This window comes from Anolis sagrei, chromosome 2 (assembly GCF_037176765.1).
Source record: "Anolis sagrei isolate rAnoSag1 chromosome 2, rAnoSag1.mat, whole genome shotgun sequence".
NCBI lineage: Eukaryota > Metazoa > Chordata > Lepidosauria > Squamata > Dactyloidae > Anolis > Anolis sagrei.
The window spans coordinates 37,516,459-37,720,327 of NC_090022.1; the positions used below are offsets into that span (position 1 = coordinate 37,516,459).

Consider the following 203,869-nt stretch of genomic DNA (forward strand, 5'->3'; position numbering starts at 1 on the left):
TGTTGTAATTTTTGAGTTTTTTAATACTGGTAGCTAGATTTTGTTCATTTTCATGGTTTCCTCCTTTCTGTTGAAATTGTCCACATGCTTGTGGATTTCAATGGCTTCTCTGTGTAGTCTGACATAGTGGTTGTGAGAGTGGTCCAGCATTTCTGTGTTCTCAAATAAATGCTGTGTCCAGACGGGTTCATCAGGTGCTCTACTATGGCTGATTTCTCTGGTTGAAGTAGTCTGCAGTGCCTTTCATGTTCCTTGATTCGTGTTTGGGCGCTGCGTTTGGTGGTCCCTATGTAGACTTGTCCACAGCTGCATGGTACACGGTAGATTCCCGCAGAAGAGAGGATCTTTGTTCAGATGCCAGCAGGACTTATGCTTGATTTTGGGAAGGTGAAGAGTTGCGGAGCAAGACAGTTCAAGAGGTGAAGGACAAATTATCATCATCATAAACATACCTAATCTGCTCTTTGTCCCATAAAATGCATTGCTGGAAAGTACCCTTTCAGTTGACAGGTCTAGCCCTGGTAACCTCTAAAGAACTACAGTAGACCCTTGCTGGGGTTTGGTTCTAAGAACCCCTGTGGATACCGAAATCCATGAATGCTAAGTTACACTATATACAATGGCATTGAAAAATTGTGTCCTTTATTTAAAATTATAAACTCAGGTTTGCTTTTGGAATTTTAAGGATATTTTCAAGGCATGGGTGATGGAATCCCTAAATGCCGATTGTAACATACACTGATAGGAGCATAAAGCAGCAAACAGAGCATCTTCTCCAGGAATTGGCATTTTGTTCTTCTCCTTTGCTTGCTGTTTTGATGATTTTGTGTAGCTTTTATGAGATCTGACTGAAAAGCATTATATAACCAGCTTAAAATAAAATAAAATATGATCATTGTCATTAGAAATGTGCTCTGGTGCAGGAACATCACTCACCTGTAGCAGATAAATTGCATGATATCACTCTAGAGCATCTGCCTCAGTCATGAATGGCTGTCTGTAGTTTGCAAACTTCTCATAAATTCATCTAATGAACCATACTGATTGGCAAAAGCAGATTCTAAAGTATATTTTTAACAATTGCTCAGCAATGCTCCAGAGGTGTTCAAAAGGCTCTTCATTCCCCAGATCTTCACTTCCTTAATCAGTTAAATTAAGCAGATTCTGCTGCATTTAACAATCATTGGGGAAAACTGTGAAGCCATTCATGCAAGACTTATGACTTCGGAGAGAGAGAGATTGGGGAAATGGGAGGAAGGAGGGGAAGAATGACAAAAGCAAAGGGCGTAAAGGCAGACACTTAGAACTTTCCATAATTTTCTTATCCCTCTATCCGAAACACCTACAGGTGAAGCAGTGTATGCCTAAAAGATTGTTCACAACACCTTTGCAGAAAATTCTTCATTGGTATTCAGGCCTTCATTGTAATCTACATCACATTCATGTTTTCTCAATTTGTCAAAGATATTTTGTGTGTTCTGTGGCACATGTAAGCTTTTGCCTCCTGAGGTGAAGAATGCGGATCTGTAACCCACATCTCATCTCCTCCATTGTAAATTACAGCTTTAAATCCAAGGAGAGACCTATTTTATTTATGTATTAGGCTATTCTAAAACAAAGACAGCTACACCAACCCAACAGTAATAATCCAGGGACACTGGTATGCATAGTGATCAGAATGGAGCAGGGACTCTTCAGTTCACTCTAGTGTCAAAAATTACTCTCCGCATTTCACTCCCAGGTTCAGTTTCAATACACATAATGCAAGTCAAATATGGCTGTGTGGAAAAGCTGCTTAAAATTTCCTGCACAAAATATAGAAACCTATAAAAAAAGTAAAAGACAAGAGGATGTTCACCCATCCAACCCATTCCACATACAGATGCCAAATGGAGTGCCCTTTACCTGCATATACTTGTGTATAAGTTGACCTCATGTATAAATTAATGATGGGGTTTGGGGGCAATTTTTTAGATTTTTATATGACCCGTGGATAAGTCAAAGGCCAGTCTGCTGAGAAGAGAAAATGCTAGACTCATCCCAGGGGAAGCTAGTTGCCCCTGGCTGCCATCATCTTCCCATACAAGGCTGGGTTGCCTTCTCATATACTCCTTCAGTTGTTTTTGCTCTCTGTTATTGTTGTTATCCATTGCACTGGGAGGCCTTCTCTCATTTGGGCTCAAAATCCTCACTTTTCATTTATTCTGAAAAATCCTACCTCTTTCCTGAAACTTATAACCATTTCTGAGATCCAAGACCAGCTAAGAAAATTCTAATCAAATAATATGAGAATGGGGATAATATGAGAATTTCACACATATTCCTTTGCTATATAACAACATAGCAATTGCAGAATCTTAAGAGTTGGAAAGCATTCCATGGACCACTTCAAACAATACCCTACCATGTAAGGATGCAAAACTAAAGCACACCTGAAAGAAACCCATCTAAGCTCTGCTTAAAGGCCTCTGAAGAAGGAGAGTCCACCCTTTTCCAAGATAGTCTATTCCGCTGTTGAATGGTTCTTCCAGTGAAAAAGCTCTTCCTAATGTTTAGGTGGGATCTCTTTTCATGCCATTTGAATCCATTGCCTCATGTTCTGCAGCAGATGAAACAAAGCTTACTCCCTATTTCGCATGATATTTCACATGATATCCCTTCAGATGTTTAGAGATAGCTATCAAGAACACTTCTCAGCTTTCTCTTCCCCAAGTTAAACATGTCCAACTCCCTAAGTCTTTAAAGTGTTCATAACATTGTTTCAATGATAAACTACATCCAAGAGTATTGAAGGAACCAGCGGAAGACATTTCAGAACCACTGACAATCATCTTTGAGAGTTCTTGGGGAATGGGGCAAACCCCAGCAGATTGAAGGAGGACAAATATGGTCCCTATCTTCAAAAGGGGGGGAAAGGACCACCTAAACAATTACTGCCCAGGAGGCTCACATCAATACCATGCAAGATTCTTGAAAAGATCATTAAGGAAGTGGTCTGTAAACACTTAGAAATGAATGCGGTCATCACTAATAGTCAACATGTATTTATCAAAAACAAGTCATGCTAGACTAATGTGATCTCTCTCTCTCTCTTCGATAGCGTTACAAGCTGGGTAGATGCGGGGAATGCCATGGATGTAGCATACCTGGATTTCAGTAAGGCCTTCGACAAGGTCCCCCATGACCTTCTGGCAAACAAACTAGTCCAATGTGGACTAGGCAAAACTACGGTGAGGTGGATCTGTAATTGGTTAAATGGACGAACCCAGAGGGTGCTCACCAATGCTTCCTCTTCATCCTGGAAAGAAGTGGTGAGTGGAGTGCCTCAGGGATCCATCCTGGGACCTGTTCTATTCAACATCTTTATTAATGGCTTAAATGAAGGCTAAGAAGGCATGATCATCAAGTTTGCAGATGATACCAAATTGGGAGGGATAGCCAATACTACAGAAGACAGAATCAGAATTCAAAATTACCTTAACAAATTAGAGAGAGAGACCAAAACTAACCAAATGAAGTTCAACAGAGACAAATGCAAGATACTCCACATGGACAGAAAAAAATGAAATGCAAAGGTACAGAATGCGGGATGCCTGGTCAATAGCAGTATGTGTGAAAAAGATCTTGGAGTCCTCATGTACAACAAGTTAAACATGAGCCAACAATGTCATGCAGAAACTTAAAAAGCCAATGTGATTTTGGCCTGCATCAATAGGAGTGTAATGTCTAGATCCAGGAAGATTTTGCTACCCCTCTATTGTGCCTTGGTCAGACCACACCTGGAATACTGTGTCCAATTGTGGGCACTGCAATTTAAGGGAGACATTGACAGGCTGGAATGCATGCAGAGGAAGGTGACTAAAATGATCAAGAGTCAGGAGAATAAGCCCTATGAGGAATGACTTAAAAAGCTCGGCATTTTTAGCCTGCAGAAGGGAATTCTGGAAGGAGACTTGATAGCCATGCATAAATATATGAAGGGAAGTTATAGGGAGGAGGGAGCAAGCTTGTTTTCTACTGCTCTGGATACTAGGACATGAAACAATGGCTTCAAACTACAGAAAAGTAGATTCCACCTGAACATTAGATCTGTTCAGCAGTGGAACTCTCTGTCCCAGACTGTGGTGGAGACTCCTTCTTTGGCGGCTTTTAAACAGAGGCTAGATGGTCATCTGTTGGGGATGATTTGAATGTGATTTTCTTCTTCTTGGCAAGGGGTTGGATTGGATGGCCCACAAGGTCTCTTTAAACTCTATGATTCTATAATTCTATGATTCTAGGAGTGCATTATGGAAATGGAAAAGAACACGTGCATTGCAATTCACTATATCTGAATGAATATATACTCCACACATACACGGAGCAGACAACCAAGAATGGTGCTCCTGTCAATCATAAATGATTAACTGCTGTCTTTTTGTTTAAAAATTCCATTTACAAGGTTATTCTGCAAGTTAATGTGCTTGTTTTCTTTCTAGTTTCCAGTGGAAAGCACCTTTAGGCAGCATTTGCATAATGAAGCTGATGTTGTTGAATTTTGACAGTATATCTGTCATTTTTGCATTTAATGTCAAGAGATCAAATAAGCATTTGCTCTTGATCCGGTGGACCATCAATATTCAGCGGGCTAGAAGTTTCTTTCGCATGCATTTTGTTCAAAGATTATATAAGAACTGCCATTCTTTTTTCCTGGCTGCAAATAATAATTAATAATCAGCAATATGATTACATCTCCCATCTTCTGACTGTTTGGGATACTTTAGTTACATATCCTCCAACTGCAGCTACGTAGAAATGGACAGCTGCTTATTTTATGCAGAGTCTATAACACAAACTGAGTAAGAACAGACTGAAACTACCCGCTGTGCTGATTTTAATGTAACATTACTTTCTTCCTATTTGCAGAAATGAACCTGACAATTTTGTTTCTGTACATTAAATATAGACAATCTGCCGTGCCTTACTTTAGAACACACAACTCAAAAGCACTGTTATTGAAAACTAACTAAAATTCCTGAAAAAGTTTTTAGGTTTTGAATTTCCTATCAACTCTACATCAAGATCAGTGACATCAAAACCATGAGATCCAAGAGAAAAAAATATATGATACAAAATGCCAAAGGCCTAATGCAGCTATAATGTCTTTAGATTAATGAATATATCTCAACAAGGTTTGAAAATACAACAGTATTTTGAAAGGAACACAGTATAACTCCTACGATATATCTTGGGGGGGGGGGGGAATCCTGAACCTATCATAGAAACAGGAAATCGTGGATAACAGCAAAACCTTTGGAAATTTACGATATCTGCCAGATGTTACTATAGAGTCTTTCATGTATGTAAAACTATGGGTACAGTATATGGGTACTGTACTACCAAATTTCCTTTATAGCTGAATGTACGGACAATCTCCCATTCCTCCACTCATGGCAGTGGCTTCAATTTGAACAATGAATGCCAGTGGTATCTCCAAATCATGTAGGATAACTCCCAGCATGATGTCTATGTGCTATTTATAACTGTTATAAGGCTTGAATATGCATAACTAACTGAAATACACAGTGATAATAAGACATTTCAAAGTGCTGGTTTTGACCTATAAAACCCTATATGGCTTCGGCCCAGTGTATCTGTCCGAATGGATCTCCCTCTACGTCCCAGCCCGGAGTCTAAGATCTTCTGGGGAGGCCCTGCTCTCAACCCCGTCTCTATCACAAGTGAGGTTGGCGGGGACGAGGAGCAGGGCCTTCTTGGTGGTGGCCCCCCACATGTGGAATTCACTCCCTGGGGAAATCAGATCAGCGACATCACTCCTTTCCTTCAGGAAAAAACTGAAAATTTGGATTTGTGACCAGGAATTCAGACAATCAGGCAGATAAAGAAAGGACTTTGACAATGACCAGGAAATGACTAATGGAATGGAATTTGGAACTCTGAAAGACTTACGCTGAGCATGTGAATAGTTTTATATGATGCGTTGTATATTGATGTCTTGATTGTTTTAATTGTGATAATTGTTTTAACTATGGTGGTTTGTACATTATGTGGAATTTGTATAGGCATCGAATCGTGCCTTTTTTGTAAGCTGCCCTAAGTCCCCCCTCGGGGGTTGAAAAGGGCGGGGTAAAAGTACCCAAAATAAATAAATAAATAAATAAATAAATAAATAAATAAATAAATAAATTTTGTATCACTGCCACCACAGTAGGAAAGACAACTGCCACACACAAGTTCTTCATATGAAAACAAGCAATGCACACCTCAAAAAAAGATGAAAATCTACTGGTTCTACACATTTTGAAAATGAGATATATAAAATTACTTAGCCCCCCAAAATTGGGGAGGGGGAATCACTAGGTGTCTTAAAATTAATTTTTTATTTACTTTGGAAACTGTCAACAAGTGTATCTATTTTCTTCCATCAAATGTTAGCTAGTGTACTATGCATTAAAAAAACTAATTATAATGAAATATTGATCGACTCGCTGATCTGCAGACCAGCTTTTTTTTGGGGGGGGGGGGGGGACAGGACACCCATGGCCTCACTTGTATAAAATTCAATCAGACTGCACCTGGCTTTAATCTAAGTTCTCTATCTTAACTGTTTGTAAATGAAAAGTCTTAAATTAGCCCATTAGAACAACATCTGCTTGTAAGTAATGTCCTGCTTAGTAGGAACTTTTTTTCTTTCAGGTTTTGTTCAACATCCTATCTTTTTCTTCTTATTTTGTCTTCTCAGACTAAATTCCTGGCAGACTACAAGGTAGTCAGTAAAGTTAAACATAAAACTGTTGAACAGTCATTTCAGAGGAGATGGAAAGAATGTATTAATCAACCCCACCAAAAAAAAAAAAAATCTGCAGAAGTGAAACTGGGATATGCAGAAGGTTGACTGAACATTTCTAAAGGGCCGTTGCTGGATTCCTTCTTTATCTTAATTTTAAAGCCAAAATTACCCGTTAGCTGCTACACTTGCAAACCTTGACTGTGATAGTTGGTGGTAGTCATGTGCCCAGTAACCATTTCATCTGTTTAATTCATGTGATCGTACCATTTGTTTTGTTTGGAAGACACAAAACTGTATATCCAGTATGAAAATTACAGCAAAACAAAAGGAAAGTGGGAATGGTAACCGGTTGGTCACCTGCTTTTAGGTCCACATGGCCCATGAAGAATGTGTTCGTATATCTTAAGCCCAGTCTTTAACCTCAGTTATCTTCTGCAGATGGAGGTGAAAACATCTCAGCATTAGTGATATCTTAAGCTCAATCTTTAACCTCAGTACTCCTATGCAGATGGAAGTGGAAACATCTTAGAATTAGTGGTATCTTAAGTCCAATTTTTAGCCTCAGTACTCTTCCGCAGATGAAGGTGAAAACATCACAGAAATAGTGGTATCTTAAGTAGTTCTGATGCTTTTAATCCAGATAATAATGAAGGATATAAAGACAAACCATACAGTTGCCAAAAATGATGGGAAGGGTAAGGGAATGTGCCTCCATTGCTGTCAATTAAGGAAAAAGTGAATTAGTAGAAGTGGACACTGGGCTGTGTGTGTGGTATGTGGAGCATCTTTGACATTTGGAAAGTAGAAATCATGCCATCCCTGCCTTGCCTTCTTCCTACTGCTGCTCCTGGAGAAGTTAGGGAGTGGGACCAGCGGGGAAAAGAGGGGATGTTTTAAAGGAGATTTTATTGACAGGGTTTTTTTTTCTTTAAAAATCCCTAAAGATCAGGGGATGACCCAAATATTCTAAAACTTGGTGGGCTAAGAGTGGTAGATGTGCCCTCCATGTGTGGCAAGTTTTACCCCTCTATCTCTAAAACTTAGGGGAAGGGGAGCCTGGGAAGGCTGCCCATGTTATCCAATAGTCCAAAAATATTTGTGCTTTCAGACCTCGAGCAAAAAAAGTTCATTTGGAAAGGAGCCCATTTTCAGGAGAGACACTCAAAAACTAAAGCAATGCCTTACAAATGAAACAAACAGAAATGGATAGTAACTGTATACAAATGCACAAGACTAGTTTGAGGTTGTAATGGGGATAGACCTAAGGAGCACTCAATGTCCATGGGTGCATCTACGCTGTAGAATGAATGCATTTGGACAGCACTTTGACTGCCATGGCTCAATGGCTATGGAATCATGGGAGCTGTAGCTTTACAAGGTATTTAGCTTTCTCTGCCCAAGAGTGCTGGTGCCTTACGAAACTACACATCCCAGGATTCCACAGCATGGAGCCATGGCAGTTAAATGGTCTCAAACTGCATTAATTCTACAGTGTAAATGCACTCTAACATGCCTGTCTGTCACTTGAATTGTGAACCTGGAAGAAAGCCAAGCTTGTTTTGAAACAAAGGAAGCGAATGGTACTGAATTTATTGTTTAAGTTACGCTTACTTGCACAGTAGATTCCAGCCCTATATTTTCTTTGAAATGGCAATATTTTGCACTGAAAACAAGTATTGGCTAGAAAACCAAAATATGTCTATGTAAAATTATTGTAAGTTTCGTGTTAACATAATTTTTAGCTAAGCATCATATTTTAAAATGTCTGCAAGATTATTTTTCTGCTACCTTTAAAAACAGTTTGCTGTATTTTAACTCAAGATAAAAAGTATGTGCTTGAGCTATGTTTCAACATGACTGTAATATGAGTCTTGGATACTCTAGGCATGTCTCCCTTTGTAACAAAAAAAATTTGATCAACAAGATTGTGAACAGCCTTTGCCGTAGCAACGTATATCTTTAAACAAATGGAAATCTATCTCACATTATTGTATCCTGCTGCTGTGGGTATCAAATCGGAAGCACTGAAATAGCTTTGAAGGGGCTTTGGAATACCTGATGTGCTACGAAATGTCAAAGAGTGTTTAGCAGCATCAGTTTTGCTTTGAAGTACACAGCTGAGCTGACGCCACATGCTGAGCAAGGATTTGCGGAGAGTTTAAAAACAACACCCCTCTCCCTACAGGAGCACCTATTTGTAAATAAAACCTTCCTTTGTTGGATCGTATGGATGGGAGATCCTGCTGGTAGTATGGAAAATGAGAGTCTTGTATACCATTTCAATCCCTACTTTAGGTTAGAGTGTGAATTCATTGACTAAGACTTTCAAAATTCAAATTTCCCAGTCCTAACTATATATCTCATAGAATCATAGAGTTGGAAGAGACCACATGAGTCATCTAGTCCAATCCCCTGCCATGCAGAAAAAGCATAATCTAAGCACCCCCAACAGATGGTCATCTAGCCTCTGTTTAAAAGTCTCCAAGGAACGAGCTTCCATCACACTCTGAGGCAGAGAGTTCCAATGCTGAACAGTTCCTATGTTCGGAAAGTTATTCCTAATATCTAGGTGGAATATCATTTCCTGCAATTTCAACCCATTGCCCCGAGTCCTAGTCTTCAGGGCAGCAGAAAACAAGCCTGCTTCATCATCCTTATGACACCCTTTCACATATGTATACATAGCTATCATGTCTCCTCTCAATCTTCTCTTCTATAGGATAAACATCACCATCTCTTTAAGTCACTCCTCATAGGGCATCGTCTACAGACCTTTGATCATTTTAGTCATCCTCCTCTGTAAACATTCCACCTTGGCAATATCCCTCTTGAATTGTGGTGCCCAAAACTGGACACAGTATTCCAGGTGAGGCCTGATCCAAGTGGAATAGAGGAGTGCCATAACCTCCCTTGATCTAGACATCATATTGAAGTCCTGCATCTCTTCATAGGTGTGAATAAATATCCTTAACATATAATGCTACCCTTACCCCTCTTCTATTTGGTCTATTTCTCTGAAATAAATTATACCCCTCCATTACTACATTCCAATTATAGGACTTATCCCACCAGGTTTCAGTGATGCCTATTACACTGAAACTGTTCCAGTTCATCTTGTTTATTTCCCATGCTCTATACATTAATGTTAGAGACATTTAAGTCCATGGGATATCCCCTCTAGCTGGTTATTTAAGATTATTGTCCTCTCACTGCTTGGTACTGGTTCTGTTTGTCCACCCTCTCTTTAGCTTTTGGACTGTTTTGTCTGGGACTTGATAAAATAATGTCCTCAATAACATTGTCACCCTCCCCCATAAAACTCAGTTTAAAGTCTGATCAGGTTTGCAAACCCAATCTCTTCTGTGGGGTGTAATCCATCCCATGCCAGAAGCCCATCTTCCTGGAAAAGCAGATTATGGTCTAGGAAGTCAAATCCTTCTTGACAACACCATTTGCGGAGCCAGTTTGTTCACCTCTACTATTTTTCTCACCGTTCCTGGGCCACATCATGAAACTGGGAGAGGAGATGAAAAGGCAACCTGAATGTTATGATCCTTCAGTTATCTCCCCAGAGCATCAAAATCCCTTCTGATCTTTTGTAGACTATGCCTTGCAGCATCAGGAGGTAGTCTTCTACTACTAGCACACGTCTCCTCTGGGGGAAAAGACAGGATCCCTTTCCCATGTTGAATCCAGTAAGATGCCCAAGAGATTTCCTGAGAACTGACCTTGTTAGTCTTGTTCCTGTTCCACTTAATTTTCGACTGAATTCTGTAGGTCTAAACTGGCATTCATCAAGGACAGTCCACTCACCTGTGTCCAAGAACACATCATCCTCCCCAAAGTGTTCTCATTCTGCATCATTTATGATTGGATTAAGAGCTTATGCTTGATTCTGGCTTCAGCACCAAAATGAGGAGTAGTTGTGGTGTTTTGGCTTGCACATTGTACTCTGAAGACAGGGATGGAATCCCCACTTTGTCATCGATACCTACTGGGTAGTGTTCTATCAGCTTTGGAGGAAGGCAAAGACCAACCTGCTCTGAAGGAATCTTGACAAGAAAAACACATTCATTAGGGTCACGATAAGTCAGCAATGGTTCAAAAAGGGTAACATTCCCAAGTTCTGTGGAAATTACAACAACAAGAAGGGAGAATTTAGTACAGGGTTTCCATTTACAACCCCAGTGGTTTGAAAGAATCAAGAATGTTATGGGAAAAAGTGACTGCCTTGAAACATCTATGAAATGTGTGTGCTGATCCTGATATTCCTGGTATTATCTCACCTTCAGAGGCATGCCTTCAGAGAATGAGACCGATCATCCTGCTTTCAGCTAAATCCGTGACAACTTCTTCACTTGCTGAGGTGTAAGAGCCCAATGTAGTCATCTCAAATGCAAGAGTTGTTTCACAGACCTCTACTTTTTACTACACTGGGGCTTAGATTAATGTATTTTACATTGATTTTGCCACTACAGTAGATTACTTTGAGGGGCACTTAATTTAAAAGGTAAGCAAACAACAGGCACATTCCATAGCTTACATGAGGAGTTTAGAAAACCCTCTTGCTATTGAAGCACAATAAGTGATGGAGTAAGGATGGAAGAGGGGGAAAAAGAGATTTTCCTAAGCTTGGATTTGTTTGTGGATATGCCTGGTTATATGTGCAATTCTTAATGTAGTTCCATGTGTGCCAAATGACACGTTGCATAGTTCGAAAGGTTGTAAGAGTTATTTGTTGGCCTACAACTCCCTGTTACCATGCAGGCCATAGAAAATGCTATGTCCTCTGGACATGTAGTTTACTACTATGATGGGATACATCTACACTGTAGGATTGGTGCAGTCTGACACCACCTGAACTGCCATGGCTCAATGCTATGCAATCCTGGAAGCTATAGTTTGGTGTGGTATCAACACTGTTTGGCAGAGAAGGCTAAAGACTTCTGAAAACTACAACACTCAAGATTCCATTGCATTGAGTTAAAGTGGAGTCAAAGAGTTATAATTCTGTAGTGCGAATGGGCTCTGGTTGTATAAGAACTCTCCCAGTGCTAAAGACACAACCTCTTTGTAGCTCCCAACAACTTGGAGGAGAAGAATCGGTGATCATAAAGAAACAACTGTGCATTTTTCGGCCTCTTAGTTCATTAGATGCTTACTTCCTCTGCCTTTGGACAAAAGTTCTATGATTTTTTGTGGAATTTCCTGCTTTATCATCCTCATCTGATTCCTTAGCACTCCATCATTAGGCACATTCATGCAAATTCCTTGGGCATATTGCAACTGTAACATCAGTTCCTTGTTTCATTTTTTAAAAGACACTTGATGGTGGCAAAGCTGTGCATAATGCACACCTTGTCTTCATCCCCCCAAATCTCCTTCCTTCAGGTATGCCTGTGGGATCCTAGTCTTTCCCACACACTGAAATAAAATTCAACCAGCCTTCCAGTCAGTTTCTCTGTGTGGAACAGGAGAAGGCAACCATTTGTCTTGCCTCTGGCAGCAACATTACTTAAAATACCCTTTCTCTCTGGGGAAGATAGAAGCAATGAAGTGAGAAGTTGAAAGAATGTACCTCAAAGAACTGGGATTTCTTGAAAATAGCTTATCTTCTTTCAGACATAGTTTGATCAGTCAGCTCTTCCTAAATGGTTCTAGATTCAGGGATGTTCCTGGTAAGAAGATATAGAAAATGGTGCTTTCTTAGTTCTTCTAATCCAGTATCATAGTCCTTCACTGCCTCAGAGTGTGGTGGGAAAGTTTTCTTTGGAAGATTTTAAACAAAAGCTGGATGGCCATTTGTCAGGGTACTTTGTGCTTTTCCTGCATGGCAGGTGATTGGACTGGATAGCCCTTGGGGGTCTCTTCCAACTCTTTGATCCCATGATTTGAATTCAGTATCATTGTATCAACACTTCATTGCCTTTTGCCTCAAGCTAAACTGGAAAATGTGGTATAAACACAAAGAACTGGGATGCCATAATGCTTGAGCATTGTAACTGCTCAAGCAGTACTATAAATTTTGAAGGGGCACAAATACAGTGCAAACGGAGGAAACGTGCAAAGAGGAAGGCACATCAAGCAAATTCCTGTTGTGACTGCCTTCAATCTGGAAATCTCTGGCCCCTTCCATACAGCTGAATAAAATCCCCACATTCACTGATTTGAACAGGGACATATGGCAGTGTGAACTCAGATATTCCTGTCCAAAAAGATATTGTGGGTTATTCTGCCTTGATATTCTGGATTATATGGCTGTATGGAAGATCCCCAAGTCCTCATTGTGAAAGATTATGTGAACCCAGAACAGGTTTTCACAGTCATTAATGGCTTCATCACCAAGACTGTATCTCTGGAAGACAATCATACTCTGCCACAAATGATCACCCGACTTCATTGACTGAACCAAAGAAGGAAAGGAAACTGTGTTTATTTACCTCCCCACCCCCAAGTCTGGTTCCAAAATAACTTCTTAGCCTATTTTATAACTAGATGCAGAGAATAACACTATCATATCTCCATTGGCTTGAAACAAAGCTGTCATAGATGGATAATTCGCAGCCCTTTCATGACACCTCAGATCAGTTATCTCAGGGGCAGCACACAATAGGTCTACATAATGGCAAGGCAGTGCTTGTCTCAAATGTTTTTACTAAGCATACAAACAGGGCGGAAAGGAAACAGGCCTTCTCCCCCTCAGCTTCCATTTTGCTATTATGGCTAATAGCGGTTGATAGATCTCTAACCCCTTTTAGAAAGCCATTTGAGCTCATGCCCATTATTGCGCACCTTGACAGCAATTTACTGCAAGAGGATGACAGTTATGGAAGTTAACTATGTGTTGTGTGAAAGGGAATTTCCTTTTGTCTGTTCAGAAACTACTGACAACTAGTTTAATTGGTTACCTATCATTCTAGGATTACGAGAAAGAGCCAATATCTCCATGCCCTTCATAAACTTCTCTCGTGCCTCTTATCTGTATTTTTTTCTAAACTAAGCACACACACACATATTATTCATTTCTCAAAAGTATATCGGGAGTGAACTATGCCTCATAATCACAATTTTAGTTGTTCAGTCCCGTACTTTTCTCCTGGACTTATTTATTTGGTCTATGTTATTTATTGTTACTTTACTGTGGTGGATGGAACTGTCAAGTTTTGGATATATTCCGAATGCAGTCAGACGATGCATTTCAAGAAATGCATCATGAGATTGACAACTACATTTCCATATCCTTGTTAAATAATTTCCAGGACTACGTTTTCTGTTTTGGTTGCCACAGCATATGGAGTCAGTGTTTTCAGTGAGTCTACATTTTATCCCAATAATATTCCCTAGTATTAAAAAGCAAAATCAGCTTTAAAAAAAACCAAACTAATGATTGTATTGGATTTATTACACTATGTAACAAAATTTGAAAAATAAAATCTGTTCCTGGTTTGCAAGTATTATTTCCTTTTCAATTGTGTGGTACTTACTTTGGAGGTAGTTGTTATACTCCAGAAACTTCATTTTTGTGGCTGTCACAAACTATGTTGAATTGAGACTCAATGAGATATTAACTGAAAAACTATAGCAAAGTGTGATGCAGGATGTCCCAAAAAACATTTTTGCACTTTAATATCATTTTCTTTCTTTTTTATAATAGAACCAATTAGGAAACAACGTTTCTAACCCAGGAACAAAAATCATGTTACATAGTGTTATTCAATATGACTTAATATGGCATTGACTACTGAATATACCATTATCACAATGACTAAGGAATATGATACTGTGATACTGACTGTATCATTAGATAAAATGCATTTTCCCCTCAATGTATTGCTGAATTTCAGCAGCAAACTGTGATGTAATGTTGATACATACACACACACACACTGACTTTCCTTGCTATAGAATTTTATCTATCATTTTGTTGGCAAAGGAGAATGACTCTCCAAATATATTTACCATTAGCTATATTTCCTTCTTTCTCCTATCCTGTGGGTAATATAAAATCCCATCCAAGGTCTAATGTTCTGCAAATTCCACCTAGTTAGCAGTATCTGACCACTTTATTGGTGAGATCCTGATTCATATTGTATGGACATAAACTTCTGCCCTCAACCTTTATCCAGAAGGTGTGTCCTTTTTTAAAACCACTCAATTGCTGTTAGTATTATGTAGAATTGAAAGTAAAGGTATAAAGACTAAATTTAGCCTGTAAGTGTTTCAACAGTGATATTAATTCTTCCTGTTGGAGAGCTTTTCCCTCATGCCTGTAATAAAACTATATAATGGTGCATAAAGCAGAAAGATCTCTGAAGGTTATCACAGTCTGTTATTTTAAGCAATTATATCTTATGTGACTTTCTGACCAAAGTTAAGCAAGAACATATGACTAACAAGAGCAGTCACTTCCAGAACATTAGAAGATTCATTCCTTATACCAAGGTAGTGGAGTCCCCGGTGGCACAGTGGGTTAAACCGCTAAGCTGCAGAACTTGCTGACCGAAAGGTCAGTGGTTTGAATCCAGGGAGTAGGGTGAGCTCCCACTGTTAGCCCCAGCTTCTGCCAAACTAGCAGTTTGAAAACATACAAATCTGTGTAGATCAATATTTACCTCCCTGGTGGGAAGGCAACAGTGCTCCATGCAGTCATGCTGGCCACATGACCTAGGAGGTGTCTATGGGCAATGCTGACTCTTCAGCTTAGAAATGGAGATGAGCACCACTGCCACCCCCCCCCCACCCCACCCCAGAGTCAGACACAATTAGACTTTACCTTTACCTTTTCCCAAGATACTCTTGTAGAGATATGGCCACCCTTTTGGAAAGCTAACTTACATTCTGTGAAATTTGTTTCTTACCACTTGGCAGTATCTCTAAATGTATTGGGCGTCTTCACAAACATTGTCATTTGACAAGGCTTTTTAAACAAACCACATTTTACTCCATTTCTGTAGTTCAGAAAACTCTAGAATTCAGCAAGGCAAGTGACTTCGACTCATTTCCAACTTATGGTGACCCCAAAGTGGGCTTGAGATGGGAGTTTGGAAATGCTAATCTACTTGTACTTGTTGTTATGTGCTTTCAAGTCATTTCCGACTTGTGGCAAGATTTGTTCAGAGGACATTCTTTGCCTTCCTCTGAGGGTGAGAAAGAGTGACTTGTCCAACATCACCCAGTGGATTTCCACAACTGAGTGGAGATTCAACCCCTGGTTTCCAGAGTCATGAAGACCAGTCATGGAGACCATGGAGACCAATGTTCTCATACTGGCTACCAACCATAACAGAAGTCTTTCACCAAATACAGTACTCTATACCCATTAAAAACACTATGGTGGATTGAGGCTAGCATAGAGTCCCTCGAAAAATGAAAACATGAGTTAAACCTATATACTAGTCTCAGCATCCTGTTGGTGACATATAAGCATGTAAATTAGTGTTATACAGCCATGGGTGCAAGATAGTATTCTCTAGCCCTTTACAAAATCTCTCCCTGGCAGCTGCCATGTCCCAGAGTATGTGTCCTGCCTATAGGATGGGAAAACAACTTAGAGGAAGAGGAAGTGAATTATCTTGGATCCAAAGGGAATGGAAAGCAGGATGAACTCAATCTGGGAAGGCACTCTTTATTCTTTTTCTTTGAAGCCAAGGGCAGACAAATGTTCCTCCTTTGAATTGCCTCTCCTGCTTCTCCTCCCTTTGACCAGGGACACACAACTGCACAAGCATATTGTCACAATGTGCTGTTGAAGGCTTTCATGACTGGAATAACTGGACTGCTGTGAGTTTTCCATGCTGTATGGTCATGTTCCATATTGCCACACTCTACCTGGTTGGTGCAGGATCTCAGTCAGGGATTAAACAAGTGAATCATTGGAATTCTTTTGCATATATATTTCTCACCTGTCGTGATGTTACCAGAAATGTAAAATCACAGCACTATTGTGCATAAACATACAAACAAACTCCAACATTTATGGCCAAAATATGAGCATAAGAAAGACCAAAGATCTAGCTCCTTCAGCAGATGGTAGCGGGGTACAAATAAAATGTTATTCCCATGGCCTCCAGCCTATGAGAAAGCAGTGGTCCATTTAATCATGACAGTTAAAGTGAATTACACTGAATTAATTCAACAGCATAGGCGTACTCTACTCTGCTAGTCCTGGAGGAGGAGCATAGACTTCCTAAATAGAAACTATTATCATTTGTCTAACTCCTTACCTAAATGAAGTCCAAATGCAGGATACAAACAGATTATGTACTGATGGCCTTCTAATTATTTATGTGCATATCATCGTTATCACCATCAATATTATCATCATCTTTATTTATACCCTGCACTCCCCCCCCCCCCAAACCTAGATTTAAGTCAGCTATATTCATAAGGTTTGTGACTCCTTCATGAATATTTTTGGACTGCAATCCAAGATTCCACCCATCACCAAATTGGCCATACTTTTAATGGCCAATAGTATTTTTTCTTGCACATCTTTTGATGATGTGCATCTCTTTTTGTCAGCTTTTAATACAGAATAGAAGCAGAATAGTCATTTAAAACTTGGCACATTCTGGGAAAGACCAGCTCTCCTTAACGATTTTTGTCTTGGGGAAGATTTCAAAACATGCAGTTCTGGCTGGGAGGACTCATTTACTAATTAATGAATATAATAATTATCAAAATTAAGCATCTAAAAATGTAGGATTTTCTCCAATTTTAACGGTGAGAAAACATTTTGTGGAGGATTTGAAACTGTATAAATATTTCAAGATGTTCCTCACAAAATAAATCCAACAATAACTATTATTGTAGACAGCTTCACATTGCAGCAAGGAAATCCTGTACACAATTAAATAAATTAGTGCAACACTATCTCAATGTTTTTGGCATTTCTGGATGTACACGAATTGGTCATATATCAACACTGTAAAATTTACATAAAGCATAGCCACCGCTGGGTCAATGACAGTTCATCTGCAGAGAGACGTGTGTGCATCGCTGCATCTGAATGTGTTCCAATGTATCCAATGATGCAACTGAGAACAGACGGGCTATAAATTCACCTCCCTTTATAGTTCCTTTTATGTAAGCTGATGACAAAAGAAAGGCATATAGCACTTAGGGAAAGATGAAAACCAGAATGAAATACAACTACAATAATAGGAAACAATTGCATGTCATAAATCATATGAGTTAGAAAATGTGGCCTGTCAAAGGACTGGACATTTAATTATTATAATTATTATAAGTAGCAAGTAACTGAAAGTGAACATCTTCTTTCTATCTAGAACTTTGCTTATGAGTGATAATTACACTACTTCATAGGAGGTTATCAGGGAAACAAAGATCCACACAAATGCAGCTTTCTTCTACTAATTTTTCTAGGTGCCATGTTGGCAATTTGATCCTGTCCCATATATGTGACATATATGCAGCTTTGTTCTCCTTTTGAAAAGAAAGGGATGTAACTCGTTTTCTTGGGTTTTCTCCTCACAGCAACTGGGTTTTATATAACCTGATTTTAATCTATTTTTGTTCTTATTTTATTCCTATTCTTCCCCCTTATGATATTCAGCCCCTAAAAAGACAACTAGAGTCACACACCCCTGTCTGCCATCATCTCCTATACTTTACTTTTCCTATTGAAATACTTTCCCCCTTTTCTGCCTATCACCCTCTCACCATTCTTCTGTAGACATAAAAAAAAACATGACAGCAAGCAGCTGGAGGGAAAAGGGACTAAAATAATTTCAAAAAGAAACCCTGATGGTTACTAAGATATGAGTGAGGAAATGGAATAGAGAGGGACACATGGGTACATTGCTGTTCTTGGCAAACTTTCTCCCTCAAATATACATGTAAAAACAGATGGGTTTATAAAGAGACAGACAGTCACACACACATACACACACATGTAGTTGGACCTAGGGAAGCAATCTTGTCCACCTTTTTCTCAGGCTCTGAGCTGAACTTGGTGGTTTATCAAATGTGATTTCTCCAGCCTCCTCCCAGTAGACTTAAAACAAGGAAAAGTTTAATGGGAACCACCACTCCTCTAAATGTTCCTCCAGCAACAGCAAGAATATCCCTCTGGGCAGCAAAATCAGTCAATTCCAACTGTAAGCCCCCCCCCCCCCATGATGGTCTGCCTCCAGGAGCAAACCAAGAATGGGCAGCTTGGAAATCCCTGAACAGACTCAGAAGTAGAGCAGGCAGATCAAAAGACACCCTGGCAAAGTGGCACGATCTAGAAGAATCCTCCACCTTGTGTGACTGTGGAGCACAACAAACAACTTAGCATGTGTATGCTTGCCCAATGTGCCCTGCCTCATGCACAGAGGAAGAACTGTTTAAAGATACAAACAATGCAGTCGCTGTTGCTGTGGCAGCAGCTAAATAGAAATTAATGAAATTAATGAAATCTTACCTTAAAAAAGGGATTCTTAATAATGTGAAGAAGGAATCTTGGAGATGATTCTCTGGTGGAAGGGAAATCGACAGATGGCATAAAGGACAGGAGGCTGGGGACCTAATCTTGTGTCAATATTTGGATAAGCCGAGGGAGCTATATGTGGAAGCCTACAAGGGTGGGTGCCAAGAACGATTGATAATTATTAATCCAGGGAAGAAGCGGACATCTGAAGATATGGTATAACAGCGCCACCTCCTGTCTGGTTGAAGTAAATAGCAGACAAAATGTAATGCACCGTTTTAAATGGGTCAATTGAAAGAACTAATATATTGTGAAGGTATTGGGAAGATAATTAAGGAGGATTAATAAGGGAATGCTTGCTTTTAATGAGTTAAAGATGCGAGATGAAGATGTGTGGAATCATATAATATGATCTGAAGAAATATATGAAGTTATGATTCATTTTAATGGTTCAATGTAAATCAATGTAAATCAACGTCTGGGAGCGAGGTCAGATGATGTAAGGGAAAAGTTGTGGAAAACATAATATTGTGCCAATAAGTGTTCTTGCCAACATATGTTCTTGGCCACGATTCAGGGACAAACTGATTAGATTGTTAAATGTCAAATGTTTGTACGCATGTGCGAAATGGATAATTTTGCCTATAAATGATGGGTGTTTTGGGATTGTGGCTTTGTACCTCACCAGCCAGCTTGGAGCTGAGGTGCCCTTACCCTGGGTAAGCATTAAAATTCTGTGAACTTGCAAAGCTGTCTCTGTCTCTTCCTTCTTCCTCTTCCTCCTGGAATCTTTTAAGGAGCCCCCTCCCGCTTCATTTGGCGCCCAACGTGGGGCTGGAGAAAAGGAAGAAGGAAAGGTAAGCTTTTGGAAGCTGATGCTTTCTCTCACTCAGGAGCTGGACAAGGTGTGGATCAGGGGAGACGAAAAGGGTACCCATAAGAAAAATCGCCTCCACTGGCCTGTTCCTTCGCTGGCTCCTTGACTGGGAGGGCATTGGGAGTAAACAGCTGCAGTTCCAGAAAAAGGGAAAAGCTAGCTTTTTAAGGTATAGGCATTTGTGGATATGCCTGAGGAAACAGGTTTGGGGGAACATTTTTTTTCAAAGGAGGTACTGCAGACCTCAGGAAGAAAACCCCCCTGAGTGTTGCGTTCGCTGCAGAAGGCGCACTCTTAAGGTTGGGAAAAAGTGCACTTTGTAAAGGGAAATTGTTATGTTGATCCTATGTGTTGTGTATTGTGGAATCTGGCTGAGTCTATATGCATTGTCCCTTCTAGCTGCTTTGCAACCGTATGTCTGTTCTGTTTCTGTTGTTGCTTTGTCTCTTTGTAAAATGTCAGTATGTTCATAAAGAAAAGAAACTAATGGTTATAGGCTTCCGGGAAAAAGCCCAAAAAGGAAAAAGAAAAAAATGGGGAAAAAAATGGAAAAAGAGAAAAGAAAAATATGTGAAATATGTGTCTGTCTTTTGGGAAAAAGGGAAAATGTCTGTATACATTCTCTGGAAAACTTGAATGTGTGTGTGGTTAGAAAAAGAAAAAGGAAAAAGAATGTGTGTAGCTGTTTGTGTTGTGAGAGAAATAATCTTCACAGGTTTCAAATAAAAGGAAAAAGAGGATAATTCAGGAAAAACCTGGAACCATACATGATGGGGAAAGACCGAGTATGTGGGTAAGAGAAAGCCATCCAAGAAGAAAGTTAAGGTATGTTGAGAGAATGTTGAGAAAGCAAGGAAAAAGTAAGTCAGAAGAGCGAAATGGTTAATCACAGGAGAAGAACCAGAGTGTGTGATTACCATGTGGGAAAAGAATTGAAAAGAGAGAATGAGAATGTGAAAGAAAGTTATAAAGTAGTGATGAAATGTTAGTACAGAAGTAAAGAGGGATTAAAAATAATGAAAGAAAATTGTTGAGATGTGTGAGAAAGAAGTGTGAGAAGTGAATGATTAGATTCCCTTTTGAGAAGAGAATTGCAGTAAAGAATAAATGAGTGTATGTATGGAATCAGTTTTGGGATGAATAAGATTGTTGTGTGAGGTTGGTGTGAGGTTGATTGTTTGCGAATGCCTGGTGAGATTGAAAAGGGAAAATTATGTGTTGAGAGTATTTAAGATGGCCACTTAAATGCCCTCACGGGGAGAGAAGAAATTGGGAAAATCTTTTGGGAAAAAAATTGATATTAGTTGTGAAACTGTCGGAGAGAGAAAGTAGTGACAATTTGAGATGCATTTAAATTTAGAAGATTTTGTGGGGAGAGCTGTGAAAAGTGAATGTTATGGGGTTGCTTTGTTAAAATACTGAGATGCTTTTTAAGGTTCAAAATGTTTAGAAATTGAATTGGTAAAGGAAGATAAACTGTTGCAATATGAGGTGGAAGTGAGGAGGATTAAGCATCAAGGAAAGAAGTACAGATTTTTAAAAATGTTAATTAATTACCTGTTACAGTATCCCCCTGTTTTACCAGAAGATTTAAAGTGGATGAGAGATCCTGGGGAGTGTGACATCTGAGACAGGAGTGAAAGGGGTCTGCTACTTGATGAATCCCCACGTGTACGAGGAGGAAGTAAAATTGTGGATGAGCTAAGCCTGCTTGAGAGAAGACTACACAGCAGAGGACCCTGACTTACGGCAAATAAATTTAAGAGTTGGATGATTGAATAAAGAACTATTTAAACCATACATAAATAAAATAAAAAGACATACACTTCAAAGACTTAAAACATAAGAATAAAGTTGCCCTGAATCAGAGAGAGACTTAATTTTTGAAACTACAATCAAGCAAGAAGAAAGAAGCAAGAAGAAAGAAGAAAGAAGAGTAAATGGACTTTTTTGGTGACGGGGGTGTATTTGTGGGATTTCTGATTATTGTGGGGTTGATCTGGTTGGCTTACCGTTATAAGCATGTTTTATGGGGGAAAGCTTATTCATTTTGGAATGTGGAATACTTATTACCTGATGGTGTTGAGTGTAATTGCCCCAGAGTTAGTGAAGGGAGGATGGGAGCAGAACATATTCCACCAGATGATTCAGAACATAGCGAATGAGACAGAAGTTACTGACTGTTGGATTTGTAGTCATGGGCCTACTTCCCAGCGTGAGGGATGGCCACTTATGGTAGGAACATTATTAAGTCAAAAAGGATGGAGCGCTTTAAGGCCTCAAAATTATGAGATGACTGAAACTTTACTTGATCCAGGACAAGCTATAGTAACACATGAAGAGACTTCACCAGAGGCCCCAGCATGCATTATTTGGGAGAAAGATGAGAGATGGACCCAAGATAGAGACAACCCTCTCCACACACACCAAATAGAACTTGGTCATTATCCCAATTGTAATCTCCTTCTCCATGTATTCAAAACGGAGGCGTCTGAAGATATTAGCCTCTTAGCCCGTTTGGAACACTCAAGAAGGGTAAAAAGATCTGATGGAGTTGTTTCACCAGAATTGGGCACTCACATTAAACAGGCCCAGGCAAAAGTAGCCAGCAGGGGTCGTGATCCACCAAAGGCTCCTAGCAAAGGGCTGCCTCAGGGCCAGGGGGAACCACCTGTTGAAGGGCCACAGCAGAGTAGAGGAGAATCAAATCCTGCAAAAGTGGTAAAAGGGGTGGAAGCCCACCAGGAAGTGCCTAAATCGTTGGTAGCCAAGGGTGGCTTGTCTCAGGGATTGTATTGGATCTGTGGTCAATGGGCAGGAAAGATTTTGCCGCCATTTTGGGAAGGTACGTGCACGATTGGCACTCTGATGTTAGCGGATGTGACAATATACCCAGAACAACAATCCCAGGTGACTTGGAGAAGGGAGCGTGAAGAACAGCGTTTGAAAAGAGCTTATGATGAAACACTTGGATATGATCCAGACCAAACTTATTTAAATGAGGGAGAAAGACTGGGAGCCATCTTGTTCCCTGCTGTGGGCGTAGCTCTAAATATAAAACAGATTCGGAGACTCTCAGCTCAAGTGGAGAGGTTGGCGAACAAGACTGTGGCTGGAATGAGAGCTCTGCAGACAGAAGTTGATTCTTTGGCAGGGGTCCTAATGCAGCACAAACTTGCTTTGGACTACCTATTGTCTGTACAAGGAGGGCTATGTTCTTTTTTAAATACCACGTGTTGCCACTATATAAACAAATCGGGAGAGGTTGAATCTGATATAAATAAGATACAGAAAGTAGTATCTACCATCAGAATTGGATACGCCCCAAAGGGAGAGAGTGTTTTTGGCTGGTTAACTGATTGGTTGCCGAATTTCCAATGGTTAAAAGACCTCATCGTCGTAGGATTTGTTATCTTGATAATTGGTATTCTAATCATAATCCTACTGCCTTGTGTGATTGCTTGCTTAAGAAATATGATTGAAAGAATTGTTATTACGGCAAATGCCCGACATGGAAGTCAATTGAAACAACTTATGACTCTGGAGATAGAAGAGATGCAACAGCTATCCAGGGAAAATAAGGTGGTATAATCACACTAAGGGTGTGACTCCGAAAAAAATGAGTTTTCTTCGTCACAAGATTTTGTGGGGTATGTGGCAGCAGCTAAATAGAAATTAATGAAATTAATGAAATCTTACCTTAAAAAAGGGATTCTTAATAATGTGAAGAAGGAATCTTGGAGATGATTCTCTGGTGGAAGGGAAATCGACAGATGGCATAAAGGACAGGAGGCTGGGGACCTAATCTTGTGTCAATATTTGGATAAGCCGAGGGAGCTATATGTGGAAGCCTACAAGGGTGGGTGCCAAGAACGATTGATAATTATTAATCCAGGGAAGAAGCGGACATCTGAAGATATGGTATAACAGCGCCACCTCCTGTCTGGTTGAAGTAAATAGCAGACAAAATGTAATGCACCGTTTTAAATGGGTCAATTGAAAGAACTAATATATTGTGAAGGTATTGGGAAGATAATTAAGGAGGATTAATAAGGGAATGCTTGCTTTTAATGAGTTAAAGATGCGAGATGAAGATGTGTGGAATCATATAATATGATCTGAAGAAATATATGAAGTTATGATTCATTTTAATGGTTCAATGTAAATCAATGTAAATCAACGTCTGGGAGCGAGGTCAGATGATGTAAGGGAAAAGTTGTGGAAAACATAATATTGTGCCAATAAGTGTTCTTGCCAACATATGTTCTTGGCCACGATTCAGGGACAAACTGATTAGATTGTTAAATGTCAAATGTTTGTACGCATGTGCGAAATGGATAATTTTGCCTATAAATGATGGGTGTTTTGGGATTGTGGCTTTGTACCTCACCAGCCAGCTTGGAGCTGAGGTGCCCTTACCCTGGGTAAGCATTAAAATTCTGTGAACTTGCAAAGCTGTCTCTGTCTCTTCCTTCTTCCTCTTCCTCCTGGAATCTTTTAAGGAGCCCCCTCCCGCTTCATTGCCTGTTTTTTTTTTTTTTGTCTAAATCTATTTAGCAGCTTGTGATCCCTTTATTTTATCAGTTTTAAACTTATCTATTTATGGAATGCTTTTGATACAAAACAAATAAATCCAGTAAAGTAGGACATGAAAAACATTTTAAAAAAATCTTCAACTGGCACCCTCCTTCCTATACTTCTATAGGCAAGTGGAAACCTTTTTGTTTCAGTGGACCCTTTCAAAGGTAAAAGGCCTTTCAGAAGGTGCAGCATTGTTTAGATATGATCTAGAAGAATCCTCCACCTTGTGTGACTGTGGAGCAGAACAAACAACAAAAATCACAAGCTGGCATCCTGTTCAATAGTTACACTTTTGTAAGCTAGAGTTATGACTTCAACATTTTTGAAAGTAATATTTAGAATTGTTGCACCATTGCAATGACTGTGGACATTTTCCCACCAGCATAATATAACAGAGGAAATTGTTTGGAATTGCTCCTGCAGAATTCTGGGAAGTGTAGTTCACGGCAGAGCCTTTGGAATTCGCAGCTAGAGAGGTCCTTTACTTCCCTAGACTACATTTCCCAGAATTCTGCAGGAGCAGATCAGATGATAGCCTCTGTTCTACAATGTGGGTGGGAAAAGGTCCTAGGTTTGCTCCCCAAAGAGGCACCATGGAAACCAGGTCACTGCACCAAGTGAAGGAGTTCTGAGTCTCTGATGTTAAAAGAAGATATGTCTAGCCTCCTCCTAACAGTCAGCTATGTTACAACACACAGTTGCAACTGAATTTTGCAGGCTCATTGCATCCAATGGCAGCCAAAGGCTGGATGCAACATCATTCTTCAGCATGCCACTCACTTGCACTGCTGAATGCCTTCATTTGGAGAAGCTATCTGGCTTCTTAGGTGGCTTTTGGGAGATTGAATTGAGAGACATATCATAACTATGTCATTGTAGCTATTTTTCCCATGTAGAATATTAGCCAAAGTCTATACTTAGATGTAATATTCCTGCTTCTTGGCAGAGGGTTGGCCTGGAAGGCCCATGAGGAATCTTCCAACTCTATGATTCTAAGTACAGTAGGTGCCTCATAACTGCAGAACAAATATACAACATTTCACTTCTCTATAATTTCACCCATTCACTTAGGGAATACTTGAAATGTTACATCCTCTTTTCAGTACTTTCATCATATGTTCCATTTAAAATAATAAGGTTTGCTATTATATGTGGTTTCATGTAACCCCATAAAGTCCAATAACATATTCCCAGCAGATATGGGTTCATATTGATCTAGTAAAAGAACAACATATAATAGAAAATATAAGCAGGGGTCATGAAAACATGACAGCTAGGAGAGAACCAAAGATGTTATTTACTCACCTTGGCCTCCATGTAGGTTGACCAGTATCACTGACATTTGAGGCTACAAGTTCTACTATGGATAAGGACCTAATGGTATATATGGGGATGTGCATATGCCATTTCTATGCTTGAGAAGTACAGGTCACCTCATCCCATAGTTATTCACTACTTCATCATGCCAGAGGGATCAATGCAGAAATCTATCTCAAGCTTACAAACTCCCCAAATTTATGGAGAAGGATAACAATCTTGCTTAAGGGTCTATCTATTCTTGGGTACAACGCCATCACTTAAACATTTCCTTGACTAGGATGAAATTTCCTAATACATATTTCCACTTTCTTTCCATATCTGGAAGCAAAGAACAACAGAAATGTTGATTCAGCTGTTTTACAAATAGATGGCAGCATTGGGTGTGATAAAGTCTTTCTACTTTTAGACCAAGTATCCTCACTCCAGTCTTTAACATTGTACGAATGGGAAGAAACATAGCTATAGAGACTATAACAAAACATGAAGGTGAACAAGGTCTACTAATTTAATAAACATCCCTACTTCTTTTGATACTTAGCAAATTCCAGGTAAAAATATATTGAAGTGGATTTTTCAAACACTAATTTGATTGTCCTTCTTATTGTTTTCTTCATTTGAAATATTCGTTATTCTTAAATTTATTTTCCCCCAAGTTTTTTGAATCAGACTTTTAGTATTCATGATGCCATAAACAAAGTTGACTTTGGATGTTCTTTCATTGCTCATTTTGCAGGTGTTCACCTTGAATGCAAAAATTCCTCATCACTTTTGTCTTTAAAATGGATGCAGTTTTTTGCAGGAAAGTTTCAAACTGAAGAGAGCCGTCCTCATTAGAAAGGAGTGCTACACTAGGTCTTGCCAGCTAATTTGAAAAGTTGACAGTCCAACTGAGGCTTTTCTCATAAAATAAGGGTCTCTGTGCAACAGTTGTGCCACGTAGCTGGAAATCCCATTGTTCCAATGTTGGCACATGATTAGATTTTGCTACCGTGTCACCTGAAAACAAAGGAAAACAGTTAAGTGAGAATCAAAAGTATAAATGGTTGAATAATGACAAAATGAGGAATGAACTGGATTCTTCAGAGATTTTATACATGTTTATTCTGTTAAAAATCTAAAATTTAGAACCATACTTACCAAGCTCTTAAGCATGGGGAGAACTCTACATTCATAGAGGATACAGCAATAGGGAAGAGGACTATTGCTTTTAAGAAAGTCAATATTAAGAATTTGATAGCTCTTATGGAAAACAACAATCAAAACATTCTGCAGCAACTGTATAGACTGTAAATACTTATTTATTTATTTATTTAACTTGTATACCGCTACTCCAAATTTGCACTTATGGCCAAGACTTTCCTCCTAATGTTCAATTGAAATGTCCCGTAACCTAAAACCATTAGACCTGGTCCTGCCTCTGGGAAAGCAAAGAACAAGACCCAGGTGTGCATATGAGGATTAGAACAATTTATTGTGACATAACCCCCAACTGGGAAAAGAGAGACTGTATGTCACTTGCACGTTGCTGACATTGCAGTCTGAAACAGCTGGATGACTTTTCCTAGTAGCTCCACAGAGATTTCAAAAAAATACGATGGATATGAAGGGATCTTCTGGACCAGAGGAAGGACAAAATTACCCACCATATATTCTATGACTTGGTTCGGTCATAAATCAAAATGGAGTCAAAAAATCAGAAGATTACAGGTTGATAGTTCCTATGATGAAAAAAGATTAAAATCCTGTCATACAAAAATATATCACTGAATACTAATAAATCAAAATTGAGACTGTAGTAAAGACATGAGAAAACTAAGAGTTCACAGTTCCTATGAAAGAACTTGATAAAATCTTGAAGTATAAAGATATATCATTAAATGTTAAAATCAAGATATCTACACCATAGTATTTCCAATTTCTAGATAAGATTGTGAAATCTTACAGGAAGAAAATCAACTAAATTGAATGGTAGTACTGCTGGAAATAAATAGACCTGAAAGTAAATCAAGACTGAACCTTGCCCAGAAGCCAAAATTATTACTTTTAGACACATGACATGACAGAATGCATTGGAAAAGATTAAAATGTTCAGTAATGTAGAAGGAAGTACGAAAAGAGATAGATTGCTTCAATTATGTAAGCAGTGACCCTAGGTTTGTAAGACATAACTAGGGCTCTTGGTGACCAAGTTATTTTTGCCATTGTTGTTATGGTTGTTGTTTGTCTTGAGGTCACTTCTGATTTATGGGAACTCTAGATTAAATTGATAGGAGTGAATCTGGCAAAAAAATTTCAGAGAAGCTTTGCCACTGCTTTCCTCTGAGGCTGAAGAGCACAATTAGTTCTACGATCAACCCGTGAATCCTAGTCTAGCACTCAATCCACTACAACACAGTGAAATTGCAAAATTGTTCTTAAAATAATTTTAAAAACAGCAGAAGAGAAGGCAGGGTTACACGGGTATGTGGAAGTACAATCATGGCACCACAAATGGCTGAACCAGCACAACTGAGTCGCCTTCGGACTGATATGGGCGGGATAGAAATAATGTAAATAAATAAATAAATAAACTGCACAAAAGAAGAGAGGTGGGATCTTGAAGGTGCTCAATCTGGTATGTATCTGCTATCAATGCTAATGTGACTGCAACGGAATAGCGGCTTTGTACAATAAAGTCCCAAATTCATAAACTCTACCATGGGTTCCTTTAACAAAAACTGTGCCACTACTGTTTTTAAAGGTAGGAGGGATCAAACTATTCTTCAAGGAAGTATTCACTTTGTCAAAAGCCTCAACCCCAATAACCATCAGGGAGTTAACCAACAGTCTGAGTTCAAACTGATTCGTTCAAACAAAAGGCATACAACAGCAGAGTAACACAACAGAGAAGCTGCATGTCCATTCCATAAGTACAGAATTTGGGAACACAAGATAGCAAGAGTCCAAGGTCAAAGCTTCTAGAACTTATGTTGCAGCTAGCAACAAGGTACCACACTTGAGATTCTTAAATGCTATGTTAGTGGTTCTCAACCTGTGGATCCACAGGTGTTTTGGCCTACAACTCCCAGAAATCCCAGCTAGTTTTCAAGATGTTAGGATTTCTGGTACTTGAAGTCCCAAACATCTGGGGAGAACCACTGCTATAAGTACTCAGGTCTTTCATATTGCTGGCTAGTTTCTCTGCTAATCTTGAGGACCTGTGAAGTTGAGCCTTCACTCTTCACAGGTCAATGAAAGCTGGACACTTAGTCCTTCCTCAGAGAAGCTTGTTTACCCTTTGTCTGCAGTCTGGAAAGGTGTAGCTACTTCCATGGGTTCTACTTCTGAGCTTGGCTGAGGGAGCTGCTGTGCCCTGCTGGGCTCCATCCCCAATGCTGGCCCTTCAACCATCATCTTCTCATCCTCTCTATGCATGACACACTTCCTCTGAAGTCCAATAGCTTCAACCTGCTTTATTTTAATAACGTTGAAAGTCAAGGAGCCAGAGCTCTTAATGTTCTCAAATATCCAAGTACCCTGATTACACATTGTTCATAGCGAAGTGAGCAGTCTGGCTTCCATGGGCTCTGGAGGAGTTGGGTTAGATGGCCCCGACAGCCACTTTCACCTTTAGAATTCTCTGATATTGTGATGCATTATGGGAGTTTCAGTTCAACAATATCTAGTGGTTCTCCATCTCTGATATCACAATGCAAAAAACTAAGTGAAGCAAGGTAAGTTAATAAGTTTCAAAGGAGACTTTTTTTTTCTTTTATCTTGATCGCTTTCACAGGAACAAGAATAGCAAAATAGCAGCAACTGGATTGAAGATATCACTTTGCAAGTAAATATAGGCAACTTATCAAAAGCTGAAGGACAGATAGGAATCTTCAGAATGATAGAAAAAAAATGAGCCTAAGTTCAGGCAAAGCAGATAACATGGAAGAAAGTTGGAGAGCTTTTCTTCCCCCACCCGCCTAAGTAAGTAGTTGAAAAACCTGGCCTTTATGTTTCTGCGAAAAATATATGCACACTTTAAAATAGCTCTGTTAATTAGTTGTGCTCAGCAAAGATAAACAATAAAGTGTGTTCCATTAATTTTTATTTAGCATTATAATGAGTCCAAAAAGTGTTTATTTGTGTGCCTATATTCATCTTGCTCAACATTATTGCAGCTATTAACAATGTGCAAAAGGAACATTATACAAGTATTATTTATTTGTTCCTTTCTCTCTTCCTTTTTTTCCTCATTTACTTAAATGACTTTCCCCAATCCATTTCAGCACAGGCAAAACAGTTTATATTTTTTTGAAAAAGGCAATGAAATCACTATCGCTCTCGTGGCTAAAAGGGATGGAAAGGACAATGTCACCAATAGTTCCGAACTAGTTTGTGAAAACTTAGTTACATTTGAGGAACCTTTTGTGACAACCCTTAAGAGTGATGACTGTTACATCTATAACTGTGATTCCAAAGCCTTTTGACTGCCAGTGCATGATCTGGAGTGAATATGGTTTTTGTTATTAGTATAGACAATCCCTTGGTCAATAGATAAATCTGATTTTCAACCTCACCATTTTTAACCTAGTCACTAAAAATTTTCACATAAGCAAACATTACTAATGCTATAAGAACACATCAAAATGTGTTGTTGAAAGCAGGGAATTTTGCTCTTAGTTTACTGCTCTGTTATCACTGGAATCCATACTGCCTTCATAAAGCTAGGTATTCTCAACAATTTGCTGCGATGAATCCTTTTTAATCTCCTGCGTATATCTCTTTCTCATACCAGCACAATGCTTTATTGAACACAGCCCATGGTGACAAGCTATTAACAGTCATCTAATCCATACTGCTGTGAGATTTAAAGGAGGTGCAGTGGTTGAAGCTGAATTCCACAGAGGCATTAGCCACAATCTAGCATACAGTTATTCACACTTAAATCCTATTGATTTCAGCTGACAAGGATATTTGAATGCTAGATTGCAATCATCACTTACCAAGCAACAGTAGCAGTAAAAGTCTAGCTTACAGATATATGTAAGAACATAAGGGTTTGCAGATTTTGGATCCAAGGTCCACCTATGTAACTTGCATCTTTGCTATGAGTTAGCTTGGGCTTTGAGATTATTAAGAGAGGCCTTCTCTCATCAGTCTACCATTCCATATATTTGACGCATGACCACTTTATTTACATAAAGACATAATGTTATTGGAAGTTTTATTTTCAGACTCCTTTTCAAATGATCCTAAACAGGGGATGCAACTTTACATCTACTTCTTGTCCCGAGCTCTCCCCGAGTCTAACAAATCTAGTTCTTTTTTTATCCTACCTTTCCACTCCAGTTTTTTCCTCCTCCACCACCTTGTAGCTTCTCTTTTTACCTTCTTTGCTTCTAAATCCTCCAATAATTTTAACAACAAATTCCGGTGAAGCAGTACATATCAGATGAATTGCACAATTGTTTCCATCACATTATACACAGAAGTTATTGACTAGATACTGTTTTTCTGTCTGGGAAGAATCAGTCTTTATAATTCCTAAGGAATGGTCTCTGTCTCTGAAAGTCTGTGATGTAAATATGTTTACTGTTATGGAAGTTTTATTTATACACAGAAGTAAAATAAGTTTTATATCACTCCAAGCACCTAGTCTTGAAATGGCAACAGCAGCAGCTTTGCCCAAATCTAGAATTATTCCCCAGTTGAATGATGATGATAATAATAAAACCCATCCTACTGTTTCATGACAACTCAGGGAATTGTATTTTTACTTCTGGAAGTGCCAGATGAAATGGTTGAACTTTCAGGAAGTTGGACAGGTAAAATTTATATTTCCCAACTCACCATGAGGTTTACCTGTGAAGAAAAGAAGCCAGATACAGCTGAACACAAAGAGAGGACAAGTAGGTAAATTTTCAATACAAAAGGTGGCTTATGGGCATTACCTGGATATTCTCCACTTTTTGTTTTTCTCTGCCTACAAAAAGTATACTCTCAAAATAACAAGAAAAATTGGGAAAGCCCCATCACAGGCATCTTATCAAATTAAAGATACTTGCAGCACCTTTGGGTGCAATGCTAACCCATTAAGATCAAAGTGAGCTTTGCTACAGACTTCTGTGGACCGTGGATTGCACACTTGGGGATCTCTCCTTTGAAGATGGGAGTTAATAGCTTGTTACTTTAATGAAGCAAAGCCAGTTTAGGGCACTCCTGGGTGCTCATTCAGCACAGTAGTTAATCTCAAACTGGAAATGTGTGCAAAGGCCTAAAATCAGAACTGGAAGCCACATTCACCCATGTAATAAAAAGACACTGTTTTGGCTCAATTGGAATCTAAGGGGCTGATTGCTCTGCTGTTTTGCCAATTTTTCACAATCAGCACTGTGCACAGACTTGTGCTTTTTTCACAAGCAGTGCCTGTGTGTTTGTTTACGGTCCCTTGCTCCTTCTTCACTCCCTTTTCTCCATGGCTAATGCGTTGCCCATTGCAACTACTTGTAGTACTTCTCTTCTATTGACAAAGGATTTGGCCCTTGAAAACACAGGGTTCCATGGAAATCACATAAGCATTTCTCATAGTCACCCATTCAATGTGTCATATGTATCTTGCATCATTGTATTTACATGGGTTGCTCTGTAACAGCTTGGTTCTGAAAATATAAATATTTAAAATGTGTAGATGAACGAATGAACTAATTCTTAGCTCATGCTACTACTCTCATCATCATCTACTTTGTGTCTTCTGCTATCACTAACACAACACTTCAGTTACTATATGGTACCATACAGCATAAAAACAACTCTTTGGTAACTTTCTTTTCCTTATCTCGTATAAAGAAATGGATGCCAATGGGCCCTATAGAGCAGAAGAGGACACACTCAAGGCTACAGGCTTTCTTCATATTGTTTCATTTTTCTTTAAAATCTGTGGTTGATCAGCTGGAGTCAAGTGCAAAACATTAGCCTAGGACCCTTCCACACAGCTGAATAAAATCCCACATTATCTGCTTGGAACTGGAATATTTGGCAGTGTGGACTCAGATAACCCAGTTCAAGCAGATATTGTGAAATTTTCTGTCCTGATATTCTGGGATTTTATTCAGCTGTGTGGAAGGGACCCCAGAATCAAGAAACAGAGTTGAGCCTAGTGCGTTTCTGATTTCATTACCTAGGCTTGAATTTGCAGTCCTTTCACACAAAAAATCTATTTCTGGTTTCCACCCTCAAGCTTTTGTTCTTGTAATATTCTGGGGAGCTATTCAGACATGGGAGTCTGAAATCCTTGGTGATGTACTTCAGTTAAACTGAGAATTCTCCAATAATTTATCCATCCCTATTACAGCAAACAGACTGTCACCACAGGGCAGTGTGGAGATAGTGGCAAAGTCTTAGGCCCCTTCCACACAGCTCAATACACATGATCTGCTTTGAACTGGAATATATTGCAGTGTGAACTCAGATAACCCAGTTCAAAGATGATATTGTGGGATTTTCCGCCTTGGTATTTTGGGTTATATGGCTGTGTGGAAGGGCCCTTAGACATTGGGTGGTCAACTGATCCCACAAGAAACAATTTTCTAAAAATAAACACCTCCTTATCATCTTGACAGGAATGCTATAGCTGCTAATGTTGTAGTTTTTACACATAGCATTAGCCTGCCAATAAACAACTGATTTCCTAATGTCAATAAGATCAAAGAAAAAGTGCAATAAATAGACTAAGTGCAAGATTTGGAATAACATTTAAAACATGTAAAGGAAGCTAAAATGTCAGGGGGGAGAAGAATATCTTTGCCACTAGGCAGATTTTGATGTTGACAGTAATAAATAATCAGGGTGCCACAACCAAGAAGCCCTCTTTCTTGCTTACGTTCATCAAACATCATTTAGGATATTTGGGGAAAGGCATCCTAAAAAGGCCTAAGGACCCAGGGATGTACATATTACAGGAAGTGTTTCTTTATAAACTCACACTAGTCAACGCCCCCTTTCTAGTTGTGAGAACCAGGACAACACAGGAACAATATAAGATGGTGGAAGGGCTATGATCAAATTTTGTATATTGAAGCTAAAAGTGGAGACTGAATCAGGACTACTAGGCTGGCAGGCTAAGGTTTTTCTTCCCATGCTACTTTTCCATGGTCTGAGTTTCTCCCTTAATTAATGACCTTGTGGGAAGAAATACACAAATTTCTAAAAATGAACTTGCAACATTTTCCCCTTGAAAAAAAGCTGACATTTGAGGTTCTTGAGATTTTTTATTTATTTTTTTGTCGTGTCAGGAGCAAACGCTCCTTTTGTGAGAGAATTGGCCGTCTGCAAGGACGTTGCCCAGGGGAAGCCTGGATAATTTTTTTTGATGTTTTATCATCCTTGTGGGAGGTTTCTCTCATGTCCCCGCATGAGGAGCTGGAGCTAATAGAGGGAGGTCATCCGCCTCTCCCCGGATTCGAACCTGCGACCTGTCGGTCTTCAGTCCTGCCAGCACAGTGCTTTAACCCACTGCGCCACCGGGGGCTCCTTGAGATGTTTTGGAGGGTTTAGATCAGCCTGATTGCTCACTGGAGGGAAAGATATCACAGGCAAAGATGAGGCACTTTGGCCACATCATGAGAAAACAGGAAAGCTTGAAGAAGATAATGATATTGGGGAAAATTGAAGGAAAAAGGAAGAGGGGCCAACCAAGGGCAAGATGGGTGGATGGTATCCTTGAAGTGACTGTCTTGACCTTGAAGGAGCTGAAGGTGGCCATGGCTGACAGGGAGCTCTGGTGTGGGCTGGTCCATGAGATCACGAAGCGATGGAACAAACAAACAAGAAAGATCAGGAAATTATATCAGGAAAGCAGTTAATCCCCCCTCTTTCACACACAGATGAAAGCCAACATATTCCTGATTTAATCAGGATTTCTCCCAATGATCCCATCATCTTGTCAAAGTGACTTGTGTTCTTTAGAGCAAAAGATAAACTTGCCTTGGTAGTTTTGACTTTGTTTCCACTGCTGCACGACCAACCTGAGTAATCTGGAAGCACTTTACAGTCTTCTCCATCCAGACAAGGGTTCATATGACACCACCACTTCTGGATGACAATGGCAGCTGGAAGACAAAGACAAAGCAGAATTTTTAAACAGCAAAATAGAACAAGTGCTTATCAGATGACTTATATGTTAATACAGCCTTCTACAACATGGTGCCTTCAGCTGTTTAGTGACTAGCACAGTTACACATATTTGTTTAGTGAGAGGATACAGAAGGCTGGGCTACTGCAATGCCTTCATACCAAGTGTAAAAATTAATTCATATTATTTTAATTTATATTCCACTATTCCTCTGATAGAGCATCTCTTTATATAAATCACACAGTTAAAAATTATGAACAGCTAACATTACAAATTACATATTTCCAAAACAGGAAATTCTAAATATCTGCAAAACTCCAATTACAGCAATATAAACAAATAGAAGCATTAGAAAAATTAGATACTTCCCGTTTTTCTGAAAGCTTGTACAAATAAGCATTTTTTTTAAAAAAAAAACCAAAAACAAATCTGCCATCTGAAAGTAAACAGAAAGACCTCTTGGAGAACTGCATCCTCAGGAAGCAGGAGAATGGTTTTCTAAAGCAAATCTTTTTTTACCACATGCTAGAAATATAAGGACCAACAAACAATTTGAAGGTCACAGCACCAATTATTTTTGAAAATTTGATTATAAGACTCTTCTAAAAACAGTAGTCATGCCTGCTGGAAATAGTTGATACAACTCATGCCAAATGGCAGTAAACATGAATCCTGAAATCATAAGTACACTTATTGTTTTGTAAGTGTAAACATTGTGTTAGTAGTAATTTGAGCCTTTTTCATTCATTGTCCTTTGTAGTTCTGTTCTTGTAACCTTAGCAACCTGCACGTAGAGCAGAAAGAGTGAGGAGAACTGCAAAGAGTGCACAGTAGTTGTTGCCTTCGCTTATTGTTATTTGCTATCAAGTTATTTATTTATTTATTACATTTCTATACCATTTCTCACCCAAGGGGGGACTCCAAGCAGTGTACAGCATGATAAAATGGCAAAAAGTCAATGCCAAACATACATATAAAAGCAGTATACAACATATAAATATGAATTAAAACCATTAAAACTATTCAGACACATCATAACAAGAACACAGAACCTATTAGACATTGCACCAGGCCCACAGTTATCATTTAGCTGCTTCGGTTTTACTATTATTCACCAAATGCCTGCTTGCATAGCCAGGTTTTAAGTTTTTTTTCTGATCACCAGGAGGAAGAAGGCCAATCTAATATCACTGGGAAGGGAGTTCCACCGCTAAGGAGCCACTGAGAAGGCCCTGTCTCTCATCCACACCAATCACCCCTGCAAAGGCGATGGGACTGAAAGCATGACCTCCCTGGCCAATCTTAGTGCTCGAACTGGTTCATAAAGGGAGATATGTTCAGACAGGGAAGCTGGACTGCAACCGTTTAGGGATTTATAGGCTAAAGTCAGTACTTTGAATGGTGCTTGGTAGCAGACTGGCAACCAGTGGAGCTTATGCAACAGAGAGGTTGTATGTTCCCTGTACACTACTCCAGTAAGCAACCTGGCTGTCATCCATTGGATTACTTGATGCTTCTGAACAGTCTTCAAAGGTAACCCCACATAAAATGTGTTGCAGTAGTCTATTTGAGATGTAACGAGAGAGTGGACCACTGTGGCCAAATCTGGCTTCTCAAGGTACAGGCGCAGCTGGTGCATAAGATTTAATTGTGCAAAAGCTCCCAAGACCTGGGGTTCCAAGACTGCAAACCTGTGTCTTCAGGGGGCGTGTAATCCCGTTCAACACAGGCTGTAATCCTATACCCTGTTCAGCCATATGACTGACCACGAGTACCTCTGTCTTGTCTGGATTCAATTTCAATTTGTTCACAGGGCTTGAACAGCCTCCTTAGTAGCAGGTGGAAAGGAGTAGTAGAGTTGGATGTTATCTGCGTACTCCAAACCTCTGGATGATCTCTCCCAGTAGTTTCATGTAGATGTTAAACTACATGGAGGGCAGTACTGAACCCTCTGGGACCCCCCAAGACAATGGATGCAGTATCAAAAGCTGCTGAGAGGTCCAAGAGAATCAAAAGGGACACACTCCCCCTGTCAAGTTCCCTAAATAGACCATCCACTAAGGCTGTTTCAGTTCCATCGCCCAGTCTAAGATTGCTTTGTTGCCTCCACTGCCATGGAATACACCCTTATATAGGAACATACCTGTTCGATCTGATTTGCTGTGTGTTGAACACCACATGTGCTCTAGTCTCCGTTTCACACATGTCATTGTGCCAGCTCCTTGTAGAACCCAGAAGCTGATTTGGCTTTGCAATGTGAAATGGGATGTTCTGGAGCCAATCGTGTCTATTGCCCTAGTCAACTCCTTATTCCAGAAAGTGACCAGAGCATTGACAAGATCACCTATCGAGGTGATGGGAAATTCTCCAAGAGCCATCAGGAATCCTTCTGGATCTATAAGGCTCCTGGAGAGGACCATTCCAATTGGTGCAGAGGTTAGAGGGTGCAGTAAGTGTAAACTTGACCAGATGATGGTTGGTCCATATCAATGGAACGATGGTCAGCTCTTCCACATCTCCACCTACCTTCCATACCTGACAGAAAACCAAGTCCAGTGTATAGACTTCATGGGTAGAGCCAGATGCCACTTGGGACACCCCTTGGCTGCCTTGGTGTCCATGAAGTCATGAGCCACTCCCAACAGGGTGGTCTCTGCATGGACGTTGAAGTATCCCAGCTCTTTGAGCTGCTGGAACTCCAACGGCAGGCCCGAGATCACCCTGGCTAGCTCAGACAGGGAGACTGTAGTGCAGTGGGGTGGCCAGTACACTAAGAGAATCCCTATTCTGTCCTGGTATCCTACCCTCAGATTGATGCATTCAAATGAGGTTTACTGTGCGATGGAGTATCTGGTCAAGGAGATGGTCAAGGAGATGCTATAGATGACTGTGCACAGTCATCTATAGCTGGTGTTCACATGGGGCTAAATTGACTGGGGACCCACCACCAGTCTACCTGTGCAGCAGTGTTTTGCCACATGAAATGGAGGAGATGTGGGATTATTCAGAAACAAGGGGTGGGATGAAGATGATGACAGTACTTTATCATGTTGGAGATCTGACACAGAAGTCTTCCTAGGTGCCAAATCCTCCAGTTACCCTGGAGTACCCAAAGATTCCTACAGAAGTGTTCTCTCTTTCTCATGCGCGCACACACACACACACACACACACATGTTCTCATTTTTGTGGGGGTTCTGTACTCCTAACCTGCAAACATTTAACTGTTTTGATGGATTTAACTATGGATTTTTTTTTACTGCTAGTTGTATTTAATTCTATTTTAATTTTTGCATATTTATATACTTTAAATTGTATACTAAAGCTTTTATGCCAAGCCACTTTGAGTCTTTTTTGGGGAGAAAAACCTGGGTATAAATACAACAACAATAAGAGTCTACCATGCCGTAAGCCAATTCAAGTCTCATTTTGGGTGAAATATGTGATATTCAATAAACAAATGTGGCCTCTTTCTTAACTGTAAGACCTCCAAACCCGAACCCCACTCCATCTTTCCTTTTTATTGACCTTCCATTTGTCTGGAAAGAGGAGAGGAAATGAGACCATTCTGCCGCAGCAAGCAGACTGAAATGCCCTAGCTTGTGGTTTGACAACAGTTTCAACACCATTATGAGGAAAGAGAGGACATCAGCCCAGGTGCATTAACTGCAAAGATCCATCTTTAACATATTAGCCTGTCGAAAACAATACACTTACAAACCATCATGACAGCCATTGTTGGTTTGCTGGTAGATAGATGTTTCAGAATTAATAGTGTATGTGTTTCACTGGATAATTCTGCCCTTTTTGGTAAAATGCTTCAATTATTATTTTACTGAGATAAAACACACTTTGCATATACATGCTGCGCAGTGCTGCATAAAGTAAGGGTGCTTAACAGTGCATTCCTATGCATCTCTATTCAGAAAAATTGTGTTTGACTGGAGCCTAAATTCCTTAGACTTCAATAAGATTTAAGGTGCTTCTGCACATGATTGCGAACACAGGAAGTTACCCTCAATCAGTCTTCCCTTTCATTTCTTTATTACGATTTATCATATCGTATTTATTGCTGGAGGGAGGAGGAGGAAGGGAGTCATAAACTGTACTTACACATTCCTTATTTGATTCAGTGGATGCAGTTCATCAATTTATATGAAATTACTACAAAATACATTGGTTCACAATCCAAACTGAATGAGAAGTTGAAATATGAAAATGAATGTTAATTCTGCTAATTCAAACAACATTTTTCTATGCATGTATGCCATATTTGTTGATAATTTCAATTCTTTACAAAAGGGTACAAAATCACAATTTTGACACCTAAAGGACAAAGCAATAAAGCAGTAATTCATAGGGCACTTTTTGGTCCCAAACTCTAAATTAAATTAACTAGCAGCAGGTTGACAATAGTACATTCAGAAGGCTGGATGTTGATTCAATTATTTTATTCCTGCTATGCATTTTCAATGCAGGTAGCAGCTAGAGGTGCCTTTGGGTGGGAGTCTGTAATTTCATTGCCTGAAGCTTCATTTAATAAAAAAATGCAAATTATCTCTCAGATCTGCTTCTTAAAAGTACACTCGTATGTTTCCAGTAAACATTTATTTTGGTTTAACTTGTTAATGATTCCTTGTTAATTCAAAATTTAAGTGTAGTGACTCAAACTAGAATTTAAAAGACAAACATCTAAAAGATACAAAGGAAAAGGACAAAAATGTGCTAGGATTTGTGGAAGCCAGTAGGGAGGCTTGGAGGATCCAGTTCCTTCCATCTTCTCAACTCTCTTCTTCAAAGCCAATTTTTCATTAGGCCTTAAGAAGCAACAACTCAGGGGACAAGTTTTGGTCAACCACAGAAAGAAACCATAGTCTATTACTTATGAGTAATCTCCACCTCCACAAGGCTTCCCTTGGTTGTAGGCATGCATGTGTGTTGGAGAACATTGTCCCATCATCAGTGTTTCAGGAAAATTGTTTCAGTAAAATTCCACAATTGTGTATTCCTGTATAACAGCAGTTTGGACTATCTGCTCCATGAGGTCACAGCTATATGATTCCAGACCAGTCAGTGTCTATGAGTCCAAACTAGCAACTACGCTGTTCCCCCAGTCAATGTTTTTGCTTGGAGCTCAAGGTTCAATTTCCTTTTTTGGTCTGCTTGGTGTTAATTTTGAACTCCTAATGAACCAACTAAAAATCGTTATGCTGGATTTCAAATTTGGCGTATCATTATTTTTTTTCTAGAAATTTACCAAGTTTACAATTGGTGTCAAAAGCCATTGGGGGCGGGGGGGGGGGGAGATACAATAAAGACAAAAATAGATACAACACACTTAAAACACAGGGCCCTTTCCACAACCCTAGGCCCTGGTAATATGTACTGGCTACTCACAATCAGCTTACGCCCATAAATAGATTGCAAATGCTCTGTCTTGATAGTCATTGTGCTGCTCTTTGCTCAGAAAAGTCCACTGTGGCTCAACAGTTGATTTTCTAGATTCTCTAGATCAGAGGTCCTCAACCTAAGTCTAAAATGACTTGAAAGCACATAACAACAACAAAAATCCTATCTCAACAGCCAAAAGCAGGCCCACACTTCCCATTAAAATACTAGTAAGTTTATGTTTGTTAAAGCATACTGAGGGGCTCCATGATTTCTTCCTCCTCCTCTCTCCCCCCTCCAACATTTCCTTCTCCTTTCCTGCTCCTCCACTTCCCTTCCTCTTTTGCCCCCAAAAGCTATCCCCCCATCTTGCTCGCAGCCCAGATCCTTTTCCCCTCACCTTGCTTGCTTCTGACAGCTGGCGCTGTCGGTAGCCCAGCCTTTACGTTGGTATGAACTGCAGCAGGGAGTTCCGCAGTTCCTGGACCGAACTTTGGGGCCAGCAGATGGAATGTGCCTCAGCCGCCAGCTCCAAGACCAGGAATGCCTGCTAACCTCAGCTAACTTTCCCTCTCCCTTACTTTGTATCATTCCCCTAATAAAACACTTGTAACTTGAAACTTTCTGTCTTTCCGCATGCTACTTTTGTATCCCTTCCTGGCTCAGCACTCCATAAACGTGTCCATAAACTCCTCTCTGGGCTCCGGAGGGCCGTGAGCTCGCGGGGGGCGCCTCCAGGTGCCCCCCGGACCCCGAAACTGCGTTCGACCAAAACGCGGATAAGGGAACCGCCATTGCGGACCCCGCTATCCACTAAACATTTAACATGGCGGATTGCCGCCGTTCCAATTTTGCCTTGTTCTATGATTAATTCTAAGTCTATCTGCTATCCCAGTTCCTCTGTTTTGGGCTGCTCCCCCCCGGGAAGAAATTAGTTTTGTTTTTTTTTTAGAACTTCTGCATTGCAGGGAAACAGCTGAGTGCCTAACCAGGACTCCCCGCTTCTCCGCGGCAGCCCTCGCTCCACGTGGATCCAAGCCGCATGGGACCTGTGGTAGCCGACTGTAGCGGCCCCGGGGAGGGGGCCAGATGGGTCCCAGGTCTTGGCTGAGAGATGCGGTGCTCCAAAGGACCTTGGCCCACCTTCCGTCACTTGCAGATTCTTTTGCGGACCTTTCCTGCCCTTTCTGATTGACTTGGTGCCCTGGCATCACGGGCTTCTTCCATGAACTCAAAACCAAGCCGTTTGGGGAGAAGGAGCTCCCCGCCTGTGTGTGCATGCTCTTGTTGCAAGGATCAAACCTCAAGAACTCTGCTGGTTGCCCTCATCAAATTGCTGTGTTTTCTAATAAACTATGTAGGGATGGGACGGGGATCTTTTATATGAAATCTATGAGTTATAAGAATCTATAAAGAATATGTGCATGAAATATATAATATGAAATGAAATGAAATGAGATGTACCCTCAACCCCCCCTTTCCTTGCCTTTCCCCTCTTGAACTTTACCCTATAAAAGAGTATGTGACCTGGGATTACAGATAAGGAAATCCAATTTCCTTGGAAGGAACTCCATTCATATTTACATTGCATGGACAAATACTGGCAGATCTATGGCTTTGTTTTCAGAGCCAGACGAACAAAAGCCAGAAATCTGTCAGCCAAAAAGCCCGGAAAAACAGACTGATTAAATCAATCATGGTGTTTTGTGTACGCTCCCCTGTGACAAAGGACTCCCTTCGCCACAGGGTTGAGATCCAGACACCACCCATAGCCACCCTTTTTTTCTATACACATCTTTTATCGGAACCCAGGAAATCCCTTGTCTCCCCTTCCGCCTCCCTGCCGTGCGAAGAACAAAGGGTGTTCAATCAGCTGGCGGACACCTCCAGGCAAATCCGCCCCTCTGCGCTGTCAAGATACGTCCCGCCTCCTGGCCGCTGATTGGACAATCTCCGGAGGCGCTCCGAGGGCTCTGATTGGCCCCGGGAGGCAACAGCGGCCGGCGATTGGAGGGGAGGCGGGACCAACGGCCAAGCCTCCTCCCAGCTGTTCCGGAGCCGGCCAATCAGGGCAGAGGAAACTGACAGAAGGCGGGCGGGAGATTCAAACCGGGTTTTCTTTGTTTTGACTGTATAAATATGCCTGAAAATCACTGTAATGCATGCTTACTGTGGATTCATCCCTTTAATGCATCCTTTTCAGCTGAATCGCTAAATAAACGCCTCGGTCGCAGACTTCCTCTTCAGCCTCTGGCGAGATTGATTTTCAACGTTTTTGCGTCTTTTTGAATTGGCATCCGCTGGCCGCTCGCCAAGGTCAGGACCCCATTAGCGGTCCTTCTAGGGACTTCCCTCACAGGGAGTGCCCCAAAAGAGCTCGATATCACTTCCAAAACCCTATTTCCCTCCCACTCCTCAGAGGGTGCTTTGTTTGTGCTTTTCCTGCCTGGCAGAAGATGATTGCTCCTATTAATATTACTATTAATACAAAGGCTGGGTGGACATCTGTTGGGAGCGCTTTGATTGTGCTTGGCAGGAAACGAACACTCTCTAGCCATCTGCAACTGCCCACCCCATCTGTCAAACTTTAAAACACAATGCAAAAGGTTTGCTCATAATATATAATATATAAGCATTTCTTGGGGCTCCATGAGAAACTTTTGCTTCAATTATCTATTTTCCACCTTCTTCAACCTTTAGCTTTGTTCTCATCTTCCCTTCTGGGCTCTTTCTGTTGCTCAGCATTCCCCTCAGCTCTTTAAAGCTCAGACTTCAACTGTCTTCTCTCCGCTATTGCTTCTTCTGCTTTCTGAAAGGTTTCTCTCCTTCACACTCTGAAGTGTCCAATCAGCATACTCTCCAACACTTCACTGATGAAAACTGGAACATGTGCTCATGGCACACAGAGCTTCTTCCTCCTGTCTTCCCAGCCCCTTTCCCGACCATCTCCAGAGAGGGAGAATGACTGAGGGAGAGAGGCTCCCACTCTCTCAGCTGCCACTGCCACCACTGCCCCAGATCTTCTCCCTTCAAGATAAACCTGGCAGGACAGTTGGCTTCTCTCCTATTCTCTCAGCTGCCATTCCCAATTCCCTTTCATTTTTTTTAAAACATTAATTCTAAGATGCACCCCCTGAACCACAGGTTTTGGGGAAATGTGCAGCTTAGAATTCAATAAACGCAGTACTTAAATTTAATTGGTCTTATAATTATTCTCTGGCACTTAAAATACAGTAGTAGGCAAAACAGGTCATTAGATGCATATGTTTCCCTCCGAAACACAATCCATTTTATGACTGTTCCACTATATCAGTGCCTATTTCACAACAGTTAACATAACCATATACAGGCAGTACCTGAGTTACAAACATCTGACTCATAGTTACAAACAGTGGATGGGATAATCAGAAGTGAGATAAATCAACCCCTCAGAAAGGAAATTCACTCCTGAAAGAGTTCCCATGGGGAAAATGTGTCTCCACTGAAGCTTTATACCCAAGCCTTGTTTCCACAACAAGCCAAATCTTTCAAAATACAATTATCACAGGGACAGAAAGTGAGGTAAAATCTTCTGAACAGGGGCACAGACAGCAAAACAAACACCGCATGGGTGTTAACCCTTCCCTATGCTATCTAAAGCTTGCATATATATCAATATCTATATCTGGGATAGGCTCCCGTGGGAGTGCAGTGGATTAAACAGCTGAGCTGCTGAACTTGCTGACCGAAAGGTTGGCGATTCATATTCAGGGAGTGGGGTGAGCTTCCACTGTTAGGCCCAGCTTCTGCCAACCTAGGAGTTCAAAAACATGCCAGTGTGAATAGATCAATAGGGAAAGTAACAGCACTCCATGCAGTCATGCTGGGCACATGACCTTGGAGATGCCTACAGACAATGCCAGCACTTCGACTCAGAAATGGAGATGAGACTTAATGTCAAGGGGAAACCTTTACCTTTTATATGGAGTTATATTTTTAAATGTACTTGTTCAGACTGACATACAAATTCAACTTAAGAACAAACCTAATAACCTATCTTGATCATAACTTGGGGACCGCCTGTGCGCACATACTAATAAATTTGGTCACATATTAAGGCTATTTCTTCCATTTATGCTTTTCAATAAGGAACTTCAACCCATCTCATGCATGAAAAGAACTTAACCTGAGTATAGACAAACTCCCTTGTTTTACTTCTATCATTTTCTGTGATCTCATGAAGATTTCATACTTTGTTTCAACTAGGAGCAGATCTCTCATGTAGCAGGCCAGATTAGATAGCAGATTAAACTGAATGTATGAGTATATCAGGAGGATCTTTCCTCTCGCCACTATAAATATTCTATGGGGAAACATCTGTTGCTGTTCTTGCTGAGAGAATCCCGGTGGAATTTAGGAGTGTTGTGCAATGAAGCTCTCCTAATTATGAATGAACAACCAAAGGAATGAATGATTAGAAGACTGCTTTATCTTTGCAGAAAACTTCAACAAGAAGGTGAAAATTTACTAGGGTATTTGGATCAAATTACAAGAAAACTGGGATTAAACTAATTGGGCCTATTTGGATCCTTTAAAGAGTAACTTTCCAAGCCACAACTTCCAGGACAAAGGCTTTGAGGAGTTGCCTGGAAAAAAGGTTTTCCAAACTCTGTGCCAAACAGAACAAAATGACAGCAAAACTCTCTTATCAGTCCAGATTATGACCTTCTTTATGGTCATGGGTTATGAAAATACTTTGGTCAATTCTGCTCAAAGTAGGGCTGAGGAATGTATGATCCTCCAAATAGTGTTGAATACCAATGACCATCAGCCCCAGCCAGAGATAATTATGGGAATAACAATTTCTCAATATCCCAGAGTATTGAAGGTTTAAAAAAGGTAAAGGTTGTCCTTGACATTAAGTCTAGTCGTGCCCAACTCTGTGGGGTGGTGCTCATCTCCATTTCTAAGCCAAAGAGCCGGTGTTGTCCATAGACACCTCCTAGGCCATGTGGCCAGCATGACAGCATGGCGTGCCATTATCTTCCCACTAAATGGGTACCTATTGATCTACTCACATTTGCATGTTTTCCAACTGCTAGGTTGCCAGAAGGTGGGGCTAACAACGGGAGCTCACCCCGATCCCGATTTGAACCTTTGCTTCACCAAGTTCAGCAGCTCAGCAGTTTAACCTGCTGCACCACAAGGAGGCCCTTCATTGAAGGTTACTCGCTCCTTATGTAGAGCCACAGTTTACATTCTGTATTTTTGCATTTTATTTTTTCTGCCTAAGTGGAATATCTTGCATTTGTCACTGTTGAACTTAATTTTGTTAGTTTTGGCCCATCTCTCTAATCTGTTAAGATCATTTTGAATCCTGCTCCTGTCCTCTGGAGTATTGGCTATCCCTCCCAATTTGGTGTCATCTGCAAACTTGATGATCATGCCTTCTAGCCCTTCATCTAAGTCATTAATGAAGATGTTGAACAGGACGGAACCCTGCGGCACTCCACTCGTCACTTCTTTCCAGGATGAAGAGGAAGCATTGGTGAGCACCCTCTGGGTTCATCCACTTAACCAAGTACAGATCCACCTAGCCGTAGTTTTGCCTAGCCCAGTAGGCTATTACAAATTGTGGGAGTTGAAGTCCAAAACACCTGAAAAGCCAAAGTTTGCCCATGCCTGATCAAAATTGTAGAATTAATGCAATTTGACATCACCAATTGCCATGACTCAATGCTTATGGAATCATGGGATTGGGGTGAGGCACTAGCATTATTTGGTATCCACAATAAAAAATACTGTAAAATGAAAACTGCCATGAGCCATAGCACTGAGCCATTAAATCTAGATGCACCATAAAACAGTCGTGGCTATACACTGTTCCAACTGCAGTACATTCACACCTCTTTCATTTGGTGTTCTTTCACTTGGTTTGAACAATGATGCAGATCATTCTTAACATCACACCACCCAGCATGCCATCTGATGGATGTTAAGATCCAACAACACCCCCAACCCATATGGTATAATGACACATTTGGAAATGCAGGTGGTCCTCATGACAGTTAGCACCCAGGAAAGGTCACAAACAGAGCTGCTTTTTCCTAACAGTAAGGAGAAACTGGGTTGCTGTGAGTTTGGAGAAATATTGTTATATCAGACTCAATAAACCATCAAATCAGTTTCCATCTGCATCTCATTCCTTTTTCTAATAATAATAATCATCATCATCATCTTTATTTATACCCCACCACCATCTCCCCAGTGGGGACTCGGGGCGGCTAACATGAGGCCAAGCCCTTCTAAAAATTCAATACAGCACAGTAAAATGCAAAATACAAGACAAAATACATTAAAAAATAATAATAAATTGCAATAACAAAATACAATAGTAAAACAGATTCACACAATATAAAATTAAATAGGATGAACAGGCCAAATGGACAAGATAAATTGATAAAACTCTGGGTGAGGTAGGAGTAAAATATGCAAATGGGGGGCAAGAAAATGAAACAGTGGGGACTGTCTTTCAGTTTAGAATAGGGGGAAAGTGCATCATCGAGAAACATTATAGATGGGGCAACATAATTGGTGTGGATGGTCATTGAAAAAGCCAGGTTTTCAGATTTTTCTTGAAGTCTGCTAAGGAGAGGGCTTGCCTAATCTCAACAGGTAATGAGTTCCAAAGATGGGAAGCCACAGCAAAGAAGGATCTCTTCCTCGTTCCCACTAACCTTGTCTGTGAGAGTGGGAGAGGCGAGAGGAGATCCTCCCTGGAGGATCGAAGAGATTGTGCAGGTTGGTGGCAGGAGATATGGCCATGAAGGTAGGCGGGTCCCAAACCATTCAGGGCTTTATAGGTGATGACCTGAACCTTGAATTGGGACCAGAATATGAATGGCAGCCAATGGAACTCCTTGAACAAGGGGTTTGACCATTCCCTGTAATTTGCCCAAGTTATGAATCTGGCTGCCACACCTTGGACCAATTGGAGTTTCCGGGCTGTCTTCAAGGGAAGCCCCACATAGAGTGCATTGCAATAATCAAATCTAGAGGTAACTAAGGCATAGACCACCATGGTCAAGTCAGTCTTCACGAGGTATGGTTGCAGCTGGTGCACGAGTTTTAATTGTGTGAAGGCCCTTCCAGCCACTGCTGACTCCTGAGTATCAAGTGTCAGCGCTAAGTCCAGGAAGACCCCCAAGCTTTTTCTAAGAAAAGGAATAGTCTGAACTGCATCTTCAAGAGACAGATACTCTATAATGCTCTGCTCTTCCAAATCTGTTGTGAAGACTGAAAAGAAGATTGGAAGCAAAAGGGAAATCAGAGATGGTGCTAGGTGCTTGTCACCATCCCTGCAAATGAAAAAGTACTGGCTTTCCGATACAGGTCGCCCTTGGCTCCCTTACACCTCTGCTCAACCCTAAAGCTGGAATGATTCAGTCCACAAAAGAAAAAGCAAACGAAACAGGAAACATGGCTGCAGCCTGTAGAGGAGACAGACACCATAGATTGCAGCATCTTTAATCATTCCCATAAGCAGATCAATAACAGACAACTATTTCAAGCAATCCACAATTTTCATCTGTTTTCTTCTCCCCCTCCCCTTCCTCATCCTTTTCTTTTAATGAGGTGCTTTTACTTTTATCATCACCTCCATTTGTAACTGAACAGCACAGAGGAGCTGCAAAATGCTGCACCAACATTAATTAAGCCTTGCAACTTGGATGGCTATTATTAGACCCCTTTCACAAATGAGATAGAGTTTTAAGAAAGACACGATTTAAAACATTATGATTCTTTCATTTGTGGCATTCAAGGTATTTGGCCGGCTGGATTTCAAATTTTAATTACTGTTTGTGTGGTTATTCCTGTTGATTGCTTTTACCACCTGACAGTCTACTTGGAACAAGTTCCCTAGCCCCCTTTCATCAAAATACTGTAAAGCTCTTTTCTTGTGACAAAGTTTGTCTAACACATATGTTTGTTTGGCCTGTTCAAAACTAGGAATTTCTTGAATGGTCACAAATTAGATTTTGAATCATTGCCAGGCTGGGATTGTTTTTCCTTCTGCTGGACAAAGTACAACCGCAACAAATGAACTGCACTTTGACTTTGTTTTTAAGTGAGTAAAACTATCCTGAACCAAACTAAAACTACATTTGGTTCTCACTATAGTAAGATATACAATCATCACTCCACATTTGTGGTTTTGACTTTGATTATTAATGGATTTGTTAGAAAATGTTCTCTGATGTAACTATGGTGAATTTTCTCCAGTCACCTCTCAAGAAATCTCTAGGTTATACAGTTGAAGTTGACTATAAATTATGCTAAAAGGCCAAAAAGATTCCTAGAGAGACATTCTTGCAGATTAAAAAAAAGCATTTTTGTTCATGTATGATGAAGGCTTTCATGGCCGGAATCACTGGGTTGTTGTAGGTTTTTCCAGGCTATATGGCCATGTTCTAGAGGCATTCTCTCCTGACATTTCACCTGCATCTATGGCAAGCATCCTCAGAGGTAGTGAGGTCTGTTGGAACTAGGAAATTGGGTTATTATATCTGTGGAATGATCAGGGTGGGACAACGAACTCTTGTCTGTTGGAGCTAGGTGTGAATGTTTCAACTGACCACCTTGATTAGCATTTGATGGCCTGACAGTTTTTTGGCGTGGCTTGCTAGTGCCTGGGGGAATCTTTTGTTAAGAGTTGATTAGCTATCCCTGATTGTTTCCTCTCTAATACTGGTAGCCAGATTTTGTTCATTTTCATTGTTTCCTCCCTTCTGTTGAAATTGTCCACATGCTCATGGATTTCAATGGCTTCAATGTGTAGTCTGACATGTGGTTGTTAGAGTGGTCCAGCATTTCTGTGTTCTCTTTGTTCATGGTTTCTCACTTTCACAGGAGTGCCCCTAACCCCAGTAAATGTGGAAGGTTGACTGCAAAAGGAATGCCCACAAGCAAGGCATGAGCACAATATGATGGTGTGTTGAAAAGAGGCAGGCTCAAGGATGGAGCTTGAAAAGGTAAGACACCAAACATAGCCAGAGGGGAGATGTGACCTAGGAGCAGAATGACAGGGAGGATATGGTGAGAATGTGACTGTTAGTAACAGGGGAAAGGACTTCACTGAAAGGACATAGGACCTTCAACATAGTCACTTTCCTTTACAATGCATTTTTTCCCCAGCACCATACCAACTTTTTAATGCCATCAGCAAAAAATGTTTTTGGTTGAGCACACAGCTACTAATGCACTGATGTGAATCAGTGCACGTGTTGGTTCTCCTGGATATCTCAGCAGCTTTCGATACCATCAACCATGGTATCCTTCTGGGGAAGCTCTCCAGAATGGGTCTTGGGGGCATTGCTCTGCAGTGACTCTGCTCCCAGTTGGTGAAGCTGGGGGATACCTGCTTGGACCCATGGCCTTTGACCTGGGGGGTCCCGCAAGGTTCCATTCTACCCCCCATACTTTTTAATATCTACATGAAACCACTGGGTGAGGTCATCCAGAGTTTTGGAGTTGGGTGCCATCATTTCCAACAAACTCCAAGGAAACCTCCCGGACCCTGAACCAGTGTCTGACAGCTGCGATAGACTGGATGCGGGCTAACAGGTTGAAGCTTAATCCAGACAAGACAGAGGTCCTCCTGGTCAGCCGTGGGGCCAATCTGGGTATTGGGTGGTAACCTGTGCTCAACAGGGTTACACTCCCCTTGAGGGCGCAGGTCCATAGCTTGGGGGTCCTCCTGGACTCAACACTGTCACTTGATGCTCAGGTGTCGACGGTGGCCGGGAGGGCCTTTGCACAACTTAAACTCATGAGCCAGCTGCGACCATACCTCGTGAAGTCTGACTTGACCAGCATGGTCCACGCCTTGGTTACATCCAGTTTGGACTATTGCAATGTGCTCTACATGGGGCTGCCCTTGAAGACGGCCCGGAAGCTCCAACTGATACAATGGGCGGCAGCCAGGCTCCTTATTGGAGCAAACTATAGGGAGCATACAACGCCCCTTTTAAAACAGCTTAACTGGCTGCCGATAAGCTGCCAAGCCAAATTCACAGTGCAGATTATGACCTATATAGCCCTGAACAGTTCGGGCCCCGCCTGTCTTCATGATCGCATCTCCTTCTATGAACCGGTGCCAACTTTAAGATCTTCCGGGGAGTCCCTCCTTTCACTCCCACCACCGTCACAAGCACGGTTGGTGGGGACAAGAGAAACAGCCTTCTTGGTGGTGGCCCCCCACCTCTGGAATGCCCTTCCTGGAGAAATAAGACAGGCCCCATCCTTCCCCTCCTTTCATAAGAGTCTGGAGACCTGGTGGTTTAAACAAACCTTTGAGAACAACTACTTCTAGCTCTGCCCCAGATACTGTTGAAATTGGCCATATCTTTTTCTACCAAATTACCCAGGTCACTTTCTTCTATTAGGCCCTGGAAATGTACAGCCATAGACTCTACCTAATTTCCCGGGCCCTCTAAAATCACACTACCCTTGGCCCAGCCTTTTAATTTGCCTTGAACAGGGAGGATTATTTTAAATATATGTGCTATTGTGGTTTTTAATGCTTATATTGTCTTGTTAATTTTATGTTTATGCTCTTTTCTTTGTATGTATTGATTATGTTACTTGGAAACTGCTCTGAGTCCCCTTGGGGAGATAGAGAGGTATATAAATAAATTTTTGTTGTTGTTGTTGAATCAGTCCCAGGGTTCTTTCTTCATTCCTTATGGTTGTGGCTGTAGCTGGATATTCACAGTGCTATGTGGATATCCAGCTAGTATGGCCATTTTTTGAAGATTTAAATCCACTCTTAGATGATTCTGTAAGAGAGAACTTCATCCCCTTGCTGAGCACACATGCAGAGATGAATGTGTGCCCCTGACATACCTTTTGCCCACAAAAAAATTGTGACAGAATGCTGCTCCTCTTTGGTGCAATTTATAAGTTTCACAGCTATCTTCTCCACAGCCTGTTCACTCTTATATTGAACTGCAAGGGCAGCTGACTTGCCAGACAGACTCAAAGAACGAAAGGGAGTTTGGAGCTCCTGGTACAGCCGTACCAGCACACTTACTATAATTTACAACATTTCACAGGACAGGACATAAGTTGTTATTAGAAGGTGATCATGATGTCAAGTTATTAGTGAGGTACAACACATAAGCTAGGAGAAGTTGTAGTGTTTTGTGTTTGCCTAAATCTATCAAAAACATCTCCTCTTTTCTTCTCTTACCTCACTGCTGAGGAAACGGAATGAAAACTACTTTTGTAGTTTGAATTCAGTTTTCAATCACCTGAAGTAAAAGGGGAAAGATTATACAATCTGAAGAGAAACCCAAGTGTGGCCTACCATGTTCTGTATGCCTTTCTATCAAATGGCTCATTTAACCTGAGGATTTTATAATCTGGCAATTCTAAATAAGGGTAATTGAAAACTGAAATAAACTGTGAACAAGAGAGGAAACTGGGACATTTAAAAAGCATTTGTAAAATTGGGGCAACAAAGGATTGATCAGTCCCTGACAAATTAGGGCATTTGAAGGGTACACTTTAACCAGGAAACTCAACAGTGAAGAACCATGAGAGCTGCAATCTAGTATCTAGAGGGCCATAATTACCCATCCCCTGCAGTACAAATAGTCAGATCCATTAAGAGTTTGAATTGGTATTAGGGAAATTCCTATGATCATTTGCTTATAGCTAAATGAAAAAAAATCCTGTAGTTTCATATAGGGGTAGTACATAGGTCCAAAATAGGTTTACAACAGTGGGAATAAATTTGGGGCTCTGGTCAATATTTTAGTTTGCAAAATAAAATTTTATTAAAAGAAAACCCTATTGCCACCTACGAACAAAATAGGTTCAAGTTACACAGTCAAAATCAGGGATGGGAGAAGCTCTTTGAAAAGGAAATGAATAATGAAACTCTTTCATGATACTGAAAATAATTAGTTACACAAGTGGGGCCAGGAGGAGACAGGCTTAATTAAAAACCTCCTTCAGGCTTTTGCAGCATGGAGGCCTCCACAGGGTTGGGTATATCATGAAAAATAAAATTTGCAAACTGTAAGTGGACATGCATGGTTCTCTGCCCTGAAGTACCTGAATAAATTACCTCCGTGCTTACAGTATAAATAAAGTATGCCAAGCTTCTGCTCTGAAGGGGGAAATGCAGGGGTGTCTGCTTCTCTGTCTCCAGTCCTTGCATTCATAATATTTCTCTTATTAAACCAAAAACACAGGCACCACACTGTTTAAACCACGGTTTGTTTTGACAAAATGAATGTAATGTCCGCTTCAGTTCTGCAATCAGAATATTGTCACAAAACCAAACAGCATTACCTTTGCTATGCGGCTGCATATTTTAATAAATATCTTTAATTTACTGTCCATCATAAAGTGCTTTAGTGTTGCATGAAGCATAGTATATAATTTACAGCCTTGCCTAGGATTCAGCAGAATATATACACAGTGTATATTGAGAGTAATTAAATTTGAGTTGCACACACAAATAATACGATATGAAAAATTTAAGTCACCAAGGAAATCTAATCACTAAATTAAAAATAAGGAATGGTGTGGCATAGGAAATATTTGGAGTAAATATTTTCATATCTCCAGCTGTGACAATTGATGAAGAGGTCCAATGTATATGTATATTGGTTTGGGAAAGGGAAAGGTAAGGCACAGGAAAGAAACAACATGATGGCACGGCCTCCTCCTATAAAAATTCTGCCTTACCAAATGAAATTTTCCATCAATCCCCACATTTCTTGCATTTCAAAGAGAGAGAGACTAAAAATTAATCACACATAGAACTCTATTAATTGTGTTCTCATTCCCTTAATAATATACTTTATTTATTCCCTCTCTATCTCCCCAAGGGGACTCAGGGCGGATTACAGAACACACATATGGCAAATATTCCATGCCATTATACAATTAACAAGGAAAGACAATACATAAACAGAGGCAAAGGCTCTTCCCATCTTTTTCCATTTCCAGCATCTGAAGGCTGTCATTGACTCCGGCCACCCGGGGGAGGGGGAGGGCTGTCGCGCCATCTTCCATGCCAAGGAGCTTTGTCATCCATAGACGTCTTCCTGATAGAATCACGGGCATGTCCTTATGGGCACCTTTTATTACTTTCCTGCTTAAAGTGATACCTATTTATCTACTCACGTTTGTTTTCAATCTGCTAGGTGAGCAGAAGTAGGGGCTGATGGCAGGTGCTCACCCAGAAGCTGGGCTTGAACTGCCAACCTTTTGATTGGCAGGATTTTCTGCAACTTAGCAGCTTAACCAAGCCAAGCATAGATGCACCCTTACCATTCTAGGTGAATCTACGCTATAATTAATGCAGCTTGACACCACTTTAATTGCCATGGAATCCTAGGAGTTGTGGTTTTCCTTCTCTGTTCATGAGGGCTAGTGCCTTACCAAAGTATAAATCCCAGGGTTATAACAGCATTGATCCTTGCCAGCTAAGGTCATGTCAAACTGCATTAATTCTACAGTGGAGATGCACCTCTTTTCTTTGCATACTTATTTCGAAATGATCAGCTGGGGTTTTAACATATTGTAGTACTAGGAAACTGGGAAGTGGAGGGGAATTTTATTGAAAAGAACAGAATTCTTATTTGGGGGACAGTGCCCTGATTTTGCCCTCCTACAACCCACAACCATGGTGATGCTGCCATGCTATATTAGGCATAACCAGCAACCACACCTACATATCAGTGATGAAATTTGCTCTTTGGGAAGGTTCAATGTGCTATTAGACATTGGGTGAGTAACTGGCTCACCCAAACATTTATTTTGCTATCTTTTTGCTGGTAGGACAGGGGGTGGGGGGCACAAACAGAAAAATCTTAAGAAGCAGTGGTATAGATCTCTTTGACAAGAAATTTCTATTTGCCCTAGCAATTATTATTATTAGTAGTAATAGCAGTAGTAGTAGTATTCTTTACATCCTACATTATTTATATCCCGCTTTATCTCTCTAAAAAGAGACTCAAGCATAGACAAGAATAAAGCATGGTAGGTATAGAAGGCCAAAGGCACACAAGAGAATTACCATTTCTCACCCTTGGGAAAAAGTATGGTTTAAAATGCATACCAAAAGTAATATTCTCAGAGAAAAATTTGACCCCAAGGAACTGATTTTTCATGAGCAAATGTATTGTTTCCATGCATCAGTACAAACAAATCACTATAGAGATCTCAAAGAGCTGCATTGCCTCATTCAACCTTTGGAAATATATGGCATGGGTCACAATTTACATCTTTTCAGACCCTCTTGTATCCTACTCCACAGCTGTTTGAATATGATTTACAGCCTGAGACCTTAATATCATAGTGTACTAGATGTGAAGCTGACTGATATCAATGAAAGCTCATGCTAAAATAAAAATCAGTCTTAAAAGTTGTTGCTAGTTTCCTCCCCTCTCTTCTTTTTGGGGAAACTCAGTGTGTTAATCCTTCCTTGACACTTGTCCTTTGCTTTGCTATACTTTTGGTCTTCACCACACTGCCCTTGGTGTCTTATCTGACTTGCTTTGATCCCTTGTGTTAACTTTCCCTCACTAATGTTATTCACACACCATTTAAACCGGCTGCAATTCCTTAACCCAGATCCTTTGTGAATCCATAATGTAAATTCATGACACCCACATATAAAGAAACCTTTGTGTGTGTGTGTACGATTGTGGCTGGGGTGTGGGTGATGCTACTCCAATTCAGGAGAGAGTTGCAGATTGTAAAATTTCATTTATTTATCAGTTAATTCATAGATTAAAACATCAGGATGAAAACCTGAGGCTCATTGTTATTTCACTTTTAAAGGTCATGATTGTGTGTGGAAAGCAATGAAAATAGAAGATAAGTATCTTCCGTGTGGATTAGCAAACATGATTTCTAAGTCAATATTAATTAGCAGCAATCTATTAAAATATTGTACTACGTTCCTTCTATTTAAATGTAAATCTCACCATATTTTGTCTTCCCATTCTTTCCATTGCTGTTGACAGACCCACTAATTAAGATTTAGAGGTGCCACTTCCTAACATAAAACCACTGGAAATATTCTACTGCGTAGTCACTGAGAGAAGTGGGGAAGAAAAGTGAAATATTGACCCATTTCCTATAAAGGGTCATGTATACAACAGAAGCTCTAGTAAGTTATTATACCAGAATTACGAAGCACCATTGTAATTATTACCAGAAAATCATATCCAGACTTGTGTACAGTCAATAGTACAAACAATAATAATGTTTTGTGTCAAGGCAGTTCAAATTCTCTCTATTTCTGATCTGCCTTCAGTAACTGACTGGCTGCTTTGGCTGATTTGTCTATTTATTTATCTGCACATTTAACATCATGTTTGTCTTGTTAACATTTGCACATGTCTGAGGCTTAATGAAAAGCAGTATTGTGACACCAGCACTTTAGATACAGAAATGGCATGGCGACCCTGGATTGAGCTACATTTTGGGCCCCTTAATGCACAAGAACCCATTTGAGTCAGCTCTGTTTGGTACTTGGATAGGAAACTGTTAGTAGATGACAAGGCTGTAGGCTATAATGCAGAGGAAGGAATTGATAAAACCACCTCTGAGTATTCTTTGCCTAAGAAAACCCTATGAAATTCATGGGCTCGCCAATAGGCAACTTGACGACACACAAAGATATAGCACATTGCTGTCTCCAGGTGTACAGAGTCAGAAATGCCCTTTTTGTGAGCAATGCTAAAGCAAAATGCTAGTAGAATAAACCTTGGACTTTGACACTTCCTTGGGCACAACCACAAGTATGTAACCAGAAGCTTTTGTTTCCATTTTCAAAGCCAACTAAATGACTTTTTCCTTGTTAGTAGATCACTCGCAGAAACCTCAACATGTTGTTGTTGCTGCTGTTGTTGTTTTACAAATTCAAGTCACAGAGGCTTTCCTGTTGTCTTCCTCTGAGGCTGTGTGAGGACTTGCTCCAAGACATCCCATGGATTTCCATGGTTACATGGGGATTCGAACCCTGTTCTCTTAGAGTCCTAGTCCAATACTCAAACCACTATACTGAGATGATTCTCTTTAATTTTTACTAAATGGACATTACAGAAATTTGACTCACTGCTAGTATGTTTCCAGCCCATGTTCAAGGTGTAAATAATGACAATCAGAGCTCTACAGGTCTCCGAGCCCCATAAGGTGCCTCTCCCTATGAAGAGATGACAGTTATTAAAATCTGCTTTGGAGTCCTGAGGCCACACATGCATAAAGAGGGGATATGAGAGATTTCTCAGCTGTAATGACCTATCAGTGGAATGGACCTTACAGTGGCCCCATGAATTTCCAGGAACTGAAAGCTATATTTCAGAGAAAGGAACTGGTAAAACCACTTCTGAGTGTTCATTGCCTTAAAAAAACTCTGTGAAATTCATGGGGTTGCCTTATGTCAGCAGGATACCTGAAGTCACACACAGGATGATTTGACAAGGAGAGACCTGACCACTTTTTTAAAAAGTAGAAAATGTGTTATAGTGCTGTAAAAAAAGGAGGGGAAGTATGCCTTCTGAACATTGTAAAAAAGTCCAAGATGAGGGCAAAGATCGGCCTACTCTTTATACACCAAAAACATAACTGAAGCAGTGCCCCACATTTGATTGAGCATGTACACTATAGCATTGTTGTCATGTGCTTTTAAGTCAACTCTGACTCATGGTGACTCTATCATGGGAGTTTGGGGCAAGTTTTAGTCAAAAGGAAGTTTTCTATTGTTATCCCCTGAGACAGAGAAGATGTCCCACTCTTGCCTATGGTTACCCAGTTGAACCTTAGTCTACTGGAGTCTTAGTTTAACACAACACACAACACCATTCAGGTACACCACTATAGTATAGATACAATAAATATGACGTTGTCCTTCATGGCATAGGAAAAGTCAATGACACCAAGTAGAGCAGACAAGATGTCCTAGCCTAATCTTCCCTTTTTTTTCTAGGTTGAGGACAGTTTTAAAGTAGACTTTCTGACACACAAAAAGAAAAGGAATACAAAAGTATTAAGGAATCTTCTTGGCACAGACATCGAGTGGACTAGTACATGAATTAAAGAGATTAATTACACCATGATTTAGGCACACACTCGTTATTATTAACAAAGAGAAATGTGCCCAAAATTAACAAGGGGGAGGATTGTTCTTTTTCAGACAGCAGGACTTCAAGTCATCAAGGAGAGAAGGAGATTTCTATAATTATTAAGCCAGCATGACAAATGAAGCTGAAGCTGCTTACCTTCCACGCAGGAGGGCTGAGCTCGCGTTGTGCCAGCAACTTGCCCAGGGAAGCAAGAACACTTGACAGTTTGTGACCGCTCTTCAATCTTGTTCTTGTTGCAACACCGGTGCACTGCAACCACTTCACATGTCCCTTGCTTCACTTGGTGGTGGCCTGTTAATGATGAAGGCACACACTGTTGGCTCAACTATGGTTACAAAAACAGAAGGACATGGCTTCCTCCATTACACTCCCCCTGCCCCAGTTACAGGTAATCTTATCAGAGTTAGCATCATGCTGACACACGTGTATCTTTTCTGTGTAACCATGAAGATCATTCCTGGAAGTTTATGTGATGGGAACTAGATGTGGGGAATTCTTCTCATAGTCCTTAACACAAACCTCACATCACCTGAACCTGACCACAGTAGCGAGAGGTTTTTGGACACTGTTTTGCAAAAAAGCAAATCTCCCTTGCTCTGCTCAGGCGAAGAGCTTTTTGAGCCATAGATAAATTTTGTAAGGTTCCCCCCTTACATGTATGCATATTTTCCCATGCAAAAGAAGTTATCAGATATTTAGTTCTGCCAGGTGACTACTGTTAGTCTGTGTATGTTGAGATATTTTTAACATTCAATTAATGTGGAACTGGATTTTGTTGGTTTTGATCAGAGGTTGTTGGTGGCTTCTATGCCAGTAGGGTGGAGAAGAGATAGATATTTTATTGAAATTTTAAAGAAACTAAGATAAAGGTCAAGGTTTTCCCCTGACATGAACTCTGGGGGTTTCTGCTCATCTCCATTTCTAAGCCAAAGAGCCGGCATTGTCCGTAGGGTTATGTGGCTGGCATGACTGGATGGCACGCCGTTATCTTCCTGTTGGAGCAGTACCTATTGATCTACTCACATTTGCATGTTTTCAAACTGCTAGGTTGGCAGAAGCTGGGCTGAAAGTGGGCGCTCACTTTGCTCCCCGGATTCAAACCTGTGACCTTTCAGTCAACAAGTTGAGCAGCTCAGCAGTTTAACCCACTGCGCCACTGGGGGGCCCTTAAAGAAACTAAACAAAGGCTAAATACTAGCCTTGAAGTTGGTTCAGCACCTTGGATAGCTCATTCAAAGTTTGAATGTTTGGAAGGAGCAGATTCACCCACAAAATAAGGCCACCAACTGCTAGTGATTTGGATTCTTTTATTCTTTTCTGTTCTGTTGACAACAATGGTGGAAGCAAACTCTACTGAAAGAAATGAGACTTTCTTCTTGTAAGACATATACAGAAGTACACTAGAAATGACTGTATGTAATATATATTTCAGTTTATAATTGACTGCTGAATATCATGCTGCATGAACAATGACTAGAGTAATAAACTGGCACTTTCCCATTTACAGTGTATTACTTTCCATATAAAATGCTCTGCTGTTCAAAGAAAATATAGCCATTAAAAAGAACATATGCTATAGATATTCATAATGTTCATCACTCAGACTAGAATCAACTTCCACTGGGTTTAGGAATGCACTGCCCCACTGCTACTCCTTCATCACTTTCTCATATAAGTTCTAAACTTCTCTCACTCCTAAAATGTTGTCGGATACTTGCTCATCATCTCATTCTCAGCTTTCTCCCCCTCCCCCCCTTCTCCTCTTTAGATTGCAAGGTCTTCAAGGCATTGGTTACAGCTTATCAGTGTTTGCAAAGCCTTAGGTAAATTAACCGCCCAATGTGATAGCAATTTCTTTTAATAATTGAGTTAGTTGAGCAGAAGTGTGATTTGGAGAATAATAAAACAGAGTCATCAAAGCAGCACAAATGTTTCTTACACAGAAAGAAAAATCATGGACCCAAATGTGGGATTGGTATTACATGTTTAAGGAATGCATAAAAGAAACAAGCTGTTATAGAATAATAGAATTGAAAGAGACTACTAAGGCCATCCAGTCCAATCCCATTTTGCCATGCAGGAATTCACAACTACAGCATTCCCAACAGATAGCCATCCAGCCTCTGTTTAAAAACCTCTAGAGAAAACTCCACCACCCTTCAAGGCAGCATATTCCTCTGTCCTCCAGTTCTTACCATCATAAAGTCCTAATGTTCAGGAGAAGCCTCTTTTCTTGTAGTTTAAATCCATTATTTCTCATCCTAGTCTCTGGAGCAGTAGGAAAAAAAGCTTGACCCCTCATTAGTGAAACATCCTTTAAAATATTTAAATATGACTATCATTGCTGGTTCATTGGCTGTTGGTTTGATGGTTGCTCTTATATGCTGTTATAATGTTGTTTTATTCTGTTTTATGCTGTTGTCTATGTATTTTAATGTGTTAATTTTAACTGTTTGATCGGGCTCAATCCCATGTAAGCCACCTGAGTCCCTTCAGGGAGATGGAGGCAGGGTACAAATATAAAGTTTATCATCATCATCATCATCATCACCACCACCACCATGTCCCCCCTTAACTTTCCCTTCTTCAAGCTAAACATGCCCAGCTCCCCAAGCTACTCCTCATAGGGCTTGAATTGTGTGTCCCAGATGTGGGACACAGTATTCCTCATGAAGTCTGATCAAAGGAGAATAGAATGATATTATTGCTTTCCTCAATCGAGACACATTGCTCCTATTGATGCAATCTACAATTTCACTGGCTTTCTAAAGTTGCTGCATCACCTTGTTGACACGTGTTGATCTTCTTCTTCTCTCCCTTCATGGGTCATGTCCTTCAACTGGGAGGAGAAATAAAATGACAGTCTATACATCAAGATATTTCAGTTCTTACCCAGAGCCTCGTAATTCCTTGCGATATCTTGAAGGCTCTGTCTTCCAGTGTCATTGGTTCCCAAGTGGACCAAAAGAAAATAATAATGGTTTATACTAGGCCTGGGTAACAACGGAAAAATTTGTTTCTAAAATCAATTTGTATTTGGGGGGTTTTTTTGTTTCGATATTTAAAATAATTACAAAATTTTCCTTTTAAAAAGTTCGATATTTACGAAATTTCGTAAATGTGAAAAAAATTACAAAACATTAACGAATCGATTTCCGAAACAATAACGAATCGATTCGTTAATGGCGGACGCGACCGCGAAATACGCTAAAAAACCTCCAAAACCTTCTGAAGCTTCCCTCTCCCTCTGTTGTTGACTGTTGGTGTGATATTATAATTTTTTTTCACTAATTAAACAAAAAACTTGCCCCAGACATGCGGAAATAATAACGAAATGACCTCAGAACAATAACGAAACAAATACAATAACGAAATACGAAGCATTTACAAAACGTGTTTAAAAATTCGTTTTTTAAAAAAATTGCTCCAGAATGGTTCATTATTGTTTTGTAATTGAAAAAATTAACGAATTATTAACGAATTATGAATTAACGAAACGAAACCGCCCAGCCCTAGTTTATACACTTGATGAGTCTTGTCAGCCTCTCTGTTACATCATGGATTTTTGACCCAAGGAAACAACACGCCTCACAAGGAGATATCACTGCTTCTGTCCTTCTCAGTAGGGAGTCCCCTACCACCACCACACATCTTCTCTGAAGATTAGCAGGAGCTATTCAAAGTGATACATCTTGAAAGGCCAAGCGCACATTCTCTGGGGACTGACATTGTTGTATTTCCTGTCATCACTTATTAGGAAAAGAGCTTCAAATAGAAGTTCTATCCCCATCATTCTATTTCTACATGTTACTGTCCTCCTGTGTTTAGAAACTATCCTCCTCCTCATTAGTGACATCTATTTTGTGTTCCTCGTCCAGGACAGTTTATTGTGCTCTATCCAAGGAAACCTCTTCCTTCCTAATACATTGAAGATTAGATACACAGATCTCAAGTTGCTACACCTTCTCTTCCATGGTCATGAACTTGTATTTGCTATGGGTATAGCTACCTATATCCTTTAGTAAGAACACAAACATATCACAGCACTTGCAGGTGACTGTAGCAGCTCCCACATCCTCCATATTCAGTAATCTTAAGTACATACTGAAACAGAAATTTGAGACTTCTCCTTAAAGGTCCCCCACTAAACACCCACACAAACTGATGTTTGTCTTCTCTATTAAACAAGCTCCTGATTGCTAAGCTCTAGGAACGGGGCTTCAGTCATATAAAGAGCTGGGTTGACACTGTTTTGTAGCCTCCAACTAAGTTTCTGACTCACTTCTTCTCAGCAGATACTTCACTCCCCTCACACTATGTGCTCAGACACAGAATCTGGGGCAACAAACAATAGAATATTACAATAGAATATCAGAATACTAACAAACAAGCACACACATGCATACAGAGGATTCAAGACACCTTACATTTTTAAGGTGATGGAAATCGAGAGGGTGCCATCTTACTATCAGAACAGTTGAATTAAGACAAGAGCAGGGGCGGCTCATCCATTACACGAAGTAAGCGGTCGCAGAACACTTTTTTTGCCAGGGGCGCAGAGGCGCCTCTGTAAGTGCCCCTCGACTGCCACTTGAGGAGCACCCCCTCAGCTCACAACACCCCTAGCAGTCCGGGGGGAGCCTCAGCTTTCTTGCCTCGCTGCCAGGCGATCCTCTTCCCAAAGGGGCCGGGCGCTTGAGCCTCGCCTAGCCCCTCTCGTTCCTGCTCCACCCAGCCACCAGGTGCGCAAGCAGAGCCAGCGCTCAATCATTCTCCGCGTTCGATCCCTTCCCCATGACCGGCTCCCTTTCCTGATCCCCTGGTGCTCCACCCGCCTCCTCTCCTCTCCCCAATCTGTGGGTGGGCCAAGGGGCGGAGCCGCCGCACCTGGCCTGCTTCGGGTCCGGAGGCGTGTCTGAAGACCTCAGCGTGCTCAACAAAAGTTGCCTCTTCTCCTGACTTTCTCTTCATCCATTGGGACCAAGAGAGAGAGAGAGAGAGAGAGCTCCTCCGGCTGGAGGTATCTCCCACCTCCGCTCTCTCCTTTGTTTTTGCGCCTACCTTCAGGAAAGGTGGGCATCTCCACCTCTCTCTCTCTCTCTCTCTCGGTCCCAATGGCTGAGGAGAAAGTCAGGAGAAGAGGTGACTTTTGGTGCACACGCCGGGGTCTTCAGGCACGCCTCTAGACCCAAAGCGGGCCAGGCAAGGGAGCAAATGCGGCAAGTGTAGTTACTGGGATGTATAGTTCACCTACAATCAAAGAGCATTCTGAACTCCACCAATGATGGAACTGAACCAAATATGGCACACAGAACTCCCACGACAAACAGAATATATATACACACACACACATATATATATATATATATATATATATATATATATATATATATATGATTGGTTGGGGGGGCGCCAAAATACTGTTTGCTTACCATTGAAAATTACCTAGGGCCGCCTGGACAAGAGTATAAGAGTCACACCAAGCTAGGAATCCTGAAAGCCATAATCCTGAATTTAGAATTATCCCAACCTATCCCTTCAGTGTTAGTAAGATTAAACAAAGGGAGAATCTCATGGATACTGAGGTTTATTACACCAAGTTTCGTGACTTAACATATCATCCAAATGCAAGCATTATCTTTTCTTCACTCATTGATTAAACTATTGAGTTCATTATCATAAGATGCAGCATTGACCTCCAAACCGGATACCTTCAAAGGGAGTGTGGAGATTATTATTAGGTTCATCGTCATTATTTCTTTATATACCACCATCAAATTTACATGGTGCTTTACAGTAGAACAACTAATAACATTGGGTCCTGTCAAAAGCATACAATCTAAAATATATGTAAGTGCACATACACAGGGAGAGGAGGAGCTGTGCATGTTTAGCCTGCAGAAGGCTGAGATAGCCATGTATAAATATGTGAGGGGAAGCCGTAGGGAAGAGGGAAGAGGCTTGTTTCTGCTGCCCTGGAGACTAGGATGCAGAACAATGGCTTCACACTACAGGAAAGGAGATTCCACCTGAACTTTAGGAAGAACTTCCTAATTGTGAGAGCTGTTCAGCAGTGAAACTCTCTACCTTGGAGTGCAATGGAGACTCCTTCTTTGGAGACTTTTAAACAGAGGCTGGGTGGCCATCTGTTGGAGGTGCTTTGAATGAGATTTTCCTGTTTTTTGGCAGGGGGTTGGACTGGATGGCTCATCAGGTCTCTTCCAACTCTATGATTCTATGAATAACAAAACAGAAAACTATACCATACAACTGCACAAAAATCACCCATATAAGGCAGGGGGACAACACAAAGCAAATAGACCAATGCATGTAATCAAAATATACAAAACAATGCCAATCTAAAATTCCAAAGACTCTGGAAAACAAAAACAAAAAGTTTGCACCTGCTGGAATTATGGAAACTAAAACTATAAGTGGCACACTACTGACTATGGATAGGTAGTCACCCAGTACCAGAAGTAACACACCCATATATCACTTTCACAGGGACACACGTACTGCATTCATTTCATGCTTGTAAGTTGCCTATGGGCAATAGTTTTACTGGTATGTGAAAAGAATACTGGACTAGATAGCCCTTTTTTCTCATTCAGCATGCATCTTCCTAGGTTCTTATATCTCAAAAGGAACATAGATTATTCTCATCCCATACTACTTTACACATGCATGTTAACATTAATACTATTCATGTGGTTGAAAAAGCAACTTGCTCAAGGCAATCTGGAGTTGCTCTATAAGATTTCAGATCCAAGCTGGAATTTAACATAGATCCAAGGCCAATACTCTATCTACTAGAATGCATGAACTGTACGATATCCATATCTGGGGTAACATGTGTGTTCCATTAATTGGCATTCAGACCTAGAGTGGTAGACTGGAAAAATGCAAGAGAAAATGTAGTTTTTCATTTTCACACTGAATAATGCATAGGAAATATGAGATTTTATGCCACCCTCCGTGCCCCACCGCACTTTTAAACAAAATAAGCTACAGCTGTGAGATGCATAATGCATTTTACAGGAAGTTGGGAAAATGTTGATCGCAGCATAAAAGTGTCTCTCACAGCCAGTGTGTTATGTTTATTGGCAGGTTATGTATTTTTGTGGAAGTGCCTAATATCTATGTAATAGCAATAAAATGAAGCCTCCAATGGGCAACAGATGCATTGTAAACTGAGAAATAAATAAGCCCAAGAACACCACTCTGCCCCTTCCATATTCTATTAGATGAGTGCTTAACATCTCCAGGTACATATTCTCAAGCATTAATAAAGAGCAGAATTTACAAAAGAAATACCTTCAGTAAAAATACTACAGAAGATATTGTTTGAGATAGTGAAGAAACTACACTTTGTTAAATCTTGTGATTTGTTAAATCTCCTTGTTATGTTTTATCTTTTATTTTGTGGTGCATCTTATATTGATTACATTATCATTGTATTTTTATAATTTATGTTTTGATTGCATTGTTGCTGTTTTGTAAGCTGCCCCGAGTTCCTCTAGGGTGGTGGGGTGGGATATAAATAAAGATATTATTATTATTATTATTATTATTATTATTATTATTATTATTATTCTGACACAAAAATACAGTATGTCACAGCAAACAAGATCTATATGCTGGATTTCGCATCACAAAATCACAAGTTGAACACTTTCCAAGCGTCTTGGACTGTGTGATGCATTTTTGAATGCTGCATGCAGATCCAAGTAAGGTGGCCTTTTATAGTTGACAGATTGTGCTTTTGTCAATGTTTATTGTTTCCAAATGCCGGCTGAGATCTTTTGGCACAGCACCCAGTGGGCCGATGACCACTGGGACCACCTGTACTGGTTTATGCCAGAGCCTTTGCAGTTCGATTTAGAGGTCCTGATAACAGCTGAATTTTTCCTGTTGTTTTTCCTCAATGAGAATGTCACTCGGTATGGCAGCATCAATAATCCAAACTTTTTTCTTTTCTGTGATGTCTGGTATATTGTGTTCCAAATCTTTGCCAGTCTGGATTTGAAAGTCCCACAGTATTTTTGCATGTTCATTTTCTATGACCTTTGCAGGTTTATGATCCCACCAGTTCTTTACTACTGGCAGGTGACACTTCTGACATAAGTTCCAATGAATCATTTGGGCCACAGAGTTGTGCCTCTGTTTGTAGTCTGTTTGTGCAATTTTCTTGCAGCAGCTGAGGATATGATCAATGGTTTTATCAACTTCCTTGCACAGCCTGCATTTTGGGTCATCAGCTGATTTTTCAATCTTGGCCTTAATTGCATTTGTTCTGATGGCTTGCTCCTGGGCTGCAAGAATCAGGCCTTCTGTCTCTTTCTTTAGGGTTCCATTCGTGAGCCACAACCAGGTCTTCTCCTTATCAAACTTTCCTTCAATTTTGTCAAGGAACCGCCCATGCAATGCTTTGTGGTGCCAGCTGTCAGCTCTGGTTTGTAGTGCAGTTTTCTTGTACTGATTTATTATTATTATTATTATTATTATTATTATTATTATTATTATTATTTGATTCGCTCCTGATATTATAAATAAAAAATATTGTTATTGTTATTATTGCACTTTGTTATGTTTGCTAATAAGGCATTTTATTAAATGGATTATTAGATGTCACAAGCAGCACTGATAGCAATAGATGTTCTCTTGATAGCTAGCTGAAGCGGATGAGCTTTTTTGAGTTTTTGGACTGTAATACCTTGCTTGCCAGAAGAGCAGAGACAGTTTGCAACTGGTTTCACACTGTCTTAAGAGAATGCAAAAGTGACCAGCAGCTAATAAAGTGGCTTAAGGTTCAAAGTACAGGCAGTCCCAAATTTGCATACATCCTATTTACAAATGGCTCACAGTTAAGAACAGGGCTGAGACAACAGGAAGTGAGAGAAATCTACCCCTCGGAAGGGAAATTAACTCCTGAAAGAGTTATCATGGGGGAAAGCTGAAGCTGAACCTTTATACCAATGCTTGTTTTCACAACAAGCCAAATTTTTCAAACTCCAATTATCACAAGGACAGAAAGTGTGGTGTAATCTTCTGAACAGGGGCACAGGCAGCAAAATAAACAACATGGGTGTGTTAACCCTTCCCTGTGCTATTCAAAGTTTGCATGCATGTGTGTGTGTGCACACGAGTGCGCAAACACATGCATCAGGATTTATACTTTAAAAATGTACCTGTTCTGACTTCCATACAAATTCAGCTTAAGAACAAACCTGCAGAACCTATCTTGTTTGTAACTTGCAGACTACCTGTACTGTGGTTTCAATATGAATGGAATGCCTGTGTCCTTCCACATGGTGCTGGATTTCAACATTTGTATTCTTAACCCCTGGCTATACTGATGGGATCCGAAGTTCAACAGCACCTGGAGACAACAGGATTTCCACACTTGTGGTACAACCTCTTGCTATTTTTAGGATTCTGCTTGCCAGTAGGCTATAATCTTTATTTTTCTGTATCCTAGTCTTCTATGTATGGACAGACAAAAGATTTATAAGACTAAAAACAAGGAATCATAAAATACAAGCAATTGCAATAAAATAAAGCATTTCGGACAGGAGCAGATGGCAACTATAGCCTACAAGATGCATTTAGTGAATGGAAACTTGGCAAGTTCAACATGTCTACTCCCATTGTGACTAATAGTAAAATTTAGGTCCAATCAACTGTATTCCAACTAAGATGTTATTTATGGAGGTCATACCCTACCTTGGCTGTCAACATGTAAGGACTTTAAGGTTCTGCTTATATGTCTGTAAATAATATATAACAATACCACCATCATTTCTCCCAGTATGCTTTCTTACGCAAAGGAAATACAACAGGTACAGTGTCCCCTAGGATGTTGTAATTGAGATAGCAAATAGCCCATAACAAAATTATTTATTTAGTACTAAATATCAATGATGACTGAAAATCATTAGCAATAACCATTTAACTTCTAGGTAATGAAAATAATATTGCACCTCATTAATACAATTTACATTATCAGGCCAATAATATATATAATTTTGCAAGATCCAATCCAGGCTACTTGAAAAGTTATGAGAATTCAGTGCAATGGACTCTGTTATAAGAGCTTATTGGTACATCATCATCTAGATGTATTGCTGACAGTGATATGTTCACAAAGCAGAGCAGTTAGCATTATATAATAGCAGAAGTTTTCTTTGACAAGGCAGTATAATTCTGAGGTCCTCCCTCAAATAAGTTTCTATCATTAACTTTGGGATTTAGTCTTTTCATTCAAAAGGATGCCGGCTAGTCCACAATGTCTGATAATTCCTGCTTGGCCCCTCTTTATCAGAGGGGGCAGTTTCAAAAAACAGCAACTCACTGGAAGAAAAAAGATCAGTGTGATATTCAAACCAGTATTTATGGTTTGTTACTCCCCTAAAAGAATCTAAAGCCAGCATATGACTTATGATTACTGACGTTTTAGGGAGACAAATCAAGGTATTGAACTCAACTACCCACATTTTGAAAACATCCCCCCCTGCAAAAGAGCAGAGCTTGATTTTGCTATTTTTATATATATAAGGGATGCCATTTACTACTCCATGGTATATAATGGAACTTGAGCCTCCACAGATTTTAGTATCTACAGGGTGTCCTGGAACCAAACCCTAGCAGATACCAAAAACCAATACACTTTTCTGTGTGTGAACTGGTTTAGACTATGATTAAGATGGCATCTCTTAGTACATTGTTTGTTCCAATAATCTCATTTTTTTTTTTTGAAAAATCTGCAGTGGTAAGAAAACATTCCCGCAGATGTGCCTCTTCATTCCCCAGTGAGGCTTTGAATGACGGCATCACTCTTGGTTGGTTTTAGAGGTCATTGGGAAGCTTAGGGCTGGTGATGAGATATGGACCATTTGAATGATTCATTGCTTGGACAATAGTTTTCCCCATCCTGCCTCCTGCCAGCATCATGCCTACCTAGGCATGCATTTTGCTATGAACAGAGATATGTACTTTGATCATTGAGCACTGAGTAAATTTACAGCAGGTATTGTATGAAATCGAAACAACTCACATTGAAAGCTAAAGTGCAGATAAATAACAGCAATATAAAGATTGTGTTTCACCACAGAGCAGAATGCTGGAAGATGACAGCTATGATCTCACATAAGTCAAACACATTTCAAAACAACTGTCTATAGAGAATAATGGGGATTTAAGGGTGGGAGATTGAGAAACAAAGAAATGGAGCACTATTCTAAAGGGAAAACAAGATGTCAATGGATAGGTAGTTAATACAACATGGCAGGGATAGGCAACTGCAGCATATCAAGGGCCCACATTACTTCCCCTGGGACCCTTAAAGTGGCAAAGGCTACCAAAAATGGGAGGAGGGGATGGCAGAACCAAAAATATGGAATTGTTTGGATGCCCAGTTTGACAAACAGGTGTTTTCCCATTTTAAACCTACTGAAAAGGTGACATTAGGTGTGTCTTCAAATTGCGTGATAATTCATGGTGACCTTGTGAATTTCATAGAGTTTTCATAGGAAAGGGATACTCGGCATTGAGCCATGGCAGTTAAAATATTTTCAAACCAAATTATTTCTACAATATCAATGAACCTAAAGACCACCCAAATGTGTAGACCTCTGGTTCACAATTGTCCAGTTTCAACTACTCAGGGGCACAGGCACCTACCATTTACATTACAAGGCATTGTAAACAAGGTCTGCTTCCCTCACCCTAGATAGAAACCACACCAGAGAGAAATCCCTCTTCTTTCATTGCTCTGAATTGCCTCCCAAAATATATACATAGTTACAAAAAATACCGGTAAATCTGCATCATTAAATCTAGTTTGGGCAATTAGTTAGACTAGAGTTCCAATCTGGTCCTGCTGACTGGTGGTGATAGAACTGGGAATCCAACATCTGGAGAGTTCCTCCTTTAAATTAACATTTCATTTGATCCTAAGTACTGAGCACTGGCTCTTGATATCCTCTCTCTCCATGGTTAGATGTGAAGACTACAGCATAATATATGTCTTGAGAGTTGTCTTGGGAGATGGAGAGTCTCAGTGGCATCATTAGAGGGGTGCAGTGGGTGCAAACTGAACTGCGTGACATCATCAGAGGGTGACAACTTGCCCAAATAACTCACCCAGCAAGAACCGATTGACCGGTTCCTTCTCTTCTTTGCCCATCTTCATCTGAAGAATTCTGTTTAAATAGTACTTGGATTGACCCACTCTCACTCCAAATAGAGGTCTCAGGACACATTTGTGTTTGCTACAATTTATCACTGGCAACCAAAGTTTCAGAAATGGAGATTGACAGCAAATGGAAATAGAAAATGGTGATTGTCCTACCCATAGAGGATTTGTGTTGTCCTTCTTTTTGAATCTGAACAATTGACAGGGAAGAAGTCATGCCATTTTTATCACATTTTGCCAGCCCCTGGAGTGGTGGTTAGTGTTGGGCTTTTAAAGAAGGACGGCTCAAGAGGGATTTCTGCTGACATAGCTGTGGTCTTTTCAAAATCCCTACTCCAGATTCTTTTTCTTTTTCTTCATAGCCCTCTGCACCATCCACTGATAGGGTTGTGTGGGATGCCATAATTCACCACACTGGGATGATATCAACCCTAATGATGCCACTGGTTGACATGTGCCAGAAATGCTGGATTTTATCTCTCACCTGCTAATGCAAAGGTACTACAAAATGCTGAAACACAAAAACTATCCATTTAGATACAGGGTATGTTATGATCTTAGCAGCCGCCTCTATTCAAGTGCTTCAAGTCATATCCATCTCATAAAAGAAAGGAGGTGGATGTTTCCCCTTTTCTTGCCAGTCGACACCCATTCGTTTCCTGAGTAACAATAATGCTATCTTCTCATCTCCTGAGTGACAGCGCTTACTGCAGAAGGCGAGACGAACCTGTGAATCTCATAATCAATGTGCACAACATAGTGAGGAAGTATAACTGCAAAGCAGGTAAGAGGAATTTGTTTAAAAAAGAAATGATGAGAAGGAGTGAATTCCCAAAGATATCGGGGGAAGCTATTATGGAAGGAAGTGCAAAGACACAAATGAGGCAAAGTTCCATTAAAACCCCACACTTTGAAGCATGGAATCCTATGCATTCCACTTATTAAAAATAACAGGGATGTTGCATACTCATGATTAAGCGCTGTTTCATGGCAGCATTTCAAATGTGTGCTGCACAACTGTAAAAGCATCTAGCCCATTGGCCTTTCTTAGTTATTATGGTGTAATTTGCCATACCACTCCATGTCTGTTACCAGGAGCCACAGCAAAAGATGAGGAAATAAAGAACATTTTGCCAGCTTTGAAGAATCCATAGGAAATGCATGAAAACGGACTGTGTAACACACACACACACACACACACATCTATACCCCCCCCCCTTCTTCACATCAGGCAGAAATATTTTTTAAAGCTGCTTCAACTCTGCAAATGAACCACTTATCCCACTCCACACTTCATTAGGTGTCTCCCACCCTGGCTGCAGAAAAATTCAGCTCTTGCTTTTTCTGTCACTCTAGTTTAAAAGAAGGAGGAACATGACAGCAGTATAAAGCAAAACCTTTGTATGGTTTTTTTGGCCCCAAAATTTGACAGATGTATTGTTTCAAACAAAGCTCAAACAATCAGGGCCAGCTATCACCTCCCAACAAAGGATTCCTCCAGACAGGAAGCAGACAGGCTTTGAAGCTGCAAGGCCATTCAATGCTAATCAAGGTGGCCAATTGCAACATTCACATTTGCTTCAAATAGACAAGAGTTCTTTCTCTCACTCTGAACAATCTAGAGATATAAACCTCACTTGCCTAGCTTCCAATAGGATGCCTCTGAGGATGCCTGCCATAGATGTGGGTGAAATGTCAGGAGAGAATACTTCTGGAACATGGCAATACAGCCCAGAAAGCTCACAACAACCTAGTGATTCCGGCCATGAAACCCTTCAACAACACAAAGCTTGGTTTTCTTCTCAGGCAAATATCTAGCCCAAGGAAAGAGGTCATGTACAGGATTCCATCTCTGATCATTTTTTCCACTGGCTATGCTAGCAAAGGGAGTTGTATCTGGAGAAGTCTATTTTATCCACCTGTGAACAAGTTTACTAGTACATACAGGTCAGATGGATATTCCAAGAGAAATGAAGAGCTGGGAACACATCAGTGACCCTTTCATCCCAACTCAATTATAGACCTATCATTTCACTTAGATTTTAAAGTTAGTTTGCAGTACACCGGCAGCTTCCTTCTTTCTTTTGTACATCAAAATCTCACTACCACCTACCACTTTTGGGGGGGGGGGGGAGGGAGAGCCAAAATATGTTTACCTTATATATTGAAAAAATCCTTTGCTTGTCATGTTATATTATATTTGTAAGGTGAAAGATCCACATAGTTAAAGCAATGGTATTCCACATAGTCACCTACAGATGTGAGAGCTGGACCTTAGGGAAGGCTGAGCAAAGGAAGATGCTTTTGAACTGTGGTGTTGGAGGAGAGTTCTGAGAGTGCCTTGGACTGTGAGAAGATCCAACCAATCCATACTTCAGGAAATAAAGCCTGACTGCTGATTGGAGGGAAGGATATTAGAGACAAAGTTGAAGTACTTTGGTCACATCATGAGGAGACAGGAAAGCTTAGAGAAAACAATTATGCTGGCAAAAATGGAAGGAAAAAGGAAGAGGAGCCAACCAAGGGCAAGATGGACGGATGGCATCCTTGAGGTGACTGGCTTGACTCTGAAGGAGCTGGGGGAGGTGATGGCCAACTGGGAGCTCTGGCGTGGGCTAGTCCATGAGGTCACAAAGAGTCGGAAATGACTGAATGAATGAACAACAACAACAACAACAACAACAACAAGGTGATAGAAAAATTGAAATTGAAAAAAATTGAAGGACCATATTCTCCCATTTGTGCCTGCTCATGTTTTGAGTTCTGCTGGGGAGGGCCTTCTTTCTGTCCCCCTTCCTTGCAGGGACTTCTGGTGGGAAGACAGGAAAGAGTCTTTTTGGTGGCTGCTCCCAGGCTTAGGAATTCCCTTCTAAAGGATTTGACTGTGGCCCTCTCTGCTATCTTTCTACAGGAAGGTTCTGCAGACCTTTGAAGATTGACTCCTCAGCAAACCAAACCTTGCAGTATTGTGCTGTACTGTGTTTTGTTTATTTATCTTTTTCAAAGTTATGGTTTATTTTATTTTATAGATAGTCTAATTATATTTTTAATTTTTGTATTTGGCATATTTTTAGCTATATTTACTATTTATACCCCACCTTCCTCTACCCCAAAGGTGACTCAAGGCAGTTTACATATAGGCAATTATTCAATGCCTTAAAACGCATACAATTTCAGTAACATTAAAATTAAAATTAAATTAATACATATTAAGCATTTAAAACATTTATGTGGGGTTTTTTTTAAAAGGCATTTTGAGTCTGAAACCTGAGAAAAGATGAGCTATAAATAAATTAATGACGGTGACATAATACCATTTATTTTAAAGAGAGAGAAATAAAAGTTTTGCCGACATCATACTATCAAGGAGTTTAAGAAAAAAGAGCAGAGAAAGAGAGATAAGATTCCATTCCTAGTATGGCAAAGAAGGTTTTTAAAAGTGCTTACATTATAAATGAAAAACAAATACTAGTCCACTTTTCCACACTTCATCCTAAAAGTGACATGTTGCGCAAACAATGTACATCTTACAAGCAATTTATTGGCACGGAATCCTAAGGAAGCAATATAAACCAGAAGTGTATTTGAAATCAAGGTGTTCGACCTCAGGTCCAAGTAATGAGAGACCCAAGAAGTTAACTAAATGAAAATCATGACCTTTCATATGTACCAGCAAAGGAAAATGCTGACAATGCAGGAGCAGGCTATATAGTACGCTAAATTCTCCAGTGGGCCTCGGAGGTCACATCTGTATGGAGATTAAAGTCCCCTGGAAATAAGTAGTGTAGGTGACCTTAGATCAGATATGAGTCAAAGCCTTCACCATGAAAAAGAGCACAGCGTTGAGTCAGAGTGGTCGATAAATCAAAGCAACTTTGACAGAAATGGGTGCTCCCAAGTAAGCAAGGTGGAAAGTCGCTGTGTCCAAAAAAGAAAGTGAGTGGGATGTAACCCACAGCAAAGTAATGCTCTGCCAACTTACTTCTGCTAGAGCTCAATACATAACTAGGTGTTTTCTCTGTCGAGATGCCAAGAATTCATTTAGCTCAAAGATATGTGTCTTGTATGAGAGACATTTACTCCTACAATGTTTCATGTTTTTATTTAAAAGGTTTTGATTTGATTCATCTGAGGCATTACTAAACACTGGTAAAAAAAATAGCTTCTTGAATAAAAATGACTGTCATGGTGAAGTCAGCACATGGAAGGAAAAAGAATATCATCTCCTTCTCCAAGGAATGAGGCCTGCTGCCTTACCCGACTGCTTGTCTACCTCCTGGTTCCTGCTCCATACAACTATGAAGAACAAGGGCCCAGGTACCCAGAGGACCACCTGTCCCCTATGCAAAGGAACAATATCCAGGTGTCTGTTGTAATTTGATCACTGCCAAAGGCGGCAGCACCAAAGAAGGGTGACACAATTTGGCCATCTTCCCTTGAGACTTGACCATTGAACTCCTCTCTCCAACTTGTATGTTTCATGAAGGCACAGATGCTCATAAAGTACCTAACAGAAGCTTTATTTAGAGAATATGCTTCTTCTAAAACCATTCACATCATAAGAGCAGGCAGTTAACTTCTCTCTCTTCAGTACTTGTAATATAGGATGTAACAACTATATATGGGAACACTAGATGGTGGTAGTGGGTAATCAATTCCCTGGCTTCTAAGGACCTCATCACAAAGGCCAGGTGAAGTGTCCTGCTTTGCCTGGCATCACATCAAAAGGAGAGGGGCAGTGGGGTGAATCTGTTGCCCCATGCACAACTCCCTCTCGGCAATGCTTTCCTCACCACACAGGGAACCATAGCCCTCATGGAGAAGTCCTGTGCTAGCTCCATAGGACCAAGCACAACACGGGAAGCCTCCCATGTTGTTGGGTTAGCCTCCAGCGATACTTTCACCTGGTTGGGGATGGGGCCGCCACTGGAAGTCACATGATGCCATGTGATGCTGAGTGTGGGACTCCGTCCAGAAACCAGGGTGAAAGCATCAAAGGATAATAAATTCCTCTATCTGATGAGGTCCTAAGACTTGCTAGAAAGAATTCATTACTCACTGAGTTATCTCTCTTTTTTCCAAAATAAATCCCACAATTCAAAGGTCTGTGTCCTTTCTATCACGTCCTTCCCTCTGTTACAACAATCTAGTTGTCACCATGTTCTCCCTGTCCTTCTGCTCCTAGCACACATTTTTCCCCAGCTGTGTTTGGCATCTTGCCTTTTCAAGTTCCATTCCCTGGCACCACCCGCTCTTCAACACATCTTACTGACCATTAAATTTTCCATTGCCCTTGGGCTCTTCCACTCTCCACCAGCTTCCCGCCCATTTTTTTTCTTCCACTTTTATCTTCTCCTGGACAGTTCCCTCTGTCAGATCAACTCTGTTAAAGTGACACACTTCTGGAGTGGAGCAAGGGTGATGGTCAGTACATTCATTTTATAACTTTTGTTTTAAAAAATAACCTACTTGCCAGCAAAAGAACTTGTGTTTACAAGGAGAGTACAAGTGGGAAGGCAGCCTAGAGAACAGCCATTACAATAGGCAGAGGGAGATATTGTGTGGAGGAACAGTGCTATTAGGTAAAAGGGAGCACCACAGGGTGTTGGATATCCCCAAGATGACCCTTACTTCAAATAATATGGATAACCTTAGTGTCCTGGATGAGTATGCTGACCTGATCCATATTATGGAGACCTGGCTGGATGAAGCTGGGGAAATCAACATCTCGATGCTTTGACCACTTGGTTCCCTGTACAGCAGTAAGAAAGACCTAGAGGGCAGAAATGTAGAGTGGCAGTGGGCTATCCGGATACCATCTACCTTACCAGGCAACCTGTCCCTCCATCCACAGATTCAAGTGTGTGCGTGTTTTTGGAGGTAGATGGGTGGTGAAAAATGGCAATTCTGTTGGGCAGTCCCAAACCCCTGCTCAATAGTCTCCTTTCCTGTGTTGGTGTTAGAATGAATATTGGAATATCCTACATTTTTTTCAAATTTTGTATGTTTATTTAGTTTGGTATTCAATACCTCTCAATTTCTAAAACTCTGGGCTGAATACAGCGGCGTAAAATGTAATAAAATAAACTATAATCTCCATACCTTTTACTTTCTTTGCACCGATTATAAGAAGTCCTTTCACAGCATCCCTCTCTAAGCCCATGTCTCTTTGCCACATATCTATCCTTTAAAACCATGAAAATTTCCTGACTAAATCCTCTTGTATTACACCTAGTGACTCATAATCTCAAAGAAGAGTCTCTTTATTCCCAGAGCTCCTTTCTTCCTATCATTCTTCATTCTCCACATATTTTATTAAATTTCTATTGTATCTGCTCTTCTTTCTCCCAGTCCCTCCCACTCAACTGGACTCTGGGGTCGGCATAATAGCTTTAGTTATGGACGGATTTCTATAAAAAGGGTTTTTAATGGGAAAAAGCTATACTTTTATCCACATTATTATATTTTAATGTGATTGTTTGCTTAATTGGGGGGAGACTTTTGTATTACCCATTGTTTTAAATGTTGTGGGCTGTTGTTTTTAACTTTTTACTATTGTGATTGGTTTTAGCTGTATTTTCTTCTAATCTATATTATGAACTTCTTTGGGTCCCTTACTAGGAGAAAGACTGGGAATAAATTAAATTAATGAATCATCTCACTCAATGAGAAATCACTACCATAGTCTGGGGACACATGATGCAGCCACCTTGTTAAAATTACATAGATTTGGATTTGTTCAGTATCTGGGTAGGCGGTCATCTAGGAACCTCAGGTATTCCACCTTATGTTCAATAAGGTGGCATCCAATAAAGATGGATGCCAATCAAACAATAAATCCCCTATTTCATATTTCCAAAACTTAGTTTTTGTGACATCTTTGTTTAAAATCCAGTCATCCTTTCACATTTGTGTGTTTAACTTTTGTGGATCTGATTATTAAAGGATGTGAATAATATGGTCTTTCTAGGAATCACTAGGTCTTCCAGTGAAACCCTTCGCTAGATGTTCCTAGATACTTTTTCTTTCATGTTAAAAGAAAATATATACTTTTTATTCATGCTTTTCCACTTTCATGAAGATCTTGCATCCCTAACCCAAGTGATTTTGGAGGTCTGATGGCAATTCTTCTATTCGACATGACAACATGATGAAATTAGCAAAAACCAGCATTGTCCAAAATGACTTCAAAATATCAGAAAAGCAGGAGAGAGGTGTGTTTCTTCATTTGGGGATCCCCTCTCCATTCCTCAGAGATGAAGGCACAATACAGTATATTCAGATCTGAATTCTTTAACCCTCTAAATTATCAACTGAACCATCTTGGCTGCAATTTGTACATCTTACTCAATAAATGTGGAATTGGAGGATCAAGTCATGAATAGGCACAATGTAACTATGGTTGTAAATACTAGATATGTGCACTAAATTCGTTCTTACCATTTCTTCCGTTTACTTTGTGTCTTCCATTTATTCAGAAGCACAAAACAGGAAGTCCCCTCCTCACACAAAACTCAGCTCGACACTAAAGCCTGATTTCGTGTGGAGCTGAAATTCTGTGTTTACCAGCTTCTTCTCTTTTTTCTCCTCCCTCCCTCATGCCCACAATGCCCTGCATTCACTCACGAGAGTAGCAGCTGGGCAGCCCCACATCCAAACCTCAGCACCAGGGCAGAAGAAACCACTGCCTCTCCCTCCATTCTGGGCATGTGTGTGTGGTGGAGTGTGAGACTGTGCAGGCACTCGGCTGCAGGAAGGCACTGACAGGTACACACATGCTTTTCAGGCCTGCCTGCACCCCGCCATATTCACACTCTCTTTCCGGGGAGTGTATGTGTGTGGCAGGGGGCATGCAGACAGGTCTGGAAAGCTTGCACACACCTGTCAGTGCCTGCCTGCAGCCAACCGCCTGCACAGTCACATATTCTGCCTCTATTCTGCCTTGGTCAGACCACACCTGGAATATTGTGTCCAATTCTGGACACCACAATTGAAAAGAAATATTGACAAACTGGAATGTGTCCAGAGGAGGGCGAATAAAATGATCAAGGGTCTGGAGAACAAGCCCTATGAAGAACGGCTTAAAGAGCTGGGCATGTTTATCCTGAAGAAGAGAAGGCTGAGAGGAGATATGATAGCCATGTATAAATATGTGAGAGGAAGTCACAGGGAGGAGGGAGCAAGCTTGTTTTCTGGTTCCCTGGAGACTAGGACACGGAACAATGGCTTCAAACTACAAGAAAGGAGATTCCATCTGAACATTAGGAAGAACTTCCTGACTATGAGAGCTGTTCAGCAGTGGAACTCTGTGCCCCGGAGTGTGGTGGGGACTCCTTCTTTGGAGGCTTTTAAACAGAGGCTGGATGGCCATCTGTCAGGGGTGCTTTGAATGCAATATTCCTGCTTCTTGGCAGAGGGTTGGACTGGATGTCCCATGAGGTCTCTTCCAACTCTATGATTCTATGATTCTATGCCCCACCACACACACACGCTCTGCCTGCCACAGCTCTGAGTAGAAAAGAGGGAGGGGCAGTGGTTTCTTCCTCCCTGATAAAGCATGCTTGCTGAGGTCTGGATGTGGGGCTGCCCAACCACAACTTTCATGAGTGAATGCAGGCATTGCAGGCACCAGGGAAGGAGAAGAAGCGCAGTGCCCACACACACACCTGCCAGTGACTGCCAGGCAACCAAGTGCCTCAGGAAGGGGAGTTAGTGAGTGGACACACACACACCCCAATAATGGGCCATTTTTTTGGGACCCAAAACAAAAGAATCGAAAACAACTATTTTGGGAGGCTTACCAAAAATAGATTGGGCCCCACAATGAAAGCCCAGAAACAAAATGGGACAAGCTTTTACTTGAATACCACAAAAGGGTGGAAGAGTGGCTTCCTTGAATACATGAAGCATTTCTTTGAATAAGTGGAGTTTCCATGACAAGAGGATCCCAAACAATAGTACCAAAACAAGGAGGGCATGTGAGTTCTGGTGACGTCATTAAGCACAATGCATTAAGCATCCACCACAAATTGCTCAAAGCATACTATTCAAATAACAAAAGGAAACCTAAAAATGGGGGGGAACTATCTTAAAGATGATCTTCAAAACTAAAAACCATTCCGTAGACACACTGGGATTAATTAAAAGCCCTAATCAACTGGGATTTTGTGAGTAATATCATTGAAAAAGTATAAATGTGTCCCTTCTCAGAATGGGATATCTTTAAGTCTGTGGGATACACTGCTTCTAAGGCTGGCTTGTGCAGATGCTGCAGGCAAAATAAAATAAAATAAAGTGTGTTAAAGTCACCAGAAATCAAGATAAATGGTAGCGAATATGAGTGCAGGGGAGCTCAATAGTTATTCTTGATTTCTCGAGAGGCCTGAGCAACAGTTTCCTCTCCTCATTCATCAAGAGTCATGTGATAATCTGCAAATGCCTCATCGATTTGCAAAAGCAGCAGCAGAGGTGGCTGAATGAGAGCAATCTCCTTGGTTCAGAAACAAGAAATGACATTTTAATATGAGAGGCATGCATTAAAATCTAAGATGACTGGACTGTTGAGAGATGTTTCAAGCAATCAGGCTGGCTAATGTCCTGGGCTGGAGGCCATCAGCTGCTTTTCAGCTCGTCATTAATCCTCCGGAAAGGCCTAGGCCTTGAAAATGCTGTTTAATTACTTTCATGGGTTGGACTCATTCTTGTAACAGGCCTCATATTGGTTTTACAGTTGTCTTGGGCTTATTCAGATGAAACTGAACAATTCTTCCCATTGTTCAAGTTTTATAATCTGTTGGTTGTCCATGGAATAATAGCCCATAAAGGCTAAACAGCAAAAGAGCATTTTAAAAATAAATATATATTATAAAAGTCCAATTATAATGTGTTGACTAAATAGCTATTGAAACACTGAATACTTACAGGAAATGAACTTTTCTTTACTGCTGTTTTTGAATTACAGCTTTTAAAAGCATAACTGGCATTTTACATTCCACAAGGTCCCACTCTGAAGTCATGAATCAAGAGTTACATAAAATCATCAGAATCACAAAGTGCCTCAAGAATCATAAAAAGAGCAAACAGATTCTCGTGGGACTGTATTGGAATTCATGTTGCAGTGCTGAAAGGTTCTTATATTTAATGAAAAAGCAGTCAGGTTTATTGGGTTTCTGTATTTGCTCCAGACACTGTAGTCACAGGCTTGATCAGACATTATAACCAAGCGTGATCAACACAACGTTTCACCAAGCAATGCCCCTAAATTCTACATATTTTGAAACATGGCACTTTTTGAACTCATAGCACAAGAGAATGCAAAGCCCACCACTCTTTAAGAACCTCATCACATTAGCCATCAGAATCGCCATGGATCATGGCAAATCTGGTGGTGCCTAGCAGGAGATATGGTGAACTCATTGCCCCATATCCCGCATTACCTGGCTTCCCCCTTACCCCACCCCACAGGGGGAAGTATCTGCCACCCAGCTTTCTTCCATTGTTGCCAATGCAATACTGGAAGCTTTCTGTGTTGTCACAGCAGCAGTGTATGCCAGTTTCTTTTCAGTTTTGCCATGGAGACCCGCCGGGTGTACGTCATGGAATGGGAGCCTGCAGGATCTGTGGTAAAGGGGACCCTCTATACATGTTAACCCAGTAGGTTTCCATGGCTGAACAAGGAACTGAACCTGTCTCCTGCGTTACAGTCCAACTCTTAAACAATGCTAGGTGACAGATATTTAAGGCCAATGTGTCATAAGCAGAAGTCCTATGGTCTGTGTGATTTTATCAGCAATAATGTAAAATCAGAAGTTATTTTCCTTTTAAGAACTCATGATTAAATAGAGGACCAATGTCCAATTTAATACTGATGGAAGTAACAATGTTGTTAATATTTAATTTTGCATTTGGGTATATATAATTAATTTGCCTTAAAACACCTTTATTTGCACATTATTTATAAAAGTATTAATGTTCCACAAACCAAGGAAGTAATTTCTAACAGCAAAAAGAGACCCAAAATGCAAACACAAGTATATTCAACAATCCCTCCCATCTGCAAGCTTAGATTTGGATTGCGGTGGGGTGGGAGCGGGATTGCAAAGTGCTTTGTTCTTTTTTAGAAAAAGAAATCATGAGATATGGGGTAGGAAATAAATAGTACTGTTACGATAAGAAAGGTTCCACTTAGTATGGGGTTTTTTTGTTTGTGTTCTGAGATCGATGGCAGATCAGCAGATGGCCTGAGGTTATCATAAATATGTAAGCGCTTGGAAACAGCCTTATTTGAAAAGCGTCCAGAAAGACTGCTGTGTTTTACCAGCCATGGTAACAGAAAAATGTTGGCCTGAAAGAAGAAACAAGTATGTCATGTCCTCTGCTTTACAATGAACCCATGATGAACAGCTTGATCTAGAAATGTTTCTAGCACACACCAATATTTCTGTACCTGAATTTGTCAGGAAGAGAAAAGGTTGCAGAAAAGATGTTCCACTCCACCCACGGCCAAAACAACTTTTACCATTTCACAGGTTTATACCTACCAATCCTCAGTTGTACCTGAAAGCAAAGAGAAGTACTCCGAGATGGGTGGATGTCTTTTTTCAATTCCCTTCTCCCTCCTCAACTTACTGTAAAGACCTTGAAGCCATACTACCTGACCATGGCTATTTGCAGCGAGAATCAGAGAAGAACCTTGGGCATGCCCCTGCAACTAAACATAAAATAATTACATCAACACTGAGATCTGCCAGAGGTTTCAGTGTTACCGTAATGGGCACTGGGATCTAGCCAAATACTTCTCTGATCCTGACATGAAGCACTGAATGGCTGGGACTTCAGGGGGTTTACACTAAGTTATAATCTGGTGATTCAACAAGGAAGGCAAAAGACCTTGTAAGACTACAGTTCCCATGATTTCATAGCATTGAGCAATGACAAGTATCAAAATGCATTAATTCCATAGCATTGACACATCCCAGATTGGAGGATGGGAGTATATAGCTCAGTATAGTGTAGGATCACATATGGATAGAATCACAGCATTGGTAGATACACATGGGTCATCCAGTCTAACTCCCTGCCATGCATCTAAAAGAAGCTTTTTCCCCCCATTGAATCCTACTGAAAAAAATGAAAGAATAAGTGACAAGAGAGAGGTTACTACAGCTGGTTCTATACTGCCAAATAATGCAATTTGAACTGCTTTATATGGTCAGTGTAGACCATATAATGCAGTTCAGTGTCATTCAAACTGCATTATTTGGAAGTGGTGACCCAGCTTAGGAGAAAATTTGAAGACAACAGCAAAAGCAGCATTCCTTCAAAAGGAATATATGTATTTGTATATCAGACTTAGGCAAATCAGATCCCTGCATACTCTGTTGGACTATAACTCCCATCCACACTACCACTGCAACTAATAAAGGGAAAATACTGGGATCTGCAGTCCTAAGAGAAAATAAACATTTGCTGCAGAAAGGTTATAAGGGCTTAAGAGTCATGTAAATGCATTTCCCGCACTTATATATTACATTTTTAGTTATACACGTAAAGCATTTTGAGTGTGCACTTTAAAAAGTGTAATGAGTGAAATGGCCACCGAGTCCGTTATTGTTACCCTCAAATTATTTCTGACTTATAGTGACCCTAAGCCTAAGTGCTCCATATGTGCCAGATTCTATCTGATATTCAAAGCTAAGTAGGTTTATTATTTGCATGGGAAACCATAAATGGATACTATGTGCTATAGGCTATATTTCAGAGGATGAAATTGAGAAACCCACCTCTGAGAATTCCTTGAATAAGAAAAGCCTCGAAATCAACCTGGTGACCATAAATCGACAGGTATCTTGAAGACATACACACACCTATCTATCATTGCATTTCCTTGGCATGATTTGTTCAGAACGAGATTTGCCAGTATCCTTGTTTGAGGCTGAGAGAGTATGACCTTAGTATGGTCACTCAGAATAGGAATTCGAGCTCTAGTCTCTAGTGTCCTAGCTCACCTCACAAACTACTTCAACATATTGGCTCCTTGTGTCTAGTACTACACTGAATAAAAATCTAAATATTACACAGCAATTATCATACCATTATGCAGATAATCAACTTTCAATTTGGTTGCCAAAATTACATTTTCTCTCCATTGAAAATGAGTCAAATACCTTCAGTGGATATTTAGAAATCTCAATACTATTAAGAATTAGACCAAAAGCATTGCCTATTAAAATATGATAACTTCTGGCGCTATATGCCTAAATTACAGAGCTCTCACTGAGGAAAAAAATTGAATTAATATCTCAGAGATTCCCTCCTCCTTCCCCTTGCAAAGATGGACATGTCAGAAGCTAGCTAGTCTGCACAGGTACAGATCTTTGCCACAGGCTAAGGTGAGTTATATTCATTTCAGTTTCTTCTGCTGCATCCTTTAATGTCAGTTTTTACTCTAATACATTCCAAGAGTGCACAGATAAAATTAGAATTGTCACTAAACAAGAAAAAGCCAAGAATCTACTGCGCTATTGCCGCAGGTTCTCTTGCCATAGTGACACAGAGGGAAATAGATTGAGAAGAGCTGCAAAGGTGCCCCAAAGAGGAACTTTTACTCCCATCAGACACTGAATCTACAATACCTTTTTCAATACCACAGGGAATCATGGACAATTAAGTGAAATCAGCCACTGTGCTAAGATACTGGACAGGCTGACAGATTACAAAATGCAGGAAAATTTATGATTGCTTCCTTCACATCACCTCCTCGGTCAAAAAAATCATAAAAATGAGAGGTGGGGAAAGAAGTGTTAACTTCTTTCCCCCTCCTTTCTAATCATTTGTGTACTTGTGAATTTTGAAGGATCATCTAGAGCAGCCATGGGCAAACTTTGACCCTCCATGTGTTTTGGACTTCAACTCCCACAATTCCTAACAGCCTACCAGAATTGTGGGAATTAAAGTCCAAAACACCTGGAGGGCTGAAGTTTGCCCATGCCTGATCTAGAGTGATTCCTCCAAGGAGTGGACTAGGAGTTAGTCAATAGAGCCCCTGGCTGAGAATTCTAAATACCCCTTCAAAAATTAGAAATTCTAAGAGGTTCCTATGGCAGTTTAAGTGGAACCATAGTGCTATAATTGTGTGGTTCAGAGGGCTTTCCTATACTAGCAAAAAAAAATGGTACTTACTCTGAATGGACCACTGGCTGTCCCCACAATGCATAGTGATTTCTAGTGAGTATCGGGGGATGGGGGTTGCTGTCAACCAACTTTACTCCACTTTGGACAAAGTTGGAAGAAACTCTCAGGTTTGCTGGAAACTCCAGAGTGCCCTATTACTTTGGGGGAGTGGATTGGATTTTATTCAGCTCAATCCACTGTCCAGACAGGACACAGGACACTTTTTCTCCACTGCACTAGGGCATCTATCCACTTTAAATCCAGTTGATGACTTCTGCAGAACTCTGGGGTTTGTAGTTTAGTGAGGTCCAGGACCTCTCTGCCTGGGCAGTTCTAAAGGCCCCTCCTAAGCTACAAACCCCAGAATTTTGCAGGAGGCAGCAACTGGATTTAAAGTGGATAGATGCTCTAGTGTGATGAGGCCCTAGGATAGAAGCATGTGTATGTACTATCCTAAGCTATGTGTGAATGCAAACCAGAAGATAAGAGTCAAAGAGCAAACCAAAAGTCAGGCCCTAAGGACAAGATAATGATGATATTCAGTAAAGCAGAAGGGGATACAAAAAGAAGAAAATAACATTACAAATAGATTGTTTCAATAAAGAAAGCCATGAGCTGGCAAGACTGGGACCCATGGAAGTCCCTCAGTCACCAGAGGACAAAGCTGACTTGACAACTAGAGGTGGTAGGAAAAGCAAGCCCATATCACAATCTAGTAAAGTTGGGCAAATGTTTAGGATATAAATATGATGGATTGCTTAAGATTCACTGGGTGCCAATTTCTAAACTTTAAACACTGGCGCCAGTCCAATCCTAAACAGTTCAGCACCTTTAATTTTCAAAGGTTAAAAAGATGTTGGAGAGGGGACAAGTTGGAAGAAAGAGATCGAAACTGATAAGTTTTTGCAAGCCAATGCTGATTAAATATTTAATAAGGTGTTCTGGGGTTCAGAAAAGCATTAAGCTCATGAAGTAGGATAGTGTACTAATAAAGTCTTCTGCTGAGAGTCTATATACATATAGTTTAAGTCTGCCTTGCTGATTTTAATTATTTAGCACTGAGACTCAAAAGAGTTTAATGTTCTCCACCAGATGTCTTTGCATGTAAAGACCCCATTTCTTGGTAAAGAAAATCAGCAAATGGTTGGAGGAAGGGATCCATGCACATGCATGTTCAATGAGAGGATGAACTGACCATGTCATTATCAACATTACACCAAATTGCCATTTCTCATTTTAAAACATGTGAAATGTCTTTGCTGGGTCACAAAGTCACAAACAGCATTCAAAAATCTTTGAAAATTTGTTTTTCAAATTTTGTTGGAAAAACAGTGTCAAGAAACTGATGAGAAGAATCCTAGACTGATGAGAATCCTCACATTTTATGGCTTTTTCTGTGCAAAATTCACAAATGCTTGTGAATTTTCTCCCCAGTAAACAGCATTTCCTGTTTGGATATATTTCACTGCAGAAATGTTGATTTCTACAAAGAAAGTGATGTTATTACTGATTTTTTTCCAAATTTGTGTCTTCTCATTGTGATATTATTTTTCATGCAGAAAACACTGTTTCCCGTACAACATCCACATGCATGTCTTGTGCAAAATCAGTCCTACCTTTGAAAACTGCATGATTTTCCAAAATGTTCTCGCAGCAAGAAAAAAAATGGCTGAAATTACTCCCTGCTATCTTTGAGATGAACATGATTTAAGAATTGCATCCCTACTCTTTCCTTACCTTCAGTATTACAGGCAGTAATGCTTACTGGGGAACATGATCAGAAGGGTGCTATGGCATGTGAGCAATAGGGTCCTGAGTGACCTTGGTGAGTTCCTCACTCTTATCCGGTTGCCCACTATGAGAACCCAATGCTGGACTAGACAGGAGATATCATTCTCCCTTTTACACCCTGAGTCCATTTGATTCAGAATCCTATTTGAATTGTGATGGGCCTTCATAGAAACCCATCAACAGCATTTGAAGATAAGAGCACCCTCTCTCTTTGCTGTTTCCCAGTACTTGACATTTGGTAAGCATGAAGTTTCGAAGGAGCCATCCTGATCAATTTAGCCATTCAGTACTTGGACAGTTACTATGAATGTTGTGCTATCATGTTGTGCTGAAACCAGTCATGATTCTGTAGTCAGCCTTCCACACTTGCTTGAATGTAAAAAGAAAGAAAGTGAAAAACTGCAAATAAAAAATTCTACTTTTTACCTGACACAACACCTTCCTAGGAATGTCTTACCCTTCCATCATAACACTGTGGTCAACTTCTGGTGGAAAGTGATTGCAGAATCATTTTGGAGGACCCAGAGATTCCTAAAGAAGTGCTCTCACTAGACATACCTAGGTCATCCAACATGTTGGAGGCAAGTTGACCATAGAGTCACATAAGAGGATCTAGAAATTGCTAGAGAGACTCTTTTTAGTCAAATCCATGAATAATCAAATCTGCAAAAGTTAAAACCACACAAGTGGATGGGCAACTGTTGTAACATGATGCTCTGGATCGCAGTGATGCAGATATCTTCATATTAAACTGCCCTACTCTTTCATAGTGCATAATTACACTATGGCAGTCAGAGGCTTTGGAATACAACACAGGAGCTGGAAAGCAGACACAAATGGCTGAAATAACGCACTACCCACAAAAATATATGGGCTTCAGTACAATGGAAAACCTTCTGCATTCCATACAGAAACCCCACAGAGATACTGCCAGTCAGTAACAACAATAATGACAACACTATAGAAGGAATGGTGTTCTAATCAGTATGTGTTGGTTTCCTTTGTTGTAGTGATTTACGCTGGCTAACACTGGGTGGGCTTAATTAAGGTCCCTTTTGCCCTAAAAATCCATGCTTAGAATTGGTTGGCCAGGCTTCTGCATGAAAAAATCACCAGCCATTACACAAGCTAGCAATATAGAAATGCGACACTTTCTTTTGCTGTTTGAGAGATTTTGCACTACAAAGCAACTTTATTGCAGAGGGTCTCAAAAACTCTGGACCCTTGATACTCATAGAAGTGTCTTATCCACACATAAAATCAGATGGAAGAGTCCTTTCAGACTCATCATGAAATTCCCTGGGGTTTCCTGCTGGGTGCAAAGGAAAGACACGTATCTCAGAAGTTTTTTCCTCCAAACCATTAGTTGTTCAATTCTCATTTTAAAATGTGAATTGAGGGTTTGGCACAAGGGGGGCATTTCCACTCTGACATGAATAATATTAGCATGTTTCTCGTTTATATACTTCATTCATTTGCTGGGATAGTCTTTTCTCCACAATCCTCTTCTCCTTCTTTTCACTGCTGTCTCCCGAGACGCACTGACAAGCTGCGAGAATATGGAAAGAGAGGGAAAACTGGCTCATTCGGCATCTTTTCTGCCTTAATTACAAGGCAAAGATTTAAAAGACCAATGGCTTTTATCATTGCCTCTATGGCCTTTAGAAAAGAGAATGGGAAGGGAAGAACAAAAGCAAAAAATAAATAAACAAACAAACAAGCAAAAACCCCAGTTGAGCTTTCTAACCTTAGATAAATTGATGAAGTCAGCAGCTCCGAGCTACAGAAAGCAGATGAAATCCAATTTATGGGGTATTTCACTACAAAGCTTGCATGCCTTGTGGCAGTCTTGCTAAAGAACAAAGTTTTTTGGTGCGCCACGCAGGTGACATAATTAGGTCACTAGGGGCAAGAATGCTTAGAACCGCTGCATAAAGAAATCCATAAGACTTCTCAAATTAGATCCTTTCGAGTGCCAGGGGTAGGCTTTTCCCTTTTCCCTTATGCCTGCTGGGTTTTCAAAAGAGCACCATGGAACTATTACACAGACACCCCTCCCTCTCTAGCAGCACAAGGCAGTATCCCAGGAAGATTTGAGCTCACCTACGCTCACAATATTAGTGAGCTTGGAAAGACCGGTGAGACTGCGGTTCATTAAAACATACACACTCAGCATCAAAGGCCCAACTTGATAAAAATGGAAAAAACTTGTTATCAGCAGGCTTCTATCCATTTCACTGCCCCCTCCTAATAAATGTAGATTGAGTATTGGCCTATCTGCTACAATAAACATCGCTCACCAGCTAAATGCCTATCATTACAATGGATCAAACTATTTGTGTTCACATGTCCTGCTAAATCATGATTAATCCAGCAAATAGAATCATAGAGTTGGAAAAGACCACATGGACCATCTAGTCCAACCCCCTGTCATGCAGGAAAAGCACAAAGTACCCCTGATAAATGGCCATCCAACCTCTGTTCAAAACCCTCCAATGAAGGAGCCTCCACTACACTCTGAGGGAGAGAGTTCCACTGCTTAACAGCTCCTACATTCAGGAAGATTTTCCTAATGTTCAGGTGGAATCTCTTTCCTGTAATTTAAACTCATTGCTCCAAATCCTCGTTTCCAGGGCAGCAGAAAAAAAGCCTGCTTCCTCTTCCTTATAATATCTCTTTACATATTTATGCATGGCTATTATGTCTCCTCTCAACTTTCACTTCTGCCATCTCTTAAAGCTGTGGGCATGGTCTCCAGAACTTTGATCATTTTAATCGCCCTCCTATGCACACATTCCAACTGGACAATATCTCTTTTAAATTGTGGTGCCCAGAATTGGACAGGGTATTTCAGGTGAGGTCTGACCAAAGCAGAATACAAAGGCGCTATACTCCTTTTGGCACAGCCCAAAATCCCATTGGCTTTTTAGCTGCAGCATCATATTGTTTGCTCAAATTCAACTTGTTGTCCATGAAGACTCAAAGATCTTTTTTGTGTCACCCATCCTATATGCTTGCATTTCATTTTTTTCTGCCTAAGTGTAGGATTCTACATTTCTCCTTGTTGGAAATCATTTTGTTAGTTTTGGCCCTACTCTCTTATTTGTTAAAAACAATTCTGATCCTGTCTTCTGGATTGTTAGCTATTCCTCCTAATTTGGTGTCATCTGCAAATGTGATAAGCATGCCTTTTAACTTTCATGCAAGTTATTATGGTAATAAAGATATTGAACAGAACTAGGTCCAGGACCAAACCCTGTGGCACTCCACTAGTCACTTTTCCAGGATGAAGAGGAACCATTGGTGACTACCCTTTGGGTTTGGTCATTTAACCAATTACAGATCCACCGAACAGTTGTATTGTCTATCCCATATATTACTAGTTTGTTTTCAAGAAGATCATGGGGGACTTTATCAAAGGCTTTACTGAAATCAGGATAGGCTACAAACACAGCATTCCTGGTATCTACCAAGCTTATAACTCTTTTGAAAGAAGAAATCAGAGTAATCTCGCATGACTAGTCTACTTACAGTTTGTACTGTTGCTGTGACTGTTAGTGCCCAATTTCAGCTGCTATTCACAACTAAATAAGACTCTTGAAATGAATTCCTGGATAATAATCAAGTTCTATGTTAATATCTTTGCTATGGGTTGAGACTAGCAATAATTGCTTCAACTGAATTTAGAGCCATTTTCTCATTTTATTACCACCACTGCGCCAAAATGTCCTGCACACTGTGAAGGAAATCAGAGTTTGTTCTCTTATTTTCTTTTTGTCTTGTATCCATTCTGGTCAGTTTTTGTTTCAGCGTGGGTGACTAGGATAATTCTGTGTTCAGAGAATACGCAGGCCTTAAGGTGACAGTTTAGAAGGAAGCATGACTTCTAATAATGATTTGAGCAAACCAACAAACCATGGTCCATTCACAGGAATAGCTTGAGACACAACAATAGGCCCATATTCTACAAAAATTAATGTGAACCTACCAACTGTAACACATTATTATGAAATGGGGGGAGTAGAGAGAAAGAGAGACAAAGAATTCCAGACTTGAACGTAATTTCCCAAGACTGGACTTTTGTCCCCTTTCACATATATAGGATCTTTTGCATGTGCTCAAGTTGTGCTTAAGTCATTTATTCAAAGTGAAGTGAAAACACTTTAGTATACAGCAATTGAATCAATTATAAATGATCAAAGCAATAATTGCATTTAACTGATATGAGGGAAGAAGGGAAAGGAAGCACGTGTTAAAGTTTAGGATGGATAGGGAAATGTCAGACAAGGGGGTGCAGCAGCTGGGTTCTTCAAAGAAGGATAAAATGAGATGGAGATAAGGTGAGGCTAAGCTGAAGAAGGAAGTAAAGCTGTGGACATGAAAGGAGCTTACCAAGGGCAGGAAAAGGAAAAAGGAAGAGACCAAGGGGATATGCTTTGTCCCACAGTAATAAGTAGTACAAAAAAAAAACCCAGCTATAACCGTAAATACATGCACAATCACAAAAAGATTGTTTCTTTACTCAAACCTGGAGGCCAACACAGTACAGTGTGCATAGATGGGGAAAGATTAGTTAGCTGTACCACTACTTGATTTGGCTGGATGTGGTCTCCTCAGCATCTTTGAGATGTTTATTATTTTGGAAATAGGCCAGTGTTGGGATGGCCCCTCTGATTGGGTCCCATGGGCTTCCATGAATCTTAGAATCATGGAGTTGGAGGAAACCACAGGGACCATCCAATCCAACCTCCTGCCATGCAGGAACACACAATCAAAGCACTCCTGGCAAAAGTTGCTGTTTTGCATGTTCTTTCTCAGAGTGCTTGAAGCAGCTATTCTACAGCTGGGGCAAATACTACATCCAAACCACTGTTTTCATCTCTAACTTTTGAGGTGCTCACATTTTTCTGTCTTCTGGTTAGATTATTGCCTCTCTCTCTTTGTTCAGGCTCCCAGAACATCCATTCATTTTTTTGTCACATCCATTTCCTCATATACAGTACATACATACATGGCATCACAAACTCACACAGAAATTTCATAGGTGATATCAAATTAGTCATTTGTTGAAATACCTCTCTCAGTTCTACTTGACTGAGGGTTAACACTTGCCATAAAATGCTTAGAATGTTTACTATGCCAGCAAAAGTCATGCATGCCAGAAACCTTTAAATAACAAATGACAAAACATATGTTGCAGAATGATATATACTGGTGTCTACCTTCAGCAGCTGCTGCTGATCACCTGGGCTCTGTCTACTGAAGTCTCCCTTCTACACAACCATGAAAAATGTGCAGGCACCCTATCCTATTTTTACCTATCAACCCTAATTCCAGTTTACAGCGCTGGAATAACTTCCCCAAATAGCATAGCAAAGTCACAGCAGAGATTTGTCACGCCCACATTTGGTTATTCCATCATGCCTTAAAGCAGAGGGATTTTTTTAAGCTATATGCATTAAAACAAATAAAAAGGATGTAAGATTTACACTTTTCTAGATTACAAGAAAATGGGAGAGTGAAGTAGCAGAGAACTTGATATCATCAAGTCCAGACTTTTAAAACATGGAGAACACACTCCATAAATATCAAAAAGCCTTACTACACAAATTCATTGTTTATTGGTTGGCAACATGCCATAAATGTACCCAAACTAGTGAAGTCTATTATGGGATGTAACAGCCAGATGTCCCAATTATGGGCACTATTCTGCTTACTATGGGAGACAGTAAAATATAAATAGTTTCTTTGGGTAATCTAAAAATCTCAAAATGAACAGTCAGTTCTTGCTAGAAAATTACAATCCATTGCTAAATTTTATGTGCAGCTTTGCTTCCAGCTTTGTCAGAAATCCACATAGGTTGTGTTTATTTTTAATCTTTCTTCTATTTGGTTCTCCACTGTTCTTCAAATGAAAACAGGGGTGAGGAATAAAGACCTTAATTCTTGCATGCATCAGACAACCAAGGCAAATCAAATAATCTACACATATTGCATGTTCCACTTCACTGACTCTTGCTCCTTGTCATTCCATTCAGAGTATCCAGTTTGTATGTGCTGAAATCCAGGACCTGTTGACATTTTCAGCAGAAAATGTCTTGTTCTTGTGAATGGTTGCATGGTGGGATCACAACCTCAACAGTTTAATTCCACCCACTTTTCAGAACAGATTGAGTCAGCACATTGAATCACTCGCTGAATCATTCACAAGATCAGTCCTGCATAGTCAAATCCAACAGCAACATCAATCTTTGAAAAATCCCCATTCGTCCCTGGAAAGTTACAAGGAAAAAAATAGGCTGAAAGGCTCTCACTGTGCATACTTTCTGGAAAACAAAACCTATCAATCTATGGAATTTATTACAGTCACACCCGAATAAAAACAGTTTTAAGAGTGAAAGAAGATACTATGCCAAATGATGACTTACAATTGATGTAATGGACTGGTAAATAAATGAGTTACATACATACTAAAGAATATAGAATGATTAACAGAATGCAACCAGCTAAAGGATCTATCCCCGCTTGCTCTGTTGAAGAGTACACTGCAAAAATATTCTTGTAATAACATCGGTGCTCCCAAAATATCAGCCTTCCCTCAACCTAGTCCCTCTCCAGATCTACAGGACCAATGGCTATTCTGACAAAGGATTATGGGAGTTGTTCCTCCAACATATCTGTAGAGTAAAAAATTGGGAGATATTGACTTCAATGACAAAAGGCATGGTGGTTTATTACCCAGAGCAAAGGTAGACCCATGCTGTCCACAGGTTACATGAAGTCCATTGTGGAGTAGAGACCTGCATTCCCCTACCCCCACAAAAAATGCCAAAAACAAGAGAACTTCCATGTGTTGCTTTGATCCCCCCCCCCCCCCCCAGCAAGAAACAGGCAAAAGTCACCCTGTTCTTTGTGCAGACCAGAGAAATTGTGCAGACCAGAGAAACACATTTCATGAAGTTTCTGGTCCACAAACAAAGTTTTTGCCTTCTAGTCAAGTGTCGCCTTCTTTTTAGGAACCGGCTTCAAACTACAAGAGAGGAGATTCCATCTGAACATGAGGAAGAACTTCCTGACTGTGAGAACCGTTCAGCAGTGGAACTCTCTGCCCCGGAGTGTGGTGGAGGCTCCTTCTTTGGAAGCTTTTAAACAGGGGCTGGATGGCCATCTGTCAGGGGTGATTTGAATGCAATATTCCTGCTTCTTGGCAGGAGGTTGGACTGGATGGCCCATGAGGTCTCTTCCAACTCTTTGATTCTATGATTCTATGATAATCAGGAACAAGCATCTAAAACTGGGAAACAAACCCAGATTTAAAAAATCCCATGATTTATGATTACAGAGACTTACAGACATGCAAAGATCTGGATATTTGGCTCAAAACTGCAATATTCACACATCTGGAAATCTCACATTTTTTTCCCTTTGCTTCCAGTTTTACAGGGAATGGTGTCTGGCCACCCTCCTATTTGCTGTGGAAGCTCCTGGGATAAAGGTTCTGTCTGGATGGACCTTCTGTCTCCACTTTCATTACTCAAATGGAGAACAAGTATAATGCCCAAGTGCCTTCTCTTTGTTTGGGTCTTCCCCAAACAGTTAAGAAAAATAGAGCTGGGAGAGTGCCGCTATGTCACGCTGGCATGGGAAGAGCATGGCCATTGAACATTTAAAGACTTTGTAATTCCTAAATGTTCCCACTGAAACTCCCAGATCTGAGCTGATTTTCAGGCGATGGGGGTTGCACCAAAATCAGGCAAAACGTGCTGAAATGCTGGTCGAAATGGCAGCCAGCAGTTATTTCATGTCACTTCAGGTGTGCCAAAGCATACTCGTGTTATCTACCTGGCAGTCTCAGGAAAGGAAAACGTCTCTCTGTAATTGCCCATATCTGGTGTTAGGGAAGTTATAGGACTGGAGACAATGTGATTTGGAGCTAACACATTCCGTTGTTTCGTGTACTCATCCGACATGCTTTGTCAATGAGTAAATGGAGCTTGTGAAGGCCCTTGCCCTCTTAAAACTACTAAGGAATTGATTAATAATCATCTTCTACTTCATACACTTTTCTACTGACTATGCTGGCTTCACAATGTATTCATTTGCTACATCACTTGAGGCACCAAACAGCAACATTCCCAGAGGTTCAATCCTAGCACCACATTAATGGCATTAACTACTCATCTTAGCTAGATGACGTGATTTATCTTAATTAAGAGACTCTCCCCCTTCCTGTCCCTTTTAAAATCCTTTTTCAAAGAATTTTTTTTTTGCATTTATACCTTTGGGTCTATTAAATTAATCAGAAAAGCTAGACAGGTCAAACTTAAACACAAAGAGGAGATCCAGCTTCCACAGTGCAGTGAAATATGAGTTGTTTGGCATGAAACAGTACACTCCTGTACACCATAATCTCTTTCCAATATTACTACTATTCTCATTTGTGACTGCTATTGTTCTAGTCTGTCTTAGAGAGGACGCATTCTATACTACAGAATTAATGCAGCTTGACATCACTTTTAACTGGCATGACTTCTTGCTGTGAAATCCTGGGAGTTATAACTTTACAAGGTCTTTGGCTTTCTCTGCCAAAGAGTGCTGGTGCTTCACCAAACTACAAATCCTGGGATTCTATAGCAATGAGCAGTTAAAGCAGTGTCAAACTGAATTAAGTCCACAGTGTAAATGCAGTCTTGGATTCACAAGCGGCAGTTCATTTTTTTTTCTTATCTTGAAATAAAGACTGCAACCTTATAGCTGCTGGGCTGGGAACAGATCCCACTGAAATCTACTGGGCATCCTTCTTTGCACATACGGACAGGTCCAAAACCTGCCAAGCCTCCTGTCCAGTGAGGCCTGCCTTACAAATCTCTTAATTCTTCCTCATGTTCTTACTTTTTGCTGAAGTGATTCCTGTTTGCTACCTGGAGATATGAGAAGCTCTTGAGTCCTACAAACCCAGTCAGCTGCATCAAGCCTACTAACAAGTGGTAGAAATAAGAACACATGTTATTTTCACATATGAGAGGGTTTTTAAAAAGATCTCTTCTAGCCTTTCATGCACTGGTTAGGTTAAATTCTGGCTGCTGCTGCTCATGCAGAAGTGGAGAAGACAAGTACTGTCACTGTGTATTTTGGCCACAGTAAGTTTTATATTCATACTTCAAACCCTATACATTGGGACCTATAACAGAATATTGCTTTGCAAAGTATTTCCAGTTTTCCAGACTTTTTTCCATTTTGTTTCCCTTCTCTCCATAACAGTCCCTATTCTATGCCCGCCAAAGATGGGAAATTCTTACAGGGCTGTTTGTGGAGATGTCTCCCACCTTTTGGGGGGCATCACCTGTTGTTATTTCTGCTGCTGTTGTGTGCATTCAAGTCTGCTCCAATTTATCCAGTTTATCCAATCACAGGTAAGATTTATTCTGAGGGAAAGTTCTCTTTGCCTACTTGAGAGCAACATTCAGAAGAGTTTAAACACTGCTGTTTCCAAGTCCTAAACCAATATTCAAATTACTACACAATTGTGGGTATCCTTTGCCTTTATTTTTTGCTCCTGAATACCTCGAGCATCCTCAAACCTGCTTGGACACAGGGAATGTCATTTCACCTACAAAAGCAACAGCACCCATCACTTATACACTGGAACAAGAAATGATTCTTTGAAGAAACAATTTGTTTATAAGCCTCATGAGTGAGAATGCTCTTTCAACCATTCACCCAAGATATGCTCTTTCCTCCTTCCTACAGTGTTTGTCATCAGGGATGAATAGGGTACATTCATGTAGGTCAACCAACTTTCCTAGCATAGATGATAGCACAGTAGCAAGTACAAGTATGGCCACATAGATTGTTGTTTCAATCAGGAGAGAAGTTGCCTTGCTAGTTCCTCGGCTGCTTTGAACTTGGCAGTACTCCTGGTGATGTGCTTCTCTACTATCCCTCCACCACTGCAGTACACACCACTTCAAAAAATGCCTTTTAGTGGTATGTGCAAGCATTGTGCCAGCCATACATGAGGAGGGGATGCAAGACTGAGATCTGACATCATTTTGGCAGAATGAAAAATCGATTGTTGTGAACGCATGGGAGAGCAGGGTGGACATTTGTCCAAACAAGACAAAGCTCATACTAGATGGCACTCAATTTCCCCATGCATCAACTCTGAGTAAGTACACACATTTAGGTTATGTATAAATAGTATCTCCTTTCAGATTTCCCAAGAGTTGAGAGGCTACAAGCAACAACAACTTTTCCAGTTAGATGGGTATACTACAGCCCATTGGTAGAGTTGGTATGACCCACTGATTCATTTTGAACAGAAGAATGTACAGGAAACTGTAAGTTCCTTTCTATAACATGCTAAATAGCCCCTTACTAAATCTAAAGAGGGAGCCCCCGGTGGCGCAATGGGTTAAACCGCTGAGCTGCTAAACTTGTTGACTAAAAGGTCACTGATTCAAATCCGGGGAGTGGCGTGAGCTTCCGCTGTCAGCCCCAGCTTCTGCCAACCTAGCAGTTCGAAAACATGCAAATGTGAGTAGATCAATAGCCATCGCTCTGGCAGGAAGGTAACGGCGCTCCATGCAGTCATGCTGGCTACATGACCTTGGAAGTGTCTACAGACATTTCCAGCTCTTTGGCTTAGAAATGGAGATGAGCACCAATCCCCAGAGTTGGACATGACTGGACTTAATGTCAGGGGAAAACCTTTACCTTTACTAAATCTAAAGAACACCTGCTCTGATGGATGAAGGGGAACCCTTGAGGGAAGATCCAGGAAACTCTAATGAGTCTAAAAGTCTATGCTCCAGCAACTGAAGGTCATCACCTGTTGCAAGAATAGCAACCCTCCAAATGTTGATCATCACCTAATAAGATTGCCAGATTAGAGCTGTGGAGGAACTCCTGCACCTCTGATCCTTAACTGATCTTTGACCAGGATGAGGTACTTCATCAAGCAGGATGAAGGTACCTGTCTTTCCTCACCTTCCATATCCCAACTTTCAGCCAGAACTGCCTTACACCTGAACAGCAGAGGCAGGTGATGTGGAAGTGTTTTTAGGAATAAGGCTTGGCCTTGGTCATCACAGCATGACTGCAAATATAGCCACCAAAGAAGACTAGCAGGTGGGCAAATTGTAGCCACAAACTGCAAGTACCCCCTACATCTTCCCTAAGCAACTGGTAGGGCTTCAAAGGGTGGCATGATGGGCCATTTCACCAAACCGAGGCATGGAAACTTCTTTTAGGCCAATAGGAGTCTGTTTGCAAAACTAGAAGTAACCAGCTGGAGGAATCGGAATGGTGTCTTTAAAAATAAAGGTTGATGTTCATATCCATATCTGCTCTGCATTCAGTAAAACTATGTACTTCTACTTTCAAAATATATTAATGCCACCCCAGAAGGTTGATTAATCCATTCAGGGTTGAATCTCCCTTCTATCATTGAATGAGGCCGCAACTATCAGAAGCTGAATTCCTATCAGATGTCCTTGTTGTAGCCTTGCTCACTGGTGGGAGGGGTCTGGAAACATCCTCCTCCTTGCACCCTAGGCCTCTTCTACGCTGTCCTATATCCTGGGATCTGATCTCAGATTATCTGTTTTAAACTGGTTTATATGAGTCTCCACTGCCAGATAACCTGTGATAAAAAGATAATCTGGGATCCGATCATGAGATATAAGGGAAGTGTAGAAGCGTCCTAATCTGAAATTGAGTTGCACAGATGTAACTCAGATGCCAATGTGAAATACTGGTGGATCTTTCTAATATCAACAATATCTTGCATACTCCTTTGGATTTAAAACCTTAATGACCCTGAATGCTTTAAGTCTAATTGGAGAGACTGCCTTTACTACAGAAAGCTTCCCACTATTGTGTAGATTCTGCAGGAAGTCTGAAAACTGTGAGCTCCCTGCTTTCATCTTAATGGATTGTTAACTTCAGAGCTTTCTTGGCCACCGTGTCAAAGCTGGTACTTTAAAGCAGAGAGGTATGGGAATGCACACAGCACAACAGTCCATATAAAACAACAATGTTTAGTTGTCAAACATTTCCCCACATTTCAAAAGTGCAATGAAACATTGCATTTCGCTACAAGGATTTTCTGTAAGGAACATCAACAACGGAGGGCACCTCAAGGGCACATGTATTGACAAAGTCAACCTGGAGGGCATGAGATTAGATTTGTTTGTTTCTTTGTTTTAAGAGAAAAATCAAATTATTTGTCTGTGCTCTGCAGAAATGAAATCTCGGCATGTTTTAATCCCTGTAGCTTGACACACACCTCAATGGGAAACATTTCTTTTGCAGTAGGATTCTGAACCAGGCTGGACTATGTGTTCCTGGAGTATGACCCATGAAATATATCCTGGCGTTTCTGTAATAGACAAGGCACAACTCAGCCACCTGCGTCTTCAGCAGCCCAAAGAACAAGCCCGTTCCTCTGATCCTTGCAGTAATTATTAAATTAAGGATCTGGTTGTGTCTCGCGGATGTATGGGAGCCAAAACTGAGAGGCAGAGAAAGCAGAGAGATGCAAAACCAGGAATAGCACAGGGGGGAAAGAGAGGGGTAATGAGGGTCTAAATTCTACATTCTATTTCTAAATTAAATCCCTGGATATCTTCTTTCTAGATGTTCCTCTACAGCCATCTGCTGCCCAGGATGGATATAGCAGCAGTCAATGTGGCCAGCCAACTACGTCATAAAAACAAAGAATTTCTGTCCCAGGCATGTCTGTCTGTTGTTACTGCACACCAAGAAGCCATCAAGGAAAAGCCAAGCAGTTTTTCCAAGCCACTATTAAGCCATTCTTTTTGCATATTGCTGTAGAACGAGGAGGGAGGCTGCATTTTACCCCACCTGTCCTCCTGAGATCTCCCGTGGTGCCTCCCATCTTTTATTCTTGGTTGTTTGCACATCAGTCTGCAAGAAGACTTTCAGCTCAGTGCAGGGATTACCAGATGAAGTTTCAAGGCTGAGTTTATTCCAGGGATCAGAGAGAGGATAATACAGTGATAACAGCAGCACAGTGCTATTGTCAGAAAGGAAAGGAAATTGGGAGCTTTCCTTCCCCCCTTCTACCACCCTTAAAGGGTTTTAGAATGACAGTGAGCAGATCCCCAGCAAAAATGTAAGGGATCTCATCATTCATAATTGCAGCACTGTGGATAAACTCTGCAGATGGAAGATTTCTATGATCTATTTAGTCTTTTTTATAACTGCCAGGAAGGTGCACTGAACAGAGTGTTAGACCAAGGCCCTTTTACAAAACACAATGATAACATGATTTTTGTTTGTGGGCTATTTCCTAATTGGCTCTATTATTAAAGACATGGGAAACGTTCATTAAACTACAAAAACTTTGTTTTTGCAGGACATCCTGCAGCACATTTTGCTATAGTTTTTCAATGAATATCTCATTGAGTCCCAACCAATTCAGCATAGTTTGTGGCGGCCACAAAAAAGGTTTCTGGAGTATAAAAACTACTTTCAAAGTACAAACTACACAATTAAATAGGAATAACACTTTCAAACCAGGAACAGATTTTTTTCAAATTTTGTTACATAGTGTAGTATTATGATTCCATTTTGATTGCTTTCGTTGAAGTCTATGGAATGCTGGGATTTACAGTTTAGGGAGGAGCATGGAATCATAGAATATGAAAGTTGGAAGAGACCCCAAGAGCCATCCAGTCCAACCCTCTTCTGCCATAAAGGAAAACACAATCCAAGATCTCCCAACTGATGCTCATCCAGTCTCTGCTTAAAAACCTCCAGAGATGGAGACGCCACCAGACATATCCAGCAGGAGCATAGTCCACTATCAAATATTGTTATCACCAGAAAGTCTCTCCAAATGTTTAAGTGGAATCTTTTCATCCACAATTTGACTTCATTGATCCATGGTATCCTGATCTCTAGAGAAACAGCAGAAAACAACCTGCCTTCTCCTCAATGTGGCATCCTTTCAGATATTAAACATGGCTCTAATGTCCCCTTCTGTCAACTTTCTCTTCTATAGGGCAAACATCCCCAGCTCCCTCAGCCACTCCTCATGGGGATTCATGATTTTCAGACCTTGGAATTCTCAGCCAGAGATCTCAAGTGCCTTCTCAAACTACAGAGCCCAGGATTCCATTGATGCAGCCATGGATAATAAGCTGGAGTCATCATGCTTTAATTCTTTGGTGTGAAATGACCTTAAGATTCAGGAGAAATTTTTCAACTCAGCCATGAAGCTTTGGTCACTCTCTCTTTTTGAGCCTAACTGATAAGGTTGTGAGAATAAAATGTATACCAACAAAAAAGAATAATTTTGTGTAATTGATTATCTAGTTGGAAAGGGCCCAGAAACATCCAGCAAAAGCCACCCTACTATTTGGCCTTTATGGTAAAGCTAAAGGTTTCCCCCTTAACATTCAGTCTAATAAAGTCTGACTCTGGGGGGTAGTGCTCATCTCCATTTCTAAGCCGAAGAGCGAGTGTTGTCCGTAGATGGTTCCTGGGTCATGTGGTTGGTGTGACTGCATGGAGCACTGTTATCTTCCTGCTGAAGCGGTACCTATTGATCTAAGCTCATACTAGTCCAGCGAGCGGCAGCCAGATTGCTCACCGGAGCGACATACAGGGAGCATACCACCCCCCTGCTGTGCCAGCTCCACTGGCTGCCGATTCAGTTCCAAGCACAATTCAAGGTGCTGGTTTTGACCTACAAAACCCTGTACAGTTCCGGTCCAGTGTATCTGTCTGAACGTATCTCCCTCTACGTCCCACCTCGGAGTCTGAGATCATCTGGGGAGGCCCTGCTATCGACCCCACCACTGTCACAAGTGAGGCTGGTGGGGACGAGGAGCAGGGCTTTCTCAGTGGTGGCCCCTCACCTGTGGAACTCACTCCCGGGGGAAATCAGAACATCATCATCCCTCCTCGCCTTTAGGAGAAAGGTGAAAACTTGGTTATGGGACCAGGCCTTTGGGCACTCTGGCAATTAAATCAGACAACCAGGTGAGTAAGACCAGCAGGATTGATGAAGTGGAACGTAAAACTAGATCTATGAGTAGCAAACGCTGACCATGTAAGAGGAGAAACTGGGTTTGTAATTGGTTTTATTGATTTTATTGATTTTATGGTTATAATGTATATTTGGTGTTAACTGTGTATTGATGTAATTTTGTGTTTGATTGTTTTTATGATGCAGGTATCAAATTGTGCCTTGCTTTTGTAAGCCGCCCTGAGTCCCCTTTGGGGTGAGAAGGGCGGGGTAAAAGAACCCCAAATAAATAAATAAATAATAATAATAATTTGCATGTTTTCGAACTACTAGGTTGGCTGAAGCTAGAGCTAACAACAGGAGGTCACCCCGTCCTGCAGATTAGAACCACCAACCTTCCGGTCAGCAAGTTCTGTAGCATAGAGGTTTAACTTGCTGTGCCATTGTGACCCCTCGCTATTTAGCCTTAGGTAAAGGTATAGGTTCCCCCTGACATTTAAGTCTAATCATGTCTGACTCTGGGGGATGGTGTTCATCTCCATTTCTAAGCCGAAAAGCCTGCATTGTCCATAGACACCTCCAAGGTCATGTGGCCAGCATGACTGCATGGAGTGCCATTACTTTCCCACGGAAGTGGTACCTATTGATCTACTCACATTTGCATGTTTTTGAACTGCTAGATTGGCAGAAGCTAAGCCTAACAGCAACAGCTCACCCCCACTCGCTGGATTCAAACTGCCAATCTTTCGGACAGCAAGCTCAGCAGTTCAGCAGTTTAACCCACTGCACCACCAGAGGGCCCTAGAAACATTTGGCTTTACTATGTGCCAAATGTATCCGGCAACAGATGCAGTAGTAAATATGATAGTGATATGGTAGAGTTCAACTTTGAAAGCTCAATGGAACTTTAAACAATATTATTGTCTCAAATGACCTAACACCAATAAAATTGTCCATGTTTATTCTTTGTGATTTTAAATGCATGTGTCTCTATGTATTGAAATCACAGTTTATGTTGACTGTGATTTGACTTTGACTGGACCTAATGCTTTATTTTGTGTGTACACAAGCATGCATGTTGTGTGTGTCTGTTTGTTTATTGGATTTGTCTCCTGCCTTTGTCCTTTCTCTTGTGTTTCATTATCATATAGGTGAATTGTTAGCTACCATAATATTGCAAACAATGTTTCATGTGTATTTTGAAAGCAAATTATATAAAATGTCCACGTAAAAACACCCAGCCAAAAGGATTTCTAAAGTTTTAAACTGTTTGTGCTTTGATAGCCTTATCTGTGTACTTGTAAACAGTATTTTTAATTGAAAATCTGATTTGATTTGATTGTTTGGAGACACAAGGCAGATTCAACAGATTCAGTCATTTAAATCTGTTCTTGGTCCCACCAGCTTCACAAACGCGGATGGTGGGGTTGAGGGACAGGGCCTTCTTGGTGGTGACCCTCCCCCCCCCCCACCTGTGGAATTCGCTCCCCAGCAAAATTAGATCAGCATCCTCCCTCTTTTCTTTTGGAAGAAAACTGAAGACGTGGTTGTGGAACCAGGCTTTTGGCTAATGGATATAACGGAACCTGAACAGTGAATTGGACCAGACGGTTGTTATAATGGAAATGCCTTTGTGACTGGATAACTAATGTTGTTTTAATGTATTATATTGTATGATTTTATTTTGCTTTTATAATTGTAATTATTGCAGCATCAAATCATTGCCATTGTTAACCGCTCTGAGTCCCCCTGCAGGGGTGAGAAGAGTGGGGTAGAAATGCTGTAAATAAATAAATAAATAAATACATTTCTGAAATTGTTTTTGTCGTTAAGCGGTTAAATATACGTGGATATGTCATAGAAACAAGAATAAAACAAGCTGCATATCCTGGCCTAAATTCTAATGTTAAATCCCAAATATATGACCGCATTGAATCAACTGCAACTTGGTAAGTCAATACTCATGTAAGTGCCAGTGACTTTATTGCAGTTGGAACTAACAATAGGAATCAAGCCACAGAATCAGCCCATCCAGACCATTTGATCTATCCAGCTCAATATAGTTTACATTGACTGACTGTGGCTCTCCAAAATTTCAAGCAAAGATCTTTCACTATTCAACTACAAATATCAACAACTGGAATGGGGTTCCTTGTATGCAGAACATGTGTTCTATCACTGAGTTCAGGTGCTTTTCTACACTGCTGCAGAGCAGTTCTTGCAAAGGCCTTGATGGTAATACAGAACCTCCACCAAAACTGCCAACCCCCTGGGGAAATATAGTTTACAAGACCTTGGGTCATTTCATTGAGTCCAGTCCCAGTGCAAACCCTGCTCCCAATGTCCCTCGGTGATAATGCACAGCCTCCAAGCCTGCCCGGCAGCAATTGCTATCTTAAATATTTCAGTGGAGGAACGATATAATCACTAGAGCAGACCTATTTATCTCCATCTCATTTCATCACTTGGTAATTTAAATCTGATTTTGGATTCTCAATCTGCTTATCAAGCACTAAACATCATCATAAGATCCTGTCTCTGCTGAAAATGACTTTTCCCCCTCTGCCGACTGTCATGTCCTATTCACTTTATCAATCAGCTTGACATTATCTCCATTCCACAGTGCAGAGAGTTTAAGTCATGAGATTTATAGCAGAATTATATATTATTATTGTAATAACAATAAACACCAAGGAATTGCTCTTACAGCTGCAGAAGGATCCCTATGAAATTAGATGACATCCTTTATTTAGCAAGAACATTTTCAAGGTTTCCTATTTTATCAATGTTTTTCAAACTCTCTTGTCTTTTCTTTTCATCAGTTTGTGGTTTACAGTATATTATAGCATCACAAACCAATGCACTGCTGCAGTTTTTTATTCACTCACCTCGCAAAAATGAGCACCAACTACATCACAAGCCATATCCCCCAAAATGTAACTCAACTATTAAAACTGTAATTTAGCTGGAATGAATCAAGAAGATTCTTGAAGATTATCTTGTACTCAAAAGTAAATTCCATTGTGCTTGTGAAGTTTATTTCTGAGTTGGTTGAGCTATGAAGAAAGCCTAACCATCTTTAACATTGCTTACAAATATACCTAATTAAGTAGTAATGTTTAAGTGTTACTTAGTTTAACCTAAAGTACTTAGGGCATCTAGATGTTACAATAACTGCATGAAAGATAATTACATTATCAAGCTCCACTTTTATACACACAAAAAATAATAATCTGTTTACAATATTTCTATCCTACCTGGTATCACATTGACATTTTTAAAAAAAATAGTTTAATTGACTGTGTGCAACCAACCAGTCACTGTATTTCTATCACAAGGTTTGGGAGTAAGGCTGGCTTTTTTACTTTGACTCATGGCAGCCCTATGAATGAGAGACCTCTAAGTCACCAAGATATCAGCTCAGGCCTTGCAGACACAAGGCCATGGGGTTCCTTGATTGAGTCTATCCATTTTTAATGCAATTTTGCTCTTTTCTAACTGCTTTCTACCTTACCTAACATTACACTACAGCCCACATATTCCCTGATAACTGTTTGCAGTACCACCTACCCGTATCCAATAAAATATGTTTTCTTTAGGAATACTCTAGATCCTGCTGCTGGAAGTCACCATAGAGTCCCACTGGAGAATCTAACAAATTCTTAGAAAGGTATCCTCTCTATTAATTTGTTAGGTCCTCCAGTGGGACCCTGTGGTGACTTCTGGTGGAACTCATTTGTTTCAATAGATTAGCTAATATCCCATGTTTTCTGTTTCCATTTTAAGTTCAAAACCTTCACATCCTGCATACCAACACATGGATCTAGGAGGTTGTACTGCATTGTTTTTTCTAGTGCATAATAGATTAAAGAATAAAACTTAGAATTAAAACTTAGCCACCAAAAAGGACCTCCCCATATTCCCATCGAACATGACTATGAGATTAGTTGGACTGAGCCGCTTAGATCTGGGCTCTGTAGCACCTTGGATAGTTCCTTTAAAATTCTGACAAACACAACAAGGATTCACCACCCTCCACTGATACGGAAGCCACCAGTGCTTTTCCTCTTTCTCTTTACCCTGCCTTGCCTGCAATCCAGCATCTGGCAATTTTCTGCCTCTTTTCTGTACTTGCTTTCAATATAATTCCTTTTAAAAGCATTACAATTGGTTGGGAGAAAGGTGGGATAGAAATAAAGTTAACAACAACAACACTGTGATCACACAAAAGAGGCAGGGAGAGTGAGAGAGAATCTAATTAAGAGGTTGGGATGATCTGAAGACAACAAAACAAGTGTGCTGCTCTATGGTTTGCTCAGGGTTACTTTCTTGGGTGGATCATGTGACACCACAAGGCAGTACTTTGTCTCTTGTTTAGCCTAAGCCCATATACAATCTATCCCAAGATTAGAGTCTAGACATTGTCAAAGCAGAATTAAACTTCAGTCTAATTATCTTGGCTCCTTGTTTGAGGACTGGGTCTTTGTTTTCTATAAACAGCATTTCACTGAAGCTAGTATTTATTTATTTTTACTTACTGCTTCCACAGGACTTATCTCGGCATTCTCTCTCTCTCTCTCTCTCTCCCTGCCATCCTATCTGACCAGCTGCATAAGGAATCTCCAGTGACTATCGCAGCCCCTTTTAGTAAAAAGACATGTATGCATCTAACTCAGACTCCTCACCACCACCACCACTTTCAAAAAGAAGGTAGAGTAGGAAGGGGATGGAGGCACAGATGGGAAAAGCCAGCATGATCTATAACGGAGTCTCTGCTCCTGGTTCTCTCCCCCGCCCCTTTTCACACAACAGATACAATCAGAAGAGCAAAGTCAGTAAAAGCAAGTGATTAAGTTCACCAGACTTCCCGGCACTGACAATTCACCTTGGGACGCAGCCTTGCCTCTGAATCTCGTTAAAGAGGAACCTTACAATTCAATTGGCATTTTATTAAGAGCACACTGCCTCTTAACAATGAACGCTTAAGAGAGCATGATGGACCATCATTACAGAGATGCTGTGGCACTTATTGCTCACGGGAAATCTCCAGAGGTTTCAGTTCAAGGAGGCCCTTGAAGGAACAAAAATTTGCAGGCCAAAACCCTACAAAGAGCCTTCTCCAAGAGAGATGTGGGGAGTGGGAGGTGGAGAGAGACAGCGGTCAAACAAAACAATGTGCACTGTCAAACAGTTAAGCCAAGCAGAAGCAAGGCAAGCCTCAATATATTTTGCTGCCAAAACAGCAACGCTGTTGCCTCCTACTCAGTCTATATTTAAAAAAAAAACTGGCAGAGCTGCCCAATGAATCTTAGGGAAATACTAGTGTCTATTACATTTAAAACAGCTGGTCATACCTAGAAAAATACAAAGCAGCTGAAATGAACAGCTAAGAGCCAAGGAAGATATAGCATCTCCGTCACCTCACTTTGCCTAATTCAGTAAAGGCATCCAAGTAGAAGAGGAAAAATAAGAAGTTTTGTCCCAGCAATCTGAAATGTTGAACCAATTCCTTTTCTCTGGCCGGATTAGCTACCTCAAAGAGGTTGTTCTGCTCTGTACATAATTTGTACTGCATCAGATCCTTACGAGGATATCAGTGCAAGCTACTCTAAATCTGTCACAGTTCTTGGTTATTTACTTCAGCTAGGCTAGCTAACATCAGCATGGCTGCTTGTGAATATAACAGCGACAACAAAAGAAAGATTTAGGAAATGTGTAGCATCTCCATCACATTAGGGGTGAAAGGGGAATGCCACAGCTATTTTTAAAAAAACTCTTCCTATCATGCCTGTGTCCAAACCACTGCATTATACTCAAACTTCCTGCCAAACACTGGTGGCTTGTGGGACAGGGAATATACTGTCTCTTTAGATTGTAAGTTTTTAGGGACAGGGACCTCTCCTTCCCACCAAACCCAACCTAAGGCCCCTTCTAAACTGCCATATAATCCAAATTATCAAAGTAGAAAATTGACATTATCTGCTTTGAAGTGGATTATATCACTCTACACTACCATATAATCCAGTTCAAAGCATATAATCTGGATTTTATATGACAGTGTCGCCTTCTGCATCAGATTTGTACTGCATCAGATCCTTACGAGGATATCAGTGCAAGAGTGTATCTAAACTGTAGAATTAATGTCATTTGACACCACTTTAACGGCCATGTCTCAATGCTATAGAATAATGGGAGTTGTAGTTGTACAACATCTTCAGACTCCTCTACTTGAATGCTGATGCCTCATCAAATTACAAATTGCATGTTACCATAACATTGGGCCATGGCAGTTAAAGTAGTATCAAATTGCATTAATTATACAATATAGATCCACCTTTAGCCTTTCTCTTCACACAAAGTACCCATTATACCAGGCATCCTTTGGCCCCCCAGCTGTTTGGGCCTTCAACTCCCAGAATTCCTGACAATTGAACAAGCTTGTTAGGGCTTCTAGAACTTGGAGGTCCCAACAGCTGGAGGGCCACAGTTTGAGAATGCCTGCACTATACCCTTCAGGTCCAACCTATCTTCGAGATCACATCTCTTTCTACAAACCAGCAAGAGCTCTGAGATCAACAGGGGAAGCCTTTCTCTCAGTCCCACCACCTTCTCAAGTGCAGTTGGTGGGGACAAAAGAAAAGGCCTTCTCTGTGATGGCCCCTGGCTCTGGAATACCCCCCCCCCCAAGAGATTAGATTAGCCCCTACCCTTCTATCCTTCCATTTCAACCTGAAAACATGGATGTTCAGGCAGGTCTTTGATCCTGAGTAGGTTGAATGGGCCCATATGAAGCTGATACTTGGCATCTTGTAAATTGACATCAGCTATTTTTATCTACCCTTGTTTTAAAATTGTATTATTTTGATTTTATGCTACATGTGTGGACGGGGGTTGTTGTTATAATTTTATGTGACTTGTTTTATACTTTTGTACTGTTTTTACCTGTTGTATGTTATATGTGCACTTGTAAGCCACCTTGAGTCCCTTCAGGTGGCGAGATATAAATCAATATTATTATTATTATTATTATTATTATTATTATTATTGCCAAGAACACCAAAAATCAGAATGTTTGGTGGATCTGAAACAATGCAAAGCACACGGCACAAATTACTAGCTCCTTATGAATGTTGTACAACAAGATAATAGAAACAGAAATTGAAGGAGAAAAAGAGAGATCTGTTTCCAAGTAAGGAATGTGTTGATCTCAGGGCTCCTTGCTCATAATTTATTTTTTATTCTAGGGAGCATGGTTAAAGATTGCTATCCTAGAAAGTTAATGAATACCAAATGTTGGTTCCATTCTGGTCTGACAGATATCATTTCCAGCATGATGAGAAGAGATTACCCAGCAGAACACAAGATGATATGTCTAATCTCCTGATTTAAAAAGACACTGCCCTCCCATGGTCAGTTCTCTGAAACAAAGCACAAACTGGGTGTAGCAAAGTCAAGAAAACAGAGGGCTGTATTTCATTTCAATGAAGGGAGATTTGATGAGAATTTATCCAAACAAAGCCCAACTCAAAAGGCTAGAAACAGTATAAATTACCCATTGCTCTGAAGAACTCATCCATGTAACAGATATAGAAAAGCCTGAGACAAAATGGCACAGTGCTGAAGAGGAAATGCATCAAGGAGCTTCAATAGCCTGCAATTTATATAAAATCCATACTTAGACAAGATGTGATCCAAAGCTTTCATCCTCTCTGGTAGGAAGGCAGTTTCACACATGCAGAGACTGCTTCATACCTTTAAAAAGATATCATATGTGCAAAGAAAAAAAATCTCATTTTACTCAATGTGCTACATGCATATAGGCATTATGTTAATTCTCTCTCACTTGTCAAAACAACAGATCTCCTTAGTTTACAGTACTGGTTCAAATGCAAGACTTAAAACCCCTAACACTTCATGCCTGTGCAAAGGCCTAACGGTACTTTGTATTTCTCTCTTGTATTTCTTTGTCCAGTTTGGTCCCTGAATATAAAACACATCTAGGGATGGGACATTCTTATATTAATAAATCCTATGACTCCCCTAGGGCCCCTGGTGGTGCAGTGGGTTAAACTGCTGAGCTGCTGAACTCGACTGAAAGGTTGGTGTTTCGAATCCGGGGAGTGGGGTGTGCTCCCACTGTTAGCCCCAGTTTCTGCCAACCTAGCAGTTCAAAAACATGCAAATGTGAGGACATCAATAGGTACCACTTCTGTGGGAAGGTAATGGCACTCCATGCAGTCATACTTGCCACATGACCTTGGAGGGTCTACGGACAATACCAGCTGTTCAGCTTAGAAATGGAGATAAGCACTCCCCCCCCCCCCCGAGTTGGAAATGACTAGACTTAATGACAGTGGAAACCTTTACCTTTACCTATAACTCCCTTTGGCCATTCTGAGAAAAAAATTACTTTCTAGGCAGGTGAAACATGAATTAACTTTATAGTACAGAATGATCACAATGTACAGTTGTGTCAGCAGAGGAGATAGGACCGAGTTGTGGCGCAGCTGACTGGGAGTCAGCTTCACTAAAATCTCTACTGACCCGAGAGGTCATGAGTTCAAAGCCAGCCTGGGTCGGAGTGAGCTTCCGGCTATTGTCTAGCTTGTTATCGACCTTTGCAGCCCGAAAAACAATTGCATCTTTCAAACAGGAAATTTAGGTACCGCTTATGCGGGAAGGCTAATTTAACTAATTTAAGATGCCTTTTTTTTGTATTTTTTATTGTATAATACATAGAAACACACCATCTATGAAATTAACATTCAAAATACCAGTATTTTCCTCATGTTGTGGCCATGCAGTTTAGATTCTGTCACAAAAGATTTACAGAAATAATGAATTATTAATTCCTACCAGTGTGACACTTATTGTCCATATAGCTGATTTGAGTGGTGGACTAATTATAGAATCATAGAATCAAAGAGTTGGAAGAGACCTCATGGGCCATCCAGTCCAACCCCCTGCCAAGAAGCAGGAATATTGCATTCAAATCACCCCTGACAAATGGCCATCGGCCTCTGCTTAAAAGCTTCCAAAGAAGGAGCCTCCACCACACTCTGGGGCAGAGAGTTCCACTGCTGAACGGCTCTCACAGTCAGGAAGTTCTTCCTAATGTTCAGATGGAATCTCCTCTCTTGTAGTTTGAAGCCATTGTTCCGTGTCCTAGTCTCCAAGGAAGCAGAAAACAAGCTTGCTCCCTCCTCCCTGTGGCTTCCTCTCACATATTTATAGATGGCTATCATATCTCCTCTCAGCCTTCTCTTCTTCAGGCTAAACATGCCCAGTTCCCTAAGCCGCTCCTCATAGGGCTTGTTCTCCAGACCCTTGATCATTTTAGTCGCCCTCCTCTGGACACATTCTAAGACTCCTGGTTCAAATCCCCACTCAGACATGGAAATCCACAAATGTTCACATACTCTCAGCATCAGGGGAGGGAATGGCAAATCTCCTTTAAACACATCTTGCCAAGAAAATCTCATGACGGCTTCTCCTTAGGGTTGCTGTATGCCAAAAAATGACGACGACAACAACGACAACAACAACAGAGATTACAGGTTTTTCCCACTGAGTCGTAGAATCATAGAATAATAGAGTTGGAAGAGACCACATAGGACATCTAGTCCTACCCCTATCATGCAAGAAAAGTACAATCAAAGTACCCCTGACAGATGGCCCTCCAGCCTCTGTTTAAAAGCCTCCGAGTAAGGAGCTTCCATTACACTTTGAATCAGAGAGTTCCACTGCTGAACTGCTTGTACTACCAGGAAGTTCTTCCTAATGTTCAAGTGGAATCTCCTTTCCTGTAATTTGAACCCATTGCTCTAAATCCTAGTTTCAAGGGCAGCAGAAAAAAAAACCTGCTTTTCTCTCTTATGATTGCCTTCTCTCAACCTTCTCACATAAAGGACACTGGTGGAAGAAAGAAGTTGGTCTCTGTTTCTGAAAACACAGGGCAATCTTTCTCTGTTTGTTGTCAAAAAGAGACTACCTGCTGAGGATGCTCTAACTGGAGATGCTGTGCTGTGCAGGAGATTGGAATTGATGGTTGATGGAGACCTTTCTAATTCTATGATTCAGTGAAGCCCACCTCCCAAAGCCAGGTGATTTCCTGGTGATTTCTTATATAAAATTGACCAAAAGCACCCTCCCCCCCAAAAAAGCAGGAAATATTTACTTCACACACTTCCTTAGAGCTTCCTAAAAATACAAAAAGAAGCCAAAGCTCAGTCCAAATGGCAGCTAGAGGTGACATTATACCAGTCCCAGTATGCCAAAGCATGATGGTTCAGCATAATGGGGGCAGGGGGCAGGAGAGGGAGCACCTTCACCCTCTCTGAAGTTGCCCATCTCTATGTAGAAGGAATAATAATAATAATAATAATAATAATAATAATAATAATAATATCATAAATCAAACCATAGACTGACATAGTAATTGAATACTAGATCCGGGCAGGGAAGGGCTTGTGGTTGTGGTTGCAGAGAAAAGGCAGTTGGGAAAAGTTGTCATTGCAGGGATAAGGCAGTTGGGAAAAGTGCAAGAGCCAGATGATAGTTTCAGCTAGAAGGGCAATGTCAATTAGAAAACTATATCCTTCCTTCCTTAGGCGACCCCTCATTGTTTGAGGATGATAGTCCTCCAAGTGATGTGTCTTGGCAGTGGTTACATAGGTGACTGCGGAGCCCTATTCTTGCCCTGCATGTTCTCCTGCAATGCCTGTCTTCCCAAGAGATTTGCAAGATGTTTTTGGAGGCAATGCTGATGGAATCGTTCCAGGAGTTGCATGTGTCGTCTGTAGATAGCCCACTATTTACAGGCGTATAGCATGGTTGGGAGGACAATAGCTTTATAAACAAGCACCTTGGCATCCCTACTGATGTCCCGGTCCTCAAGCACTCTCTGCTTCATTCGAAAAAATGCTGCACTCACAGAGCTCAGGCAGTGTTTTATTTCAGTGTCAATGTTGACTTTTGTGGCGAGGTGGCTACCAAGGTAGTGGAAATGGTCAACATTTTCTAATGTTACACCATTATGATGTACAGGGTTAGTCAAAATGAATAGGCCAATTCAGGTACAATTAATTTTCTTATTGGCCTATTCATTTTGACTAACCCTGTATTTCTGCAGATGGGTTGGTTGGTGACTGCTGGAAGAGCACTTTGGTTTTCTCGCTGTCTTCGCTGTTCAATGACAGGCTGAGCGTCTCGTATGCTTCTGCGAAAGTGATTAGAGTGGCTTGTAGGTCTTCCTCTGAATGTGCACAGATGATGTTGTCATCAGCCTACTGGAGTTCTATAACAGATGTTGTTGTAACCTTCCTTTTAGCTTTCAGTCTGCTGAGGTTAAATAGCTTGCCATCTATATCTATAGGGCAAGAAACAGAGATAAAGTTCAGGAGCCATATATTGGGTTATGGTTGGGGGATGCCCACATGCTTTCTCTTTGAGGGATGTGCAGTGGGAAGCATAGGGCCCAATTCAGGGGAGCAAAAGGAAATAAAGTCAACTCATTTTTCTACTTTCCCTCCCAATCTCAGACATGGGATGAGAGTAAGAGACAAGGTAGAAAACAATGGGCTTATTGACCTAACCCTCATCCCTATATCATCTAAAGCAGGTCTTCACAACCTGTACTCTTGAGCTGTTTGGGTTTCCAACTCTCAGAAGCCCTAGTCAGCTTGTTCAAAGGTCAGGAATTCTAGGAGCCAAAACACCTGGGGGGCCACAGGTTGAAGAGAGGTGAGTGAGTGAGTAGGCAGAGTGTTTCCTTATGCTTTTTCTCCTCGTAATCCACAGAAATATCTAGAGGTGAGTCCTGAGGATAGACATCTTCTCTTGCTTTCATACTTCTCTACCTTCATTGTGAAATGACATCCACTCATTCAGACCATATTAGAAGCTTCCATGACAGCGGGGGTCCTGAATCTAGTCAAGGCTTAACTCAAACTCTAATTCAAGGTGCCGGATCTATTTGGAAGAAAGGATTACAAAACTGGATATTTCTTTTGAAATCTAAACCCTAGAGTAAATATACCATTACACTGAGATGGAAGCAGCCAGCTCATGTATATGGATATGCTTTCCAGGGACTTTGGACTCCTTCCCTATTTTACAGCCTCTCTTTCAAGGAAAGGGAAGACTGAACATATTGCTGTTGGCTGATTTTTTTTCCTTCCTAATATTAGCTATGACAGCTGATATGCTTCTTTTCCATCAAAACAGAAAAGATACAATAATGACTAAATATAATTGAAAAGTTGTGTTCAGCATATTTATTAATGACTTGGATGAAGGTTTAGAGGGCATACTTATAAAGTTTGCAGATGACACCAAATTAGGAGGGATAATTAATACTCCAGAAGACAAAATAACCTTAATATATTAGAGAGTTAGGCCCAAACTTAAAAAAATGAATTTCATTAAGGAAAAATGTAATATACTACACTTAAGCAGGAAAAAAATAAAGTACAAACATACAAGATGGGTGGTGCCTGGCTTGACAATAGTATGCGTGAAAAAAATCTTGGAGTCTTTGTGGACAACAAATTGAACCTGAGTCAATAGTGTGATGGAGCAGTTTAAAAAATCCAATGGGATTTTGAGCTGCATCAGAAGGTATATAGTGTCTAGATCGAGGGAAGTCATGGTGCCTCTCTATTCTACTTTGGTTAGACTTCACCTGGAATAATGTGGCCAATTCTGGGCACTACAGTTTAAATTATTTGTTTATTTTATTATTTCAAACATTGTACCCTGCCTTTCTCAACCCCTGTAGGGGGACTCAGGGCGGCTTACAGTCGGCAACTATTCAATGCCCCCACATAAAGAGATATTGACAAGCTAGAAGGCGTCCAGAGGAAGACAACTAAAATTATCAAAGATCTGGAAACCATGAATTCCTATGAGGAGCAGCTTAAAGAGACTGGTATGTTTAGCCTGCAGAAGAGAAGGTTGAGAAGAGACATGATAGCTATGTTTAAATATTTGAAAGTATGTCATAAGGAAGTGGGAGCAGGCTTGTTTTTTGCTGCCCTGGAGATTAGGACATTTGAGCTATGGGTTCAAATTACAGGAAAGGAGATGCCATTTGAACATTAGGAAGAACTTCCTGACTGGAAGAGCTGTTCAACAGTGGAACTCTCTGCCTTGGAGTGTGGTGGAAGCCTCTTCTTTGGAGGCTTTTAAACAGAGGATGGATGGCCATCTTTCAGGGGTACATTGATTGTGCTTTTCCTGCATGGCAGGGGGCCCATGTGGTCTCTTCCAACTTGATGATTCTCTGATTCAAAAAAAAAAGGAGAACGTTTAGCATGATCTACAACTATACATGCTAATGTGATCAGTTTAATCATACTGGAAATAGGACCACTATGAAAGCCACTTCATAGTCCAAAATGGGTGTGTATGGTTAGGTAAAGTGGAGAGGGGACCTATTCAGGGAAAGACCTACAACACAGTGGTAAAGCACTTGATTTGTATGACCAAGGTCTGAACTCCCTTCTCCAGCATCTGCAAGTAATGCTGGGAAAGCTCTTGCCCAAAATTCTGGAGAGATGCTGCCATTCAGTGTTGGTGAAACAAGATTCGGGAGGTTAAAAGGTAAGAGTCAGTATAGGGTACCTTATATTCATTGATCATTCAAACATTCACCTCTTTCCTTCTAAGAAGAATGTTATTCTTTTTGCTAATCGTTAGGAATCCTGACCCAGGAAACCTACACATTAATCATCCAATCTGTAATTTGTTTTCAGCTCCCTTGAATACATAAATCTATTCATACAGGAGCCCTTTGTGAAGTGCACAAGTTCTGAGAAACTATACTAGAGGCTATATTTTACATTATAAAAAGACCAAATTAACATTGAATTGCTCCCAGTGGAAAGTATACCTATGCATTTAAATTGAAGGCTTTATCAAAACCTATGCTGTGTGTACAATGTTCCCTATGGTATTTAAAATAGACACAAACCGTAGATTCACCGCTGCCACCCTCCTTCTTCCCATCTTTATTCTTCAGCAACATGTATGTTATCTTGTTTCAAAGAATTCATTTTGTAAGACGGATGTGCTCCTTTCACCTTATCCCTGGATACAATTGCAAGCACAGCTAGCTTTTTAAAAACAAGAAGAAGAAACGCTGCTGCTGCAGTGTGGCAATAATATCCACAAATGTAACACGATGAATAAAACATTAAGACATAAATGGAGTTAAGTGTAACAAAAAGATGGAGCATATTGTGAGCCACCCATGTCTGACCCACAAAAAGACAAAAGGCCCATCACTATGATTAGCAAATTACCCAGTTATGACTTCCCTCATTAGAGGGAGAGCTTTGTGTCTCCTTGGCAGCCTTTGCCTGGTTTTTAGTCTTGGGGAGCCCTCTAGTGGGATGTACAAAGGAACTGTATTCCCACCTTTAAAAAATATATTCCTTTTATGATCAACAGTGACTATTAGCAAACAAAAAAGGTGCAGAAGGATAGTGGCTTCCATAATGGTCAAGAAGTAAACCTGCTGCAGGTTTTAGTCCAGTGCCATCCAAGGTGCTGAAACCTACTATCCTCTTATATTCAGCACTCTGGGTAGTTCTTTTTATGTTTGCTGCCTAATCGACATGTGAATCCCCATCTGCCATTGAAAGAAGGCAAACAGCTCCCACTCATTTAGACAGAATATGCTGAAAGGGCCTGGGCTCACACAGGCTAGCCCCAACCATTGCTGAAACTGCATGATGCCTCCTCCTACCCCCAATGAACATCCTGTGCAAAGAAATTCACTATTCACACAAATATATACACATAGAGAGCTCCTTCATCAAATTTCTGCATTTGGGGAACATGGAGAAAGTTTACTTTCTGGAACAAAAGTTCTTATCCTAGTTTCTGGAGGACCTCATAAATTGCTAGAGAGGACAGCATTACAGTCTATGGATCACCACTCAGAGTAGTGCTGTTCTAGAGCAGTGGCTCCACAGCATTGGTTCTCCAGGTGTTTTGGACTTCAACTACCAGAAGCTGCAACTAGCCTGACTAAAGTTAGGAATTTTGGGAAACTAAACCCAAAACATCTAGAGGGCCAACGTCTGGGAACCTCTGTTCCAGAGCAGGAGTTCCCAAACCTTTTCTATCACCGAGCCCTTTTAGAAGCAAACGTTTCTCATGGAGCCCCAATAAATGTTCAGTGTTTAATTCTATCTAAGTTCTATGAAACATATTGCACACAATATGTATATGGAGGTATGAGTAATAAGGTATATGTTAGTTATGTGTACTAATAAAGGAAGCAATCGTAAAAAAATAACTGGATGCAATATTATTCATTATTTAAATATACAAAATGTACAAATTAGGATATTTGGAAAAAAATTGCAATATTACATGTACACCCAAAGTTAATGTGAATAATGTGCCTGCTTCTTGCAGAAGGGTTTGTCAGAATTTAACAGAGATTCCCTGAAATCTCCCTCCTCACCATATCTTCTATTAATTGCTGGATCACCCTCATTATTACTGTTTCCTTGGCTAACAAAAGTCCAGCTCAGATTTCTTCTAATCCCCCCTCTTCTTTTCTCTCTCTTCTGCCTTTCAAACACCTTCACTGCCTGACTGAGTTTATTGGCTCACTGGCTCCTCATCCCAGCTCCACTCCTGTGCTCTCTGCTGGCAGTTTCTGAACTTTGAGGGCTCAGCTTTTCTGTTTTTGGGCAGCAACCTGGTCCTGTCAACCAATCTGCTTCAAGGGACAGCCCCAGGGCAGCCGCCCATTGGATGCACCTCACATTTTGCAGCCTGCACAACAAAGATGAGGAAAGGGGAGGGGGGAGGAGCAGGAGGAAAGAGGAGGAGGAGGGAAGGAGCATGGTGCTGCCTGAGGCAGAGCTCCTCACAATCACTCATTGAGTTCCAAGGGCTCTGTGGAGCACACTTTGGGAACCCCTGTTCTAGAGTAACAGAGCTTTAAACATGTGAAGGAGAATCACAGGAAAGTGCTTTACAATGCAATGTGGAACACTTTGTGGCATGGTATGATGAAGAGTTGGAGTGATAGTTCTAATTCCAATCTGTCACAAAAGTTTCATTGATATGTTCCACTAAACACAGTGTCTATGAGGAGGATTTGTGTGTGATAGAGCTTGAATTATGTATTCCCCTGCTCTTCCCTGTTACATTTTGGAAGGTGCGCTTAGGGCAAGGTAGAAAGAGAGACACTGAAGAAATCAGTTTCAAAAGATTCCATCCCAGCATATGGGTATGTGCTTGCTTGTGAACTTTAAACTTACAGGCTGATCTCCCACACCACAAAAGTATCTGTTTACATTGTGGGAGAGTTAATCTATTCTTTAGCATCTACCACAATTATAATGTTTTATCCAGATGTACCAAGAGAACTGGGCAGCTTTCCAGATGATGATGAACTACAAATTCCAGGAGTCATAACCAGCATAACTAATGCTGAGGAATACTAGAAGTTGCAGTTAAGCATTTGGGATGCTGCACAACTCTCAACACTGTTATAGTACTTTATATTTCTCAAATGAAATGAATGGGAGAAGCAGTGATCCATATTTCCAAATTATAATCCAGATTTAGCCTCTAGACTGGATCCGGTTTGGACTATCAAACTGGCCCTTGAGTTAGATTGGGAGTGTGTGCACAGTCCCAGAAAATACATGTAGATGTTAATGGCACAGCACTTGCTAGTAAATTACATGTCTTTGGCACTATCATTTTAAAAGAACCAGAAATATGGTTTTATATTACACTTCAATATGAGACTGAAATGCAGTTATCATGTCAACCTCTTAGCTTAAATTAGCTTCAGAGTGGCAGTAAAGAGAGGCTATAAAGTTGAACAGGTCTATTTTTCTTGGATAGTAGAGGGGAAAGGTGACGATTTATGCACTACAACTCTTGGGATTTTTTACCCGTCCTGTAAATAACATTTATTTCCTATCTCCACATGTTGATGTCATGATGTGGCAGTTTGACTTGATGATGAAGGGAGAATTGAGCTAAAGGCTCAGATGCACTTGTGTGTCCCTTGTGTTTCCCTGAGGCCATCCTCCTTCTAAACACTTTAAAGCCTGTCTTGAAAACAGGGGGTTTTTTTTAGCCCAGACCTCTGTCCAAAAAGATATTGACTTTGTGCTCCTAAAAGGGTTGGAAGGGCAGACTCACAGTGCCAAGAAAAACATGCCAGAATCCACATCACGTCTTGAGGTAATAAACTAGAAGGAAGCATCAAGTGTCAGACGATGCACAATAATCTGTGAAATAAGTTTTTGACCTTTTGTCTCACAAACCTTGTACTATGTGACTGTGAATATGAGTTCCCATTGGGGGAAAATCCTCTAACTGGGATTGGGATAAACAAATGCTTGCCATCTTGGCCTCCCTCCTTCTTTGATGTAACCTTCCAAAGATCCTTTAAACAAAAAAATGGCAGAGGAATTGGTAGTTGGCAGCCACATGACAATGGGGTAGTGAATCTGCCCTTGATTTTAGTCCAAGTTTTAAGTAACCATTTGAGCATTAGCCTCAGCACTTTGAGGGGGAGATCTTTTAATGTGGATTCCAGGATGAAATCACCAGCAATAAGTGGGCAGAGGGTACTTTCAGAAAGAGTACAGTTTCCCCATAGCAGATAGACAAAACCCTAGAACTAGATAAATCCCAGTTCTACTAGGAAGTATATGAGAGATCTTGAAATAACCCTAGTCCAGTTGCAGTACTCAAAACACAAGCGGAATTGTGATAAATAAACCTACTATAAAATATCTATGATTGTATACAGCAGTTATAAAGCCTAGAAGTCCAGCAGATTCACATAAAGGTCCCTTCCACACAGCCCTATATCCCAGGATATCAAGGCAGAAAATCCCACAATGTCTGCTTTGAACTGGCTTATCAGAGTCCACAGTCTGATAATGTGGGATTTTCTGCCTTGATATTCTGGGATATAGGGCTGTGAAGAAGGGAAAGGAGGAATCTTATCAATATCATACATCACCTTTTGTGCTTCAGTCCCATGGCTCTTCCATCTACATATGTTTCTTCTTCTCATTCTCACTCTTCCTGTCCCCAGGTTTTCTGCCTGCTCCCTTTTAGGTCTCTGCTCTCAACCTACAACCTACTTTGCCCCTTTTCTTTCAGTCACATCTGTTTCTAAATCTTCCTGTGCATTTTCTTACATCTCTTTAGGGCCACATTTCCTCACTTCCACCATTCTCACTTGGACCCTTACTGCCAATGATTCCCTGTATTTTCATTTCCATAACAAAGGCATAATTAAAATTTTAATTCATTCTGAACTCTTAGAATATTTTGAATATTTTGTGACATTGTATGAGCTCGGCTGAGGTTATGGGGCCATTCACAGCCCAGCAATAGCTGTTTTCTAGTTCATATTACAGCCTGATCTCTCATTCAAGCTTGCTGCAATTTCTCAGAAGAAACAAAACTTAGCAATGACAACAACGTATTATGCATATGTTCCTTGAGGCTTCCAGAAGCAATTACCTTATGGTCATCTATTTTTCCTTCATATAACTTTGTGGGTGCTTTACAAAGACTTTAATATTGGGCGCTTGCATTTTGAAAAGAGTAAAATCAATCTTAATCTGACAAAAAAAAATGTACACTCAGACTCCCGCGCTGTAAAAAGTGAAAGCATTTGCATTGCATATAACAAGCGTTCATTGTGCATGCACACAACAGACACCATCATCTTCCAATCACAGGTATTTCCCCTGGGACTGGATGGGGAATGAATTTTAAAGGGCTGTGATTCAATCCTAGAGGCTGGAAACCAATTCCAATGTCAACATGTTTTTGCCACAGTTAATATCCCTGCTTTCTAGAAAACGCCAACCAGACTGGAAGGCCATGAGAAGACATTCTTTAATGAGACAGGCCTTGTGCACGCCTGTGTCTTCAGAACATGGAAATTTATTTTGCTCATTAATTGTAGCTGGAGGTATATTTTGAAGGAATAAACAGGTCATTCCCTTCATGAAGAAAACAGAGCTGAAGTTCACCCCGTAGGGACAACCCAAGATAAGACCATACATTCAGACATTCGCACACCGTCACCACTTAGTGAAATCACCACACTTGGCGTTAATACGCCATTAGAGCACCTCTCCACTGGACTCCCAGCTGTGGGGTGTTCCTAAGATGGAAAGATGCAATTCACATGCTAATTGATGCTGGTAGTTTCCTACATTTTCATTACAAAGTGGTGATAACGGAGATTCTTATTACAATCGTAACTTGCCTTTTAAATGAGATGGTAACAGAGCAGGCAATTCAGAGTGGGTTTTTTTTTAAAAGAAATGCATAATGCACTAAATGTTGGATTCCTGTATAACTATTTTTAAACACAAAAAATAAGAAAGAGTGCAGCGGTAAAAGAACAACAACAAGAACTGTTAAATATTAAATTACGCTCCCTCCCCAATGCATCTGATTTGTGTTCCTATGCAGAGGGCATTTGCATAACTCATTTTGCCTCCACAGTTGGCTTCAAGGAATTTCAGAAGGGTTTTTAAAAATTCCCTTTGCCATCACAGTGATTTTAAGAATTTCTACACTCCAGACTCCTTCCTATGCTGTCTAAGCATTCGGCAGGAGATATTCAAATTTCCCTTGTTTCTCAATGGAGTCAGAATGTCAAGACATTCATTCTTTCAAGCGTAAAAACTAGAATACACGATTGTTATATCCTTAACCAGGCTCTGCTCAACAAAACAGGCAGAAATGAAGCTTGGAATACAGCACTTACACATTCATAACCTAGAGGTATGGACCCATAACCAATTTGTATTCATAAAAAATATGTATTGAGAATTGTGACACTATTATTCCCATCATTAATGGCCACCAGCTGCTGCAAGGAAGAATGGTCTAGTTCAGTGATTATTAGCCTGTTGGTTCCCAGGTGTTTTGGCCTACAACTCCCAGAATTCCCAGCCGGTTTACCAGCTGTTAGGATTTCTGGGAGCTGAAGGTCAAAACGTCTGGGGACCCACCGGTTGAGAATCACTGGTCTAGTTCTTCTAATGTTCATTTCCAACAGCAATCTCCAGTACAAGATGGAATTGTAACAGGGATCTTGTTTCTGATTGTTACATCAGAGGTTGCTATGGGAGGGAATGGAAACACCAGTCAGCTATGCTCCAATCAACATGAGAACAGACCTCCATCACTGGGTTGTTGTAGGTTTTTCAGGCTGTATGCCATAATCTAGACCAGTTGTTCTCAACCTGTGGGTCCCCAGGTGTTTAGGCCTACAACTCCCAGAAATCTCAGCTAGTTTGTCAGCTGTTAGGATTTCTTGGAGTTGAAGGCCAAAACATCTGGGGACCTACAGGTTGAGAACCACTGTTCTAGAAGCATTCTCTCCTGACATTTCACCCACATCTGTGGCAAGCCTACTCAGAGGTTGCGAGGTTTGTTGGAAAGTAGGAAAATTGGGTTTATATATCTGTGGAAGGTCCAGGGTGGGAGAAAGAACTCTTGTTTGTTAGAGCTAGGTGTGAATGTTTCAATTGACCACCTTGATTAGCATTTGATGGCCTGACAGTATTTAGTTATGGCTTGTTACTGTCTGGAATATTCCTTTGTTGAGGGGTGATTAGGTGTTCCTGATTGTTTCCTGACTGGAGTTCTCAAATGCTAATCAAGGTGGCCAATTGAAACATTCACACTTAGCTCCAACATTTGTTCTGATGGCTTGCTCCTGGGCTGCAAGAATCAGTTTTCTGTCTCCTTCTTCAGTGTTCTATTCATGAGCCATACCCAGGTCTTATTATTATTGGAACATGATACTCCTGACCTCATCATGGGGAAAAACTAAGTATGGATTGTTGATGTTGCAATCCCAGGTGACAGCAGAATTGACAAGAAGCAATTGGAAAAGCTTACACAATACGAGGATTTAAAGATAGAACTGCAAAGACTCTGGCACAAGCCAGTCAAGGTGGTCCCAATGGTGATCAGCATACTGAGTGCAGTGCCTAAAGACCTTGTCCTGCACTTAAAAACAATCTGCGCTGACAAAATTACCATCTGCTAGCTGCAAAAGGCCACCCTACTACTGCACACATTATTCACTGATACATCACACAGTCCTAGACACTTGGGAAGTGTCTGGCATGTGTTCGAATACAAAAGGCAGCATAGTGATTTTGTCTGCTGTGTACTACTCTTGTTGTGTATCAAATAATAAAAATGATAATTTTATTTTTTATCCATTGTCATGGCTTGAGCTAAAAACACATAACCTATCTATCTATCTATCTATCTATCTATCTATCTATCTATATTGTGGGATTTTCCGCCTTGATATTCTGGTATATAGGGGTGTGTGGAAGGGCCCAAACAAACTAGAACTGTCATGGTTTATCCAATGCAATTTTCTGAATCAGTGCCCCAAATAATCCCAGAAATAGACCTAAAAAAACCCACCACGGCATTTTTGTGTGGGCTGTGTTATAGGTAATGTCTGTTGGTGCAGGTGACTTCCAAGATCTTTGGGGGGGGGGGGAGGAATCCATGAAGCTACAATGCAATCCATCATTCCTGCTCTGAAGCTACACATCTCTACCTGGACCCTAATATTTCCATGTTGACCACTCAACAGATGATGCAACAGCTCTATGAAGTGAAACCTACACATGTGATTTTAGTCTTTGGGCTCAACATTGCCTGCTGCAATGATCTGGAAGGGTCTCCAACCTCTACTGATTTGGGAAACATTTCTGATTTTCTGATACCATCTGCCTTTCTCATGCTACAGCAGGCTGTTATCCCACCAACTGCTTAAGGTTATTGCAACTGTTCACAAAAGGAATTTATTATCTTACGATAATCAGCTTATTGCATTTTTTTAAAAATAATCTAACCACTGAAATATACACAGGAAACAATGATTTCCCCCAACAGTGATCTCCTAGAACATGTTCTTGCTTGGTTTTCTTTTCCTTTTCCCCCTTACTATTGTGCTTTTGAATCTGTAGAAGTGATAAAGACACCATTTCTGAAACTAGAAGTGTTGTAAATTTGCTCAGAAAACATTCAATAGTGCTGTGAACTCTCTTTGAAGTCTCAGCAATAAGTCATCTCCTGTTACTGTGTATGTTTGTGTGTTGTATGTGTGTGTGTTGACAAACCCCTTCCCTCTTTTTAAACCCCCCAACTCATCCTGCTTTTTGGTGCTTTGGTTGTAACACATTGTCAAACAGCTTCATCAATTATCCATGGCTTCCAAAGTGGAATCTAACATTCGGCGAGTGTTATTAATTGGCCGCAGCAGTGTGTAATGAGTTTAAAAGCTCCTACCTGGATGCCCCCGGGGATGGTGGCCAGTCGCAGACAACAATTTACAGCACACCATTAACACATATGCCAGGAACAGCCACTGAGCCGGAAGCATTGATTTGGCACAGGACCTCATCCTGTAGGCAGGAGGGGAGGGAGGAAAGAAGAAAGGAAGCCACTGAGTGAAAGGAACCAGAGGTAAAGTGCGAGTCATGTCAAATCAAAACCCAAAAGCTGCAAACAAGGAGGGCAGGGGAGCCAGTGACAAGACTGGGAATTAATCGAAATGGAGTACTGAAAATGTCATATTTAAGAGGGAAGAATCACACCCACAGCTCAACCAGAATCAATTCTCTGCCTGACATATTTTTTAATAAGAAGAGAATGAGTAGAGTGCAAAGTTCATCTTCATCCCACTGCAAGTTCTCTTTGTGCACTGCCTTTATGAGGTTAGAAATATGAGCTGTGTGGATTCTTTTTTATCAGGAGATCTTTATTTCCTCCACTTTGCATGCCTTTCTGTCATTTCTGATTTATGGCAACTAGAAAGCAAACCTCTTCTAGGGTTTTCTTAGCAAGATTTGTTCAAAGCGGTTTCACCTTTGTCTTTTTCTGAAGCTGAGAATGTGAGACCTGCCCAAAGTCACCCTGTGGCTTTCCATGGCCAAGTGGAAATTCAAACCCTGGTTTCCAGAGCCCCCGCCCAATGCCCAAACCACTATACCACACTTGCTCTCTGACAAACAAAAAAGGAGAAGATAAAACTACAACTTCCATCAAGCATCAGCAATGAAAGTTGTAGTCTAATGATAGCTGTAGGACCACATATTTCATATCAAGAGGAAGCCTTTACCTGTCCTAGGAACATCCATATTGTTAAATCTAACCCTTCCTATGGAAATAGCTCCTTGCGATGGAATCATGGCAGTTGTAGTTTTGAATAGTTTTAAAGCTTTTTTGTGAAACAGTGATGGTGCCTCAACAAATGACAACTGACTGGCATTAATTCTAAAGGGTTAGTATACCCTGAGTGTGTCTTTCCTTATATTATTTGGCAAAGGAAGGTGACGACGAATATGAGAAATAGATGGGAATAGGATGGATGTGCTTGTATTCTTGGATTTAAAATGACCGCAGGTCTAGAAAGGTTGAAAAACATTTGTATAATTGTAGGAACGATGCCATGAGTAACATGAAGAGAGATTTATAATCTTGAGTGCAAACCTGGGAACCAAGCAGAGTGAGAGAACTGACATTATCACTGCTCTGGACCCTGGTCAGAGGAGGCTGTTCTGCCATCTGGTCCCTCTGGCTGAGTTGAGCACAGAGAGGCAACCAAGCAAAGATGTGTCCACAGTCCAAATCAGATGTTCAGCTGCATGAAACAGAACAATATCTTGTGATATAGAGCACGGTGAATGGGGTGGGTAGATGAAATGGGAATTCAGTCCACTGTGTCTGACATGACAGGCTAAAACCTGTTCTCCTCTCAACTTTATATTTCTCCAGACCTTTGGGATAAAAGAAGATTATGATGCATCCTCCTGGCTCTTACGGCAGCATGAAAAGAAATGGAAATTCAAAGACCACAGAGCTGTTATGAACCTTCCCATATTTACTTGTTCAGTTTAAGTTGAAAGAACTTATTGTTTTCTGGTAATGTAGGAAAATTTGGTCCTTGGGTGCATTCACTCTTTTTTCCCCCTCTTTCCTAAGATCTGTTGTTTATGCCCACATCCATTTCAGCAGTTAAGTATTTCATTTTGAGGTGTTAGAACTGTCACTTCAGTGAAGAACAAAGCACAGTTGTTCCTCTGTGCTTTGCCTTCAGGCTGGGAAATAAAACTAATGGCTCACCGAATGACTGTTCTTTTGTACGAAGCAGTCTCACATTTGGGAAAAGGCACTGGGCATCTGAGATAAGCTAACCTTGGTCTTGCATCACTTCCCTGACCACTGAACATGAACTGGAATGCCAGGGAGACACAATGTTCCTCTTTTCCCTTCACCCTTGTTCCTTCGTGGATTACGGAGACCATCTGGACTGTGAGACAGATCCTAACAAATGAGCTGATCTTGGTAGATGATGTCACCTTTCTGATCCTGGCCATGGAGGTACAACTAAACCTTTCTCTATTTCTGCCATCCAGTTCTCCACCAGCCATTTAATGACACTATATATTGTACAATATTCTACAGTATAGCTATTACAACCCTCATGAATTCACTGCTCCAAAAGGATGGAGTCACCAGCTGCTTCTACAGGCATGTAGAGGTAATTCAGCTGGTCCTACATGGCATGGCACCACTGTTTGCTCTCATGGTTTTAAATAATTTTATTGAAATATTTGCAAATTACAACTAAAGAGGGTGAATATTTAAAAGAAGATAGAACAGTAGGAAAAAATAGAGAGCCCCCCTCCCAGTTCAAAAAGAAAAAAAAACAAAAAACCACAAAAATCCACAATTAAAAAGATGAAAGAAAAAGAAAAAAAGGAAAAAAGAAAAATATCAAAGTTATAAAAAGTGAAAAATAAAAAGTAAAAAGTAAAAATTAAAAATTAAAAAAAGAGTTGACTTCCATCTCCTCATCAGGTGTTGTATCTCCAACAGTGTTTCCATTGTTTCTACATTAAAATGTTCCTCTTATTTGCTTCTTTCTTTCTCATAGTTATCATAGAGAATCCAATCTGTCCTCTTTATCAGATTCCCGGTTTTTTTTTTCAAGAAAAAAGTTAGTTCGTCCATTTCTCTTATTTCTCTGACCTTCCCTAACCATTCTTCAATGGTAGGGATACTATCCTGTTTCCAAAGTTTTGCCAAAGATATTCTCGCTGCCGTCGTAATATAAGTAAATAATTTATCTTCTTTTTCATCTAGTTGTAGTTCTAAATACGTAAAACCTAATAGATAATATTCTGGTTTCTTCTTGAATACTCTCTCCAGGATTTTTTGTGTTTCTTCGTGCACCATCGACCAATATTTCCCTATTTCTTTGCATGTCCACCACATATGATAAAAGGTACCTATCCGGTGACAACCTTTCCAACATTTATCAGAAGAGTTTTTATTTATGAGAGACAATTTCTTAGGGGTGGTATACCATCTGTGGAACATTTTTATCCAATTTTCCTTTAAGTGTTTGCTCTCATGTTGATATATTGGTGTTTAAATAGCCCTATCACATACCTAAAATTGGCCTATCTAATTAATAGACAAAGGTCTAGATTTCTTCTATGCCAGGCTTTGTAACTATTTCTATTTGAGAAGATAAAAGTGGGTTTCGTTCCCCATGTCATTTGGGACTGTCTCTAAAATGCCACAATGTTTTCAGAAATGGCTTCATAACAGAAATTATATGAATCCTTAAAAATGATTTTGACTTTGCTCTTTCTTCATATAACGGGTCCAGTATATCCGTACCCTGAGCAGTAGTAAAAAAGAAGGCATACATATACACATACACTGTCAGGCTTAAGTGTCGAAATGTTAAGGGTTATAATGAACATGTGGCCACCTCAGAGCATTTGCAGAGTGGTATCTTTTACTAAAATGTACCTACTGCTACCCCAGGCACAGGGCAACTACAGATTTGAGGGGCCAAATCACAATTTTTTCGGAAAAAAAATAACTTAAAATGAATAAAAATAGCCAACAACATATGAAATAAAACCACAAAGTGCTATTAACTGTTGCTCACAAAAAGTCTTTGGCATTTAACGGTTAAACAATGCATTTTCAAAGTATTTCGATAAATCTATGGGGAAACCAGAAGTGTGACTATCTAAGAATACTTTGACAGATTTCATGCAAAACTCTATGGCTGAATCTATGGCTGAATCTGTTGGGAATCTATGGCATCACAAACGAACTTATGAATGTGCTTTTAAAACTGTAGTGTTGAGGGGCATTGCCATAGCAGTGCAAAAGTAGTGCATTGTGTTTGTGCGTGTGTGTATGTGTGTGAGAGAGAGAGAGTTACAGAACAGTTGTAAAAGCACAACTTTATGGCACACTGTGGGATAGGCTGCCTTTGCACAATAAAAGTGGGACAAGGGGAGAGCCACAGGACACTGGAAGCCCTGGTAGTGCCTTGCTCCCAGATGGAGAAGTATCCCCACCTTCCACGGTGCTTGCTTGCAGCAATGGAAGCCACCACTGCACTACAGGACATCTTGCATGGTGCTCCTTAACTGATGGGCTTAAAATCAAAGCTGGATGGCCATCTGTCAGGAGTACTATGATTCCTGCATGACAGAGGTTTGGACTGGATGGCCCTAGTGGTCGCTTCCAACTCTATGTTTCTATGGTTCTATACTATAGTTGAATCCTGCACTGGTCAACCTGAGATCTTTTGTAGTGTCCTATTAGGCATTTTTGCAGGTCTTTAACATGATTGTATATTGTGTAAAGGACGTAACTCTGCCAGTGTAAAGTTATGCAACAGAGGTTAACAAATTTATGTTTTAACATATTATTTCCCAGCTCTGGGCCTCATGTCCATTGGCAGTGGTGTCAATGCACTCAGCAGCACTAGCAACTGGTCACCAAACTGGGTATTTCTAGGAGCTGAGGAAATTCAAAGATGGCTTGATTCAGTCCTATGTTAGTGCTTGGAAGGCACGAAAACAGTAACGGAGGAATTCATGGCAGATATTGACAGCAAGGCTCAGCATCTGCATTTGGAGAAAGAGTTTGAGAATTCTATTTGAAAATTTCAATCAAGTGTAAACACTGGCACCTTTCTGTTGCTGTTTTTTTTTAATCAATGTTAAGAGAAGTCAAAAGTTAACTCAGAGAAAGTAAGATTCTTGATTCTTTGGAAGGAGGCAATTAGAACTGAATAATAATGCGTTAGAAGCATGGATTTGCAATTTCCTGGCAGCAAATAAAATTAACTAATATTCCCTGTTAGCCATCCCAGAAATCACTATTACTTCTTAAAGGGAGGGAGCATTTGCCTTACCTTGACAATTTTTCCAGGTTTTTACTGTAGCCAAAGGGTTCTGTCAGTGTACATCTTCTGCAGTACATCCAAATGCCCATTTGAACATATGCACCAGCATTTCTTCACCTTCTACATTTTCATCCACATCCAAGTCCTGTGGAAGAAATCAGATTGGAAAGCCATTACTTAAGGCTCATAAAGAAGCTGTTTAAAAAAGACCTCCTCCTTGATATCATTGTTACACAGTGCCATCTGCAGCATTATGCAAGAACACAGTAGCAGGCAAGGTTTCACTACAGTGGCCCTTGCCCTCACTTTGAACTGTCCTCTCTTTTAGATCTTTTACTCTCCGAAAGTATACTTTATACACTGATTGAGCCCTGCCACATGCATAATGGAGGAGCTTCTTACAATGACACCAGAGACACTCAAAATGGCTATCAACTGTATTCTTAATTCACTTTTGACATGATAAATAAATACTTCATATATGCATTACTTTCCACCCTACCTCTACTTTTCTGTTTTTTTTCCGAATTCCTCCCAGAATGCCTTTCAAGTTAGACAAATTTGAACTGACTTCACTGCCCTACTAAACTGAAAGCCAACAGACACCACTGACTGTAGGAAGACATGCGTAAACCAATGCTACAAAGGTTGAAGAATGAGTATTCTGCAGCTATTCCAACTTAAGTTCAATAGTGCTATTTTTATACATGTCAAGCACATACCAACAGCTGTAAACTCAACAGCAGAGAAGCAGAAGAAAAGAAAGAAGGGAAGTATTTGATGTTAAGGTTTAGAAAATGAAAAATAGAAAGGGAACAAGTTTGGTAGTGCCTGCTCCACTACTTCTCATTCCTATTCCACAGTTACTTGTGAAGCAGTTTCCCTGCAACTGATGAATCTTACTTAAGTGGTAGAGCAATAAGAAAGGTCCACTGCAACATCTACCACTGTTGGGTTGCTATGAGTTTTCCGGCCTGTATGGGCATGTTCCTCCAGCAAAAGATCACTACCTTGTCATGATGCTGGAGCTTGAGCATCTCAATGATGCCATGAGTGAAACGGTGAAGGGACACTCAATACGGGACGGTCATGGAAGAGAAGTCAGACCAAACACGCTCCATGGGGAAGGCAATGGCAACCCACCCCAGTATTATTGCCATGAAAACTAAAAGGATCAGTACAACCAGAGATATGACAGTATGCCATCGAAAAATAGGACTCCCAGGCCGGAAGATGGTCAAAATGCTACTGGGGAGGAGCAGAGGACAGCGAGAAGATCCAACCAGTCCATACTTCAGGAAATAAAGCCTAACTGCTCACTGGAGGGAAAGATATTAGAGGTAAAGATGAAGTATGGTCACATAATAAGAAGACAGGAAAGCTTGGAGAAGACAATGAGGCTGGGGAAAATGGGAGGAAAAAGGAAGAAGGGCCGACCAAGGACAAGATGGATGGATGGTATCAGGGCCATAGCCAGAAAAAAATTCGGGAGGGGTTGAAAATTTGGGGGGGGGGATTTGAAAATTTCATGGGGGGGGGTTGAAACCTGCCTCCTAGCTCATGCTGAAGCAAAGAGCACAGCAGGGGGCAGAGCAGCCTTCAATAGCCTGCAGCTCCGCCCCTGTCAACCAACTCCACCAGATCTGGCCTCCTTAATAAGAGCATTCAACACTCCCCCCCTCCCCCACTCCAACTTGGTTGCTTCACTACATTGGCTATTGCTGCAAATAATTACAGTGTGGATAAATTGTCAATATTTGCTTGAGATAGTGCTTGCAGTTCTGGAGGGACTCTTATTTTTTTGTGTCTCATAGACTTAGCATGGGGATTTGGTTAACCAGTTAAAATTCATGAGTAAACCAGGTTTTTTTTAACCTGAAAATTTGGGGGGGGGGGTGTTGAACCCCTAACCCCCTCCCCCCCAGCTACAGGCCTGGATGGTATCCTTAAAGTGACTGGCTTGACTCTGAACCCCCCCCCCCCTTCAACTCCATAAGTATTCAAATTAGGGCATATCAGGTGTTTGTGCCAAATTTGATCCAGTGAATGGAAAACATCCTGCATATCAGATATTTACATTACAATTCACAACAGTAGCAAAATTACAGTTATGAAGTAGCAACGAAAATAATTTTAAGGTTGGGGGGGGTGGGGTCACCACAACATGAGGAACTGTGTTAAGAGGTCACTGCATTAGGAAGGTTGAGAGCCACTGATTTAGATTATACTAATCTCATTCTAGCCAGTCACTACTTAACGGCTGTGGGAAGGTCCTCCTTTTTCTGCTTGCATTTATACCATATTCACAGAAGACCATTAGCATTCAGGTGTGGAACAGATTCACAGTCAATCCTTAAACGGGCAAACTCATTCCCCAAAGCCAACAGAGAGATTAAACGACAACACTCCAAAGAAACAGCTTACATGCACAGCAGAAGAGCTGCAGTCTAATTTTTGATTACAATCACTTCCTAAATCACATTATTCCATTCAGCTAAATGTTCTTTCTCCCCCATCAATATTTACACATTACAAAATGCATTTTATAGCCCCCTATAATATCATCTGCTAACAATTTACTCCCAGTGCATTTTATGGTATCCTTCATAATGAGCAATTAAAGATGATGACTACACCAATTAAGGAATTTATGAATGTGGATTTAATTGTGAATGGTTCCCCAGCTTCTCCCAGTCTGTAAAAGGAAGAGCTTTACCCCTTATTCTCTCTCTCTCTTGCATTTAAGATATGCTTACATGTCACATTAAATTATGAAGCAACTAAACATAGAAGTATTTTTAAGTGTAATAGAATGAGGGCTATTAAAGCAGAGTTTATGAGATACAGATAAATAGATGCTGAATATTACATATTCTGTTCTCCTCTGTAATGGCTAAAGAGTTTTGACACACTCGGAATCTGAACACAGAAAAAAATACCTCAAACTGCTGCTGATCAGGTAAATTTTTAAAGCATCAAGGCAAGCAAGAGATGATGTTAAAGGCAAATTATACTTACCAAATTCTGAACGTAACCTGCTGTCCAAGAGAGTTTGCCCTTTCTAATGGGCTAAACAAATGCAAACTGTAATGGATATTTAGCAGTAATTCCCTAAAGGGCCAATTATCCCTATTTCTGATCTACTTTTTTGTTGAAACTGGGCTGCCTTTTTTTTAATTGGTCTTTGGCCCTAATTTTAATGTACAATGAACAGTAAAAGGGAAAGGAAAGAATAACCATTATTGGACTTGTAACTAATGCGTCTTATCATATAACCATAACATACCAGCAATCATGCCATCATTTCAAATAAAACACATTTTATAAATGAAATACAGGATCACACAAGGACAGTAGAATTCACCTTCTATCCTCTTTCGAGACACCTTCCATTGCTGTGACATGATTATATGTTCCTGTGAGGTTGTTGATAGAGTAAGTCCAAGACTGTTATGTGCAGCCCAATTCTCCAGGTGGTGAGAAAGTCAAAGGTTGTGTGCTTTCCATCAAATGAGGTCATAAAGTCACAGACTAATAAATCTGGAAGGAATCCTATGGGCCACCAAGTCTATCTTCTTGTTCAATGCAGGATTTCCATCTAAAGCATCCCCAGCAAGTAGCTGTCCAGCCAATTTCTCAAAAGGTACGCAAAAGGAGACCCTAACACCTCTCTAGGATATTGGTTCCATGCCAAACTTTTCTTACTGTCAAGAAGTTCCTTCCAATGTTCAATAGAAATCTACTTTCAGGAACTTCAAACCATTAGACCTGGGTCACAGGTCACTGGAGCTGTATGACCTTTCTGTGATATATATAAACAGTTTACACATTAATAGCCTGTGCATAGTTGGGAATTCATAGCAGTCACACTCCAACAGATATTGCTCCTTTACCATTATGTTTCTGGGTTAGAAGGGGTGGGTTGGATCCTTAAAAGAGGTTTCTAAAGCTGCAACATTACTCTGTCTTCTTCACAAGAAGGTTCTCTAAAGTGATATTTTGCTTCAAAACAGAGTTGGGATAAATCAAAGATTCTTTAAAAGGAAAAAAGAGCCCACATTGAATTTGAATCACTTTTTTAACAACACTATTAGAAAAAGAGGAGCATGGGTAAAAGATAGATTTGTGAATGCCTATTACAAAACTTCTAATTATTTTCTATTATTATTATTTCCCACCAGCTTGGGATTCAAGGCAGCTTACAAGAGTTAACAAGTAACTTAACACTCACAGCTTACAATAGTTGAAAAGCAATGAAATCATATCAGAATTAAAACCAAGTAAAAACACAAACCATTGTGAACAACAAAAGGCCCACACATCATTGAAGTCCTGTTTCTCAAAGGCCTACTAGATTAATAAGGATTTTACCTGTTTGTCAAAAGATAGTAAGGAGTTCCCCAATATAATAATAATCATAATCATAATAATAGCAACAACAACAACTTTAGTTTTGTATCCCACCATCATCTACCTGAAGGAACTCCAGGTGGCTTACAAAAGGCACAAGGTGCCTAAAACAGGCCATAAAGCACAATATAAAATACAATTGAATAAAATATATAAGCATGTAACAACAACATAAAACTCAGAATAAAACAGCCAAATCCATCAATGATTATGATTATGTTTTAACTGTTTTTAATCTATTGTTTTATTTATTGTTTATATTGCTGTTATAGTTGTCATATAACTAAATAATAGCTAATGTAAACATGGACAGGCTTTAAACAATTGGGCCAGGGAATGGGAAAGGCACAGAGCTGTAACCATGCAACGAGGGCATGGGATAAAGTGTAAGAATGCATAACAACCTCCTTAGGAAGAGTTTTTGGGACCTGTGAGCAACTAATAAGTAGAACCTCTCCCATATATTTTTAAACGAATGCACCCATAAGTCTAGTGAGACCGAAAGAGTCACTTGCCACCGTCACACATCTTGGAGATTTGGCAAGAGCCACTCCATGTTCTGACTCTTCCAGGGGCATTTGCACATTCCCTAGGGACACACTTTATTGCACTTCTTCTTGTTCTGCATCCTCATTGATGTGGGAGAAAACTTCGAATTGATTTTGTATCTCCAAATTTACAGAATGATTCCTGGTCATTCTACTCCTATAGGTAAAATTCCTCCAAGTGTCCTGTCCACCTCCTATGTTTGGGGAGTAACATCTTCCCCCTCAGAGAGATCTTCTGTGTGATTCTCCTGCAAGACAGTCTGCACTGATAGATCCAAGACAACATCTTCCTCCTTAATATGTTGGAATGTGGATACCTGGGTCTCAAGCTGCTGGACCTTCTAATGTGCACTTGCTGCAATTATCCACATCCTCTGGCAAGACAACAAACAATGGTTGTAGGTGATTACATGGTTCACTTACCATCCATCTTTATCAGCAATTAAGTAGGAAATTTAGTGAAAAATGGCACAGAAATCTGAGCCCCTCTCACCAAACTTCTCTGCCAAACGTCCACACAAACACCCATGTTTGTCTCTCCTGTTCCTCTCACCCTGCTCCTGTAGGCCAAATAGGTTTGGGAACCTCTGACATACAAGTTCGATCTGGTTATCTTCCAACTCCATACATTGCTGTTAACAAATGTATCAAAACTGCCTGTGTCCTGAGATTATTTTTAATGGAGAACTTAAGAGGACAGGAACACTCACAACATGCCCATAATCAAGACATCACTGACCAAAGTCGTGGCAGAAGTGGTTTGAGATTGCTTCATGGCTAAAAAGACTTTGAAAGTTCATTGAACACACATTCAGCAGTCCTAAAAACATCTGCATCACCACAAGCTGCAGTTTTGTTTGCAGTCAGTTTAGGATGATGTCATGCAATTGTTTTTTCATTCATGGCTAGGAAGCCACAAATGTATTACAAACCCCTTACAACAATGTTTTTACTTTCCTCACTAGCAAGGCTTCACTTCTTTCTAAGTGCCAAAATGGATGGAGATCCATGGGAGATGGGGTAAATCTGGAAAAGGTGGAAGAGTCTGGACACAAATGCAAGAAGTTCCAGCTTTTGATTAACTGGAAAATTAATCTAAATATAATTTGGAATTGCTGCTTAGGTGTGTATCTACTTTTTAATAAAATCTTCAAATCTGAATATGGATTAAGGGTATATTAAACAATAATTACTTTCAGCTAAATGGAGATTAGATATAATCTTCCTTGCTAGTAATTTTAAACTACAATTTAAATAATTAAAACTGAGTCATTCAGCAGAGTGATTTAAACCGTGATTTAAAGAGATTGGTTTAAATGACATCAACCCTGTCAAAATCAAAACTCCCGAAGAGGACAGCACATCAGTAAAATCTTCTTAACAAAAGTAAAAGTGGGTGGCCACTATGCCAGAGCATGCAATGAAAAACTCGGGCTTTTTTGTCACAAAACCGGAGGTGAAGGATGACATCAGAACAGCAAAGAATTCAAACAGTGAGGAATGTTGGAAGCACTTGCTTCGCATATCAAAGGTCTACGGTTCAATCCTCAATATCACTAGCAGAAGAATCCCACAAAGAATCCTGCAATCCTTGAAGAAAGAGAAAGGCTTTCTGCTATAGGAAAGAGACATGGGTAGTGAAAGGAAATGTAAGATGGTCTGTCTAGAAAACAGAAATACCGTCAGCCCTCCACATTCACTGGGGTTAGGGGTCCAGAACCCCCATAAAAGTGGGAAGAACGTGAATAAAAATGCTATTTTAAAACCTGAGAAAACACCACTCTAAGAATGCTTAAGTTCTTTAGCACTCATTATTTGATGAGCTACACTGCCTACCAATTGCAAACTACTGGGAATGATAGGAGATGGGATCTAGTACATTGGGCAGAAGCCAGTTTGAAAACGGCTCCACGTCATCCAGATATCTGGTTTATTTTAATGCATCACAGGTAAATTTTCCAGAGACAATGAATAAATATAAACCTCTGCAATCATTGCTGGCTCATTCTACTCCAGGGCATAGAATTGCCTTAAACAAATATCTAACAGAACACAAAATGACTGCACTTGGATACAATATATGCCAGCAGAAATTTTGCAGGAAAGGCGAAGTGTGACTTTGAGAGTTTCATGTAGCAAGGAGGCCCTCTTGTGGTCTAATGAAAGATATTTCTCCGTCCAGCCATGGAGTTTTATCAGTGATGTTTGTCTGACTTGGGCACTTCATTATCGTTTCAGCCTGTATTTTTAAAGTAATCAGAGAAGGCCTAAATGAAATTTATCCCTGTCTTAAGCATCAAATTAAGTCATCCCTGACTTCTGGGAGTGAAAGCAGCTAACAGCCCTGTGCATACATAATGTATAGAGTTAAAAGATATTAAAGATCTCCAATTTGGGTCATAATCTCATTACATCTTACATCTGACAGAATGCCCAGCATTTTTTTAAAAAAAAGAGGCTTCCTTCTTTCTTACTTGTCCTTTTCAAACAAATCCTTTCAAAGTCACTTGTCTTTCTGCAAAGCCACTAATTTGAGAATTCTCTTTTGTGTACAGATGAATCATCCATGCAAATTAAGCTGTGTCATTAATCATATTAATGTGCCAATGTCACCGGTGCTTCCAATTCATCCTCTTTCCTACTTGCTTTCAAAGACTGCAGTCAGTCTCATCATTGAATCCTAGTCACCCACAAAGGTGCGAACCCACAGCCCTTCCCTGCTTGGACCAGAGGAGACACAATGCACTTTGTCTTTCATGGGTTGTGCCTAAAAAGGGTGCAATCCCTGAAAACTTGCTTCCTTTCCTCTTAGCAGTTATATCCCTCTTTCATTTTCAATAGAAATACATTCAGCCATAGGTGAGCAGCAGGCCCACCTTTACAACCTAAGTATACACCAAGAGCATTTTTCCTTCTGGCAGATCTCCATCAAAACAAAATCAGTCACACAATGCCAAGAAAAGGATCTGCAGATTCCAAAATAACAGGTGCACAGCAATTATGAAAGTAAGGTTACAAGATTTAAAAAAAATACAAAGGACGAATACATTTTAATAAAACTTACATGAATTGTAGCATAGGTAAAAGGTAAAGGTAGTCCCCTGACATTAAGTCCAGTCATGTCTGACTCTGGGGTGTGGTGCTCATCTCCATTTCTAAGCCGAAGAGCCAGCGTTGTCCGTAGACACCTCCAAGGTCACGTGGCCGGCATGACTGCAAGGAGCGCCGTTACCTTCCCGCCGGAGCGGTACCTATTGATCTACTCACATTTTGCATGTTTTCGAACTGCTAGGTTGGCAGAAGCTAGGGCTGACAGCGGAAGCTCACGCCGCTCCCCGGAATCGAACCTGCGACCTTTCGATCAACAAGCTCAGCAGCTCAGTGCTTTAAACCACTGCGCCACCGGGGGCTCCGGGTAGCATAGGTACTGCATGATTTTTTCACATAATCACCATTCAGTTCAATACATTTTGTCATCTGTGGGATGAGTTCTGGATGCCTGTGTCACAGAAGTTTTCCTCTGCCTTATTCAGCCAGTTTGTCACTTCGATTTTCATCTCATCATCATCGGAAAAGTGTTTTCCATGCAGGTGTTCCTTCAATTTAGTGAACAGATGGTAGACACTGGTTGCAAGATCAGGGATGTGGCTTAAAACACCCCAACCAAATGAAGTCAACAACTCTTGTGTTGAATGAGTGGCGTGCAGATGTGTATTGTCATGAAGGAGACAGACTCCCGCTGTCAACATCCCACAAGATTTGTTTTGGATGGCTTTCTGAAGTTTCTTCATGGTCTCACAATATATTCCATAGCCATTTTGTCACATGCTGTTTTGACATTATGTCCTCTCCATAAACTTAAATGATTTCGTGATGAATCACAGTGGCGTTCATATCCTTTAGGTAGCATATTACATTGCATTCTTCACGTTTGGAGCGAAACAGAATAAGGATGCTCATCTCTAGCTTTCACCACAACACCAATCAATGAGCTACTGATGACTGGCATTGCTTGTTCTCTTCCACTGACTTCCCACTACATGGCAGTGATACCAAATGCCCTCATGAAAATTCCCCACATGAGCTATGTGCCTTGTAACGTTACTTTCTAGATAATCCTCGTAGAATATGCCAAAGCTTGTTCCCTACCCCCTACATCTTATGATATAAGAGTAGTTATAAATAATACAATAGTATAAAATGGAGCTTAAGACACTGTGACACCTCAAAGTGGTCTGTGTCTATTCAGAGTCCTGAATTTCCTGTAAATAAATAGCATCTGTAATGCCTCCATCAGCTCTGGTGACTTTGACTTCTCTCCCTCCCTCCCTCCCTCCCTCCCTCCCTCCCTCTTTCTTTAACACACACACTGCTGGCCATACAGATACCTATGTCTCACGAGCCTGCATTGAGTGCACATGGGTGAATACCATCAAACTACATCTGAGTGGCTCTACATATCTACATTCCTGCCAATAGAATTATTGGATCAGAAAGATCTATGATATCAACCCTGTCCAGAGCTTCTTTCTTCATGGGTTCACTGAAGCCACAACTGCTGGCTCTGTCCCCAGTCTCACTAGTTCTTCTTCCTCGTTTCTATGCTTTCAGTGCAAATTTGTCTCCTTTGTGCCATCAGGAACCCTGCATAACCCTGTAAAGTCAAGATCCCTAATCCACATATCAGAGTGTGTTTGTACAGTCTTCTTTTAGATTATCTGCTGAATGTGTCAGGCATCTACCTCAAAGAAGCAAGTAACCAATGGGTATTGATCCCTGCTACTTCAACTGGCAATCTAGCCAGTAACCCTCTCACATTGAGCAACAAAATATTTGAGTCCAGCCCTGAAACCAGGTGAATGTGTCAAATTCCCTTTACTTCCATGACAGCCACCAATGTCAGAAACACATAGCATCAAGTGACATAGAAAGGATATTAATGTAAGAGCATCACTACAATTCTAAACCCATTTTCAATGACAACATCCCAGATCTTTGTAGAGCCTTTGCCAACCTGGATAGACAACTTTAAAGAGGGTGAACTGGGGATTTGACTCAGTATAAGACAACTCTTTATATCTTAAAGTGAGGCAGAGAAAACTATCAAAGCAGTGTTCAGAGTGACAGGTATATAAATTCCCCCAAGGTCAAGAATTCAGGCATATAGAAGGTAGAAGCAAATACTTGTAGCACTTAAGGGTCCAGCTGAGACACCACAGGTTTTCACCAGCCATTTTCAAAAATGGCAGAGCAGAAATAGATCCTTATGAAGTGCCCTTTCTGTGACATCACATTCCACTCTCGGCTAGGAGCCTTTCAATCTGTCACAGCTAGTCAGCTCTCCTCAAAAGCATATTTCAAAACTTCATTTTGCACTGGAGTAAGGAAATATATGGAAGCTATCCATACTCATGAAAGCTCTTGTACTTCCGCTAAAAACATGTCTATCTGGAATCCTGACTAATCAATGCTCCTCTACAGGGCACATGCCCTGGAGAAGCATGGGTTTTCAACAACACTGCAAGTTTGGAGCATAGACAGTCTTCCTTTTTGCTCCTTTCTAATGCTGAACCGGGTTCAGCATCTTAGGCCCCTTCCAAACAGCTAAATAAAATCCCACATTATCCTCTTTGAACTAGAATATATGGCAGTGCTGACTTTGATAACCCAGTTCAAAGAAGATATTGTGGGATTTTCTGCCTTGATATTCTGGGTTATATGGCTGTGTGGAAGGGCCCTTAAAATACCTGTCCGAATGCATCTCCCCCTATGAATCATCGCAGAGATTAAGATCCTCCAGGGAGGCCCTGCTTTCTGTCCCGCCATAGTCATAGGCACGATTGGTGGGGATGAGAGACAGGGCCTTCTCGGTGATTGCTCCCCGGCTATGGAACTCCCTGGTGAGATCAGGTTGACCCCCCCCCCCCCGTCCTTTAGAAGGATGGTAAAAACTTGGCTGTGAAACCAAGCTTTCAGGACAGGGCAATAAAGCAGCAATAGGAAAGATAACCAGGCCAATGATTTGACACGGATGACTAGGACAGTTTTAAATGGTGTATTTTAATATTTTGATATATGTTTTTTAATGTTTGTGTATTGTATGTGAATCTGTGTCCCGGCATTTAATGTTTGCTGTGTATATGCTGTGCTCCATCCTGAGTCCCCTTCGGGGTGAGAAGGGCGGAATATAAATGTTTTTAATAAATAAATAAATAAATAAATAAATAAATAAATAAATTACAGAGCTTGAGTCTGGACTATCAGAAAGACTGTAGCTCCCCATATGGGCCTGGACAAGAACCCAACTCCTATGATTCTATAGAATTGAGCCATAGCAGTTAAAGTGGTGTAAAGCTCAATTAATTCTACAGTGCATATGCACCTTCCAGGTTTGGAGCAATAGTCCTCATCCAAATGTTGTTGAATTACAACTCTCAGCTTCTGAGAATTGAAATCCAACAATACCTGGAGGCCCAAGGCTGGAAACCAGTGGTGTAGAGACCACAGCCTTAGCAACTTTGCATGGGTATATATAACAGAGAATAAAGCTTTGTATAGGAAAGCATCCATGTCTAGCAGCTCTTACACTCCCACAGGTTCTGCTTACAATTCATTACTTCCTTCAATGAAAGAGGGAAAGGAAAATACAATAGAGAGGAGAAAAAAATAACATTGCTATTTATAGCTTTTTAAAAGCAACCATAAAGTGTGTGTTCAAATGGAGAAAATGAGTGGTGCAAAGTTGAAAAAGACATCTCAGGGCCCTTCCACACATCATATAACCCAGAATATCAAGGCAGAAAATCCAACAATATCTGCTTTGAACTGGGTTATCTGAGTTCACACTGACATATATTCCAGTTCAAAGCAGAAAATGTGGGACTTCATTCTGCTGTTTGGAAGGGGCCTCAGAGGGAAGTTTATATGCACAGCAGTTTGTTGTGCAGATAAGAAATGTCACCCATCTACCCCAGCTATAAAGTTGAAGGCAATTTGTATAGTAAACCATTCAAGTAAGAAAGGGAAGTAGGGATGGGGAAAAGAACTGTTCCAGCTAAAGTTGGGACACTAGTCAACAGACACATCATGCGAACTGATTGGTCACCACCATGCCATTGACCATAGGTGCATTATGGTTTTAAATCAGTTTAACACATTTACCTTCTCTGCAAAGCAAACTTCACCTATTTAATAATTTTATGTGGTGGTGATTAAGAGTATCAAACAGAGAATCAAATATAATTTTGTTGTAATTATGTACCTTCAAGACAACTCTGATTTTTGACAACCCTATCCTACCCTAGGCTCTTCTTGGAATTGTTTCTTCAGAGTTTGGCATTCTTTTCCTCTAAGGATGAACAAGTATGACTTCATAGATTCATAAAGTAGGAAGAGATGACAAGGGCCATCCAATTCAAGATCTTCCAGTGAGTTTCTTGTCTAAGCCCCCTGGTCTCCCACAGTTCTAGCCCAACACTCCAACCACTACACCACACTTTGCATCCTTTATGAGGATGAGGGCAGACCACTGCATGTAAAAGAAACTGAAAGACCTTCCAACCCAACAGGATGTGGAATTGTGCCTTTTATCATCTTTTTAGACCAAAGCAGAGAAAGATGCAGGCTTCCTCTTGTGTGTATATTTGTCTTTATTTTTAAAAAGAATACAAAACATAAACATTCCTTTAGCAAAGATAAATGACACACTCAGTAAGGCCATGCTTACATTTCCTGATTAATTTGCTACAGGAAAAATAGACTTGGAAGAGCACAAAGAGGCCGCAATGGTCAGAGGATACATGCAAAGCAGCTACTTAAGGAAAATGAGTAGAAGACAATAACATGACCATGTGTTGGGACTGAAATTGTTGTTTATTTCTATATGTCAGAGGATTTCACTGGATGGCCCTTGTGATCTTTTCTTACTCTATATTTCAATGATTACAAGCCTTAGCAATCTGATTCAGTCAAAGATCTACAGACACACTCGCTGGAACACCTCAGCAAGCGAGATTCCAAAAGTGGCATGCTCAAACCCAGAACCTCAACCAATTGCTGATACCAAATGAGAGACTCCCCCCTGGGCACACAGAAGACTGGGCGACTTGGAAGGCTCTGAACAGACTGAGCTCTAGCACTACGAGATGCAGAGCCAACCTTCAGAAATGGGGCTACAAAGTTGAATCCACGACATGCAAGTGTGGAGAGGAGCAAACCACAGACCACCTGCTGCAATGCAACCTGAGCCCTGCCACATGCACAAGGGAGGACCTTCTTGCAGCAACACCAGAAGCACTCCAAGTGGCCAGATACTGGTCAAAGGACATTTAATCAACTACCAAACTCACAAATTTTGTATTTTGTCTGTTTGTTTGCTTTGTTCTGTTAGAAATGTAATATAATTTGACTGGTTGTCCTGACACGACAAATAAAAAATAAAATCTGATTCAGTGGAAATTTATGTGAAAACCATAAAGCAGAGAGTACATGTATTCAGGTAAAGAGAGTTAAATGGTTCTGAGATGTTCCATGGAAATCAAAGTTTCACACCTCTTGAGGCTGCAAACCAGGGAGATTCCATTACTGGAGATGAGCTTTCATATCCACTCTTTTAGATATGTTGTTTCCTCCAGATTAAGTATGCCTATACTCTTTCCCACTTTTGATAAGCCTATTGGTTCAGTCTTATATAAAGAAAAGAATATTCATTGCCTTCTTCTAACTGTCACTCCTCTCAGCAGGCATTTCCCTTGACATTGTTAGTACCATAGAATCATAGAGTTGGAAGATACTACAATTGCTTGTGAGCCAACTTGTCCTAGTCATCCTAGACTGAATCCCCATGAAACATGTCTGGGGATTTCAGTAACAAAACAGAACAAAGCAGGTTGACCCAAAATTCCTTCATTGTGGAACGAATACTGCAAGAGAACATGGCAAAGGTGAGATAGCCTTCAAAGTGCCAGCTGAAGGCATCCACCTGCATTACCATTTTACTTCCCCATTTGAAGTAAAGTAAGAAAGGAGCAAACAAATTGCTTTTGCAGTCAAGATCTCATCTCCCTCCTAAGGTCTGGGGGTCCTGAATGTGGGCTGGGAAAGCTAGAGAGCACCAAAAGCAAGATGGGGCAACCCAGCATGCCATTTGGAGGTAAATAGGAGAGGATTTCCTTTGATACAAGAAATGTACATTAAGCAAAGAAAGTGGATTTGGAAAAGAAAAGCAATATATTTGTATAGAGTTGACAGACGGCCTAGGAAGAAGTCCCAAAACTGATGTGCATTTTCCCAGAACAAAAGTATTTAGATTACTTCAAAACATATTAGATAAGGGCCAGGAAAGATATTAGAGATGGAATAGATCAGCCAATACAAAGACAGCTTGAAGATTGAGATATTGTGAGATGGGCGACTGTACATAGAAGGTTTGGCTCAATATAGACTTGAAAAATATAGATATTATTAAGAGCCTGCGCAATGTTGTGGTTTGTGTATTGGACTAAGCAGGCCTCTTCAACCTGTGGCTCTCCAGCTGTTTAGGCCCTCCAACTCCCAGAATTCCTGGCCATCACCTTTGTGGCGATGAGCAAAGGCTCCTATGCAACAAGATAAAAGGAAGTAGACATGCACAAGAAGTAGAGAGAAAATGCACACAAAGTAGAAAGGTTTCAAAATAGAGACTGGTAGGAAGGATTCCCTTCAAGATGAGAAATTCTTTGCGCATGTGAGTGGGAACTGGAACTTAACACTTTAGTGCATATAAGTATAACTCTAGAAACCCAGATTCTGTTTTGCCAAGGCATGTGCTCCCTGCTCTCGGGGTCCAAAGGCTGCTCCTTGCTATCGGCAGTATGTAGATTTTCATCCTCTACCAAAGAAAACATCATACCAGCATTGCTAATATAAACAAAACAAAAAGGCCAAAAAGAGATAATCTAGCCTGCAATGTCTTAATCCAGCATGACTAACCAAGCCCTCATGGCTATTTGAGATTGTGAATGTGAAAGAAAAAAAATGACAGACACAGAAACTCGTCTCGGTGTGGTATTGATCAGCTTAGTTTTAAGTCAAAACATAATATGAACAGAATTCTGATTTTTGTAAGTAAAAGTCATCACACCATCGACTCTGCATATCACTGATGACATCCATGTGCTAAAATTATAATAGGAATCACCTTTACAATAAATCAGCAGCAGCAATTATACTTCTATAGAAAAAGTACACATAATGCATACATCATAAAAGTGACATGCATGAGTTCTTATAGCCACCAACAGTACAACACACTCTCTAAACACGTAATGGCGAACTATGTGTTCCATCTTCTGCACTGCATAAAAAGTAAGAAGTTTAGATCTCAATATCTGGAATGATCTCTGTACTTGTCTATCTTAGCCAGAATTTTGCTAATGCATTCTGCCAATAGTATATAGCATTGATTTCACAAGTAAATGTGCTTTTTGGGAAAATGTGTAATCTGTTGTCATTGCTGAATGCCTTCCAACTTCTGGTGGTGCTAAGAAGTCATTTCCAATTTACAGTGACTCTAAAAAGAACCTATCACAAGGTTTACTTGGGCTGAATGTGTGACTCACCTATTGTCATCCAGTGGGTTTAATGGCTGAGCAGGGAATTGAACCTGAGTTGCAATCCAAGAGTTTGGCACTAACTTAATCAAAGCTGGGCAAGCTGTTTTGTGCTGTTTAAGGAAAGGTGTGCCTTCAGTATCAGGAACACCATGGCTTCCCCTAGCCATGAAGCAACATGCAGCTGTCAGGGCTCAATATCTCCTGTAGGCTGCTATAAATCATATTAAATTATTAAATTATTTGTATCTATTTATGCATTTTGGTGGCATTTATTTTTATGGAGCTTATATTTATATAATTATGTGATTTAATTTATTAATTTTACTTTTTGTTTTGTAATTTACAGGTTTACAATGATGTTACCTTGTACTGTCTGAGATTCATGTATTTGTTTACCACCAAGGCATTGAATGTTTGCCTTTTTTTTTTTTGGAAGCTGCCCTGAGTCCCCCCAGGGAGATAGGGTGACCTATAAATAGAGTATTATTACTATTATTTTTATTACTTTTTAAAAGATGAAGAACAAGAATTTTGTGGAAATAGTAGACATTGTATTATGTAATGTCTTATCCCGCCATTCATCTGATCCTAGCATTACAATTTCAAAAATATGGCTTCAAAAAAAAAAAAAGCTAAGAGAGCAATCAAAACAGTTCTGCAAAGAAGCAAAACTGACATATTTTCCCCTCCTTAATAACAGATTTAACAACATACTGAAAAATATCCTCATGCCCTTCCTGTCAACTACGTAACTACCAGGCAATTGGCAACTCCAAAACATTGACCTCATTCCAGAAGGGAGAAAGCAGTTGCTCTAAAGCATATCTATTCTTGGATTGTTCAGAAAGAGAGGTGAATTTGGGTTTGGGAAGATACATGCATATGGGAAATGTATGTATCTTCCTATTTCTGGACTGGTCTCAAAACACCTAGTTTAGTACGTTATTACCTTCACAAGGTAGCAAGTATTGTTCATCGGCAATTGGGGAAACATTATGCAGTAAAGATGGGTGCTGTCAGTGAGGGGAAAGAGCTAAATCATGGGTTTAAATGACAACGGGTGTTTCCACTTTCATCCTGCTCCCAACTCAAGTCTTTCCTAATTAGTTAAGGGATGAACGACTCCTGCAATTTCCTTCTAAATGACACAGAATGCTTGTTCATTTCGCAGAATGCTCTATCTCATCACTCTGAAACTTAAACACTATTTTAAATCTCTGCATCTTCTGAATGGGAGAAAGCTGACACCAATTTCCACCCTTTCTTCATCTTTTTGCAGTTTGATAATCATTCGTGAAGATGGTTTGTTTAATGTCACTCTTCATTTTCTATAATTCACTGACTGAAAGCAAAACACAGCTAAGAGGCGAACGGGGCATTTGTACCAGTGTGATGATTCAAAGCCCGATCAATAAATAATTGCATTTAAAAGATTAACCCAATCTCATCCAATTTTTTTCCTTAGTTAAGTGGCTAAAAATACATTCAGAAAAGGGTTCCCGCAGCTCTTTACCTATTTCTGGTTTACCAATACCAGACAGGGCAACAATGGATAATGTGACACGGGTGCTTTCAAAAATTATGGCTCACTGGAACATTGATTTTTCCGTGGGTCTTAACTGCAGGAGGCCAGACATTGAATATTGATAGCACAGATACTGCTATCTCTTGGGCATTTCTTTAACTGAGCACTGAAAGAAAAGATCATTGGGCTTAATCCAGTGCCCACTGAAGACCATAGAAAGGTTTCCTTAGCTCCTAATAGGAAGAGAACTGAGATAATATTTTGTGCTATATTTATGATACATGGTTCAATACAAACCAATTGCATACAGTATCCAACAGCAGTATACCAATCTAGTTTAGTCCCCCCCCCACACACACACACACACACATACATACATACAATAATGTCATGATGTCTTAGGACAGCGTTTCTCAACCTGGGGGTCGGGAACCCGGGGGGGGGTCATGAGGGGGGTGTCTGAGGGATCGCCAAAGACCATCAGAAAACACAGCATTTTCTGTTGGTCATGATTGTTCTGTGCTGGCCCAATTCTATTTTTGTTGGGGTTCAGAATGCTCTTTGATTGTAGATGAACTATAAATCCCAGCAACTACATCCCTAATGTTATTTAACCCTCCAGCCTGATGTGAGCTCTCTTGGCCAGTTTTTTCACATCACCTTTTTGGTTCCCAGCCACAGTCATGCTGCATTCTTTCCACCATTCATATGGTTATCTACTCATCTTGGTTTTAACTAACATCTTCCCTTCTGTCTTTATCCCCAAAACCATTCTAAAATGGAAATTGTTACCTCACCACCACACCTACAAATTCTACACTTCTATGGCTATTATTCACATACCTGATCATCTTATAAAGGTTTGCTCCTATGCACTTTGCTCCATGCATTTGAGAAAGTAAATTTAGTCTACAGAAGCAGATGCTATGGACGTCTTTCTTGTAGTCAGTCTCAAAGGTGCTACAAGATTCCTTTGCAAGTTAGACCATGGCACATTCGTCTTAGAATTCTACTTTGCTGTCTTGTAATATGTTACAGGCAATTGAGCTGCACTCTTCCAGTCATTCATTATGAGGTCAGTGATACTAAAACTCAATACAAATAGCCTGAAAATGTTCTCAGACAAATTGGCAATGTTACCTTTTGGGGACCACTGACCCTTGAATCCTCTAGCCAGAATGGCTACTGAGTACTGTCAAAACATCGCCCCCACCACATACACACTTTATATGTATGGTCAGTTGCCTCTATAGACTATTTTTAGCCATGTGGAGTCAGCAGTGGACTCAGTAATGGAGTTAGTCCCATAGCCATAAAAGGTAAAGGTTTCCCCTGACATTAAGTCCAGTCATGTCCAGGTGGTGCTCATCTCCATTTCTAAGCTGAAGAGCCAGCATTGTGCACAGACACCTCCTAAGTCATGTGGGTTATAGGTGATGTAGTAGAAATATCTAAAGTACCTCTATTAAGGGTGAGGCCAAGTTAAACTAAGGCAATATCAATGTGATTATTCCTTTCTTTAGCAGCAATCTTTGCAACTGGGGTCTACATCCTGATGTGGTTTGTGGGACGATGGACCATGTAATGCAATACCTTCACTCACTTCCTGAGACCACTACGACCCACACCAATGACTGATCATGATTGAACTTGGCATACAAAGCCCCCATGACCCACTCTACATCCTGGTGAAGTTTGGAGGAGGATGGACCATGGATGGTGGGACTTGCATATGGGAGATTTAGTTCACCTGCACCCCCTGAACCCAGCTGACATTGGATCTAAATTAAACTGGGAGCACAGACAAACAATGCCTTTCTCAAATAACCCTGGCACCACCAGGACCCCAAGTTAGTTTGAAATACAACTGAGTAGATATAGAAAACTAAGTTTCTTTTCAAGAAATCAGATTTATGCAAGTTAAGATGCTTTCTGAGACTTTCTGAGAAGAATATCCGAATATATCAACAGAATGTTGATTTTTGTTTCAAAGATTTAAGAACTGGTGTGTTGGAACAAACACAAGCCAACCTGGTACCCTTCAGATGTGCTCAACTGCACACACACCCTTCACACATAGCCAGCTTAGGCCATAATGAATCTCAGTGGGTTAGAGTTGCATTCAACTCATCTGAAGGTTACCAAGTTGGGAAGGACTTATGTAAGTCATCCTTCTGTCTCCTCCAGTGGTATTTGGACATGATATCTCTGGCCCATTAATAGTTCAAAGTATCTGTCCCTTTCCTTTATCACGGAAGTTCAGTTAAGTAACTCACAACTAAGATCAACCAATAAACCTATCATCCATGAAAGGTGTCATTTTTACATCTTTCATGGTCACCTTGAGAAGCTCAGAACTGCAGCGCACTTATCGAACCAGATCTTGCAAAATCTCTGCACAAGATTAGCTTTACATGTGATAAGATACATGTTAAGCAAGATTAGAGCTCACAAAGGAAAGCAGAACTAATTTGTTATCTATCTACCTCTAAAATATGTTGTTTTGGGAAACTGGTATTTTGCTTTTAGCATATGTTTAGGAAGGTCAGCTGAATGAATGAAACACTGCAATATTTTATTTTGAATCTGGTTGAAATGGTGTGGTTTTTACAGGGAAGCTACTGAAAATGGTTTATGTCAGGGTTAAGGAAGCTAGAATCATAAAATTATAAATTTGGAAGGAACCACATGGATCATTCAGTCAAACGCCCTGCCATGCAGGAAAAGGAATATCAAAGCACTCCCAACAGATGGCCATCCAGCCTCTGTTTAAAAGCCTCCAAAGAAGGAGCTCCCATCACACTCCGAGGCAGAGTGTTCCTACTAAACAGCTCTTACAGTCAGGAAGTTCTTCCTAATGTTCAAGTGGAATCTCATCCTATAACTTGAACCCACTACTCTGAGTTCTTGTCTCCATGATAGCAGAAAACAAGCCTGCTTCCCCTTCCTTATGACACCCTTTCACATATTTATACATAACTATCATGTCTCCTCTCAACCTTCTCTTCTGTGGGCTAAACAGACCCAGTTCTTTAAGACACTCCTCACAGGGCCTGGTCTCCAGAGCCTTGATCATTTTAGTCACTCTGGACACATTCCAGATTTGTCAATATCCCTCTTGAATTGTGCTCAGAAATGGACACAGTATTCCACCTGAGGTCTGACCAAAGCCAAATAGAGGGACAGTATTACTTCCCTGGCTCTCTAGACACTATATTCTTTTGATGGAACCCAAAAACCTGTGACTCTACAGATGTTGTGGACTCCAGTTTTTATCAGCTTCACTGTCTGAAAAGATGGTGTTTCAGAATGAATGCAGAATCTTATCCTCATGGTACCATAAAATATAGCTAAATTAACACACTGTACGGTCTGGTAGTTCTGAATGTTTTTATCACTCTTACATGAACTTTTACATTGATGCTTTAAACTGATATTTTTTTTATTAAGTCAGAAGTGACTTGAGAAACTGCAAGTCGCTTCTGGTGTGAGAGAACTGGCTGTCTGCAGAGACGCTGCCCAAGGGACGCCTGGATGGGTTACTATACTGTGGGAGGCTTATTTATTTATTTACTATTTATAGTAAATAGTAAATAAATAATCTAATACAAAAGGCTTCTCTCATGTCCCCACATGAGAGCTGGGTCTGGCAGATGGGAGCTCACCCGATCTCGCAGATTCAAACTGCCAACTTCCAGGTCAGCAGTTCAGCCGGCACCACCACAGCTCTGGGAAGCAATTTGTTTTTAACTGACGCTTTGTGTTGCTGTGTGTTGCATTTTAATCTATTTTTGTTCCCCACCTTGATCTCTGTGTGCATCTATGTTGGTTCCACCAATTTAGTGAGTGGATGGAAAATTACATTCTTTAATTTGGCCTGAAAATTTACCACCAACAATACATTTCAATTCCTTATTATCACTATATGCAAGCAAGGAAACTTATCTCAATTCACCTTTCATAACCTCAAGACCCACCAGGCAAAACTGCTCCCCAAGCAGATCTCAGAAGAGAAGGACTACAACTCACTCGATTCCCCAGCCCTCGTAGTCAATAATCACTCAAGTGTTTGACCATCACTCTTTCAACAAAACATTCAACAAAAATAAAACACTAATCTGACCTCTACTCAAGATTGTAGTGTACCAAATTATGGAGGCCTGCTATAAAATTAAAAAATAATGTCATATTGACAGTTCTTGATATCATCATCAACTTCTATAGCACATTAAATGTTACAAAGATATATTTAATGAAGATAACCTAAAACAAAAGGATATTTTTAGAAAGCACTTCATTGATTCTTAAACTAATTATGAACTCAGTGTGAATAAGTGACAGCCTGTCATTCACAGTGGTCATTCTTCTTTCAGTTAATCCCAATGGGCAATTAAAAAGAAAATTTGTGTTACATTTTAAAAGCTCATTTTATTATATTGTGAAAAAATAGAATTGCCTTTTCCTTACTGTCCTTTTATTGATAGGAGTACTTTTAAATTCCAAAAGCCTTTTAGAATTGACGATTTTTGAGGACTTTTAAGCTATTGCTGAATTGTTGCAAACTGAAATGCTTTAAACTTTTTTTCACTAAAAGTTGTATGTTACAAATTGTTTTAATATTTTTAACACCTGGATTTTATTTTACAGTTTGAACAGACTGCACTCTGGAACCACAAGATGCAGAGCCAACCTTAAGAAATGGGACTACAAAGTAGAATCCATGACATGCGAGTGTGGAGAAGAGCAAACCACAGACCACCTGCTGCATTGCGACCTGAGCCCTGCCACATGCACAATGGAGGACCTTCTTACAGCAACACCAGAGGCACTCCAAGTGGCCAGATACTGATCAAAGGACATTTAATAGAATACCAAGTCTTCAAACTTTGTGTTTTGTTTGTTTGTTTGTTTTTAATGCAATACAACTGTTTTGGTTAGCTCCTGATATGATAAATAAATACATTTTAAAGTTGACTTTTTGTACATTTGTATCCAATCTGGGTACATTTGTATATTTGTACCCAATCTGCCCTTGCGCTTTGCTACTCTGCTGCTGAGTACACATGACAAGTGTGAAACACATCTCACCACGCTAAAACAGTGGTTGTAGCTCTTAATGAGACAAGTCACATTCTACACCACTGGAGGAAATATACTGTTTAGCTAGTATTGCACCACCTGACATCCGCTGGGAAGTAGCAGCCAACAATGAAAGGACCCATCCTCTATTCAGCCAATATACAAATGTCTTAAATGAAGAAATACTTTTCTAAGATCTACAGAGATACTTGCAGGAACATCTCAGCAAGCAAGACTCCAAAAATGGCAGGCAAAAACCCAGATTCTCAAGCCATGGCTGATACCGAATGAGAGACTCCCCCTGGGCACACAGAAGACTGGGAGACTTGGAAGGTGCTAAACAGACTGCACTCGGGCACCATGAGATGCAGAGCCAACCCTAAGAAATGGGGCCACAAAGTGAGTGTGGAGAAGAGAAAACTACAGACCACCTATTACAATACATTCTGAGCCTTGCGATATGTACAATAGAGAACCTTCTTATAGCAACACCAGGGGTACTCCAAATGGTCAGCTACTGGTCAAAGAACATTTAGTATAATGTCAAGTTTTTTAAATTTTGTGTTTTTTAAATACATGACAACTGTACCCTCAGTTCACTTCTGATACAATAAATACCCAATCTGGGGAAAAGTATAAAAATCATGATGATGATGGTGATGGCGACAATGATGGCTATGGTGATGATGATAATACCATATTCTGGAACCTCTTGTGAAGATTTCTTTAAAAGTTTATGGAGTTTATGTTCTGTAAGATACACCTTTGATTTCCGAATCACTGGTGTTCAACCACATTAGCCAGAACAAAGATTAGAGCTAATTTACCATAAAGTGGGAACTCCAGCATGTGGGAAAATTTTGTTTCTAATTTCACGCTGCAAATGAACTGCAACCCTCTTTTGAAAAAGGTGATTCTTCTTGTAAATCAGCCAATTAGGCCTGCATAACCTGCCACTGAATCCTTTAATGATTGATGCAGTGCAAGGTAAAAGTGAAACTCTTACACATTATAACTGCCCCCTGCTGAATTCCCTTCACTTTTCAAGTTCCACATGAGAACTACTTGGCATTCCTATTTTTTAAGCCTTCAAAATACTGGTGGCACCGTGTTTATATCACATACAGCATGGCAGCAGTATTGTAGTGCCAAAAGTGGCAAGACAAAGAAAGGGCCATTAGCAGCAATTGGAACTTTAAATGGACTATTGAAATAAAAAAAAATAAAACATTATTGGAATTGCACTACGTCTAATGTATTGCCGAAGGCTTTCATGGTCTGAATCATTGGGTTGTTGTGAGTTTTCCAGGCTGCATGGACATGTTCCAGAAGCATTCTTTCCTGAAATTTCACATCCTCAGAGGTTAGCACTAAGAAGCCAGATCTTGAAACTGCTAGGCCATCAAATGCTAATCAAGGTGGCCAATTGCAACATTCACACGTGCCTCAAATAGACAAGAGTTATTTCCCCCATCCTGGACATTCCACAGATATATAAACCCAATTTTCCTAATTTCTAACAGACCTCACAATCTCTGGGGATGCCTGCTATAGATGTGGGTGAAACGTCAAGAGTTAATGCTTCTGGAACATGGCCATACAGTCCGGAAAAAGTCACAACAACTTTGCACTATATCTCATTGTGAAATCTTTCACTACTAAAAGGTTTCAACAAGGAGCAGAAAGATTAGCAGTAGCAGTAGTAGTAACTGTTGCTTTTGTCATCATGTATCATCAAGTCATTTCCAACTTATAGCTCCCGTAAGGTTTATCTACTTTGGTCAGGCCTGAACATAGTGTCCAGTTCTGAGCACCACAATTCAAGAAGGATATTTGACAAACTGGAATGTATAGAGATTGTGACCAAAAAAAGTCAAAGATCTGGAAGGCAAGCCCTATGGGGAACATCTTAAGGAGCTACATATGTTTAGCTTGGAGAAGAAAAGGTTAAGAAGGGAACATGATAGTTATATTTAAATATTTGAAAGGATGTCACATTAGTGATCTTGGATTCAAGCTGCAAGAGATTCTACCTAAACATTCAGAAGAACATCCTGAGGGTAAGAGCTGAGTGGCAATGGAATATGCTGCCTCCTCAGAGGATGATGGTATCTCCTTCTATTGAAGCAAAGGCTGGATGGCCATCTATCAAAAATGATTTGGTTGTATATTTTTGCAAGGTAAAAACAGGACGGGATTATTCTTGAGGTCTCTTGCAATTCTTTCCCAGCTTCAGTTCTATTTTGTAATTTACTGGAGAGATACTGCTGCAACCTGATGTTGATAATCTATGTTTCTACAACCTTCCTTCAACATCCTCCCCCCAACCCCCCCCCCCAAAAAGGTTGCTACTGCTAAAAAAAATCTTCCAACTAGACACAAAGAAGGAAAGTGGGGTCCTGGAACCAAATGCCAGTGAATTCCAAGGGCCACTGTACTTCATAGCAAATGTTATTATATATAAAAAAACAATAATTCAGGAATGCCTCAATAAGATAATAATTAATATTCTTCTTAGATTTGTTACAGATGTAGCTTAACCTGCCACCATCCAATTTAGAAGGAATGTGGGATTTCTCTATCACACTGCTTCCTCAATATTTATCTGTGAAACTGCTTCCTATAACTAGGGGGAAATGACAAACCAGACTTGACAGGTTTACAATTAATTTCAGCAGTTCCTATTTACATCTTTTATCCTGGCAGTTTTCTGTTTCTCTAAACTAAGAATGCTAACTCTCGTTCTGTTGCTTCAGCTGTAGCTAAATCCATATTAGAGTAGCAGGTGTTTATTACTTCTTTGCCGTGACACCAAATATATGTTTAATCAAAATTAGAGCAGGGAGATGTGCCAGCAGCCACAAGAACAGAACACAATGAAAAAGAATAAAAAGGAAAGGAGTGTAGTGAATTTTTGATTATAAAACATAAATACCTGTACTTATTTATTTATTTATTTATTTACTATATTTATATCCCGCCCTTCTCGACCCTGAAGGGGACTCAAGGCGGCTCACAGCAGAGGCAAAATTCAATGCCTTAAACAATTCAACAATTAAATAACATTTGGCTAAAAATCTAAACAAGGTTAAAAGCAATTAAAACATAAACAATACCACTTACAGCTATAAAATCATGTTATCCACAATCAAGGTTGGGCCATTCCAATGATCGTTACACATAAATCCAAGTCATCTATTGCACTGTATTAGTTACCGAAGGCTTGGTTACAAAGCCATGTTTTCACCTTTTTTCTGAAATTCAAGAGAGAAGGGACTGATCTAATATCACTGGGGAGTGAGTTCCATAGCTGAGGAACCACCACTGAAAAGGCCCTGCTTCTTTGTCCCCACCAACCACGCCTCTCCAGATTATCTCAATCTCCAAAATGGTTTGTAGGGGGAGATACTTAAACCCTTACACATAGTAGAATATAACACTACAGCATGGTTGAATATCACAAAAATGAGCTAAAATACACAGTCTCTTCCCTGGCATAAGAAAGGAGAACTGTAGCTTCAATCAACATTTTAGATTACAGGCAGTCCGCAAGTTACAAACATCCAACTTACAGATGGCTCATAGTTAAGAACAGGGGTGAGACAACAGGAAGTGAGAGAAATCTAGGAAGGGCAACACACTCCTGAAAGAATTATTATCATGGGAAAAGGTGTCTCCACTGAAGCTTTATCACCAATCTTTGTTTCCACCACAATCCAATTTTTTCTAAATCCAGTTGTCATAGGGACAGAAAGCTGGGGCGAAATCTTCTGACTAGGGACACGGACAATAAAACTAACATCACAGAAATGTTAACCATTTGACAAATCTATCCAATCTGATGAAATAAAAAAGGAAAATAAGAAGGGAGGGATAGGGAAGTTACCCACAAAAAGTCAATAAATGAAGCAGGCACACAGGTTACACATACTATGTAAGGGTTGAAGATAATGATAAAATGTGGGCTAGACAATGCTGTTGTTATGTGGATTGGGAATTGGTTGACTAGTTGAACCCAATGAGTGCTTCCCAATGATTCATCCTGGAGAGATGACCAGTGAGGTGCCACAGAGATCTGTCCAGAGCCCAGTGCTATTCAATATTTTTGGACCTCATCATATGGAAGTTTTCCTCTGTTTCTACATGCATCAAAGTCAAACTCCTACCTCCGCTCCTGGACTACCATTTTTGTTCCTGAGTTATAAATGTCATTTCCTAATTGGTTCTATTGTAAACGCATGGGAAAAGTTTATTATACTGTAAACTTTGTCTTTGCAGGAGAGACATCCTGCTATAGCATATTCTGCTCTAGTTTCTCAGTGATCCTCCTCTCTCTCTCTCCTTCCCCGTGTTGGAAGTCAGAAGGAAGGAAGGAAAGAAAGAGAGGAGGAGGAGGTAACACATGACACACACACAACACACGGAAGGAAGGAAGGAAGGAAGGAAGGAAGGAAGGAAGGAAGGAAGGAAGGGCCCCCAGAAAGTGAGTGAGACAGAAAGGAGCACAACATACTTCTGACCTTCCCTCCTCTGTGAGCAAAACATAATGGTGGAACTTTTTCTCAAAGAGGCATTTCGGCCCCTTCCACAAATTGCATAAATGTATCATTTTAAAGCTGAGAATGACAAATGCCATCACATGACAGAATTGGCCATTTTGTCCATCTATCCAGATAATTTGCAAAAAAGTCACTTGCCAACCAGCTTAGAAAGTATCTGAAAAGATAGCCCTTTGCAGCGCTTTTTAAACTCCAAGCTATCTCGACCTTACACTTGACGAATACAGTAGGTTACCATTTCTTAAGTGGGTGGCTCAGCAATATTTAATGAATGTGATGAAGTGCTTAGTAGACCACAAGCTGAACACGAGTCAACTTTGTTATGCAGAACATCAACAGAGTATAGTGTCAAAACCAAAGAAAGTCATAGTTCCGCTCTATTCTGCTGTGGTTTGATCTCACCTGGAATAATGTTTCTAGTTCTGGGCGCTATAATTCAAGTAGGATATGAAGAAAGCTAGAATGTTTCCAATGAAGGGTAACCAAAATGATAAAAGGTCTGGAAACCAAGTCTTGTGAGGAGCTGGGTTTCTGCTACCTCAGAGCATGGTAGAGTCTCCTTCTCTGGAGATTTTTAAGCATGGCCATCTGTTGGGCATGCTTTGGTTGTGTCTTCCTGCATGACAAGCAGTTGGACTGGATGGCCCTTGTGGTCTCTTCCAGCTCTATGATTATATGAGTCTATGATTTGTGTGCCTATCAGGAAAAAAAAAAGATGTGATGAAGCTACAAAGAATTTAAACTCTCCTAGCCACTGTTAATAGCTACATTATTAGAATGCAAACTAATTACAAACCTGGTAGTTAATTTTAAGCTCTTAAAAGCAGGACTAATAAAAGCTGGAGCATAAACAAACAACAAAAAAAGCAAATATGGGGGATAATTGGCTTGATTTTAAATGCGCAACAATAAACTTGTACAGTTCATATAAATGAATTTAATGGCTTATAACCAGCATTAGTGCAAATATCTACCTACCAAAATACACAATGCTATCATTCAACAAAAATGTTTACATCAAACTGTATCTTGTGATGGACAAAGAGAAAAAGGCATACAGCTGTACTGGAAGACCAAAAGTCAATCAAAGTTTGAAATTGAATCAAGCATATATATGCATATAGTCCATCACAGGATACAAGCCTAACACTATATTGCAATCAAAATATTATATTCAAAATGAATGGTCATGACAATCTTCATCACTGCCATACATTTTGAATATAATGCTCAACTTGCAGTTTTGTGTTTACTCATGCATTTGCATATATTTGAATTTGATTCAATTTGTGCAAATATTTATGGGTTTGCTCTTTCACTATTGCTTTTTCTCTTTGTTTACTTGAGGGACCCCTCCCTCCTGGGTTTGGTGTAGACTCAGATATGTCTGCGCACTGCGCACTAGTCTCCCTCCCCCTTAACCCCAGATTCTATTCTGGAGATGTTCAGGGGGAGGAAATGTGTTTGCTTTATAACTTTTCAGTTACCCTTACATCATTATTGGGCAATTGTGGAGACAACCATTTTTCAACCCATATGGTCAACTAGTTCCTAAAACTAGAGTGTGTTTGGAGGTCCTGTGGGGAGTAGCATTGTATGAAGAAAGACACACTAACGTGGTGTTGTTCATTCACCTAGAGATCTCCTTATCACTTTATTAAAAGCTGAAATTTGCAATTCATATGTGCAGTGTGGTTTTTCAAAAGTTCAGCATAAGTTACAGTCACCACCTCTCGCTTGATTTCATGAGACCAATCCAAGTTTGAGGGTGGGGTAGGAAAATAAATGAATCATGGAGGAGATTCTAAAAACACATTCTAAAAATATAAGGACTCGGGTTCACAATTTGCTTTGCAGAGTTCTTCTCCCAGCTGACACACACAAGTTTAAACATCAAACACACAATTTTTTGAAGCTTTTTAAAAAGTCTCTTGTCTTCATCTACATACCAGGAAGAAGCTAATATTCTCATTAGGCTGGATTTTCTTGATTTTGTGCATCATGGCTGGCCAAAAAAGGCATCACTTTTGTGTGGATTTTGGATTTTCTTGTATAACACTATCATTATTCATGTGTTATGTAAAATCAATATTATCTTGATTTTCTATGGCTTGAATGAACCAGCAGATATTAGTTAAGAAGTTCCATAAGGAAAATAAGTCATTAGCTGTATTTACAGTAATCTGGGGCATTTAAAAGGATTCCTTTCCCTTCTGCCCTCATTAGATAATTATATTACAGTATGCATTTCCACTTACATACTTGCCTGTATGGATCAAACACAATGCCCATACACAATAGAAATAGATTTATGTCCAGAGTATAAGATATTTATTTATTGTATCAGGAGCAAACCAAGGGTACAATTATAATGTATTTGAGAAAACACATATAAGATACTCCCTTACATGTATTGTAATACATTGTTTCTCCTTAACATAGCCATATTTTTGGGGTGACAGAAGAAACCTATTAAGTTTGACACACACAAGTATCATCACATATTTTTTAAACTAATCTATAGTTCTCTTTGAAAGCTAATATTCTAATTTGGCGTGCCCCATAGAATACTACAGTATTTGAACATCAAAATACACTCTGGTGTTTACACTTGGGATTGCTGAGCTTTGTAACAGAAACTGAGAAACACAGTAAACTTTGAATCTCAGTTTCTTCAGGAGGCTGGGTTTTTCACCGCTCAGCCATTGCTAGATGTCCTTATCTTTTCAAGGTGACCTTAACCTCATATCTGTCAAATGTTTGTGTGTGAAAGAGAGAGAAATAGAGAGTACATATGTGCTTAATTCATCTGTATCATAATGACTATTTATCTGCCTTAACGCATTGGAATAACATACAGAGAGAAATCTCTTTGGAGCTTCTTTAAACACAGACACACATTCAAGAAACGAACAAGGTTTAAGTCACTACTGATTTAGAATGAATTTTATTTATTGACAAATCAACAATTATGAATAAATTTACTCGAACCTCCACCCCACTTTTTGCCTCTTTTAGGCATCAGGTGTAATTTGAAACATCTACATACCTTTTTATACTGACCACGACATTTCTTAATGCAACTTGATTGGGAGGTTTTACACACATACATCATATTACCTCAACTAAGGTGCCTGGAAAAATAAATCATGTTGTGTCTCTGCCTGCAAACTGATAAAATGTTTTGCCAGTTTTTTTTAAAAGGTGTGTTTATTTCTATGAAGAGCAGATCAATAGATTGCATGTGAGGGATGGATTTGTTAGGGGAAGAGTTGAAATATTAAACTCTACTCAGACGCTTTGACATTTTGCATTGCTAATTGTGCTCTCAGCTGTTTCCCACTACATAATGACTGTAATGAATAAACATGCTGCGGTTATGAAGGACTCAGACCTAACAAGCTGATCAATTGTTAATTCCATAAACTGACAGTAACGTGTTCCTACTATCAATAAATAAATCAACTCCTGTTTCTGGGATTAAGATACCACGCCATTGCCATATCCTCCGGACGTTCTCTGCAATAACACGGCTATCATTTCTGTGGAATTTATAAAACAAAAGGCTTACATTTCAAGCACTATTTTATATTAAAGGAAACACTATTAGCACCCAGGTTTTAATTAATAGTAGAGTCAACTGAACATCCATTTCTCGAACAACGGCTTTGTTAAGCCTCATTGACAATAAGCAAGCAGCAATTCCAAGAGTGAATTCAAAATATTTTCCTTTGTTGCATCTTTTGCTTGAGGCCCAAGCAAACAGCAACACAAGATTATTTTCAACAAATACAGAGTACCTTTTATCCCAAAGTGCTATTTGCACTGAGAAATGTATTTTCGATAGAGCAATTTGGTTACATCTTAGAAGACAGGGGAATCCAAATGGACAAGATGCTATTTTGTAGCGGGAAATATTCTGAAAATATGTTTCTTACAAACAGCTACCATCACCAGCTACAATTCCAAACTAGATTTAGCATTCATGGTTTATTCACCACCAAAGTTGCAATTTAAAAAAGAAATGTATACATTCAACATACCAGTAGAGGAAAAAGTCATACTGACACTAAGGAAAACAAAACACATCTCCCCTAGTTTCTGTAGCACAGGGTTATGAATGTTAATCCTCAAATGAAATACTCTGAAAAGACTGGACAATAGATACAGCTATGTGACAAAATAGATCACAGAGCCCAAAGCATCTTATAAACAGCAACTAACATACTCCAAAATATAACTAGATTTCTCATTTACAGTTTCAACCCTTGGGTATTAAAATCAATGGGCAATTTGGAACAGATTCATCACTTGCAAGGTCAAGTGTATTGTCATCTTTTGCAGCATTTCTATGAATCTTAGATAGCAAAGATTCTCCAGTTTCTATGGAGATACGTTGGACACCCAATCTAGTTATGGATGCAAGCTTCCATGTCAGTGGGAAAAATAACCTGTTCCAGATTCTAGTCCAAACTTCAGAGGAACAATCCAAGGTGCTGAACCTAATTTGAGAATGGGACTCAGCACTACCTTTAACAACTTGTTTAATGTTTGGACTAAAAGCAAAAACAGATTCATCCACTACAGCAATGGAAACCACCAACCACTACTACATTGATCTTTTTTCAAACAATCCATGTTCATAATGTGCTGAAAGACAACATGGGCAAGACTGACATGTCTCCTATTTCGGAAAAGGCAGATTTTTATTCAGCTCTAAAGGAAAGATAGTTAAGATTAGTGGTGCCTGGAAATTTCCCAACAACGCAAAGACAAAAGACTGAGCTGGCTGGAACACAGACCACTTTGGTGGAATGTATAGTACTTCTTTGTAAATTCTCTAGCACCTTCAGATATACACATAAATTGCACTTTGGGACATTTTATGCAAAACCATGTCATCTTTTGTCCTGCTTTTACTGTGCGACATTTCCTTTCATGCTTAATCGATCTTTCCAAAGATGCCAAAGCTGCCACACTAAACAGCAGGCACGTAAATGGCTTGTCCTAATGGATGCACACTTAGCAACAGGGGTTGGCACCTTAGGGGCCTACTGCTGGCTCTTAGAACTTCTCGCCTCTTGCCATGGCCACCCGCTGTTCAGCAGCTGAGTGTGCGTGACCCGGCAGGAGAGTGCCAACATGCAATAGGAGTGAACTGAAGGAAAAGCAGCTGCCGTTGCCTCCTCTTCCATCTGCCATCTGCCCTGAAGCAGTGGGATTATGTCCAGAAGTAGAGGGAGACTGAATAGTATATATAGTCAGCCCTCCACATTTGCTGGGGTTAAGGGCACAGGACCCCCCATGAAAGTGAAAAACAAAACACAAATAAATTGCTATTTTATTATCTGAGAGATCACCTCTCCAGGAATTTCTAAATCCACTCGAAGCTGACCACAGAATTGTATAGAAGGACCTAGAAATTTCTAGAGAAGTGCTCTCTGGAACTATCTAGATCCTCTAACATGGCTGGAGGAAGTTGACCTATGAGTCACACTGAAGGACCCAGAGATTTGACTATCCAAAAATAGTCAAATCCATAATAGTCAAAACTACAAATGTGGTGGGATGACTAATGATGGCATCTTTGCTAGGCAGCCTTCAAAAGCTGGACCTGTCTCTGCCATGTTGACATGTGGCCACTGCATTTTGTAGCACACATCAGGAATGTTTATTTCCTTACACAACAACTCCCAGAGCCACTCAAGCATGATGGCCATTTGTCATGTTGGATGGAGATTCTGGTAGCTGTGGTGCAAAATAAGGACCTTTCTCAACTTCATTGACTAAGATAAGTCAAACAAACGTACATATCTTTAAAGCAGAGGTGGACAAACTGGGGTCCTCCAGACTTTGGTGAACTGCATCTCTACAGCCAACGATAAAGAATAATGAGAGCAGCAGTTCAGCAACATCTGGATGATGCCACTTCTCTTGCAGGTTTCATTGGAAAGATCATCACCGATTGAAGAAGCACACACTTGTCTATGCAAATATTATCACTATCTTCAAATAATGGGAAAAACTAGACCCAAGCAACTATGACTCAGTTAGCCTGACACCAAAACCAGGAAAGGTTCTAAAACAGGTCATATTTAAACATTTTGAAATTAATGCTATGATTAAAATAAGCCAACATGGAGTTCTCAAAACTAATTGTGTTGTAGATCAGGGGAATGCTGTGAGTGTAATATATCCTGATTTCAGCATGATCCTCCATGATATCAGGCAAGCTAGTAAAAATGTGCTAGATCAGTGGTTCTCAACCTGGGGTCTCCAGTTGTTTTTGGCCTTCAACTCCCAGAAATCCTAACAGCTGGTAAACTGGCTGGGATTTCTGGGAGTTGTAGGCCAAAAACATCTGGGGACCCCAGGTTGAGAACCACTGTACTAGATGATGCTATTGTTAGGCAGATTAGTAACTGGTTGATCAACGAAATACAAAGAGCATTCGCCAATCATTCCTATTCATCCTGGAGAAAAGTGCCACCCCACTTTTCTCCTTCTCCTTCCTTTGTTACAGAGTACAAATTTTGAACACATTACAAAGACCGACACATAAAAGAATACAATATGAGTGGCAGTATGGAAATAGCTGAGTTCTACTGGCCATAAGAAGCCAACAAATACAAACACACACAAAAGGCCCTACTTTTTGTTCTACAATTTCAAAAATTAATTAAAAACTAGAAAGAGAAAGAGAGAGGGGAGTTTAAGATAACTTCAAGTTTTGTTTTATATTTTTCGTGTCAGAGGCAATTTGAGAAACTGCAAGTTGCTTCTGATGTGAAAGAATTGCAAGGACATTGCCCAGGGGGTGCCCAGGATGTTTTGATGCTTTACCCTCCTTGTAGGAGGCTTCTCTCATGTCCTCGCATGGGGAGCTGGAGCTAACAGAGGGAGCTCATCCATGCTCCCCCCGGACTTGAACCCAGCGCCTGTCGGTCTTCAGTCCAGCCAGCACAAGGGTTTAACCCACTGAGCCACCGGGGGCTCCTTAGCTTCAAAATGATTGTATAAAAATACAGATAGAGGAAATGTAAGTGACATAAAAAATTAAATATAAGCTGATATCCAACTGAGGAATTAGGATGGCAAAACTCAGGCAATCACAGTTTTTAGTTGTTGTACAGGCTTACATTCTATTCTGACCACAATGGGACCTAGAATAGAGCATTAAGCATTAACTCTCCTTGGAAGCCAAGATGACTGATGGCATCATACTTTGGTGATATCATCAAAAGAGATGACTCATTAGAAAATATTATAATGTTTGGTAATGTGGAGGGAAGTAGGAAAATAGGAAGACTGTATTCCAAACAGATAGACTCAATCCAAGAAGAGCAGTCTTGAGTCTTCATGGGTTGTCGAGGAAAGAGTAACTTGGAAGACCCTCATTCATAGGATCACCATAAACCAAAGTCAACTTGACAGCAGCTAACAACACCACCAAATTATAGAGAGACATTGCTATATATATGTAGCTACAAACACATATATCTCAAAGAAGAGTCCTGGCCATAGTTTTTGAAACATTATCCATGTCTTTCCAGACTTCTCTTAACAGGAGATCCCAAGGTCCTTAGAACATGGCCCATAGAAAGTAGAGGTTTTCTGATATGCCAAATATGTGCTGTACTGCTGAATGATATTCCCTCACCAAATGTTCTCATTTAATTCAAACACTGGCTTGAAAAAGAACTTTAAACAAGTTAATGCATTAGCTAAAGTATGAAATAGGGATTTCCCGTGCTTATGTTGTTGGGTTTTTTTAATAAAAAAAAACTTTGAACAGTGTTAATGCAAGGAGGCACAGCTGTTCGTACAATCTGGTTGAAACCGAGGAAATCAAAAGCAGACACAAAGTACTTCAATTAGCAAAGAATTATATTCTGAAATACAGCAGTACATATTTACAATTGAACTAAACTCAACTCAAGAAAAGGTGGGGGAAGATTCCTTGTGCCTATTCAAGGAGTTTCATATATGCAAAGAGACAGATATTTAGAGCTGGTCCTTCCCAAATCTGTAAAAACACAGGCTTGCATCAAGTGTTGTGGTAGCTTAACAAGTGCTGTGACAACTGATTTAATCTGGAAAGAGCTTCTATAGGCAAAAGGTAAAAGTTCAGCCATTGACTATGCTGGCTACAGCATTCAAGGAGTAGTTCCAAAAAGCAGTCTTCCCCCATCTGTGCATCTTATGATTACTATTTCTCATATGCAAGGATGAAATGAACTAAGACAGCTCAGGAAGTTTCTACAGTTTGATGATGTTGTTGTGCACTGGTGGATAGTAAGCTAAGGACCAAACACAGCAAAAGAAGCATAAAACCACCCTTGCTTCAAGGAGCTCAGAGTTGCTTATAAGCTTCTTAACAATAACTATAATGCTAAAGATTTTATCCGGATAACAATCATGTGAAGTAGATCTGACTGTTCTCCTTTCAGGCTCACTGCCATCATAGGGACATCTGCCTCCTCAGATGTTGCTCCTAAGTTCTGGTACTCTTCTCCAGGCTTTCAAAACTAGCTGCTTTTTTTAGAAAGGACTTTTAAGAGTGGACGATGTAGATTGAGCAGCCTTTATGCAAAGTGCTTGGGACCCAAGGTGTTCTGCATTTCAGATTGTGGAATACTTGTACTGTATATACATTGACATCTTGGAGATGGGATGCAAGTCTAAACATGAAACTCATTTATGTTTTATATACACCTTGCAGACATAGCCTAAAGGTAAATGCAAAGGTTTCTCCTGACATTAAGTCTAGTTGTGTCCAACTCTGGGGGGGGGGGGGGTGCTCATCTCCATTTCTAAGCTGAAGAACTGGTGTTGTCCTACAAGGTCATGTGGCCACCATGACTGCATGGGGAGCCATTACCTTCCCACAGAAGCTGTACCTATTGACCTACTCACATTTGCATGGTTTCAAACTGCTAGGTTGATTCTATGATTCTATAAGCTGGGCCTAACAGTGGGAGCTCACCCCTCTCCCCGGATTAAAACCACCAGCCTTTTGGTCAGCAAGTTAAGCAGCTTAGTGGTTTAACCTGCTGCACCACCAGGGGGCCCTTGCACATAACCAGGGTACACAATATTTTAATACTTTTGTGCCTTAACCAAAGTGTGTGTGCATAAAGCTACCAGAAAGCTGAAGTGCCACTCTCTCAGCTACCCATGCACACAATTTTGGATATTAGATATTTTTGATTTCATAATTCCTGATATGGGATAGTCAAACTGTACTGCTTTATAAGTGTCTCTTTTTAAAGTATAAATTGTTTTGAATATTGCAGATACTTTAATTGGAGCCCTCGATGGTGCAGTGGGTAAAACTGCTGAGCTGCTGAACTTGCTGACTGAAAGGTCGCAGGTTCAAATCTGGGGAGCAGGGTGAGCTCCTGCTGTTAGCTCCAGCTTCTGCCAACCTAGCAGTTCGAAAAACATGCAAATATGAGTAGATCAATAGGTACCGTTCTGACAATAAGGTAATGGTGCTCCATGCAGTCATGTTGGCCACATGCCCTTGGAGGTGTCTACAGACAATGCTGGCTTTGTCTGTAGCACCAACCCCCAGAGTTGGACACAACTGGACTTAATGTCAGGAGAAAACCTTTACCTTTACTAGATACTTTAATTACATTTTACCGACAATCACATCTGATTTTATGTGTATAGGTTTTGTTTTTAATTTTGTAAGTCACTCAAAGTCCAGATTTTGATGTAAAATACAGGTTACAAGTAAGGAGAAGGGGAAGAAATTTGGAGGACTAATAACAATAACAACCATTGTTGTTGCCCTGCTGCTGGTGGTGGTGATGCAAGCTCATTCATGCCCAAATGGAGATCTCTGTGGTTTCAGGCGAAGGCTTTTCATAAATATACCTGAATTGTTACTCACATATCCAGCTCCAGTTATTCTAGTGTTTAGATAGACAGCTGACTTTTACCATATTGGTGGGTGTTGAAAGGCATGTGACAATTCACTGGAGCAAGTGACATAGAAAATTTTGCATTTTGTTACTATGAATTTTAGATGAGATAAGGAAACAAAAACTTGATCTGCCCATCCCCTTTTAAATGTATAAATAGGGGCAAGTTTCACAATTACCTTCGATTATTTAATGCTTCAGGCAAGCAGAATTAATTTCTGTGTATATTATTAGCATCTCACCCTGCTGAGATATTCCCATTGTTAGACTATGGCACATAGTACTCAGACCGCTTGCAGCTACCGTGCCTGTGTCTAAAAGAGGTAAATCTAAATAAATTACATTATTAATATATTATCCTCATTGCAATAGCAGTGAGAGGCCAATTGGAAAGCGAACCCTACTGTGCCTGCAACTATATGGGCAAAAAGTATTAACTCCCATCCAAAACAATACAGAAACCATACACAAGCAAACGAGGAAACAATCGGGTTTCATTTTGCAAATGTTCTTCTTATTTGCAAATATGTATCCTGCATAATCTTTCCCTCCCTTAAAACATTTATTTATTCCAATTTTCCATTTTCACCTCATTTTCCACCAACAAAAAAGAAAGAATGCCTCTAACATCTCCCATTTTAGTCTGCTGCAGAAAAGAAGCTGTGACAATATTACCCACATAGTTTTCTCAAGTATCACTACCAATGTTGCAGCAACAGATCTGAAGTGTTCCTGCAGAAGTTTTACTAATCAACTTTTCCACTGCTTAAGTTCGCTTGAACAGAAAGAGACAACCACTTCAGGAAAGAGCATATGTGTGCATTTGCTAGATATCAGCATCGCCAGCAAAAAGAATCACAAAGCAGAAGATGGAAAAGTCTGGCCTCCTAAAGAAGCTGTTTAACTGCAACTCCCATTGGCTCTGGCCAGCTGAAAATCACTGGAAGTGTGGGGAGTTTCAACCCAAGGGCCGGAGGTTTAGCACAGCTGGTAAATCACCAGCAACTATAAGATCTATCAACTGAAAGGTTGCAAGTTCAAAGCCCCGGGTCGGTGTGTGTGGCCAACTGTCAGCCCTGCTCACTGTTTACCTAAACCACACCCAGTAGGTTTACCTAAGCAATTTGAAAACAGCTTTAGCTGTAATTAGAGAAATTAGGTACCACTAAAAAGCGGTGGAGGTGTTTTACAATGCCATAAAAAAAGAAGATCAGAAAATGCTGTGCGACCAAAAGAAAGGAGGAAGTCCTGATGGCTCTTCATCATAGAGGATGGAGCAACAGCACCCCCTGTGGCTGGACTCGAACCCAACCTTCCATGGCAAACAACACACCTCCTTACTGTTCTGTCTGTGTACTGTCTATACAAACTGGCATTGAATGTTTGCCGTGTATGTGTACTGTGATCTGCCCTGACTCTCCTTCAGGGTGAGAAGAATGGAATACAAATAAAGTGTTGTTGTTGTTGTTGTTGTTGTTGTTGTTGTTGTCGTCGTCATCTAGGGGAGTTAGCACGAACACATTCCACTAATGCAGAAACTTTGGGAAGGTGGCTTCTCTGCCTGAGTCCCTAGGCCTTTTCACACTACACCATTATAGCACTACGATTTCACTTTGATTGCCAAGGCTTCATCCTGTAGAAACCAGAAATTTGGTGAAACATTAGGGACCTTATCACACTTTCCTGTCACAAAGCTACACCTCATTCCCCTCTCCAAAGTACAGGCAGTCCCCAAGTTACAAACATCTAACTTGGGAACTGCCTGTAGTGCAAAAACTGCCAGTTACCAGCTGTTGCTGGAGAACGATTCACATCCTCCCTGACCATGATCTAAACTGATGGGGATGATGGAAGGTGGAGATGTAGTGCTTTGCATGAAGATACCATTATTTGTAAATTCCACACCATAAACTTCAATGGTGTGGACATAAGTTCAAGGGTAGAAGAAAACCTTCAGGAATTCATGTATTTGCAAATAACTATTACCAGTTTTTGGACATTTTTCAAAAAATAAGCATGAAAGAGTATTAATGCAGAGGATAAAAAGAGAGAGCCTATCCACTGAATAAGTCAGAAACAGAAAGTTCATTTCAGACAATAAAAACATCTTTCATACATGGAAATAAAGCCAATTATATAAAAATTATAAACAAAGCCTGACTCAGTGAATTAACACTGGATATTTAAAGTAAATTACAAAGCTACATCTGTAGGTTATGCACTCAGGCTGTTGCTTCCTTAATTTAGTATATCCAGCTTGAATCCTGCCCCCCTCTTTTCCTACTACCTTCCCCTTTACCAAGCATTATCATTTTTTTTTTCTGAAGAGTTGTTTCATTCTGTGACATGTCCTCAGTATAGTCATTTTGGATGACCTCCACAGAGAACTTGACAAGGGAAGTGTGTCCTTGTTGGGTCTCCTGGACATCTCAGTGGCTTTTGATACCATTGATCATGGTATCCTTCTGGTGACTTTCCAGAATGGGCCTTGGGGGCATTGCTTTGCAGTGGTTCCACTCCTTACTGGAGGGCCGCACCCAGTAGGTGAAGTTGTGCTTTTGATTAGACAATTCATTTGATAACTTGGTCCCAGCTAAGATCCTGCACTTTACTGCTGTTCAGTACTTAAAATTATAATGCTCTTATATTGCTCCCATCTTTGCCATTGTCAACTGACTTATGTACTTTAGCCATCAATCCTATCCTTACAATTGATTTGCACCAGCCACCCACCTGTGCCCAGAAACTGATCATTACTGCAGATTTATTGATTGGTGGTTGATATCTGCTTTTATATTATTGTTATAATGTTGTTTTATTTTGTTTATGTTGTTGTTGATGTATTTTAATGTATTTTATTTTAACTATGTTGATCAGGCTCATCCCCATATAAGCCGCCCCGAGTCCCCTTGGGGAGATGGAGGTGGGATACAAAAATAAAGTTGTTGTTGTTGTTGTTAACTTATTATGGGTCGCATTTATTGGTCATTTTGGCAGTCTTTGATACCCAAAAACCTTTCCATCAGCACCTCATGTCAGATGAGTTTATTCTCTTTGTATGCACGTTCTTCACTTTCCAATTTTCACAGCCATGCCTAGAAATTGGGAAGTTGACCATCCCGACACAGATATTAAAATACTGCCGCTGATCTAGCAAGTTCATTATGTCTTTATTTATTTTATTTTTATTTTATTTATATATATGTATTTATATCTCACCTTTCCTCTAATGAGCTCTATCCTATACATCATTCTCTCTTTAAAGACCTGAGAGATAGGTCAAGCTAAGGCAGAACAATTGACCCAAGATTGCCCAGCCAATGTCATGGATCAATGGACTTGACATTTGGTTTCACAAGCCTCATATACACAACTTATGCTGACTCAAGTTGGTGAAAGGAACCCAAATAATCTGAAAGGCCTCAGGTTTAATCCATCCTGACTCCAATATAAAGTCTAAAGTGATTCTTTACCTGTGGGTCCCCAGGTGTTTTGGCCTTCAACTCCCAGAAATCCCAGCCAGTTTACCAGCTGTTAGTATTTCTGGGAGTTGAAGGCCAGAATATCTGGGGACCCACAGGTTGAGAACCACTGTTCTAGAACATGTAGGCTATGCCTAGGAACTGCAAAAGTATTGTGATAACTGAGATAGCCAACTCCCACCCTTCCTGAATATTAAAGAGGGAGGTGTGGGGCACCTGTTTTCTATGGTAATGTGAAGGTTCCTTTAAAGTGCAATAGTGAAAACATAGAAAGTAGATATGAAAGTCTGCTTTTGATCTTTCATCTGGGAATGTGTAAGGCTGGTTAGAAAAAAGAGGGAAAGCTCAGAGGCTGACCATAAAGCCAAATTAAGGCTAAAGGGTAAGTATCATCAACCAAGGGAAATCATATAAGCTGTAGAAGCATTAAGTTCTTAAGAATCTCAAGGAAAAACAGTTGAGACATTTTCAGAGCATTCTAAACTTGCCACCAATGAATTGGCATTTTCAACTAACAACAATGAAAATCTGAAATGTAAGGGGAAAAGATTCAATCTGAATAATTTTCACTTGGTACTTGCTTTGTAATTTTCCTTTGTGGCTAAATGACTGTTTAAGGATTGGCTACACTGTTTTTAGGGTACCTCTGTGATTTAGTATTTATTGTGTGTATGCTGTTGCTGAGTAAATTTTCCAAACAAGCTATGAATAGTAAGATGCCAAACTCTACAGTTGGAAAGCCAACATCTGGGCTGACATGTCATTAAATAAACAGTTGTTTTCAATTCACTAAGTCAGCCATTCATGAAACCAAATGAGAGGGAAAGTTCCCCCCAAAGAATTCATCTGAACAATAAGAAAAGTAAGATAATAGAAATTCATCCTCAGAAAGCTGTAGGGCCCTAATGCCTGCACTATTTCTTATAAGGAAGACTTCAGAAATCCTACCTTCCTTAGCACTTTTCACAAGAAATACACTTATTTCCATTGTAGTAAGCAAAATCAAAACAACTCTTGAGGTAACATAATATCCTTAGAGTCCAGTAAATTGGGAAGGTACACATGGCAAATGGTTTTCAGTTTTTAACTGCCCCACAAAGGAACAACAACCATAGAAAAAGTTTCAGATTTTTATAGCATCTAACATGGGAATCGAGAATATAGGGAATAAGCAGTGGCATGTGGCAAGTTTCAAGTCAGTAGGATGGTGGTGACTCTGTTCTAGATTTTGGTCTGAAATTTGAAGGAATAAATGTTCTTAATCCTATAGGTCCAGAACCTTGGATAGCTCCTTTAAAGTTTAGTCTGAAACTCAGCCAATGTACCACCCAACTGATATGGAAGCTCCCAGGAGATGATGATGATGTTTATTTAGACCCCAACAAATCAGTTTTGGACTAGGAACTAGGCCCAAGTTCACATCCCTATGTCAATTCTCAGTCTAACCAGTCTCGCAGGTCTGTTGTGATGATCAAATAGCAGAAGAAACATAGACCTAATAAACAAATAGCATAATGGGTTGCTGTGAGTTTTCCTGGCTGTATGGTCATGTTCCAGAAGCATTGTATCCTGATGTTTCACCCACATCTATGGCAGGCATCCTCAGATGTTGTGAGGTGTGTTGGAAACTAGGCAAATGAGGTTTATATATCTGTGGAAGGTCCAGGGTCAGAGAAGGAACTCTTGTTTGTTTAAGGTAGGTGTGAATGTTTCAATTGGTCACCTGGCTGGCTTTCTGTCAGGAGGAATATTTTGTTGGGAGGTGTTAGCTGGCCCTGATAGTTTCCTGTATGGAATTCCTCTGTTTTCAGAGTGTTGTTCTTTATTTACTGTCCTGATTCAAGAGGGTTTTTTAAAAAAAATACTGGTACCCAGATTTTGTTCATTTTCATGGTTTCCTTCTTTTTGTTAGGGAGGTAGGTAAATTTATTATGGTGCAGAGACCCTTATTACACTGTAGCATACAAGTTATACAGGTAATGAAATTAGGAACATCCTATGGATAAAATCTGCAAACAGTAAAAGCTGCTTAAAATACATGTTGCTAAAAACAAGGGTAAAAAGGGTAAAAGCTACAAGAAGTGCCAGCGTATTTCAGCCTCAAGGTATGCAGGCAATGAGATTAAGAACAACCTATAGCTTGGGCACACAGGTGGGTACTTTCTGTTGAAATTGTTCACATGCTTGTGACTTTCCGTGGCTTCTCTGTGTAGTCTGAAATGGTGGTTTTTAGAGTGGTCCAGAATTTCTGTGTACTCAAATAATATGTTGTGTCCAGGTTGATTCATCAGGTGCCCTGCTATGGCTGACTTCTCTGGCTGAATTAGTCTGCAGTGTCTTTCATGTTCCTTGAGTTATTTCTGGGCAATGCTGTGTTTGGTGGTGCCTATATAGACTTATCCATAACTGCATGGTATACTGTAGACTTCTGCAGAAGACAGAATGCTTCTGGAACATGGCCGTATAGCCCGGAAAACTCCCAGCAACCCAGTGATTCCGGCCATGAAAGCCTTCAATAACACATTAAATAGCATAATAAAGAAAGCAGCCCAGAATGATACTGAAAATATATCCCAAAGAAGGAATAGGGAGGTGAATGGGGAAAGTGGTGGCAGCTCCTCCCGTATCTGCTACGCATGATTTGGACCATGAGGAAATTGTGATGAATGCATACATAAATCACAAAAGAACTAGACACAGGTGGAAGCACCACACCAAGCTGACAAAATTATTTAATATTCCTGCTTCTTGGCAGGAGGTTGGACGGGATGGCTCATGAGGTCTCTTCCAACTCTTTGATTCTATGATTCTATGGGATAGTAGTTCAACAAAGTCAGGGCTGGTTTGTTTATTTTTTTAAAGAATTCCGGCTGAATCCTTTTAGAAATCCCAATAAGGGCATAAGAACTGAACAGATTATTAAATGGTGAATCAACACTTGTGGAAATCCCACAAATCTGGTTGGTGCGTTCTGATTGGCACTAACAATAGGATTCCAGTCCATGGAGGCACTATTGTAATATATTCCAACAAGAAACCAATATGACCCCTTTAAATAGTTTGTCTCCATTGTCATTTGATTAAAGAGCATTGTGGTTGTTGTAGGTTTTTTCGGGCTATATGGCCATGTTCTAGAGGCATTCTCTCCTGATGTTTCACCTGCATCTATGGCAAGCATCCTCAGAGGTTGTGAGGTCACAACCTCTGAGGATGCTTGGCATAGATGCAGGCAAAATGTCAGGAGAGAATGCCTCTAGAACATGGCCATATAGCCTGAAAAAAACTACAACAACCCAGTGATTCCAAACATGAAAGCCTTCAACAATACAAAGAGCATTGTGATATAGCATGGATTGGCAGCACCTGAATCTAGTTCTTATTGCAAAAGAAAGCCAAGGTAAGATAACAACCACAGGAAGCTTCAAACACTCCATATATTTTGGACTACAACCCCTGTAATTCCAATAATTCTATCCAAATTTTCTGACATTCTATAACTTGAGGAAGGTCACATGTGCCTCACCCTTGGTACAAAGGCTGAATATCTATTTTAACGTAAATATAGTACATTACCCTCAGCAGGGAAATCCATTTGAATACAAGCAGAGGCAGCAGGGCTACATGGCTGGCCCATTTCCCTGACCCACCTTCCAATGCCCACACACTGAGCACCAGCCACATAGCTGCTGAGACAGGTCGGATAAGGGACTTGTCCTACTTGCCTCCTCAGTTTGAATTTTCATTCAATCCCAAAATAGCAAGCATCACAGAGAAGGAAATATTGAAAATGATTTATGCTTGGAATTTTTCTATTTGCTGCATTCACATTAACTCGCCTACCACTTTCCTTTGGATTCCATGGAGTCAACATTGACTTGAGCTGATATTATAAATAAGATTTATTTATTTAAGATTTAAGTATCCCTTTTGGGATACTTAAATTTTGTTTCTTAAGGTTCAAATAAAGCTCATGAAGTTACTGTAATGCTAGAACTTTGGAGACTGAAAAAAATTCATGGAGGACATGAATACATTGATTTTTCCCTGCTGCTGCTACGATAGGAGCTTTTTGGGGCCTAGGGAAATTTCTGAGCAATAGAAATCTAAGCTGACAGAATATTTAAGTATGTCAGCTTCCCCTTTCTCAGGTATCCACACTTTGGGATCAATGTGATCCCACCATGTTTCCCCAATTCAGGGGTGGGCCAACCGCTAGGTGTTGCTCAGTTGCAGCACCTCCCATAATTTGTTAACCTGATGGAACTCATTATCCAGTCATTATCTGGAGGGCCACCTGACTGTAACCCTTACTTTAACAGCATAGAGTCACAGCATGGAGACTCATAAACCCAAGAGATATAGGAAACTATGCATTTGAGTCACACAACAACACTCTACATGTAATTTGCAAAATGCAGCCTAACTGAGGATATGAAACATTGTGCTCATTTATCCAATTACAGTGTTTGCTTGTACATTAGTTAATGCTTGTGAACTGGTGTTGCCATGCTGGTCAAATACCGGTAGTGTGGACTGACTGATCAATTTTATCCTCTTATTATTTCATCTAGTCTAAAACTGCCAGCTATTCCAAGAATACCAATGTGACTTTTTGAGGTTTTCTTTTAATTTAACTGTTGTACCCACAGCCAAAAGTCCAATAATTTTCCATATAAATCTGGAAGCATTCAGGGAATAACCCAGCAGCACAGGTAACCTGCCATGGGTTACCCCAATAAAAGCAAATATCTTTAAACAAAAACCCAATCTTACATCCATGGGAAATGCCATTGACTGACAAATATCATTGTGAAGTTAAAGTGGGAGAAAGTGGTGTATGCCTACCATGATCTCCTCGGGAGAAGAACAGAATAGCTGTCTAATAAAATAAAATTGTTGTTGTTCATTCATTCAGTCGTTTCCGACTTTTTGTGACCTCATGGACCATCCCACGCCAGAGCTCCCTGTCGGCCATCACTACCCCCAGCTCCTTCAAGGTCAAGCCAGTCACTTCAAGGATACCACCCATTCAGCTTGCCCTTGGTCGGCCCCTCTTCCTTTTTCCTTCCTTTTTCCCCAGCATCATTGTCTTCTCTAAGATTTCTTGTCTTCTCATTATGTGGCCAAAATACTTCATCTTTGCCTCTACTATCCTTCTCTCCAATGAGCTGTCAGGCTTTATTTCCTGAAGTATGGACTAGTTGAATCTTCTTGCAGTCCAAGGCACTCTCAGAATTTTCCTCCAACACCACAGTTCAAAAGCATCTCTCTTCCTTTGCTCAGCCTTCCCTATGGTCCAGCTCTCATATCCGTAGGTTACTACGGGGAGTACCATTGCTTTTCAAATAAAATATACCTCTGAAATTAATGGTTTTAGGCTTCCCTTTCCATTCATAAGCACTGTCAAACATAAAATGCAATGACAATTCCTAGATGGTAGTACATTTTGAAGGATTGCACCATTAGCCTCATTAGTCATTTACATAGTGTTAATAACAGTAACAGTCGGCTCTCCATATTCACAGCTTTTGCATCCATGGCTTGAAAACTCCAAAAAAGAAACTTGGTTTTGCTGTGTTGTATAAAAGGTAACAGTTTCACTATACCATTGTATATAATGGGACTTAAGCATCCACAGATTTTGGTATCTATAGAAAGTCCTGGGACCAAACTGCAGCAGATATTAAGGGGCCACTGTATATGTTTGATATACAAAGTGTTTTACAATTTTATTCACCTTTATTGCAGCAGTGGTTAGATTAAGAGTGGGGGGAAACACATTTTACACTTAAGCAGCTGAAGCTGAAAGACAGTGATATACCTGGAGCAGTCCTATGGGGCACATAGTGATCTGAAGGATGTACACACCCAAAGGCTACACTTCTCTTTACCTTATCTCCTTGATTTTATTGTGAGCAAAAAGCTTGATTGCCTTTCATAAACACTAAGGCAAAGGTACCAAAAACAATCCAATCACCATTCTGGAAAATACCATCTTGATTTGTTTAACTGCATTAAAAATAAAATGAACCATAAGATGCTTAAAATCCGCACAACAAGAAACACAAGAACTAAACATCCTCCAATGTGATGCAGATTGCAGTGTTTGACAAGTATGGCAGTAAACAAAACTTTCCATTAACTACTGTGTAAAACAGGTGAGCAAAACTGAATATCAAATCACATGAAAAGTTGACTGTTTGAAGTAACAAAGCTTTCCCCTTCAGTGGATAGGTTTGAAAGGTACATATTGATGATAAACAACTCCCAAAATTTGAGAATTATAATCAAGAAAGTAACTTTTCTCCGCTCTAGTAGGTCATAAGTGAATCCCAGAATTTTCAACGGATGATTCCAGATATGAAAGCATCCAATCAATCATGGTTGTGTGTGCTTTCAAGTAATTTATAACTTATGGCCCACAAAGGCGAGCCTATCACAGAAGTTTCTGGACAGGACTGGTTCAGAGGAGATTTGCCTTTGTCTTCCTCTGAGGCTGAGAGTGTGATTTGCCAAAGGTAAAATCAGTTTATTTCCATGCGAAGATTCAAATCCTGGTCACCAGAGCCATGGCCCAGTGCTCCAACCACTCCACCATACTGGCTCTCTCCCCAAGTATAGCTTTGCATATATACCTGTTCCTCTACTACCAAATACACATATATAGCAGGGCTCAACCTTTGTGTGTGTGTGTGTGTGTGTGTGTACACACATATATATATATACACACATACATATACACTAGTTTATTTATGCAATGCTTTTGACACAGAATAAAATAAAAGGGGTTCTTAAATTTTTTCAGCTGCTGAGCACTTTTTGTAGGAAGATTTTCTTGTGGAACCCCAAAATGTTTATATATTACGTTATATATTATATTATATATAAAGTTTTGTGTGTGTGTGTGTGTGTGTGTATCAGGCATAGGCAAACTTTTTGATGAAATGTGTCTTAAAATTTGATAGATGGGCTGGGCCAGTGGCAGATGGATGGAGAGTGTTTTTGTGAACTAACTGAAAAATGTAATAATAATAATAATAATAATAATAATAATAATAGCAAACTCACAGGCCATCCAGTTCAACCCCCTTCTGCCATGCAGGAAAAGCACAATCAAAGCACCCCCAACAGATGGCCACCCAGCCTTTGTAAATAATAATAATAATAATAATCGTTTTAAAAAACAAAGCATGGATTGTCGATGTTGCAATCCCACAAGAACAAAACATCCTCCAATGTGACAGCAGGACAGAAGAGAAACAACTGGAAAAGCTGACACAATATGAGGACTTGAAGATCGAACTGCAAAGACTCTGGCACAAACCAGTAAAGGTGGTCCCAGTGGTGATCAGCACACTGGATGCAGTGCCTAAAGACCTTGGCCTGCACTTAAACACAATCGGCGTAGACAAAATTACTATCTGCCAGCTGCAGGAGGCCACCTTACTGGGATCTGCACGCATTATTAGCTGATACATCACACAGTCCTAGACACTTGGGAAGTGTCCGACATGTGATCCAATACAACAGCCAGCAGAGTGTCTGCTGTGGACTCATCTTGTTGTGTTTCAAATAATAATAATCATCATCATCATCACAGAAACCCCAGGGGTCATCAGGTTCAACTTACGTCTGTCATGCAGAAAAAGCACATTCAAAGCACCCTTTGAGTGTTGAGAGGGAAATAGGATGAGGGGGAAAGGATGTGGGCAGCAAGGAAGCTGAAGAAAAAGGCTTTTGGCACTGAGGAAGGCAAGGAAGAGGAGGAGGAGGAGGAGCTAAGAACAGAGCTCCTCCGTATGCTTTGTGGAGCCCCAAGGGCTCTACAGAGCACACTTTGAGAACCACTGATGTATATCATAAGCAGTCATTTCAGGCATCCAACTGATATGACAAAATCTAAACACCAAAAATATGCACCAAACATCTCACAGAAAAGTAATTAAACCCCTCTTGCTGATTTCTCCATCAGCAAGAGACCATACAGTTTTCTTACTAATGCCACAACATCCCAAAAGATGGTAATGTCCATCTATTTGGAATATTCTCTAAACAAATAACACATGGGTTACTTTCTCCTTGTTTAAAATAATTGATTACTTTTATTTTATTACCATCTCAAAATGAATTATATACATATCTATAAAATCACAATGAAAACTTCAAGATAGTTAGAATCCTAAAGTTGGAAGAGACCACAAGAGTCATTCCAGTCCAACTCCCTGCCATGTGGGAACACACAATCAATTATATTTTTCAATATTGGGCATGGTTTGCTTGTATTCCATATTCATGTTATAAATTGTTCAGCTGCTTATTGTGGTATGAAAACCCATATGTTACTTGGTAGAATATCTATAGCTACCAAAGCAAAGGCCACTATGAGGTTTTGAACCAGATTCATCATCTTTGACCAAATATTCATGAACCAGTTTTGATCAAACATGATGTTTACATTTTGCCTGGCATCTGGAATATTGTCATGCACATTTGGGACTGATCAGCAAACTGTTGGGTGAAATTGATCTATTTGGCATGGGGATTTGAGCAAAACAAATTGTAAGGATTTTATGTGCCACCTCATTCAAATCATAAGTGAAATCATCATTAACCCAGGCAATAGATGTAAATCTCCCTCTCTATGCAAACCATCAGTGTTGTAACTCACTTATGAAAATATATAGACATATTAATGGTACAAAAGTATTCTATTGATCCCACAGTCCACAGTATAAATAAAGATAACACACAACCCTTCTCAAATGATGTGAGAGTTGAATGTTAAATACTTCATATTAAAAAATGAATGTTCTGTCTATAATATATAACAGTATTAAGCCTATACATGATTATTCAGAAACAAGTTGCATTAAACTTTGGTGGGTTTTACTCTCAAAATAATTGCACAACATTGCCCTTGCACTTAATTGCTCTTACAAACTTAATTCGTTAGTATTTTTCCTTCTATATAATCATATTGAGACTATCTCACATGTCACATATATTTGGGATTTGAGCAAATGTAACAAGACATTTTAAGACTGGCATTCAAACTGGGTAGTGCTGGAGGTTTAAATAGTAGGATGATTCTGTTTTTATTTTCCTAATTTGTTTTTTATTTTGCTTTCAATTTGCCCATCTGCTGTAATCGTATTTGCCTTCATTTGAATTTTAATAGATGGCCACCACGGAGTCATTGCGTTTAGCAGAACGGTGGCACAGACATTTTGTAAATAAATAAATGTGCATTAAAACATACTTGAAAACAAAACTAATCATTAGTAAACAATCACAATAAAGCAACTACTTCAAGACTATCAAGTGACATTATGGCTGGGCTATTATTTAAACTGGTTTCTTTAACTCTGTCTTTTCAGTTACCCATGACATCCACAACAAGTGAAAAACTCTATCAAGAATAAACTGGGATAAAGCTGTGAAAATATAGTACTTTTGGAAAATAATAATGCTTTGTGATTCAATAAACTGTCATCAGTGGCATTTCCCATATTCTTATAGATTAGATCAGACAGAAAGATCAGACAACACCGGTACAATTTAATTACTTTCAAAACAGATTGTATGTATAAACAGAATTACAGCAAATACTTGTTGTGTCAAAAGTTAAAATTAAACATTTGTGTCTTTCTTAACCAAGCAATGGAGTCTTAAATCCAGCTGGACTTTGAGGTATGTATGTGCCATCTCTCTGTTTATAAGATGTCTGGGGGCAAACAATAAAGGAAATACTAAGTAACAGTTGTAGCAGTAATATATTAATTCAACAAAATAATAGAATGAAGTAATTGAAACTAGAAAAAAATGAAACACTTGTCCAAACTAATGCTGGATGTAGACCCATTGGTTGGCTGTGACAAGACGTCTCATTCATTTTAATTGGGAAAAGAGAAGGTCAAAGTGTGGCGTGCTTTGAACATTAGATTATGACTCCGAAGACCAGGATTCAAATCCTGTTTGGTTATGGAAACCCACCAGATAACCTTAAGAAGGCCACATTCTCTCAGATTCAAAAGAAGGCAAAGACAAACAAATATTACCAAGAATATCTAAAATAGATTCACCTTAGAATTGCAGAATATTGGGGAAAAAACTTGACAGGACATAACAATAACATATCTAGCAAAGACAAGTACTGGATTTCACCCAATGCAATCTATCATTTGTGTTGTTTTAGAAACCAACCAGATAACTCACTGGAAGGTCTTGATGAATATGAAAGTCTTCACCGGACACCAAACAGTAGCTCATTCAAGGTCAAGGTTCTTAGGGGTTCAACATTCAAGATGCCACATATAAAGCATCTTTGCTTACTACATGTCTAAATCCAAAGGACTCCAAGAAATTTATCTGAAGATGTTTGTAACATTTGTGTATATTTGTTTGGGAGAAGACTAGAGAGTAGAACAGGAGTCTTCAAACGTTTTAAACAGAGGGCCAGGTCACAGTCCCTTTGGAGGGCAGAATTATAATTTGGGGGGAAAAAAACATGAATGAATTCCTATGCACATATCTTATCTGTAGTGCAAAAAAACACACTTAAAAACAATACAATAATAAAATGAAGAAGAATTTTAACAAATACAAACTTATTAGTATTTCAATGGGAAGTGTGGGCCTGCTTTTGGCTAATGCGATAGGATTGTTGTGTGCTTTCAAGCCATTTCAGACTTAGGTTGACCTTGAGCAAGGGCTAGGTAAATGACCTTGGAGGGCCGTATTCGGCCCCTGGGCCTTAGTTTGAGGACCCCTGCAGTACAGCCTCAAGATATTTGAGGCTTAAGCAGGTTTGTTCCAAAGTAGTACCAACATCTCCAAGACTTGCTTCAACAGATATGTAATTGAAATCACCTTGTAAAGGAGTGAGGGATATGTTCAGAGTCCAGCAGTAGACCAATCCATTGACCATTGATGGTGGTCACTGTAGAGCCTCAGTTTTTTCCATCCCTATTGTAAAGGCTCAAGTGGTTCTAGACAGGTCTATCTTAATCATGTAAGGTGGAACAGGATGACCAACCAGGACTGATGAAATCATATCTGGATCATATTTTCTGTTATTTGATTCAAATATGGACAAAATACCTGATTGGTTGGCCATGGGGGTCAATGAATTCATATTTATTTATTTATTTATTTATTTAAAACATTTATACCCCGTCCTTCTCTACCTCCGAGGAGGAACTCAGAACGACTTCCAAACAGGACACAATTCAATGCCAACATAGTAAAAACACATAATAAATACATCTATATAAATCAAAACAGTTAAAATATGTATTAGAACCAGTTCACCAGATTAAAATCGCCATATTAAAATTGTCATCCAAATCAGTCCAAGTACCATCCAATAAAACCTTGTCTTCTCCAGTAAGAAACTATTCTGTGAATGCTTGAACCCATAACCAGGATTAAAGTTTCTTCCAGAAGGTCAGAAGGAAGGGGGGGCGGATCTAACCTCACTGGGGAGGTCTGGAGGGGGGGGGGTCTTACTTGTTTTTCAATAGCTATATAGAACAAGCAGTAGCAGATGCATTGCTACTGTGTAGAGAAAGAAGAAGAGGCACACACAACCTGTTGAAAAAGGTTTGAAGCCAAATTAACTCTTTAGCATGAGGACAAGCAGTGACATAAACCAGGTCTTCTTATATTTTTTTCCAGTCATGACTCCTTTACACCCAGTATGTGATCCTGGGTATTAAGGTATATAAAATAGGTTAAAAAAATCAAACGTTTACTGATAATAAATCAGCATTGATAATTTACCAAACAGGCTGATTTTCTTTTTTATGAAGTACAGCTGCAGCATTTTACAGCCCACTCTAAAGAAAACATTTTATTGCTAACAGATTCATCATACAAATGTCTAAAACAGCCACAACATAGCATTCAGGAACCTTTTACTGTTGTCAAATTTGTCATGACCTCCAACATTGAGCTAGAGAGACCCCATTTGAGGTCAGGATCCACTGCTTAAGAAGCAGTGGCATAGATGACACTTCTCCCGCCCGCTCCCCCATACTTCAAAATCTCCAATCCTAAAATAGCAGAATACTAAATATGCAGAAAACTACCATTCCAGCCATGTTAATGAAGTTCAGGAACTGAAGCTAATAAGAAACTTGTGACATTTTTATGGTTATTTGAATTTTTGGTAAAGAGGAACTCTTAAAGCTTTAATGAGAAAATATCATGAGAGTAATCCTGCCCACATTTACATGGGAATGAGTTCCAATGTATTTAGTGATGCTTACTTCTTACTAAGCTGTAGAGGGTTTAGTTCAATTACACACCACTAAACCAAAATATATCTCTATATTAGCTTCTTTCAAGCATATCAAAGATGATATTAATGATAATAGCTTAGTACATGGGCAGATAAGGCAAGAATATAATAAATTCAACATTCTAACTATGTATTTTTGGAAAATAATAAAGTGAAATGCTACCACACATAAAGCAAGGAATATGAACACCTAGACAGTCACTGTGGAACAGAAAATGTTCTCGACGCTTTCCATACTCAAAAATGATAACTCTCATCATAAATATATGTTAACCTAATAGACTCACTTAAATTGTTTGTTGAGCAAAATGAGCATGGTTCCCACTGTTAAATCATTGCATGTCTTTTATTAAAAATCATTCTTTAATGAATCTGTTTGTCCATGGTTTCCCCAGCAAACAATAGATTTTCAGTCAAACATTAAGGCATAATGTTCAAATATGACACCGTTCCAATTCATGCAAGGGAAAAGACCATGCCAACTATGCAAATATAACATGTGCCAGGGAAAATGTATGTCAAAGCAATTTGAAAACACATCTGTGCAATGGTCTGCATGCAATTATGGAGCGCGCACCTTGGAATACATTGAGTGGCAGACTGGGAATACGCTGTCATGAGTTATTTATTTTTACAGAATGCGGATTCAGAAGTTGAGCGAGGAGAAGTATATTCTGAAAAGTCAAGATTTTCCAAAAGAGAGGCACATTGTGCTAGAAATGTTTTGCCATCCAGAAAGTTTCAGGTATTGTTTGGTTTTGAAAGAGAAAGAAAGAGAAGTAAATAACAACACTGAAGTTGATAGCAAGGGACGGGGTTGCCAATACAAACAGGAATCAGACTTCTTTGTTGCTCTTGACTGCTACCCTGTTAATTTTGCACACTTTTTGCCCCCATAGAGACATCAAGATCCAATGCCCTAAAGCCTCACTGTGATCAAAAGAAATTACTTTCAGATAAGACTGCACCAGTGCCCAACATCCAACCATATTTGGGCCATTTGCCACTGTTTGTGCAAACCCTGAAGCTGGAAGGATGCCCATCTCTGTCCTACCAGCCGAGAGAAGCAAATGAGCCATTGGAGCTGAGCAAAGGGAGTTTTCCCTGCTTGCCAAGTAGTTGGGTTTTTTTCTTTCCCCCGTGGACATTGTGAGGAAGTAGAAGAGGCTTGCACTATTTAGCTGATCTCATAAAATCTAGCTAGAATGGACCATGGGAATTTAAGGCACAAGCATAGATACTCATTCACACTTTGAAATGTAACCTGTATTCAGAATGTTTGTTTATTATACTAAACCCATCCTTTTGGGGTGAGAGGTTTAACAACAGAAGAACAAAATGAATGCACTGCCACTGCCATTTTTCTTCAGTCCCACACCCTTTAAAACTTTCAATTCTGAAAAGTTACTTAAACTTCAATGACTTAAAACTTTGGTTGAACATTTAGGACAGCATTTATCAACTTTTATTTTACACTCATGCCTTGAAACGGTTTTCCAGATCTCAGTGAATGCCTCCACAAAATGATAGATTTCAGGGAATCCCTGTATCAACATCTTATATATATAGCCCCCGGTATCACAATGGCTTAAACCCTTGTGCCGGCAGGACTGCTGACCAAAAGGTTGGTAATTTGAATCTGGGGAATGGGGTGAGCTCCCATCTGTCAGCTTCAGCTTCTTATGTAGGGACATGAGAGAAGCCTCCCACAGGATGGCAACACATCTGAGCGTCCCCTGGGCAATGTCCTTACAGATGGCCAATTCTCCCACATCAGAAGCAACTTGCAGTTTTTCAAGTCGCTCCTGACACAAATAAAAAGCTCATTTTTTGCATTTTAAAAAATAAGAATTATGGAACATATAGCAACCTCTCAAAGAAGCTAGGATTCCAGCAAACATGTTGAGAATCCCTGATTTAGAGATATGGGTTAGGGATTCAAACAAAAGGGATAGGTAAAATAGCCAAGAGAATGCATATATATCAAATAGAGGAATTCTAAGTATGAATGAGTCCCAATGTCTCACTCTCTGAAAGACAGAAATGTTGTTGGTGCTACACCCCTAAGGTTACACCTTCATATATATATATAGAGAGAGAGAGAGAGAGAGAGATCCCTAAATCCCAAAAGAAGAAGAGTGAAAAGTCTCTACTCCTCCCCATCCATCATCAGAAGTGTCCCTTGGAACTAAAAAGGCTGTGTTAGGGCAGCTCCAATAATGATGATGATGATGATGATGATGATGATGGACACTTGGGCAGTGTCTGATGTGTGATCCAATACAACAGCCAGCAGAGTGATCTTGTCTGCTGTGGACTCATTTTGTTGTGTTTCAAATAATTGGTAAAGGTTTCCTCTTGTCATTAATTTTAGTCGTGTCTGACTCTGTGGGGTGGTACTCATCTACATTTTTAAGCCAAAGAGTCAGCATTGTCTGTAAACACCTCCAAGGTCATGACTGCATGGAGTGCTGTTACCTTCCCACAGAAGTGGTATCTATTGATCTACTCACATTTGCATGTTTTCAAACTGCTAGGTTGGCAGAAGCTGGGGCTAAGAACAGGAACTCACCCTGTCCCACGTACTCAAACCACTGACCTTCTGGTCAGCAAGTTCTGAAGCTTAGCAGTTTAACTCACTGCACCACCATGGACCCTTAATAATAATATAATAATAATAATAATAATAATAATAATAATAATAATTGTTATTATTATTATTTATTTCCTGCCTCATCTCCCTGAGGGGACTTGGAGTGGCTCACAGCAGTGTAACAGTGCAAACAATAAACAATAATAAATAAGAATAACAATCCACTTTAAAAATAACAATAACAATCAATATGGAAGGAAAATAAGACATATTAAATTGACACAAAACCCAACCCAAGATGAATGTTTCACAAGATTTCCCTGACAAGTTTTGTCCAGAAGGGTTTTGCCTTTGACTTCCTCTGAGGCTGAGAAAGTGTGACTTGCTCAAAATCACCAAGTGGGTTTCTGTGACTAAGCTAGTATTTCAACCAAGTTTATCCAGAGTTTTATTCCAATGCTACATCATACTGGCTTTCAAAGCTCATGCTTTCCCCACATTTGATTGCTATGTTTCAGCCAAACTTTCTAGTCCCCAATACATGACAGCAATGCAATGTCCATGGCTTGATGTAGACCATGTCTCACATGGTCTGCTGAGAGACCGTTATGACCCATGGACAATTGGCCATTCACAATAAGCAGGTCTGAGCTCCACCATGATCAAAACACATAAAAATTCACAATGCTGTCTGTTAAAAAGCATCAGCACATAGACAGTGCCTTCCCAAGGAAAGGAGCAGGGGCCACAATTGTGTACACACAAACCAAAAGTGGTGTCAATTTTTTACATCCTTCTATATCATTTGCAAAAGGCGTAACTATGGAAGCCTGAAATGACAAGGGAGCTCCTCTGTCGCTCAGGCAGAGAGACACCAAGCTAGTGGTCAACTCATCCTTCTCTGTATTGTCAAAAGCTTGCATGGCTGGAATCGCTGGGTTATGGTGATTTTTCCAGGCTGTATGGCCATGTTCCAGAAGCATTCCCTCCTGACGTTTCGCCCACATCTATGGCAGGCATCCTCAGAGGTTGTGAGGTCTGTTAGAAACTTTGCAAGTAAGATTTATATATGTGTGTGGAATGTCCAGGGTGGGAGAAAGAACTCTTGTCTGCTTGAGGCAAGTGTGAATGTTGCAACTGGCTACCTTGATTAGCAGGAAGGAGCCAGGCTTCTCCCACCCTAGACATTCCAAGCTTTGAAACTGCAAGGATATTCAATACTAATCAAACTGGCCAATTGCGACATTCACACCTGTCTCAAGCAGGCAAGAGTTCTTTCTCCCACCCTGAACATTCCACAGATATATAAAACCCACATGCCGATGACTGCCATAGATGTGGGCAGAAACAGCAGGAGAGAATGCTTCTGGAACATGGCCATACAGCCCAGAAAACTCACAGCTATCCAGTCATCCTTCTCTTCCTTCACCTCCTTTGCTCGCTGGAGAACTCTCCATACCAGAGCTTTCCAAATTGTGTGTCTCCACAGGTTCATGTATTGGTGTGTTGGACAAATCAAAACAGAAACCCCTGTGTGATTGTGAAATAGGCAATAAATCATATATTTTAACAAATATAGCTGACATTTTCATGAGATGTGTTGTATTCCCATACATTTCATCATTAAAATTTGTGTTTGTGTGTCCTTATCCCTTGAATATCTGGTTTGTGAATGATACCAAACTACTGTGTCACAGAATAATGCATGTTTGAAAAGTATATCATCCACATGAAATGTTTGGAAAGCTCTCTCCCTCATTGCCTGTTCATTGTTTGTTTGCTGGCGCTTCAGTCCCTGGGATTTCCTTCTGAACAGAGAAAGCACACACAACCTATTCAGAAGAGATCTTTCTCCTCTGATCAGCCAGACCGAAGCCGGCTATGAAGAGTTGCAGAAGAGAAGCAGGGACTGAGGGATGTTTGGTTTGCTGTGAGTTTTCCCGGCTATATGGCCATGTTCCAGAAGCATTTATTCATAACGTTTCACCTGCAAGTATCCTCAGAGGTTGTGAGGTCTGTTGGAAACTAAGCAAGTGAGGTTTATCTATCTGTGGAATGTCCAGGGTGGGAGAAAGAACTCTTGTCTGTTTGAGGCAGGTGTGAATGTTGCAATGGCCACCTTGATTAGCAGTGAATAGCCTTGCAGCTTCAAGGTCTGACTACTTACTGCCTGGGGGGAATCCTTTGTTGGGAGGTGTTAGGTGAAGACGATTGCTTCCCTTGCAGCCCTTTCCATGCATGATCTGCAGGAGCCTGGCTTTAGCAATGCAGGCTTCTTTAGCCCAGAGAGAAGCACCACCAGGCAAGGCTTGGAAGGATATCCCAAAGAGAGAGCGGGAGAGAAAGAGATGGACTACATCTGGTTTCAACACTGCCCTGGGCTCCATCTGCATTGACCACTGGGATATTAGACTGACAGGCAGTCCCCAAGTTACAAACATCTGACTTACAAACAACTCCAAGTTCAGAATGGCTGAGAGAACAGGAAGTGAGAGAAATCTACCCCTCGGAAGGGAAATTCTCTCCTGGAAGAGTTGCTATCATGGGGAAAAAGGCATCTCTCATTGAGCCAGGCAACACTCTCTCACAAAAGCAATTCCTGCCTGAGGTTTGTGTCATCCCCAAATGCCTTCTTCTCTCTTCTTTTCTATGCAAAGTACTGAATCTGTGAGATGTGCCCTCCCTGCTGGGACAGCCCTTAGTTTTGCTCTCCTTGGGGAGACAACCAAGCTGCCTTGATAAAAGGAAGCCAGAAAGGGCTCCTGTGAGAGGGAGGGGATTGGGAAAGAGATTCCAGCCCAAACTCTCCTCCATCAGGGATATCTTCTTGCAAAAGAGATCTCCTCAATTGGCACTGGGCTAGGGAATCATAGGACTGGGTTTGCTGTGAGTTTTCCTGAGCTGTAAGACCATGTTCCAGAAGCATTCTCTCCTGACGTTTCACCCACATCAATGGCAAGCATCCTCATAGGTTGTGAGGTCTGTTGGAAACTAGGCAAGAGGGGTTTATATATCTGTGGAATGTCCAGGGTGGGAGAAAGAATTCTTGTCTGTCTGAGGCAAGTGTTAATGTTGCCATTGGCCACCTTGATTGGCACTGAATAGCCTTGCAGCTTCAAAGCCACCCCAGGGTGGGAGAAAGAACTCTTGTCTGTTGGAGGCACATGTGAATGTTGCAATTGGCCACCTTGATTAGCATTGAATGGCCTTTCAACTTCAACATCTGGCTGCTTCCTGCCTGAAGGAATCCTTTGTTGGGAGGTGTTAACGTATAGGCAATTTCAACAAAAAGGAGGAACCATAAAAATGAACAAAATCTGGCTACCAGTATATATTATTTTTTTTAAAAAAACCTCTAAAATCAGGACAGTAACTGAAGAACAAAACTCTGAAAAACAGAGGCATTCCAGGCAAGAAACAATCAGGGCCAGCTAACACCTCTCATCAAAGGATTCTCCCAGGCAGCAATCATCCAGGTTTTGAAACGGCAAGGCTGTTCAACTGTCCTGATTTCAGTTTTTGAAGTACTGTTAGCCAGATTTTGTTCATTTTTATGGTTTCCTCCTTTGTGTTGACACGTTAACACCTCCCAACAAAGGATTCCCTCGGGCAGAAATCAGCCTGGCTTTGAAGCTGCAAGGCTGCTCAACTGTCCTGATTTTAGAGTTTTTAAAATACTGTTAGCCAGATTTTGTTCATTTTTAGGGTTTCCTCCTTTCTGTTGACACATTAACACCTCCCAACAAAGGATTCCTCCAGGCAGCAATCATCCAGGTTTTGAAACTGCAAGGTTGTTCAACTGTCCTAATTTTAGAGTTTTTTAAAAATACTGTTAGCCAGGTTTTGTTCATTTTTATGGTTAACGCCTCCCAACAAAGGATTCCCTCAGCCAGCAATCAGCCAGGCTTTGAAGCTGCAAGGCTATTAAATGCTAATCAAGGTGGCCAATTGCAACATTCACATTTGCCTCAAACAGACAAAGAGTTCTTTCTCCCACCATGGACATTCCACAGATAGATAAACCTGATTGATTTTCCTAGTGTCCAACAGACCACACAACCTCTGAGGATGCCTGCCATAGGTGCAGGTGAAACGTCAGGAGAGAATGCTTCTGGAAGATGGCCATACAGCCCGAAAAACTCACAGCAACTCGGTGATTCCGGCCATGAATGCCTTCGACAAAACGCTCGGATTGTTAGTTTGGCAGAGAAGGCAAAAGACTCTGTGAGACGAGTTCCCTGGCGGTTCAAGTGATCTGAAACCGCATTCATGCTCCAGTGTGGATGGATTCCCTTGCTCCTTCCCAATCTGGATTCCCATCCCGCTTTCCCTTCGCTTTCATCCTAGGGAAAGCTCCCAATGGGAGAGCGCTCCTCCCGCGGAGAGTTCTGGATTTGACTCGAAACCGACGCGCGACAAGGAATCTCCCGGGGACCCACCTGTCTCGCGGGACGGGGCGAAGGCAAGAAGACTTCGGCAGTCAGTTCGCCGCGACCCAATCCGGATCAGAGCGTCGAGTGGCTCCCGTTCCCGAGAAAACAAGGCGAAACAAGGAGGAGCAGCCTCAATTCTCCCCCGATGGGCAGCGAGGACCGCCTCCGTCCGGCTCTCGGTGGAAGTGAGCGCCCCAAAGGCGAAGGAATGGAGAGAGAAGACCCTGGCTGGCTCCGTCTTTCAAGGAAGAAACAGATCCGTCCCGGAAAGGAGGAGGACGAGGAGGAGAAGCCCGAACCAGGAAACAGAGATATGCCTGTGTCACGACAGATGTGAGTGTTCACGATGGCAGGAAAGTTGGAAAGGCTGAAAGAGCGCAGCCCAGGCAGACAGCAAGGCGCGCGGGAGAGGGAACCGCGGAGAGAGGCAAAGAGAGCGCTGCCGCCGCCTCTCCCTCGCCTGTTTGAACGGGGTCCGGGGGGGCGGCCCTGATTGGACGGCGGGGGCACAAACCACGCCCCCTTCGCCTCCTCCTCGTCCTCTTTCCAAGAGCTGGCTCGCAATCCCCGCCCCCCAAGGCGGGCTACAAGTCAGAGAAGCCCTGCTAAGGCCGGATTTCTCTTTTGCTCCTTCTCTTCTTCTCATCCTTCCCCTTTCCTCCTCCTCTCACCCTTCTTTTTCCCCTCCTCCTCCTCTTTTTCTTCTTCTCTCCCTTCTAATCCTCCTCCACCACTTCTTCTCCTTCTTCTCCTTCTCGTCCCCTCTTTCTTTTCTTCACTTCTTCCTCCTCTTCCTCTTCTTGTCGTCCTCTTCCACCATCACCTCCTCTCCGACTCCTCCTCTTTTTTTCTCCTTCTTTTCCTCTACTTTTTCCTCTCTTCCTCCTCTTTTTCTTCTTCACTTCCTCCTAGTCCTCCTCCACCACTTCCTCTTCTTCTTCTCATCATCATTTCCCTATTCCTCCTCTTCTCCCCCTCCTCTTCCCCCTCTTTCTTTTCTTCTCTTCTTCCTCCTCCTCTTCTTGTCTTCCTCTTCCGGTTCCTCCTCTTTTTTTCTCCTTCTTTCTCCTCCTCTTGTCTTCCTCATCCACCACCACCTCCTCTCCTCCTCCTTTTTTCTCCTCCTTCTTTTCCTCCATTTCTCCTCCTCCCCTTTTTCTTCTCCTGTTCCTCTGCCTCTTTTCATCCTCCTCCTCTATCTCCTCCTTGTCTTCCTTATCCACCATCACCCCCTTCTCTCCGGCTCCTCCTCTTTTTTCTCCTCCTTCTTTCCTCTACTTCTTCCTCAACTCCTCCTCTTTTTCTTCTCCTCCTCTTCTGGTCTTCCTCATCAACCACCACAACCTCCTCTCTGACTCCTTTTTTTCTTCTACTTTTCCTCTACTTCTTCCTCTCCTCCTCCTCCTCCTCTTCTTCTTCTCTTCTTGTCTTCATCTTCCACCACCACCTCCTCTCCGGCTCTTCTTCTTTTTCTTCCTTCTCCTCCTGGCTCTTTAAGGAGCTCCTCATAGGACTTGTTCTCCCAGATCCTTGATCATTTTAGTCGCCCTCCTCTGGACACATTCCAGCTTATCAGCATCTCCCTTCAATTGTGGTGCCCAGAATTGTACACAGTATTCCAGATGTGGTCTGGCCAAGGCAGAATAGAGGAGTAGGCCATGGAAGAAGCATCAGCACAAATGAAGTGGGATGCAATGGAGCTAGAAGGCCAACTAGAGTTCATAAGGACCCAATTAACCAATTGGGATCCATAAAGAGCTAATATCTTGGCACTCCAACCAATTCTCCCCAGAATTCTGCTGAGATCATTCTCTTCCTAATGAGAAATGCCTTTAATATCCCAACCAACAATAGTTTCTGGAGTAGTTTCTTGAAAAATATTTGCAAATATAACAAAATGGAAATAACAGGAAGACACAGATGGCAAGATTTCTTTCCCATCTTTTTTCAAAGAACATTGAGGTGTCACAGTTTTCAGTGGTTTTTTTCCATGGAAGCTCTTCAAAGTATTTCTGATACCTCTGTCTACACCAAACTACATAGTCGACATGTCCAAACTCTGTCCATACTTAACTGATCTTCCCCTTACACCAGTGTTTCTCAATCTTCCTAATGCTTTTGTTGCTACTTCATAACTATAATTTTGCTACAGTTATGAATTGTAATGTAAATGCAGGATGAATTGTAATGTAAATGCAGGATGTATTTTCATTCACTGGACCAAATTTGGCACAAATACCCGATACACCCAAATTGAGTACTGGTGGGGTTGGGGGGGTTGATTTTGTCATTTGGGAGTTGTGGTTGCTGGAATGTGTAATTCACCTAAAATCAAAGAGCACTCTGAACCCCTCAAACAATGGAATTGAACAGACTTGGCACACAGAACTCCCATGACCAACAGAAAATACAGAAGGGTTTGGTGGGCATTGACTTTGAGTTTTGGAGTTGTAGTTCACCTCCATCCAGAGAGCACTGTGAACTCAAACACTGATGGATCTGGAGCAAACTTGTCACGAATACTCAATATGCTCAATGTGAACTCTGGTGGAGTTTGGGGGAAATAGATCTTGACATTTGGGAAGTTGTAGTTGCAGGGATTTATAGTTCATCTACACTCAAAGAGCATTCTGAACCTCAGCAACAATAGAATTGGTTCAAACTTTCCACACAGAACCCCCCTGTCTTGAAGGGACTCACTGACAAGGGCTTCCCCCCAGCCTCGCATGCTCTCCCTCGCCTGCACATGTACATCACGCTGCCATGCACTAAGCACTTCTGCTCTGCCCTCCTCTTTTGGAGTCTCCAAAACACCCCTCCTCTTGGCTGAGAGGCCAGCCAATCACAACAGAAGAGAACTTTAGGTGGAGGATTCGTCTTCTGTTTCCAAAAAGGAAAAGGACAGGTAGAGAGATCTTCAGCCTTCTCTGCCAAAGGGGTTCCTAAGACCAACAGAAACATATGTTTTCTGGTGGTCTTTGGGGACCCCTCTGAAACCCCCTCACGATGCCCCTCCAGAGGTCCTCAGGTTGAGAAATGCTGCCTTAGACAGTTTTATTTTAATCGACTCACAAGTTTTTTAACTGACTCACAAGTTTATTTCTGTGGTATTCTGGGCTGTTATTGGTGAGTCTCTCTTTTCCTTTATCTAGTACAATTATGTGTTGTTGTTCCTTGTTGATGCTGATATTTTTACACTATTTCACACCCCACCTCAACAAAATGTTCTGTTAGCATTAGCAATACAAAACATAGGCTCTATCTAAACATGAGGAAGAGTTTCTTCTCACAATGCTGGGGCTGAGAGTGTGCCTCATCCAAGGTGAGTTTCCGTGGCTGAGCACTGATTTAGATCCTGGTCTTCAGAATTGTAATCCAGCAATACATCTCTAAACAATGCAGTATAATTTGAAATAATGTAAAATAATGGCTTAAGACAGAGAGAATATATATGTATGTATATATTTATGTATGTATGTATGCTCTCAAAGTGGTTACTGCACTGTAGCAGGATAGGAGTCATTAACTGGTAGAAAAAGACTACATTTCCAAATGATTGAACAACATAACATTACCTCTTGGTACAGCACTGAGAGTAATCATGTCATGGAGCTAACACAGTTACACAATTGTGGTAATACACATAATAATGAACGTTATTTATGTTCCACTTTATCTCCCTGAGGGGTCTCAGGGCGGATTACAGTATGCACATATATAGGCAAACGTTTAACTTTCTATACAGTGAACAATGACATTCAATACACAAACAAAAGCAAAGATTTCCCTTTCCATCTCTGGAAATGCTCAACTATGGCCCTGGGGAGGTGCTCTTGTTCCATGCCAAGGAGCCTATTGTCTGTAGACCCTCCTGGTCATGTCTGCTGGCATGGCTGCATGGGCACCTTTTACCTTCCTGCCGAGGCAGTACCTATTGATCTACTCATATTACATGTTTTCAAACTGCTAGGTTGGCAAGAGCTAGGGCTGATAGCTGGAAGCTCTCCCCAACCTGCGGATTTGAACTGCCAACCTTCTGGTCAGCAAGTTTTTCTGTAGCTAGCAGTTTAACCTGCTATGCTATTGTAGGCCCGATAACATTTCCATGTGATAAGCTAAGTACTATAGTACTACAAAAGTGGGTTTGATCTGCATACTGCGTTCAGTTTAAGGTAGCAGATGTGCATGCAGGTGTCAAGATGGATGCACATTTGCACCTGTATTTGTTTGAGCATTCACTTGTGCATTTTTCTGTGCATTCGATTGTGGAGTATTGTCACACAATACAAGGGTTACTCTACATATGGACTTTTGCAGTACACAAAACCAATGTGATTTTCAGTCTAATAAATCTCTGCTGCATAATAACATACAACAATGTATTACTTCATACATATTGAACACAACAGTATCTCACCCAAGATGCTTTGCACACCTTTGGTATTGGCGCACCTTTCTCGGTAACACTACACAATGCATAAATCAAAAACTGGAATGCCCAGACTTAAAAGCATGCAGACTGTTGCTGTTGTTCATAGCTGATATTCTGTCACTTACAATCATGCATACTTTGAATTTAAAAGAAGATTTGCAGACTATTCTAACCACAGAATACACGAGACATGAAGTAATGGTACAATATTAGATAACGATATATCATAGCCCAGACACTATGTCAATACTATCTGTGGAGCTGTCAAATTATAGTTAAGTGCGTCTTCTGCTTTGTCACTTAGTTGCACGTTCTATATCTTTGTGCAATAATACTATGGTAAGCAGTACACTTATTCAGATTTTCCATATAAAGGAGGGGGAGGTGGTAGTCTATCGTTCAGCCTACATCCACTTCTCATGTTGGTGGAGAGAACTAAACAGATAGTGTAATCATGGCTGGCTGAATGCAGGTGAAGTTCTCCATTTGATTGGGAACCTTGTTTGTCCAAACCACTGAGGCCCCTTCTACACTGTGATATAAAATCCAGATTATCTGCTTTGAACTGGATTATATGGTGGTGTAGACTCATATAATCCAGTTCAAAGCAGTTAATGTGGATTATATGGTGGTGTAGACTCATATAATCCAGTTCAAAGCAGATAATGTGGATCATCTGCATTGATAATCTGTATTAAATAGCATTGTAGAAGGGGCCCAAGAAGGCTGTAATCACATCCAACCAAACATGGATACTGTTCCTCTTCAGACCTCCTCCATCAATAATGGAGCTCTGGAAGTGCAGAGGGCAGATGGTGATTTCCTCTATCGCTACCATGCCGGAATAGGGCTACTATAAATCTTCATAGCCATGTTCACTATTTGAATATTTGCTGCCATATAGTGCACAAAGATCATGGAGATGTGAATCATGGGATGAACAACACTGTTGACCAAACCAAAGACTGGACCTGATATTATCCCATGATACATAATTTACCATTTTATGCTATCACAGATTGAAGACTGGAGACTTCACCATCTATTGAGGGGAATGCTATTGATGGATATCAGTAATTATGACAGCAATTCACATTCCCAGTATCAGAGGCACTAGGTTGTTCAATACTTGTTCCCAGAGAGCGTAGGTAGGAGGATGATACTGCATTCACTTCACAGGAAAAGACTATCGTACCCTTCCCAATAACAATTGGTTGACCACCATAGGAACAAAATGCTAGACCTCATTTTTTAGCATTCTTAGTGCTTCACTGCTATATTCTTTTTTTCAGTGTATTTCTTACTTTAATTGACCCCAGTTTGCCATGCTAACTGAAAATTAAGAGAGGGGTTGGTTTTACTGCCTGTGGTCATTGATGTCCTCAAAGTCTCACCATCCATCAAAAAGTTAACACAATTGCTTGTGGACCAAGTGGAGAAACAGACTCTGATCTCACCAACACATTCTATACAATATCTTTCTTTTGCTGACAAAATCAGCTCAATTAATTCCCAACCATACTACCCATCTGGCCATATACTGCCTAGGAATGATTCAAAGAGGGAGTCCTGAATCTTACTGTTAGAGTAATTCAATGGATCTGGTCTAAAATTATTGATCATAGAACTGGAAGGGACACCAAGAGCCACCTGGCTTAAACTTGCGGGCTGAGGGGGGTGGTATATAAATATAGTAAATAAATAAATAAACCTCTCCCATGAAGAAATACAGAATAAAGCACTCCTGAGAAATGACCATCCAAACTTTGAAAGGGAGCCCTTCACCCTTTGAAGCAATCTATTTCACCATCAAATACCTCTTACGATTAAAACATTATTCCAACGTTTAGGCGGAATGTCTTTTATTGTAGCGTGACTCAGTTGGCTAATGTTCTCGTCTCTGGAGATGCAAAGAACATTTTGCTCCATCTTCTTCCTGATGTCACTTCAGATATTTAACTGTGGCTCTTCTATCACCTCGCATTTCTTCTTCAGTTTGAACACACACACCTCCCTAAGTCTTGAACTCAACAACAGAATTTGAGCCACCATCTCTGCAACATAATCTGTGACCTTTATCTGCTAGCAAAGCAGTCAAAAGGCACCTGATTCATATCATGGTATTATTTTGAACATCGGGATGTTTCTTTGATTATAACTTCTTTGGATTTGAATGTGTCAATACAATAAAATGTGAGGGGAAGTCATAGGGAGGAGGGAGCAAGCTTGCTTTCTGCTGCCCTGGAGACTAGGACACAGTGCCTTCAAACTACAGGAATGGATATTCCATCTGAACATTAGGAAGAACTTCCTAACTGTGAGAGCTGTTCAGAAGTAGAACTCTTTTCCTTGGAGAGTAATGGAGGCTCCTTCTTTGGGGGGGTTTAAACAGAGGCTGGATGGCCATCTGTTGTAGTGCTTTGAATACGATTTTCCTACTTCTTGGCAGGGGGTTGGACTGGATGGCCCATGAGGTCTCTTCCAACTCAATGATTCTATGAATTGTTATGTAGCTGTTGTGTTTCGATATTACAATGCAATTGTGTTATAGTATCACATAGTATTTTATTGTACCTGTTTTATTCATGTTTTGAATTTCTTTGTGTCCCAATATCTGGAGAAGGGTGGGTTATAAATAAAACACATAAGCACTTAAATATGTATGTACAACTCCCAGAATCCTCAAGCCAGCAGCAATGCTAATTTCAGTATGCTGGGAGTTGCCATTAAACCATACTTCTTCTGAGCTCTAGAATTATTTCACTGAATCACAGAGTTCGACTTTTTAAAAATGTTTTTATTGAATATTTCCAATGTTTCAACATAAGAGGGGGAGGTGGGAGAGTCAGAGGAAAAGGGAAAAAGAAAGAAGCTGGGGGTAGTGGAGTTCTTTTTAGTAAATTAAGTCTTTACAAATATCTACTATATATGTCACAGAGAGAGGGAGCGGGAGAGGGAGAGGGAGGAGTGGGAAAAATAAACATAGTACAAATTTATATTTAAAATATCTATGTCTTCACATCAATTACCATTACACACATTACCTAAAGTATTACCTCAGTTTCTGTTCCTGTGATCATTGGATTTTGAAAAAAATGGCTTGTGAAAACAAGGATTAGTGAGAAAGCTTCAGTGGAGACCCCTTTTCCCCATGATAACTCTTTCAGAAGTGAATCTCGCTTCTGAAGGGTAGGTTTCTCTCACTTCCTATTATCTCACCCCTGTTCTTGACTGTCAATCATTTGTAATTTGGATGTATGTGACTTGGGGACTTCCTGTACTTCCATGAGGACTATAAGAGCAAAAACTTTCACAAAACAATTTATAGTGATAAATATCAATAGTACAGAGCTGAACCTAGAAAAAAAATGTTTTTCTCCCCCAGCCGTCTTTGGTGACCTCCTTTCCACTTATTTTAGTTTATTTGCTTCTGCCTTAAAGTGTAGCGCCCAGAACCAAGCAGAATTCTTTCATGAAAAGCTAATAAGATTTAGAGACCAAATGAATATTCAGGAAGACCTGAAATAAGTGGTCTGGACTCTGCATTGTCCAATTAGGATGACATATCACAGGCGGTCTAACAAGTCCATGTACGCAATAAACACGGCAGTCATGGAAACCCTGACTGTGCGACTCATTTGAAAAGCTAACCTTCTAAAATGAGAGATTATATAGCTCAAATCTGTCTGGGAAACATCCTGCCTGCCCTCAAAGACACTTACCCTCACAGTACATATATATAGTCTGTGATAACTCAGCAATGAAGGAAAGGTACTCTGCATTTGCTGAGAATCCCCATCAGCCAAAGATTTCAAAATAAATTCAAACATTGAAAGAGTTGACTCCTAGCAAAGCTCTTTCATCCGTACCCCCAACTCACATAGATTATGGATAAATGTACATATCTTAATTTTTTTTATGAAGGGATGCTGGTTACCCACATATTTTAATCAACTAATTAATTAACTGAAATGATTTAATTCACTTTAAAAACATTTGATTTAGTCTTCTCTAAGTGTCTAATACATTTTTGGATTATTTCTCCCATGCTGTCTGCAGAGTTCTGGGAGCTATAATCCAAAGGATTACATTTTTCTAAATCTGTCTTAAAGTCTCATAAAATACATGCTTTCATGCTATATCACCTTGGCAAAATTAGGTCTCAGGTTGGCATATTTTTTAAAAAAAAAACCTCTGAGTTTATTATGATTAACGTAGTCTATGTGCCTATTGAGTCTGATATGAACCATAGACTAGAACCATAGAATCCTATAGAGAAGGCTGAGAGGAGATATGATAGCCATGTATAAATATGTGAGAGGAAGCCACAGGGAGGAGGGAGCAAGCTTGTTTTCTGCTTCCTTGGAGACTAGGACGCGGAACAATGGCTTCAAACTACAAGAGAGGAGATTCCATCTGAACATTAGGAAGAACTTCCTGACTGTGAGAGCCGTTCAGCAGTGGAACTCTCTGCCCCGGAGTGTGGTGGAGGCTCCTTCTTTGGAAGCTTTTAAGCAGAGGCTGGATGGCCATTTGTCAGGGGTGATTTGAATGCAATATTCCTGCTTCTTGGCAGGGGGTTGGACTGGATGGCCCTTGAGGTCTCTTCCAACTCTTTGATTCTATGATTCTATAGTTGAAGAGGTGACATGGTCCATACATTCCATACCCCCCTGCCATGCTGTAATACACAATCAAGTCACTCCTGACAGATGGCCATCCAGCCTCAAATATTTAAGCATGGCTATTGTGTCACCTCTGAAACTTCTCTTGTCTATCTAAAACATGCCCAGCTCCCCATAATGCTTGCCTTCCAGACCTAGATGGAGTTACACTTCCCCTGAAAGAGTGTGTTCACAGCTTGGGAGTCCTCCTGGATCCATCTCTCTTGATCCAAATGTCAGCCTGTGTAGATGTGGCAGACAGGAGGGCTTGCTTATAACCAGCTTCGGCTGATACGCTAGCTGCGCCCCTTTTTATATTTGGAGGACCTGACAATGGTAGTGCATGCACTGGTAACCTGAAGGCTGGACTTCTGTGATGTGCTTTACATTGGCTACCTTTGTGCCAATTTGAAAAACTCCAGCTGGTTCAAAATATGGTAGCCATATTGGTTATGGGAACATCCAGTAGTGAGCATATTACACCTATCCTAAAGTTACTCAATTGGCTGCCAATTACTTTCCGGGCAAAGTCCAAGGTTTTGGTTTTGACCTTTAAAGCCCTGCATGATTTGGGTCCAAAGTGCAGGTTAGCAACTAACTGCTCTTCAGGTCCAACTTATCTTCAAGACTGCATCTCCTTCTATGAATTGGTGCAGGCCCTGAGATCAGCCGGGGAGGTCTTCCTCTCAGTCCCACCTCCATCTCAAGAGCGGTTGTTGGGGGTGAGAGAGGGAGCCTTCTCCAGCTTTGGAATGCCCTCCTCAAAGAGATTAGATTAGCTCCCACTCTTCAAATGTTTCAAACCAATTTGAACACATGACTCTTCAAACAGGCCTTTGACCTCATTTAGGAATTGATTATATTAAGGACTTAGTTGATTATTTCTCCTTGCACTTACAAACTGATATTGATTGCAATTTGTTTTATGTCTGCTCCTACTGTTGCATTTTATTGATCTTAACTAGTTGAGCTTTTGGTTTTATGCTGTTGTTACTGTTATTGTCATTGTGATATTGTTTAGACACTTATTGTGTTTTGTTTGTTGCACCTTGAGTGCTTTTGTGAGCTGCCCCGAGTCCTTTTGCGGCGATGGTGGCCGGGCACAAATAAAGTTTGTTTATTATTGTTCTTACCTACAGGATCACCTTCTCCTGTACAATCTGCCCCAAACACTGAGGTCCTTTGGGGAGCAACTACTCCACCTTGCCAGAACTCGACTGACAACCATTACTCAGAGGATCTCTTCACTGACTGCCCCAAGACTGTGGAATGACTTGCTGGTAGAGCTCCGAGAGCTAGATCAGCTATCAGAAGTGAAGACCCATTTGTTCTTGCAGGCCTACACAGTTCATTTTAATCATGAATTTTAAACTCACATCTTGTGTTTTAATCTTTGTTCTCTCCATTTAAATATGTATTTTATAGAAATACATTTTAATATGTGTATTTTAATGTATGTATTTTATTTATTTTTTAAATTACAATGATTATGTGTTTTTAATTTTGTTGTAACTCACCTCAAGCCACGAGGAGAGGTGGGTAATTAATAACATTATTATTGTTGTTGTTATTATTAGAAACACGACAAGATTAGTACACAGCAAACAAGATCCCTCTGCTGGTTGTTACATTGGATCACACATCGGACACTTCCCAAATATCTAGGACTATGTGATATATCAGTGAATAATGCATCAGATCCCAGTAGGATGGCCTTTTGCAGCTGACAGATGGTAATTTTGTCAGTGCTGATTGTGTTTAAGTGCAGGCCAATGTCTTTAGGCACTGTACCCAGTGTACCGATCCCCACTGGGACCAACTTTACTGGTTTGTGCCAGAGTCTTTTCAGTACAATCTTTAAATCTTCATATTGTGTCAGCTTTTCCAGTTGTTTTTCTTCAGTCCTGCTGTCATCTGGGATTGCAGCATCGATGGTCCATACTTGGTTTTTTAACACGATCATGAGGTCAGGAGTATTGTGCTCCAAAACTCTGTCAGTCTGAATTCTGAATTCCCAGAGTAATTTGATGTGTCCATTTTCTGTAACTTTTTCAGGCTTGTGATCCCACCAGTTCTTTGTTGCAGGCAGACGGTATTTGTGGCACAGGTTCCAATGAATCATCTGAGCAACTGTGTTGTGCCTCTGCTTGTAGTTTTTCTGAGCGATCTTCTTGCAGCAGGTGAGGATGTGAACTATTGTTTATCTACTATCCTTGATGAGTCTATACTTGGGATCTGTTGTTGACTTTTCAGTTTTGGCTTTGATGGCACTTGTTCTAATGGCTTGTTCTTGGGCTGCCAGTATCAGGCCCTCCATCTCCTTTTTCAAAGTTCCATTTGTTGTTGTTGTTGTTGTTGTTGTTGTTGTTAATATTATTATTATTCCATTTGTGATTGTTGTTGTTGTTGTTGTTGTTTACCATTTTGGTTGCCCTTCTCTGGACACATTTCAGCTCGCCACTAGGCTTCTTCTTGATTTCCTGAAGGTTACAGTGAGCATATTCAGCACAGCTTCCCACACTGCCTGCTCTCTGATTCTTGGTGAGATCATGCCGATTGTACATAAGCAATAATTATCAAACTATGAATTGCCAAATTCTAAATTATTAAAGGAAGGAGGTTTTTTTACAAAAATATAATTGTCCTTTTTCTTTCGTGTGCTGTTTTATTCAGAAGCCTAACTCCCGTAACCTCACCGAATGCTAATGAGCAACATCATGATCTGCAAGGACTAGCAGGGGCTAATTAATTAAGAAGAGAGAGGCTGAACGCGAAAGCTTTCAGATCTACTTATAGCCAAAAACAAAAATTACTTTGCATTCCTAAAAGAATATATATTTATTTAAAAACACAGTTACACCCTGTATGTTATTACCTAAACTGTTTTGCTAACATACTTCTAAAAGGCATAATTGGGATGTCCAGGTGCGATGCTTCAGTGAAAGGAACAAAGCAACCTCAGTCAGCTTCATTGCCCAATTGCATCATTTCCTGGCATCTGTATCGTTCTTCTTGGCTGGACATATTTCAACATGAATGGATTTAATCAAAACATTTCTACCTTGGTATGACACAGGGTTAGATTGCAGGACTTTTAACAAAAGGGCCATAAAAGTAATAAAACCTGTAAATATAAATGTTGTGTGTATTTAAAGTCCCCTACACCCTAAAGAAAGGAACCAGATCCTGATTCATCTTGGAAGTTAATCAGGGTGAACTCTAGTTGGCATTTGGATGGGAGACTACCAATGAATACTAGGTCCTAAAGGTTAAACAGTATGAGCACTGTACTCATTGGACCAGTATGGATGGTTTCACTTACCATATCCAAGAACATAAGTAATTCCTAGGGTGTTTTAGGTCCTCCAAGCAATTCTATGGTATCTTTCTGCTAGAAGTTACCATAGAATCACTCTGGAAGACCTAACAAATTAACAAAACTATCCCTGAGTATCCCTGGTCTAAGAAAACTCTTTGACATTCATGAGGTTGTTCACTGTAAGTTGAGGGGTGACTTGATACACACAAACATGCACATACACAATAGATCTATCACTGCCTAAACTACAATTCACTGCTGCTGCTGTTTCCCTTTAAACGTATAATACTTTTATTTAGATCCCAAAATACTCTTCAAGCTTTCATGTTTTGAATAAAGCTTCATCAGGCAAGTTAGTAAAGATAGCTTTTTTGTGTGTCAGAAGTGACTTGAGAAACTGCAAGTCACTTCTGGTGTGAGAGAATTGACCGTCTGCAAGGATGCTGCTGAGGGAATGCCCGGATGTTTTACTATTCTGTGGCAGGCTTTTCTCATATCCCCGTATTTGAAGCTGGAGCTGACAGATGGGAGCTCACCCTGTCTTGCGGATTCAAACTGGCAACCTTCAGGTCAGCAGTTCAGCCAGGACAAGGGTTTAACCCATTGTGCCAGCACGGCTCCTACTGTAACGTTAGCTGGTGTCCAAGCCACACCATCTGATGTGTCATTTCTCAGCTTTAATTTTTTTTTAGGTACTTCAGGCTTTAACATAGTCTCATTTGTTGAATTTTAAGGGGTCTTCAGCACACCTTATCTTCCATTTGTAGCCATCCCTTCTTTGTCTACTGCATCTCACATCTTTTTTGCTTAACACAGAAAAATACGTTAAGTAAGGCACATAGAAATAGCTGCACTATGTTTTTAAATTGCAAATACAAAATATCCTCCATTTGGAGATGCTCACAAGTTGAGTGTGAATACACTCAACTTGTGTAAGCAAGCCTGGAAAGTGTGCATGCCTGCCAATGTCTACAGTTGAACGTAAGAGTAAGAGGCACTCAGTGGCAGGTGTGCTCCGGATCTGCCTGCCTGCACAACCCGCCATACACACAACCACCACACTCTTTGAGAGTGCATATGTGGCAGGGCATGTAGGCAGGCCCGGAGAGCACCTGCAGCTGAGCTCCGAGCCCACTGCCTATGCCCTGCACCACACACACACTTTCTTTCCAAGGCATAGAGGCAACTTTGGCTACAGATGAAAGCAGGCTTTCATGTTGAGCACATGGGCTTCCCATTTTGTGCTCCAAAAGAAACAGAAGACACAAAAGAAATGATAGGAACGAATTTCATGTACATCTCTACTGTCCATACTGATCAGGGGATATATAATATTATAAAAGGATAACATTTACATTACATTACAAGCCCATAAAAGGACCACTCCGGATCAGAAAGACTATGCTTGAATCCATTTCAACAGAAGTGTTGTGGCTATTTTGTTGAATCATTAAATTTTGTTGAATCATTATTATCCTTTTGGTAATATGTATCACTTGATATAATAGATGCACACAAACCACAAGCTTTTGTCCAGTACTGCAAACAACATTGGAAACGTAGAGGATTTCCAAAGCACTTTGTGATATGGCCCAGAGGCTATCAGTCAAAAGAAAGATGAAAGAAAAGAGAAACCTCCTTTGCATGCCCAAGCCATTGAGTGTGCCCAAAGTAGTCCTGTATATCATGCCTTTTCTGCAAAGAAACTTTGCAGTTTTAAATGGGTCCATTTGAAAGGCCATGCACCCTTAAAATGAACACTAACCATTGAGGAGGAATAGGCTGTGAGCAGTTTGCAATACTATAAGCATTAATTTCCCTGGGTTAATTAAAAGATAATGTCATTGAAACGGAAGATTGCAAATTGGTAACGGGCTCCAGCAATAAGATTAATGCAACAGGAATAAGCAGAGGATTTGCAGAAAATGAATGCAGAGCATCTTCAAAGCACTGCGCTTGCACCAAACCCCAATGAATGTGGCAGCGGAGGTGGTGATAAGAGAGAGGAAAAGATACACAAAAGCAGAGGGAAACAACAGCAGCAGCACAGAATCATAGTTTAGGAAGCAAAAAGATAGTTCCATTGTGTGTGTACCTTCAAGTCACCTGTTGACTTACACAATCCCATGCATTTCATAGGATTTTCTTAGGCAAGGAGTACTCAGAGGTGATTTTGCTATTTTTCTTCCTTTGAAATACATTTTACAGCAGCTGGTATTTGTCGGTGGTCTCCCATTCAAGTACTGATCAGGGCTGACTCTGTTTAGTTTCCAATATTATGGGTTGTAGTGTTTTTAGAAGCTAAAAGTATTGCTCAATCCATGATCCCAGTGCCATCAGATGAGAACTGGTGTCTTTATTTAGGCCATTTTGTAGTTTATTAATTTAGTCGCTTCCGACTCTTCGTGACCTCATGGACCAGGCCACACCAGAGATCCCTATTGGCCATCACCACCCCCAGCTCCTTCAAGGTCAAAACAGCCACTTCAAGGATGCCATTCATCCATCTTGCCCTTGGTCGGCCCCTCTTCCTTTTTCCTTCCATTTTCCCCAGAATCATTCTCTTCTCTAAGCTTTCCTGTCTTCTCATTATATGACCAAAGTACTTCATCTTTTCCTCTAATATCCTTCCCTTCAGTGAGCAGTTGCGCTTTATTTCCTGAAGTATGGACTGGTTGGGTCTTCTTGCAGTTCAAGGCACACTCAGGATTTTCCTTGAGCACCACAGTTCAAAAGAGTTTGTCTTCCTTTGCTCAGTCTTCCTTACGGTCCAGCTCTCACATCCCTAGGTTACTACAGGGAATACCATTGCTTTAACTATGTGTAATGGGTAACATATGAACTGGATTTGGTGGTGATCATATCTGTACTTACTGAGAATATATTTTACTATCCATTCAGTATCTATTCACACCCCTGTCTATTTCCCATGCATTCTTAGGGCAGCAGATAGGCCAGATTTTTTCCTGGCCTGAGTGTTTCAAATACATGCAAAGGTAAATTCCCATGTCTGTATCCATTTGTTCCTTCTTTACTTCTGGGCGGCCCTATTGATGGTGTATTGAATGTGGATGTGATCTTTGCCACAAGGTTTTTCCTTCCCTCAGTACATTTCCACTTACCAAAAACTCATTCACACTACAGAATTATAGCATCATTGTTTCACTGTAATTGCCATGGTTCCATCCCATGGAATACTGGGATTTGCAGTTTAGGAAGGAACAATGAGAATTCTCAATCAGAATGCTCTGATCTGATCTCGCTCCAAACTACAAATCCCAGGCTTCCATGGCAGTGAAAACTGGAATAATAGCTCATATGAATAATTCAACAATTTTGTGCTGCATTCAGGGTTTGAACGTTTCTTTTGGGCTTTCTACAATATAGTGCTAAAATGTAGCACTTTATCTCTATAGCTCTTCAACTATGTAACTCCCCCCCCCATCTCTCTCTCTCTCTCTCTCTCTCTCTCTCTCTCTATATATATATATATATATATAGAGAGAGAGAGAGAGAGAGAGAGAGAGAGGAGTCTTGTTTATCCAACCTTTGCTCATCCAATGTTCTGTATTATCCAACGTGGTATGCCTCCTGCCCAGATCCACATCTGTTTCAATACATTGCGATGTTTTGTTGCTAAATACATAAATACAGTAATTACTACATAAAGTTACCATCTATTAAACTACTTTTTTGTTGTTGATTTGTTATAAAACATGATGGTTTGGTGCTTAATTTGTAAAATAATAATGTAATTTGACATTTAATAGGCTTTTCCTTAATCCCTTCTTATTACATTTTTGCTCATCCAGCGTTCTGCCAGCCCGTTTATGTTGGATAAGCAAGACTCTACTGTGTATGTGTGTGTATGTGAATGAAACCTGGAACCACATGTAACCACATCTCAAGCAGGAGGAAA

At 40.4% G+C, this 203,869-nt stretch overlaps 1 protein-coding gene across 1 annotated transcript; it reads right to left on the reverse strand.

The window, feature by feature from the left end:
• Positions 1–26,909: 26,909 nt before the first annotated feature.
• Positions 26,910–188,012, reverse strand: TAFA4 (TAFA chemokine like family member 4). The gene is made up of 6 exons (XM_060766393.2): positions 187,542–188,012; positions 128,091–128,226; positions 123,146–123,261; positions 57,780–57,935; positions 34,960–35,084; positions 26,910–26,997 (listed from the first exon to the last, which is right to left on the reverse strand). Exons 2-6 carry the CDS (start codon positions 128,168–128,170, stop codon positions 26,986–26,988), a joined length of 489 nt encoding a protein of 162 aa, XP_060622376.1. The 5' UTR covers positions 128,171–128,226; positions 187,542–188,012; the 3' UTR covers positions 26,910–26,985.
• Positions 188,013–203,869: the final 15,857 nt, after the last annotated feature.

Coding starts and splice junctions, on each gene's coding strand:
- TAFA4 (XM_060766393.2), bottom strand. CDS start 128,170: ATGGGCATTTGGATGTACTGCAGAAGATGTACACTGACAGAACCCTTT. Junction 57,936..123,145: donor CCATCCCCGGGGGCATCCAG/GTAGGAGCTTTT, acceptor CATCATTAACAG/GCCACCACCAAGTGAAGCAA. Junction 35,085..57,779: donor TCAGCCCTCCTGCGTGGAAG/GTAAGCAGCTTC, acceptor TTTGTCTTCCAG/CTGCCATTGTCATCCAGAAG.